This window comes from Vitis vinifera, chromosome 7 (assembly GCF_030704535.1).
Source record: "Vitis vinifera cultivar Pinot Noir 40024 chromosome 7, ASM3070453v1".
Classification (NCBI taxonomy): Eukaryota; Viridiplantae; Streptophyta; class Magnoliopsida; order Vitales; family Vitaceae; genus Vitis; species Vitis vinifera.
Genome location: NC_081811.1, coordinates 26,693,198 through 26,975,356, shown reverse-complemented (window position 1 = coordinate 26,975,356; position 282,159 = coordinate 26,693,198). Strand labels below are relative to the sequence as shown.

Sequence of the window (282,159 nt, the reverse complement as noted above, 5' to 3'; positions counted from 1 at the left end):
GCCTTAATTTCTATGACGGGAAATAAGGCATTTGCCCTTTCCTTAGGAAAACAAGAATGAAATGGAAAGTTTGGTTGTTGGGGTAATGATACAGTGGCGGAGTTGACTTTAGCTTTCTGAGTTTCAAACTTCCATAACAATGTCTCCTTGTTTTCCTTTCTATTCATCAGCAGACCACTCACCCTTACCCTCTTTCTACTTTTATTTATTTATTATTTATACTGCTGTTCACCTTTTGATTTTTGTAGACACAACGGAGAGAATTGGAGAAAGAGAAAGGGATTAGCATTAATAATTGTGAAGGAACTGGGGATCCCGACTCTCTTCCAAATTTCTAATTCAATTTTTTCCATCGTGTGTTTTGGGGGAGTTGGTGACAAACCCATCACACCATCTATTCAAGGTAGCGCACCACACTTTGAAAATTGACTCATACTAATGTTTTTCTTCCTCCGAGCAACTTATAAATTATAATATTCCTTTTATCTAAATACTATTTGTTAGAGAGAATCGAAGAAAAATAAAGGGATTAATGTTATTAATTGTGAAGGAATTGGGGATCCCAACTCTCTTCTAAATTCTATTTCAAAATTTTCCATCGTGTATCTTGGGGAAGTTGGAGACAAACCATCACACCACCATCTATTCATGGTAGTGCACCACACTTTGAATATTGACTCACATTGGTGTTTTTCTTCATCCAAGCAGCTTATTAATTATAATATTTCTTCTATCTAAATGCTCTTTGGTAATTGTATGACATTTAAATACATAAATATTATTTGAATTTTAGTAACTTTTCTTGCCCAAAAATATATAATTCATAATATTGTATTTTTCAATATTGTACCTAAAAATATTACACTTTTTAGTGTATTTGCACATGTTACACTTTATTGATTATATATTTTTAAATATTGTACCTAAAAATATATAATTCTATGCAATAATCAGCCCTTCTTAATCACACAATTCATAATTGATCATCACTTTCTCCTTTTTATAAGATTTTGAAAAAATAATATTAATTTTAAAATATTACCGTTTCAAAACTATTTCTATTTTTTTTATAATTAAAGAAATTTAATAGCAACTTGTTATTTGAAACAATATGTTAATCATTTTCAAAAATCATTTAACAATTCTTATTAAAGCCCACAAATTTTACGAGATTGGATAATAAAAGTACAAAATTATATAAATTTCAACAAATTTTGGTTACATATAAGTGCTTTCGTGTTAACTTATTTAATAAATAAATATTCAAGTCAATTAATTTATTTGCTTAATTAAATCATTTTGATATGATACATTTAATTTAATCTATGTAAATTTATTAACTTTATATATTTTAAAATTTCAATTTTTTAAAATTATATACATTTATGCTTAAAAAATTAAATAACTAATTAAAGTAATATTTTATTATAAAGATTTATAATATTTTATAATTCATAAATCTTATTATAAACTTCTTACCTATTGACAAATGAACTATTCTCACTCCTCACTCCTACCTCCTACGGTCCTACCTTAGAAGCGAAGCCACGGCCGCATAGCTATCATTTAAAGCTGCCATCATTATGATCACCTACATCTTGTGGTCCATCAATTCCCACAATTTTCCAAGCCGGAAACAAAGAAGTCATTAGATCGTGTGGTCCAAGATCCACCTGATATTTAAGTGAGTAGCATCAAAACATACGGTCGATACAGCAGCGAACCACTTAGCTTTAATGGAAAAATAATGGAAGTCACGGGTTTGGTTTCGTTTTTGCTGCAACATGGGGCGTTCGCTGTTGAGGAGATCGCGGACGTAGCATTATAAATTGCAGCGCGATGTAGAGTAGCGCCCAGCCACCCGTGATTGGCGATCATTTTCCACGCATGGGGCTGATACAGTGATGCCTGAAGCTGACGTGTAACAAAGTCAAAGATGAAAAAGCTGGACATACAGCGACGACAACGTGACACGAAAGACACGTGTTTGAATTTAGTGCCCTCTGCATTTGACTATTAATCCGAAAAGTCAGTGAATCTAACAAATTTCAACAATAAAAAAAAAAAAGAGGAAAATAATTACCATCAATATTCTGATCGTGTGCTACAATGACACATCCATCTCCGTGCGGTTGGAATTTTGCCGTGTCATTGTCCGCCGGAGGAGTCACGTTTTGCAAGATTGATCAGAACCTAAACGATACGAATCAAGCCTTATCAGTTATCAGAACGGATCGGAAGGATGAAAATAGTGAAGATGATTGGGTAGAATCCTCGGAGAACGGTACGGGTGTAGGTCGATGGTTAGAACTGCACTAGACTTTGAAAAGGGAGGGAGACAAAAAATAGAATTTGGTGTGTATTTTTCAAAGCATGATGCAAAGAGTCTTCGACGAATTGGCTTTTAATATGACTAATGCGACCATGGGGTACATAAAAAGAATCAAATTAAGAGTCGTGGGAAGGGAAGAGAGGTCGAGGCAGCTCCATTATTCCCTATTTTTATATGATAATTTAATAGGTATATTTGGAAGACCAGTCCAAGACTGGCAGTGGCAGTCACCGAAGGAGAAATTTTGTGGGGGGCCATCCTTCTCAAAGGAGAATGCGTGGTTTTTATATTTAATTTTATTATAAAAATAAATAAAATTACATTATTTACTGTAGTTTTGCAAGCCAAAGTCTATGCCCTACTGTGGGAAACTTCATTTTTGGTCTTTTTCTATTATTCAAAGATATATATATATATATATATATATATATATTTTAAAGTTGTCATTATTGGCATGGTTTGAAAGATCATGACATTGAGAATTAAATAGATAACAATTGGATTTTTGCGTGTGTTCTTTTTATTTTTATATTTTATGGAGCCTTAAAAGAGTTTAAAAGTTTTGTTGTTATTAAGTTTCATTTTCCAACATTTTTCTTGAATATTGAAAACCAAAATTTTTATTTAAAATCTTAAATTTAGAAAATTAATTTTAGATGGATTTATATCTAAAGTTCATTTAAAAGTAATTTTGTAAAAAATCAAGAGTTCGTTTGTCAACTGTTTTTTAAAATAGTTTTTCATTATCCAAAACAAAAAACTTAGAAAATTCGTTTGATAATTAAAAATTACTTTTTATTTTTATTTTTTATTTTAAATAATATAAAATAGAGTGTTTTAAGATAAAAAAAAATTAAGTTGTTTCATATTGTTTTAATTTGTTTTCTAATAATTATTTTTAAAAACAATTATGCAAATATTTAAAATTATTAAAAATAAAATATTATACATAAAAATTATTTTTAAAACATATTAAAAATATCTTATGATTCCAAATAGATTTATATTCTACAAAATATCAAATAACAATTTTTAAAAACCGTTTTTCATAAATGTTTTAAAAATGCCCTAATTTATTTGATTTGTGAAAAGAGCTAACAAAAATTTGATTTTACTATAAAAATATTTAAAAAAAATCATATATAATTAAAAATAAGTAAAAACTTAAAACTTTATATATATATATATATATATAAATTATTTAATCTTTATATATAATAGCTAAATAAGTGAATATGGAATAATTTATTAAATTTATTTATTTTTTCACTTTATTTTTCTATTTCCTTTCTCTAACGTTTTCCCTCAAACCTTTCATGACCCAACAAGACCAAACATGTGAAAAATCATTTAGAATGTTTTTTTTAAATAGTTTGAAGATAAATACAATCGAATATACTTCTAAATAATGGTTTCTGATATTAAAAACAATTTTTTTTTTTAATGAATGTTTAACAAATTTTTTAAAAAGTGATATTTAAATAATATTTGCTATATAATTTGAAGAAAAAAATTAATCAATTTTTTATTATATAATATATTAGAACATTTTTTAGCAAGTGTTTGTAAGGAAAGCGTTATTAATAAAAGCATTATTGATGAAAGCGCTTTCGTCAAAACTGGGACTCTGATTTGAACGAATTCAGGGCCGATAAAATTTTACCTTTGTAATCGAATTAGGCCGAGGCCGAGCCCTCGATGGCCCAACCTTTCGGGTCCAGAGCCCATTTTTCTTAAGTGTGATTCGGGTTAGTGGGCTTCAATTCACTGGGAAGAAATAGGACGGGTTTTGATTGATTGGGCCTATGTCATGATTCAAAATGTAACAAATCATCGATCTGTACAATTCGATATCACAGCCCAATCCATGAATCAGCTTTAAAATTCAAACGTTGATTTTGAAAAAAGTTTTTTAACTTAAAAAATTAGACTTAACCGATATTTGACCGAAAACAAATTTTTAAAAACTTGTTCTAAAAATAAATTATTTAAAAAAAAATTTTAAGTCGAATGTATTTCCATGACAACAAAAGTAAAGTGAAACTGTTCATATGGAAAAACATAATTTAATATATTTTATGGGTGGATTTTATAATGCCCAATTTCGTATGCTACAATCTTACACACATTGTCGAGTTTTGAGACTAAATAGCCATTTTATAGAAAAAAAATAAATAGATTTAACTTATTCAGTTATTTGCCTATTTTACCACCACGTAGGAGTTCTGTCATAAAAAATATTATTTTTCTAAATTTAAGTTGAAGTCGCTTGCAATTGTTAATTGAAATTGTAATTAATAATTGGTATTTCACTTTTGATCTAAAGTCAAAATTAACAATTGAGATTTCATTTTTTAACTTAAATAAAGATGAAGAGTAAAGTAAATTAAAAAAAAAAAATCTTTGGTTGATGTGGATCCAAATAGGCTAGTTTGCATATAAGTTTTAAAAGTAGCCCAGTGAGAGCTAGTTTGGCCCAAAATTCCATATTGTGTGTGTGTTTTTTAATATTTGGACCGCTTTTTTTTTTTTTTTTATAATATTCATGACAATTTGATAATATGGAAATAATTTAAAATTTATAAAAATTGAAGCAATATTTCCAAATTTAATAAAATTTGCTAAATACCATTTATATTTTGAAATAAATAATGAGTTATTTAATTAAAAGAGTTGAAATCACCCCTCCACTTTTTTAACCTTAAAAAAAAAAAACTCATTTTTAACAAAAACACCCTTATATATTTTTTACAAAAAAAACATTTTCTTTCTATAATACACATGTAAATAATCAGTACATTAGCAAAATAAAATAGGAAAAATAATGCGAACAAATGATTTATTAAATTTAAGAATATCGCAGGTACAATATCATAAATAATATTCTTTCCAACAAATAATATTTTCCTTCTAATTCTTTTGCCTTGATTACACTTTGGAAGACGATGATGACGTTTTCTTGATTTTGAAGGTCAATCGAGGGCCACAAATGACTTATTCTTGAATGATCTTGTTGAATGGCAAAGAACAATTGTATTAGTTCTTTTGCCGTTTACCGAACTTGCAGGGAGATTTGATGAAACTCTTTCTTTTGTTGTGAAACCTCTTTTCTCGTACGAAGTGCTTTTTAGAGTTTTTCTGGTTTCTCAATTTCTTCCTCCCTCCCTCTTGTTGATGGAAGACATCTCTATTTATAGGTGAAGATAGAGAATTTGAATTTCAAATTCCTCGAATCTAGTTGCTTATAATTTTCTTCTTATTTTCTTATTATTATTATCCTTTTATAGTTGGAGATGAGAGAGACTTATCCATAAGATGATTTTTCTTTTTAGAATATCAAATTAGTGGTAATTTAATTCACTAATTTTTTTATGTATACAAATGCCCCCAATTCAATATGCATCACGTACATGCATTGTCATGTGGATGGGGTGAGTCTTGAAGTAATAATTTTTTTATTTTTTTTACGCTCTTAACTTTTGCCAAGACTAAAAGAAAGATTTAATATTGTGAGCATATATCCTAACTTTTGCCTAAGTCGTCTTTTCAGGTTTTCAACTTAGCAAACTTTTTTTATTATTATTTTGCTCTTAACTTTTGCCAAAACTAAAAGAAAGATTTAATCTTGCGAGCATATGTCCTAACTTTTGCCTAAGTCGCCTTTTCAGGTTTTCGACTTAGTAGACTTTTTTTTTTGGTGCACCGTACGCAGTTTATGCTCATGCGGGTCAGGAACATCACTTGTCTTGAGTTTGATCGAAGGATGATAAATTCACGTCCTTGGAATAAAAGTTTAATTAAGGGTCAAAGATGACTTATTCTCAACCAAACTTATGAAGATCTTTCTTAAGCATTTTGGAGAACAAAAGAAGTCATTTGTCTTGATTTTCTTTAGTCTTAAAAGTGGATGAATGACACTTTTGTATTATATTTGATATTCTTCCACGAGCTTGTTGAAGAATATGTCAAGCTTGGACTTGATTTTAATCCAAGGGTAGTAACTATGTGTTCTTGGAGCAAAATTTAATTAAGGGTTAATGATGACTTGATCTCAAGTAAACTTATAAACAATTTCCTCGAGTGTTTTGAAAAACCCAACCTTGTCTTCTTTAGGTTTGAAGGTGGATGAATGACACTTTTGTTTGTGTTTGATATTCTTCCACGAGCTTGTTGAATAATGTTTGGAGTTTGATTTTGACTTTTGAAGTTTTATTTTTAGATTTAGCTTATGGGTTGCATCACCCTGTGTCATGCTGAAAGAAAAGAACACTTATTTGCCTTTTATAGAAAGAAAAAAAAACCATTTTATAGAAAAGTTAGAGATTTTAGTTTGGAATCTCCGAATTTGAGACAAAATAACCATTTTATAGAAAGAAAAAAAAATAGATTTAACTTATTTGCCTATTTTACCACCACGTAGGAGTCCTGTTATAAAAAATATTATTTTTTTTAAATTTAAGTTGAAGTCTCTATTACAATTGTCGATTGAAACTTTATTTTTTAATTGAAATCGTAATTAACCGTTGATATTTCACTTTTGAACTGAAGTCACAATTGATAATTGAGATTTTGTTTAACTTAAATAAAGATGAAGAGTATAGTAAATTAAAAAAAAATCTTTGGTTGATGTGGATTAGTTTGCATATAAGTTTTAAAAGCAGACAAACAAAGCTAATTTGACCCAAAATTCTACATTGTGTGTGTGTTTTTTAATATTTGTACCATTTTTTTTAATATTCATGACAATTCGATAATATGGAAATAATTTAAAATTTATAAAAATCGAAGCAATATTTCCAAATTTAATAAATTTTGCTAAATACCATTTATATTTTGAAATAAATAATGAGTTATTTAATTAAAAGAGTTGAAATCACCCCTTCAATTTTTTAACCTTAAAAAAAAATACTTATTTTGGACAAAAACACCCTTATATATTTTTTACAAAAATAACATTTTCTTTTTACAATACACATGTAAATAATCGTGAGTGACATTTATATTAAAAATAGGTTACTTTAAGAAAAAAACGGAGGAGATTAGATTTATGAATGTGAGAACTTTTCATTCCTTTTAATTAATTATTTCATAAAGAATTTTAATTTTAATTCTAAAAATTAAAATTATTTCCTTAAATAATAATCCAATACTTAAAATAAAATTATTTTTTAAATAGGTAACTTCTTATTTGACTTGACTCCTAACAAATTATCACAATATTATATATATATATTTTAGGAAGTATTTTTCAAAAATTTAGGATATATTTAAAAATCCCCTCACACTTTTGGAAATGATGAAAAATCCATGAATTTCAATTATTTCCAATTTTCTTTTTTCCAAATTTTTTTTTCCAAAAATAATTGTTGGCAAAGATTTGATGCACAAAGAAAGTAGAGTTTGGTGGGTGTAGGTGCAGTTGGGCTCACGAATATGAAAATATATGGAAGCTTCCAAATAGAATGCTTTTCTCCAAAGAAACAACCAAACCGATTTTTAATGATGTAATTTGCTAATCAACATTCCAACTAACTCATTCTCTATTTCTCACTCTACCTATCATCAATCTGTTTGGCACCCATAGAATCTATGTCCATTTTGGGATTAGTGCCGTTCCCTCTATTGGATTTAATCTCATCAATTTCTTACACATTTTTTTAATAATTTTAACTTACTTGGTTACATTCGATATCGATCAGTGCTTCCAAGTTTTTCAATATATTATAATTGGGAAGTTGGGTGATATTGACTTTGGAGCCACACTAGGGTTTTGGAAAAAATTAGTACCTACTAAAGTGATGCTATTGAATGGGGGGAGATGCTATTGGATTATGATTGGTTCTATCACTTGGTCACAATAATCGGATGTAATAATTGCAAATCCAATTGAATAAATGACCAAATGAGAGTGCCACTTTAAGTTATATCAAATGGGTTATACCCTTTTTTTTTTTTTTCTAATTCTAGTGGACAGCTTAGTCATGGACAGACCCACCAAATAATTTTAACTTTTGTACATTATAAATTGTTTATGACAATAACATTTCATCGTGCCACTTTTTTTTCTTTCTTTCTAAGACGGCAACTTATTTCGATGTGAGGTCTAATTTTATGGATATGAATGTCATTAATTGAATGGTTTTTTTTTCATTAAAGTTTATTATCAGAATATTTAATTTTTATTAATATTGTATTTATTAGCTATAAAAAATCAATCATTAAATTTGAAAAAATCGGCACATTTAAGGTAAAGCTCGGGTCACAATTGGAAACTTTAGGGTTAATTTCTGATCATAATAATTAGCTATTAATATCGAAAAATCAATGACATATTGATTAGCTATTATCTTAATTCTTTAAATTACCAAAATACCCTCTCTCTATCGCGGTTGAGATATCTCTGTAGACTGTTACATCACAACGCTCTCTCTCTCGCGACGATTGGTTGACCTGCCCCCCCACCCCACCGGTTTCTTGTGTACAGAACGCTCACACACTAAATAAAAATAGGAGCGAATCACAGCTGCCATAGTACGTCAGATCAAGGTCTGTCTTCTGCTGCGGTGGCGTGTGGCGTGTGGCGTGTGGGGAAAGCGTCTGAGCATTCACACCATAAACAAAGCGGGCTGGATTTGAGCCGAGACTGTGGGCCGAGTGTCTCTCCAAAAAATAAATAAATAAATAAATAAATAAATAAAGGTTTGGTTTCTCTGTCTTCAAAAAACACTCTAATTTTTCAGGTTATAAAAGTGGAGAAGACGACAATGGAGAGGCGTTGATTCGTAAAAACGAAGAAATGTTTTGATTAAACAGCACATAAACCACCAGCTAATCTCCATCCACCACCGCACCGCCACCACCAAACCTCCTTTTCTCTACCAATACTTGGAAGGGACTCAAGAAATAGCTTGATATATCGATATACTTGGGGCACCTAACTCTCTCTCTAACGGCGGAGAGAGGAAAATGAAGCTGTCGGCGTTGCAGCAGAGCTATACCAACCGCCGGAGTAATAGCTTTAGGGCAGCTGGGGGGTTAGATTCGTCGGTGGACGGCAGCGGGAAGTCACCGGCGGCGATTTTCTGGTTGGTGCTTCATGGTCTATGCTGCCTCATCAGTTTGGTATTGGGGTTTAGGTTCTCGCGTCTTGTTTTCTTTCTTTTCTTCTCCACGGCCAGTAATGGCGGGACCAGTGGGCTTTATCCGTCGACGCCGTTTCTCGGTACCACCGCTGATATCGCGGGGAGCCTGTCCTTTCAGGCAAATCCTTCTCCGAATTTGGAGTTGCCGCCAAACAGGACGGCCGGTGGGATCTCGAGCAGTCGGGTGGTGGTTGGACGACATGGGATCCGAATCCGGCCGTGGCCGCATCCAAATCCTGATGAGGTGATGAAAGCTCATCGGATAATTGAGAGAGTGCAGAGGGAACAGAAGCTTCAGTTTGGGATCAAGAACCCTAGAACAGTGATTGTTGTTACTCCAACCTATGTAAGGACGTTCCAGACGCTGCATCTGACTGGTTTGATGCACTCGTTGATGAATGTACCCTACGATCTCATCTGGATCGTGATCGAAGCTGGTGGGACCACTAATGAGACCGCTTCTCTTCTTGCCAAGTCAGGGCTTCGGACTATACACATTGGATTCGACAGACGGATGCCGAATTCGTGGGAGGATCGCCATCGTTTGGAGGCTCAGATGCGGCTTCGCGCTTTAAGGTGAGTTCTTGGCTCTCTACCCATTCACTTTTCGGGTTTCCTTTACCATGTTTTTGGTTGCTGAAACTGACAAATGAAGGAGAAAAAGGAAATTCGAAGTTCCATATTTTCCGATGTTTATTCTCCTAGAAGACTGAAAAAAAGCTCAGCTTAACTTGCCGAAATAGGGGTGCAAGAAATGGTATTGTTTGTTTTGCCTTTTTGAGAAAGTAAACACTGGAAAATGTAAAATTTCCTTATTTCCCCCGTTTCTTTACAGTTTCTCAGTAACCAAACAGAACCTGTGGGTTATTGTTAGAAACAATTCTGATTAGTTAGTTGTGTGATGGAGCAGAATTGTGAGAGAAGAGAAATTAGATGGAATTTTGATGTTTGGGGATGACAGCAATATGCATAGTATGGAGCTCTTTGATGAGATACAAAAGGTGAAATGGATTGGTGCTGTTTCGGTTGGGATTTTAGCTCATTCCGGGAATACAGATGAATTATCATCTGTGGCTCATAAGAAGGCAGAAGAAGAGAACCTGCCACCTCCAGTTCAAGGTCCAGCTTGCAATTCATCAGAAAAACTTGTTGGTTGGCACATCTTTAATTCGCTGCCATATGTGGGGAATGGTGCAACTTACATTGATGATAGGGCAACTGTTCTGCCTAGGAAGCTGGAGTGGTCTGGGTTTGTACTGAACTCCAGGTTGTTATGGAAGGCGGCTGAAGACAGGCCCGAGTGGGTTAAAGATCTAGATAAACTAGATGGTGTCCGTGAGGAAATTGAGAGTCCACTATCCTTGCTGAAGGATCCTTCTATGGTGGAGCCTCTTGGGAGCTGTGGGCGCAAAGTTTTGCTATGGTGGCTCCGTGTTGAAGCTCGTACAGATAGCAAATTTCCTGCCAGGTTAGTCTTCTGACACATCATTCCTATTTCTATCTGACTCATGCTTTACTTCCATAATGATACTAACACAATCAGTCAATGTTTGTTTCAGCCTCTTTATTTTGTTAAATATTATGAATGATAGTGGTCTTATGCATTGGGTAACAAATTGTTCAGAATGTGCATTATTCTTCTGTTGATTCATTATAGTAAGTAATTAGTTCTTTTGTTGAAGGTTGAAATGTGCTTGCTTTCCCTTTTCATAGGTGTCGGAATTGTCTTTTTTACTTGACTGTAGATAAAATATGAATTGTAGGAACATATAGGTTCAGACTGGTCCATAAGTAATAACTTCCATAACGAATCTCTATAGTAAGCATATCAACTCCCCAGTGTCTTGTCATGTTATAAGACTTAAGCAGGGTGAAGCTGATCAAGAGAGATACTTGTTTTGCGGCTATACAGCCTCACTCTTGACTGGTTCTGACTTCTGTGTATAGAAAATTAGGCAAACTCATTACCAACTCTAATAGTTCAGCTGCAGAGAAATGTTAGAATCTATTAATTGTTTGGCACTACATTCTTGATGGCAATTATTGATACCTCTTTCCCCTATTTTGCACCTTTATCCCAATGTCTTATGTAGCTCCTGCGATATCTGGAACACTTTCACCATGTATAATTGGCATTTCAGGCTTGTTGATGCATAGCAATAATCACATGTTTGATACAAGGTTTTCTAAAAACAGGACCATACCTGGTGGCTAAACCATCTGTCTACGTATCTTTTCTTTGATCTGGATACGTTCATAAGAGTTTCATTGCAAAAGCATTGTATTTTTCTTGGTTTGCTCAAATCGGGTGGTTGAACCATTTGAACTAGTTACTGGTTCCATGAACTGTCCCAGTCTTGTTCACTTCTGCAAGTGATATATAAAGCCTACTTTTTGTGTCCGTTCAACACATTTTGCAATATTGCATTCCTAATATGCACGAGTTTGCATAAAATCCTATTTGTGGGGTTGCTTTCATTCAGATTGTGTGATTTGGGTTGGCTCATAGGTGTAGATGGTCTCTTCCTGTAAGTGTCTGATGATCATCATCTCAGGTGGCACTCTACCAGCCACTCAGCCCCACCCACACAAAGGAAAAGAAAAGAAAAATCAGTCATATACAGATGAATGTTCTTCATCTTCTTAGTAACCTCCATAATCTCCATTTTGTTTTTCAAAAAAAAAAAAAAACTTGTGTAGTTTCTATTTCTAGGACTTTCCTTCTTTAAATTTACAAAATTATTAGTTGTTTATTTCATGTATATTTCTACTACTTATAGGGTACTTAATTATTTGATGTATATTTCAACTACTCATTAGTGTGGAGGGTTATTCCATTGTGTGTATTTTGGTCTTTGTGGAAAGAAAGGAACTGCAGAGCATTTGAAAGCAAAGAAATGTCTGATCAAATTCTTAAGTCCTCTTTGCAACCTGTTGTTGTGGATTAGGATGTATATCGATGGAGTTTCTCTAACCATGATAGATTTTATTGATTGGTTGGAAACTTTTTGAAGGGTTTTCTTAAGCCCCTTGGCATACTTCATATGCAACTAGTGTACTTTGTTGTGCTTTTTGTTAGGTGCTACTAATATATTTTTGCTTGCCTATCAAAAAAATTATAGACTACTTAATCTGTATATGATCTTGTGATTTTATCAAATTAATTTGTGGTTTCTTGATGAGATTATATATTATTATCTTTGCATCGGAATCCAAATAATGGTTTTTAATTTTATCCTTAATGGTGGTAGTCTGCTCAGTGGAATTGGGTCTTAGTCTGGGCCTTTGCTGCAGTGTGTTCAGGATCGAGTTTTAGGTTCCTTATTCTCTTTCCCACCTGCCATATGAAACTGCCCAACATATCAATAAATCTACAAAAGAAAGTCCTCCATATCCTACCGATCCACATGAAGAGCGCGTAAGAATATTTTTCAGTTGCAACTGCAACCAACTTCAGACTATTGAAGATTTTTCTGGTTGGTTCCTTCCAGAGACACCAAAATAACAAGGCAGGGTACCTGGGCAAAGTGTTCCTCTTCTTCTTAGTAAGAATTCTTTCTTGCCAACTAGCCAGAACTTCCTTACCTGACTTAGGCAATGCCTAACACACACCAATAGTGAAGAAAAAGGGACTGCAAACTCTTATCTGCAGTGGGGAAGCAAATAATTGGCTCTTATCCCCACTTGGCTAGAACCGTATCCCTTCCTGAGTTGATGCAAAGTAAGAACATTATCCCATATAGTTTCCTATACAAACAAAACGAACTTAGAGAGGAGAAATTGACCCTCAAAAGCCTGCCATGTAGAAAAGAATTACTAAGACACAGATCCAAAGGCTTGCAGTATGACTTCACAAAGTTGCAGCTGTCTTTAGATTCCCCATCAGCTTATCCCCCTCTTGCAAGCATAGGCACATTCTGAATACAAAAACAATTCCATCCACTCTAACTGCCAATCATAGAAGCTCCTAATGAATCTTGGATTCCAGTGACCCTGACCACCCTCCATATTTTGGTAATCAGCCACCACAGAGCCCAATTCACTGCAATGGAAGGTATGTCCAGAAAATTGTCCCGAACAGGGGATTCTCCATACCAAATATTAGATCAGAATCTAATTCTGAGCCAATCACCATGTAAAAATGGGTCAAAGGAGAAAAACATTTCACCCTTTTCAAATAACTTTCCTAAGACTTGATCCTATCGCTTTGCTCCTCTCCCACCTTGGAGCACCAACCATCATGTTCTTCGCCAACTTCTGCACAATGGCCATCCTCCACAACCTACCTTCATGCTCATTAAACCTCTATAACCATGCTTCTATAAGAGCCTTGTTAAGGACCAACAAACTCTAGGTAGCCAAGCTGCCTTGCTTTTTTAGTGGAGCAAACAGCTGTCCAGCTAATCAGATGCAATTTCCTTAGACAATTACTGCAGCAACAGTATCTTACTGAGAAACAGGAAATGTCTTGCCACAGGATTCCTATGAAGTAAAAGGCTACAAAATAAGGTTGCCTCTTTGAAGTCACAAATATGCTGTTGACCTTCATTGTATTCATTAAGGTTTACAAGATAAATTATCTTAAAAATAAGGTTGTCTATAGTTTTTACCTTCTTCAATGGTGGTGATATTCAATTCTCACTTGGATGAGTGAGATATTTAGAAAAGATCTTAGTATGTAAGGTATATCTCCTTTTTTTTTTTTTTTGATAAATAAGCACGAAATAGAATAATAAAAGGCAAAAAGCCACAAAGCATACAGGGAGTAGGTATATCTTCTCTTTTTCTTCTGCGTTATTTGTTTCTTGCATTACTCCATATACTTTTTAGGCACTCTTCCTAACCTTTAGTCTTTGCTTGATCATGGCAGCAATATCCTACTTTTTTCTAAAACTTAAAAGCATAACCAATCAATTCTTATCCCTCCTGTAGGCCTTAATTCTTTTTAAGTGCTCTTCCTCAAATCTAGTATTTTCTCAACTGTAACACTGCAATCCTACATTTTCGTTAAAATTATAACCAACTTTGTAACAATCTATTCCTAACCATGTAAATATTGTTTGCTATGGGCCCAATGGTACCTCATGATCTTAAAACACGTTTATAGAGTTGAGAGAAGTCCATATATATTGCCAAGAACTTCTTCTTCTATTTTATGTGAGATATCACAATTACTCCCCACAATGTCCTTAACGTGTTTCACGGGAATGTGGGATTAGATAAAAAAAAAATGCATAGCTATTGTCTGCCTTGGACCCAATAGCTACTCCGGGGTTGGGATTAGGTTTGATACTATTTGTAACAATCCCCTCCTAATTGTGTAGCTATTGTCTGCCTTGGATCCAACGAATACTCAAAGTTTTAAAATGCGTCTATATAGTTGAGAGAAGATATATAATGTCCAGAACTTCTTCTCCTAGTCAATATATCTTTGCCCTTTTAATTACAAACCATTATCATACTTTAGCCCCCTTGCTGGAACACCAAAATCCTACCTTTTGCTTGTTGGCGTAACTTGGAGAAAGCTTTTTCCTCTTGTTTCAACCAAGATAACCATATTGTTTGAATCCCACTTTTAGATATATTAATTATGAAAAGTAGTAGAATCAGAGAAGCTGAATTGAGACCCCAGATTGATCTGATATCATATGTTCCATTTCAATGGAAAAACTGAAACCCAACAAAAGGGGGGGTACTTTGATGAAATGCACGGGAGACTGTGTTTTATATAGGATTTCAAATTAGTGGATTGTGCTTTGGTTGGCATTTGTACTAAGTTTATTCTTTAATTTCGACTGTCCGGTTAAAATAATGCCATTTAAAAACTTCAATAAATGACCTTTTGTGCTATCTTGTGATTACTGTGATGCCCCAATTTCAACTTGGTACTTTGTATTCAAATGCCGGGAAAAGCAAAAATGAATAAATTTAGTTTCCATAGGACATCTGGTACTGCTTAAATTGCTTATTTATTTTTCATTTTTCAGAAATTGTCATGTGGAAAATATGTGGATGTCCGTCCAATTAGCTGAAATGTCAATTAGCAGGGGCCCCACTTGTATGGTCCTTGCTTTGCTGCTTTTGGCTTTATTCTTCTATAATTCTCCATGCTTCAATTACCATCAATTGCAAATAATCATTGAAGGTGATATTTCCCCTTTGCTTTGCCTATTGCTATCCCATCTGACCACTACTATAATATTTTGTTTAGATGGATAATCGACCCTCCTTTGGAGGTCACCGTCCCAGCCAAACGGACACCATGGCCAGATGCTCCTCCTGAGCTCCCATCTAATGTAAAAGAGATTAGTATCCAAGAGCACACTGAGAAGCGGCATGCAAAATCTCGGGCATCCAGATCAAAACACAGTTCTCGAAGTAAGAGAAAGCATGAATCAAGAACAGCAGATCCACAGGTTTCCTCAAAAGTTTCTGAAGAGTGAAACCCTGTTGAGCAAAGAGCATCTGACAATGATACTGCTGCTTGAACTTTGAGACTGCCAGCTTTCAGCATTTATTTGAATGGGGTAGGAGGACAAAGCAGATGTTCACACCAGGCACAAACAAGAAGCCATCAGTTAGAAAGTTGGCCAGTTGAATACCTGCATTTGGGCTTTCATTCCGTTCCGTCTAAGTTTCAGATTTTTTTCTTCTTTATTAATTTTGTTTGGGTGATTGGTATTCTGGTGTTCATGGGAGAAGTGCATCGGTCTGAGTCCCACTGCATCTGCTGCCTGCCAGGAAACTTGTATACAAATACTTCGAGTTTTATACATAATCTTTGAAATAGGAATTATAGGTTTGTGTTCAGCTGTTGGATTTGGTAGAAACAACACTCTGTAATAAAAATTTATCTCATTTCCAAAGTTGTCTTTATGATTTTACTTCTTCCCTAAGGTTATGAGGTTTCAGGAACAACCAACTGAGAAACCATGACAGATGGAATATGTGCAATGTAGTTCAGTGATGTACTTTCAAAAAATACTAGATGTTTCTTTAATAGATGAAGAGTTGAGACAAAACTTGGAAATGAAGATCCAATCCAGCCCCGAAGAGTTGTAAGCTTCCAGGTCTCTACTCCTTTTGTCTCCTCCCAATCAATTGAGTCATTATCCAGAAACGGATTATATAAGCCTCAAGGGGTGTCCAGATTCAGAAGTCCTGTATCTTTGTTGCGGCTCACTGCATCTTTAAGAAACAGATGTGGATTTACCAGACCGCGTTCCCTTGGGCTGCTACATGCCTTGGACTGTTTGTTGGGACCAACCTCCTACGAAACTTCCTTAGTTCAAATCCACAAAGTTAAAAAAAGGGGAAAAAGGAAAAAGGAGAAAAGGAATGAGATTGGACCCCAAAACCCAAATGGATGAGGCGGCAGACCAGTGGGAGAAGACTAATTCCAGAATTTTAGGAAAATATATTCATAACCCATTACTAATATTTGTGCCTTATTACTTTCCATAACCGGTGAAGAGGACAGGCAGAGAGAGGTGAGTTTAAGTCCAATATAGTCCACTGGTAGAAAAAAATGATAATAATAGTATCTTAAAATATTTATCAAACTAATCTTTTGTATCTATGTAAGCATCAACGTAGATTTTGTTTTTAAATGTGTAAAACCATCGTTAGTAATTGTAATTTTAAAATTTTCAAAAATATCATTAAAACCACAGTTTGTGACTGTGGTTTTACAATTTTCTTTAGAACCACCGTTGGTAACTGTGGTTTTACAAGTTTCAGAAATTATTTTTAATCCATCTATGTTTTAATGATATTATGATTTTAATATTATTTTTAAAATGTTTTTTACCGTAATAACCATAAAACTACTTTTATTAAGGAATAATCTAAAATCATAATCATTGACATTAATTTTTATATGAAAATATAAAATTTTAAAATAATATAAATAATTTATTTAGTTATTTTAAAATTATATGAAAAAATAATTTTCTTTAATTCATATGTGATAAAATTCATAAAACAAATAAATATTTTATTTACCATAAATATATAAATTTTTATGGGAATGCAGGCGAAATTATTTTCTCAAAATTTTAAGGAAAATATGAAAAAATAAAGATAATATATATATAATTTTAAAATAGTCGTAAAGAAAAAATTTATTAAGGATAATTTGTAAATAAAAATAATTTTAAACTGACAATGGAAAATTGTAAAAAAAATTTCCCACTCCAAAAAGAACTTTAAGAAAATCTGGTACATTGTTAAGATATTTTGGTACATCCATAATTTACACTAAAATTAAAAATAAAAAGACAAAGTTTTAAAATCTCATATTTTTTTAGTTAATGTATGGTTAATTGAATTCCCCTTAAAGATATTTGTGAAACTTGACAGTTAGTAATTGTGGTTTTAAAAAAATAATTGTAAAACCACATTCTATGATAGTGATTTTTAAGGATATTTTCAAAATTTCTTACAATTTTCCATTGTCGGTTTAAAATTACTTTTTTTTACAAATTATCCTTAATAAATTTTTTCTTTACGACTGTTTTAAAATTATATATATATTATCTTTATTTTTTCATATTTTCCTTAAAATTTTGAGAAAATAATTTTGTCTGCATTCCAATAAAAATTTATATATTTATGATAAATAAAATATTTATTTGTTTTATGAATTTTATCACATATGAATTAAATAAAATTATTTTTTCATATTATTTTTAAATTTTAAAATAATTAAATAAATTATTTATATTATTTTAAAATTTTATATTTTCATATAAAAATTAATATTAATAATTATGATTTTAGGTTACTCCTTAATAACGGTGGTTTTATGGTTATTATGGTAAAAAAATATTTTAAAAATAATATTAAAATCATAATACTATTAAAACATGGATGAACTAAAAATAATTTTGAAACTACAATTACTGACTGTGATTTTAAGGAAAATTATAAAATCACAATTACAAACTGTGATTTTAAGAATATTTATGAAACTTTTAAGATCACAGTCATCAACGATGGTTTTACATACTTAAAAAAAAAATCCATATAGATACTTACGGATACAAAAAGATTAATTTAATAAATATTTTGAGATGGTACTATTCTTGACATTTTTTTCTACCAAAGGATTATTTTGAAGTTAAACTCGAGAGAGGCCTGCAGAGACAAATACTAGATTATCATATTTTATTCAGCTTTGTAATCATGTTTAATTAAGCGCTAGTTTGCTTTTCTTTTAGTTTTTTTAGAACACCAGTCACAGGAATGAAAAGACTTGTAGATGCAAGACTGGTAGGCTGGTAGCTATGGAAAAGACTGACACCTTGCTTAACCCAAGGGGAAACCTTCATTGTCTGACAGCTTGAACTCGGAGGAAAAAACCAAAAAGCTAAAAAGTCTTGTGGAAATCCAACGTGGCAAAATCCCAATCGTCAAAGAAGAAAGTTTTGATCGTAAGAGCTCATCTCCACACCAATCATCATCATTATACATTGTTTTTTCTTACCATGACGAGATAGGACTGAATTTAAAATTAATTGTTTTTATCTTTATAAGCACACATCCCAGCTCTCCCTTCTCTTCATCCTTTACCATCCACAGCCCATTTTGACACCCAAACATGATCTCCTCCACATCTTCTCGTTTACCAGCCATGGCGCTATCCATATCAACCCTTCTCTTCCTCTTCTTTGTCGCCTCATCCGCAGCGGACCTGTCCAGCAGCTGGAGAAGCGAGGAGGAGGTGATGGGCATGTATCAGTGGTGGATGGCCAAGCACGGAAAAGCCTACAACGGACTGGGAGAAAAAGAGAAGAGGTTTGAGATATTCAAAGATAACCTCAAGTTCATAGATGAACACAACGCTCAAAATCGCACCTACAAGGTAGGGTTGAACAGATTCGCTGACCTCACCAACGAAGAGTACCGAGCTATCTACCTGGGCACCAGGAGCGATCCCAAGCGAAGATTTGCCAAGTTGAAAAACGCCAGCCCGCGTTACGCCGTCATGCCCGGCGAGGTTCTGCCGGAATCCGTCGACTGGAGAGAGACTGGCGCCGTGAATCCGGTGAAAGATCAAAGAAGTTGCGGTCAGTATTTTTTCTGAATTGACTCGAATGCCATTCGTTGATTAGATTAGATTTTTTTAAGTCAAGGGTATTTTGGTCATTGCGATACAGGTTGTTTGCTAGTTGGATGGTAGGTTTGAAGTTTTGGTTGGAGACACCGTTGGAACGTGGGCTATTTTATTCACTTTAGAATAATACCAAACTATTTTCTCCAGCTGACACGACTTGTTAAAAAAAGAGAGTATTTTTTTCGATAAATATAAAAGAAATATTTACTTAGATTTCAGTGGGGAGTTAGGTAATTTATCATTTGTATTTGGGTTGGACCCAGATAGGGCCTATGTAAAATTGATAGACCCGGCCCATTGTCCTGAACTGACTCCATCACCTCTGCTGAGCAGGTAGCTGCTGGGCATTCTCAACGGTAGCAGCAGTGGAAGGTATAAACCAGATAGTTACCGGCGAACTCATCTCTCTATCAGAGCAAGAGCTAGTAGACTGCGATACAGAGTACGACATGGGCTGCAATGGCGGTCTCATGGACTATGCTTTCGACTTCATCATCAAAAACGGTGGCTTGGATACTGAAAAAGACTACCCCTACACAGGCTTTGATGGGGAATGCAACTTGTCTGGGGTCAGTCGCATAGATTCAAACCCCAATCATTAATTCAACCAGTTAGAATTTATTTTTATTCTGAAGATTTCCCTTCTTGTTTTCTTGGGTTTGGGTTGTTTGTTGTTGCAGAAGAGTTCTAAGGTTGTTAGCATCGATGGATATGAAGATGTTCCTCCCTTCGATGAAAAGGCATTGCAGAAAGCCGTGGCCCATCAACCTGTGAGTGTTGCAGTTGAAGCGGGCGGCAGGGCTTTGCAGCTATACGTGTCGGTGAGGAACTCTTTCCCCATTATGATTAAACTATTTGATAGGACTATGCTGATGAAAAAATTGGGCATTTTCTGTTGATCTCCTCAGGGCATATTTACTGGTGAATGTGGGACAGCGCTAGACCATGGGATTGTAGCTGTGGGATACGGCACTGAAAATGGTACGGATTACTGGATTGTGAGAAATTCATGGGGCTCCAGCTGGGGTGAGAATGGCTACATCAGGATGGAGCGGAATATGGCTGACGCCTTCTCTGGAAAGTGTGGAATCGCAATGGAGGCCTCGTACCCCATCAAGAATGGAGAAAATCCTTCCAAAACTTACTTGTCTTTTGGAACTGCTGGAGAAAAGATCAGCAGTGCTTGAAATGTCTTCCGGATTTATTTGGGCCAAGAAGGGAAATGGGAAAAAGGAGTAAAGGCTAAAGAATGATGATTGTGTTCAAAATTGCCCTCTTGATTCATCATACTTGCTACACACTCCATGCCCTCTTTTCCATCTTGGTCTAACCGTCTAAGGTGGTCTTATCTATGCTTATCGTATGATAATTATTGTAAATACCATTTGATCTGCCCCAAACTGTGATTGTCATTCACTTTGATTTCCTCTGTAACTCCAGTCTCCATTCGCCCAGTTGCTTTCTTCGAATTTCTGCTTGTTGGCTCAGAGCTTTCATTCAATAAACTTTTCTACTGTTGAAGAACTTTGGATCAACCTTCAGTTAAATTTAAAGTTGTTTTCTATTGTTTTGACTTTTGAGCATTGTTCGTGATACAAGTTAAAAAATAAAAAAATCAAAAAAATCAAAACACTGTGTCCAGTTTAAACCCACAAAACAATGCGTCAAATACTTGGTCCACGCAACATGCAAAAAAGTGAAAAAGGAAGAGAAAAGAGAAGGTGAAAAAGAAAAGGGAATCCCTGAGGCGAAGGGAGAGAAAGGAAAAAAAAAAAAACGAGAAAAAGGGAAAAAGCAACTCTGGCCTTGAATGTTGATCTCATCGATGGTCCTCTCGAGCTTCAACTTGGTGCCGTGAGAGAACTCTCAAGTAACGATTAACAAAAAAAGAATAATGGTAGGGATGACCGAACGATTAACAAAATTTGTACTTTAATTAAGCTGCATTTTAAAAATATGGTTTCACTTGAAAATTAAGGGAAAAAAAAGTCAACATGTCGTCTACGTGGATAAATGGGAAGTAGATTGAACAAAGTTGTAAAGGAAGCCAACAGTTAGATATATTATTTGACCAAACTATGTTATTTTGGCTCAAAATTCAAGTTTTGTGGTTTATAAGCTTCATGCTACAAGGCTAAACTTGAAGATAGAAGAGCTTTGAACTTCTAACCAACTCTTGGAAGAGAAGAAATATCAACCGTGGAAGTTGATGTAGAGATGCTGCAATATTCTATATTCAACTTTGACTTCCGTTAGCAGTGGTAGCAAGCATTACTTCCTCCATGTCCCATGATCAGTCATATCTCTCTCTCATTTGAAAATTATGAACAGTGACAAAAAGGAAATAGGGCCTGCTCATCAACAAATTCCTCGAGACCATTGCCATATCATCCTCCAGTTTGGGGGACTATATCTGTTCCTTGGGACTTTCTCTATTGGCCTTTTGTTCAGTGAGAATTTGATGATGGATGGAACAAAGACATTGTTAGGCAAACCCCATGATTGCTTTCCCATGCCTCACCTTGAAATTTGCCCCACTAGGAAAGAGAATACATTTTTAGTGTACAAGGGTGCTGATATTTTGATAGACCCAGTTGAAGATAAGAGTGTGCAAGAGCGTTACAGTCACACCCACCATCAGACCATCTACATGATTCCTATAATTTGTGCTAAGGACCGACTGAGGATCACCCACCCCTACCTTTAATTATCATCGTGGGGCCTGATCACTCTGAAAATAATTTGAGAACGTGATAGAATGTGGGTGTGTGAAAAGAATTGCTTAGCCACTTTTCTCATTTAACATGGTTGTTAAGAAATTAGAAGGGGAAAAACGTGCGTAATTAAACAGCCAAAGAAAAGGCTGCCTTGTCTTTCCTCCACGGGTTTTTTTTCCTGATGAGTAAATGTGAAATTACTATATTATAAATATGGAGAGAGAGAGAGAGAGATTTCCAGCTTGTACCAGCTGTTGTGATGTCATGCCCCCACACACCAAGTTGCAATGATCAATTATGAATGAATGAAGGGTGGTCTTCTTCTTCCCCACCTTTCACTTCCTCCCACATGCCCCAAAATTCCAATAATCTTTTAAGTAGATTGATTGGGTATTGGCCTAACCCAAGAGAATTAAGAATTTGGGAAGTCTAATTCATTTATTTTATGCAATAATCTTTGCTTCCAAGTTTTCTTCTCATAACTCATCTACTTCACACCATACTAATATCCTCAAGAATCAAAATAGGATACCTCAAAAGTCAGATATGTGCAACCTTTCAAGGTGTATGATTCTTTTAATTAGTCTAATACTTTTCTTTTCATTAATTTAATTTTTAATTTTTTTTATTATTTCTTACTTGCTAAATTATGATTGGTTACATTCAATACATATTAATTATTTCTTTAATACCTAAAATTATGATTTCCATATCATAATATTATTTTTAATTTTTTTTTAAATTAACAGAGGCTCACAAGCACAAGCACTATCTTTAAATATGGTGTAAAAATCAAAATTTTAACGAGTCCAAATTACCATTAAATTTATTATCGGGTGTTTTAAATTTTTGATCAATGGATTCAAATCTAGCAAAGGATGAATCTTACATATCATATGAGTGAGATGCTTTTGACACAAAAAATCTTATGAGTAGTCAATGTTATTACAAAATAAAAATCAAACATTAAAGCATTCTTGAACAAGTTTATGGAAAAATATCAAATTATATTATAAATACTATTGACTTTTCCATCTTCAATAGCGTAGACGAAAACAATTTCATTTTATTTATTGTGACAATTAAGATCAAAGCAATCAAATTAGAGAAAACTCGTACTTTTCTTGCAAAATATGTACTCCATAGGATTATCCCCACCTCACTAAATTTTGAATTATGGAGAACCTACATATACAACAAATAAGGAGGGGCTTTTTTTTCATCAATTTTGTGAGCCCTGTGTCTGATCACATGATTTTTGGATGTCCTCTGATCATTTGAGAGATTTTTCTTGAGAATTTGATCACACAGCAACACATCACAAGGGACATGATAAAAACAGTGCACCCCCAGAAAAAAAAAGGAAGTTGAGAATAGAACCATACAATGTTGTTTTCTTATTCCCTACAAGAGGGTCCCTGGAGGCTGCTCAATTGGATTAGGTCAATTTCAGCGTCAGATAGAGAATATCTTAGCCCTTTTAATATTAATGTTTTGCAACAACTTCTTTAACAGCAGAAACCACCACCTGTTTTCCTCTCTAGATTAAAGTTCTATTTATGCTTTTGGTGTTTGAGAGAGATCATTAACAAATATGGTTGCTGTGTTCAACAAAGAGCTTTTGAGCTGGTACCTCATCACCCTCAAACTCAAAGAAACTGTAGAAGCTGGGATTCCAAACTTACCAGGAACACCCACCTCTGCTAGATCAATTGAATTATCAGAAGCCCCTCAGCATCAGCAACCAAACGATTCACTGCAGATTGTGGTCAATGGCGATGGACAAAATTTTGCAGAGGAAACCAATCCATCAGATTCTGAATGGGTGATCTCCATCAAGGAAAAACTTGAGCAAGCCCATCAAGATGATGCTGCAGATTCATGGGCAAAGCTCTGCATCTACCGACTTCCCCACTACCTTAGAGAAGGCGATGACAAAGCCTACATCCCACAAATTGTCTCCTTGGGGCCTTACCACCATGGCAGAAGACGCCTTAGAAACATGGACCGGCATAAATGGCGATCCCTTCATCATATCCTCAAGCGCACCAATCATGACATAGAGATCTATCTGGATGCCATGAAGGAACTTGAAGAAAAAGCTCGTGCCTGTTATGAAGGGACAATCTGTCTTAGCAGCAATGAATTTGTGGAAATGATGGTGCTTGATGGTTGCTTCATACTGGAGCTCTTCAGAGGCGTTGCCGGGGGATTCAAGCACCTGGGTTATGCTCGAAACGATCCCGTCTTCGCTATCCGTGGCTCAATGCATTCAATTCAGCGAGACATGATAATGCTTGAGAACCAAATTCCACTCTTTGTTCTTGAGAGGCTGCTAGGAATTCAGCTGGGCCAGCCTGAACAGAAAGGGCTTGTAGCCAAGCTAGCACTCCGATTCTTCGACCCATTGATGCCAACAGATGAGCCATTGACAAAAAGTGATAGGAACAGATTGGAGTCATCACTTGGATATACAACCACCTTTGACCCCTTAGGCGACCAAGGTGGCCTTCATTGCCTTGAGGTGTTCCGAAGAAGTCTGCTGCGCACAGGACCGAGACCTGTTCCTAGGATTTGGATGAAGAGATGGTCACATTCCAATCGCGTTGCAGATAAGCGGCGACAACAGTTGATACACTGTGTGACGCAGCTTAGAGAGGCAGGGATCAAATTCAAGAAAAGGAAGACTGATCGCTTCTGGGATATAAAATTCAAGAATGGGATTCTCAGGATTCCTAGGCTGTTGATCCACGATGGTACTAAATCGCTCTTCCTCAACCTCATTGCGTTCGAACAGTGTCATCTGGATTGCAGCAATGACATTACCTCGTATGTGATATTCATGGACAGCTTGATCAACTCTCCGGAGGATGTGGGATACCTCCACTACTGCGGAATAATGGAGCACTGGCTTGGCAGTGAATCGGAGGTTGCAGACCTCTTCAACCGCCTCTGTCAAGAGGTGGTTTTTGACATCAATGACAGCTACCTATCATCCTTGTCGGAGCAGGTAAACAAGTATTACAACCACAGGTGGAATGCTTGGCGTGCTAGTTTGAAGCATAACTATTTCAGCAGCCCCTGGACGATCATCTCGTTTGTGGCTGCTGTTGTCTTATTGGCGCTCACTTTTGCACAAACCTTTTATGCAGTATATAGCTACTACAGGCCTGGTTGAGTGACTTAAGTCCGGCCCCTGATATTTTCTCTCTTTCGTCTTTTCACCTCAATTTCACGAAGAAAGTGGTATATACACGACGACTTCCACATGTCACCCAGGCTTTTTATTTTATTTTATTTTATTTTATTGGTGGTGGGTAATCAAGAGTTGCTGGAGAATGAAACTGATTGTCAGAATGTCTTTTATTTGGATTTTTGCATAAGTTTGTCTCGTGAATGAAAGTGTGAATCCTGGTTTTTAGGGGTTTTTGGCAAAGAGAGAATGGAGGGTGAATGAACTATGGTCCCAAATTTACTCTCTGAACATTACAACCCATTTAGTCTACCAATTCAACTTAACATATAAAACATTATTGAACTGACCACATATGTTATGCGTTATGCTATCGTCTCCTACGCATCCAGCAACTGTAGTGCCCTGAAAGTAAAAAGGTTTCGGCTCTGAACCACATCCTCTTAACGTTTTCAAATGCTCAACGTGTTGTAAGACAAATGACCCAAATCCATTTGACATTGGAAAATGCTCAACGGATTGTAAACAGAGCACCTTTTCGACCAAGTTGCACCAATAGGTTCATTACCTGCCACCGCCGAAGAATCTCAGCAAGTAAGCTAACTTTAAAGTTTAAGCACCGAGATTCTAGATCAAGCATTACTGCAAGTTTCTTTCAGCCACTCCTTAATCCTAAAGGGGCCTACCACCAATCAATCTGTACCATCACCAGTAAAACCTTTTACAGGAGCAGAGCATTCTTATGCAGTTCGGCATACTGTCTAGAAAAGAATTAATCAACCAATTGCTAAATTGATAGCACCTTGCCTTGGGAACAAATTGGGAAAATTTGGAAAAGAACATGACTGTTCTTTAAATATATTTGGAGTTGCGAATCTTTTGGGTATTACACAGTCAATCTTTAAATTGTTCTTTAAAACAATTTCTTGTTCACACTAGATGTATGAAGCAAATAAAAGTTTTCATAATAGACTAATTCCACACCCTAGCATCATCATCATGGTGGGCCTCTTCAGGTAAGACAAGAGCAAGAATTTCATTGGTCAGTGCCAGAAAGGCATAGGAATAGCCCACGACCAAATAGTTAAACAAGCACAACCATCCACATCAAATGGCTGGCTGTTACCATGCCGACAGTGCAGAATGCCTCCAGCGCACAACCCATCTTCCCATTCCAATGGGATGAAATCGCCATGAACCTTTATAACGAGAAGTAAAGGGGTGTTTCCATGAAAAGAAACAATGTGCAGAACATGAAACTACCAAAAATATCTCACAAGGAAACTAAAGATAAGGACGGACACATGCAATCCAGAGAAGAGAAGGCAGGTCATGTATGAGAAGAAAAAGTATGATTCTGAAATAAATTTAATAACCCAATTGCACAGCTTGACTGGCATTCCCTAATGGATGTCACTGGACCAACATTTCATTGACAGAGAATGTAGCATGTCCCTACTATACAAAAAGGCCTTTTTTTTATAAATATTAAATAGGAAAAAAGAAGACATTATCAACTACTTGACCTTTCCCCAAGCTAACTTTCATTGGGACATTTAGGAGCTGGCCCCAAAAAAAAATCTGGGGAAAAGAAGAATCATTCTGCGTGCCAAAATTAGTTCTTGAGGTAATTTTTGCTACCACCACGTCCTTAGAAAGCTCCAGCTGTTAATAGAAAATTGTAGAAGAAAACATTAGGCCAACTGGAAATACATGACTTACAAGAAGTAAAAATAGTTCAAACTACCTCAAGCTTTAATCATGAGGAAGGCTCATGTCTTCAGTTGATGAAGTCCTCTTTCCACCATACCGCTAAGAAATAGAAATGAATTTAGTTCAAAAACTAAGGATATGATCCCAATAACAAAGAGCAAAAGCAGCACAAAATATGATCATCACAAGTTTAAAATTAAGAAGGTTATAGGATACCTGTTTTCCAAAGGAGAAAGGAACATATTTGTATTTGATCATGTGCATTATCTGTCTCCTCATGGTGAGAGTGAACAGTACCATCCAGTAGAAAAGGAGTATTGGCCAAAATACAGGCACATCAAATACACTGAAGAATGTCATTACAAAAGCAATGCAGAAGGCTTTTGTGATAGAGTACCTTCCAGGGATAAACAAAAGGAACTCCAGTTTAACTCAATGGCTATAAAGAGAAGCATAAAGTGCGTTTAAATGGTTTAAAGTTCCAATATATTGTACATAAAAAATGATAGTATTTAAAAATGCGAAAAGCTATTTTATAATCAAATAGGTAGATTTTTATCTAAGAGAATAATCTGGAGCACAGTCCTAAAAAGGAACTTTAACCCAAGCAGTTCCTCAGACAAATAAGAATGATTAATGGAAAAGTCAGCCATTAAAAACCATGAAGAAAGAATAAAACTCCCAGTCATGTATAGAGAAGCCCATTGCTGAAAGCATGAATTACTTATCCTTCACAATACATATATTATGATTTGAAACTTGGGTTAAAAAATTACAGAACGGTCCAATTGAGACGTCTGCTAGGTGAGAACCATTAACAGTCGCATATGCATCCAACATCTAAAAGCTTGGTGTAATAAATTACATAATGTAGAATGTTCGTTGAATGATCAATATTTATCCTTTTTCCATTGCTTGTCAATACCAAGAAAGCAAGATGGTAACAAGCACCTTCAGTCCCATCAATACTCACTGGATAGAGTGAACACCTCATGAGCTGAAAGGTCAAAACTTTATGCACATCAAATGCACTTTTTGCCTTGACCATGAGCAGCTTCATTTCAACCCTAATACCTTCCAAATCAGGTCAAATGGTAGGCCCTAATTAAACACTTTTCACAAAACTATCCAAGCACCCCCAAATTCATATGAGAAGCAATCAACATTTATTGGTTAAGATTTTTTTTTCTTTCCTTTTTTCTTTTGAGAGGTGAATTTCGATGATTGTATTGGCAAAAGTGCCTAACAAAAAGGGTCACAAGAAGATAGAAACCTATGCTAATTTGCTTAAGAGTAGTTGCCGCTCTTACTTTTCACAATAAGCTCTCAATCTACACTTCTATCATTAATCAAACTATTGTAATCTCCTTCTCAATGGGCATCCAGAATTTGAATATCTTGAAACACAAGAAATCAGAAAAAAATAAAATAAATAAAGAATGAACTATTCTTTTGCAATGCACTTTGCCACTTATCATAACATCTCCATCTTGATTATCCTCTATGATGATGAAGATGGAATTCCAGATACACTAACAATCCAATTATCAAGCATGTAGATTTATAATAAACCCACAAAAACCAGTCAACAAACAAAACCAACTAAAAGCCGAGTTGGGAATATATCTCCATGCAAGAGACATGGTCACAAGAGCCACCATACTCTTCTCTAAACGTGCTCCCTAGCGGAAGGGATCACTCTACCCTAGGCAAACCAAAACCACACAGCTGCCCGGCCTTCGTGTTCAATAACAAGTTGGCGACCTCAATTTCAACAGGGGAAAACCAAAATAAGTTTCTCTAAAACACAATCTCGTCCTTTGTGATCGATAACAAGTTAGCAAATTAGGGGAAACCCAACATACGTTCCGCTAAAACGCAACCCTTGGACAAAATAAATCCTCATGAAACAATACCATAATCCAAATCTTATGAATTCACAAACTACAGTGGATTCATTTGTTGAAGATCAATAATCTCCCCAAACCGCCTAAAATTTTTCATCCGATCATTCAACTTCCAGCGCTATATTCCACAATTTTCACTTCAACGTTCAATGTGATAATATGTATAAATCAGGCCAAATTAAGACGAAAAAGGGGAACCCTAGAAATGGTCAAACAATGCGAGTAATATAATAGTTGACGCACCAGAACTTGAACTCCGGGAGGCGGCGCACGAACGGCCGGAATTCGTCAGATCCCCGAGTCGGAAGCGTGGGTCCGTCAACGAGTTCTTGGATCTCCGGGTCGACCTGCGGCGAGAGAAAGCCGATGAGGAGGTTGAGGATGTAGATGCCGAGGCCGTAGGAGACGATGTAGAAACCTTGGACGAAGTAGACGCGGACGATGTAGATGAAGGCGATGGCGAAAAATCCGATCCAACGGTTGAGGATGTGTGGAGTAGACTTGTCGAGGAGGTGCTGGTACTTGCGAGAGATGTCGTGGGTCCACCGAGAGACGGATGTGACCGGAGAAGACGAAGAGAGATCTTCGACACCGACACCACCGGCCGCTGCGGTCTCCATATGGGGCCTTATTTCGTAGTGATCGGCGGTGGTGGAGGTACGGAGGAGGATGGGTTTTCTATTCTGAAAACAGATGGATGGTGTGGCGAAGGCGCCTGTGGATTCGGGTTTCGCTCCGTGCTTATAGTTTTTTCGTTAAGAAGTTACAGATGTCATTTTCCGGTTCATCTGAACCGGGTTAAAACGGGCCCACTAAACCATACCTCCAAAATATTTAGCATTTGCTATTTTTGTTGTTCACTATCACGGCACTAAGGGCACTTTCTTTGTGTGTCCTTTCCAATGAATCCATTCCCTTCGATACTTGTGAAATTGATGTTCAAAAACTAATTGACCCTAAGACGTCAAAAGAAATAAAAATAAAATGTAAATATTTATAATAGTTAAGGGTATTTATGTCATTAAAACATAGGTGAGGGTAAATTCACACGTACGACATATTTTTCTCCATTTTAATCGATTATTTCAAATTAAATTCAGTGGATGATTATATTGTTGACCGGCTATAACGGGTCACGAAACATCCGTCCGCCAAGTATTTGTCACCGGAAATCTCCTGCGGCGACACGACACCGCCTGCATTGCACTCCTCTGAAACCCTAGATTTGTCATCCGCATTGTCGCCATTGGCTACCTCTCCCGATTTCTCCATTTTCGGTAGGCCAATATATGATTCTAGATCCGTCATTCTTGTGTGTTTCAGAACGATGCTCGATTATTTGAACTGCAATTTTTATGAAAATGTGATGCAACTGCTTAGGAGAAGAAGTTAATTCAAGATACATTGTGTGTCTTTAGCTTGTTCTTGGATCGCTGACTCTAATATGATTGATTAATGTTTTTGTTTGTTGTATCATATAAAGTGAGTTTGTTTTTGTGTATCATAATTCTCACCATTTGAATTATCAAGCTATTGCTAGGAATAGGGTATGGTTCAGGAAAAAGAATTTATATCTTAAAAGGTCCATTCTATGGTAATATTGTCCATGAGAAAAAACCCAATGAGACTACCCGTTTGGTATCATGGTGCAGAAAATTTATCCTATGGGAGTAATGAAAATTTTAAAGATACTACTCTACATTTACTAGTTTGATGGTCAAAATTTAAATCGGGACATATAAAGTTTGCTAATTTTTACATGGGCAGCAAGAATGCAGCTACTCAAGTATGACCCTACAGGTGAAGAAATCCTTTATGTATGCCTGTTTCAAGCAACATTTGGAGTTTGGTTTTCATTTTTGCATAACGTAAAAGTTTTTTATTAGCATTTCTTTGAGAATTTGTTTTCATTTTGTTCAGTTTTTGGTTAACTACTTGATTGATCATGTAAATTCTATATTACCATGGTCATTGTTTTCTGAGGCAGAATGGGCATTGTAACTGTACATTCATTGTGTGTTTGTGAAGCAGAATGGACCCAGACTCTGCTAAACCATCATCTCAGCAACCTGCTAATGCAGCTGCTGCTGAGTCTCCAACTCCTGCTGTCGCTACACAAGATAGGTCTACACATGACTCACCGCCATTGTTATCTGCTTCTGGTATATCGTCATGGGCCAAAAATCTGAAAATTCCACAGCCCTTAGCAGCAACACAAGATGATTCGCAAACTGGAGATGGAGGGAAGTCAACCTTTTCACGTTTCACCAGTGGTTTTGGGTTGCGGCTGTCTCCAGCAGCACCTATGCCAGCTGAGAGTGTTGTAAGCACCTCCACAACTACACAACCTGGTGTTCTCGAATCCTTCACAAAAGGGTTAGTTGACTCATCAAAGAGTGCAGTGAAGGCTGTGCAGGTCAAGGCACGCCATATTGTCTCTCAAAACAAACGAAGATACCAGGTAGCTGAAAGGTGTTGCCACTGCTGGGATTTTCTCTTTGTTTTATTATAACACCAGTTTAATAACGAGTTAAATTTTTGTTCTTCATAATAGTCAGTTTAGCAGATAAGCTTGTTAGTTTCACATTTTGTACTTTCTGGTGATTTTACAATTAAATACAATGGGGAAGATACCTTAGACATGCCTCAGCTTAACCTTGTTCTTTCCCTATTATCAAATGCCAAAATTTTATTGTAGAAGTAATACATTGCAATGACAACATCAGAATGTGATTCCATTATTGTTAACATGGTATCACACCCAATTTTCAGGAAGGAGAATTTGATTTGGATATGACTTACATCACTGAGAACATAATTGCAATGGGGTTTCCTGCTGGTGATATGAGCTCTGGGTTTTTAGGATTTATTGAGGTAATCCATTTATATGGAGTGCACTGAAGCATTAATGTCCACTTATATCATTGTTTTTGTATATAAGGCTATCCAAGAAATGTGATGCAGGGATTTTATCGAAATCACATGGAAGAAGTGATCAAGTTTTTTGAAACTCATCACAAGGTAACAGTTTTAGTCTTGAACTACAGGAACTTTGTCATGCTAGGCAATTTAGGGGAATCTGCCCATGATGCGGATCACTACTTATTACCCTCAGTACAATTTTTATTATTATTGTTATTATTATTAGTTCATTTTGGAATTATTTGGCATTGGAAATAACTCAAAATTTTTGGAGTAATAGGGAACATGAATCAAGGTAACATCAACAATAATTGGAAATTTATGATGATCCATAAAGTATCCAGATTTTTTGCAATATTTTAGATAATTTGCAAATTATTGAGTTGTCTGTGTTAAACTTGGGATATGTGTGGTCATTCAAGAACACCTATAAAATTCAGGGCTTTGTCACAAATTTAGAAAAGGTATTTTTTTTTTAAAATTTTTTATTTTGTTGTTATTATTTTGGGGGAGGTGGGATGGGGGGTTTGGTCGGATTAGTGCAAAATGGAATAACAAGTCTAGGAAACAAAGTTGAGATAAGAACAAAAATAGAAATAGGATGCATGCATTAAGATATAACATAGAACACTTTTGGGATTAGAGACAATATTTCAGGGCTAGATAACAGGTATGATACTTGAGAATTTGAATTCAAGAAAACACATTTCAATGCCCATTTCAAGGATTTGCAAATGATTGAAGTGATTCTTGTGGCAATTGTTTTTTTTTTACTTTCTATTTTGGGAAAAAAGACTGAAAAAGGTTGGGAAAGACTTGGTGTTGTTTGCAATTGAAAAAGAGCTTCTTCTTTTTTTATAATTTTTTTTTTTAATTTATCACTGTGGTTAGATTATTTCAAAGTGGATATTGGTACTGTTTAGTGTTGAAGGATATTCTTTTGAGGTCATACTTTAAATCTGGTCTTGAATTTTCTATATAGGATCAGTTAGTTCTTGAGCGTAGTGCTTCCTTTTTGCTTGCAATAGATGGTAATAGCCTATTCTAGAGCCTCGATATGTTGTTCTAGTTTTCCAGTAGAAATATGCTTTTATTTCTTTAGCAGATGCCAATTTTGGAACCTGATTTTACATATTGGTTGGCGTATCCTCTATTTGTGGCCTTTCAATTGCTTATTGGAAACTTCTTCTTCAAATTGACCTTTTTTGCAGGGCAAATATAAGGTATACAATCTTTGTTCAGAGCGGCTCTACGATGCATCACTCTTTGAGGGAAAGGTGCGGTCCTCTATTATATTAACATTTAGCATTCTCATTGTATTCAGTATTAGAGTTAGAATCAAGACAAAAAGCCAAGCCTTAAAATATTTTCTGTGGGGAAAAAGTTTATAGTGTTATATATATAAGCTCCTTTTAATCATGTAAACGCATTTTAAAGTTATGAGAGTCTTTGGGGCTCAAAGCAAATAGTATCTATATGATTGGGAGTGGGTTGTTATAAATGGTATTAGTGTCGATTCTTGACCTTGGTGTGAGAGTTTGTTTAACCTTGCAATTGTATGGGATACAATGAGGACACTATGTCTGCATCGCACATGCGTATGCACCTAAGATTCGGGAGGAGAGGGAAGGGGGTGATTGTGATATTCTACATTGAATAAGGGAAAAAGTTCTTAATGCTATATATGCATGGGCTCCTCTTAACCATTTAGATGTGTTTTAAAGTCATGATAACCCTTTAGGCTCAGAGTGCACGATATCTACATAGTTGGGAGTGGGTTGTTACATTTTGTATTTAATCATGCACCTAAAAAGCTTCAAAAGTTAGCCATGCATATGTTGTAAGATACAAGACGTAACCACTTCTCTTTGTGTTTAATACCGATTTCTAGTAGATGATAGTCAGATAACGACTATGTTGCAACTTGTAAACCAACAATGTTATATGGTTTTTTTGAATTGTGAATGTTGAAGGTTTTTCTCTTAATGTCTGTGATATAGCACAAAGATCAATCAATTCGGATTTGTTATGTGGCTGCCCTATAAGCAGTTGATTGAGAAATTTCTAAAAGTTAAAGATATCCTTAAATGATTGAAAATATAATTATTAAAGGCTTGAAATACAGTGCAGAAAAATTAGAGTGCTCAATTTAGCATTGGCAAAAAGGCGAAGTCTCCTCATCTTTTTGGATGGTGAAGCAATTCCCATGATTCATTTTGACCAAACAAATAGAAAGGAAAACTTTCAAGGTAGTGCTTGTTCCTTGAATCATATTCAAAAACATTTTCCTGTATATACTTATTTTATGCTCACATATTGGAGAAGCGTTCAATGATGAAAAATAAAAGCACAAGGTTTTTTGAGTCGATAAAATGTGGCAATCAACCTGTTCAGAGTTAAATACGTGTCATATTAAGAATGTGTTGTATGTTTGGTAGAGCAACAATCTTTTTCCACCTTGGAGTCATGCTTTTGGAAATTTAAATCACCACAAAAAGAAAAGGTGAAAGTAATTGGCTGCTTAAAATTTTTGTGCATTGTAGTTTCACTGTGAAAGGTGGTGGTGTTACAGCCTCTTCCATGTTTAATTTGCCTGACTATTTTTCAGGTTGCATCCTTCCCCTTTGATGACCATAACTGCCCCCCTATTCAACTCATAACTTCATTTTGTCAAAGTGCATACTCATGGTTGAAGCAAGATATTGAGAATGTGGTGGTTGTTCATTGCAAAGCTGGGATGGCAAGGACAGGACTAATGCTTTCAAGCCTTCTTTTATTCCTAAAGGTGAGAATTGTGAGATATGATCATCAACCCCATAAAGATGTGGTGTTCCCTGAATTCAGTGGACCCTTGTTGCTTATAATTATGTTTCTTCATTGTTGATGAATACAGCATTTTATTTGTCATTTCCCTGCAGTTCTTCCCGACAGCTGAGGAGTCCATCAACTATTACAACCAAAAAAGATGCTTAGATGGGAAGGGTCTAGTTCTCCCAAGTCAGATTGTCAGTCAATTACTTGTGTGGAATTTAATATCTTTTAGAGTTTTGGTATTCTATAAATCTATCTGATAAATAATTTTTGTGTTTTTTTGTAGAGGTATGTCAAATATTTTGAGCGCATCTTAACACACTTCAATGGTCAAAATCCTCCTGGACGCAGGTAAATTTCTGATGCTTTCTCACCCAAAGCACATATTTTGATCTTCAATAAGTTACTCAATTGATATCATACAGGTGCATGCTTAGAGGGTTTCGGCTTCATAGGTGCCCTTCCTGGTTTAGGCCCTCCATTACAGTCTCTGATCATAATGGTATTCTTTGACATTCTTGCTCATTATTTTCATCCTTAAAATGTTTGATGATATTCTGAGCTGTTATTTTTTTTTCCTTTTTTTCTTTATTTCTTTTATCTTGGAATGATCATATGCAGATGACTTTCCTCATTATGGGTGCATTTTGTTTGTTTGTTTGCGAATGCAATTTTAAACAATTTTAGCTGCTAATGCCTCACACTTCAGATCATTTATCCTATTATTGGGAGCCCTGTGTTGTGGTCCATTATACATATTTTTTTCATACTTACCATGGAACTTGATATGTCTATCAAATAAGAAGTTTTTGTTTCAAATGGTGATTCCATGAATGGAGCCAAGGGTGAAATTATCAAATATTCATAACCTGAACTCTCAATTGCTCTTCATGAAAATCAAGAGAGGAAGAAGCTTACACATGTCAATAGCAGCAGTCTGAGTGTATCTCTGAAACATACATAGTATCCATGCTTGTGCAGCACACTTGCCATCACAGGTCTACTTTTCGAAAATAGAAAATTGAATCATCTCGTGATTCTCTCCTATGAAAAGCTGTCTCTGATATCCAGTTTCTGATTCTGCGTTGATTATTCTTTTTATGTTACGTATGGATGTATAATAGGAAGATGTTTTTCCTAATATGCAGGAATTTTATTCTCAACAAGAAAGCATCCAAAAACCAAGGATCTAATGGTAAAAGTCTTTCTGAATCACTAGTTGAATTAGAACGCATTTGACAGTGATTCTAGGAAGTGTTTTTAGTTTTTCTAACACTTGAAAATTTTTATTTTTCAAATATTAAAAATGTTAGAAACACTTCTCAAAATCATTATGAAATGCATTCTTAGGTTCTTTTGTTCTTTAAATTTTGTGTCAATGTTTTATTCGGATTTCTGATTTGAACCCACTCACACATATTGCAGCCAGAAGACTTTTGGATCAGTGCAGCAAAGAAAGGGATTGTGGTCTTTGCTCTACCGAGGGAGCCTGGTCTGGCAGAGTTGGCTGGAGACTTCAAGTTCCATTTTCATGACAGTGAAGGAGATTTTTACTGGTTTGTAAACAGTGAATTTTCCTTAATTATCTTTTGTTGGATAGTTAACTATAATCAGTCACTTGCTTGGTATTAATTTGGTCCATTGAAAGATAGTATCCTCTGTCCATTAATCCGTTTTCTCCACCAGTGAGCCACAGCATAGTGCAATTTCCTTATTCTAGTCATGAATCTGAAGACCATACTTCAAATCCAAATGGATTGCTTGGTATTCAAACAGTCATGCTCTTAGTAGAATTTTATTTTCAGCTATAAATATTGCATACCCCAAAATCTTTTTATTTTTATTTTATATGATTTTATTTTTATGTGTACATATACTATTTTCTTGAAATTGTGAATAAATCTTGTCCTTTTTCATACTCTTCAGTTGGTTAAATACGACAATGACAGAAAACAGAAAAATTTTGAGCACCTATGATCTTGATGGATTCGAAAAGGTAAATGATTTAGATCTTCATGTAGCTGTAGTTGTAAATTGATGGTTTGCATTGATACTTGACACAGGATATCTGTGTTCTCTGGAGGATATAGGGTATCAATAATAGAACTTCACTTCCTGTTTTCCAATTCTCGATCCTCTCTTACTTTCTGGTCTTCTTGCTAGTCTTCACTATTGTCCACACACTGACTAATGAGCCAAACTTTGCAGAGGAAACTGCCTTCACCTGGATTCCAGGTTGAAGTTGTGATGATAGATTATGACGGAACCATTCAGACAAGGTTTAAATCTGATTCAAGCAGGAACGGGTCTGATGGAAACTCAGGCTATGTTCCTGCCCCTAGCGGTGGTGTTGCAGCTACTTCCAACCAAAGTAAAGTTTCTGAAAGCCAAGACAATGATGATGTATTCTCAGACAGTGAGGGAGAGGAGACTGAATCTTCAACCAGAAAGCAAGCTCAAACAACTTCGGGCACTGGACATGGGGCACCTGGTCCCAAATCTGGTTCCACAGTAGAGCAAATTGCGGGTATAAAACATGGAACTGAACATCTGTCGCTGGTAAGTGAGCAGCCCTCACAGATCAATCCTTCCAAGGAACCAAAAAGTGATGGAGCCCTCCAAGAGGTAAGTGATTTCAAGGCAATTGCAGCTGATGCTTCAGTTTTCTCTTTTGGAGATGAAGAGGACTATGAGAGTGAGTAAAATCCAACTTCACCGAGATTGTATGATAAGCGGCTGCTTGTAAGCAACCCGAAACAAATGAAAACAGTATGAGCGGCGAAGTGGTAAGGGAGGCAGGAAACCCATTGAATTCATTGCATTGGATTTTTTTTTTTTCAAAAAAAAAACCAAAAAGAATTCCTTTCATTCTTTCTGTGAAATCTTTAGACTTTGAAGAAAGTATCTATTGAATTTTTTCCTTAATGCTTCAATTTATTTACTTTGTAAAATTTTTAGAATAGAGGTTGGCAATACAGACGGAAGCATTTCTCATTTTAAACTTGGTGAAGACCTGAAATCCTATATGATTGCAGGAAGCTCATGAGTGCTACTGGTTACTGATGAGAGTTTTAACTGGGTGGTGAACGTTGTTGTGGCACGAAAAGAAGGATAATGGACAAAAAATAATAAGAATGTACAAATTTGTCTTTCTACAACCCGCTTAAAATCAACATTGCAAAAGGCTAAAAAGATACAATCTGGTGTGTGCCAATGGGGTTGCTGATAATGTCGATTACATCTAGGAGGCTGTAACAAAGACTGTAACAAAGAGAAGAATGAGAAAAGATACTAAGGTGATATTTGTGTTTTTTCCTTGAATCTAAATAAAATTTAATTTAACTTGATAAAACAAACACTACTTAACGAGCGGAGGACCTAACTGATGAGCAATCCACATTACCCAAACAACAAACTTGAATATCAGAAAAAATACACCCCTTGAGAATTAGAAAAGATGCTCAAAACCAATATGCAGTGGAAGTCCTTAGCACATATGCTGTGGTCCAATTAGGCAGTGAATTGTGAGCTACATGCCCACTGAGCCCATGGTTATACTACTATAATGATTCTCACATTTTGATCACAAATTTTTTTACTAATTTGATTCTTCCCATCTTTATATCCATCTAATCACTAATGGCAACATCAACAGCTTACTTAAAGAAGGTGCTATAAGTTATGTTAGTACAAGAAAGAGAACAAACAAAAAAGGAGAAAAGAAATACCCTTAATAGTGCCAAAACTTGGAATTCTTCCCTTAATCCCAATACAACAAACAAATGCCTCCGGTACCTGCAGATCACCCCACACCAAGCCAAAACAGACCTGCGCCATTTCCTCCCTGATTCAGCAGCATATTCATCAACCCATATTTTATCTATCAGCCAGTTTGCTGTTCTCCCCAGCCATACCTTCTCCAAGTAATTCCAGCCACAGGTCCTCTTCATGAAAAATCAATATGCCATTTGATGTAGAATATTTTACTGCCAAAAACACCCTGTGCATCCACTGCCATGTTTAGAGTCCTTGTTTCCTTGTAAGGGAAGTTATGATCTTATGCAAGGTGGATATTTCATTATCTCTTTGACTCAGAACTGCTTTCAACCTTTCAATCTCTTTCATATGATCTTCACACTGATTTGTGTCTACCATCATCTCCTTGTCCCCTGTTTTTTCCTCCGTCTTTAACTTCTTGGAGTCACCTGAGATCTCCTCAACTTGGGGGGATCTCTTCCTTGATGAGACTTGACCAAGGGAATCATTATGTGCCATTTTCCGAACATATAGACTAGCAGTTGCTCCTGTGCCGAGCTGAAATGAGACGGACTTCTGTGACCGTCCAGATGAATCCTAACATAAGGCAGACCAACAAGATATAATTCATAATCCAAATAACTAGTAAAAGATAGGCTTCCCTCCCCCTCCCTCTCTTACTTCAAAATAAAAACAGGAAAGCCAATGGGTGAAGGGATTAGGAATGTTTCTATAGCATGAAAATCCGTAATCTTGCAGCACATGAGTTTTTAATGAAATTATAAGTGGAACTATTAAGAAAAGACAGAAAATTGTGATATTAAAAAACATAACAAGGTTAAACAAAATAAATAAATAAATAAAAATCATGAGGCTGAAAGTTATTAAATTAAAGTAAATAACTCGTGAAACATGGTTAATTACTTAAAATTTTTTTAAAAGAAATTCAAATGATTGTGTGAAGCATATATCTCAAGGCTCAAGACACAAAAAGAGGCAAAAAGCCCACCTTTCACCATGTCTTAACTCATTAGGCATAGGCCATTCAGACCCTGGCTAAATTTTTAAAGCTTCAAGGCATTCTAAGATTGTCTATAGCCATTAGAAACCCATTTAAAACCTAGGATAGTATTGAACTTAGAAAAAAGAGATATCTGGTATACACCTTTCCTTGGGTCCCTCGAATGTTTTCAAATGCTTCATATGCCTCTTGTGAATTCCTAAAGATGGCAAGGGCAGAATAATATTCTCCTCGAACTTTCTTCCTTGGCTGCCAACAAATTATCAACCATTAGAAACTTCATAGCAGTGCAATTCACACCCAAACATGAAGTTGGAAATATGCCCACATGGCTATTAATGAAGATCCATCAGGCAAATTGTTGGCCTCGTATAACAAAATCTCAATTATATCAAGTAATGACTTTTACTATGATTGAGTTGATTTGTATTTCTCAATCAGTTCATAAACGTACAACAAAGCTGTCAAAAAATTAAAAAATACAACAAAATAAACTGTAAGTCTTAACCATATCACACTGTATTATGATTATTTAACATTCAAAATATATTATGAGAATCCATATATTCTAGATTCTTTCTTCCAAATAAAAATAAACTTTTCTCGTCAAGACCCTAAGTGGCTTCTTTCAGAGTTATAGGGGTTTGAGCCAAGGCGACCCTCTCTCTTCCCACTTACTTTTTTGGCAATGGATGCACTCATTAGTATTGTGAAGAGGGCCAGGGAGGGGGACTTCAAGATGGATGGAAGAGGTGGTGAGGGGATGGAGGTGTCACATCTCTTGTTTGCTGACCATATCCTTATTCTCTGTATTGCCAATCAAGAGCAAATGAAGTACTGAAACTGGACCTTCATGAGGTTTGAGGCCATACCTGATTTAATAATCAACTTGGAGAAAGGTGAGCTGATTCCAATTCGAGGATTACTAATGTGGAGAAATTGATCTCTGCTCTGATCTAAAGGGTGGGGAAACTTCTCCCTACCTACTTGGGTCTACCTTTGAGAGCTCCTCATAAATAAGCAAGGAGTAGGAATGTGGTAAAGAAGATATTTCAGAGAAGGCTGGTTGAATGGAAGAAGCAATACCTCTCTCAAGGAGGGAGACTCACTCTATTAAAAAGTAAGTTATTTAGTTTACCAATTTATTTCATGTCATTAGTTGTCATTTCGAGACAGATGAGCTTAAGCCTGGAGAAGATCTCTCCACCATTGACAAGGCACTCCTCAATAAATGGAGTTAGAGATTTGCTATGAAGAGAGAGAATCCATTCAAAAACAGGCTGTAATTGGGGAAGAGAGTAGAAGTTGGCTGAGGGAAGTGTGGAATGGTTATGGGGTGGGATTACTGAAACAAGTGGAAAGTCTTTAAAAGTAAATCTTACTTCATGGTAGGCAATGGAAGGAGTGTAAAACTAAAAATAGATGTTGCAGCAACCCATCATCAGGAGAGTCCTTCACTGTGTTATTTGCTATAGACATTGCAAAAGACTCATGAGTAGCAGAGGTGTAAGAACATGTTGAGGATGAGAACTGATGAAGTCCTTGCTTTTCACGACAACTCTATGATTGGGAACTTGAAGGAATGGAAGCTTTTTTTTTTTTTTTCAAAGATTGCAAGAGAACACCATTAGAAGGGATAAAGAGGATAGATTAGTTTAGATGGACTCAAAATGTGATAAAGTCTCAGTCAAATCTTTTTCTTCTTCCTTTGGGACAAGGAAGAAGAAAGCTTCTCCCTGTGAACATAGTACAGAACCTTTGGGTCCCAATGACGGTGAGTTTCTTTGCAAGGGAAACAATTTGGGTTAGGATTTTCATGCTACATCAGCTTAAAAGGAGAGGATAGATATTATCAAGCAGATATTATAAGTGTGAAGGTGAAAAACAATCGGTTGATCATATTCTCCTGTTGTTCTAAAGCAAGAATCCAGTGGCAACTAGTTTACTCTTAAATCAGAATAGTTGGTGTGATGAACTCTTCAGTAAAAGATATCTTGAATTAGCATGGTCCTTTGAGCCAAAGGAAGCTTGGAGTGCGCTTATCTATGTTTGTTTAAGACTATACAGAAGAAAATAAATAGGTCATTAGAATAATATTGAACAGAATAACCAATCAATCAAAGTTCCCTTTATGCAATTTTTGAAATGGGTTAGAGTGTACATAAATGATTATTTAATGACCATGGTAGGCATTGTTGATAGACAGAGATTCAAGTAGAAAAGAGTTGTTTTTTTCTCTTCCTTCTTTTTGCTTGTCTGTTGATATCTATTGTACACATTGTGTCCTCTGGTGCTCCCATTTCCAAGACATTGTTAATATATTTCTTGATTGCCCATATGTACATATGAGAAGGAAAATTAAAAGGGTCAAGCATATAACATCAGCTTCAGTCAGAAGTTTAAGGTCAGATATTAACAGTTAACACTTAGCAACATATCTCCTTTTTCAAAAATGATTACATACAATGGAATTCTTAATAATAACAACCCTTTCGTTGTTAATAAGTACATAAATTGATTACTACAGTTTCCAAAGTACAACATACAAAAAGACAGGTTAAGTGAGATTCAAGGATTAAAATATCAAAAGTCGCAGAATATCAAGAGTTGGATTTTACTAAAATATAAAAAATATTGAATAAAAATTTTGGAAAAAAAATCTGATGGAAAGGAAATCGATCAAAACTCATAAAAAAACTTGGAAAAAATTCTAAGAAATGATAATGCAATTAATAATACACATATTGAAATTACTTTTTTTTGGAAAACAATATACACATAATAAATTTGTGATGTTGAACAATAATATGATGCACACTGATAGGAAATTTGAATATTGAAAGTATTAATGTCAAAAAACAAAAACTAGTTTTTTAACAAAACAATATATGTATGACAAAATACGTAGCATTAGTTAAAACTATAGCATGCACTACTAATAAATTTGGGTTTGAAAAGAAAATAAATACTAATGGGAGATAAAAATTTAATTTCATTGAATTGCATTGTTTGAAAACATATTATATTTCAATATTTAAAACACATTACATTTATAAAAAGTTTAAATTTTACCCTAAAACATATCAATATCATAAATAAAAAAAACTTAAAATTACTATAATTAATCTTCTATATATATATATATATATATATATATATATATATATATATATATATTTTGATAAGCAAACACAATTCATTAAAAGAAAAGGCTAAAGAGCCCCAACGTATACAGGGCGTATACAAGGCAACAAAGGCCAAACAAGCAAAAAGCCAAAAAAACAAACCACCCCTTAACTGGAGGCAAGCCACTTCAGGAAATCTAAAAGGGAATGCAGCTCCTCTTCCATATACAATTTAGCCCAATCTTAGATATTACATACAAAAGAATATTTAAACCTCTGAATTGCTAAACCCCCCCCCCCCCCCCCCCTAAAATCTAATCTATTCCTTTCCTTCCAAACCATCCAAAAAATGAATAACGGAATGGAATCCAGAATTTTTTTCTTTTTTTCCCCACAAAAGCACCCCCCCCCCCCCCCCAACTATATAAAACCTCCTTTACAGTATTAGGGAACACCCACTTGACCCCAACTAAACCCAACACTAAGTCCCATAGCACTCTGGCCACTGTACAATGAATAAGAATGTGATCCACACTTTCCGCTTCACAAGCACACAAAAAACACCGATTAGGGAGCTGCCAGCCTCTCTTTTGGAGCCTATCAAGAGTCAAGATCTTTCCCCAAGTCGCTTCCCACGCAAAAAACATGATTTTATTTGGGACTCTTCCCACCCAAATTTTGTTTTTCGGAAAGTTGACATCCATAGGCCTATCCAACCAGCTATACGCATCTTTCACTCTAAACTGCCCACTTCCCCCTCCCTTCCAAGAAACCGAGTCATCCTCCCAAGTTATCCTGAGTCCTCTCAACGCTTGGAGCAACTCACCTACCATCTCCACCTCCCAGTCATTAAAATCCCTTATAAATCTCAAATTCCAACCTCCTTCCCCAACATTCTGGTCCCACAGGTCTTCAACTATCGCATTTCTATTGGCTACCAAGATGTAGAGATACGGGAACCTTTGGGACAGCGCTGCATCCCCGCACCACACGTCAGTCCAGAATCTGATTTTATTACCTTTCCCCACATTGAACACCATTTTGTCCCAGCACCATCCAGCTTCCTTTAAGATCTCCTTCCACACCCCCACCCCACACGCACCCACAACCTTTTTGGTCCTCCAACCGTAATCCTCTTGTCCATACTTAGCCACCAGCACTTGCTTCCAAAGGGCCTCCTTATCCGAAGCGAATCTCCAAGTCCATTTGCCAAGTAACGCTTTATTCATAATGGTAAACTTCCTAATTCCCAGCCCCCCATTCACCTTATCCCCACACACCACTTCCCACTTAACCAGATGAGCTTTCCTCTCCATGTGACCCCCCTCCCCCCACAAAAAGTCTCTTTGCAATTTTTCTAATCTTCTTGCCACAGAAATGGGCATACGGAATAAAGACATCTGATACACTGGCATGCTAACCATAGAGCTTTTGATTAGAGTGATTCTCCCACCCTTTGAAATATATTGGCTCTTCCAAAGGGCAAGCCTCCTTCTCATTTTCTCTTCTACCCCATCCCACCCATAGGCAGCCTTATTAGGCACCACCAAATACACAGTCGGCAACTGCCCCACCCTACACCCTAACTCCACAGCCAGCTCCTCTATCCTTTGCACCTCCCCTACTGGAATAATCTCACTTTTAGCCAAATTAATTCTTAACCCTGACGCGGCTTCAAACCAGAACAAAATCCAACTTAAATTCGTTAAGTACTCCTTCTTCGCCTCACAAAAGACAATAGTGTCGTCGGCAAAAAGCAGATGAGCAATGTGGACAGCCCGCCCTCTATCACGCTGAATTTTGCACCCTGAGATAAAACCCCCCTCCATAGCCCTTCTGATAAGAACACTCAACACTTCCATCCCCATGACAAAAAGGTAAGGGGACAGGGGGTCCCCTTGCCGCAGCCCTTTTGAACTCGAAAAGAAACCAGCTGGCGTTCCATTCACCATAACTGAAAATTTGGCTGTGGAAATACACCACCACATCCACCTCAGCCACTTAGCGCCAAATCCCATTTTTTCCATGACCTTCAAGAGGAATTGCCAATTAATACTATCATAGGCCTTCTCTATATCTAACTTGCAGATAACCCCATTATCCCCCTTCTTATTCCAGTTGTCAATCACTTCATTTGCTATTAGAGAGGCGTCAAGAATCTGCCTACCCGTGACAAACGCATTCTGATCGTGGGAGACTACTTTACCTATTACTTTCTTAAGCCTGTTGGCCAACACCTTTGCCAGCAGCTTATAGAGACCCCCCAAAAGGCTGATGGGTCTGAAATCTCCTAAATCCTCAGCCCCTTCTTTCTTAGGAATCAGCACCAGAAAAGTGTTGTTAATACTCTTAAGGAACATATTCTGGTCATGAAACTCCTTAAACATCTCCAATATTTCCTCCTTGATGAAATCCCAGCAGCATTGCCAAAAGAAAACAAAGAACCCGTCAGGGCCTGGGGCTTTATCCCCATTCATTTCCATCAGGGCCGACTGGACTTCACCCTCAGTGAAGGGAGCCTCCAGCATCTCTACCTCTTGCACACTAATTTGATTAAAAAGAAGGCTTCCAATGTCCGCCTTCCACCCCGAACTTTCGGAAAATTGCTACTGAAATGCATTTGCTACCCCTTCTCTAATTTCACGCTCCTCTGTCAGTCTAAGCCCATTGATTTTAATTCTGTCCTTGTGATTAACTCTCCTATGGGCAGAAGCCATTCGGTGGAAATATCCCGTGTTCCTATCCCCTGCCTTCAACCAAAGTTCCCTTGACACCTGCCTCCATTGAGTTTCTTCCAGATCTACCCACTTGGCATAATCCTCCTTGGCTTCCTTCTTACAAGCTAATTCCTCCATTGTCAAGCTTCTTTCATCCTCCACTCTGTCCCAATACTCCACTTGCTGGATCGCAGCCTCCTTGTTACTTTCCAGATTACCAAACTCCTCCCTATTCCAAACTTTAAGCTTCTGCTTCAGTTCCTTCAATTTCGCCGACAATCTAAAACCGGCGCTGCCACTGACCTCTATTCCCCACCACCAACTCCGGATTAAATCCTTGAACCCCTCGACTTTGAACCACATGTTTTCGAATCTGAAGGGGGTAGGCCCTCTCCTCCAACTACCCCCCTCAAGTAATACTGGAAAGCGGTCCGAGGTCGGCCTGGGAAGCCTACGCTGGCTCACCCTACTAAACTGATCAAGCCAGCAAGGAGAAACCAAAAATCTATCTAGTCAAGCCCTTGACAGACTATTCAGGCCCCCACTCCACATGAAGGCACCCCCTTGCAGTTGAAGGTCCACAAGACCTAGCTCATCTACAACTTCCGCAAACCTCCTCATAGCTGAAGTTATTCTCCCTTGCCTACTTCTCTCACCTTGAGCCAGGGTAATGTTGAAATCACCACCTAGACACCAAGGCCCCTCCCAAATTCCTCTGATCGCCCCTACTTCTTCCCACAACCACTCCCTCTCAAGTCTAGTGAACGGGCCATATACCCCCGTAAAAGCCCAAGTCACCCCATTCTCCACTGTCCTGAATCTGCAGGATAAAGAGAACTGACCCACCTTCCACTCCAGCAAATCCAGTGCTCTCTTATCCCAGCAAATCAAGATACCCCCAACCGAACCACACGCATTCAGGGCCTTCCAATCTAAAAATCTACCCGTCCCTAAACTTCTCACCACCCTGTCAGTCATATCCTGAATTTTTGTCTCCTGGATGCAGAAGAGATCCACCTTCTGCTTCCTAATAACCGATCTAATTACCTTCCTTTTCGTGCTTTCGTTCACCCCCCTCACATTCCAGCTTAACAATTTGAGATTCATTAATCAATCACCGTCTGCACCCCTTTGCCCTGAATAGGGCATTTCTTTTTGCCATCCCCCCCATAATTCACTGAGCATTCCAACCTCTTTAGCTCCCTTTCAAACCTCGATTTTTCCAATAATCCTTTACTATGAATCTTTTCCCTTCTTTTCCTAATTTTGATCAAAAAATTTAATATATCCTTTTCCAAACCATCAGTCGAAAAGCCCAGAAATTGGCTGAACCTTGCTAGGCTACTTTCTTGTCAATCCAAGTCCCCTTCCCCCCTTTCTTCTTGAATCTCATACTGTGAAGACCCCCCCTCCTAATCCCTTGCCGTTGCTAGGGGGCCTTTGAATTCAACCAGATCCCAACATACACTACCACTCGCCCTAGTGCCAGCTGCACCTTGCCCTTGTGATTCCCTGCCATTCTGGCATACCTCCCTTATCACCCCAAAATGATCAAAGAACTCCCCCTCTGGAGTCCGACCAAGAGAAAACAAAGAAGGAAGAGAAGGATTCCCCGAGTCCCATAAACCCCCTAGAGTTGATAAAGCCTCATACCTCATAGCTTCATTCTGTAGAGCACTGTCTACCAACGCCTCGAGGGGGGATTGGCCTTCTGAGCAATCTCAGTTTCCTTCTCCCTCGCTCTTAGAAATTCTAGCTCAATGTTGGCTTCACCAAACAACCTAGATTGAACTAAGGCCTCCATCGGGCCTGTTTTAGGCTGGCTCACCTTCAGGTCTGTTCTCTTCTTGCCTGGAGGCCCACCAAGCTACGCCCCATTCTCCTGCAACCAACTCGAAGACGGCCCGCTACACTTTCTTTGGTCCAGAAATGGCCCAGATCGCGGCCCAGGGTCCTCCTCTAATACTTTCTCCTTGCCTTTTGGGCCTTTCGATCTGCCCATCGGCCCAAGCCCACCACTTCTAACCTCTTTTGTCACTACTGATCCAAATATTGAATGCAGGCTAGGCCCCCCGTCCCTCCTAAGGCCCAAATTGGGCCCATTAAGCCCATCCAAGGTCGACCCATCTTCCGCCCCATCCTTTGAAGCCCGGAGCATCAACTCGAATTGGATCCGGCCCATCGATGAGACCCTACCCATCCCGTCCGACTGCCCTTCCATCACATCGTCTGACCGTAGTAGTGCCTTGAGACCTGCGCTGCCCCACTCGTCGGCCAGCGCGTGCGCCTCCGTCATCCCTTTCCTCACGATCTATTGCTCCCCGACAGTCCTCCGGCTTCTGTCTGATCAAAGGCATTACTTCCCACCAAAGCAGGAAATGATATATGGTCTCTTCAACTCCAATTTCTATCGAGCTTGGCAACTCGCCTCTCTTCGTCTTCACCAGAATCCTCGCCCACCGGAGGTTTTCCATTTTCTCCATCGAAGCATCCATGGCTACAAAGCCCCCGCACTGATCTCCCACCCTTCGCAAAATGCTAGGAACCCAAAGCGACAGCGGCAAACCTTTAATCCTCACCCAAACTTCCTCTTCTATTTCCCCTTCTTCCAAACACCCATAGGTCGGACTCCACAGCTCCAGATCAACGTGAATCCCCCCCACCAGCCTTTCCCCGACATCGAAAATTTTCCTGACTTCTGCCGCCTTTTCAAATTCCAATAGGGCCTGACCCTCATCCATCCAGGCCAACCCTAACTTCCCTTTTAACCCCCAAACACTCGCCATCAGCCACCCCATCCTCGCCAAATCCCCTCCTCCTGCTGCCTTAGGGTTCCATTTTCCAACCAAGCATTGTCCCAACCGATCCACATTTCTGCAGATGTCCTCTCCCTTAATCCCCATCCTGACCCAGATGCTATTCCTATTCCCCCATCTCTTTCCCATTTCAGATGGCACTCTTTCAGGGGTTGGCTCGTCCTTGTTTTTCTCCCTACTATCAATCCTTGTATACAAGTTCCGCACCACTTCCGCCATGACTGGCCATCCCTCTCTTCCCCCTCTGCCTCTCGGGATGCAGATACTATACCTTTTCTCCTCCGCATCTATGACTCCTAACCTGATGAAGCTTCCCGCCTTATTAACTTCATGCACCATGGAATACCTTCTCCCCTTTTCCTTCCATCCCTTCTCCCATTTGTCATTTTTCCCATCCTTAAAACACTGGTCCAACCCTTCTAGAAAAATCCCGACGCTTGCCGGCCCCAATCTAACCCATGAGGATACACCTTTTTTGCTTTCCACAATGAAGAGTAGGGTTTTACCTCTTCTTCAAAGATTTTCGATTCCACCCCGAACTTCTGCCTTTTCCGATTCGATTTCACATTGTTGTCGTCACCCTCCCCCTCGCTCTCACCCTCTCTCTCTCTCATTTTTTACAGAAGGCGATATACATAGAGAATATTGACCTATATATATATATATATATATATATTGAAAGTAAATAAATTTAAATTAATTAAAATAACTTAAATTCTTATTAATCAATCTATATTCATCTAAGATAAATACAAAAAAAAGGATAATTTAAAACACAATGATAATATAAATTTAAAATAAAAATAAAATGATAATTAAAAAATTACCAAAAAACCAGTGCTAAATCATTGATTTATTAGCGAAATTTGATATTGGCAGTGAGATGAAATCACTAACCAATTTTTTGGCAACTTTTCCCCTAATATCAGCGCTACCAATTTTCCTCTCAATTTTTGTGTCATCAGCAACCCAAAACCAAAATTTTGATCACAATTTTGATGAAATTCTGTAAAATTCAAGCTCTAATGAGATTTAGATTTGATAGTAGCTTAGGAGGAAAGTGATCAAGTAAGCAAGTCTCAACCCATTAACAAGTTTGAGTTTAAGAATGAAGTTCATCTCATATGAATGATCAACAAATCTGAACCCAATCCTATATTACTCATCAACAACCCTACTTTTATGAACATGGTTCGTTGTTTCAGGACATTAGAAAAAAGAATCACAGATGGTAATGAAAGGAGTCAGCACTATAAGATAATTTTCATGGGACTCATCATATGATGAGTCCAAATGATCTGGGAGGCATGATACCTGCAACATCCAACATAATCACGAGTCCTGGGTCACACTCTTCTAAAGAAAATGAAATACCAATAAGATATACTGAACCTGGTGTTCCATGGTAAATTCCCCAGGAATAATTCTATTTAACTCTTCAATGGGCACATCAGTTGGTATCCTGTGGAGAAGCAGCTTCGCCATTTCATTTTCAGGCACCTACAATTTCAAAGGTGCACTAACTTGGAAAATATGTTTCATTAGAAATTAGAAGAAACCAAAAAAAATTAAATGTTTTCTGCACTTACATCTTCATGAACAAAGGGAATAGCATCATCCAACCCTTGCTCTAACTTGGCAAGAACAAGTTTCATTGCAGCAGATGCATCATCTAGACAATTGTGCGGAGCATCCTTCTGACGCACTTCATAGCCCAAGATAGACTGTCAAAACAATACAATTTTTTTTATAAGAAAAGTATTGTATTACAGGGAGGTGCTAAAATAGCAACTCAAAATGTACAGAACAGAAAGGGAAGTACTCACCCCCTAACAAGTGAAACAAAAAACCGTCCGCAATGATATACAAAAAAAAACCAACCCCTCCCTTAATAGGAACCCATCCAATCAATAAACTTCAAAAAGGTTGACGGACCATCTTTTATAAACAATTTAGTCTCCGACCAAAGTAAGTTAAGAAAAGAAGTTTTCAGCCTTTGGATGGAAACTGTCAAAACAATACATGGAACAGTTAACATAGTTGCTCGTCTTTTCATTCAAATGGATAAGCATAAGATGTAAGATCTTGCAATCAAAGAATACAGGGTCCAAATGAAATAATAACCAACAACAGAACATATGGTATTGTTCATAAGTGTTATAAAGACATCAGCCCAAACAACCAGGAATAAATAATACATTTGCTAGGAACATTTCGTAAGTGGATTCTTGAAGGTCTTTTTTAAACAAGACTCAAGTAGACAATAAGCACTTAGTGAGAGAAAGGGATCAAACTTGGAGAAGTAAATAAATAGATCTGACAGGTAAAAATAACATAAATATTATAGGAAAAAACACAGAAATAATAACACACTCACGTTTTCAAGAACTAGCTATTATCAAAAAATTTAAGGAACTTGCCTTGCACAGATTGTTCAAAGAAGGTCTTCTGTTAATAGGTTGGTTCTCATATTTGTAGATAAATGCAGTGTCAATCACCCTTGCATGGTCCAACTTCAGTGCTGTAACCAAAAGGACGAAACGTTTAAGATCACTACATTACAACAAAAGTCAAATACAACATACAAAAGTACATGCAGCTTGTAGCTAGTAGGCAAAGGTGTTGAACAAATTCACTTAGAAAAGGGGGAAAATACAAATTTTAGAGTATTGTAATGGGAAAACAAAGTCAAAAGAAACTAATATTTGGCTATGTTGCTTAACCAACCTTTCAGATCATTATGCAAACTGTGACCAACTAAAACAGCTCCATGTGATAATAGCTTCTTCATGGATCTCTACAAAATGCTCCACCAGTTCAACATAAAAAGTAATTCCAGACAACTTAAAAAATCAAATGCTTGTTACCTGTATATCTACCAATGAGGAAGTAGTTTCATCAAAATCTTTTGCACTGACTCCAGTAATCTCAGTTCTATAATCTACAACCGCTTTATGGGGCTTTACAAGTTCATTAAGTTTGACCTGAAAGACAATATTCCAAAGTGATATTCAAGACCTTCTCTTAGAGAAGGTTGGTAATGTAATGGGAGAAAAGATGCTTATATAGCATATAAGGTTTAAAAAGTTCCATTAGTACCTGTAAATTGCGATCCACAACACATACCCTCACTAAACCTTCAGTTCCATCTTCACAGAGAACCATCTCACAATCAACAGCAAGCATTGCATTTGATCTTGTAAACTTGAACTTTTGACGAATTTTTGTAACCATCCACCCCTGCTCACCATTCCCCCAAGTTAACAAAAAGCCAAATCAGTCCAATAGCCACACAAAAAAGTATAAGAACAAATAGAAGCCATGAATGTTTACCAAGAAGGTCAATGGACGCTTAAAAGGAGGGTAGAAATAAGTTTCAATTTCATTGGAATTATGATAAAAGTCCATGAAAGCAAGGTTTCTGGAAATTAAACAAGAAGCAACATTCAATAGTTCTTTTTAATACAAAAGCACCTTCCAACACATATCAGTCTTCGTCTCATTTCTTCAAGATATAATGGAAAAACATTGGACAAGATGACTATACCAAGTTGAAACAGACAAGTTATAGAACAATATTCTCTTCCAAAGAAGAGTGACTGCATTAGTTGTTATTAAAGAAAAGGATAGTGCAGCAGTAAGGAGTAGCGCTATGGTTCAAGTTACAAGTCCTATATCGATATGAGAAAGGTTAAAACAGTAGGACTTATAGTGATGAGAAAAGTTATAATGGCCTAAACTTTTAATAAAAATGGCTCCATAAGAGTGTAAATGACAAAGTAGTATCTACATAGTTGGGACCAGACAAATGGAGATAAGGCTTTATCAAACCAGGTTGAGTTGCATCATCAATTAAAAACAAATAAAACAATAATATTAAGTTCAGTATCGCATGTTGTTATGGCAAGCAAAATTTGAGTCAGCAGCAGCATGCAAGCGATGATTCTCATGGCATTCCCAAAAACATTAACAGAAAACACGAAAAGAAAAAGTGAGCAAAGATTTTAACAGCAAACCTCTTCATGGGATGGGAATGAATAATCTAATGGGTATTGCGGATGTTCAAGAGTTAAGCGGATCAGCCTCTGCACTGCCAAATAACAAGTTAATAAGGATAACAATTAATATCAATAGAAAAATCAGAAAATGTAAATCTCAAGAGTACCAGCAGCAAAAGCTACTAACTAGCCACAAAAAATTAGAAGAATAAAATAAGAGAATGAAGCCCATCAGTGAAAGAGAAAACACTTCTGTTCTGAGAGAGTAGTAAAACAAAGGGATGTTGAATTTGTTTTGTCATGAGAGGGTAATAACTTATTAAAACAAATAAATCATGATAGAGCAATGGATTATTGAACTGGTTTAGTGAACTTAGGTCATAGTAACACTTTAAAAGATAGCAGTGTCTGATGTGACCAGTTTCCTCATCATCAAATTGAATTGAAGGGATGGTGCATGTTGAGTTACATTTTTTCAATGAATTTCAATTCTACCCGAAAATAAAGAAAATGATAAAATCAAAAACTGCCGCCAACATGAAACGAAAAGGACAACATATAGGAGGGGTAGAAGGAGTTGTGATACTTGGCTCGATCCATGGTCGAAACTAAAGGAGCTGTCTAGGCCTAACAAAGCTACATCGAAAAAGGAAAGGTGGCGGGGTGGGCTGGGCTGTTGCTTTTATCTTACACAAGAATCAAAACCAACGCTGCAAATTGCATCACAATTTTGAGATAATAAAAGAAAAGCTAAACAATAAAAAAAAAGATCATTAATAGACAATGGAAGCTAAGCCACACCTGCTCGGGGGACTCCTTTCCATGAGACTTCGTTTTGAATTCCTCAACTACCTTGCGGTTTGCATAACACTGCAATATTTTTGCAAAAAACTGCAAAAACGAAGAAGAAGAACGACACTCAAGAATTAGCAGATGAATACATGAGCATTGTATAAATAAATAACCAGATACAGGCCTTTAGGTCTTCCTCTTTGGAGAATGTCTTCAGAAAAGACACCAATGTATCAACAGGCCTCCTCGATGGATCGCTCAAGCTTGGCCCAAGCTTCCTATCGTAAGTACTCAGAAAATCCTTCCAGCTTCCTTTGGAGCCCTCCAATCCTCGTTTCTGAGCCAATTTCACCATTTCAACGAGAACCTAGCCACATTCAAGTACAATACAAAAACTCGAATCAATTGTCCACGCCGAGAAAAAACTTCAGCAAGCACAGAGAGAGAGAAATCAATCCATTACTCTCAGTATTGAGATGAGTCTGAGCAACACCAAAGGAAACTCAATAAAAATGCGATTACCTCTTTCTCAGCGTTGACGAGTGTGTTATCCATGAGAGGTTTTGGCAGTGACGACTAGGGTTTACGGGGTGAGGCTAGGGTTAGCGCGAAGATGAAACCACCGTGCCTTCGGCTTTTGGATGGAGAATCAAATGTGCTTTATGGGCGGAATCCAATTGGCCCAATTCGGATTGGGCCCATTCAAGATTAGCAAATGGAAGACCTCAGCATTCATTTTTGAAAAGCCCAAGGCATTCTCATCCATAAATATTGAACCACCCCAAAAGAAAAACTCTTCACTTCTCTTCATTTCCTCTCTCCATAATTATTATTTTTATTTAATAGAGCCCATAATCGGCCCAGTAATCATGGGCCTAGTGGGTGCTAGTCCCTCAAGGTCAGGCCCTGGTCTGCCCAAATTCGCAGCCTGCAGAGGAAGTTCACACTTTTTGGTAGGATAATTCTCAAATCCAATTAATAAGTAAGACCCCACTAATATCAATGAATGATGTAATATGATTTAATAAGTTAATTTAATTTATTAAAAAAATTAAGTATGTTTGATAGAATATTTCAATAATGTTGCTAAAGTAAAAAAATAACTCATTTTAAGTAAAAATAAAATTAAAAAAACACTTTATCCTACTTTCTTTTCCATTTGAAAATAATAACAAAAAACAATTTAAACAAATAGAATCTTTCGAGACTATAAATAAAAGGGAAAAATAGGATTTGATTCACTAATGAAAAAATATAGGAAAAATAATCTCAAAAATTTTAAATTAATATTATTTTCATCTATTTAAAAATAATTTAAAACACTTACATTTTTTTAATGAGTCATCCAATTATTCCCAAAAACGTCTCTTTTACTTATTATGTCATCTAAATCAATTGATAACTTGACTCTTTTATGCAAATGTTTATCTTCTTTTTAGATATTTTATTATTATTATTATTATTATTATTATTATTTTATTATTTGAGATTTTTTGTTAGAAACATTATAAAGTAAGAATTTGAAAAAAAAAAAGAATTTATTATAATATTAATAAGTTAAAAATAAATTCATATTCTTGCTAATAAATAAACCAATAATAATTTGTATTTATTATATAATATTAATAATTATTTAATATAATAAAAAATAAAATTTGCTGTAAGAGTTTTTTAGATATAAAATATTTTACAATATGGTTGTATTTTGATATATAGTATAAAAATAAATAATTAATTATTTTATATTGAATAAATTAATTATAATTAAAATAATTATATATTATTAATTTATTATTTAATAAACAACTTTATTATTTTTTGAATTGGTAATTATGATTAAATAAAATTTGTTTGATAACATTTCTTCTTAAAATTATAGGAAAAAAAAAATTAGTCCTATTTAAATAGGAGTTTTTTTTACACAATATTTCCTAAATTTTTAGGAAACTAAAATAATAATTCTACTAAATGTTTGTTTCTTGAGAAATTTTTTTTAAATAAAATAATAATAATAATAATATATGAAAGGAAAACATTTATACGAGAAATATAGTTATCAAGTAATTTGAATGATATGATAAGTAAAAGGGATATTTTTAAAAATAATTAAATGATTAATTAAAAAGTACATGTATTTTAAATTATTATTAAATAGATAATACTAATTTAAAAGGTATTTTTTTCATATATTTTTATATGAGAAAATCAAATCCTATTTTTTACTAAATAAAATCTTAAATAAAAAACGTTTACTGGACTATAGGCTATATATAGTGGATACCAATTGCCTTACAGCTCGGCCTCAAGATAAAAATTACAAATCCTATGAATGGATTGGCATCAAGGGAATGTTTGGTGGATCTTCAACACCGACACCCGGGATGTCTCCAATGCGGATTGAATCTGACAGCTGAGTCCGAGCGCATTTCATTTCAATATCCCCTGCACTACACGTCTCATAAATAGAATCTCCGCCGGGTTCCGCGGTATCAATTAATATCACCACATGACTATGTCCCAAGTCCCAACATCTAATATTGAAATTTGACCTCTTCTTACCTGGAAATTTTCCTCTCTTTTCCTTTGTTTTTCCCCAGTGTTTCTCGCCAGTCAAACAAACACGCGGTGAGTCATCTATCTTCCTAAAGCTTAATCAGCTTCAAAGCTGCCCAGCGTGCTGGGAAGAGTCAAGATGTAGTCAAAAGGACACCCCATGAGAAGTTCGATGAAAGTGTGATGGCCCAACATAAAGTCATGGGCATCGGAAACCAAAATATGATGGATGCAAGGCTCACCCAACACAGGGGCATGGACACATCAGAAACAACAAATGCACGAAAACAGACTAACGGTTCAGTTTGCTGCAGTAACCATCCTTATGTCGTCTGACAATGTGGCCTAAGACAGCATTTTTCTTTCAAACCAGTAAACGGACCCACTGGAGCGTCTGATCAAACCCAAGTGATAGATTGCTATTTGCTTTTCAAACTCATTGCCCATTCAAGTGAAACCCTTGCTCTTTGCTGGTGCCAATGTTTCTATTAGACAGCCAAACCATTTTGACGACCCTGTTTTTCAAAAGGAATTAATTCGTGTTTTGTTCTATCTAGTTTTTTCCCCTCCAATCGTTGATTGATTTGAGCATGGAGGAAGCTCATTCAGTACAGAGATGTTATTTCTTCACCCCCGCCATTTGTACCATAGAACATGACCTACGAAGTTTCTCACTTCAATTTTATTGGCACACATCGGACAAAATTGATTGATTTAGGTTCTTCGTGGTTCCATGCCCTCTTCTTATCAGATAATGAAAATTAATGAACTCCTCAAGAAAGACAAAACATGTCAAAAGCTAACAATTACAAGATCACTGAACACATGACTAACATTAACAGAGCCAGACTTCACAAAATACACTGTCAATTAACATTTCAAACCATCAAGGCAAGAAAGAATGGACTAAAGATGACTTTTCTACGCAACCAGAATAAACAAGAATGGAATCAACGCTTGGAAAATTCTACTTGAATGGAATCATCATTGAGAAAACACCAGAACATGGAATTGCATCATCCATGACAAGTTTATCCAACAAATAGGAATACCGAAGAATGTGGATGCTGCACTCAAAATCATTGAAAGAAGCTAAACCAAGGGTGATTCCTGAAGTACAGAATCAGAGATTCTAGGGTGAATGCTGAAGGAAGAAAAATCCTGCAGAAATTGAGCACTTGATACTTCAATTAAACACATCAAAACACCTCACTGTATCAAGTGATTAACATCCAGAACTAATTCATTTTTTATAAGGTAACGAACCAGACATAATAAACAGAGATGAGGCAAAAGTGGGGGAGGTCTCTACCAATCCCATTACTACAGCAAACCTAGAATTTTGACACTGTATGGACCCACCAACTAACTGGCATAGAACTATGTGCTAACATTACTGCATTCATAACATTTTCTCACTAAAAAACAAGCCCATCCATTCTGCCGACAGTCTTCTCTACAATGTAGCCTGCACAAAGTTTAGTTTGATTGCAATACCGGACTCAAAAAAACTTGTCGATCAGAATTGATTGGCATTGAATCTAGGGCTCTCTGTCCATTTTGAGTTGACAAAGTTCTCCATAAAAGCAACGCTAAAATACAGGCAGCGCACTCTCAAAGAATAAAGCATTACTTCTTGTTAGTTATAAGTTATAACACAACGCATTCAAAGGTTAGGTGTTAAAAGCTTTTTTTCTCTCACAATCAAATAACAAGGGAATCACGTCGATTTCTGTTCGATCATTTGTCAAAACCAGAAGGTAAAAGTAGGTCATGTTTCTTTTTCATGGAACCACGACAGACAAAAACAACTAAGTTGACAAACTCGAGAGTAATCTTGCTTCAAAATCACATATTTTGATGGATCATTTGGCAGAACCAGAAGGTAAAATTAGGTCATGTTTCTTTTTCATGGAACACCTTCAGACAAAAACAACTAAGTTGACAAATTCAAGAGTTATCTTGCTTCAAAATCACATACTATGCCATGAGGGAAACACCAAAAAGCTCATAGAAAAGGCTTTTTGCAAAAATCGAGTCTAGATTCCCTCATACAGAGAACATCTAATGATCCAAATGCAATACATAAGGTCACAAATGGCCTGGAGTTGAGATGTCAAATTCTTGCAAAACTCATGCAACAGGATGGGGTATAACATAACCACATGGCTGTGTACAGGGCTACATGCAAAAATTGATGCAGTAGCCATTATGACCATTCGTAAACCAAACACCATACAAATCTATTTCACATATTCCTTGCTAAACCAGTCCCAAATAGACCACCAAATTGGGAAAAAGGAACAAACTGTTGTAGGAGCAAGACATTAAGAAAAAACCATAAAAATTTTCAGTTTACATTTCTGCAGCAATTCCATTTGGAAGTCAACCAGAAAGAAAGAAAGCCAGAAACAGGTAACAAAACATGAAAAAAAATATAATGTATATCCTATTAAAACCACAATAGAGAATGTAATCGAAACTGGAATTTAGTTCTCAACTCTTAGTATGGATCATTCATTTGCCGTCAGCAGAACTACCTCTACTGTTTGACCACCTTCCGAATGCGCATGCCACTAAGTTCCTGCCTGCAAAATGGCCAAATTTTGACTTGAACAATGCTGATAGACCATTACTGCCCGAAGGACCATCAACAACAGTTACTTGGCTTACCATTGGGGGAGGTTCCTGTCCATCTTCTTGGGCTCCACCATCACTAGTGCTTGCATCCAAAGTTTCAACCGCAACAGCATCCAAATTTACTATCAATGCTTCCCTTCTTGCTCTCAACGAATCTACAGCTTCGCAGGTCACTCCTGGACACTTCTTTACCTTGACCTTAACCAGATTAGGGCAACCCCAAGCGAGAGCTTCCATCCCGTGATCAGAAATAGGGCATCCCTTAATACATAGCTTTCTCAATGCCGTGCATTTTGCTGCAATGCTTGAAATTTCCTTATCGCCAATTGTTTGACTCCCACACAAAGCCAATCTTTCCAATTTTTGGCAATTGGACGCGACTGCAGTTATACTCGATGAAGTAGGATTTACACCAATCAAAACAAGCTCTTGCAGGTTAGTGCATTGTTTAGCTACAGCAATCAACCCCTCGTCACCAATTCGATTCGTTCTCCATCCATCAATATGAAGCTTCCTCAAGAGCTTACAATTTCCAGCCACAGACACGAGCCCCAAATTTGTACACTCCGGGGTCCTGAGAATGTGCAAAATCTCCAAATTCAAACATTTTGAAATCGCTGAAAGGCCCATATCAGTGACTTGCAGCCTCTCTAGATGGATTTCAACAAGGTTACTGTTCCCATCTGTTACCGTTTCAAGAAATCTATCCCAATCGCCAAAGCAGCCAAACAGTTTCAGTGTTCTGAGCTTCTTCGAGGCGACTACAAGCCGTTCGAAGCACTGTCCATTGTAAAGCTCCTTGAGACACAGAGATTTGAGCGAAGAAGCGGCGACGCCAGGGCCTATGGGCTCGGCGACGCCACGGTCATTCATACCGCGAAGCCTCTTGACAGAGAGTTCTTCCAGAGCTGAGCAGTGATCGAGTACTGCGTTGATGCCCTTGGTGCCGAAAGTGCAGGAACCACACGAGAGCTTCTTCAAACCCTTGCAGTTCTTAGCCAATGCGGCCATTCCGACATCGGTGAGTTCACGGCAACCGCGAAGCTTGAGGCGAGTTAGGTTTTTGGACAAGTTCGAGATAAGAATCAAAGCGTCGTCGCTTATGCTGATTGATCTGCGATCGCACTTCAGAGTAAGTTTCGAGACAGAGTCGAACCGGAAGAAGATGCAAGGAATCAGAGGAATAATTTCCGATTGCGCGTTGAGAGATAAACGGTGACGGCTCCGGCCCTCCACCAGAAGCCACCGCTGGCACACCAGAGAGCACCGTTTTCGGTCACCGGTACTTAGAAACTGAAAAATGCAAGCCAATATATCGTCTGGAAGATCCGAAGTATAATCTGGCCCATCAACCTCCGAAGACTCGACACAGTCGTCCGTTTCCGGCATAGAAATGTAGAGCGGCGATCTGGCGGTGGATCGAAGGCTAGAATTAGATTCACGGAGATACATCCCTGGAGCCGAAGACATCGCCGGAGCTAGAAGAGATGTCGGAACTACCGGACCCATCGGGATCGCTGGAGGCGCCGGAGCTGCTCCGGCGGATGAGGATGAGTGGGACTGACCCATCAGTTTTTTATGTACGCGCCACCGTATGAGAGTAAATCGAGGGTGTTTGTCTGATTTCTATTTTCTTTTGCCCTTTCGGTGCCGCCGTTCCGTGATTCCCCTTTCGGGGCAGCGTTTTAATAAGGTGGGTTTGTGGCCACGTCAATTGGGTTCGCTTGGGTGCAAGTCCTCATCGCACTCCACACGCTCGACTCATCATCATCACCCCAAGACTCCTGCCTCGCCTGTCCCACGTGATTTCCGATGCTCACATCGGCCCTTAATGGCATATTGGCATTTACCCCAAACGGCACCGTTTTGTAATGGCCCCATCAGCATTGTCTCGAGATACGATTTCGACCTGTTCCGTTGGTCAGGCTAGAACTTTCCATCTCAAGCCTGTAGTCTTTGTTTGAATATTTGTACAGAGATTCAATTCAATCAAAATTTTAAAACTATTAAATTTATTTAGGGCCTGGTCCACTGAAGCTTAATTAATTGTCAATAAGATCGAATTAAGTGATTTACTTTTAATATTATTATTGTTCCTCGGCAGAGGAATTACATTAGTTTGAATCTTCCTTTTTCTTTCTCTTTTTTTGTTTGGTGAATGGGTAGAAGGAGGTGGGCTTGTGGATGAGAACGCAGCCACCGGGCCATTATCGTGTGTTGTGTGTTGTGTGTTGGTTAGGGTCAAAGATATTAATTTTGAGGATCGACAGTCAATCATTTGTGCTTCAACCATTGGTCAAACACGTTAGGCGACAGTGCTGTTTCCATATTCCAGCGGAAGATTCCACAGTCTAATTTTTTCCAGGCCAGGGATCGACTGCTTCAATGTAATTGAAGGGTTTTAGGGGTCCAACAGCTGACAGTTTGAAAATTATAAGCCCGATGACTTTGCCTCTCAACTCTCAACTCTCGACTTTGAATCTTCTTCTCCGTTGAAACTTCAACGTCGGATTGCTCACGCTGTCCCATAGGCCCTTTATTAGCCCAAACTATTGCATGACTGAATAGACCCAAGGGCCATGGTACGAGCCTAAACATAAGCAGCCCATGTACTATGGGCCTGTCAGCACTAGGTTTTGGCCCATCAAGCCCAGGCCTGGTCTGCCCCCGAGTTGGATTACACTGAGAGTGGCAAATTGGTTCTTCTTAGGATTAAATAAAAGTTACATAAAATTTATGAATTTTTTATATTTATCCAAGATTTTAATAAAAATATTTGTAAAAAATGATAGTTATAAAAATAATTGTTCCATTTATAGTACTTAAAATTTTCTTTTCAAATCTATGACTATTTGTGCTAATGTATTATACGGAACTTGTCTTTTGAAAAAAAAAATATTTTATTGTAAATTCTAAATTTTAAAGTTATTTTTAAAAAATAATAATAATTTTAGGATTTAAAAATTTAAATTTAAAATTCATTTTTAAAAATATATTTCTATTAAAAACATTTGGAATGCAAGAAAATGAAGCACAAAAACCCTAATTTTGGGACTGGGTCCAAGGATTGGACATTGCGAGTCACTTGTCGCACTAGGAATGGGCGCCCATTCACAAGCCATAGCATCATCCAAGGAAAATTCCCATCACATTGAATTGTAAAAATCAATCAACAGGTGGGGCTGCTATTATAGGAAAGCAGTTTCAGAGTGGAGAAGGTGTCCCACCTCCATTCTTCCAATACGATCGTACCTGTGTGGCCTCCAAAACAAAACCCATTCACTATGTGCGTGAGAACTAGTCAAAGGGGCACTCACTCAGTCAAAGGCTCAAAGCCATGGGCGTTATGATTGGAGATGTGCTTTAATGGTCCAAATAAATGCTGTTGCACAAGTGGATGGCAGAGCATCGTCTCCCATGGATCTCTCAATGTGCCCGCTTGAGAATTTGATAAATAGCCGCACAGGAACACCCCCAACCTAGCTAGCCAACGTCGCAATACAATTATGGGTTCAATTAAGAAACTTTAATGCCCATTTTATCTACTTAAGGTCTATTTTCAATTGCATCAACTTGTCATATATTCAACTTGTTGGAGTGGAACAAGTCTTTCAGATGATGAATATAGAAGAGGCTACATGTTCAGATGTTCTAATGCGGATGATTAACTTGAGTCCCACGTTTGGTGGGAGCCCATTCAAGGTATTTTGATCGACAGAGGGCCCTTTATCGGTCTTTGCAATCAAAATTCTCATGCATTGTTTTACTCATGTTGCTTTGGGGATAAGCATTCTATTTCAAACTAATTAAGAGTTGGTTCACAGTCTTTTTAAAAAATACTTATATATAACCTAGAAAGGTATTTTTAGAGCTGCTCTAGTTTGATTTCTATTGATGACAGTGATTGCCACAACACCCTTCTACACCAACTAAGCTAAAGGAAAAAAAAAGGATTAAAGGACTTATCCGTAACAAGCTAATATATATTTTCTTTGATCAACAGATCTCCCACACGTGAAAGACAAAAGAAATGCTATGAATGAATCAAAGTTGGTGACGACTATGATCAGTGTACTATAAATTATGGTTTGAAGTAATTGGAGAGACCCAGTTGCAAAAACTAATTATGTTTCCCATCCACGTAGAAGGAAAAAAATGTAGCCGATCCGATCAAGAACATGTACATTAACTCCGGTAGGTTAAATAATTGACTGCTGGCAATGAGCTAAAATAATCATGAGACAGAGAGAGATAATTGACCTTCAACTGGAATGATGAAATGGGTGTTGAGGAGAGGGAGAGAGGTGAATTGACTTTTAAAGGAAATGATGCAGCTCACAGCTGTTTGTGTTTGTTGTTAGAAATTCACGGCCTAAAAAAAGGGCACATGATTCTACTCAAAAGAGGAACGAGGATGAAAAGGATTGGTTAAGGACAGTGGCGCCCTGGCTAGCAACAGTCAACAGTAGTAAACTTTGTTGGGTTTTTTTAGTTGAAGTTGGATTTTGCTGGACATCACCCTCAACCTTGCACCCACCTCCATCAACGCTTTTTCCTCTCTCTCTCTCACGCCGCCTCGCGGATCGAGCCATGAAAGTGAAGAAATAAAAGAAGAGAAAAGGAGGCCCAAAAATATAATATATATATATATATGTATGTATATTATTCATCTGCAGGTCTCACCGGACAAAGAAGAAATACACAAGGTCTTTATATATATATATTTTTCCGTTGCTGCTGGCAGGCGGCAACTCAGTACTCCCTTTATCGTACACCACGATGAAAGAGTTAAAAATTTGAAAAGATGATCATACAGACATGGTGTCTCTCTCCTTTGTGAAGTAGAAACTGCAGCACATAGAGGGAGAGAGAGAGAGAGAGAGAGCTTTCATGGAGGAATACTTCAGAATGAAGAGTACTTGTGTGTGAATCTTTCAGAGACCTTGAAAATGAGGGAAAGTGTATCACTTTATCCTATAAAAAGAAATGATTATGTTATTAAGCACAAACAAAGGAACAACAGTATATTTTCATATGCGTCTGCTTTTTCATAGTATTATTTTGGAGACTAGTACTGCAGGCAAGGTTCAGTAAACCCTAGCTGAAAAATCAAAGGCATGCATGTGCCTTTTTGTGGCTTTTGCTAATCCCCTCGTTAAGCTTAATTCAATTCAAACTTTAAAATTAAAATTATCTTTGGGATTTTTTAACCATTACTTTTTGAGCTAGTACATGGGCAAAAGTTATTGAGTTGACTCACAAAATTATTAATACTAATTAACTCATTTGTATGTTTGGTAGCTTGGTTTATATTCATTTCATCATGGTGTAACAATACATAGAATGGGGTCATCGCAATTAATTAAGACTAAACCTTTATCGATAAGCGAAAAGACGATTTCTAATGACCATGTTCCCCTTTTAGAAATGGGAGGACAGCCTTTATATTGGGGTGTTGTCACCTTTTTATAAGTGGTAACTAGCTTATATATATTAGTGATAAAACCTCTCTTATTGCCCAATATCTTATGGGACTGATGATATTAACAGTACAAAGGTTGAAGATGATGATAATGCATGCAGAACAAACAACAATAATGACTATGATGTTAAAGCATAATCATGGTGATCAACCCTTATAAATTTTGTTTAACTTCCCTAAACCTTAATTTTAAGGGCATGTTTGGCCTTACATTGGAGTGCTTGTCCATAAATATTTCAGTTGTGAATTTTGTAGTATTAATTTTGGTAGCATATAGTAGAATTTAAGAGGCTGCAGGTGTGGATGGAGTTGTGTTCCTAATTAGTTGAATGGTCACATTGACATTAAAGAAATGAGGCTGATCCACATGGACAAGAGTGTGAAATCTACCCATGTTCATAAAATGTGAATGCATTGAGAGTTGTTCTTTAATTAACTTGGTCCATCAGCCAATCTTAAATAATTTGATTGGTCAATTTAAATTATAGGAGAAAGTGTAAGTCTGAATTCATTTATTGTGTGGCCAAATATAATATTTTAGACAAATAAAAAAAGGTATTTAAATTAGAAAAAAAAAATTATTCTTTTAAAATTCAAAAAACACCATGATATTAGGATTTGGTTTCTTTTCTCTCACACCCATATGCTCCTGCAAGTCACTTTCATTCACTCTCACACCCGTGACATTGGGAAATTTGATAAAAACCTTTTTGATATTTGAAAAAGAAATTCTTTCTAATGTTTGGTATGCCAGTTTGGAGTATTGGGGTTGAGGGATTCACAGCTGTGGGGTGTGTCAGAGATGTTGCCAAATGAATTGGGCCATCATGGGTTGCTGGTTGCTACTTGCTCCACAGCCTTCACTACATTTATTTTGAGCACTCATTCGTACTCCACCTTTAGGCTTTAACCTTCCCATCTCCTCCACCTCTCCTTTATCTACATTTGCTCCCATGTTTTCTTACCTTAGACATCTCTCTACCTCTTCAATCTATAAAAGTGGACTCACATTGCTCACACCCCTTTTTCCTTTTCCCCATTTTTGGGTTTTGAGATTGACCAAAGCTGAAGTGGGTTAAAGATACCACCACCACCACCACCACCTTCAACCCACAAAGTTTTATGGTACCTATTTATACTTTTAACTTTCTCAAATAAAAAATTAACTCTTTATCACCTAATCATCTAAAATTAATTACAAATTTAATACTAACAAATACTTATGTAACCGTATAACCCGTATCACACACGTACATCTACACTATTTAAAAAAATTATTGTATCATTATACTATAAATGTCAATCATTTATCATGGCATGGATACTAAGTAAAAGAAAGAGACGGAGAGGAGAGTGATGAAACCGAAGGAGGCGTACGGGGTATGTTCTAGGGGATGGAGACAGTACCCAGTAGGGCAACAATAATGAGCAGAGAGAGGGCATGTTGCAAATCCTGCAACGCGCTTTCTCTTCTGCTTTCAATGTAAAAACTTTAATTTTTATTTTTCTCCTTTCCCATATGACTTGTCCCTTTTGTACCTCTGCATATTTCCAATACCATATGTCTCGTGAATCACACGTTACTGATTTTCTTTTCCTTTTCTTTCTTTTATTTTTCAGTCGATAGTGACTTGTTTCTCTTTCTTTTTGGTTTTTCCTACGTTTTTTTTTTCGCTTAGGTCTTTAAATTTTGGTCACAGGACTTGTTATATCAAAGTATGTTAACTTTAATCACGAATGGGAAAAAGTATTTATCACGTCAATGAACACAGCCAAAGTGTGTGTTCTGAGAGCCACTTTTGCAGTTTGCTCCGTCTTTGGGCAGCATCTCCGTTGTCTTTTCTTTCCATCCACCCCCATTAAATAATTACTATTAGTATTTAAACATTGCCTTAACAAAATTATTAAATTTAATATACCCCATAACATGGGTTTATTAGAAGTTAATTATGACTTAATAATACTGGATTTTAATAAGTTAATAGAAGTTAAAATGTTGGTTAAGAAGCAATGATTTGGACTAGGCTGGTCAACCAAAAAGTTGGTGCTACACATGCGACCATCATGCCACCAAAACTATGATATCATTCAAATCCATGCATGCCATCATTATGCCTTTTTTTCACCATTTTTTTTTTTTGGTAATTATTTTCACCAATGCAAATGGAGCGCTCCAATATTACTATTTCCATCCATATAATAAAATAAAAAATTATTTTATTATTTTATTTTTTTAACTGATATAAAATAAAATAATTTATTTTTCATAAAATAAGTTATAAATTAAATTCAATTTTTGTAACCCACCCCACGAGGTTTAAGATTTTCCTTTTTGGGACGATGACGAGGATTGATCTAAATGATTAGGATGAGTGGGATGGATGATGGGATCCGCCTTGAAATCATTTTGTTACCAGCACTATGCTTAAGGCAAAAGGCTTGAAAACTTAATAGTCTAAAATTAGCATGACATTTTAAAAATGAAAAAAAAATTAATAAATTATTTTTATATATTTATTTAAATTTATTTTATTTTATTTTTTTATTATATAAAGATAAAATAATTTTAAAATATATAGATTTTTGAGAAATTTTATTTGTATTTAATTTTTTTTTATGATGGAATTAAATATAAAAAAATCATTTTTTTATTACTTTTAAAGAATCAAATATTGTATAAGGAAAAAATATATTAATAAAAATGATTTCCTTTTATCTTAAAAAAATAGAATTTAAATAAATATATAAAAATAATTTATTAATTTTAAATATATTTTTTATCTTCCTTCATTTTTCCTTTATATTTTTTTCTTTATATATTCAAAAAATAATTTAATAATTTTGCAAAACTTTTTAAGAAAAGGGAAAAAAATAAAAATAAAAAATCTTTATTTTTCATATTTGCCATAAAAATGAAACATTTATTAAAAATATAAAAAAATCATTTTAAATAATAATTCTTAAAAATGGTTTGTTAAAAAATCGTTTACAGGTATACGCGAAGTCGAGTTTGCTTGTTATTGGTACACGTGTCCAGGAGATTCAATGAATTCAATATATCGTATCTCTGTATCTCGCGTCTCGCGTCTCGCTAAACAAGACAAACACGGTCTACAAAAGGTCAACGCCACCGCCAATGAAAACGACTTCTCCTCATAGCTCACAAGAGTCACAACAAAATCTTTTTATAGCTTTAAATATCGCCATTTTGTGATTTCCTATTAAATTTATATGTACATTTAGATTTTATCAAAGATTGTATGATAGTAGCTCAAAAGAAGCCATAGCTTATCACTCATCATTTTAAAAAAATTTCCTGTTCCTTGATATTTTCTTTTTTTTCTTTTCTTTTTTTTTAAATTGAAAAATTAATCAAATTAAATCATGGTTACCATTTCAAGTCTTATTTTAATAATTTATTTGGAAAAGAAGATTTTAATTTTTAAAATATTATTTAAATGTCAAATATGATTTTTTTATTTTAATATGTTTTAAATCTCCAAATCTTACTGTTTTTCAATAAAATTATACCACAAAAAGATTGTTTAAACTTTAAACATATTTGATAAAATAATTTAAAATTACAAAGTTATTTTTAACTTTAAGTAATTGGTTAGTTAGTTTATTATTAATTTTGAATTCTTTTTGCCTCATTTACTAATAGTATATTTTAAAATTATAATTCCACATTTAGAATTATAATTTCACATTTTTTATAATAAAATATTTTATGATTATCTTATATATTTACAACAATTTAAATATGAATGTTTAATAAATAAATTCATTGTTTAAGATCAGTGAAAATATAATTATTAGTTAAAATTAACGGTGATAAATATGTCAATTTAATATTTTAAGTTAACTTTATCAAACAATCTTAATACTTAAAAATAAATAAATTTAAAATCAACAACTTGATAATAATTTAAGTAATTAAATAATAAATATTAAATTTTATCAAATATTGACAAAGTTTGAATTTTAGTGAGTATTTGATAAATCAACTTATAACTTGAAGTGACTCAATGACTTAATTTAAGTCATTAAATAAATTAAAAAGTATATTTAGTAAAATAACTTAATGATATAGTTTAAAGTTAAAAACAACTTTACGTAATAAGTAAAAATAATTAACTTATTTATAAATCTATATTATTATTTTACTTTTTTATCTTTTTTTGTCATAGTTACCTTTAAGATATTTTTTGTTACTCCATGACTTCCATTATTATTGGACTTCAATTGCCCTAGTTATAATTATGATGATAATTATGTTAATTTAATGATTTATAATAAATTTTATAAAATAACTTTAATATTTAAAATAAAAATTAAATAATAAGTTTTAAACCAATAATTTAAATATGATTTAATTTAAAATAAACTTAAATTATTAAGTAATAAGTATTAAGTTTTATAAAATCGGGCTTTAATCAGTTACTAGTTTGAATTGTAAGTACCAAGTAAGTAGTTTAGGTTTTGAAACAAAATCATGGATGTAAAGATTAAACCAACTAAAATGAGTCAGGAACACACACATCACCTTTACAAAGAGGAAAAAAGAATCAATCAAATAAAAAATGCAAACCATGAAAGCAACTCTCATAATTATTAAAATCTCCATAACCACAATAAATTTTATAATATATAAGCCATTAGTCTAAGTAGTAAAGGGATGAGAATAGGTGAATTAGTTCATATTCACGAGAAAAATACAATGGGAATTGTATTAAATTCACAAACTTTATGTCATTTTCAAGTCATGATCATGGAGGTTGTTGAGAATTGCCTCTTGATGCACAGTGATCAGACTCTCTTTATTTCTCCTACTTGATACTAGAAGTGGTTTAGTTCCATCGTTGGACTAGGTGAGTGTGCTGTTTCATTCCATTTTCTAGGGCGCCAAACACACCCTTTCCCAAAAAATAAAAAAGAATAAGGGAAAAAGGAAAAATCAGGGAAAAGGTTTTCCATGGAAAAAAAGGACAGGCGTGAAAGCCCTCACAGATAAAACCCCTCATTTGCTTACTCCATTTGGGCCTCTCTCTCTAATCTCATCTTCTTCTATTCCCACACTCTACAAAGGTAGACATTTGCAGAGATGTTTTTGGTATAATGAGCAGAGGGTTTGATTTCTTCTTCGCAGAAGAAGATGGCCCTGCAAGAACAAGAGACTCTGTCGCAGAACGCTCCATTCTTTCTTGATGGTCTCTACTGTGAAGAAGAGCGTTTTGGGGACGATGATGATGGGGAAGTAGAAGAAGCGAGTGAGATTGAGAAATGTGACCGTGAGAAAAAACAATCTCTTTTTCCTTTGACTTTGCTTGAACACGACCTGTTTTGGGAAGATGATGAACTTTGCTCTCTAATCTCAAAAGAAGAACAGGCCCATCATTGTTACAGTGGCATAATCTCAGATGGGTTTTTAACGGTGGCTCGTACAAAGGCTGTTGAGTGGATGCTGAAGGTCAATGCTCACTATGGGTTTTCTGCTCTGACTGCAGTTCTTGCTGTTAACTACTTTGATAGGTTTCTGTCGAGTTCGTGTTTTCAGAGAGATAAGCCCTGGATGAGTCAACTCGCTGCTGTCACTTGTCTCTCTTTGGCTGCAAAGGTGGACGAGACCGATGTTCCTCTTCTCTTGGACCTGCAGGTATGTTGTAATGCAAATTCGAGATCTGTGTGTTTGTTAAAATGTCACATTGTTCTGTTATTTTTGGTGTTTTTGTTCAGTCATAAACGTGCATTCTTGTGTTTTATTAGGTGGAGGAGACAAAATATGTGTTTGAAGCGAAGACGATTCAGAGGATGGAACTTCTGGTGCTCTCTAGTCTTCAGTGGAAGATGAATCCAGTGACCCCAATTTCGTTTTTTGATCACATTATAAGGAGGCTTGGATTGAAGACCCACTTGCATTGGGAGTTTCTGGAGAGGTGTGAGCGCCTTCTCCTCTCTGTCATTGCTGGTGAGCAATCAAACACCCCTCAGTTCCATTGCTAATAGTTAAACTTTTCCAAGGAAAATAAAGGAAAAGGAAACAGAAATGTTTGATGTGTTAACCCATTTAATTATTGGAATCCTCAATGTTGGATTTTAATTCCAGATTCGAGGTTCTTGTGTTATCTTCCTTCCACCTTAGCTACTGCAACCATGCTGCATATAATCACAGAGGTTGAACCTTGTAATCCATTGGAATACCAGAATCAGCTTCTGAGTGTACTCAAAATCAGTAAGGTTTGTAGCCAAAGAAATTGGATATTTTGTTTCTATATTAGCTTTTATCTCTTACTTTGACTGAGATAATCCAAATTCATTGCCTCATCAGTTCAATTTTGGCTATGCCTTTGACAGAACGATGTGGATGACTGCTATAAACTTATCCTGGAATTTTTGGGTAGCCATGGGCATACCCAAAACCAGACCCACAAGCGCAAGCATCTGTCCCTGCCCAGCAGCCCAAGTGGCATCTTTGATGCGCCCTTTAGCTGTGATAGCTCCAGTGATTCATGGGCTATGGCGACATCAATTTCATCATCTTCCCAGCCTCTTTTCAAAAAGAGCAGAGCCCAGGACCAGCAGATGCGACTTCCTTCACTGAATCGAGTGTCTGTTGATGTGCTTAGCAGCCCTCGTTAATGTCCCGCTCTTGTTATCTAATCTACTATTACCCGTGGTATTTATACATTCTCACTTTTGCGCATTATTCGCAGTATGTTCTTAAATGTGCAATCATATTGCCTTTCATGATGCATCATTGTATTTGTAGCCAAACCCATGAGATGAATTGGACAGGAACTGAGTTCCACTTCACTTGCTTCTACAGTTGGAGGTCGCTGTTGAAATTTTGGATGGAGTTTTTTTTCTTATATTTGCATATGTAGTATCTCTCCCTCCAGCACCCTCAAATCTTTCTGATATGAACTTGTTACATTGAATATGAATCCAAAGGTATCCTTTTTTCTGTATATTCATAACATTATTTGCATATCAACATCATTGGCCTAGGTAAGATGAAACCATAGATGGAGATGGGCATGCCAAGTCCATGGTGATTTTTCCAAAAGGGAACAATAATTAATTGATTAATTGTGATTCTGATGGATACTGGTTGTTTTATGTTATACAGAACTTTGGTAATGGGTTTGATCTTATTCAACTTGTCTTCACTTCAATAACTTAATCCAAATGTTTATATTTTTAGGATTTTAGGATCGATCTCTCTTTTTGAAGAATTGCCTTGATTAGCAGATTTCTCAAACTTATAAATACTTGTGTATTTTGCTCCATCTATTGGAGAAAAACTAAAGCAAAAACATGCTTTAGGTGTAATATTTACAAAAAATTATCAAGATCCATTTCATTACATGAGAATTATGAAGTATAATTATTATTAAAAACTCTTTAGTGTGCATATAAATCATAATTATTACTACATCCTGACTGTGTTATGCAGTCCTCCTGTTCCTCTCTCACAAGATGGGTTGCATCTGCTTGCCCAACCTTGTCCCTGGCTTTCACCACCAAACAACCCCAAACTGAAGGGAACTCTTTCCTTGTGAGCACAGGCCAAAATACATTAAAAGCACTCATGTATGATCATTTGAAACTCCAAGGATGTCTATTGTGTTTTTAAGCTGTCTAATAGCTGCCTCAAAATATGGTATCTGCTTCGCCTGTGTTAGATATTTCCAACAAAAAATTGTGTTTTGATTATGGAATACATGGATAGGCTAGCATTATACACTCTTGTGCGTGTATTGCGTGTTGATTGTCATGTGTCTATGTCTGAGGGGGAGGGAGAGTACAGGGTTTTGTAATTAGTGGGGAGCAATGTTGGTGAGAGGATTAATGGTAGGTGTCCCTGAAGAGTACGTGTGGGTGGGGGATAAGGGTAGAAGATAGTGTCCTAATGACTTCATTTTCGTTTTAATGAGAGGAAACATACATCAATAATGTTGTGTTATTAAAACATTTTTCTAACATTATTCATGCATGTTGTCCAAAAAAAAAAAAAGAGTCACTATTCAGACTTGTTATACTAGTTCTGAATTTTGATGGGCTAACCTGAAAATTACCTTCATAAAAGATTGTTATAAGCTAAATTATTTTGTTTACCTCAATTTTGCAAGCATAATTCAGTAAACCAGGTGAGTAAGATCACCTTGATATATTGCTAACCAATACAAAATAATTTCACCCTGCAAGTGATCTCTCTCTCTCTTAGTGTGTATGCACTGTGAAAATTGGAGACCATTTCTGGGTGTCCAATTAGAACTTCTGTCATTTGTCTCATGTCAAATCTGTATTAGAAAGTGATCACTGTAGACAAATTTGTATTACAGGAACAAGCGAGGAGTAAAAGTGGTTTGCTGGATGCATTTGATTCTTTTAACACCCAGAACCCCTGAAAAGATTTAACTAAAAAAGGAAAAAAAAAAGGGGAGGGAAACGAAGAAAAAGTGGTGGGTGGTGGAGATTTTGAATATGGGGTAGAGGGAGATGGGAGCCTTTTGATCTTGTGGGGAATGCCTGTGTTTCTGTTGACCTGCTTCTGCTTTTCTTTAAGGTTGGTACTATTTGCCATAGATCAGCATGCTGTCGTAGTGGTCATAATTCATGTGTGTCTGTATTTGTGTGAGACACTGTTCATCGAGGAGGAGTTAAGCAAGTTAGCCCCACTAAATAAATTTTCAGCCGGACAGCCAATTCATTAGCCCCACCAAATAATTCTTGAATGATATGATGATTACTCTCTCCTCTATAAGTCTCAGATCTTGACTGAATCAGATTGTTTTCAGGAAGCCAGTAATACTCAATGACTCATTGTCCGGTGCCCAATGAATTGCTGCCAAGCATGGACACTCTTGCAGTGAAAAGATAATTATTTTTGACAAGAATGCTTGTAGTCTGAAACAATGTGAAGACTATCACCATTTCACGAAATTCTGAGCATGAAAATCCCCATTTTTCCTTCATGACAAAATGTTGAACCTATAAACATTTTCAGATTTGTATGGATTTCTCAAGGCAGCCATGAAAGCTCTAAACCATCACTCTTACTGAACCATGGCTCTCAGAGCCTGAGGTACATCACTCCATGTGATGTTGGTTTTAACCTATTCAATGTCGTCATCTTGGGACTCTGCTGCATTAAAGAACATAGAATACACAGAAATTATAAGCATTGTTTTTACAGGTAAATCCCCATTGGGACTTGCTTTTGATGTCTTCTCATGAAGTTCTGTAACATCAGCATGAAGAGCATCTTATGATCCAACTTGCTTTTAAATCTACTATATATTTTTCGTAAAGTCTCTCCATGTTAAAAATAGTGTGATATTGTCAAATGAAACAAGGCTGCATTCATGCGTGTAGATTGAAGGGTCATTTTGGTTTTTGTTTTTTCCTAAGAACAGACAAAGACATTTCTGTTCTACATTGCACCTTATTGGTTAGGGCACACCAGCAGTTGTGTAGTGTCTTTTGACATTGCTGGCACCTATAGGCAAGTGTGAATTACAGAAATGAATCCTCTGCCAGGATTTATAGATGGTTCTAGAGTAAGGTTCCAACTGTGTTTAGGAAATTGCTAATGGCACTGTCCAAAACCCTCATTAGAGCTTTCAATAATGGGCATGGAACATTTGTGATCCTCTAGAGGGTAGTGTTAAGACTCTGGAACTTGGATGAAATGTTTATGAATAGGCTAAACCTTGAGTATTTAGAATACTTAAACATTTAGCATAAAATTATACCTATTGACATTCTTGACAATTTCCAAGAACTTTGTGTATAAAAGGGTGTCTATAAGAAGGAGAGAACAGGTTATTTCAACTCAATCAAGAGTTGGGGTAAAGATATTAAGGGTTGTAAAGCTTTCTTTTGCTCGTTAGCTTCTGGGTTACCTGAACATAGTCTAGAATTGGTATACACTGGGTCAAGAGTACCCTTTTAACAAAGATTTGACTGAATATTGAATGCCCTTGACTGGCAATGATGTATGCTCAAAAGAGTCAAAACCCTAATAAAACAACCCAACATTTTCCATGACATTCGGTTACATTCATCGGAAGAGGATCACATGATTATACTCCACGAAATCACTTCCAAGAATTTTCTCATCTACTACTGCACATGGTTGTTGAGACCACACTAGCAATCTCCAAGTCAGCTATTATCGATCTCAGAAATTGAGTGGAAAGGAGTTTTCAAATGCATGACCAATCTGTTCTTCTATTGAGGAGAGTGTTTGGTTTATGGAAACCCACACTTGTTAAGAGGTAAATCAAACAAGTAAGAAAAGGAAAATTTGATTTCACTCTGCTAAACAAATCTCTGGTGCAGGCACAGGCAAACCAATGTTGTTTGGGGACGTCAATGCTCCAACATGATGTCATTTTCTTGGGGATGGTCTTTTCATGCCCCATTAAATAATGGGTAATAGACTAAAAGGGGTGGATGATAATTAGAGACAATGTCTCCCTAGGAGGACTTCTTTGTTCATATTTTGTGAAGAAAACTGAGCACCCAACATGTTACAGATGGATGAATATGATAAAACAAATGAAGAAAATAGTATACATGTGAAAGAACAGAGGAAAGAGGGTAGTTGAAAACAGCTAGAGAAGATTGTTTTTTGGTTTGTTTTTTTTTTTGTTTTTTTTTTTTCATACTATTTTGGAAGAATTGTCAAAGTTCAGTACTCCCTTGTTTTTTATTTGATCTTGGATCTGAAAAGGGGAAAATCCAAACTTGCAGATAGATATTAGTGGGCAAAAATGCAGACCACTGGTGCTAGTCTTGCATATGTACTGCAGTCTAAGTAAAAAAAAGTTGCAAGTCTGAACCAAAAGCAATAAGTGAGCTGTTTTGATACTCTGGGTATACCCACTTCATTACACTCCATACTCAGAGGCCCTGGTACACATTAATGTGTGAGACTGGGTCAGATGTAAAGATATTGATTGATATTTGATAGCATATATGTCCTGAATAGCTGACCAATCTCATCAGGTAAAATACAATGGGAAAATGCCCACCAACAAAATTTAATTTGTGTTCATACAACTTCAATACGTTTTTTTAATTTGGGTTGACTATAATTGAGTAGGGCTGAATTCGTATTGATTTGTATAATTTATTTAATAAATAAGTACTTTTGATCCAAATTGACATATTTAATAATTATACTAATTAATCTAATTATAATTTTAAATTTTAAACTATTTAATTCATTTTTAAATAGATAAGTTGATTGATGTTAACCAAATCACACACCAACACAAAAAAAAAAAAAAATGAACACGAGATTTTTAATGTGATTTGCTGATCAATGTGATCCTTACGTTCACAGAGAGCATTAACATTCAACAATCCACTAATCAAAAGGAACAAGAAGAGTGAAACTCTCGATAAACACCTCTTAATTGCAATTGCCCTTTCTAGAAAAAACAAAACCCTAAAATAAAAGGGTTAAAATATATATAATAGGGACAAACTTGTTAATCATAAAAAAAAATAAAAAAAAAATAAAAAATCTCTAGTGGGGTTGCTTCCTTCAATCCCCATGAGTTGACATGACAACTCAACCTTCAACATCTTGAGTGAAGCGCAATAAAACTGACTCTGACTTCATAATCCAACAACTATTAAATCATGAACATATGTGATTGAAACATTAATTATATAAACTAATACAAAATCCAACTCATTCTAATTATTAAATAGAATTAAAGTATTAAATGAGTTAAATAAATTACATGAAGTGTTACTTGTTTAATCTTTGGATTTATGTTTTAAACTTGATTATTATTCACCTTGAAGTTTGGATTGATCTATATGGTAGAATGTCTAAGCTTTGATGCAACATTAACACGACACGCCAAGAGCATTGCGACCCCTAATTTTAAGGCCTTATTAATGCAATGGAGAAACCCACTCAAATGGAAAGCTACCAAAACTTCAAAGAGTTGCGAGTCTAAAGCATTTCTTCACTAGTTTAAGTGATTTATCAATTATCCAACAAGGTGGTCCGCAGCCAGAAGTCATACGTTATTGCCCAACAATAATCTCACCTACTGCCAAAGCACAGATTGATGGCATTTAGACTTCCTGCCTTCAGCCTGTGACGTTCCGACCAGAAAGTCCATAAATTGGAAGCAATGCTCCCTCCTACCACTGACCATTGACAAGATGAAACCTCACATGGGTGTTGGCATCCAGCACATAGACAAGGTGTCCGACACTGACAATTAAATAACTGAAATACGAAACATGTATTAACACAAAGGAGTACTGTCGTTGTTTACAAAGCATGCAGGTGAAGGCAAATATATGTGTCCTTGCTAAATAGTAAATCCATGTGAAAAGCTCCAAAAACTGCAGGTCTACAAGAGTACTCTTCTCACATGTGATGAGAAGTATCTATGTGAAGTCTATCGTTTATGGTCGCAGTTACATTACCAAATTGCATTTTCCTTTTGATTTCTATTGAAAATGGACCACAAATCCATTGGTATCATGTGTGCAATTCGGATCTCATTGCTTTGTATACGAGTCTCATTCATTTATGTCACATATGAGTCTTGTTATCTTGTACCTTTATCCCATTCCATTGTATTTTAATGATATTCTTTCGCACTTTGACGATTCTGTACCTTAGAATTTTTCATCATTTATAGCCCCAATGTTAAGCATTGCAATCTTCTACAAAAGATGTGGAAAGAAAACTCGAATCTAGCAAAGACAAGAAAGGGAGTGCCTTGATATATTATCTAACGAAGAGCTATCCACATTCTAATACTAATTCAAAAGCCCTCGAGAATTTAAGTTAACATTAGACGTAAATTTACAAGATATTATAGATTTGGACTAGCAAGATGTAATTTGACCATAGGATAAAAAAAAATTTAATAGCTAATACACCATAGAATGGTTAAATGATGCTATAGGAAATCTTGGAAAAATTTTGAAAAATTCTTTAGGTAAATTACAAAACATACCATGTTGTTTTCCCCTTGTTTTAAGTTAATTCATAGTCCTTTTTTTTTTTTTTTTCCCAAATAATATCATATTTGAATTATCCCAAGAAAAATGGATTAAGAAACCCTAAATATGTGTGTGCGTGCGCGTGGGCGTGTGAGAGCTAGAAAGAAAGAGAGACAAAAAAGCACAACATCATAACACTTTTCACTAATCATTTGATTCTCTAGACAATTTTGTCGTGTTTATGAAAGATTATGATCCAAACAATTAGGTTGTATTAGTGAAAGGTTATGAGAGTTAATCCCATGTAACTATAACTTAAAAACCTCATACAAGTTGTAAGAAAGAGAGGGAGACAATACTTGAAAAATGAGGCTACATTTTTCCTCATGCTCCAAGGAGGGGAAGGAAACAACCTATTTATAACATCAATTGAATAAAGTCCTCCATCAAATAACTATCTAATCATGGTGATGCACTCATTTGATAGTCCTCTCATCATAGGGGATCCATATGATAATCCTCTTATAAAAGGGCTATTTATTTGATGAGTTTGGTCACTCTAGTTGACTCGTTGGATAATGATATCTATCATCTCTCATTCACCTATAGAGAATAGGATGATAAATGTGCCACTCTCTCATCTATCTCTTTATTGTTTAAGTTCATTTTAACTAATGAAGTGTACTCTTGTGGAACACATAAAGGAAAATTGAATATTATACCGAATCTCACAAGAACTAATACAATTCATATGAAAATATTTTGATATGCCCCACACCTGCTTAATTACATTGAATTAAGTATCTCTAATCCCTCTTAAAAATGGTTTAGAGTTGTCTCTTAATAGTCTTCTCATACTTAATGCAAAACCTAATATACAACATACGTTATCAATAGTAAATGTAAGACTAGGATGTAACACTAAATAGTCTCCTACACCCTCATTCCATTCAACGTTAATTTCCTACTTCCTAACTTTGTCACATTAAATGTTCCTAGTTATGTCTCCTCCACCTTCAACTCTAGGGTTAGGATACATTTAAAGATTTAATAAATTCATTTTATAATTTCTTTTTTAATAAAAATATGAATGACATTCAAACTTATATATATATTTTTTCTTTTTTATTATAGCTTATTATTATTATTATTATTATGCAACTCTCTCTTTTTCTTTTTTTTTTTCAAAAGAAATTCAACCAATTTTGTTGGTAATTTTTCGTTTATGACTTCATTAAATAATTTTTAAAAAAAATTGTAGGTTTGTTTCTAACTAGATTTCCACATTTCAATTTTTAAAAAATTTGATATTTAATTTAATAATTTACTATATACTTATATTTAACATATTATAAATAATTCTTAAATTAGAAGCTCTATCATTCTCAATTAATTTACATTTAGTCATCCAAAAAAAACCTTGTAATTTATTAATTAAATTATTAAATTGTTGAAAATTTTAAAATTTGTTTACTATAAAATTACTAAAATTATTGAATTTTTCATAGTGAAATTTCTGTTCATTCTTTTGAAAAATTTCTTTGAATTTTTTTTTTACTTCACTTTTGTCCTACAAAATAGTGATACAATTTCGCCAGCAATTCTGGGTTCTCTTGTCCTAGTAAATTTGAGCAGCTCTTGGCAGCATACACTGGCCTAAATTGGATTCCATTTTGATCAAAGGACAAGAAAGGAAACCCACAGTAGCAAATCCAAAAGAAGGGTTTGATGGGGAAGAAATCCCAAAAGCAGCAAGAATTTTCCAATTGCAAATTTGTTAGAATTAAGGGCCCCAAATCCAATTCCCTAAACAAAATGCAGCCTTAGAATTCTTTTCCCAATTCCTATACAAACTACCAAGCCAAGAAGGGAGGGGTGGTTTGAGCCTTCTAGGATGGCCCAAGAGCTACTGGTGAAATCTTGCAATGGAGTCATTCAGATTTTCTAATTTTCAGGAATGGCCTCATAGAAATGCAGTGTTCTCAATAAGGGGCACTAAAGCAGTCCAGACAACAGTGCTTTGTCTTTGGGTCTTGATCACAGGTCTATGGTTGAAGTTTGGCGTCAAGCCCTTTTATTGAGAATTTGAGATGAACCCTTGTGAAGGAAGTGTCCACACTGTACACCCAAATGCACAAAATGGATTTGATGCACTTAGTTTATATGGCCCCTTCCATTTTGTTGCAGCCGAGGGAGAAAACAGAAACATTTAAGGGCAACAAACAAAGAGCTTTAATAACGAAACACGAAAACAAATCAGAGTTCAACTCACATTATTCCAAGGGAGAAAACAGAAACATTAAAGGGCAAACAAACAAAGAGCATTAACAACGAAACACGTAAACAAATCAGAGTACAACTCACATTATTGAAGATCATTACTTTGTTAGTAATGTTATAACTTATTAAAGGGCGACAAACAAAGAGCTTTAACAACGAACGAAAACAAATCAAGAGTACAACTCACATTATTGAAGATCATTACTTTGTTAGTAATGTTATAACTTATAACAGCTGCTTTAGAATCATGATCATCATTCTGTCTGATGATGTAGAATCAGGGGCTATAAGCCCTAAACTTGTATAATGTTAATCACATGGGCACATAAAGTATGGTTACAAGCACTCATAGTAGATATCCATGTCTCTTTTTTTCAGTAGGTAACCTTTTGAGTAAAAGGGATCTGGGAGAAGGAGCCCAGAGTTCTGGTGGCAGTTTGAGTTATGCCTGTAAGCAAAAACAAACATTCTACATAAGGTTATTGAATATTTCCCCAACAGGAACATAGCAATGAGAAGTTATATACATATAAGAAGAAAAAACCTCAGAAGAGCCTTGCTTATCTTGCCTTGCTAGAAATGTTGCTGGATAGCCAATCAAGACCTTCATAGAGTCCTTGCCCGGATGTGGCACAAGTGCTCTGGATGTACCTGCACCACCCAATTCCCAAGTTTTGCTAATCAGAACAAGCAAATGATTATTAAAATTAAACCAAAACTGAAAATTCTCTGTGATGATTCCTTAAAGCATCGCATACCATGTCTGTTGATTAGCTTCAATATCAAGCAGGAAAAGTTGTATTTCTTTGTGGGTAGTTTTGTATGGAGCTTGAGCCCAGCAACTCAAGTTTGTCAAATTGTTACAAGTATATAATGCCCCTCTATTTGAAATGCAGACTAGAGAGTGAATTAATTGAAAGAAAAACGATTTACCAGCGGCGCTGACGCAGCGAATGCAGGCCCATTTTGTCAGTGATTTCAGAAACGCTCATGGCATTTGGGAGATCTTGCTTATTAGCAAACACAAGCAGTGTTGCATCACGTAGTTCATCCTGCAACAAGAAAAGAAGAAAGGCAAGGTGTTTTTTTACTTTGGTTTTTTGGCAGACAATTTTTAGTGTGCCTAATGATTTAGTCCTTTTGACATAAAGAGATAGAGAGCTATATTCAGTTTATGGATAGATATATTCAGTCCATCTATCCCTGTGAAATTGAAGAACACAAAACTGACCTCACTCAGCATCCGATGAAGCTCGTCTTTTGCTTCTAAGATTCTTTCTCTGTCGTTACTATCAACTACAAATATAAGACCCTGAGTGTTCTGAAAGTAGTGTCTCCATAAAGGCCGAATCTACAGCAATGTATCAGAATAAAATTAGCCCTCCATAGCCATAAACTGTAACAACAAGATCGATACCGGCATTCTTGAACATACCACCAATTATTGTATCCAATAAGTGACAAATATTGGTAAACATCAAGCATGCATCTTCAAAGCTTTAATCCAAAAGGATCAAGCAAAGTACCTTGTGTTGTCCTCCTACATCCCACACAGTGAAGCTAACATTTTTGTATTCAACAGTTTCCACATTGAAACCTAGCCAATTAAGAGAGTATTCAAAATGATCACAAAGAATAGAAGCTATTACTGGGAATTATGAATCCCCATCCAAATCAATTATATCAATTTACATGATCCAATTTATTTCAAGGAAGAGAAAGAAAATTAATGAAGACCAAAGCAAATTAATCAAAGGCTTATAAAACCATGCTCATGATCAGAGGCTAGGGCATGGAGAAAGCAGAGGCAAGGGATATTAAATAGAGCAAGTACCAATGGTTGGAATAGTAGTAACAATCTCCCCAAGTTTTAGCTTGTACAAGATGGTTGTTTTCCCTGCTGCATCCAGACCCACCATCAGAATCCTCATTTCTCTCTTTGCAAAGAGCATCTTCAGAAGCCTAGATATCACCAAACCCATATCTTCCTCTGCTCTTACCACAAAATTGAGGGGAAGATCAGGATCAAGACAAAAAAAAACATTGCCAAAAAATATAATAAGTCTCCTCAAAATCTGAAACTTTACTGAAGAAAAGGAGAAGAAAAAACCACAATCTTAAATTTATGAAAAAGGTCTAGTTCACCAACATGCTGTTTTGAAGAGGAAAAAACTTGTTCAATCTTCAGAGGCCTGCAACAAGAGACTATGTGCCTGCTTAGAAGTTTATCAATCAAGCTAGGTGTGGTCCAAAAGGGGGGAATAGAATGGGATTCGGATAAGGTTTGAGGGAGAAAAGAATAGAGGGAACTAGCATTTTTTTTTTCCTTAATATTCTTTCGGTGGCAACCATTTCAATGGCACATGAATTTGAAGCAGTAAGTATACTCTCAAAACCCCTAATTCAAACATAAAGTTATAGAATTTGCAATTACTCTCAAAACAAACAAAGTGAGTATACTTGATTATAAAATGTCACTGGAACATGAACAGATTAAAATGGGCATCACCAACAAAACCATTCAATCAATGGTAGCAATACAAAAGTAGATAGAATTAACAAACTACTCCACAAAAAGGGATGGCGAAATCATATGGTAATAATGAAGGTGTTGTGCAGTTATTTTTGGGAAACAGCATCCTTAGCAGACTGAAGGGTGTTTGCAACAGCAGCAGCAGCATCAACCAGTACTCCGCCGGTGGTGGCGGAACCGGGATGGGGCTGGTGAACCACCTCCGCACGCCTTGTTTCTTGAACTTGTCCAGGGGATGACCTGCACTCAACTGTATCCACCCTTGTCTCCAGATCACCTTGTTCATTGGTAGTTTGAGTCACCTGATGATAAAATTCATGAAATTTGATTGAGAAGGTGAAAGCTACCATGATCCAACAGACCACCTTCAACAACAACAGAAAGAGAAATTGGATGATACGTACCTTCCTGGTCGTTGCATTCATGTTGATTATATCACTCTAATGATCAATTGAATTAAGCTCAAGAATGGACATTAAGGATTTGTATTTGGAAATGTTTAAATGGAGAGTCCTCTCTAATTTTCCGGGCGTTGGTTTACTTGGTAATCCGCCAGAAAAGAAGGAGCCTTGCATGCTGCGGATGGTCAAGTTTCAAAACGAGAAGCGTCCACATGCTACTTTGTTTCCAGGCCTTGGTTTGGCCCGCGAGGTCGAAGGTGGTTTTTGATGGGTCACAACATTGGGCTTAGAATGCACCAGCCATGAACTTGCCAGGTACACCATCTCCGAAACCAGGTTGAAAGAGCTTTAGGGCTTGTTTGTTTGCTGTTTTTTAAAATTGTTCTTGAAAACAATTTTTGGTGTTTTCAAAATAAAAATAAAAAATGTACTTTAGAACTGAATTCTGGAAACAGTTTTTGTTCTAAAAAACAAAAAGAACATATTTGGTTGAGTTAATAAAAAAGTTTTTTAGAACAAGTAAAATAAAAAACATGTTTAAAAGTTGTTTTTTTTTCAATTAATAAAGTGTTTTCTTTGATTAACTTGATATTATAAATATATAAGTAATTTTTATATGCACAATTCATTTAAATTAAAAAAATTATTCCATTTTGAAAATTTTACATTAATTATAATTTTCTTAAATAAAGAGTTTTTCGAACAGTGAAAAAACATGTAGAACAATCTGTTTGCTGAACAATGAAAAAACAATAAAAACATATTTTTATTGTTCTTCAAAAAATGGTTTTTGAGAACATAAGAAACACAAAAAACAAAAACACCCCCCCCCCCCTTTTTCCCAAACATATTTTTAGTGTTTTTTGTTTTTAAGAACAAAAAACAGTTCTTGAAAACATCAACCAAACAAACCCTTATATTATATTCCCTTACAATTAAAATACTTACAAAGCAAAGACCTAAAACCTAAAATTCTTTTCGGTGATGTTAGACTAGTGTTGCCATCACCTTAGTTTATGTAGATGTTGTTGATTGTATATTATTGTATTGCATTTTTAAGCTTTTATTGTCTTACCTAAAAGCCGATTAGTGTCTAATAAGGTTATAAGGGTAGGTTAAATCTTTTACGAACTACCACAATTTAGGTGACCCACCCCTAGGTGTTAATGCACCCCGATAATCTCTCTCCTAACATAACACTCTTATGGCTCAACTTATGACCCCAACTCTGATATTAATTATTAATCTAAGTTTAATCATCTCTTTTGAATCAATTGATATATTATAAAAATAAATTAAACTTTTATGACATTCAACTACCATAATTTGAGTAATTGATTCTCAAATTTAAGAGTGGTCTAATTGAACCAGAAACTTTGGTTGAATCCTTGGACTAGATGCATGGGTTGCATTAAATAACATTTAGTTCTCATTAAATGTCTTGCCTTAAAGAAAAGTAAACAACTACACCATGCCCAATTCCACCGCTTCTCCGTCTAAAGTCTAAACACCATGCTCTTGTTCGTATTCTTCAACTCTCTCCCTCTATAAAAGCCCAAGAGCACTCAATAAAGGAATTTCTCTATTCATATCTTCATCATTTCTAATGTGATCATTGAAGCCCCCGTGGCCAAGTTGACCTGGAGGTATGATGTCTATCTTCTTTTTCTTGCTTCTTGATGCGCATCCGGGAACTCTAGATGGGATTTTGGACAAATCGGACGCTTTTGAAAATTTGAGGAGAGAAAATTTCAAAGATTAAACAAAGTTTAAAAAAATCTGATAAATTTGACAAGAAGTGGAAAAGGATGATGATAGTAACTCAAATAGCAAACTGATGCAAGGATTTATTTTTTTATTGATTGCTTTTAACTAATAGGCAAGTTATTGGAGCAACTAAAAATAGGATTGGGTGGAAAAATGAATAGAAAGCTCAATAAGAATAAGCAGAAAGAAAGAGGAAGAGAGAGTCAAAATAAGAGAATTATGACTTTTTTTCTTATCGAGTTCTGGCTCCTTTAATGCATTTGCATAAGCATGGTTAGTCAAACATGATTGAGTAGGCGATGATTTTGTTGGATTATAGAACTTAAATTAGTATTGAAGCTCACTCATAGGAGCTATTCCTTTGCTGTTAGTTTTTTGTTGTAACAAATTGTATTTGACTTGCCCACGTTTTGTGGGATATTTACTGTAACTGATTGGGATGTTTATGATCTATATAAACCCCATTCAATATGTTTAATCATCAGAAGATAAATTCAGCAATTATTCTTCAGATCTGTCATGGTATCAGAGCAGTAAAGACTCCAACGAGTTTTTTTTTTTCCTTGATCCAAACCTCTCTTTGAAAATATCCTGCACCATGGCCCTAAACACAACCAGCAGAACCAATGTATCACTCATCTCTTCCACGTCTTGCTTTGATGGAATTATCTCCATTAATGCTACTGCCCAACTACCCATCAAATTGAACAACAACAACTTTCCCTCTTGGAAAGCACAATTTGACGCCCTCCTATATGGTTATGATCTCATGGGATTTCTTGATGGGAATAAAACATGCCCATCCAAGGAAATTATTGCTGAAGATGGAACAACTGTTTCAAATCCAGATTTTGTTATTTGGACTAGGCAAGATAAATTGCCCCTTCACGCAATCCTTGCATCTCTTTCAGAAGGAGTTGTGCCTTTGATTGCTGCTGCTACTTCTTCTCGTGATGCTTGGGTAAAGCTTCACAAGCTTTATGCTAACAAGTCCAGATCACGAGTAATGAATCTCAAGGAGAAACTTACCAACATCACTTGCAATACTCGTTCTGTTGCAGAGTATCTTCAAACCATTAAAGGAATTGCTGATGAGCTAGCTCTCATTGACACTCATTTAAGTGATGATGATCTGACTATTTTTGCTCTTAATGGCCTTGGAAGCGGCTTCAAAGAGATTTCTGCTGCAATAAGAGCCCGAGAAACTCCTATTTCATTTGAAGAACTTCATGACAAGCTGGTAGAACATGAAACCTTCTTGAAAAGAGAAGAGTCACGTGGAGGTTCAAATGTCACTGTGAATAGTACTCGCACAAGTTTTGGCAACTTTCAATCCCGATATGGCAATGGACAAAATGGAAATGGACAAAGTAATAATGGGAAAAGGGTTTTTAATAACCGACATTCCCAAGGCAGGAAGTTCAACAACAATGGTAACCATAACAATCATTTTCAATCCAATGTTGTATGCCAATTTTGTCAAAAAAAAGAGCATACTGCTAGACAATGCCATTCAGCTAGGAGGCTTCTGCAACAACAGCCAGAGGTTCATCACACCTCTTTTGGGAACTCGTCGTCTTCAAATTGGATTCTGGACTCTGGCGCCTCCCATCATGTTACTGGCGATTTAACTAATCTTTCCCACCAACAGCCTTATGAAGGTCCAGATGACATTCTCTTGGGTGATGGTTCAGGCCTCGAAATTACTCACACTGGTTCTTCTAAACTCTCTGCTACTTCTAAGTCCTTTTGTTTGTCTAATGTGTTATGTGTTCCTTCAATAAAGCAAAACTTAATTTCTGTTTCTAAGTTTTGTAAAACCAACAATACTTCTATTGAGTTTTTTCCTTCTTCTTTTGTTATCAAGGATCTCAAAACGGGGGCTCGTCTCACTCAAGGGCGGAGCAAGGATGATGTGTATGAGTGGCCTTGGCCTAACAAGGGAAACACATTGGGTACCTCTCCCAAACAAGCCTGTGTTAGTGTCAAGACATCACTTGCCAATTGGCATCATCGTTTAGGACATCCATCATCTCGTATTTTTCAGTTTTTAATTCGCAAACATAATCTTCAAATTTATCCCACTGAGTCATTCCACAATTTCTTTTGTGAGTCATGTTTATGTAATAAGAGCCACAAATTGCCTTTTGGAGTTTCCTCACTTCGAAGTCGTGGTTCTCTTGATTTAGTTTATTCTGATGTATGGGGACCTTCTCCAATTGAATCAATTGATGGTTTTCGGTACTATCTTATTTTCATTGATTATTTTACGAAATATGTCTGGTTGTTTCCTATGGCTTACAAGTCTGATGTTTACACAATTTTTCCCAAATACAAGTCTATGGTCGAAAAATACTTCAACGCATCATTGGTAACTCTTTACACAGATGGTGGCACCGAATATAAAAGCCTTAAATCCTACTTTATATCACAAGGTATTCAACATCAAGTGTCTCCCCCTTACACACCCGAACATGTAGGCTCTGCTGAAAGGAAACATCGTCATGTTGTTGAGACAGGTTTGGCCATGCTTCACAAAGCTTCTCTGCCTTTAAAATATTGGTCTTATGCTTTCCTTGCTGCTGCATACTTAATAAATCGTTTGCCCACTCCAATTCTTAAACATCAATCACCTTTTGAGTCTCTCTTTCAACATATGCCAAACTATGATAAGTTACGAGCTTTTGGGTGCTTATGTTTTCCTTGGATGCGTCCTTATTCTGATCATAAACTAGATAAACGCTCCAAGCCTTGTGTCTTTCTTGGATATTCCAACACTCACAATGCTTATAAGTGCTTAGACTTGTCTTCCAACCGTGTGTACATCTCTCGTCATGTCCAATTCATTGAACACAAATTTCCTTTTGCCTCAAATACTACGCCTACTGATCTTGACCAAGCTATCTCCACTTGGTCTTCGTGTTCCCCAGCTCTTGCTGCTATCCAACCTTCTTTTTTTGTGGTTCCCACTTCCTCCAAATCTTTCCCGCACCAAGCACCTTCTTGCACTAACACAGGGCCTAATCAGGAGCTGATCTCATCACTTTCTCCTACTAGTTCAAGTCCACCTACTACGGCTTCAGCTCCTCTCTCTGCGTGTGATGCTCCTCCAAGGTATGATCTTTCCCTTTCCTCTCTCCCTGTGTCTTTTGACTCCTCTAATATTTCATCTCCATCTTTGTCCTTGTCACCACCTACCCAACCACAAGGGTCCAATCCTCTACCTGAGCCATCTCATCGCATTGTAACCCGTTCTCAAAATAATATCCATTGTCCCAAACAATTTCCTGATTTTAAGACAAGCTTTCATGTCACCAAACATCCGCTTCCTGCATCCCTTGAGCCCACTACCGCCTCTCAAGCTCTTAAAGATCCCAAATGGTGTGCTGCCATGGACGATGAGCTTGCTGCTCTTGCTCGCAACTGTACATGGGTTCTTGTACCTCCTCCTTCCAACCATAACATTGTGGGGTGTAAGTGAGTGTTTCGCATCAAACGCAATCCGGATGGTTCTATTTCCCGATACAAAGCTCGTTTGGTTGCCAAAGGATTTCATCAACGACCTGGGGTTGATTATCATGACACTTTTAGCCCCGTTGTTAAGCCAACCACCATTCGAGTTGTTCTATCCATTGCCTTGAGTAATGGTTGGCCTATTTCCCAGCTTGATGTTAATAATGTTTTTCTTCATGGAACCTTAACTGAGGATGTTTACATGGCTCAACCCCCTGGGTATGTTGATCAGGCTAATCCTACTCATGTTTGCCGCTTGCAAAAGGCTCTTTACGGCTTGAAACAAGCTCCTCGAGCTTGGTACATGGAGTTAAGGACATTTCTCCTCACCTTTGGGTTTATCAATTCTAAGTCTGATACTTCGTTATTCATCTATCAATGCCGATCAGCCACAATTTATTTTCTAGTATATGTGGATGATTTACTTGTAACAGGGAATTGTTCTCAGTCCATTCGGAGGTTCATTGATGCTCTTGCTCATCGTTTTTCCCTAAAAGATCTTGGTCCATTGAGCTACTTCTTGGGTGTTGAGGCCATTTCCACTTCTGATGGCATGTTTTTATCTCAACATCAGTATGTTCGTGACCTGTTGGCAAAGTTTAATTTGGAAGGCATAAAGGATTCTTCCACCCCAATGTCTTCAACTGGTCATCTCACTCTCAATGATGGTTCTCCTCCAGCTAATGCTACTCAATTTCGAAGCTTGATTGGTGGACTTCAATATCTCCAGCTCACTCGTCTCGATATTGCTTTCGCTGTCAACAAACTTGCCCAATTCATGCATGCCCCAACTCAAACTCACTGGACTGCAGCTAAGAGGTTGCTCCGTTACCTCAAACATACAATACATCTCGGTCTCACTTTTCGACGTTAACAACCTCTCCATCTTCAAGCTTATTCCGATGTCACTCCACCTCTTGATCTTCGGGCTTATTCCGATGCCGATTGGGCTGGCGACCCTGATTCTTACAAGTCTACTACTGCTTTTGTTCTTTTTCTTGGTGGCCATCCAATCTCTTGGTGTTCCAAGAAACAAAAGACGGTAGCTCGTTCTTCAACGGAGGCAGAATACCGTGCTGTCGCTTCTACGGCTGCTGAAGTCACTTGGGTTTCTCATCTCCTTTCTGAGCTTGGTATCACTCTTCAACAATCTCCTACCATTTATTGTGATAATTTAAGTGCCACATATTTGTGTGTTAATCCGCTCTTCCACAGTCGAATGAAGCATGTCGCATTGGATTACCATTTTGTTAGGGAAAAAGTTGCTGATGGTTCTCTTAAAGTTTCTCACGTTAACACTCAATCCCAACTGGCTGATGTTCTTACCAAACCTCTTTCCAAAAGTCGGTTCCTTTTTCTTCGATCCAAGATTGGCATTTCAGATGGAACTGCCATCTTGCGGGGGCGTATTGAAGCTCACTCATAGGAGCTATTCCTTTGCTGGAGCTATTCCTTTGCTGTTAGTTTTTTGTTGTAACAAATTGTATTTGACTTGCCCACGTTTTGTGGGATATTTGCTGTAACTGATTGGGATGTTTATGATCTATATAAACCCCATTCAATATGTTTAATCATCAGAAGATAAATTCAGCAATTATTCTTCAAATCTGTCAATTAGTCTTGTTACATTAAGCAGGAAATATCGAGGGTCAAGCTCCTTGTTACATTATGTTAACAATTTTGAAGATACGAAGGTGTGATTAGAGATTATCAGTATTAACATATAGCAGTCAATGCCTGACTCGGAAGGACCTACTTTGATTGGACAAACCATGATGGGTGGCAACCATTTTTGCCTATGCAAACATGGTTAGAATATGAGATTACTTTCTAGTTATACCAAAATTAAGATAGTTCTCTTAAGGCGGAGAGTACAATTGTTCCTCTTCATGGCCCAAAGTAGCCGATAAGCTCGTCCTCAAGACCAATGGCCGAACTAGAACTTGCCAAGTAACTTGATTAGAAAGTTACTTGGCAATAAACGAACTAACCCAACCGTACCCAAATGAAAGGAAAAAAAAACAACTGAATTCACTCCATTATATTAAGTACCAAACTGCAACAGGGCTGTGAATGGTTCCAAAATAATACTGTAGGACTGCAGAATTGCACAACTAGTTTGACCATCTACAGCATCCCAAACAACTTCGGGAAATTTTCCCTGCAGAAAAAATAGAACTTGAATGTAAAACACAGGCTCCTGGGGCAAATAGATCATATTATTTTTGTCTTCTCGGTACAATGCAAGCTGTGCCTGCTCTAAACAAAAAGATTCCATGTTCTTACAATCACCATTACCTGTAAAATTTTTTGATAAAATAGAAAGATCATGTGGGGCAAGCTCTTTAAAGGGAACCACTGTGTAAGGATCAGTAAGTCATGAGGGGTGACCCACTGCAATGGACATCAGAAGCATCAGATATCCTTTGCCTTGGAGACAATGTGGTGATAGCAGCAACATCAACTTCATGATTCATGATGATTTTTCTCTTTTGAGTTTCTGGCTTTGGCTTCTCCTCTGGGAGCTCTGAAATGGGACTCAGTGGTTCGGCTCCCTCCTGGTGAAGGGAAGACACCATGGCTTGAGCTTCTGCCACCACTGAGGCATTATCATCTGTAGCATACAGGATCCTCTTAATTGCTCCAACAACCTGCAAACAGGACAGAAGACACTAGCAGTCAGTGGTTACTCATGTTTAGTTATTAAGCATTATGAAATTAATCTTAAAGCCTCGAAGCGCTCAGAAAACCATACAGTTAAGTGTTCAATCTCTGGACACTGGCACAAAATTTCAATATCCCTCAATTTTGCAAAGTAGAAGTCCCTCTCCTTCTCAAGGCTATCTATTGACAGCTTCAACTCTGTGATCTGCATTAGAAAAAAATAAATAAATAAACCAGTAAGAGACTCAAATTCTATAATAAAATTGTAATTTCTGCATTGGCCCAAAAAGCACCTTTTCATCATAAGCAGGCCCCCCACTAGAACCTGGTCTTGACACCTTAACTGATAGATTGGTGGTGCTTGCGGAAGATGCATCATTCTTACGAGCATTATGGGAAGGCTGTGCTTTGGGAGCAGCTGTTGAAGACTTTGCTGAAGGCTGCGATGGTTTCTTGCTTGCTTCCTTCCCTCCTTTGGAAGCCTCTCTCCTTTCCAGAGGATTGTAGCTAAACATCGACAAAACCAATCATCAAATATTATTATTACTTCTAATTCAAAAGATCCATGTAAACATAACCTAAAATTTACATCTACTAACAGCTATTGAAAGTTTGGCATATCCTTTTGCATGTACGGTCAAAAATCCAAGTGCATTAACTTGTACAGGAGGAAAAATTGTTACCAAAATGTTTATCAGATACTCCAGCATGATTGTTGATTCTTTTAACACTCTAAAAGTACAAAACTGGTAAAAGATGAAAATTATCATTTCAATGAAATCATTCGCACATACTTTGGGCAGAATCCACTGAAGAAAAGCTCAAAAGCCAAGCTCCATTCAGTTTTTGGAAGTAAGGACATGATTAGACCTCTTACTGACTGATAACAGTCGTGGGTTTTTTCCTATTCTCTTACTTCCCTTTTCAAGAACCAAGAAAGAAAATGGGCAAAATCTGACATTTGCAGCAAGATAATCGCCTTTGCGACGAAAAAGAAAGAAAAAATCTGATGTTTGGGACAAGAATGATACAGTCAGAAAATAAGAGGAATACACTGGAATATTTGCATCAACTAATAGTAAAGCACGCACAATGCAACAACAATCGTTGGTCCTGTCCTAGTTATGAAACAGAAGAAAATGCAAGCAACAACATGATAATTGGGAATTTGCCCAAAGGATTATATCCATAGGTTCTATGCTCTACAACTTGTATTAGAGGTTGAAACTCATGAGGCTTTTAGAACATCAAACCTGAGCAAAATTCATAATTCTATAAATAAAAAAAATAATTAAAAAAATTGAAATTGCCCCTGGTAAATGGAAGAATACATTTTTGCAATCAAGAGATTGTAATAATTCAAACAATTCTGAACAACCCAATGAGAAAAAGAAATGAAGGGGCATCTAAAGAATGAATGAAATGGAACATAAAAAGAGAAATCATGGTTGCAATTACCTGTTTAAAAGGCCTCCATTAACCGAGTCACAGTATCTCTTCATCCATTGCATGAACTCCAGATTATCAAGAGGTCTTCCTTTCACAAGCTTGCTTACCTCAATATGCTGAAACCCCTCAACCAAGATAAACAAGTCAATAACCTTTCAAAAAAAAAAACAAAAGAAGCTAAAAATTGAAAGAACCCTAACAGAGAGATCAATAACCTAAAAGGAACATTCAATTTCCAGATCTATAAATATCAGGTGGAACACAACAAAACTATCTGTTTTGACAGGGGAAAAAAAATCCCTCTCATCCTTAGCCTCCGTTTGGTTGCTGAGAAAACAGCGGAACAGAAAAGAAAATTCCCCTGTAACAAATTTTGAAAAGAGAGATATACCTTGGTGATCCTGAGTTTGTTGAAGACGTCTTGAAGAACCTTGTAATTCTGGATCATCTCGTACTCGTTCTTGGCATCAAAATTGACTTTGTGCATGGGAACGATACCTGGATGAACCGAATCCATGAGCTGACAATGAACCGCACCGGAACAAGCCTGCAATTGGAAAAATCCGATTCGATTTATTAGAGACGGTGAGCAAGAATAAAAAGACTCGTGATCAGGGACGAACCTCTTCGACTTTGGAAAGATTGAGTTGGAGAGTGGAGTTGATCCATGAAAGAATCTCCGATCTACCCACGAAATAGGCTGAATCCATCATCCCGATGTTGGTCGCCATTTTTGATTTCTCTCTTTCTTTCTCTCGCTTTCTCTGTCTTGACTCTCAACGTCTCTCTGGTTTCTAGAGAGAGAAGTCAGGGTTTTGAAATGAGAGTTTTGAGCGGGATTTTTTCAATTCAAATTCGTGCCCCCCCGCTCCGGGCCATTACGAAATTGGGCCTCAGATCCACAGTGGGTGTACAGGCCCAATTTCATAAGGGCCCAAATAATCATTTAGGTTTTCTTTAATTTGTTAAATTTGGAAAATAATTTGTATTTCAACTTCAAAATAATAATCTAATTTTGTAAAAATCCAAAAGAATTAGTTTAAAGATATTATTTAGAGTAAATTAATTCACTTGTTAAATTTTAATGTCATTTAAATTAGCAAAACAAATTCCCATGGTTAAGTAGGTGTTTAGTAAACCAACTTGATAATTTAAAGTGACTTAATAATTTAATAGTATGTCTTAAAGTTAACAAAAATTAAGTAATAAATAAAAATAATTAACTTATTCTTAAATCCACATTTTCATTTTATTTTTTTACCTTCATTGATTTTAATTATTCCAGGGTGTCTTTTGTTACTCCATAACCTCTATTGTTACTCAACTTTCTCTGTCCTAATTATAATTTATAAGAGTAAATATGTCAATTTAATTATTTAAAATAAATTTTAAGTTAATTTTATTAAATAATCTTAATAATTAAAATATGAATTAAGTAATAAGTTTTAAGTCAACAATTTAAATATATTTTAACTTAAAATCAACTGAAATCATTAAGTAATAAGTATTAAGTTGTACCAAACACACAATTTGCTATAATATTTTTATCACTTAAATTAAAAATTTATCATGTAAATTTTAAATAAATATAAGAAGAAAATGCAAGATTTTTTTTTAAATAGAGAAATTTTTTAAAACAATTTTTTGTTCTCAAAAACAAAAAAATTAGGAAAGTACGTTGATGATCAAAAACTGTTTTTTATTTTTTATTATTGAGAATAAAAAATAAAAAATATAATATTTTTAAATAACATTTTTTAGTTTTTTTTGCTTAATTCACTTGTTTTATAAGAATTGTTTTAAAAAAAATAATTATATAAATATATAAAAATGATTAAAAGATTAAAAAAATTTGATATAAAAAATAATTTTAAAACATATTTAAAAATATGTTAAAAACATTTTAGATTTTCAAATAAATTTTTATTATATAAAACAGTTTTAAAAATTTGTTCTCAAAAGATTGTTTTTAAAAATAATTACCAAACTTAAAAGTTAAAATTAGGTAACGATTTGGTTTGTTCGAAACTAGTTGCTAGGTCTCCAAAAGCAGGAAAAAAATGTGGGTCCAATGTTAGATGACCGACTTTTATTGTTGAAGCCAATATTCTTTGTTAATGTCAAGCAAATTTTTTTTAAAAATGAAATCTTACTGGCTATGACATTCCCTTGTATCATAAGTCATTAGTTAATTGGTTGAGAAATTATGGAACCAGAGCCAAGATTGTATAATTAGAAACCCAAGTCCCATGTTGCTTCCAAGGAAGCTTCCATATTTACATCAAAGCAGCCAACAACACGTAATCGAAGTCGCATGTATGGGAAGCTGATTTGATTCTGGAATCCTAAGGGCTCTGCACCATATCAATAGAAAAGCATGTCTGTTACAGCTATCATCCCATTTATTTAAGTAGACCGTCTGTACATATATGACTATACGAGGATTTTAACCTCTGAGTGACAGGTCACGTGATAGATGAATTATTTACTCATTTGAGTCAGATGCATGATTTAATCGGACATGGATCGAATCACTTTTGGTTAATTTTTTAATGTGCGTTCCAACTCAAACTTTATTCCATGACGTGATGCCACGTGACTGTTATCTGAATAATTGACAAAATTGATATATGATTGTGGCCATCAATTGGACCGACAAGCGGTACCGAAACGAAAATGATCAAAATTAATAAAATAGAAATGTTCCACACACTCTTGATAGCTAAAATTGGAAAGGGGGATTAGTGTCACACAAGAAAATTTAGTCAAGCCTCAAGCGCAAATCCTCTGGAATCAATCACAAGCAAAAATATGTGACATAGACAACAATATGTTAGTTAATCTTACGTACATCTCTCTACATTGCATAACTCAAATGATATGATTAGTGGGCATAATAAGAAGAAGACGAAGAAGAAGACGGGATTTTCTCCAGAACTTGGACGGCTTCTTTCATGGATGGTCTTTTTTGAGGGGCTGGCGACACGCAACTGAACCCTAACTTGAAACAGGCCAGCAGGGCATCCTCTTTGCCTTCCAGGTCAGCTCGAATTGCCGCGTCAGCCATTCTCAGAACCCGGCCCTTGTCCTCCGACGCTAATCCAAGGCCCAAATCATCTGAGACGATAACCTTCCCAGTGAGCAGCTCCAGCAGTATGACCCCAAATGAGAACACATCCCATTTCGGGTTGGGCTTGAGGCTCCGGAGCGACTCGGGGGCGTGGTAGGGGGACACGCCCAGTGAGCTTGGACTCGGGCTGGGGCTGGGCCCAACTGGCATGTCTTGGAAACTGTCGCGGGAGGCTGTCGATCTCTTGCTCCCGAAATTCCGGGCCGATCCACCAGCTTTGTAGCTAGTTTCGCCGGAGACGAGCCTCTCCAGGCCAAAATCGCCGATTTTGGGCTCCATGTCGATGCCCAGAAGGATGTTGCTAGGCTTGAGATTTCCATGCACATGCTTCTTGTCGTGGAGATAGGTTAAGCCCCTGGCTGCACCTTTGGCAACTTTGAGTCGGACTTCCCATGGCATGTGACAAGGAGATGAGCCTACTTTCCCTGGAAAAATCCCAAAACCAGAAGCCGGAATCAGAATTAAAACGTTCACCCATATGTGCATTAAAAGCTGTTTGGACCACACTAAGATGGTCAATGGCTAGTCACTTTCCATGCAAGCGACCATTAGGAAAAAGACTTCTAGCGTATAGTTTTTTTGTTTTCCCTATTTCGCTATCAGGCGCCGTGGGCAAACGGTAGCGGCACCAGTTTGCAGACAGTTGACTTACAAAGAATTAAAAACAAAGTTTCGGTTACACCTGCTCCACCGCCCGAGTCTACAGTCTTTAGCGCACTTTAGCAAAAAGCTACAGAAATTGACTAACGTACGCTGGGAAAGAGGGAGATGAACTGTACTCACTGTAACGGGCACTGGCGAGACTGCCGTTGGGGACGAAATCGTAGATGACAAGCTTCTCATCGACCCCCCAATAGAAGCCTCTGATGCGAACCAGGTTGGGGTGCACCAGCTTGGCTATGACTTTTACCTGGTTCTCGAAGTCTCTGAACCTCTCCACGCCGCTTTCGCCAATTCTTCGGACTGCGAGAGTGGTGCCATCTTCGAGCACAGCCTTGTACATTATGCTTGAACCCGTGGCGCCCAGTATGTAGGCCGAAGCCTTGAGGAGAGTCTCTAGCTCAAGCTCTTTCTCACCGTCCACGGTCACTAGAGCTCCTCCTCCTCCTCCTCCTCCTCCTCCTCCTCCTTGCTTCTGCTGTTCTTGCTGCCGTTGATTGCTATGACCGGTTTGCATGGTCTGTTCTTCTTCGCCATCGGAGCCTGTGGTTTCGGTGCTGTCTTCTTCGTCTCCTCTTTTTGGCAGGCACGACCATGCTGTGACTCCTCTGGTCTCCGACGAAGACGAAGACGATGACCAAATGTCCTTGGCTGAGTTAGTTTCGTTTTTCTCCGTCTTTATTGCATTTGCCACATTCTTCTTTTTCTTCCATTGGTAGACGTATAAGAAGATCACAGCCAGAATTCCCACTCCCACAATGTCCCCCAGGACGATTCCGACAATTGTCGCTGGTCTGAGCCCGTTTTCATCTTGCTTCCGCGACCCATTTGTCGTTCCGGGCGAGGTCACTGGGGTTGAGTCTATTGTCTTGGGCATTGCTGCAATGGCTGGTGGAGAGGTTGGTTCTGTGGCATTGTAAAGCGTTGAAGGAATAGGACACGGAGCCTTGAGCGGTTTCCCGCATAGACCAGTATTTCCGGAAAAAGATTTCGTTTGCTGATTATAGAGAACATTGGCTTCTGGAATTTCTCCGGTGAGATTGTTGAATGAGAGATCAAGGATTGCACTTTCTGGGATATTCTGGGCAAACTCCAGTGGGATTGACCCAGAAAGCCTATTGTAAGAGATGTTCAAATAGCCAAGACTTTCCCCTCCAAAATCTGGAGGCAATGATCCGTTAATCAGATTGGAAGACAGATCTAAAACTTCAATAGAAGCGACGCCACTAGGTAGACCACCAGAAAAGTAGTTGTTCTTCAACGAAACAGAAGTAAGATTATTCAGAGTACTCAGGTAGTCTGGTATCCTTCCCGCCAAGGCATTGTCCGAGAGGTTAAGCAATTGAAGACTTGCTAACCCTCCGTCAACCTCCGGAAGCTCACCGGAGATCAAATTGTTGGACAAATCCATTACCTGAAGCTCAGACGCGTTGAAGAGTGATAGAGGAAGGGACCCATTGAAAGCATTGTTGGAGAGATCAAGATTCCGAAGGTGTTCGATCATGCCCAGATCATCTGGAATCGAACCCAGAAGCTGAAAGTTTGAGAGAGACAAAGCGATGACACGAGAGCAGGTGTCGAGCATTCCTGGGGAAGAACACCTGACGCCTTTCCATGAACATGGTGTTTCGTCGTAGTGGTTCCAGCTTTCCAGTGCTGAAAGAGGATCACTGAGAACAGAGTACTTGAGAGAGAGCAAGAGAATTCCATCTCTGTTAATCCCAAAAGACTGAACCAAAAGAAGAACAAAAGAAAGAATTCTCCACCATAAATGGAGACCAACGCTTGTTGACTTCATGGCCTCCGAGAGTGATCCCACATCTCCTCTCTCAAAAGCTAGAGAAAGAGAGCAATAACTGAGATTTATGGTACTCAGAAACCATGTGATCGAAGACTGTAAAATATTATCAAAATGCAGAGATCCACAGCTCACCAAACCAATCTTCTCGCATATATGCTCTGTTCAGACCCCGCGGCTATGAATTAAAACTTACTCCACTCTACCCTTAAATTATTAAATGCTTTCACCATCGTTTGCCCATTTGTTTATCTTGGCCTAACGCTTACCCAAAAGAAAATATAATCTTTCTGTGTAATAAAAGAAGACCATAAATGAGAAGCCAAGAGCATCTTTGCTTGAGGACACCCAGGTGGAGTTGGAAATTGCAGTACTTTATCACGTACATACCTTTGACTTTAAAAATATACTTGCTTGAATATTATTGCATTGTTTTTGCTTTAACTCGTGGTAGTTTTTTCATAGGAAAGATCAATGAGTTCTCCCTCTGTTTGAGTTACTGCAGCTAGAAAGTTAAAGTTTGTTTTTTTTTAATTTCTGGGTAATCCAAATTTGACTAATAAAACCTGTAACCAGCACAAGTAAATTCACTAGTCTTCTGGCCTCTGTTCATAGATTTAATAATCTTGGTAATTTTATTCAATCCTTGCATCATTGTGGAGTGATCAATTTGTTGAAAATTTATGCCTCTGTTCATTACAATACGGTATGATCAGACATGATTGAAGGGCTCCTGTTTTGGTTCTGTCCAATGTATAGCAAATAGTTTGTGGTTCTATTTAATTTCATCATGGCCCAGTAGCAAATGACAAGATTAAGTTACATGGTACAGCCCTGGGCTAATTTGATGGTGGGTGCCGTGCAGCCACAGCTGGTTGATGAGTGTCATTAATGGATGATTTACCAAAATGCAGAAGAAAACAATTTCTTTTATTAACTGAGATAAAAGAGTGAAGAAAGCCTATGAGTTGAACCATCTGAAGAACTGATATTCTATAAAGCCCTCTTGGAGCAGAAGCTTGGGATGATTGAATTCAGGTTTTTCTCCATTTTTGGCAATGGGGTTTTGTTTTTCTTTTACCCTAGTAAGAAGAATTTTCATCATTGATAATTCTTCACACCTGATTTGGAATTCTATGTTCATTTATGGGTCAAGTGCAATAATATCTACAGCATTATTAGGCTGGCCTCCCTGTACACATGATTACAGGGATTTCATGAGTGTCTTGAACCATTCCAATAAATACTCTTGCATCAACAACCAGAAGCACAATTGTTCTCCTTGGATCTTCTAGGAAAATTCTGTGCAGACTGTAGATTTCCCATTATTTTTTTTCTCTGTACCAGGCCAAGTTTAGGACTATCACTGCCCCTGAACTGCTCCACTCCATTACTCCAAGAACCAACCTTGTCCACACATGGGTATGCAATACCTCACTCATGATGAATGATTCATCAGATCCTTCAATCTTTTCCTTTTTCTTCCTTTTCCCTTTGTAAAAAAAACTGTTGGCTACTTTATCTACTTGATTATAAAACTATCAATCAGTTAATAAAGTAGGTGAACCCTCCATAAAAAATTAATAATCTAGTCCTTGCTTGCTTTGTTTGGTGAACCTTTTACTTTGTATGCATAAATCCAGATTTAAAGTCCGGGCACTGACCATTCTCAGAGGGAAAAAGTGAAAAAAAAAAAAAAAAATAGAGATTGAGAAACTTGGATGCCCTTTTTCTTCTTGTACACACTCTCTCTTTCACACACACTCTCTTGAAGACTTTTGAGTGCATCAAAGGGTGAAAAGGGGAGCAAAAGCTCCAAAGTATTGAACTTTCAATTTGTTCATGTGGAAAGTTGGTGATGAGGATAAACTAAAGGGAAAAAAGGTGTTGAAATGGTCAACATGGAACAACTAGAGCCAATGGTTAGGATATTGGTGGTATGTTAGCTGAAATTATATCAATGGCATGACATCAACAAGGGGTACACCGCCCATCTTCCTTGAAGTCTGTTGGTACATTGTTGAGTAAAATAATTTCAACCATTATGTTAGGACTTGTGGAACCAGTAGACTCCCTAGCTGGATTAACTTGCAAAGGACGGTTTTTTTTCCCTCTGTCTTCCCTGAGGAACGGATCTTGTTTCTCTACATCTTGGTAGGCACCTAGGTATAGAATCATAGAGTTGAATGCGAGTGGCAGTGAGTACATCACTAGAATCTGAACTGCTGAATGAACAATCTACTGAATTGGTTGACATCCTCCATTAATATGTTAGGCTATAAGGCCAACATTCATTGGCTTCCTTACCATTATGGGTCCTCCCGCTTGACAATGAAATGTGACTATGCAATCTGCATAAATATTGAAGTTCAATTATTTCACAAGGCTGATCACAATCAAACAACTGCAATGATAAAAAAACCAGTGGAATATCAGTTCAAATATATGGTCTACAAATTAATTAGGTTTGCATTAACAGAGCATTATTTAATGCAAATTGCCTGATGCAGAAGTTTGAAGGAAGCATGGCCGTGAGTCCCAAGACTTCAAACTTTCAAAAGTCTTTTTCCTTTTATTAAGGCTAGATTACGACCAATATTTTGGGGGCAGTATCCAACTGGGATGAAATTGATGAATGTTGACAGCCTTGAGTTTTCATTTAAGCTTGTGTCCCCACCTTCTCCAGAGTCCACACAACATCTCAAATGTGTGGTCTGGACTTTGAACCCAATTAATAGGACAAGTTTTTTGCCAAATTTTCTCTCAAATTCATTTTGAAAAGAAGTTAGCAGAAGCTTATCATTATAATTGAAGCCCCAATTTTGTGGTGGCTCTTTCAACATTCAAACTCAGATTACTGTAGGCCAGTAGTCATTGAATTAAATCGGCCTGAATTGGGTCCTGCTCGAGTTGCAAAAAGCTTGGACACACTCTCCCCAACTTTTCCAATCTCATGTCCAAAATTTAGAAGCAACTGAAAGGCTAAAAAATCCAAATCTTGCAACCTTTTTCTACCACGTTCCCAAGATTTGTGTTTGTATGCAGACAAACAAGGGCATCTTCTGTAACAGAAAGAAATGAATAGGCCAGTATGTGTGTGCCTTAGCAAAAGGGGCAAATCCTAACATTGACATACACCCAGATCCTCAAAAAACGCTGCTGTCTGCTAACTATTTAAACTTTTAGAAACAATATCTAAGGTAACGGTGACCTGCAAAAACAGTTCAAAACTACACTGAATGCTGAAACCCAAACAAGAGCTATTTGGAAATCCATGGCCAAAAAGTAGGTCCATGCTTGGAGCTCCACATCAATGCGTGGTGGGGCAGTGGAGTTTGCTTTAGTCTTAGGGGAGCCCCCCAAGTACCCCACTCTTGATGGGTAAACTTTAAGTAGGCCTCCTTTATCAATGATGGCGTGTACAATGCAAAGGCCAGTTGAATTCTGGTCGCTTCAAAAGGCTAAGCTAAGCTGTAACTCCACGTGCTTTGCCTCATTTTTTGCTAATTAATTAAGTACTAGAAGCTAGCTTTGAAGTAGGGAAATGGACTGGTTTCAGCTTCGAAAAATGTAGTCATCCTCGCGAATACCAGGACACCCCCTTAACTTATTTTGCAATTATGAGTTTCAGAAATACAAGAATACAACCCTAATTGATCTTAGTCCTTAGATACAGATAATATATATATATATATATATATACATGTTGAATTGTTGGTAATCCCATTGCAGGCCGGCCCCCAAGTAGTCAACATTGTGGTTGCTTTTCATCTGTAACTTGTCTTGAGCTGTGTCGATATAGTGGGAGGAAACATGAGTATACATTATTAATTAAAGAATCTAATCTTACACCCATTGGAAGCTCGTGGATAAGAGACTGAATTGCTAGCCATAGGGAATAAAGTGAGCTAATCAAGTGAGTGCCACTAATGTGGCCAAAGCAACTCTGTTTGGCAAAAAGTACTGTCATTTTCAGCAATGGGGCCTAAGTCCTCATTCAAATTGCTAATCATAGTACAGAGAAAGTCCATTCTCATCATCTCGCCAAAAAAGACAATAAAGGTAATTTGACAACACAAACCTCATAGATGGGGGGAAATATGGGTCTGCCTATTGCCCATTGCCCATGTCCATCTGGGTTGGTTCTTCATTTCCACACAGGAAAAAACAGACAAGACAAAAACAAACATAAACAACAATTCTTAGTACTTTAGATGCTTTGAGTATTGTATTGCATTGAATGATGTAATGTGACCTTCATCTTCAGAATGGTTTAAGATTATTCAAAACCCTTGTTCTTACTTCATAGTTGTTAAAAGGCTAGCTTAAAGCGCACCTAGGCCCAAAGCACAACCACTCTCTAGCTATGACGCCTCCCTTATCATGGCCTGTGCCTTATTAGAGAGGTATATATATAAGAAATCCCTAACTAAATATGAAAGATGATTTCTTTAAATAGACCAGTCTTGTGTCATACGATGTGCCTAAGCCTTAAAAACCTTTTGCACTTTAGCTACATCTTGCACGTTTTTAAACTATGCTCTTGTTTGTGTAGAGAAATTCAAGCAGAAAAAAGTTACATGTTTCTTTGATAAGTCTTTTCGTAAGAACTTTACAGCTTGAAAGGAAATCAATTAGTTAAATTGTTTGTACTGTGGAACTGGCTGGATTCGCAAAGCCAGGAATTTGATTTGTTTGTGTGCCTAGTTTCTTTGGGTTAAGAGCCACTCCATTCAGTTGCGACATTGATTGATAATGAGATGAGATTGAACTCACAGGAGCTCGTACTCCAGAGTTCGATTATTGGATTGAGATATGTCCTTGAGATGCTTCCAGGTACGGGCAACAAGGGCTAGTTCTGGTTCAGGCCATGCTCAATTCTGGACCAACGGGTGGATGGTCCAAATGGGTGAGACAAAGAATTCAAAATTAAAGGGGAATGAGGCTGGGGTCCCTCTTGAGCCGCTTCCATTTGGCGCGGTTGAATCATAAGGGGAGGTGTATTGGTGCTCTTTTTTTTTTTATTGGTGACTACTCAGAGAGGATCCCCATTCCATGCTTACTTTAGGATTTGGCTTTTCATCAACTTGCCATATTCTTGAAGCATCAATTCAGGCCATTTCTCCAATCAATGTTACTTGCGGTCTTCCACTTACGCATGTCCCTAGCATGTATACAATAATTGCAAAGATTTAACCCTTTGCTCTTACCTCTAATGCGTACTCCCCATCAGCGAGACTGAAAGTTGGTGTGGGCTTTGGACTACGTAGCAACAAATTCGGTGGTGGGCTATGGCCATAGACACAGTTTGAATGCAAGGTTAGCCATTGGGTTGGCACTTTCAGGCTGGATCTTCTAGCAAGCCTGCAAGTGCATTTGTTTATTCCAATTTTCATCGTAATAATTTCCATTGAAGTGAAAGTGAGTCCACTTTATATATCAATCTAAAAAGTACTTGTAAAATTCTCCTAGTTTGTATTTATATGGATGATGTCACACATTTGGATCTTCTAATATCCTGGCCACAGAATTTAAGAAGAGCATGATACAAGAGTTTGAAATGATTGAATCGGGTCCTTTTTGGTCTTCAAATTCGAATTCATTAGATTAATGATGGTATTTATTTTTTCTTAACAAAGATAGGCACTAGATTTGCTTAAGAAAATATAATTTGCTCAATCGTAATATATTTTTCTAATCAATTATTTCAACTTAAGAGTTAAAATTAGATTGAATTGAATCATGTCCACCCATAATTTCATTACTAAATCATACTCAAGCTGTTGATCAATTCAATCCATTCATTGCTCCTCACGTAGAGAGTCAGATTATTTATTTGGGAAAAGATTTCAGTACATTTACGTTCATCTCCTCCTGCCACCAACAAATCTGGATGGACTAAACACGGTGAGATCAACAATAGAAGCGCAACCATCAAGCACAAGCTCAGCCACGGCAGCCCCAGTGGCGGGACCATTCAGAATCCCCCAGCAACTGTGGCCAGTCGCCACAAAACAGCCCTTGACACCAGGAACCTCCCCTATTATGGGTACACCATCATCAGTACAGGGCAAGAAGCAGGCTTGCTCTGCTTTCACTCTCGCTTCTCCTTCCACCAAATGGCTTGACACATTTCCGGCCACCCTCTTTAGGGTCCTTATCGATTCTGGGTCTGCCACTATCGATTCGGGGTCATCCGGCACCTCAGCATCCGCTGACATTCCGCAAATGTATACCTCCCCTGAAAATTCAACCTTTATCAATCAATTATAGCAATTACAAACTTTTTCCACTAGCTTACCACTAAAGCATCAACAACATAATAGAATACCATTTTCCATATAAACGAACAGAGGCAAAGGAGAAATTTAGGGTAATGTTACCTGTAGGACGAGGATACACTTCTGGGTCCATGGGTTCTCCTCCATGGGAGGGATAGTAACTAAGGAAGAGGGCATGAGGGGTTATGGCATCAGGCTCCTTAGGTTCCAAAACAATGCTATGAGCCTTGAGACCAGACACTCTGAACAGGGATGACAGTAGTGGCAACCTTGAAGACCACGGGCCTAGAGTCAAAACCACCGCCTCCGCCCCAACCACTCTGCCTCCTTGTAGCGCCACCGACACAACTCGGCCTCCTTCTACTTCCACACTCTCCACTTTCCCAATCACCACCTCCACACCATGCTTATCCACCGCCGCCGAAAGCAGAGTCCGGGTAAAGAGCTGGGGATGCACTTGGGCCGTGGTTGCCGTAGTTCCGATCGTTCTAGGGTTCCGGCAAGGTCTATCCACCCAAGAAGGAACGGCAGGGTTGCTAGAGGGCGTCGAACCAGCGGAGTGGCGCTGTTCTTCGTTGATGGAGAGGCTGATTGTGTCGAGAGGTCTGTAGCCGTAGGATCTAGGGCCATCGAGTTCCTGAGCGAGTGAACGATGGAGATTGAAGCTAGCCCTGGCGAGTTTCGAGACAGCCCCACCGTCGCACCAGTCGAAAGCGAGGAAGCCGCCGGCTTTGCCAGAGGCGGCACAGGCCACAGAGGATTTCTCGATAAGAGTCACGGCGGCGCCCTTTTTAGCTAGGAAGTAAGCAGTGCAAACCCCAATAACTCCGCCGCCGCAAACCACCACTCGCTTTGGCTGCTGTTCCTCCATGGTCGACGATGCTGATGATGACGATCGAATCAATGTAACGGCGGATATTCTAGAATTTCGCGATATTCCAAACGACGGAGGGTGTGCAACTGACGGTGATAATGATCTCACCGTCATCTCTGTGTCAAATGGGTTGGACACGTGTACGCGATGAGTACACTGTAGCAGCAGCAGTATGATGATGCAGAGATTGAAACACTAACCCAGGAAAAAAAAAAATCCACTGGACTGGGTTGGTTTTGATTGGGCCTACTCGACCTGATTCCAAGGCCCATCCAATTCAGTTCCCGAAGGTTTTCAATAAAAGGCTTGAAGAAAAACTAACTTTTCTAAATCCACTTATTTTTGTATTTTTACAATTTCACTTGCTACCAATTCGTATAAATTTCATTGAATACAGAAAATTGAAAAGAAAATATATCATTTTATATAAAAATTAATTTAAACGGGTGTCCCAGTCCATTAAAACTTCAGCCCAACTTTTCTTCAACCTGGACTGAGCCTTGTAGATCTTCCTGCCCAAATTCTAAGCCCAATATGGTCCAGACTTCCCCATGACTCCAAAAGAGGCTATCAATTCAGGCCGAGAGTTCAGCGATAGAGAAAAGAGAAAAAAGTTGCAACTTGCTGGACTTTATACAAAAGCCATGAGATCATTTGAATCACTCAAATGATTCATCATATCAAGTATCAACCACACATTTGTTTGGTTGATTCAAGTTGTCCAATCAATTTTATTTATTTATTTTCTGAATGAGAATAATTAGCCGCTCTTATCTTGTCTTCCAACTCACACTGACTCCGATAGATGGCATGAATCGAGGACAATGTCCTTAGGGATGAGGCCTCATCCACATCTAGGTTGTAGCCATTCTAGAACCTAAGGAAGAAAGGTAGCCACAATTACTTGAACATGAAAAAAAAAACCCATGTAATTTCAAATCAGAAAAAATGGTGGGAAAAGACGTGTGTGCGGAATGATGAGTGGGTTATGGGTCTCATAAGCCCTATTCCCTATTATTGTCCTTATATGCAAAGCGACAAGAATTCTCCAGCCAAGTAGCCATCCATCATTGAAAGTTGTTAGGTATATTATCACTTTTGTCACTAACTACTTGACAAAAGAAGAAAAAGAATGAAAAAAACAAAAGCAAAATGGCCTTTAGTGCCTACTTGTGTGATAGACCACCTTGATTGCGTCCCGGAGCTGAACTTATTTATTCTTATAAGGTTTCTCATTCACGACTTTCTGATGTTGAGGCATTTGGTTTTGGGCCTTTTTAAATTATTGTTTTTGATTGAGACAAACTTCTCATCATCAACTTGCAGTTTTTCTTTTCTTTTCTTTTCCTGTGCTATGGCAAAATGCACCAACTCCCCCATGGAATAGCCATTGCCATTGCCCTTTTGTCAAAAAGAGGAGAAAAAGTGGGATACCCATTCAATTCCTGAGACAACACCATCTTTTTCAAAATTGATTTGTGTCTTATAATTAGATGCTGATATTTCTGGCTCCTCGAGTGCTCTTTCATTGTGCTTGGTAGGTTGATTGCCCATGGAAACGTCATCAAAGATTTAACCTCTCCTGTTAAAAATCCTTTGATTTTTAGTTGAAATGATCAAAACCCCGATGCCTTTTAGAGAAGCTTTAATAACATTATAAAATTAACGGATTTGTAACTGATTGCTACATTGAATTTCTTCAACTGGGGCGGGATTCAATATTTGACAAAGACCTACCAAGAGATAAGCTGGAATCAATTCACAAAACTCTTTCAATGAGTGTCCAACCGGGGGGGTTCAAGTCACCAGCCCAGGCCCAGCTATCTCCAACCTAAATTAATCAACTGGGGCCCCAACTGAATCATATCACAGAAAAATAAATAAAATAAATAGTCATTATTCCAAAAACCAGAAAAAAAAATTCAAAAAAAAAAAAAAACCCAGCCCACTTGATACTAAACCCACCTGCGTAGAAAAGAACAAGAATGAACGACCCAAAGCAGTGGAGCCCACATTCTTTAGAACAAAGAATGAGAAGAGAATGAACCCTATTTCCTTCTGTTCACACCCATCCCCACGGCCCACTCCACCAAACCTACCGTCCAATAACTAACTCCCAGACTCCCAGTTTCATAATTGACCCAGACACCCTGCTTGGCCCCCAAGAAAACTTCGCTCAGGAAAATTAAATATTAAGTAGAAATAATTCCAAGCGTTGGCTGTATTTGACAAACTAGGGTCGGTCCAAAATTCACAATGGAGTAATTTGGATGAGATTTGGGTTGGTTACACAGAACCTTTTTGGTCCTATTGGATTGGCTAAATTAAAAGGCATGATGAGAGTTTGGATAGGCATGGCGAGAAATTGAAAGGTTAAGAGTACAAAGCATGATATTCTGATTTGGGTTATCATAACTACTTTTGGAGGCCAGTTTTGGGTTGTTTTTAGTAGCTAAAGTGATTAGTGATTGGCCAAAATTAAGGTATAGGACCCCTAAAAGATGGTGACCCCTGACCTAACTACAAGCCACAAGAGAGGGGACATGGGGCTCCACCCACTTTGACATACCCTGTACCATTTGGGTGGCTATGCCCTTTCTCAATTCTAGAAGATGGGTCTCAAATATTCACTGTCATAAAAAAACCTTTAAAAACATTAATTCCAATAAATTTCTTTGTCTATTTTGCTTTGCTTTTATTATCTGGGCGTCCCAACTGCCAAGGGCAAATCATTAATGCATTCTATAAAATTTTTAATCGGTGTTATAAAAAACGAAAATATGAAATAAGAAAAAATAAAATAAGAAAATATAGATTTACGTGAAAAATCTAGATGAAAAAAAATCACAAACAAAAAAGAAAAAAACCTACTATATCAAAAATTGATATAAGAGAAGAGAGTTGCAAGCGATAACTGCATAGACATAAACATCATAACCTTACACCCCCAACGGGATTAGTGGTGGGCTACAACACCACAAATTCTCCAAAAAAAATCATAATTTTAGTTTAACCACATATGTCACACCAAGACTTTTCAAATTAAATCAAATAAAATTAGGGTTATCAAACTCTAACAATTGGATCAAACCCTATTATGGTCTATTGAGATAAACTTTCCATACATAAAAGTTTCAACCCTTGTAACAAAAAATCATACTAATTTTCATTCTATTTTGGTGTGCTTATCCAATAGACAAAGCCACCCGTTGTTCCATTTATATAGGGGCATATAAAATTTCATAAAAATAAACAAAGAAATAAATAACATTTATGAAAGGGGAGAAGCAATGTCGCTTAGATTCCATCAAGGTGTCCTTGCTTCATCTTCACAAAGGAAGAATAGTCCACCTAGCTCTCTCTTGAAAGCAAAAGGAAGAAAAGAGAATGATTTTAATTGCCAAAAGCCATTCCCATACTCTTAATTAATCCCACACTTTATCTTCCAACTACATTTTATTAATCACAAACTATCTCATGATTAGCTTACAATACTACTTGTTTAATGCAACAAAGCATGACCACTCACATCACCACAACCTCTTTGAAGAGGATGACTCCATTTTATTATATGTTAAAGGGATGATTAAAGTTCACCCATTTAAGAAAAAACAAATCATATTCTTCCTTTACAATTATTAGCTATAAACTCATTTATTCAAATATTCGAAAAAATATATATATATATATACTTAAACCCATTTGAAATATTTTTTCTTTTTCACTTCGATTCAAACTCAAATAATCAAACATTAAGAAGTATTAAAACTTTAAAGATAGACAAATTTCGAGTACTTAAGTAACAATCTATTTCCAATCGTATAGATATTATATGGTTCAAGTCCATAAAACTTACAATCACCATCCATATAAATATAACATTATTGTTTTCTGTATCATGTATAAGTTTCTCTTAATGTTATGGACATGTTTTGAATCTATAAATACCTTTTAGGTATAGGGCAAATAATACTTACACGATTGCCCACCAAGATGTTTTCAAAATAAAACACGGGGCCAACTCCTAGAAAAAAGGATTTGGAGATGTATTATTAAATTGTGATGGCCCAAAATTAAATAAAAACAAAGTTCAAAGTAGTGGATTATTATAAGGACATTTAATGGTGCAACTTTGGAAAAGAGGGGGTTAGTGCAGGCAATGATCAAAGGGAAGTGGGCAATGAAAGAGCACATCTGTTTTGCATGAAGTATTGAAATAATTGAGTTACTTTAAATTTGACCATCACTTTCAAAGTAAATGGGTATTGAGATTTGAGATTAAAAACAGAAAAGGTGGCACACACAAACTTGATGGATAATTCAAAGACAGTGTGTGGTTGTGGCCCATCATCATCTCTTTTTTGGATTACTGCTGCTGACTTCACTCTCTCCACAATTTAAAACCATGCCGTTGTTTTAGTCAGCTGCCCAGTCACCATAACTCCCACCCAAATATGACCATTTTCTTTGGCTTACACTATCTGGCCAATTACATTTTTTTTAAATCTAATTTTCACTAATTATTGGTGGATTTTACTTTAATCTCCTTAATAATTTAACACCATATCCAAATTTCAATTTAAATCTTATATATATTCGATTAATAGGAACAAAATAACCCCTATTTTAGAAAAATTATGATCAAAAATCTTTTTTTGGACATCAAACTTTTTTATATCAATTTTACACCAAATTATTTTTTGTATTACAAAAAGAATGGTGGTTTTGTTCATTTAAAGCAATCTCTCCTATTAGAAAAATAATGAAGAACAATTTTATAAATAATATAAATAAAATATCATTTTAATATTTTAATACAAATATTCATATTTATATTTTTCTTTCTTTTATTTGATTCAAAAGAGTAGAAGTGGAGACGGCGATGAGACAATTTTTTGAATGCCACCCTTTCTATCTTGCCCCTAATGGAATAGGTTTAAAATTTTTTAAAAACCCGCGATAGGTTGGGATATTGTTTTATCCTACTTAGCCCCGCATTAATTATATATAAAATTTAATTTCAAAAGTTAAATTAAATTATTTTCATTTAATTTTTATTTTTCTATTTTTAATATACAATAATAATAAAATACATTTAAAATAAGTTATAGAATTTCTCATATTCATTCCATTTAATTTTTTTATTTTAATGAGACAATGATGGAAAATATTTTAAATAAACAGATTAGGATAAGATCGAAAAATAAATAAATATCAGAACTAATCTATACTTCAATTATTATTATATAATTTTATATTAAAAAATTAAAATAAATATAAAATTATAATATAAAAAATAATAAGAAGATATTAATTGGGAATGAAGAATTCATTTCCCTTAATAGGATAAGAATGAAAAATAATTTTACAAGCAAACCCAACCCGGACCCAACCCATCCATTTGAAGTCATGATTTTAATAATTGTGTAAATGATAGATAAAGAAATCATTAAACTTGTGATCCTCAATTTTGCACTTATCAAAGATTTGCAATATTGATTGAAATTGAAGTGTTAGATATGACTGAATACTACATTAAATCAAACCATAAAAAACTGATGTTTAACTTCATAACATCAAAACTGTTTGCAGGTATATAAAACTGATCATTCTTAAATGCAATGCAATGCATGACCAAGATTGTTGATTTGGTCATTTTTTTAAATTATAATAATTAAATGACTTATATACTAATTAAATAATTTAGGGTAATTAATTTTTTATCACCACCACATATAGATTGTTAATATGGTGTCAACAATAATGGACATTAATCAAAGGGGCATGCCAAGTTGGAATGGCACCCAATGCTGCATGAGATTTGGAGTCTGTCTGCACACCCTTTAATTTTCCCATTAAACAAACAAGGGGAGGAGGGAACAAAATTTTCCCGAGAAAATTAAAAAAGAAAGGAAAAGGCAAATGTTGGGAGTTGACATCAACGACTAGAAATTTTTTTTTTATTTTTTATTTTATATAAATTATAGAAAAGCGACAGGAGATAAAGAAAGGAGTGGTTGAGTGGGCAATATCAAATCACCTGTCTTGGTGTCTGGTGGTAGTCAGTTGGAAGATGGAAGTTTTGAATTAAAATTATAAAAAAGAAAAAAGAAAAGAAAAAAAACTAAGTCCTTTATATGTTATCCTGCTTTTAATATAAACTTTTACTATATGCTTTTTTTAGTTTATACAGTTATGAATTTTATTCTAATCAAATGTGGACCACATTCGGCATTCCACCTAACGTTTTAAAAACGTTACATTATTATAAAAAAAAATTGAGGAGAGAATAAAGGCAATCAACACTCCACCAAGTGGAGTATTATTAAAAAATATCTTTTATGTTCGTGTGGATGTGTATTTTTTTAGTTTTGCTATAACGAAATTATGTTGCATGATTGTGACCCATTAACCAGTCGGGGTCATATGATTTTGCAACAATTTTGAATACGCTACTATTCGATCATCTGGTTGATTTTTTCCTACTTTTGAAACCCATGAAATTGATGTCTCAACTACAGGGTACATTGAATTGAATATTTACCATTTTTTCTACAGGCCCTAATAATCAATGATGGCAGATGGCCTGGTGAGGAGAGTGACACTTGGGTACGGTCAATTACGTGGATGTATCTTTTGATGTGTAATTTACTAATTTTTCAATTACTGGTGTTGGTCGTTTCATTTTTTGTGTACATGAAGACCCGATTTGAGTGGGTCGTTGGATGGAGATGTCGTGTACTTGGGTGTCTAGGCGATGAGGCTTGTATGTGATGTGTCTCCTTCCTTTTGTAAGAAGGGATGTGCCTATTTGATTCCCAATTTTAATTTCGTATAATTATTTTTTTCTAAAATAATAAATTAGTTTGTGTTTTGATGAGAAGGCAAATAAGAGGAGAATGATTGGGCTGTGAGGGGGATGGGCCAAAACGGCGTCGTATAGAGGGAGAGATGGGGGCCCAAGATGAGAGAGAGAAAAAAAAAAGGAATTGCACGAGGGCATGCAGTACGAAGGATGCATACGGCTCAAAATAGCGGGAATCATGGGGCGTGGGTGGGTGCATGATGTGTATCCAGTTACCGAATCCCAATGAGATGCTGTCGTTTTGGGAAATCCAATTTTTATTTTTTAATTCAAAATGAAAATAAAAATAAAAAGGTGGGGAGAGTGGATGTGTGTGGAAGGCCGCCTCCTCCTCTTCCTCCTTCTTGAATGCGATATAGCTGGCAGAACCCGTGACGTGGGCCTCTCAATCGTTTACTTCATTGACGGTTCAAAAGGAGACAGCAACAGATTACTATAAAAGCAACCCCCACAACTGGCCCTTTCCCTGGCCCCCTCATGACGTCTTTCTGCCACATCACCGCTACACGACACAGCTTCTACCTCTTTCCTGGGCCCCACTCCAACAAACCCTGCTTGCGTGGCGGAAAACATGGGGAATCGGACACGACCGCGCTGGACTCCTCTGTCTGGGGCTCAACTATCATTTCACCTCATCTACGTGGCACCTCCTCCGTTTCTCCATGTGTTTCTGTGAACTCCCCTCATCTGCGCCTGCGCCTCCTGCCTCTACCCATCCTAATCCTCATATTTTACACGTGCCCAATTAATCATTCAGGAGAGAGAGTGAAAGTGTTTGGGCCGTTCCCGAATCCAGCTCACATCAGCTTCTCTATTTACAATTTCCTTTTATTTAATTTTTAAGGTTTGTTTGGTTCATAACTGAACTTGTCCAAGGTCAGTGTAGCATTAAACTCAAATATTCTCCCTTAAAAAGAAAATTAAATATCCAAATATTAGGTCTAATTTCTCAATTTAATACTTCTGATACAAATTAACTAACTTATGATAAAAACGTGCTTGTATTATTACAACTCAAATATATGGTCATCATGAAGTCCGTCACTTCTCAAAATTGAAGGCATGAGAAATTAGAGTCATCTGCTACTCTTATAAACTAAGTCAAGAAAAATATGATTTTGAAATTAATCAAGTTGAATTCAGTAGGAAGCAAACAGACGTGTGAAACGTGTCCCAATGTCCCTAATTACTAATTAGGGGGAAAGAAAATCACCTAGGAGTTTGAGTGAGGGGGTGAAAATGTAAAAGTACTCCTGACCCTCCAATTAAAGTTAGTGGGTGGAGTAAATAATGGTGGTGGGTCGTACGGTGTCTCAATTTAAGCCCAGGGTACCTTATCAATCATTTACACGCCCCGAAATATCGTACCCGATTTCACACGGATACTCCCACCTCGGCAAACGTGACTTAATTAACTTGATTCACCACGGCCACACTCTTCCTCCACATCTTATCTTTTATTTACCAAATACTCGAAATTACTCTCATGCCCTTATGATGTTTGCCGTTAGCCCAACCACCTAGGGGTCATTATTGTTAATTCAGGATTCTCCTGTTGCGCCAGAGGACGCAGGTCGCACGTGTGTCTCCTCCACCCGAGGCTGGAGCACGTGATGAGCCTCCCTTGCACATGCTTTGAAGATAAGAGCCCCCTTTTTTCTTCCTCTTCAATTAAACTCATTTTTGTAATATGACAGTGGAAAAGTTAAAAAGAAGTAGGGGTGGAGAGAAGTGCGGTGCGACGCGGGGAGGCTTCGACACGTGTTCATCTTGGATGCAGGTACCGGCCACAAAGCTGACGGTGTGATTCGCCCATATCTACGCTTTTCTTTTTGTTGCTTTCTTCTTATCTTTTATCGCCTTCTCTTCTTTCCTGTTTTATTTTATGAACCCATTTTTCATTTTTCACGTGAATCAATGAACTTTTATTTATTCATTTAATTACTTTTGTGTGTTTTTTTCTGAACACCGACTAGTGGCAGAAGTTTTGAGTGTGGAGTGAAGATCGTCGTCCGATCCAAAGACGGTGAGTTTTGGTTTTTGAATCGGGTCCACCAATTCAAAGATTTTCCTTCCTCCCACCAAATTACAAAGTTTAAACTTATACATATTATATATTTTTAATAATAAACTTTTACTACATAATAAAATAAAAAAATATTAATATAATTATATTTTATTATTTTATTGATTAATATGAAAATATTGAAGATAAAATAATAAAATATTTTAAGTTTCTAGATTTTTTTATATTTATTTTTTATTTTAACAATATATATATATATAATCTATAGAGGAAATCAATACAGCATGATGCTAAGAGTATTGTTTTTAACTCAAATCTTCTATTTCGAATTTGAATAAAAATGAATAGAAGGTCGATTTAATTAGTTTTATTTATTTATTTATTTAATGAATTAAACTAATATAATGAGCTTTATACGTGATAAAGACTAAACCAATCAGATTTTCAATGAAAAATCAAATAAAATCTTTTCAGGTTAATTTGGTTTAGTTTTATGTTGATCGGTTTTGACTTAACTTAATAATTTTTTTTTTAGTTTTAAACCCTATTAATTTGAGTTTATATCAAACTTTAAGTTTAGTTTGTTTTTAAATTTAATTGAAGTTAACTTGAATTTTATATTAAAATAAATATTAAATGTATTTAAAATTAATTTGATTATAATATGGAACTTAATACAAAAAAAATTATCAAATATCAAATAATTATATATAAGTTTTAAAATACTGATTTGATTTAATTTTTATAATAATTAAAAAAAATTTAGAAGTTAAACCAACATAATCAATTTTCATAATTCTCAAATTAAATTGATCTTTTTTATTTTTGAAAATTAAATTAATATGATCAGTTTTTGTTAGACTGAACTGATTCTTCGATTTTACTTACACCCTTATATCTAATAATATGATTTAATTTAAAACTTTTAAATTAATTAAAATTTTGAAATTTATTAAAATTTTACATCAAAACAAAACAAAATAAAGCAATACAACATGCTCTAAAATATGGACAAAACATAAAAAAAGTTGATGAAAAATTGAAAGCGATATCTAATGAAATTCCTTGGACCATCTTATATAAAATTTTAATTCTATAGCAAAGACTTTTTAAATTCTCTACTTATACAATTAAAGCTTTTTAAAAGGTGGGCTTGGATGGCTTGTTTGGAAAAGAACAAACAAGATAATATAATTTAAGTTAGAAATTGACGAATTCATCCACATGTCCATTATCTGCACAAGCTGGCAGCCAATTAAGTCATTTCTGCTAAAGCCTAGAAGTTCCAAAATAAACCTTGCTAAGCTTCTCTTCTATGCCCATGAATACTACTAATAACAACATTACAAATATCTTTTTTCTTGTCACAGGATTCTATTATTATTAACGTATTTAATTTAATCTGGAAAAGGAATACCTAATTTATCATTTAAACCTTCTTTCTTACCTACCCACAACAAGAATTTGTGACGTTTGAAAAACTTTGAACTGGGAATTAACGCAAGTTGACGTGTTGACCACAGCCATCAAAATATCCGTATAATACAAATCGTGTCAGCAAGTCTTTTCTTCCAGGCGGTTGCCCACTTAAATGTAATTTTAAATTTTAATTAACGGTGTAAATTTTATCCCAAAAAAAGAAAAGAAAAAGCCAGGTAAAGCAGATTTGGATTGAAGCAAAGGAAGAAGATGTACGTGGCAGTTTCTCTGGGATTGGATGGACGGGTAGCACCGACGGGGGGGTTCGTTAGTCAAAGTTGGAATAAATAAATAAATAAAAATAAAATAAAAGAAATATAAAACATGGCGGGGAAACCTCCCCCACAACCATACCAAACAGCAGGCATTAGGTAGTAGGTACGACGTACGAGTAACTGAAATGGATACGGATCTCTTTCTCATATCTTTCTATTAAATGCAACCCATAATCTTTTTTAATTATACTTTAGTCCCCTAATTTTTTTAATATTCGGTTTTTTAAAAAATTTGTAGATTTTATGAAGCATGGAGGAGTAGAAGGGAGGGGGAAGGTGCGGGCAGGAGGATGGGGAGCGTGCATGTGGACGTGGGAGTGACCGGATTCCGTACAGGTGAAGGAGCGTAGGAGAGGACGGTTGTGGCAGTTTGGTGACCGGCATGTGTCGGTGGAGAGAGAGGCCGTTAGGGGGTGGGAGGAGGGTGGCAGGTTTTACAGGCTGGACTGACAAGAAAAGCAGTAATGATTCGCCCTCCGATTCGGCGACCGCTCTTGTCGTTATTTGCCACCTCACCATTTCCGTGCGGCTGTTATTTATTAATTAATTATATTTTGAAAAAATATCACACGGCAATGCTCTCCAGCCTGGCGCCCCCACCCCCCTCGGTCAAACTGATCTCCCCGATATTTATTTAAACGCCTCCCAACCGTTATCTTCTCGTCTTTATCTCGCAGCAAATTTTGGGATATTTATCTCTCCAAATTTATTATTTAAAGAAAATTTGAAATCGTACTGCTCTAGCTAGGAGCGTGTCGCTAACATAGAAACGCTCCGTATTATGATTATGTCCTAGGAAAAAGGGGAGTGGGGAGGACGCACCGTTGGGGGAGTCGTATAAAAAGGGAAAAGGAGGAAAGGAAAGGAAAGAGGATTTTAAATTTGAAGAAGAAAGAGTGAGAGAGTTAATGTGAAAAAAAAGGACGTGACGCGTGTCCGTTTGACAGCTGTATCCAAGAGAAAAACCGCCTGCCTGGAAGAAGCGGTGCCCATAACGCCTAAGACTGCAGAGTGTGACCGGTCCAGCCAGTCATCCCTATCCTTTCGTTATATACCCAACTCTCCCCCTCCTCCACCTCTGTTCTCATATAAGAAAACCCATCAACAGACTTGATTCTTCCAAACTCCCAAGCTCCAAATCCTGATCCTAACCTCTCTCTCTCCCTCCCTCCCATTTTCGTATGATTTTCTAGTACTCATGGCTGCAACGAGAAAGGATGTGGATCGGATCAAGGGTCCGTGGAGCCCTGAGGAGGATGATGCTTTGCAGAAGCTTGTACAGAAGCATGGTCCCCGCAACTGGTCTTTGATTAGTAAATCCATTCCTGGGAGATCCGGGAAGTCGTGTCGGTTGAGGTGGTGCAACCAACTCTCCCCTCAGGTGGAGCACAGGGCGTTTACGTCGGAAGAGGATGACACTATTATGCGAGCCCATGCTCGGTTCGGCAACAAATGGGCCACCATCGCTCGTCTCCTATCGGGCCGCACCGATAACGCGATAAAGAACCATTGGAACTCCACTTTGAAGAGGAAGTGTTCCGCCATCACCGAAGACGGTAGCTTTGGAGGGGATTATCCACCCCACCCGTTGAAAAGATCGGTCAGCGCCGGAGCTGCTGCTCCGGTGTCGGGCCTTTATCTCAGCCCCAGCAGTCCCTGCGGATCTGACGTCAGCGATTCTAGTCTTCCCGTGGTGAGCTCATCACATGTGTACCGCCCCGTGGCGAGAACCGGCGGGATCATACCTCCCGAAACGACGTCGTCCTCAAACGACCCTCCAACTTCTCTCTCCCTCTCTCTTCCGGGGGTCGATTCGTGCGAGGTTTCCAACCGTGCACCGGAACCCAACCATGCACCGCCTGCAAACCCTATTCAGATGATACCTACGATGGCTCCTTTGCAGCAGATTCCGATGCACCAACACAACCAGCCAGCGACGGTGCCGGCTACAGTCCTCTCCCAGGGGGAGAAACCATTTATCCCCTTCAGTGCAGAGCTGTTAGCTGTGATGCAAGAGATGATAAGAAAGGAAGTGAGAAACTACATGGCAGGGCTTGAACAGAATGGGGTATGCTTGCAAGCAGATGGGATTAGGAACGCGGCAGTGAAGCGCATCGGCATCAGCAAGATCGAGTAGAAGTTTGAACAGAGAGTTTGAGAGAGAGAAAACAATGGAGAAAAAACCCCATCTTTGTTTTTTCTTCAGACCATGGTTTCGGTTTCTATATACAGAGGAAATAATTTTGGTCATTGTACAGAGAGAAGAAGAACAAGAGAGAGGCTATGAATCACCCATCCAAATCAAATCCTAGTTGGGGGAAAGAAAGAGAGATTGCACAAATTCGAGGCTTTGATCCATTATCATCTCTCGGCCTTTGTTTAGCAAGTGTTTTAGGCACAAAGAACATGCAGCAACGAATTCAGAAGCAACCCAAAAAACAAAAACAGAAAAAAAAAAAAAAAAAACCCAAAATGCTTTAAATTTCAATCCAAGTCATATTTGCTTCTAATTTTATCTCGTTGTGGGTTTTTTGTTTTCAAGTTTATCTGGAATGATTAAAAAAAAAGAAAAAAAGAACAGGACACCTCTGTCTGGCTCAAAGGCTCAAAGACAAATTATATGAACAGGGGACATAAGGTCATTTCAGTGATCTTCAACTGTTGTGTTGTTGCCCCTTTTTATCATCACATGCTAAAAAAAATGCAAATATCTGGGTTTTTGAAGGGATATCCCTGTACATTTCTGGGCTAGAATTTTTTGTTGTTCAAAATTAATAAATTTATACAAAATTATACATCATTTTTCTTCCTCAAAAATGGTTGTTTTGGGGTTGGAAATGGACATATATCATGTGATATGTGATGGGTTGTTGGGAAGTTGGGAAGAGGATATGATTGGAGAGGGCAGTTGAAAAAATAACTATGATCATTAAAACTAGTGACGTTTTGACCAATTATTCTCGTAGATTTTTTCCTACTGCCAACTGATTAAATCCAATAAAGTCTAATCCATATGTGTGAGGTTTTCCTCTTCCTCACTCTCACCCCCTTCTGTAGTTCAAAAATCTTCATTGTTCTTTTTTATTGATTAATCTCTCATTTACCTCTTTTTGACTCAAAAGTATAAGAAGGTTTTTAACAAAATTTCAAACCATCAGGAGCTATATATTTGGCTTCAATGAAATGTAGAGTTCTTACAGAGACACAACTGAGGCAGGCTACTTTTGTGTGAGGCAATGACTGATGAGAATGAGAGATGCAGCTGCCAGCTGGTTGTGGGGCTGCAGCTGGACATAGGATACTTGGCTTGTGGTGATCAAATTGCTACTGAAACAACAGAGACATGGTTTTTAATATGTTGCACCACAAGCTCACAAACAGCACATATAAAACACAAAAAGAGCCAACATTGGCACTGTTCTATTTTGGATGTGCCTACTGAAATAGAATTAGATTCAAAATCAGACCTAACTCCCCCCACCAAAAAACAAAAACAAAGACAAACGCAAAGAGACAAAGAGACTAAGGAGCAAAATAATTTCATTAGATTGTTGTGTCAACTTTATGCTGAGTCAAAATTTATGATTCTTCAAAGGTTTACACTAATGAATGAGATTTACAACTTCTATTCGATCTTATCATATATAATCATTCAAGAGTAAAGCTTTAATAGCTCCCGAATAGATTCACTTAAAATGGAACACCCAATTATAGGGGAGCAGCCCTTGTGCTGCTTGAGGTGGTGGTATGTCTTCTTAAAAACATAATTGTGGACTTGAATTTATCAACCACTGGTACGAGATCTTGCTTCCAGGACCACGTGGGCTCATTCAGAGCGCGTACAGAATTGAGGCAGACAAGAAGAGTACCGCCTTCATGCAAAAGAACCTGTGTGTTCGCCAAAGATGAGTTATGCTGAAGCTATAGACACTGATTACAATGATTAACTGCTGAGGAAAAATGGGCAGGAGAAGAGCAAAAAATTCCATTACATCTACAACACTACATTATCCGGTGGAAAACTATGCCAGATTTTCTAATTGCTTACCTACTTGGAGCAAAATTCAATCATAAACTGCATTTAATCCTGAAACTAGAAGGGTGATGGAGAATTTTATCAATTACCCACCAAAAGAAGGCCACTTTTCTCACCTTGTTTGCGTTGCTACCTGCTATCCTCCCATAATTCCATAATAGAGTAAATGGGGATGCGAGAACATGTCTAAGAATTTCCAAAAACAATAGCCAACATCTTGTATCAAGGAATAAAAAGCAAGAGAATGCTGGAAAATTTTTTCATGACCACTAGTGGCAGAGATAAAGAACATCCTAATCCTAGCAGTACAGCTTACTCTTTAAGAAAACCAAAAACAAAAGCAATGCTGAGGCTAAGGTAAAGGAAAATTAATAAGCTTTGGCTTTCCTTTTGAAGCATCCTCAGCTAACTAGCAAATATCTGAGTGTAAGCAAACAAAAAACACCATTTAGAATTTCAAACCACGAAGATGGAGATCGTTGTTCACTTAGACACAATTGCTTCTAAAGCCTCATTTCACCTCATCTTCAGTGAAAAAATTCCTTTACATACCATTGCAAATCCTTTAATGGAACAGAATAATAGCAGGAATGAGTTGAGCTCCATTAATGCAGATGGGAGATTGAACTGATAATCAAATTTCTTTGACCATAAAATAGAATAGGTTTATAAATTTGAGCATTACACATATACCTTATTATATTATATAGCAAATTCTATTAGATATTAAAATTCATTTAGGTGTGACAGTATATTGACATATTGGTTAGAATTCAATTTCAGGTATTTTGCTTTGGCATTATTTCAACCATTGGCATGCCATCACTATGAAAGACAGTAGTTAGAATATATAAGGCCTGAAAAGCAAATTCTAAATTTGACCATACCGTTAACCAAAGTGGTAGAAACCCCAACACAGATGGGAGAGAGGCCAGAAGAATGCATGATAAAGCAAGGGCCACATTTTGTTTGACCTGCAATGACATGAACACATAAAAATGTAACGTGATGAGCAGAAAATGACACCAGATAACAGAGAAACGAAGGAATACCAAGGAGGTTGTCTGACGAGATTTAGATACACAGAATGGAACAGCAGAAATATTGTCCCGTAGCAATAGCACATCAGCAACAGCAATTGCAGTTCCACTAGCGCGTTGAGCAAGCACAATACCCACGGTAGCAGCAGCTAGTGCAGGTGCATCATTAATGCCATCACCTACCATTATCAGACCTCCACCTAAAACCAAAAATCCATGATACATTCAGCTACACATTGTAAGTTTGCGCGAATTATAGAATTAAAAAAATGTAGCAGCTTCACACCATGCCTTAAAATGGGAGATCGCATACACAGTGACAGATAGCAGGGAAAAACAGAATGGAAGAGAAAACATAAAGAAAATGACAACATTTCTGATGTTCCCACTATTAGTATCATCTGAGAGAATACATACAGCATATAAGCATCATTTCCTTTTGATTTCCCAAGCAACAGGCACAAAATAAATTATATATTGCATAAACAAGGATATATTGGCTTCTATTGACAATAGCATGACATATTGTCACAAAAAGAAAAATAAGAAACTTGACAATTTTTAGGTAACTTATTGTGGAGAAAAATCAAAAGAAATGATATAGCAAACCTGGTTTGAAAATGAAACTCATGCATCTTAGTGTCACTGCTCCCTTCCTTTCAGGAACTAGCACAGTGTGCACTTGTTGCTTGCATGACAAAGGCCTATTAATTCTCAGTTCAATGTCTGAACTTATGTTTGTGGGAAAGACTGTATAAATACCACAATTCTTATCCACTGATCAAACCCATGCATTTTTCTGAAGGTCTATCCTCCCCCACCCCGGACCACATCACAAAAAACAAAGAGGCATTTTAAAATCCACACTAGGTATGAGTAGCAGTGCCTTGCTGGTATTTGACCAGCATTTGCTAACATAACCCTTATAGTAATACTGTCAATTGAAGGACATGTTAAACTTCAGAAAATGCAAATTGTCAGTCCGCCATTTCCAGTTTCACCTATTAGGTGGCATAGATCCATAAAGTTACATTACTCGAAACTTTTGGACAATGTAATTGGCAGCATTACTAGATAGTAACCATTTTGTGAACATCAGACCAAGAGAAATCTCAAAAGAATAGAAGTTAGTTTGGAATATTGAAATAATGGGCAAGATTACTACACACTACCATAGTGAGAAAGGTTGAATGATCAAACCTCTTCTACAAGGGTTGAGTAATTATGATAATGAAGTGATCTTGACAAATAAATGAAAATCGCACCTGCCTCCCTTGATATACTCTTCACATGATTGAGCTTATCCTCAGGTTTCAGGCTGCAGTAAACCTCCTTGATACCCACAGCATTTGCAACTCTCCATGCACTTGACTCATGGTCACCAGTTAGCATCATTACACGGAGCTTTGCTTGATCCTGTAATGCCAGTATGACATCTAATACCCCAGGTCGAGGTTCATCCTCAAAATGAAGCAGTGTTACCTACATGGATTCAATGGGAAACTGAATTTAGTGCCCTGACACTCTTCATCACTGGAAAGAGTTCAATAGGAAAAAAAAACTGACATTATAAAATTATCAAGTGTTTTTGGATGCAAAAGCAGACATCCAATATTCAAACTTTTATTCCAAGATCATACCATTTTCATTATCATAAATAATCCTTTTTTCATTCTCTTGATTCTTATTTGATTAAAAACTTATTATTAGTTTTGTTGAAAGAATACTAGAGCCATGGAAACTGCACATAATTACATCTTCAATGATTTAAGAGAATAAATATGATAAAAAGGGTATAAATTATCAGAAAGGATGAACAATCAATCACCTTTTTATTAACAGAGAGAGCAGCATGAACAAAGTCACTCCCATAAGACGATGTGCTCATAGCTTCCTTGATCTTTTTCAACTCATCTTCAGATTTACAAAGTGAAAGGATATACTCTAGGGATCCAATTGATGCTTTCAACAGTTCCCCTCCTCCAATTCCTGACTATAACAGAATTAAAATTACTGTAGATTCATGTTACCTGTCACTGGCTAAAAAAGCTTTATGAAGGAAAGTATAACAAATAGATGATACCCTACAACCTACTCTATACGTCAGGGCATGCACTTCTTAAATAATTTGGCTCATGTAAGTATCTAATGGAATTCATTTGTACTAGAGAAGTTAAACAAGTACTCTGTAGCAGAAAGTGTGACTAATAGCTAAAATCAAGAAATATGTAATGCAAAAGAATTTGCGTGATTAGAAGTGTTGCTTATTATGGACACCTGGGAACAGCATGCTGCCTAATTGAGACATTGCAGAACAAGAAAAGAAAAAGATAAGAATGTCAAAATTACCAATCCCACAGCATGGTGTTAAAAGTAGATGTTTTTCTCTCAATATAGAGAGGCTCACACTTTCCTCAACAATTATGGCACAAACATTATTTACATTCGTGGAAAAAGATATACATCACATATTTTATCCAAAAGATTAAATGGTATGAAAACCTCTAGATTTCACATATTATATAGTTATAATAAATCTTGTTTGATAAATTTAAGATTGGAAGCACCCAAGGTACTAGGTATCAGATTGATCATACACTCAGTGGGCCCAATAGCACCAAGTATTGTGACTAGAAAATTTCAAAGAATTCAAGAAAAATGAAAATAACATAAAAGTAATTAGAGAACAATGACAGAAAAATTTAAATTAGTATGCTTTGAACAGTTTTATGCATAATGTGTGTGGATCCTAAATTTTACTACACTATAGTGAAAATTGTTGATATATCTTATTATGCAAAACAGAACATCTGATTTATCGCTTTAAAAAAAAGGAATTTTATAACCAACTTTTTATTTATTTATTTGTTATCATTTTTTTTGGACAAAAGAGCATTATTATCGCATGATGCAAAAAGTCCAGGAAATTGTTATCTCTAATTCTGTCACTGCACATACTGGAAGTAAATTGATTGATAATGTTACATCAAGGTCACCCCAGTACTTAGGGATTGTATATTTAAATCAGCCCCTGCTGATATTAGTACATGGTAGGTGGTGCATTTTAGCATAGGCAAATACTTGAAGAATGGTAGCAACTAGGATACATGGACCTTGAAAACAGAGGCAAGGTATGTAGAAATATTCCAGAGAGTGGAAGTGAAATATAAAGATTGAAATCTAATGGTCCTGTCCTCGAGGAACATGAGTCAAGTGTTTCATTATTTGAGTGAATCCAATAAGAAGTTGCTAGAGTGCTGGTTCAGAACACAATACCTCAATGCTAGTCAGTGTAGCAGAAAGGCCTCTGCCTGGTAAAGACTCAAAATTTTCAACAGCCACAGGTGGAAGATCTTTGCCCACACAATGGTCCACAACAGCTCTGCCAGGAAAGAAAATAAGTAATAAATACCTTCACCAGAAAAAGAAACAAAAAGAAAAGAAAAACAACATTCTCAACGCAACATAGAAATGACAGAGATTACAGTATGGTTGTTGGTATCCACCATTTGATTGTTGGTCATGACTTGCTTCTACATTCTAGTGCAAGTATATATAAAGCTCATATATAATTTGCGCATACCATCTAGTCACCATAAATCTCTAAATTCAATCTGCATTTTTCCAATTAACATTTCTTTGGACTTTAGGTCACAATCTGTATTTCACCAATGAAAAACCCTTTGGGCCATACTTATGAGAAAAAAACTACTATCTCAATTGCACAGTCAGCACTAGATCTGAACAATGCCAATCATGGAAAATAAGTTAGATGGACTGTTTGCCTGCTTCATAAGCAGGAGCAGCGTCCAAGTTAAGACGCTCCTACCTCTAGAGCAAAACCCTACTCAATCAACATGGAAAATAGAACCCTGAAAGGACATTAAGATGTTCCACCCTAGTTTGTTCTATCCACTGTCCATTTGGAATAGGACCTTCCACAGGTTAAGATGTTTACCAGTTTACAAAGAAAATGCTGCATGACAGGAAGAGCTTCATACTTTCCCACTGGACTTTGAAACATCTAATGACATAATCAAAACTCTTTGAACCTTTTCACATGAATATCAGGGTAGGGAAAAACAACTTATGGGTCCAATGGTGAAATACCTATATAACATAAATAAATGGGAAAATTAGAAAAGGCACAAGAAATGAAAAAAATAGATCTTCTTTCTCCATAAACCTAAACATCAGACAGCAAATGGTGTAAAGCAAAAAGATTAGAATAGGATGAAATCATCAATCATGAAAAGAAATTAAAGAAACATGGTACTGCATGAATTGGGTTGGCAATATTTTTAGTCCAATGGAAAAAAACCAGGTTATAATAGGAATTCCTGCCAGAAATCTTGGTTCAGACATGGCACAGGATGTGCAGTCCAACCCTGTTTTCTATATTTAATTTTTTGCCTAAACAAGTTGAATAACCTGAAAACACTAGTTCCAACAGTTTGGGTCCCAACATGGCACACAGGCCTCATGCCACTCTTTGCCCAACCTGGGATTGACTAGAGCCAATTTTCTTGCCACCCCTAAACAAATATGAACTTTTGCTTTAGAAACAATACCTTCCAATAGGATGAGTAGTACCCCTCTCCATGGCAGCAGCAACAGCAAGGGCTTCTATTTCACAACTAGGGATACAACAAGATACAAATTTTGATCTATAGGCTCTGACCCCATGTCCATAGATTGGTTCAATTGCTTTGAATGTTAGTTTTCCACTTGTCAAAGTCCCAGTTTTATCAAAAGCAATAGTGTGGCAAGAAGCTAGAGCGTCTAAAACATGCCCACCTTTCAGCAATATACCCTGCAAACACAAACAGTTTTCTATGGAAGTGAGAAAGGTGCATCCTGCACAGGGAATGTTAGATTATAGCTCAAATTATAAAATCTTAATAGATCCAAATAAATTATCTTCAAACATCATACATCCTACTAGTGGAATCATTCTTCAATATTTTTGTAGCCGACACATTGATGGCAAGTAATTGCAGACATTGGACAATCTTAATCTAGTTCCAAGTTTATAACTGGTTTTTGAAGACAATAATTTTGGTTTTGTGCACTTTTGGGGACATTTTTTACTCAATTGTAAAGATTTTGGTGCCAAGGGAAAATGCACAAGTTTGTGTCTTAGAGTGTAGCTCCTCTCCAAAAAGAAAAAAAAATAAAAATTAGGACCATATCAAACTGAGCCCTCCCAGCTTCCAGTTCAGGGAGGCAAGGATCAGCTCTAGATAACAGCTTCTATGACCCTTGGTGGGAGGCTCACGTATACTTCATTTGTACTTAGGTTGCATCCTTGTTTTTCATTGCTGTTAGTGAATTCTAGCTTAAACAATAGCAATATAACAGTTATGTAGAATGAGCATCATAAGTATATGTTGGCAAGTAGGAGTTAGAGATAACTCCAGAAAAACTCCAGCTAATTATCAGCTAATTATCCAATTATTTTATTAGAGTAATAATTTGTTTTTTTATTTATTTAAAATAAGACAGACGTGTAACCACCTAGTCTTTATCCTTCTGTTTCATAGGTTCCTAGTTCTTAGGAATATTTATTTTTTTGTAATTATCTTCCTAAATAGATTGCCAACTTATTTACAGCTTGCATTCTCAAAAAAATATAGAACAGAGAGTTGCGTTTTTTCCTCTCTGATTTCATGGTATCAGAGCAGCAGCACCTCTGTGCCTGATTCAACCTTATCACGAAGACTGCCATGGCTGGAGGACACTGTGGAAATGAGTCTTCAATGGTCACTTCAGGTCCCATACAGCAGACGGCTCAACCTGTGTCTGCTTACCTGTTATACAGAGGAGACAATACCTCTCTACAATTTCTTGGACAGAAATTGGATGCAATGGTCCCAGGCTGTGAAATTGGAGATAAGGGAAGAGGAAAATTAGGGCACTTGACAGGAGCCACAAAGAAGCCTCCTGAAGATGATCTGACCTTTCAAAATTAAGACTTAGAAGATTCCATAGTTATTACATGGCTGATTAATTCATTGAAGCTCAAGATTGGTCAAATGTACCTATTTCTACCTAGACATGTGGGATGTAGTAAAGACGGCTTATTCAGACCTCAGAAACTCAGCCCAGGTTTTTGAATTAGGTGCAAATTGGTAGAGACCAAACAAGGTAATCATTGTGTAATTCAATATTACATTGATCTTCAAGCTTTATGGCAAGAATTAGATTTATTTATAGTGGCCGATTGCTGTCTTGAGTGTACTGTCAAACAGAGAAGGTCAATAGAGAAGGATAGGATGTTTGATTTTTTAGGCAGGACTCAACAAGGACCTGGATGAGGTGTGAGGAAGGGTTCTTGGAAAGGAACCAGTGCCACCTCTTGATGAAGTGTTTTCTGAAGTTAAAAGAAAGAGAGTCAGAGTGATGTTAGGAGAAGAGAATGATTCAATCTATACCTTTGTGGAAGGTTCTACTCTGGCTTCAAAAGGAGGTGAGAATGGATACCATAGGGAGCAAGGAACTGGAAGAAGAGTGCGTTGTGATCGTTGCAATAGACTCAGCCAAACCAAAGACAAATGCTGGTTGTTGCACGAAAAACCTGGAATAGTCTCTAAAAGGGAAGAACCTGCAACCGCTCAAATCTCACTTAGCAAGGAACAAATGGACCAGCTGTGTAGACTTCTGAATCAATCATGATAGTCCAAAACCAATGTTGGATCTTGTAGTCTTGCTCAAACAGGTAACTTCTTAGCAGCACTTAGCACAAAAAATTCAAAAGCACCTTGGATCATAGATTTAGGTGCTTCAGACCATATGACAGGTACTTTTCATTTGTTTTCTTCATACACTCCTTGTTCCGAAAATCTGAGGGTCAAGATAGCCGATGGTCCTTGTCAATTGTTGTACGAAAAGGCTCAATTAAAACCTTTGAAAATATTACCGTAACTTTAGTACTTTATGTTCCAAATTTATCATGTAATCTATAATCTATAAGTAAGCTAACCAGAGATCTCGGCTGCATTGCCAAAATTTTCTCCTTTTCTTCTGAATTTTAGGAGTTACACTCAGGGAAGATGATTGGCAGGTTAAAGTACATGAAGGGTTGTATTCCTTTGAGGATGAGGACTCTAGGACTAGACAAGCTCTTGTTTTTGGATTTTAATCTATTTTTGTTTCTGATGATGAAATAATGTTGTGGCATCATAGATTAAGCCACCCCATTTGTCTTTACTTAAAAAACTTGTTTCCATATTTATAAAAAATAAGACCCTTGTTCCTTTCAATGTGAAATTTGTCAAATTGCTAAACATACCCGTGTTCCTTTCCTCCCACCAACCATACAAATCATCAAGGCCTTTTTCTATTATCCATAGCAATATTTGGGGACCATCTAAGGTAACTAATATTTCAGGCACTAAATGGTTCATAACTCTTATAGATGACCACACAAGGTTGTGTTGGGTATACCTCCTAAAATAAAAATATTAAACTTGCAAAATATTTCAAACTTTTCATTCAATGATTACAACCCAATTTCAAGTACAAATCCAAGTACTAAGGACTGACAATAGTCACAACAGTCAAGAAAATTTCCATTCTATTTTTGAAGGTTACCTATAATACAAAATAACATCATTCACTAGAGTTCTTGTGTAAAATGGCCTTACCGAGAGAAAAAACCATCACCTCTTAGAAGTTGCTTGAGCCCTCACGTTCACCATGGGTGTACCCAAATACTTGTGGGGAGAATTTGTTCTCATGACTATCTAATTAACCTACTCCTAAGTCATGTCCTTCAGTATTATATAGTTGTGTCCGTCTTCATTGAGTCTTATCTCATGTTTCGATCACTCAATTTCTTACCCTCGAAAACATTTGGTTGTTCACCCTTCGTCTATGTCCATGAGCCATCAAGTGTGTGTTCTTAGGATACTTTCCAACCCAAAATGGGTACAAGTGTTTTTCTAACACCATAATATTTTTTTTTTTTTTGTCTCTAGAGATGTCACCTCTTTTGAGTCTCAATTGTACTTTTCTACAAACAATCTTCAAGGGGTGAACCTTGAGAGTAAAGAGTGTTTATGGGAAATGAACTCATAGCCTATTAATGTCTCATCTGCCCCTGAACAACCCAAGTCTAGAAATCTGCCTGAATCCAAATCCATAGGCCTACTTAATTTCACTCATCTCGATCCAATTGAGCCTACCATGCCACCAACTCAACGCATTTCGTAAAGAAGGGGAGATCGGAGAGACAAGAGCTCCATGTTTATAGTAGAAGGATTAAACCTCAAAGGGAGCTACCTATCATGGAACCACACTGTCAAGAGCTTGAACCAAGTGTCACAGATTTGCAAAAATGATCCAAATATTTTAGATTCTGCCCAGAAAAATCCAACTCAAGTTGTTTTTGAAAATTTATATTTGCCCATAGCCCTTAGGAAAGGTGTAAGATCCTGCACAATGCACCCCATATCCCACTTTGTCTCATATAAAGGTTTATCTTCTCCTTTTCGAGCCTTTACTACTAACATTTCTTATGTTGAGATTCTGAGGTTTATATAGGAGGCCTTGACCATCCCTAAGTGGAAAAATGCAGTACAGGAGGAGATGAAGGCATTGAAAAAAAATGATACCTAGTAACTTGTTCAATTGCCAAAAGGGAAAACTAAATTAGATTGTAAATGGGTGTTCATCGTCAAATACAAATGAGATGGGACAATTGAGATGTATAAAGCGTGTTTGGTTGCTAAAGGTTTCACTCAGACATACAGGGTAAATTACCAAGAGACATTTGCATCTGTTGCCAAATTAAACACTATACCTCTTGTCATTGGTAGCCAACCTAGAATGGCCTCTTCAACAATTGGATGAGGAAGTTTATATGGACTTGCCATCAGGATTTGAAGACAATGGAAGAAATAATCTTGTCTGCGCGCTGAGATTGTCCGTCTATGACTTGAAACAATCTCCCACAGCATGGTTTGAGAGATTCACCAAAATTGTAAAAGGTTATGGCTTTATGTCAGCCCCTTAGCCACTTGATTCAGACCTGGAGAAATAGGCCTCATGGTTAGGCCTTGCACCCATGAGAGCCTAGGCGGAAAGCAAGGAAAGCCTGGAGGTTTGGTGGTTCAAACCCCAGGAGCTAAGTGTGGGGATCGGGGATGCGTCAGGCAACCTGAGAAGATTTGGGAATGTCTCGTCGAGTGTATCTTGCATTAAAGATGATTGACAATTCAGGAGACTTGGTCGTCAATATTGTCGGAGTTTGCTTTTTGATTGTGGGCGGAAATGAATCCGGCGAATCGCGAGTATCTGACGAGCCAAGCTATCCGGGGAATCTAAATCGTTGGCCACGGATGTTCTCCGGATAAGCGTTATCGAAGGATCCGGACATGTCTGTTCGGGGAAGTTGAATCGTCCTCCTCTCCCATCTGGCAACAAGTACCGGATGTGAGATATCTGGAGAATGTGGAACGTCGGCCAGACAGAATTCCGGATGTGAGATATCCGGGTGGAATGAGTGAGAATTTCCGTCCGGATGGAATGAGCAATGCCCTGTGCACCAAGAGGGAACAGCCATGAGCGCAATGCCATGGCTCGTTGAAGCTGAACCTGACGAGTGGGAACAACAAGCCCAGGCCATGGGCATCTTGACATGGCTTGGGCTCACGCATCAGTGTGGGGGAGGCACACTGATGCAGCCTGGTCAGCTAGTGGTGCATGCTGCTTGGTTCCAAGAGCCTTGATCAGAGACGCGTTGGTGGGCACCCGGTCACAAGAGGCACCTTGAGGGGAAGGAGGCAGCTTGTTAGGGGAGGGCTCTCCGGCAACTTAATGAGGCAGGCTCGAGGAGATGGCAGCTAGTCAGAGCACTAGCCGGGATAGCTAATGATCAAGTCAGTTAGCTGCATGGACTGGTAGTGGGCTGAGGCACTGCTGATGCTGATGCTGATGCTGATGCAAGTGGGTGGTTTCTCAGCAGGCCACCATCTGGGTAGTGGATGGTTGTGCAAGCAGTTCAGGGCGGTTCTGGGCGGTTGCATAACCACCAGGGGAAAAACTGCAAGGTGAGTCTTTTAAAAGGGCTCCTGCAGCCTTGAGATGAGAGAGGGGGAGAAGAGGGAAAGTGTCTCTGAATGCTTGGGATGTAAGCATTGCTCTCTGACTCAGGGAAACAATTTTGTATCTTGTAGTTGAGATTAATACAAGTTGGGAAGGATTTCCTGTAACCTCGTTGTGTCCTTGTTTCCTTTGGTTTGCTATTGTTTGTGTGCGTTTTGAGAAGGCTGGGAAGGAAGGTTGGCTAAGGAAGGGTTCTTAGTACTGCGCACCAGGTGAAAAATTTAAGGTGATTTTCGAGGGTGTGACACTTTACATAGGGGCAAATTGACCATACCTTATTTTTCAAGCACAAGTCAAATGGTAAGATCATCATCCTTAAAGTGTATGTTGATGATATAATTCTCATAGGGAATGATCTTGATGAGATGGAAAGGCTCAAGGGTGTTATGGCTAGAGAATTTGAAATTAAGGATCTTAGACCCCTAAGGTACTTCTTTGGAATGGAAGTGATAAGGAGCAGAAAGGGTATTGTAGTTTCTCAAAGAAAGATGCTCAGCTGCAAACCTTTCGATACACCAATGGATCAAAATAAGAAAATTGGAGCATATAAAAATGGGGCTCCTGTGGACAAAGGTAGATATATCAATGGTTTGTGGGTAGGCTTATTTATATATCACACTCGACTGGATATTGTCTTTGCAATGAGTTTGATGAGTAAGTACATGCATGCCCTTTGTGAAGAACATCTAGAAGCGGTGTCTTGAATCCTGAAATATCTCAAAACAACACCTGGAAAGGTACTTTTCTCTGGAAAATTAGAAAAGAGAATATTAGAAACCTTTATTGACACAGATTTGGTAGGATCAATCGGAGACAATCAACTTCAAGATACTGTACCCTTGTGACATGAAGAAGTAGGAAGCAATCAGTGGTTGCTAGAAGTAGTATTGTGGCTAAGTTTAGAGCAATGGCTCTAGGGATTTGTGAATTGAAGGGGAGTATTACCCTGGCAAAGTGATTACCTCATCAGAACTTTGATGAGCTCACAAGTAGGCTGGCCTACCAGATATATATTCCCTAACTTGAAGGGGAGTATTGGTGAGTAGGAGTTTGAGATAACACCGGATAAACTCTAGCTAATTATCTGATTATTTTATTAGAGTATTTATCTGTTTTTTTTTTTTTTTTTTTTGAAATAAAGCATGTAACCATCTAGTTTTTATCCTTCCGTTTCATAGGTTCCTAGTTCTTAGGAATATATTATTTTTTCATAATTATCTTCCTAAATAGATTGCCTGTTTATTTAGAGCTTGCATTCTCAATAAAACATAGAACAAAGAGTTGCGTTTTTCCTCTCTGATTTCAGTATATTTGCTCTACAAGATAGCATTACAGGCAAATTGGTTATCAGAATAGATTTTCAACACAGCTCAACTTAATTAATATTTTATTTAGATTCACCAAACAAACAAGGCAATGTTCTGGAATAATGGTTACTTACAACTGTAGTTAATTAACCAGTACCTTTCTTGCACAGGCACTAATGGCAATAGCATATGCCAATGGAGCAACAGCTAATGCACAAGGAGATGCTGCCACCATGAGCCCCAACGCTCTGTAAACTGATCCTCTGCAAACTACATGATTAAGTCATTATGAAGCAAATAAAAAATCTGCCAAACATTGAACAGGAGAGAAGATGAAAGCATCCTTCGAAAAGTTTTAAACAATATAATCATCAAGTGTGCTAGCATGGAGACACTACAATACGGAAACTCCCTTCTTCCCTCCTACCCCAACGGAAAGAAAAATAAGTATCTAATAGAGGCTAATCATATTGCATCTCAAGATAAACAACGAGAATGCTTGATGGAAGGCATGCACAAAGGGAGAAACATTTCATCCAAAATACCTGAAGTACTAATGAAAGGCCACTTGAAAAGAAGTGGTCCAATGAAGGCAACAGCAATTGATAGAACTACAACCACCTTGCTGTAATGGTCCCCAAATTCATCCAGCCACCTTTGAAGCTTTGGCTTATTTAGTTGTGCTTCTTCAGTCAATTGTACAATCCTGCTCAATGTAGACTCCTTCCATGTCTTTGTTGCCTGAATCAAAAGTCAAAGTTAACTGCATAAGGAACAAAAGAGAAGCTCCAAAACATGGAAAAAAAATCTTTTAACAATGGGAACTAGATATAGGCAAGGATGTTGTAGGCTTACACTCTTTTGTGTCTATGAACAATGAATAGAGAAAAGAGCCAATAAATAAAAAATATGGATAAGAAATCAAATAAATCAAGACACATAAAGTAATTTCAATATGGGACACCTATCGCTATGAAGAGAAAGATAATGAGCTTAGTTCAAGGAAAATATCTCTAGCATGTCAAAAGCAACAAGCAGTCAAGGTAAAGTTAGAGGTTAGTGACCTCAAGATAATACAACTGTTCTGTACCAAACAAGGTGAATTTAACAAACAACAAAAGGGAATATTCTGATTTCAAAACTAACATGGAAGTTTGGCTTCCAAATGTTGCCATCAGAAAGTCAAACGGTGCACACCAGAGCTGTGGATGAAGTTTCACAAATCTGCGGAAATCATGCAACCTGCAGTGGGTATACATGGACTGGAACCTATGTAGCAAAAATACTTCTAGAGGTGAGCCATGTCCCTATCAGAAGCCATTTTGGGCACAACACTTACCACACTTCTGCCAATAATTTTGAAACAATTATTTTTACAATTATGTTCAATACTTCTCCACCAACAACAACCTGTTACCACCTTTGACAGTCCACCATTACCATGGATGTATCGACTCCATCATGCTACCAACAGAAACAAGGCATATGACCACCACAAATGCAGAACCTTTTGAACACCAAAATAGTATCACCATCTCTGCCAAGAAGCCACCTCTATCACTATAATCACTAGCAATTAGTTATGATAACTGTCACAACTACCCTTGCCAAAAAATGATCATTCCATCACTTGTCCTTCTAATTATGCAATAATTATGGTGCATTAGATTTTCTGTCAAGTCTCTCTATAAGGCTTTGGAACCAGAAAGACAAGGGGATTTTCCTGCAAGAGTAATTTGGAACTCTTGGGTGCCACCGAGGGCGAGTTTTTTTGCTTGGGAAGCTATGTGGAAAAAGGTCTTAACCTTGGATCGGATTCAGAGGAGAGGGTGCCTTTGACTAACAAATGTTACTTGTGTTTTTCAAAAGAAGAGTCTATTGATCACATCCTCTTGCATTGTGAGTTGGCAAGGAGCTTATGGAACTTGTTGTTTTCCCTATTTGGGGTGCCGTGCTTCCATCCTCAATTAGAGAGGCATTATTGGGGTGGCTTGAGTCTTGTGTGGGAAAGAAGAGGAAGAAAGTGTGGCTATCAGCCCCCTTGTGCCTTTTTTGGATGGTTTGGAAGGAAAGAAACAGTAGGGCTTTTGAAATTGAGGGTCATTCAGTTCAAGGGTGTAAATATTTTTTCCTTTGTAACTTGTGGGCGTGGGCTAAGGGGTTTTTAGTCTCTGCCCCCCCTTCTATTGTTGATCTTGTAGATTGGCTGGGCTTTGATTGAGGGGGTGCTGTTTTTTGTTGATCCCCTGTTTCTTTTTGAGGCTTTCTTTAGCTTCCTTTGTATACCTCCAGTGTACTTTGGGGCGCTTCCTTGATATGCCTTTTATTTTTAATATATTGTTTTTTATTCGTCAAAAAGAATTTAAGAGAAGCCTATTTGGGGAAAGAAGAAAAAAGAAAGAAAAAGCAAACCTTGAATCTGTTCTGCACATATATGCCATCTAGGAAATTGTGAACTTCAACAAAATTAGTTGTTACAATATAATGAGATCTGAAGAAAATTTAGAGAAGATTTGAGACATATTGAAGAACATACCTTCACTATCATCATACCACTCAAGTTATGTGCTCCACCTGGAATCCTTTCCCCAACTGTCCTCTCTACTGGTTTCATTTCCCCAGTCAAATGCTCTATAGTAATTGTTGATCTACCTTGGAAAACTTCACAATCAACTGGCACAAACTGATCATAATACCAGCTCCCGTTATGACATTTTCAAATTCTAATGCACCATTAAAAGTAGCAAGAAAATTAAATAAAGTCACCAACACAATGTACCTAGAAATAGCAATATCAGAAGGTTTACAGCTCAGAAAACTTGAGCACATGTTCAAAATAGATACATTCATAATAGAAAGGCTCAGAGACAGAAAATCCTTGTGGAACTTATGAGTTCAAGTTTTTACTGACCCAATTCTACCAGGTTTTCTGGCTTATAGTCATGGGGGCTAGGGTCTAAACATGAAACAACTATGTATCAATAAATACAGAATGAAGATGATGTTTCCTTTCATTAGGATTTTGGTGATGAGTAACCAAACCATGCAACATAGAATTCAAAACACTAAGCAAGCACCAAAAAGAGCTCACATAAAAAGAAAAAGAAAAAAAAAGGTTAAACAAAATCGCAACACAGACCTCACCATCTTTGACCAAGATATATGAACCCACTTCTACATCATGCACAGGGACCTTTTTGTATGCCAAATGAGAGAAATTAGGCGGTTTATTATTATTCACTTCCAAAACAAGAGCAAAATCTGGATAATTTTCCTTCAACTCCTTAACATCCACCACTGAGCGGCTGGTGAAATACTCTTCAGCTGCAGTGCCAATACATATTAGACAAAAATAATGTTAATAATAAAATAAAGAAATGAATATAAATAAATAAAAGAAAAATCTTCTCATTAAAGAAAACAGTTGTTGAAGGAGTTTGTATGAAATATTTACCAATATGAGCCAGATTAAACATTGCAAGAAGTAAACCACCTTCCAATGGGTTTCCCATAAATACTGATGCGAAGGCTGCAAGAGCCATTAGTACATGAATGTTTACCTTTCCACCAGTAATATCAATAAGAGCATCAAGAGATGCTGAGACCTGAAATAAGGAATAAAAGTCTAAGATTCTAAATAATTACTAGAACCACCAAGATATTTTTATCAAATCCAATGATAAAAAGGCTAAGTATGGTGGCCTTAATGTTTAAGAAACAGAAATGGAAGAGAACAGTTCCTATGAGATTTTAACAATATTTAAAATATTTTCTTCTTGTATTTAAAGCAAATATATTCAAGCAGCCACCCATGATAATTTCTAATTAGGCACACAACAGAAAGGGGGACAAAGGATGAGGCATGGTGATAGGTCAGACTATACACAAGGCAAATGGGTTCTCTTGTACCAACTACAACTGAAAGTTCACTCAAGATACAGGACATGCATTCAAAAACCAATTCCAGTAAGAGAATCCACTAAATCATTCAACAACTTTTGAATAGGAGAGATTGAAAATTTCAAAGAGTGACAACTTTTCAATTTCAAATCACATAGAAAAATCCCCAACAACTCTTTCCCCTCCCTTAAAACCTTCATCAGCTCATTTTCAGTTTTAAAATGCTGAATCAGAAATCCAGGGGATCAGGTTTCTCACTAGGAGTTGTCCCAGTAAGTAAATCATAGCTGGACATTAACTCACCAAAATGGACAACAGATGAATATCTGTCTAAATTTATAAAGAAAAAATTTTCAAAATGAATATCTATTGGTCACCTGCATTTCACATATTTTTCACTTCCCAAACACAGGCCCAATCTATTGAAGGCCCTCAAAGCAACAAAACTCTCTTCATGCAGAAACCTTAAACCTAATCAGCCCTGCATCTGGATCACCTTGGCCATGCAGCTTTCCGCCAGTAGGCAGAAAAGGAGAACAACGAGCATAATAAAGCTAGCAACCTCCCACATAATAAATGAACTCAGGGAGGGTAGATTATAACTCATCAAAGAATCCCTAGTCCACTCAAATAAAGTTTTAAGAAAAACTCTTGTATAGTTTGAACAAAACATCAGCAATGCTTTGGTTTCTTTCTTGCCAAACGATCAAAAAAAATAAGCATAAGCAAGCCCTTCTCCACACCTGTTTACACTTCTTGCCTACAAATCTTCTATGCCAAGAAAGGTAGAATCCAACAAAGACTTATAGGGGAAAAGGAAGGTTCCACAAGATCTAAGATAAACCATAATGGATCAAAATGACATTAGCCAATTCCTCATAAAACTTTCAATAGACAACATCCCTACCCCTTTGAAAGCTTGAGGCTTACACAGTTACACATGACCAGCAATCCCATTAGAACCATCATAGATATCTTAACACTCCAACTTTACCCAGTGCGCCTGTTTTGACATGACATGCATGGTTGTGGCTGTGGGATCCTTGTTAGATACTACTACTTTGCTTTGGATATGATTGATTTTTTCAATAATTCATTTTCTTACTTTCAACTTTCTTAGAATATAATTATATTGGAAAAAAAAAAAAGAAAGAAAAGAATTTGCTGGAAAGTGCACCTTTATAAGAATATTAAGGGATAAGAAAGAAAAGATAGGGACGAGAGAAAAAAGGGGGAGTTCTTTAAATTTTTTTTTTTTAATGGATTTCTAAATAATTTTTCTCCTTTATTATGTCATATAAATGTGTCCATCCTAATTATTGAGATTCTTTTAGCCAAGTTCACATATTCTAAAATTGGTGGTAGTGAATGATTAAACACCTAGAAATATACTTGCATTTTGGCACATGGGTCCGTGCTGGAAAATGCACCTCTATAAGAATATTAAGGGATAAGAAAGAAAAGATAGGGACAAAAGAGAATAGAGGGGGAGTTATTTAAAAAAATCTTTTGTTTTTTTAATGGATTTCTAATTAATTTTTCTTTTTCTTTTCCTTTTTTCTCCTTTATTAAGCCATATAAATGTGTCCATCCTAGTTACTAAGATTCTTTTTAGCCAAGTTCACATATTCTAAAATTGGTGGTAGTGAATGATTAAACACCTAGAAATATACTTGCACTTAGCTCATGCACACGAACCCACACAATATAAGCCCTATTGAATATCCCTTGTTTTTTGAGATCCTATCACAATTGAAGGCAAAGATGGTGAACAATTGTCTTACGTTTATTCATTTTGCGGTAATGCAGGCAATTGGAGAATGATAGAATCAGTGGCGGAGTTAGAAATTTTGGTGAGGGAGGGCAAAATAAAAAATTTGTGCATTATAATAAATATAGATAAATTTTCTTATTTTATAAATGGTAACATTGATATCATTTAACAAAATAAGCAATTATTGATATTAGCTATAAAAGAAAAGAAAAATTTATAATATAACAAAAAAAGATTCAAGTAATATTTGCAAATTTTTTTTTTAAAAGATACTAAGAAATTTGACCAAAACATTTTAATTTTTTTTTTAAATATTTTGCTAGAGAGGTTTTAGAAAAAATTATTAATCTTACTAATAATTTTTTTTTTTGGATTTTTTAAAAATAATTAAATATAAATCACTTGATATTTGGTAGTCAACTCTAAATTAATAAATGTTTAAATTAAACTAAAAATAACATAACTTCTAAACATTTATAAAAATCTTTAAATTAAATTAAAAATAACCTACCGATAAAAAGATATTTGATAAAATATCAAATAGTTAAACAAAATTAAATTTTATCAACAATTAAATAACATATATCTGAATAATTATGTACGTATTCATGAATTAATAACTACTTGACTAAACCTAAAAGTCCAAACATTTAAAAAATCTCAAAATTAAACAAAGCATAGCCTACAATAAAAAAAATATATATATTTAATAAAATATCAAATACAAAATTTAAAAAAAAAAAACTTTTTTACACTTATTTTATGTATATTAGGATTTAAATAAATTTAATTTTATTAATGTTAAATAAAATTTAAAATACAAACAAACAAATTGATGTAGGACAACCCTAGGATGGTTGTCTACACTCAAGGGTAGGTGGGCTAGGATTTTATTTTTAGGGTGTAAGAAGAGGAACAAAGAATAAATTTTATAGTAGAAAAAAATATAAAATAAGAAATAGAGAGAGAAAATAACGAAGAAAATATCAAAAACCTTAAAGTCTTACTAAGGCCTTCTAGGAGTCTCACCTAGAAGAAAATCAATGGAGTCTCACTATTTAGGGTTGCAACCTTGCAATGAAAGAAAACATAATATTATTAATATCAATCATCCCTTTGATTTACATTGATTAGCCTATTTATAGGCTTCTCTAAGAAATCAAAAGTCTACTAGGACTCTAATAACCTATTATAATTCTAATTCTAATTATAACATCCAAAGTCTACTAGGACTCTAATAACCTATCATGATTCAAATTCCAATTATATTATAACATAACTAGCTAATCCTAATTAGACTCCAACAAATGTTAATCCTAATTTAATTCCAAGTAATACTAATCCTACTTTAATTCGAACAAATTCTTCTTGCAAGACCTGTTTCTGACCATTGCCCGATTTTGTTAGACTGCGGTGGGATGAGACCAGGTAAAAACCCGTTTAGATTTGAACACATGTGGCTAAGGGTGGAAGGTTTTTTGGATAAGATTAAAGAATGGTGGTAGTCTTACAATTTTAGGGGGAAACCCAGTTTTGTGCTAGCGAAGAAGCTATAGGCTTTGAAATACGACTTAAAGAGGTGGAATAAAGAGACCCTTGGCAATGTATCAACTAGGAAGGATGTTGCCTTGGAGAAGTTAAACTATTAGGATAGTTTAGAAAGGCTTGGTGCCCTATCTGAGGAAGATAGGAGTAGTCAGCGGATAGTCAGAGATGAATTTAGTCATTGTGCCATTCTTGAAGAAATCTCTTGGAGGCAGAAGTCAAGGGCTCTTTGGTTGAAGAAGGGAGATAGCAATACCAAGTTCTTTCATCGTATGGCTAATGCAAGGAAAAGGGGAAATTTTATTAGTAACATGACAATTAGGGGTGTTCGGCTGGATAATGAGGAGGAGCTTAAAGAAGGGATTGGATCCTACTTTAAATCCTTGTTTGAAGAATCTCTACTAAGAAAACCTAATGTGGAGTCAGGTCTTTTTAAAACTCTTGATTCCTTGGATAATGAGATTTTGGAGGGGCATTTTTCGGAGGAGGAGGTTTCCAAAGCTCTCTTAGATTTGGGGGGGAGATAAAGCGTCAGGGCCGGGTGGTTTTACGCTGGCGTTTTGGAAGTTTTGTTGGCCTATAGTTGGGGGGGAAGTGATGCAGGTGTTTGAGGAGCTCCATTCGCAAAACGCTGTTTTTCGAAGCCTTAATGCAACCTTCTTAGTGCTTATCCCAAAGAAAGAGGAGGCTAATGACGTGCAGGATTTTAGGCCTATCAGTCTTGTGGGGAGTCTTTATAAAATTATTGCAAAAGTCCTAGCAAATAGACTGAAAATAGTGATGGGAAAAGTGGTCTTGAACAGTCAGAATGTGTTTGTGGGAGGGAGCAAATGAGGCGATTGACTCAAGGAAACGAAACGTCGGTGCAGGTTTAGTGTGTAAATTGGATATTGAAAAGGCTTAAGATCACGTAAACTGGAGGTTCCTTCTTTCCGTTTTGGAGAAAATGGGTTTTGGACACAAGTGGCGAAACTGGATTTTATTCTACATTACAACTGTTAGAATGACAGTTTTAGTGAATGACACTCCCGCAGATTTCTTCTCAACGTTTAGAGGCCTAAAGTAGGGAGACTCACTCTCACCTTATCTGTTTGTACTAATTATGGAAGCTTTTAGCAGTTTAATATCAAGAGCTGAGAAGAAAGGCTTCATTAGGGGCTTCAAGGTAATGGGGAGACGTGGAGAAGGGGTTTCAGTTTCCCATCTATTGTTTGCAGATGACACTCTTCTTTTTTGCGAGGATAACAGGGACCAGTTGGATTTTTGGAAGTGGGTTGTTATTTGTTTTGAAGTGGTATCAGGCCTAAAAATAAACATGCAGAAAAGTGAAATTATTCCAGTTGGGAGTGTGAAGGATGTGGACAGAGCAGCTGCGGTTTTTGGGTGTAAAGTAAGGAATCTCCCTACTACTTATCTAGGTTTACCTCTTGGAGCCACTCATAATTCGTGTAGAGTTTGGGATGTTGTAGAGGAAAGATTCAAGAGAAAATTGGCTACATGGAAAAAACAATATCTTTCTAAGGGAGGTCGTCTTACCCTCATTAAGAGCACTCTCTCAAATCTCCCCATCTATTTTTTGTCACTTTTTGTAATCCCAAGAAAAGTGAGACTTAGATTAGAGAAAATTCAAAGGGAGTTTTTGTGGGGAGATTTGGAGGAGAAAAGGAAGATCCATTTAATAAGATGGGCGGTTATTTGTAAAGATAAGAGGCATGGAGGGTTGGGGTTAAGGCATTTGAAGGTTTTCAATCATTCTTTGCTTGGAAAATGACTTTGGAGATTTCGTCTAGAGAGGGAGAGTTTTTGGAGGAAAGTCATTATTGGTAAATTTGGAGAGGAGGAATAGGATTGGACCACTAGAGAGGTAAGGAAGTCTTATGGGACGGGCCTTTGGAAAGACATTAGAAAGGGTTGGGAGGAGTTCTTTCTTAGAACTAGTTTTCGTATTGGTAATGGTAGACGCACAAGATTTTGATGGGACATTTGGGTTGGTGATTCTAAGTTGAAGGATCTTTTCCCTTTTCTGTTCAAAATTGCAACCCATAATTCTGTTGTAGTGGTTGATCTTTGGGGGAGAGAAGGAGGTGGTGGTGGGGGTTGGGAGGTGCACTTTAGAAGATCCTTCCAAGATTGGGAATTGGAGGAGGTGACTCGGTTTTTGGATCATATTTCTGCAGTAAAGGTTCAAGAAGGGGAGAATTCTTTAGTTTGCAAAGTTGAGAGGAGGGGAGAGTTTAATGTTAAATCTTATTATAGGTCTTTAAAAGATGAAAATAGCCCCTTATTTCTAGCCAAAGAGGTTTGGGGTTCGTATGCCCCTTTTAGAACTCGTTTTTTTGCTTGGGGAGCAGTTTGGGGTAAAATTTCTACTGTAGATATGTTAATGAGGAGGGGTTGGTCTATGGTTAATAGGTGCAGTCTTTGTAAGGAGAATAAGGAATCGCCGAACCACATCTTAATTCATTGTGGTAAGACAAGGGAGCTTTGGACTTTGTTGCTTTCTTCTTTTAGGGTGGTGTGGGTGTTCCCGGCTTCAATGGAAAATCTGCTTCTAGAATGGAAAATTAAGGGCCTAGGGAAGAAAAGGAGAGCAGTTTGGAGATTGGCGCCTATTTGTCTTTTTTGGTGCATTTGGGGAGAACGAAACCGAAGAACGTTCTAAGAGGAAGAGATGTCAGATATTTGCTTGAGGAACCTCTTTTTTCGGTCTCTTCTTGAGTGGTCTCAATAGTTCCTGGACTTGGACTATCTTTTTTTTCTGAATTTTTTGAGTGATTGGCTTGTTGGTTAGCTTTTTCCTCTCTAGGTTTTCTCTTTCTTTTGTTGCTTTGTTTTTGGCGTTCTTTGTATACTGCTTGTGTACGTAAGGAGCGCCCCTTGTTTTGGCGTGTTTTAATTTTATCTCTTTGTCTATCAAAAAAAAAATCCTACTTTAATTGCAACTAATACTAATTCTTTTTCTTAATATATATCTTGGAGATTCATTCTCATCACAAATATTTTATAAAATCTATTTAATACTTATGCTTATCTAATTTTTTATTCTATCTATTTTTTTTTCACATATAAAAGTAATTTTTTAGAGGTGGCAAACTTGTATTTTTATTTTTTTAACTTTCTAAAATTCCTAAATAAACAATTTTATTTTATTTTTTTAATTTTTAAAATTTGAGGGGGGCATATGCCCCCCTGAGCCTATGGTGGCTCCGCCTTTGGATAGAATCATGTGGAAGCAAAGAATGAGTGTTTTTTCATAACATCATTTTATTTCTCCATATCCCAAATATTCTTTTGCAAATTCTTGCAAATGATATGTGAGACTTCTTAGACAATAGATTTTCCTAAAAGCTTAAACTTATGGGATTTAAGTCCATAATATATATCATGCACTCAAATACGTCCTCTCACGTGTGACCCCATACCCACATGTGGAGAGACGCATAGGCACACAAAGGCCCGCAAATAAACAAACCACAAACAACCTCCATTAGGCTTAGTAAGATGAGAAAATAAACATGTGGCGAGGTTCAAACACATGACCTCCCACCAAATGAGGCTCTAATACTATGTTGAGCTACCAATTTTCCTCAAGCTTTTAGGAAAATTGGTGGTTTAACATGGCTTAAGCTTAAGCTTTTAGAAAAAAATTGGTAGTTCAACAGGGTTCAAGAGTGTCTCTTAGGGTATGCATTTTTTAATAGGAATTTATATAGGAAAAGGTTTTAACAATTGATTAATTAATGAAGAAGTTTACCATTTGGTTAAAATATGTTATTAGTGAATTGTGAGGTAAAGGAAGAACCCACAACCCATATTCCCATCTACTATGGTAAAATTTGAATGTTCTAAAACCTTTTTCATTCTTTGTTGAGGATACAATGGGTGTTCCATTGTTTAGCCTAATTGGAATGACAGATAGAGGAGTTGGTGTGGGAAAAAGTGCACAATACCAAAATTTCCCAAGAAAAGCACTCTTATTGATTACCAAAAGATATCTTCCTCAAAACTTAGTTGGATTGGTCCATGATTCCTCACTAATTTGATGATATTTCCTTTTTGGATTATTGATAGTTTGTGTTAGCTAAGAATTGTAGCTCTTTGTTTTTTGCCTCCTTTCTTATTCTTTTTCCTTTTTTTACCCTTTAGTGTTCTTTTATATAAATTTTGTATACTCTAAGTTGCAACCTCTCTCTATTAAACACTCTTTTATAGATTTGCCTATTAAAAAAAGGTTGTTCAAGAAAAGATCTATCAACCTCCCCTTAAAAGCCCCATTAATTTCCTCACGACATGTGAACTAAAGAATTATTAAAGCACAACTCAAACAAGTAAGACACCTGCCTCTTTGACATGCAATTTAGCCAAAGTTCATTTCTACAAACTCTAAAAGTCCAACAATAGGTCTCCAAACTCCTAAACCTACCCACAAGGCAACATTTCATGCTTGGGTTCTTATTTTTCACACCAAAAACTCCTCCATCCACTCTAAATTCTCCTTCGACTTAGATTGGCCTTAAGCACTTCAGGATGAAACCCTCATCCAACTTAGCTTCATCCCCAACTAAAACATTTGTATATAATTTTCCTCCATTGCTATCAACTTCCACTCCTTCCATGGACAACCTAGAATTAGGAAAAACACAAAAAATCTCCCTACCTCTCTGGGAACATCAAAGAAAGAAGATATCAACTCGCCTCATTTCATCTCAACTCTAGCCTATAGCATCTCCCTATACATTTCAATTCTTTGAGGAGACATTACAATTTTTCAAAGTAAATCATGCAAGCAAAAAGCCAAACAATGCCCCTTTCAACCTAGGTTAACACACCATGAGTACCTCTACCCATTCTACTATCCTATCCTCCAACTTGCCTTTGACAACTTCTATGTTGATTTAAAACAATCATATTTTGATAGGCAGAGAAAAGATAGATTAAGCGGCACCTAACAAAAAGGCACACATACTATACACACAGGTGATAGACAATAACTACAAAGATAAGAGAGAAAAAAACAAAAAACTTCTAGACAAGACAAACACCATAAAAGACCAAAGTATCCATAATTAAAGGCTATCGAAAAAATCTGGCAATGCACAATTTTCTATTAATAGGGCATGAAACCACTTCAAAAGGATGTGATTAGGATCTCCTTAAATTTTTTATTGAGAAGCTCTTCCCTATTGAAAAACCCGCTATTACACTCTCTCCGGGTGCACCTAAACAAATGACCCTTCCCAGATGCCAACATTTTCTCCACTTTGTGACTATGAATATTATCATCAATAATAATTACCTTATGCCAATTGTTGTGCCCAAATCCTTAGCACATGGACACAAAGATCTGATAATGAAATAATAAACCGTCAGAGACAAAGGCCTACCATGGTTCAGCAAAAATATTTTCTATGTCCATGGATAGTATAAGATAAGATCCACTATGACCAAAGAACTATAGAAGGAGATGATACAAGAGAGTGAAACCCAAATCCTAAAACAAACTCCACTTTCCCTCTCTAGGATTCTGAGCCAAAAACAAAATCTCAGTTTCCTGTTTTCTGGTGTCTTCTCCTTCTCAACCTATCCTCCTCGTTCCATTGATCTCTTCAACATCTTATATGTAAATTTCTCAGCTTGTTTAAAGAAAGTGGACATGTTTCAGCCAATTTATAGCATGTTTTCTAATTTCTATATCACATTATAAGCCAACAAGGCCAATTTCTTCTAATTCTTTCATCTAGTAATTCACATGAGCCACACTACTAGTACTACTCACAAATGTACACAAGGAATCAGGATAAAATTCTGTTATGGTGAGCTCACTGTACTGTCACCTATGCTTTGACCTCAGTGCAAAACAAATATGTTAGAATTAAAGATATGACCTAGTGTAGACTATCTTGTAACACCTAAAAAGTAACCATTAACAGCCAAAATTATGAAAATGTCTTTTCATCATTTATTCCATACTCCACATGAATCAATTCTCAAATGAAAATACATTTCCATTTCTCCCTCTAGAATTCTTTGTGATTATTGAAGCCTAAAATTACTTCTCTTAGGACCAACAAAAGTCTTCCAACATGATGCTACAAAGGCAATGTGGAAAGAAATAAGGTTTATGAAGTTATCCTATACTTGTTTGACAAAAGGCAAAGGGTTCCTGTCAAACATCCATGGTTTTATATATTTCATATTCAGTCAAATTATGTAATCACCATACAGAACATGGCAGAAGGTCCAACAAGTCAATTCACATAAACCTATTACACAATCCGTTCCATTGGTTTTTTTATTTTAGTTTTTGATAGGCATTGTACAATCGACTGGATTGTTTCTATTTAAAAACTATTTGATGAACCAGCCAAAGATCCTTGGCAGTAACAAACAGCACAAACGTCAAGAAGAAAAACTTCAGAGAGTTTACCATCAACAGTAACCCTCATTTTGGCGGTTTAGAAAATTAAGGAAATTGAATGAATATTTTAGGTTGTTTTAGTAGTCTTGGGACTATGAGTGAGGAATGTTTTTTTTGTAACCGTTGTCAGAAAACAATGAAGCATCAACCATCTCAAACTTCAATGCATTCGCTTTTCCCACTTTTTTTTTTTCAGCAACCAAACACTCGAAAACAAATTAATTAGAAGACCACTTACCCCAACGAGAGGAAAAGCAACGAAAATGAAGGCATTCTGTAGAGGCTTCACGGCCGGCTTCGGAATCAAATACGGGCAAGCCGCAGCCGCTAGAAACAGACCCGTGGAACAGCAGCACAAATGCAGATTCTCCCTTAAGAAATCCGCCAAGTCTGCCCACCTAATCGCTTTCGCAATTCGAAGAAAAGATTCCTGCGTTCTACTCAGCGTCGATCCACTGCCATGATGATGATGGTGGTGGCCGTGGCCGTGGCCGTGATGGTGGTGGTGGTCATCGTGGTGATGATCATTGTGGGGGTGGTGGTGGTGGTGATGAGAATCCTCCGCCTTGGCGACGAATTGGAGAGCGCGGTGGCGGGGAAGAAGAGGGAAATTGAGAGGAGGAAAGAGGGATTTGGGAAGAGAGAGATTATAAAAGAAGAGGGTCCGATGGTGGAAGGGCTCAAACGAATTGTTGACTCGTCTCCTTGCACAACTCAGTGAAGGGACTCCACGAAAGGGGAGAGTTTCCATTGCGGGATGTTTGGTAGTGGGGAAAATTTTCAGGCCATCAATGCCTCAAAATTCACAGCTTCTGGCCGTGAGCCTCTCCGTAAGAGACAGCATTCTTCTTAAATCAGCAACTTCACTAGACGATGATGTTATGCCATCCACACCATGTGCTCATGATCGCACTTTCTGGAATTTTCACACTTCAGCCAGGGTGTATTTGGTAATTTCAAAAAGGGCAAGTTATCTGAGGTAAATGACGGAAAAACCCACCAGCCGTGACCGGAAGGTCGCAGCTGCGTTGACCAATAATTCGCATTAGGTCTCTTAAAATTCCAAACGTTGAATGCATAACCTAAGTTAGGGTCCGATACAAGATCATAAGATGAATGTCACATATCCTATTATTTCCTATCTCCCATTATTTTATCGTTTGATCCTGTTCATTATTTGTTCCGATATCTTAGAATTTTTGTTTAGTTTGTATTTTTCAATTTTTTTTTCTTGTCGTGGAAAATTCCCACGAAAGACGAAGTTAGGATGTGTGAGGTGAAATAGAACTCCTACTAGATTTTGTCGTCTTCATTTTTCAATAACTTTTGGGATGTTGGTGTGGCATCCACACCATGTGCTCATCATAGTGACTCTTGGAGCTCTGACTCTTCCACCGGGGTGAATTCGATTGTTTGAACTTTGACAGGCGGCTGAAGTAAATAACGAAAACCCTGGTCTCGAAGTGTAGGAGACTGACCTACAATGGTCACAGCCAGGTGATGCTAAGGTTGACCAATAATTTATTGGAAGTGATGTATGGAATGATATATACATATATCAATAATTATTGGGGTGTGACTTGTGATCCTCCCAGCCGCCATCAGCAGTTCAATTTTTTGTTCGGAATGGAAAGAATCTGCCCCAAAGGCACCTCTGCTTTCATTTGAATGCCATTAAAAAATTGCATGCAAGGTTGTAACGATGGACCCTTTCATTTGAATATAAAACCCAAACCTCCCAAGGACTACACCACAGCTTCAGCTTCAGCTTCTGCCTTCTTTTTTATCTGTTCACCCTGTTCGGTGTTTGGTGTCACTTGATTTTGAGGCCTAAGAAGATGGAGGGAAGAAGGGTTGTTGGTTGGGCTGCTAGGGATGCTTCTGGGCTTCTCTCTCCTTATTCATTCACTCTCAGGTTTCACTCTGTCCTTCTGTCTCTCGGCTGCTCTCTTCACTACTGGCTGATCTTTGAATGTATACATGAACAGAAAAACAGGTCCTGAAGACGTGGTGATCAAGGTGCTCTACTGTGGAATGGACCACACGGATCTTCATCAGATGAGGAACGAAGTACACTCCACTAATTACCCTTTGGTCCCAGGGTCTGCACCTATTTCTTCATCCCTCTCACACATTTTGTTATCTTCCTGCATAAAAAGGATTCAAAAAATTCAAAAGAAAAACCATCGTATTGTATATAGAAGCTTATATTAATTTATTCTCATTTGTTTCTTTGCCGGAACTGAAGGCATGAAGTAGTGGGGGAAGTGGTGGAGTTGGGTTCAGAAGTGAAGAAATACAGAGTTGGGGACATGGTAGGAGTTGGATGCATGGTTGGGTCTTGTGGGAGATGCCTCTCTTGTAATTCCAACATAGAGCAATACTGCAATAACAGAATCTTCACCTACAATGGTATCTACAAAGACGGAAGACCAACTCAAGGAGGGTTCTGTTCTGCCATGATTGTTCATCAAAAGTAAGCAATAAACACAAGCCACAAAAACTAGCCTTACCACCTCCTCTCTGTTTTCACAAGTTACCTAATCAACACAAACAAATGCAGGTTTGTTGTGAGGATTCCAGAAAAGCTTTCACCGGAGCAAGCTGCACCACTGCTGTGTGCTGGGGTGACGGCTTACAGTCCCTTAAGACAGTTCATGGGGTCCGGTAAGGTTCTCAATGCAGGAATTTTGGGTTTGGGGGGAGTTGGTCATCTGGGTGTTAAAATAGCGAAGGCAATGGGGCATCATGTGACTGTGATCAGCTCTTCTGATAAGAAAAGGGAGGAGGCTTTGCAGCACTTGGGAGCGGATGCTTTCCTAGTGAGCTCCAATGCGGCCGAGATGGAAGAAGCTGCAAACAATCTCGACTATATTCTTGACACCGTGCCGGCTTTGCACCCTTTGCAGTCTTATCTTTCACTTCTTAAAGTTGATGGGAAGCTATTCTTGGTTGGAGTATCTCCAAAACCACTGCAATTTGATGCAACCGATTTGATTCTAGGTATGCAATTTCAAGATTATGTTGCAGAACTAAAATATGTGAATCTGCATTATAAGCTACTAACTTGCCTACAAACAATTTGTTGCTATGTAGGGAAGAAGAATATTACTGGAAGTTTCATTGGAAGCATGGAAGAGACTCAAGAAATATTAGACTTCTGGGCTGAGAAGAATTTGACTTCAATGATAGAGATAGTGAAGATGGACTACGTGAACAAGGCATTTGAAAGAATGGAAAGAAGCGATGTCAGGTATCGGTTTGTGGTGGATGTAGCTGGTAGCAACCTTGAATGATTAACCTCATCATCGGCCCCGTCTCTCAGAAAATACAATAAATTTTGATGGGATTCTTCCTATGGCATGTGTGTCCTGCAACCAGAGTTATATTAATGTGTACCATGAGTGGAAATAAGGTTCCAGAAAAATAAAATCCTCATAAATCCAATTATAGACTTTGATTGATTTCCTTTTTGGTGCTTCTGACAAGGTTGAGATCCCCTTCATCCAGGTTGATTCTCATTTCTTATGCCTAGATAAAGAATTCCTCACAGCCACTCTTTTAATCCTTGTATCTAAAAAGATATAAAGCGAGTGGCCCGACATAGTCTGAAGAAGCTGCATTCAACAAAATATCAATCAAGCAGTTCCACTGTGGGTTTTATTCTTACAGCTTTCATGCCTTACAACCATAAAAACGAGAGGAAAAACCAAAAAACAAAAGGACCCTTTCGGAACACATTATTTATTCCACACGCGGTAGTGGTATGCCGTACCACAATCTTCTCATAGGATTCACTGGATCACCCAGCTAGTTGGTTCAAGGCCATAAGCTGAAAACACTTTCTGAGCTAAACAATGATAACTCACCAAACATGTTTCAATATTTTTTTTTCTAATAAAATTATTTCAAGTCCCACAATCATCAAAGAAGTGATCATATCTAGGAGAAAATCAAACAAAAAGGTGTGCTAAGACAAGAAAAGATAGAATAAGATACAAATGGATCCAATTTCCAACAACAAATAAATGGGTTTGAGAAATAGTTAAATGAAAGCAAAAATAAAATTCGAGAAAACGCTCGTATGTTTACATTCATCACATAAAAGACATCAAACAAAGGCCAAGACAAGCATCTTAGGAGTGCCTGAATGATAGTACAGCATATACGTCAACAGAAGGCACTATGGGGTGATGAAGGTAGCTAGCTCATACTGCAAATAAATCAAGCTAAGTAAACTGAATTGCAAAAGGCAAGACCTATTATGGAATCTAAATGCCAGGCAATCCGATATCAATATTCGAATTTAAGCTACAATGTCAACATACATGTTTCAGGAGTCTTATCAATGCACAAAACAGAACATACCATTACTTGTCTAAGGTTACAAGTAAAGCATGTTAGCGACTCCAAATAGCTCTATTCATTGCACAGAAGAAGCTCCAACTGAGTGTCACCAAAAAAAAAAAAGGAAAAAGAAAAAGAAAAGAAAAAAGGAAGAGGAAGAAAAAAAAAAAACTGGCATAAGAACAAAAAGTTGTTCTATCTTTCAAGATTGTTAAAGCAGAATCAGACACTGATAAAATTCATGAAACCATCCCAAGATCTTCACCATATGATCATAAAGCAGATAGTGCCACTGGCTCAGTCAGCCTTTTCCCCTACCACTTCCTTCAGAAGATTTAGAGCCCTCGTAGGCAGAAAGGAAGAAAGTACTCTGGTTTTTCTGCAGAAACCTGCATGACATGAATAAATATTTCATGAAGCATCATATTAATAATGGCATCATGACCCCATATGAAAATGAAATAATTCAATTTTAATTTCAATTTATCTAGCACCTGGAAAGACAATTTTCCTCTAGCCATTCCCAAAGAACAACATGTTACTAATAGGATAGATACAAAAATGAAATGGATTGAGGAAACAATAAGCAACTCATTCAAATGATATAAAAACAAACTGGGATATCTTCATTCTCATGATGAGCAAAAGAGGTCCTAAAAAATATTTCTGCATCAACTTAAGCTGAAGCAAGCCAGATCCCCTCATCAACCTGTATTTATTTAAATTCACTTAAAAACCCATATAGCCGCACAAATAAATAAATAAAATCATTTACAGTTATATCAGAAGTTGTTGAAGTGCTTCGCTACTTGATCTTTCTTGTTCAAACAAGGGAAAAGCTACCAGGAATCTCATGCATGACCAACTTGTAAGTGGCAAAATTGATTGATCAGGTTCAGGAGCAGCTTCAAGGCAGAATGGCTACTGATGACCACTTGGAGGATCCCAAATGGAATAGTAAATATTTACTGTCATTGTTGTTCTTATAACTAATTTTTTTCTGTATGTGTTATTCTCTCTTACTGATTTTTTACTTTTATTAACTTTTAATCAAAATTGGGAATAAAAAATTCATTTTAAATAAAGAATTGAGTTTATACTTGAGAAAGTCAATGAATTTCTGCTGCATGCCAATCAAAGTCTCCTCTTCGATGTTCACGCATGCTAACAACTCAGGCAACTTAACTGCAACCAATGAAAAAATTTAAACAGTAAGCTCTTAAAGTTAGAACAGTACAAGAAAAAAGATCAACAGTCTTTCATTTCTCCTTCTAAACAAAAATTAAGCTGTATAAGTTAACATGGGCAGTGATGATGATCAGCTGAACAGCTTGATATCAAGAAAGAACGATATAAAGTAATATGAAAATTTTGTAATGCAATCAATCAAACCAACAAATTAAGAATTTAATAGAAGACAACAAGCATATTCATAGAACTGCTAAAAAACCTGCTTATGTCATTCTTCATTAAATATTTCATGGAATAAGCCTTCTTAAGACACTGTTACCAAATAAACAAAACTCCATGCAATTAAAACGCTTCAGCACTTCTAGAGAAGCATACCAAAGAGGCGCAGCAGATGCTCTGCGCCATATACAGTTGATGGAGAGAGATCAGGGTGGTAAATTGCTTCTTGAAATTGTTGACGCTCTTTTTTATATAAAAGCATCATTGGCAATGCTCTATCAAAGTAAGATCGAAGCCCATTCAATATTTCTGCAACATAATCAGTCATCCTGTATCCGAGAAAAAAACAACCATTAAAAGGATAAGGGTAAAGGCATCTATCTCTTCAAGAAATATATACAACATGGGAATTTCAATATAGTCTAATTTTCACAAAACATGGTTATGTAGGATTAACTCACAATGACAAAATGTTATAAGACCTGCATCTGATGGATGCTTAAGGATATGAATGCATCTATTAGCATCCACGTGTCTAGAAAGAGAGTGACAACTATGCACGAAATTTTAGATAAAGATAGAACATGCACTTAAGTACATTCTTGCATATATTTGTTTTTCCTTTTTCTTTGACTGGTAGATTCTCATGCTGTGTATTTAAAGCAATCTACAGAAACCATTGCCTTTTTGAGGCCCAGTTAAATATTGCATAACGAATATTCCAAGAATGCAAAACATCTTGTTATTGCCACTCAATTGATAAAAATAAATAACAGAAAAACAACCATAGCCACTCTAAGAATGCAAATAAAATTGATAACCAAACTCAGACCAGAGATCTTTTCCCTATTTTTTTCCTTATTTGTTTCTCCATCTACACCTTTTCTGTATCTATATGGATTATCAATATAGTTCCAATAGCTGGAGGTGTTATTGTGGGTCAATCTATTGCAAAACAGGGTGCTCAACCTATATAAACTCTGAAATGGATAACAAAACCTTACATAAAGTTGAGGAGGAATCTGGTAAGACATATTACCAATCCTTTTGGATGCTCCTGATACCCTCAATCATGTCTTGCAGCAAGAGAACTAGGCTTCACTACAAGTACCAAGCAAGCCATACTTTCCCTATTAGTTTTGAACATCTCAAAGATTCAATCTTGTGTTAGCCTAACAATCAAGGAGTCCAATTTGATTGTCTTAAATCAATTTTACTTTAATTGCACCAACTTCATGCTTTATATTGCATCATGCAGACTCAATGAATTTATAAATGACGTCTTCGAATGTTTTTTCTTCAATCGGCTCTGACATCAGTGTATCCTTCTCTATACTTCAGTATAGATGCACTATCAATGTATCTTACACAAAGCAGATGAGGACACAAGGATTTCTTGTGAACCCTTACTTCATGCACTGCAGTGGCAACCTTATCAGCTGTCCACAGAGCATGAGAGAGCGACACCTTCAAATTGCAAGAGACTTCATGGATAAGGTGAAAATTGTTAGTTTCAAAAGAGAGTAAACCATCCTAACACCAGTAAACTGGTATAAGAGTAAACAGGATGTCAAAAACTTCTAATAAAGGATCAGTCATTCATGTTGAGTATGTTCTATATAAAGAACCTAGTTTCCATAATACAGGGATATAGGGTGTAGATCAGTGGGCCAAAAGTAGGATTAGGGTGAGAATAAGATGATATAGTTTTAATTTAAAAAAGAGGGTTCTCCCAACAAATTTTTAAAAAAATATGTAAATTATTAATATCCATAAATTATTAAATCATTAAGAAAATGAGATAAACATTGTTTAAATTCTTCTTTCTTTGGCAAATAGGCACACACACAAGCCTCTCTCTCTCTCTCTCTCTCTCTCTCTCTCTCTCTCTACAAAATTTCAAATGAAAGAAGAACATTGTTTGCTCAAATTTCTTTCCCTTTGGCAAATAGAACAAACACATACATGCACACAAACCTCACACACACACTGTTATACAATTGGAACTAGAGTCTCACAAGGGATTTAGTGATTCCACAAAATTTCAAATGAAGATAAACATTGTTTTTTCAAATTTCTTTTTTTCTTGGCAAATAAAACACACAGAGACCCCCCTCTTTATCTCACATACACACTCAAACACATCTTTCCCTCTCTAGCTCTTTCTCTGTCACACACAGAAACACAATGCATACAAGATGAATACTGTTTGCTCAAATTTCCTTTTTCTTTGGAAAATAGAACAACCAAGTTAAAAATACAAATAAGGATTGTCTTTCCATATCATGTTATGATGGAATTTTAATTCATTTAAACGAATTTTCATTATTTATTTTGGTTTCTAAGGAAAAGAGATTTCTTTATGGTTCAATGGGTGTGTGCATGTGTGTCTCTACCATGGATCTTAAATTATTTTTACATGTGTGCTGAAAGAAAGAGAGAGGGAGAGGGAGAGAAAGAGATAGAGAGAAAACTAGACAAAACACTATTCCAGCGAAAGGTTAATGCTAAAAATCCAAGAAAAAAACTTTATTTGCTCTAAGGAGCAACCAAAAAAAAATATTTCATTGCTGGAGTGACAGTAACCGATAGTTGTTTCAACTAAAATGAATGACAGAGACAATAGCAATTAAAATTCACAAGCACAAAACAGGAGGAATGACAGACAGCATATTAGCTGCCTTATCAACATCTGCAAATGGGACCAAATCAGAAAACTTACGTGCCATCCTTCTTTATCCTGTACTCAAGATACTTTATCAATATTGCATCGACATTTGGAATGCGCGGAAGTTTAACAAGCTACAATAAAAGAACAATATTGGACGATATCAGTTACATTTAGCACTAACAGGTGATTTAAAATGCATGGATGGAAATGAGACAGCAGAACCAATGATAAATTTTTGGAAAAAAATTTATTTGATTACCAACCAATTATTGTGGAGCACCAACATGAAAAAGCTACCAACTAAACACTCAATCCTAACTTTAGTTTGAAAAGCAGTGATTGTTGAATATTAACATCTCTAAGCTTTCACCAAACAAAGAAACGGTATGAAGAGGATACAGGCTACATATCAACATAAAGGACAAGTCCTAACCTATGGGATGTAGCATAATAATAATCAGATAGAATTCTAGAAACTAATTGATGGAGAATAAAGAAGGATTCTTATTTGTATTTGAATTAGATTTCCTATTGATATTTAAATTAGGGTTTCTATTATCATCAAAATTAACTTTTCTATTTAGTTCCAATTTTTGTAACTTTAATTTAGTACTTCAACTAGGATTGAAATTTTATTTCTTTTAGGACTGGTATTTTATTTTTGATCAGTTTTCTTGAAATGATTATAAATGATGATTATAATAATGCAGGGATTGATTATTATTATAATTTGAGAAATATTAAAAAAATTTACATCTTCTATCAACTCCCCCTCCTTCCTTTCTTATTTCTTATATTCTCTCATCTAATTTTTATTTTTTGTTCTCATCTAGTTTTTCTTCTCTTCTTATCTAAATTCTACTTTTACTACAACTTCCATTCTGTTGTCCTATATCACAAACCACTCAAAATCCTACAGCTTAATAAGATTATAAGAAAACTATGAACAAATGAAGAAACAGAAAGAAAATGATACTGATTGCTGAATGTTATGATTGGGTAACACCAATGAACTGAATTAAAATTACAGGAAATATGTCAAATTGATCGAAACTGGAAAGGTAAGAGTTATCCTCAAAAATAAAAAAGTTGAGTTGTTCAAAAAAGCACATATAGTCTCTGGGGCTCTATAAGGGAATATTGATCATGAACAAAAAAGTTTCCAAGATTGATGAATATTGTAGCTAATCCCAAATGGCTGGGTGGAAAAGCATGTTAGCGTTTAAGTTTTACTTTGACATAATTCCATGGAAACAATCAAATAGTAAAGCCAGGCAGTTACTTTACCATGATTTCTACTTCTGCTCCATTCCAACTAAAACTATTTTTAAGCATCATCAAATCCTGTTTGTGTGCCACACACACACAGATTCTAAACTGGAATATAAGTACCTTATCCTGCTGAGTAACAAAATCCCAATCATCAACAAGTTGCTTCTTTAGTGTCGCTGGAATTGGGATCTTGACAAGCTTTTCTGTTGATGCATTGTCCTTCTAACAAATATAAAACCACACTTAGCGCTTAACTATCAAAATCAACCCTGGTTAACAGCCCTAAAAAAAGCAAAGCAAAATATTGAACAGTTTATGAATGAACTATAAGCAAATGTACAATATCTACATGTGTCAGCATAACCCACCACAACCAAAGAATAATTAAATAACAAATATATAAACCAATTTATTAAACAAAGAAAAATTCAATCTTCAGCAGGGAAATTGTGTGGAAAGAAAATACAAAACTGTAAGAAATATATGCATGAAAATCAGGTGACATGCTCAAACATGGATGAATAGTGCCAGCCACTGTTTGATAAAACCACAAGACTGAGAAGAGGCTCCTTTCAAGCCAAAGCACCACTTTGCAGAAAAACAATTAGAATGCCTCTCAACCCATTCATAACTATTACCAAGAACAAATATTACATGAAGGAAAGGAGGCCTCAAAATGCAAAAATTTAATTTCAAGCAGGTTGAAAATTTGACAAAACTTGTACATTGTGGGTGGATGTCTCGTCCTTCTTGATCTTTTTAATTAATAGAAAAGATCTATTGGTTTCTGATAAAAATAAAAAATAAAAAATTGATAAAACTAAGTCAGAGGCAATAAACCTCATCCCATATGCATAAATTTGCACATCAACACATGGAGGAAATGCTTGTTAAGTTCTCTAATTGAAGACACCAAATATTAAATGAAGCATCAAACATCTGATTAAATATTAGGTAGTTGCATACCATACCATATATCCAAATTAAAGATCTTTATCGTATTGCTCATGTTTATAAGTTAAAAGAGTACGTTATCAAGACCAAGCTTAAGAATTATTCTTGTAACAGATCTTCAATAGAATTGCATCTATTCAGCTACCTCACAAATTTGAAGAACAGTGACGTTATCAAGACTAAGCTTAAGACTTCTGCATGTATTGAATGATGCATTAAACTAAATATCATAAAATTTTGCCCAAAGAATTAAAAATTTGAACCAGTGAAGTTGTTAATTTCCAAAATCACCAGAAAGCACTTTTATATGTAATTATGAGTCAAAGCAGACCTCAATGCCAGAGTCACTTTTTCGCCTCTTCCCTCTAGCCACTGCAATAAATTCCAATATTACAATAAAAGTTAATTTCATAATTTATAAAATATATTTTCTAGAATAAACAGATGAAAGACCATTTTATTAATGGATTTTGCAACCACAAAACTCAGATTCACATATATTTAAACAGAGATTGGATGACAAGGAGGTTCGCTAATGAAAATTGATGTCGCCATAAAATGTAGTGTAAGAAGACATGTGATAGAAGAAAGAAAATAGAAAAGGACAACAAGGAGCATGAGCATGCCTAGATAGAAATATTTTATCAAGCAGTCAACACTTAAAACAATTGATTTACAGAGCTTCAGAAGGTCAAAGGGTGAGGTAGGTGACAAGACTTCCTCTTGCATAAGCATAGCTGTGGCACTGTGCTATGTTAGCCACTGCTTGGTCGATCTGGTTGAAATAATTTTTTAGGGCAAAGAAGCATCAACAGCCAAGACATGGGACAGACTTTGCTTCTCTACTTCTCTTTGGGCGTCTTTAATTGAAGGAGTCTGACAACCTTTTAGTACCGCCTTTTTCAGGATAGGACCATTTTCTCAAGGAACCAAAGAAGAGAAGTTATTACTAACCAGTTGATTCCCCCACTAATATCCAGTATACAGCCGCTATGCCTCAACCAAACAGCTTCCCAGACCACCCAACCCCACCCACACAAAAAAATAACCTTCAATGACACACAAGAACCCACGTAGTGGGAAAAAAACCTCCAGAGAACAAGGCAATAGCACCACGAAATAAAGAAGATACTTTGATGGCTTGCAGTCAGGTTTGTCGCACTTCTCCATGCTAACATATTTCAGGTAAATACAAGCCAGAAAAACTCCCTATCTCATCTAATTCCAATCATAAAATTTCTAATGAAATTCAAATTCCAATGACCATGCCCCCTCTTACCCCAATAAGTAAGTTATGCACACTTTCTTGTTACCAACTAACACATAAAGAGATGGAAAGCAAATCCTTGGACTCAAACTCCCTCTCACCACCCATTAAGACAGAACCTAATCCTTTGTCCATCCTGCACAAAAGGAAATAGGACCCTGAAATGTATCCTAACCTTTTCTAATTGTACACTCACCCAAGACCACCCTTATCTCCTAAAACCATTTCTTCATTCATCTTTACAAATATCCTCAACCATTTTCTATGGATGCAACCTACAATAATAATTTGTATAACATTAAGATTCCAATTTGTATTAAGTTTCGTATTGCTAGACGATTTCCCATTGCTTAGGATTTCTATTTCTGTTCTAGTTTTTAGTACTTTTAGACATGTTACAGTTTAGAAAAATTCCTATTTCTCTCTTTTTTTTTTCTTCTTTTTCTTTAAGCAATCAATTTCCCTATTAAGTTTAGGATTAATTAAGAGGTTTATAAATGGTTTATAACCAGTATGTGGAGAATATGATTTACTTTCGAAATACAGATTTTCATTTTAGCAACAACAATTTGCCTTATTGTTCTCTTTCTTCTCAATCATTCTCCTACTTTCTTGTTTGAGTTTTTATTGCGACGGTGATTGATCATCTAACCTTGGAGCATTAGGCTTGAAATCAAAGCTTAGGTTGAAGCTTTTGTCAGCTCAAACTTGCCTCCACAACAACAATTGAGAGGTAGACATCATTAAGTGCTTACTACACATAAACCCTTATCCCAACAATCTCAAGAAAAAGTCAAGCTCTTGCAAAGATAAGTTGCAATGTGGACCTAGCAATTGGCTCAACACACTATCAACAAGCTGATCAATGACACTTCTTGCCGTTAATTTCTGAAAAACAAATGATGTCTCCAATATAGGGCTACTTTCAGAAACCCAGTCATCTTCCGTAAAACCAAACATCCAATGAATAGACAAATTGACTTTGTGAAGCTAATTTTAAAGTCAAGTTTCTTGAATTTTATGAGAGTCTCAAGGCCCAAGATTTTGTCAATTGGCTTAATACTATAGAGCACATACTTTAGCAGCATGAAATACCCAAAAATAAGGTCCTCAAATCTGCAGCCATTCAATAGAAAGGAAGAATGTCGGCATGGTGGGAGCAATTACACATCACAAGAATGTAAAAGAAAGCCTGAAATTGTGGAGAGGGAAAAGATGACAATAAAAAAATAATAAATTTTTTAACCATTAATTATGTCAAAAAAAAAATATTTTTGCCTTTAATTATGTTAAAAAATTATACTAATATTTGCATAATTTTAAGGCAAAGAAGCCAAAGTGTTGAATACTACATTGAAAAATTTTGTCAATTAATAAAGCATAGGATTCTATTACAGAGTGAAAAGCAATTAGTGGTGCAGTATTTTAGTGATTTGATGCCTAGTATACAAGATATTTTGAACTTTTATATATATATATAGGTAAAACAAAAGTGCATGTATATAAAAGGAAACACCAACAAAGCCTAGCCTCCCAAGGTACACAAGAAGTATACAATGGTCGCCTAAAGGCTCAACCAAAAGAATAGAGGGGCTACAAAAAACAACACCAGCCCTTGATAAGACCCCAAACAATCAACAAAGTTGATTAAAGACAAGGAAGCATCGCCAATAACCGTCTTAGTCAAAGCTCAAGGATTACAAAAAAAAAAAAAGGTTTTAGCCTTTGGTTGGAAAACTCCTCGTTTTCAATCACTCTTGAGTTTATTTCCTTCCCACTTGTCCAAAAAACACATAAGGGAACTGTTCTCCACACCTTTTTCACATTTTTTACCCATGAAAGAGTTACGACAACCTAAGAGGGTCTCTCTAACAAAAAAAAGAAAGCACTCATGAGTCACAACACACCTAAAAGGGTAAACGACAATTGCCATAGCACCCTTGTCTTTGTACAATGAGCAATGATGTGGTCAATGGATTCTTCCTTGTTTTGACAAAGGAAACATTTGTTTGCTATAGACTAACCTCTCCTTTGAACCTAAACCAAAGTTAAAACCTTTCCTCACATATCATCCCAAGCAAAGAAACCCCCCTTTGGTAGTACTAAGGAGTTCTAAATAATGCCCATAGTCCACCGAGAAAGGGACTGGACTTCTCGACTCTAAAACAAAATAGAGGGCTTTGATTGAAAAACCTACCGCTCTTTTACTTTGTCTCAATCACCCTATCTTCCTTATCCCTTGTAATCTTAAAAGGAACCACTCCACATTTTCCACCTCTCAATAGTTGAAAGGCCTAGAGAAGCAAGGAGTTTAACCACCCCCTTCAATTGATGGATTCCAAACATTAACCACCCACGCTTTTCTAAAACAATCATGGCAAATAAAGTAACAAAGTTAGCACACAATGGTTCATCTCCATATCATTTGTCTTTCCAAAACCTCATCTTCCACCCATTACTCACTAAAAACGAAATTCTACTGCTTAAAAGATCTCAATCCTTCCTAATGACTTTCCATAACCCAACTTCATACTCATCTCTCACTTCACGAGAACACTATCCCCTTTCTTCCTCTCCATATTTCTCACTTATAACTTGCTTCCAAAAAGCCCCCTTTTCATTAGGAAAACACCAACTTCATACCCATCTCTCACTTAACGAAAGTGTCACCCCCCTTCTTATTCATACTTCCCACTTATAACTTGCTTCCAAAGGGTCCTCCTTTCATCAGCAAAACACTAACTCCATATCCATCTCTCACTTAACAAGAGCGTCATTCCCCTTCTTCTTCTTCATACTTCCCACCTATAACTTGCTTCTAATGAGCCCCCCTTTCATCAACAAAATACTAACTCTATTTGTAAAAAAGAGCCTTGTTGAGCACTAAGAGACGTCTAACACTCAGGCACCGATAGACACCAAATGAACTTCTTTCAAAAGCATCATAGGAAGATCAACATCAATATTAAAAACCTTATAAGAAAGAGAAAAAAATATGATTATTATTTTAAAAAGGACGATGCCATTGAGATGTGACACCATTAGGTCATTTCTTTTGCCTTGAATATGCAAACAATCTCTATGATTTGCATCAATATCATCACACTTAACAGTTATTGTTAAGACAAAGCCCTTAAAAGCATATAACATGATGTGAAAATTTTGGATTTATTATTTATTTAATATGATTCCAGTTTCACTTTTATCTATCATATTCCATGCATTACACTACTAAGCATTTGGCTTAACATCTTTTGCATTGTGCATAACTTGGATGCATTAGGAATTGCACAAAAAATCTAAGTCATAAGTTCCTTACAAATAGATAATTTGTTCATAGTCAGTTCATGGGCTTAGGGAATCCATTTGAAGTTGTAGTGCATCACCTTCTAATTGGAGGGATGACTGGTCTAGGTCATCGAGATGAGTTTCCTATGGTGAGTGTGCTAATGTGTACGGTTACATATTAAATAGGACCAACGGTGAATTATGATGTAAGGTTATTGGGTGGTCATAACTTCATCAAACTGTAATACTATATGGTCTTTCAACCTTAAGAGAATTTTGAGTTTATGCTAATGTTAGTAGTGTCTTTGACCTACAGGTGAGACACTCAAGTGGTCACATATTCCTTATGGATCGAGTCATTGTTGATGGAAGTCGATAGCATAGGTATTTTTAATAAAAACACCATGATATCTCATGGAGTTTGAGATAATCTGTCCCCTTGAGTGATCCTCAGGAAGTACGTTCAAGTAAACTATGGTCATAATAGTTCCTTAAGTGAATTTTGACATATGCTCTTTGCAAGTTAGGAAATGTCAGTTGATCACATAGAAAGGTCTATAATAGATACAAGCACTTATGTCTCATTGTAATTACATGGTACTAGAATTCAGTTAGTTCTCTATAATGGGATGTTGAATCAATTTCAAAATTGGATTTTAAAGGAGCCAATATTGTCTTATAGGTTCCAGTGGTTCTTGCTTGAGCTCATATTCCTTTATGGCTGATTTTTTAGGGTTGGATTGGTTCTTTGTTCACTTATATACATAAAGGCATTCCAATAAATACGCAAAGTTGTACAGGTGTTAGTAAACAATCTCTTTGGACTAAGCTAATTGATTGATTGGAGTCCATTTGGACTAATTAATCAATTAGGGTCTTTCTAAGGCTATATTAAGTGACCTAAGCTCAAGTCACTTAAGACTATGGGAAGCCTATAAATACCCCTTTAAGGTTTAGGGCTCCATTTTCTTCCATTCCTTTTTCTCCCATTCATTCTAGAGAGAGAAAACCATAACCTCCACATTCATGAGATCTCCACATCTTTGTGCCAAGATTTAAGGAAAAGTCATCAAGCAGAAGACTTAGGGTGTACAAGATCTTCTATAATTTCTTTTCTACTCTTCACAAGGCCAGAGAATGAAGTAATCTGGATTCCCTACAAGTGTATCCATAGGATAAACACTATCAGTTGAAACAATAGGAATGGAAATACAAAAAAGAGTTAAAGATTCTTTTTCACTATAGATCTGCCCTTGAAAATGAGTCATTTGAGCACATAACACAAACATCAGGTTTGCGTGTGTGTGTGTGTGCGTGTGTGTGGGGAGGGGGAGAGGGAAGTTGTTTTTTTTTTTAATAAAAGAATAGCCTAACACACATTTTGAAGCTTTATGTGCAAGTTTGTGGCGATTAGAACAAGGAATATGAACAAAATGGAGACACCTAAACACTTGATAAAAGGAAATAAATGATGATCTTGACATCAGAAAACACGAAAGCCTAAAATTGTGAAAGGGTTTTATGAGACTCTCCCAAGAGCTGAAATAGAAGACATAAAAAACAAGAACGAACAATATCTAGGAGATAATGAAATATGGCAAAAAGTTCTAAATATGGTATTAAGTACATAAATGAATGTCCTTCCAAATAACAATAGGAAGATCAACATCGGCATCAAAACTTTAGACAAAGAATACAATGATTTTTAGCTAAAGAAGGATAAGGCTCTTAAGGTGTGACATAATTAGATCCTTCCTTTCACCTTGAATACACTGGTAATTCTCTATCATTCCTATCAATATCATTACTTTTGAAAAGTATAACTCTAGTACGATAAGCATTGCTAGCTAAAACAATACAAATAGAAACATGGAAAGATGAAATTAAAGATTCCTTGCCACTATAGCTCTTCCTTGAGAGGAGTCACTTAAGCAAAGAAAAAAAGAAAAACACTCACAAAAGGTAACACTCAAGGTGGTGAATGCTCGTCTAATAAAAGGATGATAGCAACAAAATCCATTTTTTCGTAGAAGAATAGCCAAAACACACATTTCAAAGCTTTATGCATGAGTTTGTGGTGATTAGAATTAGAAATATGAACATAACATACACACCCAAACACTTCAAGAGATAAGGAGATAAATGGCATCCGGACATGAAGAGACAAAGGAGCCCGAAATTGTAAAGGGGCTTTATGACACTTTTGAGGAAATGAAACAGAAGACAAACAAACAAGACTGAAAGATATGTTGGAAATAATGAAGTACATGGCACAAAGTTATAAAATAGGGTATTGAGTACTTGAATGAATGTCTTCCTAACGAACAATAGGAAGATCAACATCAATATCAAACACTTTAGACGAAGGAGGACCAAAATTATTACCTGAAGAAGGGCAAGGCTCTTGAGATACGACATTACTAGGTCCTTTCTTTTGCCTTGAATACACTTTTAATTCTCTTTCATTTGTGTCAATATCACCACTTTTAACAAGTGTATCTTTAATAGGATAACCATTACCATCTGAAACAATAAGAATGGGAACAGGGAAAGATGGAGTTAAAGACTCCCCTTCACTATAGCTCTCCCCTCGACGAGGAGTCATTTGAGTAGATAAAAAATGGAACATGCTCACAAAAGGTAACATCCATGGAGGTGAATGCTCGTCTACTAAAAGGAAGAAAACAATGATATCTTTTTTGTGTAGAAAAGTAGCCTAAGCATACACATTTTAAACCTTTAAGCTAGACTTTTTAGTGATTAAAACAAGGAATGTTACCATAAAATACACACCCAGACACTTTAAAGTATAAAGGAAATAAATGGTGATTTGGACATAAAGAGACATAAGAGCCCAAAATTGTAAAAGGGCTCCATGAGACACATTGAGGAATTGAAATAGAGGATATAGAAGATAAGAACAAATGATAGCTAGGAGATAATGAAGTATATGACACAAAGTTATAAACAAGGTATTAAGTACATGAATGAATATCTTTCCAAAAAACAATAGGAAGATTAACATCAATATCAAAAACCATAGATGAAAGAGAAGAACTATGATTATTACTTGAAGAAGGATATATCGTATCCTTTCTTTCTCCTTGAGAACACTAGTAATTTTGTATCATTTATATCAATATCATAACTTTTAACAGGTGTTTCTCTAGTAGGATAAGCATTACCATTTGTAACAATAAGAATGGGAAGAGTAAAAGATGGAGTTAAAGATTCCTCTTTAACATAGCTCTCCCCATGAAGAGGAGTCCTTTGAGTAGAGTTAAAAAGAAACATGCTTAGAAGAGGTAACATCTATGGAGGTGAATGCTCATCTACTAAAAGTATGACAATATCCTTTTTGTGTAGAAAAGCAGCGTAAGCGCACACATTTTAAAGCTTTTATGTACGAGTTTGTGGTGATGAGAATGAGAAATATGCACATAAGATACATACCCAAACATCTTAAGGTACAAAGTAGATAAGGGCGATTTGGAGATAACGAGAAACAAGAGCCTAAAATTGTAAAATATGACATGGAATTTGATGTATTGGAAAAACAACATACAAAAGATTATTAACCCAAAAATGAGCAAGAACATTCATCGTTAAAGATTACATAATCTCAAGAAGACGATGATATTTCCTCATGGACATTCCATTTTGTTGAGGAGTTTCTGCACAAGATTTTTCATGAATTATACCATGACTTGAAAAATAAGAACCTAAACCTTGATGAATATTTTCACCATAATGATTGGATTGAACAACTTCAATTTTTGCATAGAATTAAGTAGCGATCATTTTGTGAAATATTTTGAAGACATCATATACATTACTTTCTTGTTTTTGGAAGGTGCCTAGATGACTCGAGGGAGTCATACACAAAAGTCACAAAATAACAATATCTAGGTGGAGCTTAGGAGAATGTCTCCAAACATCAATATGAATAATATCAAAAGTAGTACTTCTATTACCATGACAAAAATATAAGGATTTATTTTTTTTCAAATTTTCAAGGCTCATAATGGAATTGATCAATAGAAGTGCATTTATTAAATTTTGAATCCAAACTAAGCAAACATTGCAGAGATGGGTGACCCAAGTGATGGCGTGACTTTAATAACATTAAATCACTACTAAAGAAGAAGGGGCATCTAGGTATTAAAGTGTTGTCCCCTTTCAATGAAATCTTACTTGGAAAATGGAGTTAAAGATTTGCTTTATAGAAAGCAAATTTTTATGGCCAAGATAAGATCTATGGTAGGCAAGGGAGAAGAATCAAGTTTTGCTAAGATATGTTGTGCAGTGGTGCTCCTTTAAATTCTTAGTAAAATCTTTCCATTGAAGTTGGATGGAGAAGTGTCATTCCTCACAAAAGGTAGGGTAGGGCTCTTGAGCTCTTACTTTCTTTTTTTATTAGATAAGCACAAATATATTAAGGGGCAAAAAGCCACAAAGCATACAAGGAGTATACATAGTAGCCTAAAACAAGAACGCAAAAAACAAGCAACCTCACCAACCCTTAAGTCTCCGCTAGCCACTCCAAAAAGCCTAAGAGCGAAGAGGACTCCTCTCCAATGTACACCCTAGCCCAACTCCACAACTTACATACAAAAGAATTTTTGAGTTTCTGTATAGCTAAAGAACCCCCCTAAAAGCTAATATATTCCTTTCCTTCCATACCATCCAGAAAATACACAACAGGATGGAATTCCAGATCTTTTTCCTTTTTTTCCCCACAAAAGGGTCCCTCCAACTAAATAACACCTCTTTAACTGACTCTGGGAACACCCACTGAACCCCAAAAAGGGCAAGGACGATCTCCCAGAGGACCCTTACCACTATACAGTGTAAAAGAATGTGATTAACATTTTCCTCTTCACAACCACACAAAAAACAGTGATTAAGGAGCTGCCACCCCCGTTTTTTAAGCCTATCCAAAGTGAGAATTTTCCCCCACGTGGCTTCCCAAGCAAAAAAAACAACTTTGGTTGGGACCTTATCTACCCATATGCATTTATTCGGGAAGGCGCAGGCATTGGGGACAACCAACAGATTATAAGCATCCTTAAGCCCAAAAATGCCATGACCCCCTCCTTTCGAGAACACTGAGTCCTCCTCTGAAGATATCTTGACGTCCCTCAGCATATTAAGCAAGTCTCTAATCAAGTCTCTAATCATTAAAATCTCTAGAAAATATGAGATTCCAACCTCCTTGACCAAGGCTTGAGTCCCACACTTCATTGACCGTTGCATTCCTATGGACCGCTAAGGCAAATAACTGGGGGAAATTTTGGGACAACGCCGCATTGCCACACCACTGATCAATCCAGAATTTAATTCTAGTCCCCTTCCCCACCTTAAACTTTATGCTATCCCAGCACCAATTTGCTTCCTTCATAATCTCCTTCCAAACCCCCACTCCAAACGTCCCGTGAGCTTCCTTAGTCCTCCACCCAAAGCCCTTTTGACCATATTTCACCCCAATCACCCTCTTCCAAAGATTGTCCTTTTCAAAGGCAAATCTCCAAATCCATTTACCCAACAAGGCTTTGTTCAAGAGATCAATCTTCCATATGCCTAGACCACCCTTCTCCTTTTGAGTGCACACCACCTCCCAATTAATTAAGTGGACTTTCCTCTGCAAGCTTCCCCCTCCCCAAAGAAAGTCTCTTTGTAATTTTTCAAGCCTTTTTGCAACAATCTTAGGCATTCGAAAGAGGGACAGATGGTAAATAGGCATACTGGCCAATGTGCTCTTAATGAGGGTGATACGCCCGCCCTTAGATATATATTATCTTTTCCACTGAGCTAATCTTCTCCTCATTCTCTCTTCCACCCCATCCCACATAAAAATAGCTTTGTGATGGGCTCCAAGAGGCAGCCCCAAGTAAACAGTGGGCAGAGACCCCACTCTACACTCTAGCTCCACTGCCATTTCCTCAATCTCTTCAACCTCACCAACCGGAATTAAAACGCTCTTAACTAGGTTAATTCTTAGACCAGAAGACGCCTCAAACCAAGCCAAAATCCAGCTTAAAGTGGTTAGTTGCTCTTTCCTAGCTTCGCAAAAAATGATTGTATCGTCAACAAAAAGAAAGTGGGAGACAATCATCTCCACTCCCCCTCTCCCCCGAAGTCTGTAGCCTGATAAGAAGCCCCCACCAACAACCCTTCTTATTAAAGTGCTTAGCACTTCCATACCCAAGACAAAGAGATAAGGATAAAGAGGATCTCCTTGCCGCAACCCCTTGGTGTTCGAGAAGAAGCCTATAGGCACCCCATTGACCAGGACAGAAAATTTGGCAGTTGAGATGCACCACCAAATCCACTCCATCCACCGAGACCCAAAGCCCATTTTAAGCAAAACCTTCATGAGAAAATTCCAATTGATGTTGTCATAGACTTTTTCGATGTCCAATTTGCAAATTAGCCCTCTCTTTTCGTTTATGCCAGAAGTCAATCACCTCATTAGCTATAAGCGAAGCATCCAAAATCTATTTGCCCCTCACTAAGGCATTTTGATCCACATAAACCACCTTTTCTAAAACCTTCTTCACCCTATTCACCAGCACTTTAGCCAAAAGCTTGTACACCTAACAGGCTGATTGGCCGGAAATCCCCCAGGTCTTCAGCACCTCCTTTCTTAGGGATTAGGACCAAGAAGGTGGTATTAAGGCTTTTGGAAAAAGATCTTTGATCATAAAACTCCTTAAACAAATTCACAATCTCCTCCTTCACAAAATCCCAGCAAGCTTGCCAAAAGGCCACTGTGAACCCATTCGAGCCTGGAGCTTTATCACCATTCATTTCCATCAGGGCAGAGTAAATTTCCTCCTCAGTGAAAGGCAACCCCAAAACTTCAACTTCACGGGAGTTAAGGCGATTGAGGTGCATCCCCTCAATATCAACTCTCTAGCCTGGCTCTTCTGAGAGCAAATGCTGAAAAGCATTCACAATCCCCTCTCTCATCTCATGTTCCTCAGTCATCCACACCCCATTAATCTTAATTCTATCCATGGAATTATTTCTTCAATGGGCATTTGTCATCCGGTGAAAAAAGCATATGTTCTTATCCCCTTCCTTTAGCCACAGCTCCCTTGACAGTTGTCTCCAGTGAATTTCTTCCATTAAAACCTACTTTTTAAAGGATTCCTTAGCTTCTTTTTTCAGCTCTGTTTCTCCTTCAGAAAGGCTTCTCTCACTTTCCACCCCATCCCAGTACTCAACTTGTTGAAGAGCTGAGTTTTTATTAACTTCCAGCCTTCCAAACACCTCCCTATTCCAAACTTTGATTTTTTGCTTCAACTCCTTCATTTTAGTGGCTAGTTTGAAACTAACCATCCCTCTCACCTCAAACCCCTGCCACCATTCCCGAAGAAGGTCCTTGAAACCATCAACTTTAAGCCACATATTTTCAAACCTAAACGGGGAAGGGCCCCGCCTTAACCCACCACCCATCAGCAAGATGGGAAAGTGATTTGAGGTGGGTCTGGGCAGCCTGCTTTGGACGACCCCACTAAAATGATCAAGCCAGTTATGGGTCACTAGGAACCTATCCAGTCTAGCCCAAGCCTGATTATTCCTACCCCCACTCCAGGTAAGCACACCCCCTTGCAAAGAAAGATCATGAAGTTCTAACTCGTCAACAATCTGGGCGAACCTTCTCATTACACCAGTTAGCCTTCCCTGACTATTCCTTTCCCTTTGGGAGAGAATGACATTGAAGTCATCCCCTAAACACCATGGATCATCCCAAATGCCTCTGATCGCCCCTAACTCCTCCCACATACAACCCCTATCCTCTCTAGAGAACGGCCCGTACACACTAGTAAAAATTCAAACTAGCCCATCTTCCACATTCCTGAGCCTATAAGAAATTGAGAAATTTCCCACCTCCATCTCAAGCACCTCCAAGGTCCTTTTATCCCAACAAATCAATAACCCTCCCGTAGTGCCATAGGCATCCAAGGCACCCCAGTCTAGAAACCTACCAGTGCCCAAACTTCTCACCAACCCCTCTGACATTGCCTGAATTTTGGTCTCCCGGAGACAGAACAAATCCACCCTCTGACTTCTAATCACGACCTTCATCACCTTTCTTTTGGAACTGTCGTTAGCTCCACGTACATTCCAGCTCAAGAGTCTTAGCTTCATTTAACTTCCATGACCTAACACCCTCTTCCTTGCATTCCACATTTCTGTTTTTCCCCCCCTCGTAGTTAATGGAGCATTCTAATCTTTTCAATTCCCTTTCGAACTTAGATTTCTCCAGAAGAGTTTTGCTATGGACTCTTTCCCTTCTCTTTTGGATTTTAACCAAAAAATCCAAAATGTCTTTCTCCAATCCTTCTATCGGAAACCCCAAGTACTTATTGAACCTAGCCAGATCACTTTCCTCCCAACTAACCTCCTCCCAGCCCTTTACTTCTCGTGGCATAGTTTGAACTAAGCATAATTCCTTTCCACATTCTTCATTGTTGCCATTGTTAACCTCCATCAGTTCCCAACGATTGACAGTCTCATCTTCTATAGGCCAAGGAGCATTGAGCATGCGTAACAGGGTTTCCCCCTGGATTGTCTCCCTATTGTCCCCAGAATAGTCGTAATACTCCCCTAATGGAGTCTGACCGAAAAAAAAAAAAAAAAGAGAAGAAGAGAACCCAGAAGCCAACAATCCACAAGGGTTAAAAGCACTCCCATACCTAGACGCTTCCTCAATTAGGGCAATGTCAGTCTTCGATCTCTCCTCAAATTAGAGTTCCTCCTCAATTTGCTTCTGCAGGCCATCCTTCACCCAGAAATGAGAGATTTCAACGTCTGGACCCCTCAAAAGACTTGGGCCAAACCACACCGAGGGAAAGGCCACACCGATGTGGGCTCTGTTCCCCTCCAAAGATTGGGATGGGCCTTGGCAATCATCCAGCCTAACCGAACTAAGCGCCACGAAGGCCTCCATAGCCTTGACCCACCTAGGGTCCTCCAAAGACGTCGGCCCAAAAGAAGTCGACCCAGCCTCAAATGAAGAGGAGAAGACTGGATCTAGCCCAACAAGCCCAGAGCCCAGATTAGAGCTTCGTGGGTCCTCAGAAAGGCCTGGCTTAAGGGGCCCACCTAGAAGCTGCAAACCTCCATGGGGCCCAACCGACGACCCATTAAGGCCCTGATAATGAACCAAAGGGCGCCCCGACCCACTCGTCTGCCCCCACGTCCCATTGGCAGACTGCAACTGGGTCTCGAGCCTTGCGTCATCGTCCTCTTCCACCTAGCGCTTGCCCACACGTGCAAAGACCTCACCCTCAACCTCTCTTTCTGCTCCGATTTTCTTCCCACTCTTTTCTGTCGACAACGATCTCATTACCGGCATAACCTCCCACCACAGGGTTAACGAATAGCACACCCCTTCGACCTAAATTTCCACCACGTTAGGAATCTCCTCGCTATTAAGCTTCACCAGAATCCTGGCCCACTGCAACTCCTCCAGCTTCTTCATTTGAGAATCGATAGCTAAGAAACCCCTACACTCCTCCCCTACCCTTCTAAGGATGGCCCGATCCCATAAAGAGACGGGTAAGCCCACGATTCTCACCCATGCCTCACTCTTTTTCTCTCCTTCCATCAGACACCCCGTCTCAGGGCTCCATTTCTCCAATCACAGAAAAAATCCCCCAACCAAAATTCTTCCAAGGTTTAGAGCTTTCCCAGCTTCTGCCAACAGCTCAAATTCCAGCAAAACCTTACCCCTTTCCAACTTAGCCAGTCCTAAGTTGCCCTTCAACCCCCAAATTTTTGCCATTTGGGTCCCCTAACTTCTCAAGTCATCCCCCCTCACTGATTTGGGGTCCCAAGATCCAACAAGACAGTGAGCCAACTTATTTAAATTTCGGCTTAGGTCCTTTTTGCTGACTTCCACCCTCGCCACTACTCTGCCTTTGCGCCTTGGCAGCTTAACCACCTCTGCAAAGGTTTTCCCCAAAATGGGCCTCGACGGCATCACCTCGTCCTTCTGACTCTCCTTCCTTTCAGTAGCAACACCCAAGCACCGAAGCGTCTCTGCCATTGAAGCCCGACCCCCTTTTACTCCTCTTCCTTTGGGAATAAAGATGTTGAACCTTTTCTTCTCCAGATCCACAACGCCCAAACGGAGGAAGCATCCCCCCTTGTTTTCATCGCGCACCAGCGAATAGAACCTCCCTTTTTCCTTCCAATTTCTTTCCCATATTCTAGTTCACGTGTCCTTAATGCAAAAAACCAGACATTCTATAAAGATCCCTAGGCTCTCCGGTCCCAGCTTAATCCAAGAAGAAACCCCTCTTTTCCTCTCCACAATAGTGGCTTGCACTTTGCCCTTCTTCTTTTCTACCTCGATCTCAAAAGTCTTCAACTCCACTCCAAAGCTGCTCTTCCTCAAGCTTTTCCGAGACTCCAAGTGGACATTGCTTACTGCACCCTCGCTTGCACACAGATTCACTCGCTCTCCTCCATCGCTCTCGCTCTCCTCCATTGTTGAACCCTGCTGGAACGAGAATACTGAATGGATCCTCCCGAGGAAAGGTATCAATCATACGAGCTCTTACTAAAGTAGGTTTCTTTGTGTGGGAGGTTGTATAGAGAAGGGTCCTAACCTTTGATCATGAAGATGTTGGCTTTTGGCAAGTTATTGTTATATATATATATATATAAATGCAGAAAAATCAACTGGTCATTCCTCATCCTTTATGGGAAGGCTAGGGGTTGTAGCACTTTTTGTTCTATTTATTTGACATCTCTTAGGTTCTCCTTTCTTTGACGAAAGCGTCATTAATAGGCTGGCATGGAGTTTTATGGGTAAGAAGAGAAGGCAGGCTTGGGGAATAACTGTTGCTTGTTCTAGACAATTTGGTAGGAGGTTAATCAAAAATCCTTTAAAGGGGTGTAATGATTAGACCAATCACTTAAAGATTTCCTCATTTGTAACCTATAATAACAGTCTTAGGGATCTCTACAAGATGGTTTCCAAGTCCTTACCATACATCATTGAGTAGTTGTGCTCCAAGGAGTTAGAATGTTGTTGTGGTTATTGTTGCTCTTTTTTCACTTTTTAAGCCCATATGTATACTTCCTATGTATTAAGTGTGCCCTTACCTTTAATATTATTTTTTTATTAGGCAAATGAGTAAATATATTGGAAATGCCTAAAAGGAGGTGCACTAACATACACTTAATTTACACCTAGACTAGGCGAGAAGGAGATAAACAGAAAAACACTCTCCTTACTTGAAGCTTAGTTAATTTACAAAATCTATCATATTTATTAAGTGGTCCTCTATGTACAACCTAACCCAGTTCACAAAAGAATACATAAAGTCGGATTTGATTGTTTTTGTCCAACTGCTCAACATCATTGAAAGCCTTTCTGCTCCTTTCTTTCCAACGAGTCTAAAACAAGCATAACAATACAACCCTACATGCTTTTCTGTTTTTTCACCACAATAGAGCCATGCAAACCCAAAAGATTCCTTTTGACTGAAGAACACATCACCCAAACCACTCCAAAGAGAGAGAGAAACAGCTGCCATAACATATTGACTTTGGAATAGACGAGAAGCAAGTGATGTCTCGTTTCCTCCTTGCCTTTACACAAGTAACAACTATTCAGTCGAGTCCACTCCCTCCAAGTGACCAAAAAACACCATTGTTAGACTCATTCCATTTCAATTTGTCCTCCTCTTCCCTTTTTTATTAGTGCTTTTCATTTATTCTTATTTGAAGATCACAAAAAGAGACAAGTGTGTTGCTAGCTCCAAATTAAATAATTAGTTCCATCAAATTTAAATGCAGTAAACCGAATAAAAAGAGTGTTGGAACTTGCCCCAAACATATTTGAACCCTAAACAACCAGATTTGCAGTCCCAAAATTGCTGCTGGTAAACATATTTGTCTAAAGGATCAACAACACAACTAGTGCAAAATATAACCCTTCCTCCACAAAAACAAGCTAAACACAAGTGATCAGAAAACAGAAAATAGCAACAAGTCAAAACCAACAACCTTCAGCACCATCAAATGGTTCGAAAATCATTCCAAACCACAGTATTATTCACATCCAGCAGAAACAAGCCTCTTCAAGGCCAACAGTTGCAGCAAACCAACAAAAAGAAGGAACCTTTTTTTTTGGATAAGCGAAGGCACAGAAAAAGGATATATTAATAAGAACAAGTCATCCAACAGCCAACCCAAAGCATATAGGAAGTATACAACAAGCACCTATAGGCAAAAAAACAAAAGAAAGAGGGGTACAAAAAACTCGTCCACCCTCATCTAGAGCTCAACCAATCAAAAAAGTTGATTAAAAAATTAGGCCTTTCATCCATACACGACTTAGTCCAAGACAAAAAATTACAAACAAACAAATATTTCATCCTTTGGATAGAAAACTCCTCATTTTCAAAAGAAATTTTATTTCTTTCTTTCCAAACCGTCCTAAAAGAGACACAAGGGGGCTACTCTCCAAACCTTTCTTCGCTTCTTGCCCACAAATGAGTCATGTCACCCAAGAAGGATCTCTATAAATAACGAAGGAAGAACCCACAGCACACCAAAAAAGGTAAACAACAATTCCCACAAAATCCTAGCGTTGGTGCAATGAATTAGAAGGTGATCAATAGACTCTTCAGCAGCACAACAAAGGAAACGTCTATTATGAAGTGACCAACCCCTCTTCTTTAGTTGATCCAAAGTTAAAGATTTACCCCATGAAGCTTCCCAAGCAAAAAAACCAACCTTAATAAGAACACGAGTGCACCAAATAATGTTGCTCGAGAACGGGACTGTACTACTACCCTCCACAGCGCTATAAAAGGATTTAACTAAAAAATTTCCATCCTTAGCCTCTTTTCACAGTATCCTATCCTCCATGTTAGTAACCACCCTCATCCCTTGTAAGAAGAAAAGGAATATATCCAGCATCTCCATCTCCCAATCATTAAACGGCCTAGAAAAACGTGGATTTCAGCCCCCCTCCTCCCCCAAAGCATCCCAAACCTCTGCCACCCACGCCTCTTTTAAGGCCGCCAAAGGAAACAAAGAAGAGAAAGAAAAACTTAGAGCATTGTCTTAAAACCACGTATCCTCTCAAAATCTCACTCTTATACCATCCCCCATGGAGAAAACGAAATTGTTTTTCATTAAAGGTCATTCCTTCCTAATTTCCTTCCAAAACCTCACACCATACCCCTCCCTTACTTCTCGGGTACACCACCCCCTTTCTTCTACCTCATACTTCTTGCTAATCACTTGATTCCAAAGAATCTCCCCCTCTTGCACAAAGCGCCAACTCCATTTACCCAAAAAGGCTCTATAGAGTTTAGAAAGGCATCTAACACCCAAATCGCCTTTCTTTTTATTTGAACAAAAAATCTCCCACTTTACAAAATGAGGCTTCTTCTTCAATCCCCCTACCCCAAAGAAAGTCCCTTTGTATTTTCTCTAGTCTCGATCTTACCACTCGTGGCATACGCAACAAAGACATGAAGTATATCGGCATACTTGACAAAGTGCACTAGAAGGATGACCCTCCTTCCTTTAGAAACAAAGTGCCTCTTCCACACGGCAAGCCTCTTCCAGAACCTCTCCTTCACCCCATCCCAAACCACCACCAATTTATGAGCAGCTCCCAAGGAAAGCCCCAAATAAGAGGAAGGCAGCACCCCCACCTTGCAACCAAGTTTAAGGGCCAAATCCTCCACATTCTCAGCCCTTCCTACCAATAGGATTTCACTCTAATCCAAGTTTATTTTCAAACCTGAAATGGCTTCAAACCACATTAATAACCAACTCAAAAAGACCATTTGCTCTGGGGAAGCCTCACAAAACACAAGAGTATCATCAACGAACAGAAAATGGGTTACTTGAACCTCATCTCCTCCCCTTCCCCTAACCCTGTAGCTTGATAAAAAGCCCTCACTCACAGCTCTATTAATAAGGCAACTTAGGGCCTCCGTCCCAATCACAAAAAGATAGGGCAATAGAGGATCCCCTTGCCTCAATCCCTTAGTGTTGTGAAAGAAGCCCAATGGAATGCCATTAACCAAAACCAAAAACAACACAAAGGATATCCACCATCTTATCCAACCTACCCGCTTCTCCCCAAAGCCCATTTTCTGTATCACAGTCAGCAAAAAATTCCAATTTAGGTGGTCATAAGCCTTCTCTATGTCCAGTTTGCATAACACTCCACCCTTATTCCTTTTTATCATAGAATCAATAGTAACACTCCACTCTTATTCCTTTTTATCATAGAATCAATAGCCTTATTAGCTATCAACGCAGCATCAAGAATTTGCCTTCCTTCAACAAAAGCATTTTGGGTCGGAGACACCACCTTACTTACCACCTTCTTTAGTCTATTAGCTAACACTTTAGCCAACAGTTTGTAAAGGCCTCCCACCAAGCTGATAGGTCGAAAGTGTCAAAGGTCATCTGTACCTCTTTTTTTTGGGGATTAAAACCAAGAACGCAATATTCAAGCTCTTAACAAATCTCCCCCACTCATGGAATTCTCTAAAAAAGCCTATAATCTCTTCCTTCACACAAACTCCTAACTAAACTGTCAGAATGCAATGGAGAAACCGTCCGGACCAGGAGCCTTGTCCCTGTTCAGCTCAAACAGGGCAGAAAAAACCTTCTTTTCATTGAAAGCTTCCTCCAACCTGGCAGCATCCTCATCCCCAATTGCCCCTTCAAGCTAGGGCGCCAATCTCTCGGTTCCATCAATAGATTCTAGAAGGCCCTAGCCACCCCCCTTCCTTAATCTCATGCTCCTCTGAGAACCAAGAGCCATTAATTTTAATCTTAGCCAACCAATTTCTCCTTTTATGGGCATTTGTCATCCTATGGACGTAGCCTGTGTTTCTATCTCCTTCCCTCAACCACACTTTTCTTGACTTTTGTCTCCAAGAGACTTCCTCTAGGAGCACCCATTCTTGAAATCCTCTCTTGCCTCTTTTCTAACCTCCACTTTTTCCAAAGTCAACTCTCTTGATTTCTCCTACTCATCCTAGAATGAAACTTTTTCTAAGGCCAAAGACTTATTAACCCCAATCTTCCTGAAAGCATCCTTGTTCCAAATTTTCAAGTTGGTCTTAAGCACCTTCAGCTTTTCTGCCAGGACAAAACTACAAAAACCACTAAAATTAAAACCTTGCCACCAACTTTTCAACAACACCTTAAACCCCTCCTCCTTTTACCACATTCTTAAAACAAAACGGGGTTAGTCCTCTCCTCACCCCTTCTCTATCTAGCAAAATGGGGAAGTGATCAAACACTGGTCTACGGAGGGTGTACTGAACAACCCCACTAAAATGGCACTCCCAATCTTTAGTGACCAAAAAGCGATCCAGTCTAGACATGGACTGGCTATTCAACCCGCCACTCCAAGTAAACGGACCCCTCTGCAAAGAAAGATCTCTCAAATCTAGATCATCAATCACCTCTGAAAACCTCCACATAGTTGAAGGCACCCTCCCTCTCCTACTACATTCACAAGGGAATCTAATCACATTAAAGTCCCCTCCTATGCACCAGGGAGGAACTTTTAGGCTCCAAAGATATGGAAGAGGGTAAAAATTTCACAGCCATGCAAAGGAACTCAAAGGATTCACCTTGCACTCATTTATCATCAAAAACTAACACTACCAGGATTGGCAACTGGTCCATAGAGCTAGCTACCCATCTATGGTAGAAGAAACCAAATCCAGGGTAAAAACAGCCTTTTAAAAAAATACAAGAAAAATGGGAAGATCCATCAAACAGCCGAGGAATCCTAAGGAATTTTAGATCCAACGACTCCTGACAGAAACCTAAAATTTCAGGATTTTTTATGTCCATATGGTGCTGATATCAGCATGTACTGCTGCTGATATCAGTGTCCTCCAAACCTTGTGCTGAATATCATCAACTTGCTGTGTTAGTCCTGATGATTTAAACCTTGCTCTAATGCCAAGTTGTTTGGCGTAAAAGGAAAAAAGTAACAAAGAGAAAAAGAAAAAGACAAGAAGTGGAAATTTTTAAACTATTCTCTGCAATGCACAACTTTATTATTTACAAGGAAATTGGAAAATGAAAATATACCCTTTCACTTATTTACTACTTAAACTCTCAATAACATAATCCTGCTCACAAAGAGTATCTTAAATCAGATCATGACACGTTTAAGCATAGCAATAGCCAATGCAATTTGAATCAAAGACCTGATAAGTAGGTGAGTTATTTAGGGTCAGTTTGGCATTTCCCATACCTTAAAGGAAAATCATTAGTTGGTGTGTTGACAGAAAAATATAATGAGGAAAAACATTTGAACAATAGTAAATTATGGTTTCAAAAGTACTGTGAGTTTCAGAAGTAGCATTTAAGCGTTCAATTAACTAGATTATTAAATTGTTGTGAACATATGTAATGACAAAAATAGAGATCTTTCTCTTCTATCTTCTTGTCCTTTGAAGAATAATAACATAAACTTCACCTTTACATGGCTATTCTTCCTTTCCTTGACTATGCTGCTCTGTTTTTCTTTTTGCTCAATAGTAGTTTTTTCATTTCCTCCCTTGAGGGTTTTCTTGTAGACTTCATGTGTACTTGAGTCAGGTTGCATCCCTTGCTACAGTTTTAATAAGCCAAACAACTTGGTTTTTCTTAATCCTGCTTTCTAGAGACAATTACACTGCTTTCATTGATGGGACTTTGTAAACCTAACTAAAAAAAAAATTAACTTGAAAGCAAAAAATTCAGAACAACAATAAAAATATGGGGGACAGAAAAAACAAAGGAAAAAATTTTAAGAATGAAAATTTACTTGATTAATGAACACTGATATTGAACAAAAACCAACTATATGATCAACAACAACAACAACAATAATAACAAAGACGATGATGATGACAATAGTCATGGTGATAATATTAGTAATAAATAATTACGAATTAATTAATGGGTAATAAAATTATTCAAAATTTAAAGAAAAAAGAAAGGAGAAAAGGAAACACCGTAGCTCTTGAGATCCTCCTTCTCCACTTTTGCATCTGAAAATTTCAAGAGCAATAAAAATAATATCAAAATAAACAAAAAATAAATACACACATACATATATATATATATATATATATTAGTTTGATGCCAAAACCTATTGAAAAAACGCAATCATAGCACTTTATCCAACCAATCCGCTAAAACCGAAAGCAAGAAATTCCAATTTACCTGATCATAAGCCTTTGCAATGTCAAGTTTGCAAAGGACACCGTGATCATTACTTTTCAACATCGAGTCAACAACCTCATTAGCAATCAATACCACATCCAGAATTTGTTTACTCTCCAAAAATGCATTTTGGGACTTAAGACCACTTTGACCACCACCTTCTTGAGTCTATTGGCTAAAACCTTAGCCAACAACTTACAAAGACTATCTACCAAACTGATGGACCTAAAATCTCTCAAATCTTCGTGACCCCCTTTCTTTGGAATAAAACTAACAAATTTGCATTCAAACTCTTTACGAATCTACCCTGCTCATAGAATTCTCTAAAAAAATCTATCACCTCTTCATTCATAAAATCCCAACTGAAATGCCAAGAAGTCATAGAGAAGTCATCCATAGAAGCCATAAAGGATTTGACTAATCATATGCTCATTCAAAAGTGAGAATCTTGTGGCAACTAGTATTTTCCTCTATTTAGAGTGGCATGGGTGATGCGCTCCTCTATAAGAGGAACTCTCCTGGGTTGACATGGCTTGACATGGCTCTTTTGTAGTGAAGTAGAAGAAAGCTTGGAGAGCCTCTCCTTGGAGTTGTTTTCAATGTTATGGAAGGATGAAAATAGGAGGTCATTCAAAGATACAAAACAGCTGGATCAAGCAATCCAATATTCTTTTACATGTATCTTTTTAGATTAGGCTAGAGTGTACATAGATGATCACTCTATGACCATGATAAGCTTTGTAGATTGGTTTGGTTCCAATTATGAAGAGGGAGGTTGTTTATCATTTTCCTTCTTCCATTTTATTTGTTTCTCCTTGGAGTTGTTTTCAATGTTATGGAAGGATGAAAATAGGAGGTCATTCAAAGATACAAAACAGCTGGATCAAGCAATCCAATATTCTTTTACATGTATCTTTTTAGATTAGGCTAGAGTGTACATAGATGATCACTCTATGACCATGATAAGCTTTGTAGATTGGTTTGGTTCCAATTATGAAGAGGGAGGTTGTTTATCATTTTCCTTCTTCCATTTTATTTGTTTGTTGGTGATGCTTGTAAGCATCGTGCGTACTTTGTTGTGCCCTATTTCAGCCATTTTTAACATAATATCTCATTTTGCCTATCAAACCCCAAGTTCCCATGCCCAAAAGATTAGGAAAAAAAACTAATATCAAGACAAAATTTGAGATGTAAGCCTTAATTAGCAATGGAGAAAAACCATCCCTCCAAAAGATCACATATGCAACATGATAGCAGTTTTTTCTATGAATATTTGTTCTTATTTCCTTCCAAATTCAGCACTATTAATGATATCCTTAAGAATAACAAATAACAAACTGTCTTGGTAATAAATAAAACTTCCCACATGCTTGGAAACTGCCTGTGTCTAAAACCTCTGTACAAACAATCTATAAAGTTAATTCTCATTGCCAATGCTCATAGATTTCAAAAAATAAAAGGCCTCCCATTAGCTAATTCACTAATATGATGGATAACACAGCTAACATACATTAATAAACACAGAGACACAGAAAATTAAAATGGATGTAAGGAATGGTAGAGTTGTTAGTTGAACTGTTAATGCACTGTTAGCAAATTAAGCAAGATCAGATCTAACCAGTAGAGCTTTTTGGCTTCGCCTGTGCTGAACGCCCTGATTTTGGATTCTTTTCTGCACCTTGTTTTTTGTCAAGGGCCTGCTGCTTCAGAACATTTTCTTCAGTATGTTTCATCAGACGGTCCATCCCCACCCATTCATCCCAACTGTGGGCAATATGTCCAAGCCTCAGTAAGTATTTCTAAATCCCCTTTGACAATTAACGAAGTTCAATGACAAACAAAAAATCAGCAGTTTTGAAATAGCCATAATCACAGACAGCTGAAGGCGATGATTACAGCATACCCCATAAACAGGGACAGGTCAATGCTTTACAGGGCCTATGACAAAGATTCTAAATAAGGCCGTTTATTAATTATTATATTAGTATATAACATTAATAGTCTATTTATATAGTATGAAACTTTTGGCGCCCCCTTTTTTGGCGCTTCTTAATACAAGCTTTTGTCTATCAAAAAAAAATATAGTATAGAACTTTAATTTGAAGTTCTTTTTTCTCTCCTTAAATTATGTGAAAGAAAGAAAAAGCTGATGGGAAGAGAATTTTACCAAAGTTTCAAAGTTTAAACCCGTATCTAAAAATGGACCAAAACTCAGTGCATACCACCAGACAATGCAACAGTTCCAATGGGTCTTTAAACCTAATTAGACCTTCTTGCAAATGGTTCTCATTGATATTGAATAATTTTGCCCATTGCTGTTTGATAATATATTAAAATGTGGTCACTTCTATTGGCATTTATTAACACATTCAATAATCTAACATGATGGAAAAACAATCACTTCTCACTGGATAAATAATTACTCAACATTAATATTGGATAACATTTTTTTGATAGGAAAATTTTTGTCCCCAATTGGGACTTGAACTTGGAATCTCCCACAAACCCTCCCCGTCCCTTTACCACTTGAGCCAGGCCTCAAGGGCATTAATATTGGATAACATATTAAAATAAGGCCTTTCTAGATAATACATCAAAAAGTTGGAAAAAAAATTTAGTAAGACCTTTTTCTTGAATTGGGCCTGGAGCAATAGCCCTAGCCACCGTAGGGTGGAGCCCGCATTGCCATAGATATAAACTTTCATACAGTGGTAGAAATGCATAACCATTCTAAGCATAATTCCAATTTTTGGTACAGAAGATCTACTTAGCAGGGATAATTAACTGGTTAAATTTATTGACTATAAACCTTTATTGAGCCTGCCAATAGCAGTACTTGCCATTTTGAATTTCCATTTACTTGTCTGGACTTTGGACTATTAGAACTCAAATTTTTATTGATGATAAAATTAAAAAGATGCTCAAACTTTGTAAGTTCAAAACTACTGATGAAGTCATACCCAAACCATAACTCCAAGGGTTTTTATTTTCAGAACCACCTTCCAACTTTGGATTCCTTTACCACCATGTAATGACTACTTTTGCAAATTTGATGCTGTGAACAATTTATCTATTTTAAATGATGCACTGTAACTGCAGGGAGAAAAGACCAGCACACAAAAGCATTATACAGAAGTGGTAGGACCATTTCGACAAGAGAAAGAAGAAGAAGAGTGCTGCCATGGCTCCAGAAAGAAAAGGAAGAAGAGTTTGGACCATAAGATTTAGAAGCAAAAAAAGAAAAGGAGATGAAAAGAAACAAAGAGAGAACAATGTCATGAAGATTCAAGGAAAAAATACATAAGATAAAGCAGATAGACAAGAAGACATACTCACTTTTTATTCCATCCCTGCAAAACAGAAAAGGAGAAGGATATCATTTAATAAGAAAACAAGAAATATTTGTTCATCTCATAAATCAGCAATGCAAGCATTCAAAATTTGTTGGGAAATACCATGTTAACATTTCTAACTAGAAGTGTTGCTCAAGAAAATATGCTAAAGAGCACTCAGTGACTAATGAACAAGAAAAATGAAAAGAAAAAAATAAACTTACAAGGTAATGAACAAAGTATCTCCACTCCTTCTTTCGAAATTCAGCCTTTTGGACCTTACAAATAAAAGCATGTAAATGGATCAGATATTGACTGTTAGAATTGGAAATAAGTACATTTGGCACAATAGAGTATAAGTATTTAAAAACAGTTAAGGAGGTAAATAATATAAAGGAGCATCATTTGTGAGATTTGGGTTCCCTCTCATTATTGAACATAATAAAAAAATACACACCAGAGTAAGCCAAACCAGAATAAAGTTACTAACCATTAATCAAATGCTGATAATGTCCTCGTGGACAACGTGGAGAACTATAATTTCAAAGTAACCCAACAATTCAAACTATTAGTTGAGCGAAAAAAAAATATCAGTAAGTTGGGCCCATGAAGCCAATTACAAGCAGTGTAACATTTGCAACCTCAGCTATCTTTGGTAATGCCAACTCTTTTTCTTGAAATCTTATTTTCCATCGTAACCTAATTGATTTGGAGATTGATGATCTCAAAAGACTAATGACTTCTCTTTCCCTGTGTACAATTGTCTCCATTTGTTCCAGATGCAAAAGCTTGGGTACCTTCTTCTTTAGGAGTATTCTCAGTAAAACTCTTTTCTTAGCCTTGTCCAATTTATTAGATTCAGTTTCTTTCCATCCAATCAAATTTTTGTGGAAGTCAAGAGTCTCATCTAAAGTCAAGGCCTTTGCTTGGTTAGTAACACATAAGAAGGTAACTACCAATGACCCTTAGTCCTGATCAGTGCATCCTATGTAGGGGGATTAGATAGACAAATGATCATCTCTTCCTCCATTTCCACTTTGGGATTATGCCACAAGCTATTCTCACAGGCCGGGATGGTGTGGGTTCAGCCAAGGAGTATTTGTGATATGATGGTTATTTCTTTTATTTATTTTGGGAACTCCGCTAGAGGCAAGACCCTTGAAAAGATTACTTGTCTCACTTTGATGCGGATTGTGTGCAGAGAAGGGAATGCTAGGATTTTTTGGGATACTTGGAAGAAGCATGAGATGATGTGAGACTTACTTCATTTCTTCACTTCTTTTTGGGCCTCTTGTACTAACGTTTTTAAAGTCATACCCTTAAATGTCATTCAACTTAGTTGGCATTCCATATGCACACCTTAGGCTTGGGCCTAGTCTGTGAGGATCCTACATGAGCTTTTGGAGACGTAATACTTTTAGTCTTTTTTATTCCTTTTGTACAAATCTCCTTATAAAGTGGAGGCTCTTTTTGGGTCTTTTGATCAGGTTTGTATATTATAGGGAGTATTTCTCATCCTTCTCATGATTTCCTTATAATAATTAATACATCTTCTGTTTCTAATAAAAAAAAAAAAAATCTAAAGGGAAACTTTGTATGATTCTTTAGGCTCATGATTGCAGGATTGTAGTTGAAATTAAACCCACTCCTGAGAAAATATTTGTTTATCATCCTATTCTACAAGATTATAGTCATTGACCATTTTCTTAAACTTTGTTTTGCCAATTGACAACATGATGGAGGTACTAAGAAATACTAAATATATCTTTATGGTGGGTTATGGGTAGGAGAGCAGGTCAACCATAGAGATGATGTACACCAATATTTGAAGGAATAGAAGAGTAAATGGACAGAAGGGGGTGGAGGAGGTTGGCAGTGACCTCAAGGGAGTTGTGACTTGTATTCTTTTTGTCTAGCTTCTTAGGCATTGTTTGTATACTTCATGTATACTTTTTCACCGCTTCTAGCCATTTCTAATACAAAGTCTTATTTACCTATCAAAGAAAAAGGGGGGGAGGGCGGGGGTGTGTGTGGTTGTGGCTTGTAGCTCATACAGGCAATCTCAAGGAGTGATTGGAAAACCTCAAAAGAACTCAGGAGCTATTCATGATAGAAAAAATTCCTTCTTCTAGACAAGTTTCCTGGGACCTTTATATAGGAGTTCAAGGGTACAGCTCAGTTCGTGAAAAGAGTTTCAGCCAATGGGGATCCTCCAAAGGTTTGCAAGTCAGAACTTCATCAATCCAAGATGAATTAATGGATTCCCCTCCCTCTCAATCTAGTTGAAAAAGGTCCAATACATGTCTGATCTATATTGTTCCCGCCTCTCAAACGAATTCCAACTATTTGATGATTAGTGACAACCAAGCCCCAGAACCAAGTTGCACCATTTGGGAATTGAAACAATCTCAGACAACACCCCCACCCCCAAGCCTTAATCGTGACTCAATTACGCAACAAAGCATCAAGGATAATTTGGAGTCTATCATATAGTCGGACAGGTTTAGTAGCCTCTCAATGATTTTATAATTAAAATTCAGAAAAAATTGCCAGTTTTGTTAATTATTTAAATTTTTTGTAGAAATACAAGTTTGGATTAGGTAATGCTGGAAGATCCGCCAATTTATTACATGAGTGCAAGTGCACTTGATAAAACGATTATTATGCCAAAGAAGAAAATAGTTTTATATAAATACAAGAGTTTCCGAGTTAAGTTGATACTTTTCTTATACTTGAAGTAGCACTGTATAGTACAAAAAACAGCTCTTTTCTAAAACACAAAACAAGGAATTCTTGTCATTGATTGAATTCCTTCACTTCAAAGATTTGGTTCCGAATAAAATTTAGAACTCTTATCTTTTACCATTTCTTTCCCTTTCTTTTATTTGTTCACTCTAGCAACCACCAAACAAATATAAGATAACCGCAGTGTTCATCTCCCAAAAGAATCTGATCTCAAAATAATGGCAACACTGAAAGTCTATCCGACGAAAACAATAAAATCTTAAGCACCATTTTGTCCTCTCTCATTCTGACCATAACCGACGAAAGTGCAGTATGAATTCAAAATTTCCAAGAATGTACAAACCCTAAGCCATGAAAATTTTATCTTAAAAATTAAAATCACAGATAAATAAAAAATTAACAATTAAAATCGAGAACAAGTAACGAAATAACCCTAATTTAGTTGGTGAGAGAACAGGCCGCAAAAAAAGGGGCAACAGACCGATAAAAAACAATGAAATAAAGAAAGAAGAAATCAAAAAGACGAGAAAAGAGGCAAAAGAAAGATACCTTCGCTTCGTAGATGCGGGGCCCGTGATAAGCGAGGACCTTCTCACCTTCAGAGAAGGTGCCGGAATTGGATGCCGGAAGGTCGCCGGTGGACGTGTCGGCGTCGGTGGTGGAGTCGTCCTTGACTCCGGTGTTGGAGCTTCCCATTTGCCGAAGCTCAGATCTCGTTTCTTGGAAACGTTGTTCCTCCCTGTTTCGCTTGGTTCTTTTTTTCGGCTGTCTCTGGCCGCGCTCTCTGAAAATCCCAACCCAACCCGCTCAACTTTCAAAAGATAGGTGTCAGGAGACTGAAGTGAACTCTCTTTTACACTGCAGGCGATTTGGACCGACAACGTTTAAGATACCATCATATTAAAAAATATATATATTTATTAAAATATAGTATTTTTAAAATTACTTCCAAATATATTTTCAATTTAAAGATCATTTAAAAGTTGTATTCCCAAAAAATAATTTTAATTTAAATATGAAAATTATCTTTTTAAAATATGACTTCAAAATTCAATTGAAGTCTTTTTAAAAAATAACTTTTAATTAGATTTTTTTTAAATTATTTCAAGAGTGTTATATTTTAATAAATTATTTTCTCAAAAATTGTGTGAATATTTTTTAACCTATGTTTGATTTTTGGAAAATTTTTAGAAAAATATAAGGGAAATAAAATAAATAAGAAAAATAAAATAAAAGAAAAAAACAAAAAAAAAGTAAAAAATATAAAATCAATAAATTATTTTTATATTATATTTCAAACTTATTTCACTCATTTTAATTTTCTATATAAATATTAAAGAAAATAATTTTTCTAAATCAAATTTTATATAAATAATACTTCTATATTTGATTTCAGGAAATGACTAAAAAAAGAAAAAATGATTATAAGAAACAATTTCTCATATTTGGTTTTTAATTAAGTTAAATAAAATTAAAGTAGTATATAAAAATAATTTATTAATTTTAAAAATATTTTTATTTTTATTCACTATTTTTTACCTTATATTTTTTTCTTTATTTCCCTCACTTCACACCTACCTAAAACCAAACATGGATTAAATAATTTAAAAATACATAAATTTATAACTAATTTTAATTAATTTTTTTTTTTTCTCAAACCAACTAAATATGAGAAAATAATATTTATTATTATTTTATTTTATTTCCTTTGTCTTTTTTTTTCCTTTTGCAACTAAATATAAGAATACTTTTATTCACCTTTTTTTTCTTTACATTTTTCCTAGAACTTTCCAAAATGTAAAATAAGCTTATAAATGCCTAAATAATCTATTTGACATATTATAAAAATTTTATATGAATTAACACATGAAGACTTTTGCAAATAAATGTTTGAATGTTTCTATTTTTTTTCTTAAGAGATTTTTTTTTTTTTGGTAATCTGGAAACATTGTAGCCCATACCTTCACTTTTTCTTTCTTTGTCCTCCATCAAACAATGCAATTTTTCCTAATTTCCTAGGGTTGAATGATTCCAAGGATTTAGCCTTCTTAGAATTTGTTTATTGTTATCAAAAAAAAAAATTAACTTGATAATTTGTCATTATTTGATTAAAATTCCTTGTTATATTTGGCTTTCGAAAAATTTAAAAGGAAAATAGAATGAAAAAAATGGAAAAGAAAAGTAAAAGGAAAAAAATAGTGAAGAAAAATAAAAAATAAATTTAAATTTAATAAATTAATTTTATAGGTTACTTTAAATTCATTTTAATTATTTTACATAAAAAATTTAATTTAAAAATGCAGAAGTTTTGAGTGTAAACTCATTTCACTTGAAACTTTTTATATAAAGTTTAAATATATAAATTTTAATTTATATTTTATTTTTTTATATTTTTTTAGGATAAAACTAAATAAAAGAAAATCATTTTTCTTAGTATTTGTTTTTCTTTTTTTTTTTTAATATTTTCCGGAATCCAATATAATTGAAAAATCTAGAGAAAACTTGAAGGCAAAAAAAAAAAGAAAAAACAACAAAGGATGATAAAAATAGATTCATCCTATGCTTGGATTTTATAAAAAAAATTGAGATAAACTGTGAGAAGATATAGAAGAAAAATTAATTGAAAGAAAAAACAATAATGAATAATAAATAATAAATTATTAACTTATTTTATTGAATAATCATATGAAATAATGAAAGTTCTATTACATTTCCTTTTGTAACACCAAGGGAAATCAATGAAAAGAACAAAAAATTACGAACTGAAAAAGTAAATACCAATCATAACCCAAGTACTGAACCCCACCCACATGCACAATCTCAGAATAAATAAATGAACCCCAACAAAAGAATCCATGTCAGGGCTGCTAATCAAGTATATATAGCAGTATAGATAGATCTCAGTGGGGCATGCCGTCGACATACTTGTGTCCCTCACCAGGGCTGGGACCCGAGTCCTTGATTCCTCCAAGTGTTCCAGCGTTGGTGAATTTGTGTCCATTACCAGGGCTTGGTCCTGATTGCTTGATGGCTCCAAGAGACAACCCATCAAAGAATCCCCTCATCTCCTCACCATCAGGGCCTCGCGGCTTCTTCAACACATTAAAGGGGCGGCCATGGATGGCAATGGAGTTCAACACCAGAACAAGGAAGAGGAAGCTCACAAATTTGAGTGCTCTAGCCATATCTACCTGATATTGGTATGTATCTGCAGAGAATTAGAGAATGTATTGTTTGATGGATATGCAAAAGGGTGAAGTGGGTGTCCAATTTATATAGAGTTTTGTTTTGACTGCCATTCAAAGGAGCGTGAGGATAATAGCAATGGCCTAATGTGCAGGAACCTACAAGGGAGTTTCTTCACTTCTGGAAAGGTAGGCACGAGCAAAGAAAATAAAGGGAAGGAGCTGGCGAGTCTAAGTTGAAAGGTGTGGAAAACGAAGTAGAAATGGAAAAAACTAGTATCGATTCATGGATTCTACCCGGCTGCTTGAATCATGGGTCGAAAATTCCTTTTGCAATCTAGGCTACAAAGGTCGACCATACACAAGGTTTGAATTCAACCATCAACTATGAAGGCGACTCATGTTGATGGTGTCTTGACCAGCGGGGTGCCTAAACTCAAGGCTCGTTTATTTAGAAAAATAAACGAGAGTTACTCCTTACGCAAGCGACTCTTCTTAGTGACTAATTTTTTAATTTTTTTTCTCTTCAAAACTATGACTCGCTTTAGTATAACATGAATGGCATGGTTGTCTAGAAGTTTAAAAACTGTGAAGGCTAAAATTACATTGTGGATTCTGTCATGCATTATTTATTTATTTATTTTAATTAAAACTATTAATTTATTTAGTTTTTATATTATTATTTTTAAATAAAATTCAAATCACTCTCATATGATTTCTCGTGATTTTAAATGATTTACAAAAAGTTGAATTATTCGAATCATTCCATCACGGGGTGTGTTTTCGATTAAATTAAATTTTTTGATTCAAATGTTGTAATTTTATTTAACATTTCCTATTTTTTAATTAACGAAACTCAATCAACAATTATTAAATCTAGAGACATGTTCTCATCACCAATCAAGGTTTCCACCAAGGTTTTCAAATCAAATAAATTTGAGATATGTAGATCAATTAAATGTTTTATTGGACAATAAGAACACACCCAATGTTTTTCCATATCATGTTTATTTGACTTTGGTGGAGTAACACAACTTTCTTATTAGGAGAATTTAAGAAAAATGCCTACAATTACCATGATCATGGGAACTATGTCTATCATGGCACCGAATCCTTCTTTGCATCCATGTTCATAGTCATGTCTTGAATATGAAATGAAATGACATTTTCTTAAGGAAATGACATAAAACCAATTAGATTAGAGTTATATTTTTCATTAGATACTCGTTGTTTTCATGAATATAATATCAATTCATAATATTTTGTAAATATACATTTTTTGATATCATTGCTACAAGCCTACAAGTACATTCAATGCATAGAAAAATATATATGTTTTTTTAGTAATTTTTTTTTCTTTTGCATAGTTTAAATTGAGAATTAATTTTGAATAATGTAGAATTATAGGGTCTGTTCATTAATTGTTTTATAAGACAATTTAAATTATTCACAAAAGGAAAAAAAACACATTTGACGATAAAAAAAAAAAATAGAAAACTATTTTCTTTTTTTAAAAACAACAAATATAGTGTTTTTAGATAACATTTTTTAAATTGTTTTTAAATTTTTTTACTTGCTTTTTTTTATGATTATTTAAAAAAATAAAGATACAGATATGAAAAATGATTAAAAGTAAAGTACTATATATAAAAGTTTTTTTATAAATAAAAAAAAAAGTTAAAAACATTTTAAGTTCTCAAATAGACATTTATTTTAAAAAATATTTTAAAACAATTCTTAAAAATTATTTTTTCATACTTATTTTTAAAAATGGTTACTCTTGTAACTTTAGGTATATCTAGTCATAATGAACCTCGAGAATAATCATAGACTTTTAATGATCATATTATTTATTAACATTTGTTCAGTGGTGGATATAACTCTTTAAAGTAAGTCATCCATTTTTTAAACCTTTATAAAAATGATGGTGGAGGAAAATTAAGACCTTGGTGAGATCCTACAAAGATGCCTCATTGCAAATTGTTGTTTGAAGATTCATGACATCAATAAGGGTTTGGGTATTAAGCATCCATGATAGATAGTTGTTACCAAAAATGTCAAAAGTAATCAATTTAAGTATATTAGGGATTCAATATCGCATGAAACCGATGCTATATAAATAATTTACTAAAAAACATATAAATTCAAAAAAATTGCTACAACCCCATAAATCATAATTAAATATAAATATGTAGATACTGATAAATAAAAATAGTGAAATAATTTGTATAACTTCTAATTATTTTACAAATATAGAGATTATTTTATTATTTTAACCAATTAATTATTTTGAATATGACAAAATATCAATAAATATTATTCATATAGTTTTAAGTTACGAGAGATAATAGAGATAGTTGTTACATAGTTTTATGAGATGTTTGGTAAAACTTAATATTTATTACTTAGGACTTAAGTTGATTTTAAGTTAAATTATACTTCAATTGTTTACTTAAAATTTATTACTTTAAATATTAAGATTATTTTTCAAGTTTATTATACATAATCAAATTGACATATTTATCATCATAAATTATAATTAGAGTAAAGAATATTAAGTAACAATGAAGATTATGAAACAATAAAAGAGATTGTAAAGGTAATTAGAGCAAATGATGACATACAAGTAAAACGAAGATGTGGACTTAAGAATAAATTAATTATTTTTACTTATTACTTGAAGTTGTTTTTTACTTTAAGTCATACTATTAAGTTGTTTTACCAAATATACTTAATTTACTTAACAATTTAATTTAAGTTTATTAGATTGGTTTACCAAACACCCACTTAGACTATGAAAAAATACAATATTTTTACCTAATTTTGGACAGTTAAAAAATATGAATTTACAAACTTAAAAAGCTTATAAAATACTTCTATAATTACAAAATAATTTTAAATATAAAATAATTGATCATCTCAATGGTATGACGTGAAGGAATGGAAATGAAGAATTAAATACAGACTCTTAAATAAAGAGAGTGGAAGAATTGGTGGTCATCCACCTCCACCAAACCAATCCATTTTAATACATTTATAACAAATCTCTTCATTTTGGACCCCATGATCTCAAACTTGGGCTTAATAATATCCGGCCAGGCCAAGTCCTTAACCCAAAGATTAGCCCAGTCCATCACCATATCCACCACCTGTAAATAATCTAGAGGTGCTGAAGTCTGATCCTGCAGCAGAATCTATTCTCTTTAATTTTTTCATAAAGAATCAGATGCCTTTATATTAAGCAAATTTAAAATTATAAATTTTTTAATAAGAGCAATGGTATATAGATAGAATAATTTTGATTAATTTTAATTTTCTAAGGTATTATTAAAGCTACAGGATAGAAAAGGAAAATAAAAAAACTGTACAAAAGCAATTCTAAGTGTAGTGGATGGCAAATATTGAAGAACAAACACAACAATTTTTACAACGTTTGAAGGATAATAACGATTAACAACCTCATACTTGTAATTTACAAAATCCATACAATACCAGAATATGCTCAAAGGCTGTTCTCCCGAGAAACAAACAGAAAAGATAAAAGAAAAGGGAGGAATTTCGTGGAATATGAGGAGTGGGGGAGATTATAGAGTTGCAAATTTAACTGCCTTTGCTTTTGGAACTCATTTTCTCGTAGAAGCGAATGGAGAGAAGAGACAAGGAAAGATGAACCTCGTCCTTTCCCCAGCGAGTAGGCGCCTTCTTTGACGGGACCACCGGAGGAGAAAATGGGGAGGACTGAGGAGAGTGAGACGACGTTGTGTAAGGGGAGGGGGAGGAGGAGGAGGAAGGGGGGGATTTCAGGAGGGGCCAGAGACAGAGCGCGTGGAGGCGACGGAAGCCTCCGAGAGCGAGGACCACGGAGCGTAGCTGCTGAGTCCCGCACCCGACGTTGGCCCAATGGCGCGTGCAGATCATCTCCCAGAGCCTCTCGTCGTGCGCCGTCCTCTTCCACTGCCTGCTAACGCACGCCGCTGTCGCTAGCGTCCGCGCGTCCACGTGCTTCAGCACCTCGAACAGCAAATCTTCGTCTAGGTTCACAAACGCCGTCTCCGCCATCATCTCCCCATCCTCTTCTCCCCCTTCAACCTGCCTCCTCTGCCTCTTCCCGACTCCTCCCGCCGGAGTTTCCCCGCAGTCCAGTCCTCGCCTCATCTCTCGATCACACTTCACAGCCTCCCCCTCTCCTTATTGCTCTGTCTGCGAATTGCCAATGAAGATGGAGAATGGGTGGAGAAGTTGAGAGGCACGAAATGACCACCATACCCTTCTCGTCTTAACTTGCGGTTTATTCCCCTCACATAACGACAAACGCAAAGTGAAAAGCAAAATTTCACGCATTCTCTTACTTTTTCATAAAATGACAACTTTATATTATTTATTTAATTTATATCTTCCCAATTACACCTGATATTTTCTCCTTGCATTTCTCAAGCATAAGATACTGCAAAGACAAAAAAAATAATAAAAAAAAAAAGAAAAAAAACAAAAGGTGGTGGTGCACTCATAGCATCCCCTGCATAGTCCCCACCCACTTCCAAGGCATATTAGTCCACGTTTTACCCAATTCTGTCAATACTTCCATATAATCCCATACAAATGACAAAATTTCCATGACTTTTCCTCTAATCTTTTTTCCCGGAATTTGGACTTATATAAATGGCTATATGTCAAATTTTCTGGATCATTCTTTCGATAAGTTAAATCATTGAAATAAGATTTTTTTTTGCATTTCTGGTTTTGAATTAAATTAAATTTATAGATTTGAATGATTATATACTTGATTTGTGTTGGTTATATTTGTCTCCTTATTTATTGATATGTCTAAATGATGATAATCTTGTAATTTTATTAATTTAATATCTGTAGTTGTCAAAGTTTGTTTGTTTCTACATATGTAGAGTTAGTGGTTACGTGTTCTTGTAGTTATAAAAAATTATTATTATGTGTGGTACTATTTTAAGTAATTATAATAAAATATTTTCAGATCATTAAATTGACAAAAATAGTAATTTGCTACATTAAAAAAATTAATAATTTAATTTGATTGTTTGCTGATTTCTTATTTATTTTTTTCAAAAGTTCATGTGAGTCAATTATTGCACAACGTGGATCCATCCTTTGATAGGTAAGCTTTATTGTGAGATAAACCAATTGCAAGCTATATATGTTTTGGATTTAGTGCCACATGTGCAAAACAACTTTCCACTGATATGATATCTAGCGCATATTGTTTTTAATTTTCAATGCGTGACAGACTTATGTTTTTTATTTTATTATTATTATTATTTATTTATTTTTGGCATTTCTCTTAGGCTATGTTGGTATGTTATTCCCATATGAATGCTCATCTCCAAGTAAATTCCCACAAGTCATTGGCATGCCTATGAAACATTGATGCCAAGGAGGTCCAATCTATCTTTTGACAAATGTGACATTATATTCTCATAAGAGGATGACTATTTTATTTCTATTGCAAGGAGTGCATTTTCTTTTATTAAAAGGGTATATTTTTCTTTTATAATAATTATCATGGGTTAATATCTTTAGCACCTTACACGTGTTATGTTGTATTTGATACAACACTCTAATACTAAATATGTTTGCTTGAATTGGGAGTAAGACACGGAAAAGTCTTGATTGAGCTGTTAGAATTAAAAATCTGTTCATACATGAATGACGTATATCAAATCTATTTTGATTTAAATGGAGAAAAATATATTATTATATTTGTGTAACATGGGTCATCTCCGAAAACTTTAATATCATTTTTAAATATTTAATATAAAAAAAATTAAATTTCCCATTGAATAAAACAAAATAGAAATTTCAACTCTTTTTCTTTTGCTCAATTTTACAACTACTATCTTCAACCTTTAAAACCGAGGCTTTGGTTTATGGTAAATTTTAAATAGTAGAGTGGAAATTTTCATCCAAATTCATCATCAATCCTAGTCGAGATGTTAGTGGGCATTGTCGAAGAGAATATGCATCCAATTTGTAGGGCATTTGCTGAAACATCAATCTTTAAGAATGTCTACATTCAAGTCTTTATGGGAACAGCAAATACAAAGAACAGGGCAGTCATTGCATGAAAGTGATCTTATAAAAGGTCCACCAACAAAGAGAAAGGTTTGGAATCTCAAAGACAAACATGCAAATCCAATCTTTCTTTTACTACCTTTATAACAAAGTTAAGTGACTTAACATTTGGGAAGAAGACATGACCAAAAAGGATTCTGCTTTTTGTGGCGTCTACCATAAAAATCAATGTATGCCAGAATTATTGACTTTAGCGTCAAGATTTAGCCTCAACATGCTTTTAAGATTTTCGTTTTCTATCATACTCTATAGGAAATATTAAGTATTTTGTGAATGTTTTGGAAAATAGATATTCACAGTTGAATTTGCCTGGAGATCAAATTTGGGTATTTTGGGAGCAATTGTTCATGGGGGTGAACAAAAGGAAAAAAGCTTGAAAAATGTGATCCTCTCAGGAAAATTTTGTCATTTTTAATGTCAATGGGTTAAGTTCAAAGTGGGTCACCCCATTGTTTGGAAACCCAAAAATGGATTCTGATAGCATGGAGCCTGGAGATAGGGACATGGAGGTACTTAGATAATAGGGGCCGATCAAGATGGGATGGCTCATCCCATCTGGGCCCAACCCGCATAATATGGGCCTTTCAGTACTCTTATCAGTGTCCTCTTGTGGGTACTAAAAGGCCCAACACAGGCCATCTGGCTCCAATGGAAAGAGCCGACAAGGAAGGCCGAAGTCATATGGGTCCCAACTAGGTTCCTGGTCCATAACATTTGGCCCGTTGATTTTGGCAGCGTCAAAAAAATACAGTGTCGACCATTGACTTGTCTTTCCTCGAAACGTGATTTCATTCCTCAGACTCTCAGCACCCACTCAAAGAATAACGTGCCTCAACGAGTCCACAGAGTAAAGGCCCCTGTCACACAACACAAGCCACGAGCTTGTTTTGTCTTCTTTCTCTCAAGTCCATTTCGGCTTTTGTTTTTCTTGACCACAGGCCCTTGCAAATGGTCAACTTTCTTCCCTTCTATCCAAACCTCCTAATGAAATAATCATAAAAAATATAATTGTTACACCTCCAACTTCACATCAATTTACATTAATTTCATTTGAGGTTTATTATATGAACTTACATTAATTTCAAGATAATGAAATGTAATGGGAATATCAAAATTTCGAACTTAAACTAAATGTTAAAATAAAAATATAATATTTATTTAATTTCCAGAATTTATTTTTGAAAAATTTATGAGTTTTATTGAGTTGAAAATAGAAATATGATACAAGGATGAAGGCCACAAGGAGTAGAGGCATATTAATGGAGCCGTGTTTCAGTCCATGTGGTGTGTTCCCGTGCAATGGCGCAGCTTGGACTGTAGAGGAGTTGAAATCGTTCCAACATTTACTTGGAAGCTAGGGCAGGGCCATGCCTGCTGTGCTGTTGACCAACCACAGCCACCCACGTAATCTCGTTTCACGAGCCTCCTCCACCCGCGAGCAACACGGCCCCTCACTGGCGATTTTATTGAATGACTTCTCTCGTATGTACGGGTGGTGTGTTGGCCTAAGCCTAGGCTCACGTGCCACGGGCCGATTGAAATTCTTCGGCCTGTCATCAACAGATTCCTCCTCCTAAAATCAAAGATCTCTCCTTGACCCAATCCCTTTCTGTTTGTATGTGTTGTCATATTGGGAACATCATGCTTTCGTGCCTATCACCTCATTTGATTTGATTTTACTCTCTTGTTTTTAAGCATGACGAAAGTACCAAACTTCACATGACTTGTAGATGAATGTTACTAGAGGATTTCCTCTTGTGAATTCCAGTAATATCAAAGAATCGGGCGACTCGGTTGAGTTGTGTTCGTCCCAGCCGAGTCCTTTGTGATACCAATATTCAAGATTGATTCAAGGATAGTCTTCATCGAGGCTTGCAGAGAACAAGAAATGAGAGCAAGAACAAATGATTAATGGGGTAATGGGTTGTTATGTTTTCGCGATGGGTATTTGGGTATTTATATAAATATGAATTAATTTAATTATATTTTAGATAGAAAACTTATAACTTTTTAAATACAATCATATAAGGTGTATAACCCTTTGAATCATGGTAATATCTGATACCCCGAGGCCACCTCATAGCCGATTTCATTTCAAAATGTGTGTTTGAACTTTGGACCGACATTCCCAATGGGGTTGCGTAAACGAGTTACAGACCATTGAAATTTTGAAAAGTGGAATCCAATATGTGAAGCACTGGTTAAAAGACGAGGGAAAAAGGGGAAAGCTTAAATCTGAATTTAACTTGCACGGACCACACCCAAACTTAGAAACACACACCACGTGCAACCAAAAATTTTGCGGCAAACTCCGAAACACGAGGCAATCAACTGGTGGGTGAGGTCAAAGATACAGGAACTTGTCTCGAATGTGAAGGCTACTGAGATTGATTTCCGATCCCAGATCCTTACATTGATCCCAAAAGTCAGTCAAATATCTCCTCTGTAGGTGTCCTACTCCCTCAAAAATTCCTCACCGTTCTTTGCGGCCACCACCCAAGCCGACCCTTTCTATATAAGGCCGCTGCCTTAGGTCAGGGAGATGCTCCACGGTCGACATTCCTTGGTGTGAAGAATATTTGAAGGTATTTTGGAGATGGGGTTCATGAAAAACGCCTCTGCAACATCAAGTATGAGTCCACGCTTCTGTGTGCTGACAATGGTTGTGGTGATGCTGGTGCTTACACGGCCAAGTTTGGTTCATTCTAGAGCGCTTCTGCTGGGGGCCAAGAGCGAGATTGGAAGGTTAACGATTGAATCTGTAGACCGAGCTTCGTTCTCCAAAACCTCTGCTGACTCAAGCCGCAGGACTATTGTGAGGGACAAAGTGTTTCAGTTGGCTTCAGGGCCTAGCGGAAAGGGCACTGGCCATTAGCTACTCGATATTCTCTACCAGTGCCACTTGTTTTTGGTCGTTATTGATTCATACACATGTACAATTCTCATATAGTAGCATCTGTTGACGAGGCTCCATATTAGAAGATCATCCATTTTGTCCATTGATATTGCTTAAACACAATGCAAAGGAATATGTTCTTAGGAATCATAAAAGCTAGCTAGTCAAAGAACTATTTTTCCTAGGACTGACAAACCATGCGGTCACAAATGATAATGATACGTCTTTCAAAGTAGTTCTCCAAATTGTACGTTTTCCTAATGGAGTTAATCATATTATACATAACCTTCAGAAAAATTGAGGATATTGACTCATTCATTTTCTAAAAAAACGACCAGTACAACAGATGAGGTATTTCTGAATTAAGGGTCGCGTTTGCAGTCACAGCTTGAAGGCAGAAGGCAACTGCCATGCAGTTAACATGGGTTGAGTACGTAGAACTTGAAGCCCTTCACAAACCTTAGCCCAATACGTACTGTTGTGCCCAAGGAAGCTATACTCTAAATAACGTTAGTTTAAGATTACAAAAATAAAATAATTCAAGATAAAAACCATATACGACTATTAGATTCCCAAAATATCTCATCTCCTCATTTCTTATATCTACATCCTGAATTAAGAGCCCATCGATAAAGCTTATTTTACAAATCTATTTTTATTTTATAACTTTTTCCGTCACATGATTTATAATATTTAAAAAGATATTCCTAATAACTTTTTATTCTATTTTATAATGAAATATAATATTATAATAATACATTACCTTAAGAATTATTCTTTATAAAAGGAAATCTTTCCTTATTAGTAATTTGGAATACTTTTCAACGTCTTCCCTAGGTGTTGTTGGGCTTGGAAAAAACCATGCCAGATAACTCCATTCCCTACCATGGCCTAGTACTCGGTGGTCTTGGTCCATTACTTTATTCACACAATTCTAACCTAACAAGTCATGGGAATCTCATTGTTTGACCACTTGTTATTTGATTCTAATCGAAATTTGAAAAAGCGTGGCGTGAGTTGCCTGATGAAGAAGACTAAACAAATTAATTAAGTCGATCTTTATACACAGAAATATAAAGACTCTTTTTGTTCACACTCGCATGTAATGGGACCCCAAAGAAAGGTTGTGCAAGTTGAATATCAATATTTGTAAATAAAGGAGTTAGGTGTCTATGAAAATTTCTTTCAACATGATGAGACGCCCGTGACAATTTTATCTGATTCCCACATGATATAAAATATGAAACATCTATATCATATACCTGTCATCTCTATTCTACAATATTGAAACAAGAAGGAAGAACTTCTCATTCCAACCATTGGAGGTGGAACAGGTCAATGAAAATGGACCCCAAAGACCGATTCAATCTCTTTTTTTATATATTGCGTCCGTGACATACCACCCAACCCCAAAAGAAATGCAATCAAGTTTGACAAACACTCTTGAACACTGTCACGAGTGCCTGCATACATATACAAATCTTGGATACTGGTAATAGAATAGAGGATGCTGAAAATGTCTTTTGACATGGATGTGAGATGGAGGCTCATAAATATGAAACATCCTAAAGCCTCTGGGGTCTAGAGAACATGCAGTTGCAGCAAAAAGACATGGTTGGTGTCCATATAAATGCACTTCACCAGTCTACAAAACATTAATGAAGATGTTATCCATCCCATCATCCACAGTTCAACAAATTTCTGATATGAGAAGTTTTAGAGTTTGGTGGAAGTCTACCACAAGGAGATTGCAAAAATGAGCATCAGGGTTTGCTTGGAAACGTAATAGACTTGCTGCAGTTACCAGAGTCTGGTAATTAGAATGAAGTAAGTACCTGAAATTGAGCTTGATTGGGCGGGTCAGTGGAATTCTCTGGCCAACATTGCTTGTGAAAGTTTGGGGCAGTGTGAGGGTGATTGGTGAACAAAAGTATGCCAGGAAAATAGAAGTACAAAGATTATAGAATCCAGACTTAAAATACAGCTCTACAATTCTCAACTCTTCCAATTATAATTTATAACACAGGAAATATAGGTAATTAACGAAGATTCTCCACAACCTTGCTTCACAAGCACTGAAATTATCTGCCATCATCAATCCTCAACTGGGAGAAAACTTCGCTTTCTGTTGTCTCTGAACCATCGTTCCTCCTTGCGGGCACATGAGTGCCGTCAATGGATAAGCTATATGAAGGATAACGCTGAACATTAGGCAATGGAAACGTGGAAGCAGCGTCATTTGTGCTGTCATCTAAAGGCTCCCTCTGCATTGCAGTTTGTTGAAGCTGAAAAGCATACTCCAAGTCCCACACCACATCCCCCATTGTAGGCCTATCAGCGCCATCTTCCTGCAAACATTTCTCTGCCGTTTCACCAAATTTTCTTAGTGAATTGAGATTAACTTTACCCACGAGCAAAGGATCAATAACATGTTCAAGAAATCCTTCCTTCTGCCTAACCATCACCCATTCAGCTAGGTTCACTTGCTCCCTTGGAAGTAAGGGATTGATAGCTGGTCTGGCACATAGCACCTCCAGAAGAACCACACCAAAAGAGTAAACATCAGATTTTTCTGTCAATTTTTGGGTCCTGAAATACTCTGGATCAAGATATCCAATGGTGCCTTTTACAGCTGTGCTAACATGGGTTTGATGGAGAAGACCTGATCTTGAAAGCCCGAAATCAGCAACTTTAGCAACAAAATTTTCATCAAGCAAGATGTTTGTGGACTTAACATCACGGTGAATGATTCCCCCTTCTGAACCTGTGTGGAGGTAGTGAAGTCCCCTTGCCGCACCAATGCAAATTTCCAGCCTTTGCTTCCAAGACAAACACGGAAAATCTGAATCATAAAGATGATTTCTCAATGTCCCATTCTGCATAAATTCATAAACCAGAATCATTTCATTCCTTTCGTCACAATATCCAATCAGGGAAACCAGGTGGCGATGGCGAATTTTGGATAACACCAATATCTCAGTCTGGAATTCAGGCAGGCCTTGGCCATGTCCTGGCTGACTTCTCTTCACTGCCACTTTCATGCCATTCCTGAGAGTTCCTTGGTACACTTTGCCAAATCCACCCTTACCAACCAGCAACTTGCTGCTGAAGTTGTTTGTTGCAGATTGAATTTCAGCCAAAGGTATTTTTAATCCCAGATTTAAATGAGGAACAGGGGAGCCATGGATGGTTGCCTCATATACCCTGCTGTGGGAACTCAATCCCCCATCAACAGTAACTGGCAACCAGTGTGAAGCTTCAGCAGGCTTTTCCTTCCTGCATTTTGATCGCAACAAGAGCACAACTATCACAATGCAGACGAGAGCCAAACCTCCGACAACTAAACCAACTAGGAGAGGAGTAGTTTTCTTCTTAGACTCATTTTCCATAGAAACCCAACCCAATTCCTCCATGATTTCCATAATCTCCAGGCCATTGAGGAAGGAATTGTTAACTGGAGAATCAATCTGAGGCCCTATACTGACATTGAGAAATCCAGAATCATCTGAAACAACTAAAAGATCAAGGAAAAAAGGAGCTCCCAAGGGGATATTGTCTATTTTCCGACTGAAGAAGCTATAAATATAGAGATTGAGCCATGGATTAAATGACCCAGAGTTGCTAATAAAGTCGCAGAAGTGAACCCGAAGAAGGTGCCTAGCATTCTTGGACACATCAAAACCCCAACTGATGTTGAAAAATTGCAACGGATCACTGTCACTTTTATTCATTTCTTTGGCACTCATATAAACAAGAGGTGGGGCAATATAACGAGTACTGTCGTTATAACCACTCAAGATTCGCTGGTAGCTAGTCTCTGTAGAGGCAGATCGATTTCTTGCAGCGCTCTTATTAAAAAGATAAGGGTCATCTGGAACCCATTTTCTCCATAGAGTATCAGAATCGGGTTCGATATCACTGCCCCCAACATTGATCCTGTGAACTTTTTGCAGAACTCGAGAGGATATACCCTTGTAGCTACTATTGTTACTTCCTGCTGGAGTAACTAGTAGAGCAGAATCAGGTATGAAGCTATCAGGAGCAATAAAGACTTCTATAGCATTTACATATGCGAAGGACGACTGTTGAGACGGTTCAAATTTCACCATGAATTTGCTGATATTAATGGTGAGTAAGAATTCCTTTATGAGAGGAAGATTGCTGGTGTCTTGCACAGTGAAATTATGAAGCAACAGGGGTAACCCAGAAACCGAAACATCGAAAAGAGCAGTGAAGAGATCGGTTGGGGAGGAAAAGGGGAAGAAATGGAGGCGTACCAAGTAAATGCCGATTTGGTCGATGTCAAACTCATATGAGGATGGGCTTCTGAAAAGTCTCGCTGTTCGATAGAGTTGAGATGTAGCCGGAGAAGGGCTGCTGTCTTCAACAGCCTCCTGCTTGGGAGATAAGGTGAAGGAGTCAGAACTCTCGTCCCCGACGAAGGTCCTCTTGGTATTGCTGATAGTGGAGCTTGATCCACAGTTGATAAAGTATTTACTTGGAGGAGTGTAATCCGAAGAAAGACATTGAAGGGATAAGAGAAGGAGGAGGAGAAGATGTAACAGCTGAACAAAGATTTCATGTGCGTGAAACTTCTCCATGATCAGACTGAGAAAGTATCCAATTTCTGCTTATTTTTCACTTTAAATCTAATTCTCACCATTCATTATCCAGCCAGAAGAGGAGGACAAGTAATTGACTTTGGCGTTGAAACATCTGGCCTTGCATATTGGGGTTTTAATAACGGGTGGTTGGGAGGCTCTGGTAGATTCATCTCCATTGCAGCGAAGTAAATCTGTTTTTTTTTTTTTTTTTTGGCAGAAACGGACAACAGAAGCATTTTAGGGAGACTCAGTCAGGAGCTGCTGGCCAAGCAAATAAGATCAGATATACAAGGAAGTGTAGAAAGCTTGAGTCTGGAAAGCTTTGAAACTGTCCCAAAACTTTGGCCATTTTTAAGAGCAAAAACGTTAATTTGATGTAGCTTGAATGAATTCGGGTAATAATAAAGAGAGTAATAAACAAGAGAAACAGGACCTTGGAAGGAATTTACGGCATTTCCTCATTGTTAATCTGAAAAAAAAAAAATTGGATTAAGCTGGCATAAACTCATCAAAAAAAGCATAAAAGCCCTTTTAAAATTTGAGATAGTGAAAAATTTTAAAACAGAAAATATGAGAAAATAAAAGCAGTAGTAGTGCTTATGTGGAGTAACAAGTAACAACTACGATAATTCATGAAAGTGTTGTACAAGTTTAGAACTGTCCAAAAGATTCTAATGTCGTGTTCCTTTTGGTAGAGAATAGTCGCTAAAGAACACATTACCGCAATTATTCTTCACTGATGTCATTTTCCGAACTTGTAGTGCAGGAGTAAAAGTTGGGTTGCCAACAGACCCGTGCCCAACCTCCATTGGCCTATTGACTGGAGGGAGCGTAGAGGAAGGGAAATGGAAATTCAAAAGCTTGCAACCATCCTAAGAAGGATTCCTCAGGTACATAATACATTATGAGGATTGAGCACACTGCATCGTTTTTATTAGCTTCCTGCATTTCCGGGGCATGATTCTCACATTCTTCTGAATATATAGAACAGAAGCAGCGATATTCATGTAATTTGAATGAATTAATCAACAAGAGAAGCAGGGGAAGAGTTTCTAATGGGGTAGAGATTTATTAATCGAATTTCTCATAAACTGAAATTTATTTGACACAAGCTAATTTGCCAAATTATCCAGGCTAATATACTAGTCCCTTGAGCCCATTAGAAACAACATATTAAGCAATTGACAAACTAAGTCACTGATCCCACTCCGGCAACAGTGTTTGGAAGCTGAACAAACATGAATTCATAACCTTGCCTCAAAGACACTGAAATTATCTGCCATCGGCAATCCTCAACTGGGAGAAAACTTCGCTTTCTGTTGTCTCTGAACTGCCGACCCTTCTTTTAGGCCCATGGATGTCTGAAATTGAAAAGCTATATGAAGGATAATGCTGAATGGTAGCCAATGGAAATGTGGAAGCAGCATCGTTTGTGCTGTCCTCTAATGGCTCCCTCTGCATTGCAGTTTGTTGAAGTTGAAAAGCATACTCCAAGTCCCACATCACATCACCCATAGTAGGCCTATCCGTGCCATCTTCCTTCAAACATTTTTCTGCTGTTTCACCAAATTTTCTTAGTGAGTTGAGATTGACTTTACCCACGAGCAAAGGATCAATAACCTGTTCAAGTAATCCTTTCTTCTGCCAAACCATCACCCATTCAGCTAGGTTCATTTGCTCCCTTGGAAGTGAGGGATTGATAGCTGGTCTGGCACATAGCACTTCCAGAAGAACCACACCAAAAGAGTAAACATCGGATTTGTCTGTCAACTGTTGGGTCCTGAAGTACTCCGGATCGAGATATCCAAAGGTGCCTTTGACAGCTGTGCTGACATGGGTTTGATGAGGAAGACCTGATCTTGATAATCCAAAATCAGCAACTTTAGAAACAAAGTTGTCATCAAGCAAGATGTTTGTGGACTTACTATCACGGTGAATGATTCCGCCTTCTGAACCTGTGTGGAGGTAGTGAAGTCCCCTTGCTGCACCAATGCAAATTTCCAGCCTTTGCTTCCAAGATAAACACGGCAAATCTGAACCATACAGATGATTTCTTAGAGTCCCTTCCTGCATAAATTCATAAACCAGGATCATTTCATTCATTTCGTCACAATATCGAATCAAGGAAACCAGGTGGCATGGCGAATTTTGGATAACACCAATATCTCAGTCTGGAATTCAGGCAGGCCTTGGCCATGTCCTGGCTGACTTCTCTTCACTGCCACTTTCATGCCATTCCTGAGAGTTCCTGGGTACACTTTGCCAAATCCACCCTTACCAACCAGCAACTTGCGGCTGAAGTTGTTTGTTGCAGACTGAATTTCTGCAAATGGTATTTTTAATCCCAGATTTAAATGAGGAACAGGGGAGCCATGGATGGTTGCCTCATACACCCTGCTGTGGGAACTCAATCCCCCATCAACAGTAACTGGCAACCAGTGTGAAGCTTCAGCAGGCTTTTCCTTCCTGCATTTTAATCGCAACGAGAGCACAATTATCACAATGCAGACGAGAGCCAAACCTCCTACAACTAAACCAATCAGGAGAGGTGTAGTTTTCTTCTTAGACTCATTTTCCATAGAAACCCAACCCAATTCCTCCATGATTTCCATAATCTCCAGGCCATTGAGGAAGGAATTGTTAACTGGAGAATCAATCTGAGGCCCTATACTGACATTGAGAAATCCAGAATCATCTGAAACAACTAAAAGATCAAGGAAAAAAGGCCAAAGGGGATATTGTCTATTTTCAGACTGAAGAAGCTATAAATATAGAGATTGAGCCATGGATTAAATGACCCAGAGTTGCTAATAAAGTCGCAGAAGTGAACCCGAAGAAAGTACCTAGCATTCTTGGACACATCAAAACCCCAACTGATGTTGAAAAATTGCAACGGATCACTGTCACTTTTATTCATTTCTTTGGCACTCATATAAACAAGAGGTGGGGCAATATAACGAGTACTGTCGTTATATCCACTCATTTGCTGGTAGCTAGTCTCCGTAGGGACAGATTGATTTCTTGCAGCGCTCTTATTAAAAAAATAAGTGTTGGGACGTCATTTGTTTGTTTGGCCCTGGTGCCTAGGCTTGAGCCTGCGCGGCGCCCAGAGTGGCCTCCCCAGGATTCGAACTCAAGACCAAGCCTTAAGGTGCTTGAGGAAGCCCTCCTGGTACCATCTGCGTAGAGGAAGGGAAATGGAAATTCAAAAGCTTGCAACCATCCTAAGAAGGATTCCTCAGGTACATAATACATTATGAGGATTGAGCACACTGCATCATTTTTATTAGCTTCCTGCATTTCTGGGGCATGATTCTCACATTCTTCTGAATATAGAGAACAGAAGCATTAATGTTCGTATAATTTGAATGAATTAATCAACAAGAGAAGCAGGGGTAGAGTTTCTAATGGGGTAGATATTTATTAGTCCAATTTCTCCTAAAACTGAAATTTATTTGACACAAGCTAATCTGCCAACTTATCAAGGCTAATATACTAGTCCCTTGAGCTCATTAGAAACAACGACATCTTAAGCAATTCACAAACTAAATCACTGATTCCACTCCGACAACAGTGTGTGAAAGCTGAACAAACATGAACTCATAACCTTGCCTCAAAGACAATGAAATTATCTGCCATCGTCAATCCTCAACTGGGAGAAAACTTCGCTTTCTGTTGTCTCTGAACTGCCGTCCCTCCTTTGGGGCCCATGGATGTCTGAAATTGAAAAGCTATATGAAGGATAACGCTGAATGGTAGGCAATGGAAATGTGGAAGCAGCATCGTTTGTGCTGTCCTCTAATGGCTCCCTCTGCATTGCAGTTTGTTGAAGTTGAAAAGCATACTCCAAGTCCCACATCACATCACCCATAGTAGGCCTATCCGTGCCATCCTCCTTCAAACATTTCTCTACTGTTTCACCAAATTTTCTTAGTGAGTTGAGATTGACTTTACCCACGAGCAAAGGATCAATAACCTGTTCAAGTAATCCTTTCTTCTGCCAAACCATCACCCATTCAGCTAGGTTCATTTGCTCCCTTGGAAGTGAGGGATTGATAGCTGGTCTGGCACATAGCACTTCCAGAAGAACCACACCAAAAGAGTAAACATCGGACTTGTCTGTCAACTGTTGGGTCCTGAAGTACTCTGGATCAAGATATCCAAAGGTGCCTTTTACAGCTGTGCTGACATGGGTTTGATGAGGAAGACCTGATCTTGATAATCCAAAATCAGCAACTTTAGCAACAAAGTTGTCATCAAGCAAGATGTTTGTGGACTTAATATCACGGTGAATGATTCCCCCTTCTGAACTTGTATGGAGGTAGTGAAGTCCCCTTGCTGCACCAATGCAAATTTCCAGCCTTTGCTTCCAAGATAAACACGGCAAATCTGAATCATAAAGATGACTTCTCAGAGTCCCCTTCTGCATAAATTCATAAACCAGGATCATTTCATTCCTTTCGTCACAATATCCAATCAGGGAAACCAGGTGGCGATGGCGAATTTTGGATAACACCAATATCTCAGTCTGGAATTCAGGCAGGCCTTGGCCATGTCCTGGCTGACTTCTCTTCACTGCCACTTTCATGCCATTCCTGAGAGTTCCTTGGTACACTTTGCCAAATCCACCCTTTCCAACCAGCAACTTGCTGCTGAAGTTGTTTGTTGCAGATTGAATTTCAGCCAAAGGCATTTTTAATCCCAGATTTAAATAAGGAACAGGGGAGCCATGGATGGTTGCCTCATACACCCTGCTGTGGGAACTCAATCCCCCATCAACAGTAACTGGCAACCAGTGTGAAGCTTCAGCAGGCTTTTCCTTCCTGCATTTTGATCGCAACAAGAGCACAACTATCACAATGCAGACGAGAGCCAAACCTCCGACAACTAAACCAACTAGGAGAGGAGTAGTTTTCTTCTTAGACTCATTTTCCATAGAAACCCAACCCAATTCCTCCATGATTTCCATAATCTCCAGGCCATTGAGGAAGGAATTGTTAACTGGAGAATCAATCTGAGGCCCTATACTGACATTGAGAAATCCAGAATCATCTGAAACAACTAAAAGATCAAGGAAAAAAGGAGCTCCCAAGGGGATATTGTCTATTTTCCGACTGAAGAAGCTATAAATATAGAGATTGAGCCATGGATTAAATGACCCAGAGTTGCTAATAAAGTCGCAGAAGTGAACCCGAAGAAGGTGCCTAGCATTCTTGGACACATCAAAACCCCAACTGATGTTGAAAAATTGCAACGGATCACTGTCACTTTTATTCATTTCTTTGGCACTCATATAAACAAGAGGTGGGGCAATATAACGAGTACTGTCGTTATAACCACTCAAGATTCGCTGGTAGCTAGTCTCTGTAGAGGCAGATCGATTTCTTGCAGCGCTCTTATTAAAAAGATAAGGGTCATCTGGAACCCATTTTCTCCATAGAGTATCAGAATCGGGTTCGATATCACTGCCCCCAACATTGATCCTGTGAACTTTTTGCAGAACTCGAGAGGATATACCCTTGTAGCTACTATTGTTACTTCCTGCTGGAGTAACTAGTAGAGCAGAATCAGGTATGAAGCTATCAGGAGCAATAAAGACTTCTATAGCATTTACAAATGCAAAGGACGACTGTTGAGACGGTTCAAATTTCACCATGAATTTGCTGATATTAATGGTGAGTAAGAATTCCTTTATGAGAGGAAGATTGCTGGTGTCTTGCACAGTGAAATTATGAAGCAACAGGGGTAACCCAGAAACCGAAACATCGAAAAGAGCAGTGAAGAGATCGGTTGGGGAGGAAAAGGGGAAGAAATGGAGGCGTACCAAGTAAATGCCGATTTGGTCGATGTCAAACTCATATGAGGATGGGCTTCTGAAAAGTCTCGCTGTTCGATAGAGTTGAGATGTAGCCGGAGAAGGGCTGCTGTCTTCAACAGCCTCCTGCTTGGGAGATAAGGTGAAGGAGTCAGAACTCTCGTCCCCGACGAAGGTCCTCGTGGTATTGCTGATAGTGGAGCTTGACCCACAGTTGATGAAGTACTTACTTGGAAGAGTGTAATCCGAAGAAATACATTGAAGGGATAAGAGAAGCAGGAGGAGAAGATGTAACAGCTGAACAAAGATTTCATGTGCGTGAAACTTCTCCATGATCAGGCTGAGGAAGTATCCGATTTCTGCTTATTTTTCAGTTTGAATCTAATTCTCACCATTCATTATCCACCCAGAGGAGGAGGACAAGTCATTGACTTTGGCGTTGAAACATCTGGCCTTGCATTTAATATTGGGGTTTTAATAATGGGTGGTTGGATTCAAAGGGATGCCTTCGGCGCCTTTAACTGCATGGGGCAACAAAGTCACGTGAAACCGACTTCAAGAAACTCCTCGATAGGTACTGTGGGTTTAGGATAAGCTTTGAAACTGTCCCAAAACTTTGGCCTTTTTTAAGAGCAAAAACATTAATTTAATGTAGCTTGAATGAATTCCGCTAATAATAAAGAGAGTAATAAACAAGAGAAGCAGGACCATGGAAGAGATTTACCACATTTTATCATTGTTAATCTGAAAAAAAATGGATTAATGTTGAATGACATGTCCTAGGAGCTGCTGACATGGAGCTGAGTACAATGAAGTGGAAGTAGTCAAAATAAGTTAGTCATGTTGAAGATTTACCTATTCCTTAGGAAGTATTTGTTGGTTTGTTTCTATTCTTTAGGAAGTATTTATAGGTAGCAGGTTTGTTGCTATGTTTTTCTGTTTTAAGCTAGCTGTATAAATAAGTGCTTTGAAGTTTAATAAAATATAACTTCAGATTCCTCAACATTCTATTGCTTCTTGAGAGTTTCTACCCTTTGTTTCTATCAAAACCTACAAATTGGTATCAGAGCCCTGTTTTTGAGTAACTTGTGAGGTGAGTGAGCCTATACACCACCATCTACCCTATCCAAAACAATATCCAGAATGACCTTAGAAGCTTCACTGAATGCATTAGCACCTCCAGTGTTTGATGGAATAAATTATCAAGTGTGGGCTGTCGGTATGGAAGCCTACCTTGATGCTAATGATCTGTGGGAAGCTGTTAGTGAGGAATATGAAGTTCCTCCCCTGTTTGACAATCCAACTATGGCTCAGATAAAACTACGCAATGAGAGGAGGCAAAGGAAATCAAAGGCAAAAGCTAGTCTATTTGTAGCTGTCTCATTTACAATTTTCACCAGAATCATGACACTGAAGATAACAAATGAAATATGGAACTTCCTGAAGAAGGAATATGAAGGAAATGAACGAGTCAAAGGTATGCAAGTGCTGAACCTGATTAGAGAGTTTGAGATGCAAAGGATGAAAGAATCAGAAACAATCAAGGATTACTCAGACAGGCTTCTTAGTATTGTTAACAAAGTAAGACTTCTTGGTACTGACTTTTCTGATTCTAGAATAGTTCAGAAAATTTTTATAACAGTTCCTGAAAAGTTTGAGACTATAATATCATCTCTAGAAAACTCAAAAGATGTGTCAAGTATCATCTTGGCAGAGCTGTTGAATGCATTATAAGCTCAAGAACAAAGGAGGCTTATGAGACAAGAAGGATCTGTGGAGGGTGCATTTCAGGCCATATCTCAGTATAAGAAAGAGATGCAAAGCAACAATAACAGCAACAACAACACTCAAAAGTTTCCACCATGTCCTTACTGTAAAAAATCCAATCATCCACAAAAAAGGTGTTGGTGGAGGCCGGATGTAAAATGTCACAAGTGTGGTCAGCTAGGGCATGTGGAAAGAATTTGCAAATCTCAACGGCAGCAAGGAGAAGTCAAGGCTACTGTGGAAGAACTTCAAGATGAGCATCTGTTTATGGTATCATGCTTTGCCACTAGCAACTCCCCAGAAACTTGGCTTATAGATAGTGGTTGTACAAACCATATGACTTATGATCAAGGGCTCTTTAGGGAACTTGACAAAACTGTTACTTCCAAAGTTAGAGTTGGAAATGGAGCATATCTTGCAGTAAAAAGGCAAAGGAATAGTGGCAATTGAAGGTCACACAGGTTTGAAATTAATCTCTATGTCTTATATGTTCCTGAGATTAATCAAAATCTGTTGAGTGTTGGTCAGCTGCTGGAAAAAGGTTATAAGGTGCTGTTTGAGGACAATCACGGCATGATTGCTGATGCACAAGGCAGAGAGGTATTTATAGTCCAAATGAAAGGAAAAAACTTTGCCTTGGATTTGATGCAAGAAGAGCAGACTGCAATTCACAAAGAAGAAAGCAATACAATGCTTTGGCATAAGCGTTTGGGGCAGTTTCATCATACCGCCCTTCTCTTTATGAAGAAGAACGATCTTGGAGAAGGCTTGCTTGAATTAGAGGTGAAGCCTCCTACTTGTGTAGCCTGTCAGTACGGGAAACAAACAAGACTTCCTTTCCCACAAAACAAGGCCTGGAGAGCTACTCAGAAGTTGCAGTTAGTACACACTGATGTGGGAGGACCTCAGAGAACACCATCACTGAATGGCAGTAAGTTCTATATTGCTTTCATTGATGATCACACAAGAATGTGCTGGATTTATTTCATGAAATTTAAATATGAAGTTGCTGACATCTTCTGGAAGTTTAAAGCTTGGGCTAAAAATCAAAGTAAATGTAAAATGCAAGTGATCAGGTCTGATAATGGAACTGAATACACCTCGAAGAAATTTAACAAATTTTGTGAGGATGCAGGCATTGAGCACCAACTTACAACACCTTATACCCCTCAACAGAATGGAGTCGTTGAGAGGAAAAATAGAACACTTATGGAAATGACAAGGTGTTTGCTGCATGATAAAGGGCTGCCAAAGAAATTCTAGGCTGAGGCTACACATACATCAGTCTTTCTGCTGAATAGACTGCCAACAAAAGCTTTGCAACAAAAGACTCCATTTGAAGCATGGTATGGCTATAAACCAAGGCTACAAAATTTAAAAACATTTGGTTGTCTTTGTTTCTCTTATATTCCACATGTTAAGAGAGACAAATTGGATAAGAAAGCAGAAGCTGGGATCTTTATAGGCTATAGCTCGATATCAAAGGCCTATAGAATCTACCTTCCAGAAAATAACAAAGTGATAGTTAGCAGAGATGTCAAATTCTTTGAATTAGAAAGTTGGAGTTGGGAGAATGATAAGAAGCTTGAGTTTAAAGAGAATCTTGAGTCCCAAAAGGACCTTGAGTTTCAGGAGGAGCATGACAATATTAATGATGAACCTATCAGGGGAACCGGATCACTCTCTGACATCTATTAGAGGTGCAATGTTGCTATAATAGAGCTTGCAGGGTATGAAGAAGCTGCAACTGATAAAAAATGGATGGATGCAATGAAGGAGGAGCTTAAAATGATTGAAAAAAACCAGACTTGGGAGCTAGTGGACAAACTGACACACAAAAGGGCAATTGGAGTGAAGTGGGTTTATAGAACCAAACTCAATTATGATGGTTTTATAAACAAACACAAGACAAGACTAGTTGTCAAAGGATATGCTCAGATGTTTGGGGTGGATTTCTCTGAGACTTTTGCCCCAGTTGCTAGATTGGACACTATAAGAATGTTGCTGGCTCTTGCTGCTCAAAAAGGCTGGAATATACATCAGATGGATGTCAAATCAGCCTTCTTGAATGGATACTTGGAGGAAGAAATTTTTATGGAGCAGCCTGAAGGTTTTATTGTTCAAGGAATGGAGTAGAAAGTATATTTGCTGAAAAAGGCCTTGTATGGTTTCAAAACAGGCACCAAGGGCCTGGTACAGTAGGATTGATTCACATTTGTTAGGCTTAGGCTTTACAAAAAGCCTAAGTGAATTTACTCTATACTTCAGGAAGGTTTGTGATGAAACACTTGTGGTATCCTTATACGTTGATGATCTACTTGTGACAGGAAGCAGTATGGAGCAAATTTACAATTTCAAAAAGGAAATGAAGGATGTTTTTGAGATGACTGATCTTGGGAGGATGACATTCTTTCTTGGCATGGAGGTACAACAAAAGCAGAATGAGATCTTCATATGTCAACATAAATATGCCAAGGAAATCCTGAAAAAGTTCAAGATGGAAGAGTGCAATCCAAGTGCAACTCCAATGAATCAAAATGAGAAGTTTTGCAAAAATGATGGAGCTGCAAAAGCTGATGAAAGGCTTTACAAGACCATTATCGGGTGCTTGATGTACCTAACAGCAACTAGACCAGATATTATGAATGCAGTAAGTTTACTCTCAAGGTACATGCATTGTGCTAGTGAAATTCACTTTCAAGCAACAAAAAGAATTGTTAGATATGTCAAGGGTACAATTGACTATGGTTTGAGGTTTTGTCAAGTTAAAAACTTTACTCTCCATGGTTATTCAGATAGTGATTGGGCAGGTTGTGTTGATGACATGAGAAGTACTTCAGGTTATTGTTTCAGCTTTGGTTCTGCTATTTTTTCATGGTGTTCCAAAAAGCAGGAAGTCATAGCCCAATCCACAGCAGAAGCAGAATATGTAGCTGCTGCTGCTGCTGTGAATCAGGCTCTCTGGATCAGGAAATTGATGGCTGATTTGTTTATGGAGCAAAAGGATAGCACACAAATACTCGTAGACAACCAAGCTGCAATTTCAATTGCAAATAATCCGATGTTCCATGGCAAAACAAAACATTTCAAGTTGAAACTCTATTTCCTAAGAGAGGTACAGAAGGAGGGAGAAATACAGCTGGTCCACTGCAAAACAGAAAGTCAAAATGCTGATATCTTAACCAAACCACTTCCCAAAGCTAGATATGAGTTCTTGAGGCAAAGGCTTGGAGTCTGCAGCTCCAGAAACAAGGAGGAGTGTTGAATGACATGTCCTAGGAGCTGCTGACATGGAGCTGAGTAGAATGAAGTGGAAGTAGTCAAAATAAGTTAGTTATGTGGAAGATTTACCTATTCCTTAGGAAGTATTTGTTGGTTTGTTTCTATTCTTTAGGAAGTATCTATAGGTAGTAGGTTTGTTGCTATTTTTATGTTTTTCTGTTTTAAGTTAGCGGTATAAATAAGTGCTTTGAAGTTTAATAAAATATAACTTCAGATTCCTCAACGTTCTGTTGCTTCTTGAGAGTTTCTACCCTTTGTTTCTATCAAAACCTACAATTAAGCTGGTATAAACTTTTCCAAAGAGTATAAAAGTGCTTTAAAACTTTCAAATTTTGAGATAGAGAAAACTTGCAAAACTGAGAATATGAAGCGTATCCAAATAAAAGCAGTAATTGTGCTAATGTGGAGTAATTTGGGTTTGCTAAAAACAACTATGACAATTCATGAAAGTGCTGTCTGTATAAGTTTAGAACTGTCCAAAAGAGTGTGCTGTCTTGTTCCTTTTGGTAGAGAATAGTCGAACGCTAAAGAACACATTACTGCAATTATTCATCACTGATGTCATTTTCTGGACTTGCAGTGCAGGAGTAAAAGTTGGGTTGCCAACAGAGCCGTGCCCAACCTCCATTGGCCTATTGACTGGAGGGAGCGTAGAGGAAGGGAGATGGAAATCAAATGCTTACAACCATCCTAAGAAGGATTCCTCAAGCACATAATACATTATGAGGATTGAGCACACTGCATCATTTTTATTAGCTTCCTGTATTTACGGGGCATGATTTTCACATTCTTCTGAATATAGAGAACAGAAGCATTGATATTCATGTAATTTAAATGAATTAATCAACAAGAGAAGCAGGGGTAGAGTTTCTAATGGGGTAGAGATTTATTAGTCCAATTTCTTATAAACTGAAATTTGTTTGACACACAAGCCAATCTGCCAACTTATCAAGGCTAATATACTAGTCCTTTGAGCCCATTAGAAACAACACATCTTAAGCAATTGACAAACTTTATCCCTGATTCTACACCTAAAACAGTGTGTGGAAGCTGAACAAATGTGAGCTCATAACCTTGCCTCAAGGACACTGAAGTTATCTGCCATGGGCAATCCTCAACTGGGAGAAAACTTCGCTTTCTGTTGTCTCTGAACTGCTGTCCCTCCTTTCGGGCCCATGGATGTTTGAAATTGATAAGCTATATGAAGGATAACGCTGAATGGTAGGCAATGGAAATGTGGAAGCAGCATCGTTTGTGCTGTCCTCTAATGGCTCCCTCTGCATTGCAGTTTGTTGAAGCTGAAAAGCATACTCCAAGTCCCACACCACATCACCCATAGTAGGCCTATCAGCTCCTTCTTCCTGCAAGCATTTCTCTGCCGTTTCACCAAATTTTCTTAGTGAGTTGAGATTGACTTTACCCACGAGCAAAGGATCAATAACCTGTTCAAGTAATCCTCTCTTCTGCCAAACCATCACCCATTCAGCTAGATTTACTTGCTCCGTTGGAAGTGAGGGATTGATAACTGGTCTGGCACATAGCACTTCCAGAAGAACCACACCAAAAGAGTAAACATCCGATTTGTCTGTCAACTGTTGGGTCCTGAAGTACTCTGGATCAAGATATCCAAAGGTGCCTTTTACAGCTGTGCTGACATGGGTTTGATGAGGAAGACCTGATCTTGATAATCCAAAATCAGCAACTTTAGCAACAAAGTTGTCGTCAAGCAAGATGTTTGTGGACTTAATATCACGGTGAATGATTCCCCCTTCTGAACCTGTGTGGAGGTAGTGAAGTCCCCTTGCTGCACCAATGCAAATTTCCAGCCTTTGCTTCCAAGACAAACAAGGCAAATCTGAATCATAAAGATGACTTCTCAGAGTGCCCTTCTGCATAAATTCATAAACCAGAATCATTTCATTCCTTTCGTCACAATACCCAACCAGGGAAACCAGATGGCGATGGTGAATTTTGGATAACACCAATATCTCAGTCTGGAATTCAGGCAGGCCTTGGCCATGTCCTGGCTGACTTCTCTTCACTGCCACTTTCATGCCATTCCTGAGAGTTCCTTGGTAGACTTTGCCAAATCCACCCTTGCCTACCAGCAGCTTGCTGCTGAAGTTTTTTGTTGCTGACCGAACTTCCGCAAAAGGTATCTTTAATCCCAGATTTAAATATGGAACAGGGGAGCTATGATTGGTTGCCTCATGTAGCCTGCCGTGGGAACTCAGTCCCCTATCAACAGTAATTGGCAACCAATCCGTAGCTTGAGTAGGCTTTCCCTTCCTGCATTTTGATTGCAACAAGAGCACAACTACCACAAGGCAGACAAGAGCCAAACCTCCAACAACTGAACCAACTAGGAGAGGAATATATTTCTTCTTAGATTCATTTTCGATTGAAACCCAACCCAATTCCTGCATGATTTCCATAATCTCCAGGCCATTGAGAAAGGAATTGTTTACTGGAGAATCCCTATGAGGCCCTATACTGATATTAAGAAGTCCGGAATTATCTGAAACAACTACAAAATCAAGGTAAAAAGGGGCTGCCAAGGTGATAATCTTTATGTTCCGACTGAAGATGCTATTGATATAGAGATTGATCCATGGACTTAGTGATAGCGAGGCACTAGTGATGTCGCAGAAGTGAACCCGAAGAAGGTGTGTAGCATTCTTAGTCACATTAAAACCCCAACTGATGTTGAAGGATTGCAACTGGTCTCCCTCATTTGTATTCATTTCTTTGGCAGTCAAATAAACATTCTCCGGGGCAATATATCTATCGCTGTTATTATATTCACTCTGGCCTTCCTGGTACTCAATCGGCTGATCATAAGATTTATTTCTTGCAGTGCTCCTATTGAAAAGAAAAGTGTCATCTGGAACCCAGTTTCTCCATAGAGTATCTGAACCGGGTTCAATTTCACTTCCCCCAACATTGACCCTGTGAATTTTTTGGAGAACCCGAGATAACAGACCCTTGTAACTACTACTTTTACTTCCTTTTCGGGTAACTAGTAGAGCAGAATCAGGGATAAAGCTATCAGGAGCAATGAAGACTTCTATTGCATTTACAAATGCGAAGGACGACTCTTGAGAAGGTTCAAATTTCACAGTGAATTTGCTGATATTAATTGTGAGTAAGAATTCCTTTATCAGAGGAAGGTTGCTGGTGTTTTGCACAGAGAAATTCTGAAGCAACCCGGGTAGCCCAGAAACCGAAACATCGAAAAGAGCAGTCGAGAGATCAGTTGGGGAAGAAAAGGGGAAGAAATGGAGGCGTACCAAATAAGTGCCATTTTGGTCGATGTGAAACACATATGAAGACGACCCTTTGAAAATCCTAGCTGTTTGATAGAGTTGAGATGTAGTCGGAGAAGGGCTGCTGTCTACAACAGGGTCGTCCCGCTTCGGAGATAAGGTGAAAGAGGAGTCAGAACTCACGTCCCCAACGAAGGTCCTGCCAGTATGGTTGGTATTGTTCTGTGACCCACAGTTGATGAAGTACTTACTTGGAGGAGTGTAAGATAAAGAAAGAGATTGAAGGGATAAGAGTTGGAGGGGGAGAAGAAGATGTAGCAGGCGGACAATGACTCCATGGCTCTGAAACTTGTCCATGTCTGAACCTGAGGGATAGCTCTAGTTTTGGATGTTTTCAAGTGGTGGCAAATGCCTCTTCATACATTAGCTCTCAGTGGTCTCAATGCACCATGCTGTTGACTTGGAGTTGGAATACTTGGTGGGTGGTTTGAGTGGACACTCCATCTTCTATGAGCAGCACATGGTGCATTCTTACAGTGGCCATTACAAGCATTTTGGGAGCCAGGAACTAAATTGTCCAAAGAAAACACTAATTTTGTTTCACTAGGATGTAAAAACCTTTGAAAAATGAATCCAAGGTTTTCTGGAGATCAGACCAACAAATGCTCTTTCCAAAAATCCAATAAAAGAGAAAAAAGAAAAAAAAAAAAAAGAAAAAAAAAAGGAAAAAAGAAAAAAAAAAAGGCTTTGTGCCCTCGTGTTAGCTCGTCCAAGCCTTGCCCTTACCTTAAGCGTGTCCCTCCGGTGTGTTTCCAAGTCATTTCCATTCATATAGGATGAAACATCACATATCCTTGGAAGGCCCCATAATTTCCCGAAATTCGTCACTAAGTCTAGAAAAATATTTTCCGCATTTAGAGTGTCTCTTCAAAAGGGAAAATCCAAAACCATCAGAAATTCCCAAACATTTTTTAGTCGAGCCAGCCACACACAAGGCCCCATCTGCCATGTCGCGTGTTGTGCTACATGCCATGCTATGTGTCATGATGCTATGCCATGCCTACGCCATATGTTGTGGTAGGAGATATTATGCTTTTGAAGCTAACTGATGTTCTCTACCCCCACCAAATCTCTCATAGTGGGGAGAAGGCATGCTTGCTTTCATGCCTGCGGGCCACAAGAGGGCAAGGTGCCAATACACGTGCCTATGCTTGGTATTAAGAGTAGTGGACGGTGTTAACGGGTTCCAAAAATGTAATTCAGGTATGAAAAACGTAATCATGGTACTAATGATGTGACAAGGGTATAAAAATATGATAATGGTAAAAAAAAAAAACCAAGGATGGTATAAAAAATATAATTGAAGCTATAATATATCGATCAAGGTATGTCAAATAATTCATGTATGAAAATGTAACTAAGATGAATGAAAAATTTGATTAGGGTATAAAAATATGAAAAAGTATAAAAAAATGTCACTAAAGCTACAAATCATATGACTAATACAATATCAAAGTTTGATTAATTTCAATTTTAATAATAACAAAACAAGATTAAAAATTAATGATTTATAATAAGATGTTTAGATAAGATGATTTCTAAAGAGATAATCACAAAATAAATCAAATAAATCAAATAAAAAAAATTAGAGAAAAAGAGAAGACTTAAAAGAGTAGATCAATGAAGACTTATTTTTTAGAATCTCTTTGTAAAGTTGTTGGTATATTATGATTATGCATTTTATTTTTACTTAAACATCTAAAATCATTTTAATGCCTAAATTAGTTTTATTCTTTTATAAATTGGATGACAAATCTTTTAAATGAAATCCACATTTGTTTAGTGCTATTCATAGTTAAAAAAGTTTTCAAAATGACAAGTAGTTCATATAATTGGATTTCCCTAAGGATTTTGTACTAAAGATGCAAAACTTGTAGAACTCATTTATGCATTTATTAATGATTTTTATAAAAATGAGATTGATTATTTGAAGGATAAAAACTCATGTTTTGACATGTATTTCATCACTAAAAAGGTTTTTTTTTTTAATCTTAAGTTTTCATATTGAAACAAATTGAGTCGGGTAAAAACTCATGTTTTGCCATATATTTCATCATTAAAAATGTTTGTTTAATCTTGAATTTTTATATTGAAATAATTCGAGTCATTAAAGGTTATTTGTATGTTAATTTTACGTATTTTATTCAATATGTTACTATTCACTCAATTGGTTATTGTTCAACTGGTTCAATAGGTTATGTTCACTTAATAAGTTCGCTCAACCAATCAAGAACTAGTCAGATCGATGATTAATTGATCGAGCTTTTGTGACTCAACGATCAATTTATCTACCTTCTACTACCCAATGACTGATAACTAGTTCGATAGATTGGCTAATCGGTTGACCCCAAACTATGCCTAACAACTAATTTGAGCTTCGTACTTCTATTTAAATGTTTCGAACTTATCGTTTTACATATGAGAGAGTTCCAAATCTTTATTAAATTTTATTTGACCCTTAAAGAATAATCTTTTTAATGCACTTTGTTTTCAAATTTGCATATCTATTTAGTGCACTTCAATCCTAGTTTCTTTGCCTTCCATTTGAATAAATATTGTAAAATAGGAATTTTTTCTTTATTTCTATATCTTATGAGAATCCTTTGAAACTATAATTAAAAAAGGGAAGAGTTTGAAAACTTTATCTTGAAAAGTTTTATTATAAAGAATGCTTGAAACCATAATCCAAGACGATGTTTAAAGCCATAAGTCCAAAATGATTGATTGAAACTATAATTTAATTGTAAAAATTTGAAGGCTTGGATTAAAAGTCTTATTAATTGAATCTTCACTTGATTAGAAGTTTAAGGAGAGTGGACGTAAATTGAATTACATCAAACTACAATAAGATTTTAAGTTTGCATTTCTCTTTTCTCTACTCTCTTTATTTATCTATAATTTCTTTTTATATTGATTTTCATTATATTATTGCTTATATTGTCTCTTACATTCTTTAAGTTTAAATCAGTAAAAATGATTATCACCGTGTTCACCTCCCTTCTAAGGTAATTACTCATGTTGGTATAACTAAAATCCTAACAACTAAGATAAGTGTTCACCTCCCTTCTAAGGTAATTACTCATGTTAGTATAACTAAAATCCTAACAACTAAGATAAGAAAATGTTACAAATATGCGGAGGATATAATTAAAGTATAGAAATGTGACTAAGAGGATATATAAAAATATGACTTTATAACAAGGAATATGACTAGAGTTTGAAAAATATAATTAAGGTATAAAAAATGTGATTAGGATATACAAAATAAAGCTCGTATACAAAAAATAAATGATTAAAATATGTAAAATAAAACTAATGTATAAAAAAATATCATCACACTAAAAATAAATGAGATAAAAAATATGAGCAAAATATAAAAAATATTATTAGGACATGAAAAAAATATAACTATGACAGATAGATAACACTAAGTTGTACATAGTGATTTATTCAATTTTATATTTAATATATAATATATATTATATTTATAATTATTTTTAATAAAAATTATAGTATTAATTAATTAATTTAATATGATAAAAAGGTACTAAAAAGGTAGTGGGTTGTTAATAGCCTATTTAAAATACAAAAAAAATATAGCAAAACATGTAAAAATTGATTACGAGCAAGGATGATAATGTAATCTAAGGTTAAAAAATATCATACCAACGTGCCAAAATGTTAGTACTCAACTATTAGGGTGCCCAACAATGGAAAAACAGCTTTTCTCTGCTTCTGTTTCTCCTCAGTACGACACCGTTTCCACATCTGCGATTCTCACTATCAAGAAAAAGGAACTGCAAGATAACAGAAGATGAGGAAGGACAGTTATACATGTATTCATGGCAGCCAAGATATTCCATGGAAATGGTTGAATTAGTTGATTCTGCTTTAATGATATTTCCTTTACTCAAGAGATGAGCCAAAGACTCACTAGTTTGAAGTCACTGAGTTGACCCTATGCTACCAACGGACACGCCATAAACTGACTTGATAGAGGAGGAGAGGAAACAAAGGCTTGTGAGAGTGAAAGTGATCCATGGAAACTGGGGAGAGTTTCTATTATTTCAGACCATCTGAGGACTGAGGATGAAATTAAGAAAGCCAATTAATAACTCTTATTTCAAAGGAGAGAGAGAATATGATTTTTTTTTTTTTTTTTACTTTATGTATACTTTAGTCATATGGGCAAAAGTTGTTGTTGCAAAAGATCAAGTGATAGTGGACAATAATTGTGCATTGCTAGAGCTGAGTCAGCTGACTAGCATTATTGAGAGAAAGCTGAACGTGAGGACTGGGAGAAGTCTTCTCTTTTTTGCTTTTCTTCTTTGGAATTAATATAAAGAAAGACTTTGTTCTTATCTTTGATTTTGGTGTTGAATAGATCCACTTCAAGTAAATACAGCTAACTGCTAAGGGTGTCCCATTCATTGACAATTCTTCCAGCCGAGCATCGCCGTGTATAAAGGGTTAGCCAACTATGCAAAATTTTGAAAATGAAAAAGGACTCGGCCCAGCAAATTCTCTCTCACCGAGCAGGAAAATGAGATAATTTGAAATTGCTTCATATATATCTTGATGTTGTAGTATGTGGCTCATATTCGAACAAAAGACATATGGAGAAAAAAAGGCAAATGCCGGAGCGAAGCGGAGCGATGACATTTGCCTTCGCTCCGGCATTTGCTATTCAAACTTGTATCTATTGTTGTGAGCGAATGATAGGTTGGGGGTGACCCCTGTACGGCTCAGGGGTATTTTATGGAACCCTAATTTGATACATAGTGAAAGTCCTCTTCCCTGTTCCTATAGATGTAGAAAATTTGCAAAACCACGTTAAATTTACGTGTTCTTTCTTTCTTGTTTTCCCTATTTTTTTACCATAAATCATGGTATGGATTCCAACACTTGATAAATCCAATAGTATGAAAACCTTGCATACGTGCTTGGAAGCTTCAATGCTGAAGCCCAGTGATAAAATTTCTCTCTGACATTTCAATAGCTTATTCGGATTTCATGTTTCAATGGAGCATAATTTTAAGTTGTACCAGAGAAAAAATGTTCAAGTTATGAGATTGAGGATATGAAGATGTAAAACTTATATCAAGTAGATAGAGATGTGTGAAAAAGTGGAGGACAACCGGGTTTTAATTCAAGATGTACTAAATAGAAGAGACGAGAAAGTATGAGATGTTTTAGAGCTCCACAGTGATATCTGATTTGTGCTCTCACATTAATATGTTGGCATTGAGCTTCTGTTAGCACAACACCTACCAGTATTCCTTAAATCTCATATGAGCTAATGATTAACAGAAGGAAGAAACTTGTAATTAAGAGCATAGCAAGTTAATGCTAGCTTTTACGAAGGCTATTATTAGGGTTTCTGAATGGATTTGCAAACAGATTAAAAGTGAACATAGCATATCAACAAGGAAACCAAACCAAACAGTACACAGAACCTATAGAAAGTAAAGCCACACAAGTGGTTCTCAAACCAGTTCAAATTATCTGCCACCACCCATCCTCAATTGGGAGAATACTTCACTTGCATTTGGTTCTGACCGATCATCTTCCACAAATGGCAAGCTATTAGAAGGCAGACGCTGAACAGCTGGCAGTGGCAACTCCAGTGAAGCATCTGTTACGCTGTCATAGTACTTTTCTCTCTGCATTATAACCTGTTGGAGCTGAAGTGAATATTCTAAGTCCCACAAAACATCGCGCATAGAAGGCCTATCAGCACCAGTCTCTCTCAAACACTTCTCAACTACTTCACCAAATTTCCGCAATGAGCTTGGATTGATTTTACCCGCAAGAAAAGGATCAACAATTTTTTCCAGCTGTCCTTTGTTTTTCCATGACATCCCCCATTCAGCTAAGTTCATTTCCTCCCTGGGAAGCGAGTTGTCGAGGGCCGGTCTAGCACAAAGCACTTCCAGGAGAACGACTCCAAAGGAATATATATCGGATTTTTCTGTTAACTGCAAGCATCTGAAGTATTCTGGATCAAGGTAACCGAAGCTACCTTTTACATCAGTGGTGCAATGAGACTGATCAGGAAGACCTGACTTCGAGAGACCGAAATCAGCAACTTTGGCAACATAATACTCATCAAGCAAGATGTTTGTCGACTTGACATCGCGGTGAATGATTCCCCCGTCTGAACCAGTATGAAGGTAATCAAGGCCCCGTGCTGAACCTATGCAAATTTCAAGCCTTTGGTTCCAGGAAAGCTCAGAGAGGGAAGTCGATTTCTGGGTGTCCCCGTTTGAACCATATAGATGATCTCTTAGGGTCCCCTTTTCCATGAATTCATAAACCAGTATCATCTCAAACCTTTCGTCACAATAACCAATCAGGGAAACCAGATGGCGGTGGCGAATTCTGGATAAGATTATGATTTCAGTTTGGAATTCTGAGAAGCCCTGCCCATTTCCTGGCTCACTTCGTTTGATAGCCACCTTCGTACCATTCCGAAGAGTTCCTTGGTAAACTTTCCCGAACCCACCCTCACCAATCATCAATTTTGCGTCGAAGTTATTGGTCGCATGGAGAATTTCAGAAAAGGGTATTTTTAGCCCCAGGTTCAGACCAGAAACAGAGGAGACATCAACGGTTTTATCAGTTGTCCTGCTGAAAGATCCCCTTCCATAATAAGGAACAGTCCAATCCACGATTTCAACATGCTTTGCTTTCCTGCATTTCCAACCCCATAAGATCACACCCAACAGAACCAAGACAGAAGCCACTCCTCCAACAACTGAACTAACTACAACAAACGTGAGTGTCTTCTTCGGCTTGTTTGCTACAGGGACTAAACTGGATCCTTTGGTCAACTCCATAATCTCCAGCCCATTCAGAAAGGCAGTTCCGTTCGATGATCCCTGGCTAGGACCAATACTGATATTCATATATCCAGAATCGTCAGAATCAACAACATAATCGACGTAAAAGGGAGCTGCCAACTGGCCCATTATGTCGTATGGATTGATCTTATCACTGAACTGGCTATAGATATAGAAATTGAACGTAAGAAGACCAAGGGACGGACTAATTATATCACAAAAATGGGCCCTGACAAAGTAGGTAGAATTCTTGTTCACATTGAAATTCCATGTCACATTGAAATTATTTAATACCCTGCTTTGATCTATATTCATTTCTTTGGCAGTCTTGTAGACATAATCTGGGGCAGAATAAGGAGTAGCTCCCTGTTCTTGGTACTTAGGCCTATCACTGTAGAACGTACTGTTTTTCGCAGAATCTGGGAAATATAGATAAGCATCATCTGGTATCCAACTTCTCCAGAGTGTATCATTCTCAGGAGTGATAGTGACACCTCCAACGTTGATCCTATGGATTGTATGTAAAGCATGAGATTCCAAACCTTTGTAAGGATCGCCATGTCCTGCAGGAGTAACATAATAAATTCCATCTGAAATGAAATTTTCAGGGGCATGGAAGGCTTCTATGGCATTTACAAAACCAAAAGATGATCCTTGAGGTGTGAAGTCGATTTTGAATTTTCCCACCTCCACTGGAACTGCGAATTCCTTTATCACAGGAGAGTTACTACTGTTTCCCACGCTGAAATCCGACAGCAGTAAAAACCCAGAAGCCGAAACTCTGAAGAGAGCATCGGAAAGATCTGAAAAAGGGTAGAAATGAAAGCGCACCACGTATGTGCCGTTCTCGGTGGTCCGGAACTCATAGGAAGATTGATGTCTGAAAATCCTAGCAGTTCGGTAGAGGGGAGATGCAGCTGTTGATGGGCTGTCATCCTTTACCGTACGGCTTATTCCGACGGAGAAGGAGGAGGCGGAGCCGGGGTTCACATCTCCAACAAAGTTCCGGCCATTGACGATGGTGTTAGAGCTTGAACCACAGCTGATGAAGTACTCATCAGGCAGAGTGTAATCTGATGCGAGGAGCAGATGAGAAGAGAAGTGGATGAGGAGCAGGGGAAAAAGAAAGCTGTAGTGGTGAAGCTTCTCCATGGGAGTCAATTGGAATCGCCACTTTTCTCGGTGGGAGAAAAACTTATCAGCAACTGAGAATAGGGGAAGCCAACCATCAGACACTCGGGGAATCCAATTATTGGAATATTGGAATGTGAGGGCAAGACATTGACTTGGTGTTGACTTGTATGCGTCTTCCAATTTAACTGACAATACACGGTACTTGATATTGCCAAGGACGCGTAATCTCTCGTGAAGCTTTAATGAGTGATTTTTTACTTCCAGGAAAAAAAGAAAAAAAGAAAAAGAAAAAGCAGAATCAGATCATGTGGTGAACGTCGGACACTATCTTTAAGAGAGTAAGGATCCACCGTTCAATAAAAATCTTGATGAATTGAACTGGAACTGTAATCGGCAATATTAATATATACCGTCAAACAAAGAATGCGAGAGTACACCAATTTACTCCTAGAAAGATTCAATGGAAATTTTTGGGGTTGCAGCATAATTTGATCTCACGCCCAATAATTTAAATGGAGAAAACGAGTTTGGACCATGTGACCTCACTTTTTCCACTCGATCCTTTTGTTAATGGCTCGTGCCCATAGTCCAAGTTTGGACATTGGTCCGGCCACAACCCAATTTTGGGCTGTCTAGTTAGGTCCAGTATAAACAGGACAACCCAGCTCATCCATGGATAGGCATGAAGACCTAGGGCCAAGCCAAGTTCTAAGCTTGGGTTGGATCCCGGGTCAGGCCACCTTTATCGTGGTCTAGCTGGGTTTTGGGTGGGCTGGAGTTTTAGGGTTTGCTTGAGACTGTTCTTGAAAACTTTAGTCTTCAAATCTTCGAGTTGGAGATGTAATAAAAAAGCCCCGAGTGGGAGAGCTTTTTAATTATTAAAAATAACATTGAAGGTTAAATGTAATTTTTAATGGTGTCTAAATAGGACCCTTTAATAATGAGATTTATGTTTCTCAACATTATGTAATACGCCGGGGAACTTTTACTCAAAATTTTCGTGGGTGGAATTGGGCTTAGTTACTGGCCGGTTTTGGATTTGGACCCCAAAATTTTAAGGGACACAGCATCCATCATCATCATATTCATGGGTCTTCAGTCTTGACTGCCAGAGAAGAGAGTCGTGTATTTCCGAGAGGAATGTTAACTGATGCTGTAGTAACATTAATTTCAATCTTTTGTTGGCTGATATATCTACCTATGATTTACCCTAAGCAAACAGATTTCAAAGAAACCAAAGCAAATCAATCAGGAAGGTAAAGCCACACAACTAGACCTCGCACCAGTTGAGACTTGAGATCATCTGGCACCAGTAATCCTCAACTGAGAAAACACGTCACTAGCAGTAGGGTCTGAACCATCATCGTTTTCCCTGGCTGCATCATCTTTCTCCATTAGAGGAAAGCTAGAAGAAGGCAAGCACTGAACACCTAGCAGTGGCATCTCTGAAGAAGCATCTGTGGTGCTGTTCATATATCCTTCTTCCAGCGTTGTAGCATGTTGCAGCTCAAGTGCATATTTCAAGTCCCATAAGAGATCAGGCATTGTAGGCCTATCGGCACCGCAGTCTTTCAAACACTTCTCTGCCGTTTCTCCAAACTTCCGCAATGAGTTAGAATTGATCTTACCCACGAGAAAAGGATCAACAATCTTTTCGAGCTGTCCTTTCTTTTGCCAAGACATGGCCCATTCAGCTAAATTGATCTCCTCCATTGGAAGTGAGTTGTTGATGACCGGTCTGGCACAAAGCACTTCGAGGAGGACCACTCCAAAAGAGTACACATCCGACTTATCCGTTAACTGCAACCATCTGAAATATTCTGGATCGAGGTAACCAAAACTGCCTTTTACATCTGTACTGACATGACTCTGATCCGAAGTGCCTGATTTTGAAAGACCGAAATCAGCAACTTTGGCCACATAATTCTCATCAAGCAAGATGTTTGTTGACTTAACATCACGGTGAATGATTCCCCTATCAGAACCAGTGTGAAGGTAATCAAGACCACATGCTGAACCAATGCAGATCTCAAGCCTTTGCTCCCAAGACAGTTGTGGCTGGGAAGATGATGTGGTGCAGCGCTCATTGGAATTGTATAGATGGTGTCTTAGAGTCCCCCTTTCCATGAATTCATAAACTAGTATCATCTCAAGCCTCTCATCACAATACCCAATCAAGGAAACAAGATGCCGGTGCCGAACTTTGGATAAGACTATGATTTCGGTTTGGAATTCAGAGAAGCACTGGCCATGCCCTGGTTGACTTCGTTTGACAGCCACTTTCTTGCCATCCCATAGAGTTCCTTGATAAACTTTTCCGAACCCACCCTCACCAATCATCAATTCCGTGTTGAAGTTACTAGTTGCAAGCAGTATTTCAGAGAGGGGTATTTTCAACCCGAGGTTTAAACTAGAAACAGAGGAGGTGTTGGCAGTTCTATTGGTTGTCCTACTGACGGATCTTCCTCCATGAAGAGGCCCAATCCACGGTTTTAACAGGCTTTGATTTCCTGCGTTTCAAACTCCATAAGATCACACCCATGAGAATGAAGGCAAAAGCCACTCCTCCAACAACTGACCCAACTATTACAAACCTAAATTTCTTCTTTGGCTTGCTGATTGGCACAAGAACTAAACCAGATCCTTCAATCAACTCCATAATCTCAAGTCCATTCAGAAAGGCAGTCCGAGTTTTTGGTTCCTCTCGAGGGCCTATGCTGAAATTCACATATCCTGAATCATGGGAATCAACTATATAGTCATAGTAGAAGGGCGCTGCCCGGCCAGTAATGTTATATGGATTGATCTCCTCACCGTACTTGCTATAGATATAGAAATTAAATACCGAAGCATTAGGGGACCGACTGATTATATCACAAAAATGCACCCTGACAAAGTAGAGAGAATTCTTATTCACAATGAAATTCTAAGTCGCGTTGAAGAAATTTGATGAGATGCTATCATTTGTATTCAGTTCTTTGGCAGTCCTGTAGACATGATCTGGGGCAGAATATGTGGTAGCTCCACCAACTTGGTACTTAAGCTTATCACTGTAAAATTCACTGTTTTTGGCAGCACCTGAGAAATATAGATAAGCATCATCCGGTATCCAACTTCTCCAGAGAGTATCATTGTCAGGAGTGATGGTGAGACCTCCAACGTTGATCCTATGGATTGTGTACAAAACCTGAGATAACACACCTTTGTAAGTACCGCTATGTCCTGCGGGGTTAGCGCCAACAACTCGATCTGGGAAGAAACCGTTAGGGGCAGGAAAGACTTCTATGGCATTTACAAATCCGAAAGATGATTCTTGAGGTGTGAAGTCGATTCTGAAATTTTCCACCTGGACGGGAACTGCGAATTCCTTCATCACATGAGAGTTGCTACTGTTTGCAACGCGGAAATTGGACAGCAATGAAAACCCAGAAGCCGAAACATCGAATAGATCATCGGCAAGGTTTATGGGAGAGGAGAAAGGGTAGAAATGGAAGCGAATGAGGTAGGTGCCGCTCACGGTGGTTTGGAACTCATAAAATGATTCTTGTTTGAAAATTCTATCTGTTTGATAGAGGGGATAAGCAGCTGTTGATAGGTTGTCATCCTTTACCGGACTGCTTCTTCCAACGGAGAATGAGGAGCCGGAGTTCACATCTCCGACGAAGATCCGGCCATTGACAGTGGTGTTAGAGCTTGAACCACAGTTGATGAAGTACTCATGAGGAAGAGTGTAAGCTGATGAGAGGAGCAGGTGAGAAGAGAAGTAGACGAGGAGTGGAAAAAGAAACCTGTGGAGTTGAAGCTTCCCCATGGGAGTCAATTGGAATCTCCACTGGTATCGGTGGGAGCAAACTTATCAGCATCGGAAAAATGAAATTAAATGAGAGGCAAACAGACAAACAGCCAAACTCTTGGAAAGCAAAAGCAAGACTTTGACTTGGTGTGTGGATTGAAAATTAAAACCATACTCAAAAGAGTCAAAACAGCGCAGACAAATTATATATTGGAATTAAAAATTGAATTTATATTAAAATTATGTTTTGAAAAAACACTTTACTTTCCATACGTACAAAATGTAATTAGGTTTTCACATGGAAAGTTATCTCTTTCAAAAGACATTTTAAAATTTTTTATATCACATTCTATATAACAATTCTTTATAATTATAACTTCAATATTATTCGTTTTCTAAAATTGTTTTCCCATGTGAAAATTGATTTTTATTAAATAGTAATATTAAAATATAAATAATTTATACATACATTTTTTTTATATTATGTTATTTTTAATATATATTATCAATATTTTTTTCTTTTTTCTTTTTTACCCACAAATCTAATTTTTTAATCAAAATGTTTTATTTTTATAAAATAAGTAATATAAATGATAAAAAAATTATATTATATGGAAATATAAATCCTATTTTGTAACTTAATATTAACATATTTTAGGCAAAAAAATATATAAAAAAAGATAAATAATATATTAGATCACTTATTTTATTTTGACTTATTACCAGTATCTTACACATGGTATTCCTCTAAAGAGATTCAAATTCTGATAACAAAAGTTTGAAGAACGTTTCAAAAAGGGGATTTTGTGGATTGCATCCGGATTAGATAGGGGTCCAGTTGTACTTTGAGTTTGAGCCCAAATTTGTTGAGGACCGGGCCGGGGTTGGTGCCAAAGATAGTCCGTCGTGCCCATGGAAAGCCAGTTCAAAATAAAAGTGCAACCCCATAGCGCACCAATGTACAATCCAACTAACCGAATACAAGCGTCGCCCCCGGTTTTCATTTTGTGGTAAAGCTCACGCTTCTCTCTGCCCTCTCCTCTTTATATAATAGGTTCATTGCCTCTCACCGCCCATTAAGCCCAAAACAGAGCTACCAACCACGCTATCCGATCAACATCCAACATCGATCATGGTGGGTCAATGGACGGTGACCAAGCCAGGCCGGAGCGACGAGGTTTTGGAGGCAGACCAACAGCAGAGGATCACCGCTCAGATCAGAGCTCACTTCGATTCCATAACCCCGAAGCGACCCGCCAAGCCCGGCAGAAGCGAATCCGACTCCCCGCTAAGTTCTCCTTCCCACGCTGCCAACGGAACCATTCCGGAGCTTCACAAGTTCCGAACCCTTCAATCTCAATCTCAGTCTGAGTCCCATGTCCGTAAACTCCTCAGTCTTACTTACTACTCTATTATCAATCCAGCCTTGTTTCGTTGATTTCTGGTTCTGACTTTTTTCAAACTCTCAGGCCATGATATCAACAGATGGGAGTGGTATGTTGCAAGAGGAATTTGTGGAGACGCACTACTACAAGGAGTTGGGTTCTATTGACAAACAGCATCACACGGTTCAACCCCATTCTTCTCTGTTCCCCTTTCCTCTTTTTCCCTTGCAATTTTTTCATGAAATGATTTGATTTTTATTTGCAATGATTAGACTGGAACTGGGTTTATAAAGGTGGAGAGGAGAGGAGTTGAAGATGGGTACGGATTCCAGTTGCAAAGGAGGGAGAACAGAGAGATGATGCTGAGGGGCTTCAAAAGCAACCCTGCAACAAACGACTGGATTCCAAGCCTCGAAGAAGATGAGGTACTAAATTGAAGTATTGGTAACAAGAATTTTCTGTAATGGTTTAATGCAATTAGGCCCTTGATGGTTGCATATTACTGTCTGTCAGGTGGGCTATGTCTCCTCAAAACCCAGTCGGAGCGAGAGTTGTTAGATGGTGAGAGGAAAAGTTGTATCAGCTGGGTTTCCTTTAATTTAAATAAAAATTTCTTCTAGATTAGGATTGCTTTGGTTTGCTTGCAAGTCTGAAAGGGTTTATGAATAAAAAAACTCTCCATTATTGACTGACTACCCACTCGTTCTTATCCATTTCCACTGTTCCACCTACAAAATATTCCATATAAGTTGTTCAAAGAAACAATAATGCAAGATGAGCTGGTTATAGGTGTTGATTTATTTTCCGTTTCTTCACATTCCCTAAAGAAGTAGATAGCCAACAAGCAGTTGTTACAGCGTCTAAATAAAGGGTTGTCTTTTTTGAGATCTTTCTCTCTAACAAAACAGAATCTAGGCATTTCATCCCTTTGTCTCTTGTGGCTTGAATCTTCGGCATTCTTTTTTGAAGACGTATCTAACCTAAAAGCAAATACCTAATCTTTAAACATGAATTTCCACTTCCAAAACTAAATTCAGAGCTTATTTCTGATCAATTGAAACTACTGCAGATTAAATATGCTGACACAGAGTGGAGTATAAATTGTCTGCTTATTGCTAAAGAACATGGAGGCGAAAACCTCAGTTCTAATTTTCTTTCCTTCTAAGTGAACCAAAATAAAAAAATGGTTGAGGCCTTCCTCTATCTGAATAAGAATCGACTTGGCCCAGAGCGCTTTTAAAAACTATTTTCACCATAAAAATTGTTTTTGAGGAAAAATCAATAGTTCGTAAAGTTGAGAAGTACTTTTCAAAAGTTGAAAAATTAGTTAGAAAATACTTTCAAAGTGTTTCAGGTAGAAATATATATTATCAAATGCATTTTTATTTTTATTAGAGTGCATTTGATAATATTTCTATTTGAAATGTTTTTCATTGAAGTGTTGTCTCTAAACGTTTTTAAGACAAATGTTTCTTGAAAGAGTTTTTAATGCTAAAAATGTTTTCTGAACGTACTGTGACTTTAAGATCAAATGGGACAAACCAAGGATGCCACATTGTTATCTAATGCAGGATGGCCACCATGGGTCTTTATGCAGACAGGGCAAAGCAGAAAATGAAATGACATGTATACATTTTCCTTATATATTCATTTGTTGGCCGTTGAAGAGGAAATGGCAGTGACACAAAAGGGGTTTTGACTCCATAGAGGAGAAAGAGGATTAGTTTTTCCGGGAAGAATGTTGGAAGTTGTTTTGGTGACAGTTCAATGTTTTGTTGGCTGATATATCTACAATGTACAGAAGAAAACTGACGGTTTATAAATAGATCCTTTTACAGATGCTACTATGCTTCTTCAGGTGAGCATTTTTATAGTGTGTATTTCGGGTATATCACGTTTTATTTCTATCTCGAGTTCAGAGTTTAGTTATCTATGCAGAATTCAACTATTCAATACTTTTTGCAGCAAATGGATTAGAAGAAACAGAAACGACTTAATCAGGAAAGTAAATTCAACAGCAGAGAGAAGCTAAAGAAAGTAAAGCCACACAACTAGACCTCATACCAGTTGAGATCATCTGGCGTCACCAATTCTCAGTTGGGAGAACACTTGACTAGCAGTTGGCGCTGAACCATCACCACTTTCCGTGGGGATATCATGTTCCTTAATCAGAAAGCTGGGAGAAGGTGAGTACTGAACAATAGGCAGTGGGAACTCCAATGAAGCATCTATTATGCTGTCCCCATATCCTTCTCTCTGCCTTGTAACTCGTTGGAGCTGAAGAGCATATTTCAAGTCCCATAGGACATTGCACATATTAGGCCTATCAGCACCCGAGTCTTTCAAACACTTCTCTGCCATTTCTCCGAATTTCCGCAATGAGTTAGGATTAACTTTACCCAGGAGAAAAGGATCAACAATATTTTCGAGCTGTCCTTTCTTTTGCCATGACATGGCCCATTCAGCTAAATTCATTTCCCCACTGGGAGCTGATCTTTTAATAGCCGGCCTAGCACAAAGCACTTCCAGAAGAACCACTCCAAAAGAGTATACATCTGATTTATCCGTTAAATGCAAGCATCTGAAATATTCTGGATCAAGGTAACCAAAACTGCCTTTTACATTTGTACTGATATGGGATTTATCCGAAGTGCCTGATTTTGAAAGACCAAAATCAGAAACCTTGGCCACATAATTCTCATCAAGCAAAATGTTTGTTGATTTAACATCCCGGTGAATGATTCCCCCATCAGAACCAGTGTGAAGGTAATCAATACCGCATGCTGAACCAATGCAAATCTCAAGCCTTTGCTCCCAAGACAGTTGTGATCGGGGAGTCGATATGGTGCAGTCCTCATTCCAATTGTATAGATGGTCTCTGAGAGTCCCGTTTTCCATGAATTCATAAACCAGTATCATCTCATGCCTCTCATCACAGTATCCAATCAAGGAAACCAGATGGCGGTGGCGAATTTTGGATAAGACCTTGATTTCAGCTTGAAATTCAGCAAAGCCCTGGCGTTGCCCTGGTTGACTTCGTTTGACAGCCACTTTCTTACCATCTCGAAGAGTTCCTCTATAAACTTTCCCGAACCCACCCTCCCCGGCGATCACTTTTGGGTTGAAGTTATTAGTGGCATGCAGTATTTCAGAAAAGGGTAGTTTTAAGCCGAGGTTTAAACTAGAAACAGAGGAGTTGTTGGCAGTTCTATCATTTGTCTTCCAAAAAGATCTCCCTCCATAGAGAAGCACAGACCAACCCCGGGTCTCAGCAGGGCTTGCTTTCCTGCATTTCATGAACACTCCGATCAACATAAGGACAAAAGCCACTCCAACAACAGAACCAGCTATTGCAAACATGAAGTTCTTCTTTGGCTTGCTTGGCGCAGGCTTAAGGGTCTTATTCGGATTGCTGGGCGGAGACTCAAGAGTCTTATTCGGATTGCTAGGCACAGGGTATGCACCAGATCGCTCGATCTTCTCCATGATCTCAAGTCCATTCAGAAAAGCAGTTTGGTTCAGTGATTTGCTACGAGGGCCTACACTGATATTCACATATCCAGAATCATCAGAATCAACCACATAATCACGGTGAAAGGGAGTTGCTGGATGAGTAATGTTATATGGATAGATCTTATCAATGAACTGATTATAGATGGATAAATTGAACACAATACCATCAACATCTTGGCTAATTATGTCACAGAAATGCACCCTCACGAAGTAGGTAGAATTCTTATTCACATCGAAACCCCAGGTCATATTGAAAAAATTTGATGACCTGCTATGATTTATGTTCAATTCTTTGGCAGTCTTGTAGACATTATCTGGGGCCAACTTTGCAGCAGCTGCCGTGGAATTAAGCTCACCGTAGAACTCAATGTTATTTGCAGAATTTGGGAGAAATAGATAGTCATCATCTGGTGTCCAACTTCTCCACAGTAGATCATTACTTGGTGTGATTGTGAAGCCTCCAACGTTAATCCTATGGATTATATGAAAAGCCCGAGATAACAAACCATTGTAAGTGCCTTTAAGCCCTACGGGAGTAACGTGATTAACTCCATCTGAAATGAAACGTTCCGGAGCAATAAAGGCTTCTATGGCGTTTACAAAAGCAAAAAATGATTTTTGAGGTGTGAAGTAGATCATGAATTCTCCCACCTCTATGGGGATTGCGAATTCCTTAATTACAGGAGGGTTACTAGTGTTCTGGACACTGAAATTGGACAGCAATGAAAACCCATTAGCGGAAACATTGAAGAGAGCGTCGGCAAGATTTGTTGGAGTCGAGAAAGGGTAGAAGTGAAAGCGTACCACGTAGGTGCCATTTTGGGTGATTTGGAACCTGTACGAAGATTGTTTTCTGAAAATTCTAGCTGTTCTATAGAGAAAAGGTGTCCCTGGTGCTGGGTTGTCATCAACGACCCGACTGCTTTCTCCTACCAAAAAGTCGGATGAGCCGGAGTCCACATCTCCCACGAAGTGCTGATTGCTGATTGCAGTATCAGAGATTGAACCACAGTTGATGAGATACATGTCTGTAAGAGCGTAATCTGATGAGTGGATGAGGAGGAGGAGAGTCAAAATAACTTTGTGGTGGTGAAGCTTATCCATGGACATCAGTAACCACTGCCGACTCTTCCCAGCAGAAGCAAAGTTTATCAGCATCCAAGGATGAAAATAAATTGAGAGGCAATCATGTAGATTTCCTGTTTTTGAAAAGTCAAATGAATACAAACATAAAAGCAAGACTTTGACTTGCAGTTGGCTTGTATACATATGAAAATACAGGTACTTGATATTATTAATCCCCCCTCGTTATCCACATCTCATCAAACTCCCTGCTCCTCGCCCATGCAAATCACGGCTAAATTTGGTTCAAATACTTGGCATCTGGTTGCTCATCTCCTTAATGAACATCTGAAGAATCTCAATGCCTCTGCTGCCCCCTCCCCAAAACAAACCAATATAGCAGAAGGCAGTACTCTGTTTTCCGGGCACACCATACCAAGAATATGTTAGAATTACTTCATTATATGAAGAATTTTGAAAGTTCCATGAATGATCAAGGCAACCTTCCCTGCTTCATCAATACCAAGAGAACAGAAACAATAAAACAATGTATACATATGTGCATTTATGGTAACAAAAAATATTTGTACAATAGCCACCAAAGTTGCTCAGATACCGTTCAAAGCCTCGGATAGAACAGTAATGTCCCTTTAATATAAATTCCAGAGGTTCCACCTTGGGCATTGTGAGCCCTTGTCCCTCGACCATGGCAATTTCGTGCTCGTCTATTCTCTTCAAAACTCTGAATCATTGATTCCAGAGCCAAACCCATCACTTGTTTGGCTAGGCCAGCCCCAGGGCATGCCCTTCTTTCCACTCCAAAAGGCACAAGCTTGTATGTCTCACTCCCCGCAGTTTTATACTTCTTGGACTGAAAAGATATAGCCCATGCATTGATTAGTAATATTGTGCCACATGGTGCAGCAAATCTCCTAATTTTGCAATCATCTGATGACGAATGCGGTGCTAGAAGTGAGGCTGATGGGAACAATGAATCAGGACCATAAATTTAGTATTAGATAGAAGCCAAAGAAGTGAGGCCACACAAGTAGATATCAGACGAGTTAATAAGATTATCTGTCACCACCAACCCTCAATTGGGAGGATACTTCACTTAGCAGTTGGTTCTGAACCATTATCACCTTCTATGGAGGCTTCCTCTTCCTCAATTAGAAGAAAGCTAGGACTGGGAGAAGCCAAGTACAGAACACCAAACAGTGGCAAGTACTCGAAAGAAGCATCTGTTATGCTGTCCGCATATCCTTCTCTCGGCATTGTAGCACGCTGCAGATCAAGTACATATATATTTCAAGTCCCACATATTTCAAAAGCAACAAAAGCACTCGATCAGGAAGGTGAAGGCACACAACCAGACCTCGCACCAGTTGACATTATCTGGCACCAATAATCCTCAATTGGGAAAACACGTCACTAGGAGTTGGGTCTGAACCATCATCATTTTCCCTGGCTACATCATCTTTCTCCATTAGAGGAAAGCTAGAAGAAGGCAAGGACTGAACACCAAGCAGTGGCATCTCCGAAAAAGCATCTGTTGTGCTGTCCGCATATCCTTCTTCCAGCGTTGTAGCTTGTTGCAGAACAAGTGCATATTTCAAGTCCCATAAGACATCGCGCATGGTAGGCCTTTCGGTACCAGAGTCTTTCAAACACTTCTCTGCCGTTTCACCAAACTTACGCAATGAGTTAGGATTGATTTTACCCACGAGAAAAGGATCCACAATTTTTTCAAGCTCTCCTTTCTTTTGCCATGACATCGCCCATTCAGCCAAATTCGTTTCCTCACTGGGAACTGAGCTTTTAATAGCTGGCCTAGCGCAAAGCACTTCCAGGAGAACTACTCCGAAGGAGTATACATCCGATTTATCTGTTAACTGCATGCATCTGAAATATTCAGGATCAAGGTAACCAGGACTGCCTTTCACATCCGTACTGACATGAGTTTGATCTGTACCGCTGGATTTTGAAAGACCGAAATCAGCAACTTTAGCCACATAATTCTCATCAAGCAAGATATTTGTAGACTTAACATCACGGTGAATGATCCCGGAATCACTGTGAAGATAATCAAGACCCCATGCCGAACCAATGCAAATCTCAAGCCTTTGCTCCCAAGACAGTTGTGAACGGGGAGTTGATATGGTGCAATCCTTATTCCAATTGTATAGACGGTCTCTTAGAGTCCCGTTTTCCATGAATTCATAAACCAGTATCATCTCATGCATCTCATCACAATATCCAATCAAGGAAACAAGGTGGCGGTGGCGAATTTTGTTTAAGACTATGATTTCAGTTTGAAATTCGTACAAGCCCTGGCCTCGCCCTGGTTGACTTCGTTTGACAGCCACTTTCTTCCCATCCCGAAGTGTTCCTCTATAAACTTTCCCGAACCCACCCTTACCAATCATTGATTTTTTGTCAAAGCGATGAGTTGCATGCAGGATTTCAGAAAAGGGTATTTTTAACCCCAGGTTTAAGCTGGAAACAGAGGAGGTTTCGACAGCTCTTCCAGTTCCAGTTATCCAACTGAAGTATCTCCCTCCATAAAGAAGCATAGACCACTCTCCACTTTCAACAGAGTTTGCTTTCCTGCATTTCAAGATCACCCCCAGCAGGATAAGGAGAAAAGCCACTCCAACAACACAACCTGCCATGACAAAGACAACTGTTTTCTTTGGCTTGCTTGGCGCAGGCAATGAACCAGATTCCTTGGTTATAAGCTCCATAATCTCGAGCCCATTCAGAAAGGCAGTCTTGTTTGGTGACTCAGATCGAGGGCCTATACTGATATTCATAAGACTTGAATCATCGGAATCAACCACATAATCCTTGTAAAATGGAGTTCCGATATTGGAGGTGGGGCCATATGAATATATAAGTTCAATGAACCGACTATAAATGGAGAAATTGAACACAATACCGTCTTCATCTTGGCTAATTATGTCACAGAAATGCACCCTCACGAAGTAGGTAGAATTCTTATTCACCCTAAAACCCCAGGTTACATTGAAGAAACTTGAATTAAGTTCTTTGGCAGTCTTGTAGACATCAACCGGGGCGGAATAGTTAGTAGCTTCCGAAGGATTGTACTTGGGCGTATTATTGAAGGCCTCACTATTTTTGGCAGAACCTGGGAGAAGTAGATAATCATCGTCGGGTGTCCAACTTCTCCACAGTGTATCATTATTTGGTGGGATTTTCAGGCCTCCAACGTTTATCCTAAGGATTATTTGTAAAGCCTGAGATTCCAGACCTCTGTAATTACCGTCACTTCCCGCAGGAGTAATGTGACTCGATTCATTTGAAACGAACTTTTCAGGGGCAAGAAACGCTTCTACCGCGTTTACAAAAGCCAAAGATGATTTTTGAGGGGTGAAGTAGATTGTGAAGTTTCCCACCTCTATGGGAATTGCAAATTCCTTAATTACAGGAGAGTTACTTCTGTTCTGGACTCTGAAATTGGACAGCAATGAATACCCAGTGACCCGAACATTGAAGAGAGCAGCAGTAAGATTTGTTGGCGTCAAGAAAGGGTAGAAATGAAAACGTACCAGGTAGGTGCCATTTTCAGTGATTCGGAACTCATACGAAGATTCTTTTCTGAAAATTCTAGCTGTTCGGTAGAGAGGAGATGTACCGGTTTCTGGGTTGCCATCCTTCAAATCATCGCTTGGTCTCACGGAGAAATAGGATGAGCTGGAGTTCACATCTCCGACAAAGTTCCGGCGGTCGACTGTGGCGTTAGAGCTGGAACCACAGTTGATGAAGTACTTATTTGGAAGAGTGTAGCCTGAAGCGAGGAGCAGATTAGATGAGGAGTAGATGAGGAGGAGGAGAGTGAAAAGAACGTCTTGGCGGTGAAGCTTCTCCATGGAAACCATTGAGAATTGCAGCTGTTCACAGCGGGATAGCAAAGTTTATCAGCATCTGAGGATGAAAGTAAAGTGAGGGCAATCATGCAGATTAAAAATAATATGAAAAGAAAGACTTGTTGACTTGGGGTTGAAAACTATACACCTTTGCTGCTCCTTCACCAAAACAAGCCCATATAGCTATTGAAAATCCTTTGTTGTTGGGCCATGCAAACTTTGGAGGACCCTGTGCCAGGAGCATGCTATAATTACTCCATATATGCTGTTAATTTTCATTAAGGCAAGCTTCAGTGCTTCGGCAACATTAAGAGAAACAGAAACACGAATGCAATGTGGCTATGTGCACTTACAATTCAAAATCTCCGTACAGTATAAATATCACGCATTGAAAAACACACAAATAGATAGAACAAAAGGGCCTGAACAACCAAATAAACTAGGAAAATCATGTAACCATATATCAACTAAAAAAAATATAAGATTTTGGAAATTTGCTTTTTACTTTTCAATTTTAGTATAAAATGAGAAAAAATATTGTTTATTTGTGCACTTCAATAGTATTTTCAAATTCATTTCACAGTTACCCTTAAAAGTAAAAGACAAAGTACACATTAATTTAATACTACCTGTTGAAAAATATATGTGTCATTTATTTTTATTATTTTTTTCACATCAATATATCTCACTTACCACTTATTTTTTAAAACTTTTTTTCATTTCCTCTCCTTCTTCCACCATAATCTATTGTCACCTATTATAATTTTTCTTACTATTTTTTTTTTCCTTTATATTCTTTTTAATATGCTGATATATTTTCTCATAAAACTTCTTTAATTTTAATTTTTTATTACTCTCTAATTTCTCCATATTTATTGATTTTAATTATTTTTTTTACTTATTAAACTTAAAATGATAATATATAATATATAGTTAATATAACAAATTAAATAAAAACAAAAATATGTAATGGACAAATATGAAAATGTTATTCCAAAAATAATATGATTGATGATTTTAAATATTAATTATTGTGAAACCAAGGTTTGATTAATCTTGATTTTGATGATAACAAAATAAGGTTTAGAACTAATGATTATATTTTAAGTGTGATTAGGCAAGACGATTTCCAAAGTGACAATTACAAAGACAAATCAAACTAATGAGAAATCATGAAGAAGAAGACCACCTCAAAGAGAAGTGTTTTTCAAGACCTAAGCTTCATAAGATCTCTTTGTAAGGTTGTTGGTGCACTAGGATTTTCATATATTACATTATTTACTTATGCATCAAAATCATTCAAGAGTTATCTTGTTTTAAATATTTTAAGAATTGGATGATTTCATGTTTTTCAACTAAAACCTTGTGTTAAATGTCTTTCAAACTTGTTTTAAAAGGTTTTAAGTTGAAAAGTTGGTTGTTGAGCCAAAAAATGGCTCAACCAGTTCAACCAGTTGTGCTCGTCTAGTCAAAGACCGATTAAGGGATGCCAAAAAGTTTATCTCTCTCCCAGTGACCTTCTCTTCCTGGTTGAGGTGATTCTCTTCCCGGTTGAGGTGATTCTCTTCCCGGTCGAGGTCCGGTTGAGGCCCAACGGTCACCTGCCAAGCATTAAATGCTAACGGCTAGTCAACCGGTCGACCCCTAACTCGACCGGTCGAACTCCCAAACAGCTAGTTTGACTTTTCTCTTCTATAAAAATGCTTCAATCTTCATTGTTTTGAAAGCTTAACCTTCTCAAACCTTTCTTGAATATATTTGAGCCTTGAAAGAGTGTTTTTGAGTGTACCATTGTTTCAAAACTTGCATATATTTAGTGCACCATTCAATCCTAGTTTTCTTATATCATTTGAGCTTAAAGTTTTTATACTAAGATTTTGTGAGATCATTTATTTGTAAATCTTTGAGAGGAAGTTTCTCAAGTGTGGGGTATCACTTGAGGGATTGTTCAAGAGTGAGATATCTCTTGGGAAGTGTAAAGGATGTTTGGAGCCAAAAGTCTAATAGGGTGAATTGGAACCATAATCCAATTGTATTGCTTGAATGTTTGGTTTGAAAGTCTTGAATTAGTGGAACCTCAAGCTTGGGATTGAAGTTAGAGGAGAGTGGATGTAGGTCGGGTTGCGCCGAACCACTATAAAATCTTATGTTTGCATTCTCTCTTCCATACTCTTTTAATTTATAAGCAATTGTATTTATATTGCTTATTATATACTTGCATATAATTGTCTCTTACATTCATATAGTTTAAATTTGCAAAAAGAGATCATCACCTTATTCACCCCCCCTTCTAGGGTGATTACCATAGGTTGGACTAGCCTAATTTTTCTAACAATTATAATAATACATTTGATAAATTAAGGTTTAAATTTAAAAATTATATTTTATTATTTAGAGGTTTATGATATAAATTTTTTTATATTATTATTAAATAAAAGATTTATTTATTTTGTAAATTCTATCACATTTAAAGTAAAAATATCTTTGTAATACTATTTTATTATTTACATTATTTTTCTTTTAATTTTCATTTTAAATAATTATGTAAAAATTATTTTCTTACAAGTAAATTTTGGTTGGAACACTTTTATAAATAAACTTATAAAAATCATTCTTTTTTAACAAAAGGAAATAAAAACCATTTTTTTTGTAAATAAAATCAAAGTGAAACATTTATTTGTAAATAAAGTCATATTCAATCATTTCTTTTAATAAAAATACATAAAAGTCATTTTTTAAATAAAATTAAATGTAAATAAAAATTAATTAAATCATTTGTTGTAAATAAGTTGAAACAGTAATTATTTTTATAAATAAATGAGTTAAAATCATTTATTTGAATTTTATTTTATTTTTTTAATGTAAATTAACTCTTTTAAATTTTTTTGAAAATATGTTGTAATTATTTAAATAATCAATTTTTTAATCAGTTTAATAAAATAGTTTTTTTTTTATAATTCTCTTATAATTTATTTTGTATATTTTTGTAATATATTTTTATCATGTGGTTAATTAATGGTCAGAATCGACTTCATTTATGTAGTATATATAGAATTTTATAAGACATAGGAAATTGAAATATTTTTTCTGCTCCTTTGTAAAGGCTCTACCATCATAAACAAGGCGGAGACTAAGACTAGAAACCCAAGTCATCTAAAAGACTTGTCAATGTTTTATCACCAACTCTCACACCAAAGCAATGACACAACTCTCTTTTTTCCTTCATCTTTTTCTTTTGAATAAAGAAAGGTCCAAGTTGAACATTTTTGTGCTGATTATTATCAGCAAAAGAAGAATAATAGATGTGGAAGGTAAGCCCACTTTTAACTTTTTCTTTTGAATAAAGAAGTATTTTGATTTGATGATCCATTGCGTGTAAAGTGGCAATGCATTGATCTACAACTTAGCAACGTGCCTGCTTTGTATTGGAGAACTTGGAAGCGAAAATCCTATCTCCTGCATGTCCTTCCAATGGAGACATATATATTTTATTTGACATTTCTTTAATGGTTGACAACCTCAATTTTTCTGGAAAAAGTAATTTATCAAAAAAAAGAAAAAAGGAGAAAAAAAAGAAATGGTAGGAATAGATCGAGCTCAAGAATAATTGTCAAGTAATATTTTTTGCATGCATGAGCGATTTTTATTTTTTATTTTTTTATATGTGACAAAATTTTATTGATAGCATTGGTTTTAAACAAATTCAAAAGGATCCCAGTATTTATTATCTAATTTTAGATTTTTTCATAATTTTTTTTATTTAAATACTTTCCAACAAAGAGTAAAAGAGACATACAAGTACGAAAATAAGAACAATTTTTCACTAACACAATTTTCATTTTCTATTGAATATCTATATCAAAATAAATAGAAAAAAAATATGTTCAAGATATCCAAAAGAAGATCACACCTATTTTAACTCATTGTTCTTCCATTCAACTTATATGTTCAAGTAATAAATGTAAACTAAAAGTGAAAATAAATCAAGGAGTAGAATAAGAGAAAAAGAGACGATGATGCCAGAATTTATGTGAAAAGCTTTCGAAGAGATAAAAAATTATGAACTTATAATAGATAAAAAATTTTACTATGAAAAACAAATCATGTATACAAGGATTTATCTAATTCAAGTCTTTTAATCCTTCACGGATTACTTGACTAACACCTTTTTACTTCAATTGCATACCTTCATCTTCTAGAACATGCTTGTCATCCAAATCAAGCTTAATCTCGATCTCTTCTTAAAGTTTAATTAAAAAGAAAATGATTTTTCACCCAAACTCAAATAGATCAGAAATTGAGAGATGAATGATGAATGAATCAATCCATTTTTTCTCAAGAAAATCCATTGAAAATAGCTTGGAAAATAGGAAGAAAATGAGATTTTCTCGACAACCAAACACTCTCAGTTTGGTAAGACAATGGAGCACAAGGGAAGAATGACTGCTAGTGTCTCCCATTTTAAGAAGCAATTTTTGCTTTTTAAGTTGAAAGAACTGAAATAACATCACTACTACAAGAATAGTTTATGGTGTCACTATTTACGGTGTCACTTTTAAAATAATGACACCATAGGGTTTATAATTAATAAAGGTGACACATCATATAAAAAATCTTCAATTGAGGTAGTTAGATGATATTAATTTTATATTTATAGTGTCATTTTTTGGGAAGTGACATCATATAAAATAAATTTTTTTAAGTATTATAACTTAATGAGCCCACTTTTAGAATTAATAATGATGGATACTATATAAAAATCCCATTGTTTCCATATCTCACCCACAATCCAAAATATCTCAATATATAAATCCTATATATAAAATCATGATCTTCTTCGACCTTTTCTCTCACCCATTCATAGTCAACACGCTCAAAACTGACATTCTTCACTTTGTGGACTCTCAGGTAACCCAAAATCTCTTGGATCTATCATTTTTTTTTTCTTTTATTAATGTCATTATATTAATTGTTTCAACATCTTTGTATTATGGTTTTTGTGAATTGTGTTTTCTTGAGTTGTAGGGAAGAAAAATTTAGGTTTAATCTTCCAGCATGGAAGAAAAAACTATAGATTAATTGATTTTTTTAATCTAAACCAAACACATGATCAAGTCCTTAAAAAAAAGTGAAAAACAGGAAAAAATGAATGATTTTTAATATGTATTTGTGTGAGAATGACAGGTACAAAATTTTTTTAAGATATACTATCACATAATCTTCATCCTTTCTAAAAAACAAGAGAGGAAAAAAAAAAGAATGATTTTTCTGTTTGAATCTAAGTGGGAATGAGATATAGAATTTCGTTGAGAGTATCCAACCCCAAAAGGACCAATCCGGGAAGGCATGTGTGGTATTGACGGGAGATGATAAGATGAAAATCATAACCATAACCATGTTCTCTCTGTGTCTTTCTATCCTCTTTAATTAATTCATGAGCATAGATATTTTATTTAGTTTATTTATAGTTTATTTAGTTTCTAAAATCCAATTAGTTAGATATTTTATTTGATTTTGTTTTTATATTTAAGTATTTGAGTTTTGGAAAGTTTTTATATTTTGTTAATAGAAATAGAAATTTTTATATTTTTTATTATTAGGAATTTCTATTTTGTTAAATTGTAAGTATCTATCTCAATAAGAGATTATTAATATTCAAATGAAAGTGATGAAAGAGAGTAAATATTTTAATGCTCAATTATATTTTAATGTTATTTTTTTTTTACATAAGGGTTTATTTATGTTTTCAATTTTGAAGTTCCCTTTCCAAGTCCAGCAACAAAAGTAGTGTCCAACCTTAAAATGGGCATGTGTGGTATTGACGGGAGATGATAAGATGGAAATCATAACCATGACCATGTTCTCTTTATGTCTTTCTATCATCTTCAATTAATTCATGGGCATAGATATTTTATTTAGTTTTTATATTTAGTTTATTTAGTTTCTAAAATCCAATTAGCTAAATATTTTATTTGATTTTATTTTTATATTTAAGAAGTTGAGTTTTGGAAAGTTTTTATATTTTGTTAATAGAAATCGAAATTTTATATTTTTTATTATTAGGAATTTCTATTTTGTTAAATTGTAAGTATCTATCTCAATAAGAGATTATTAATATTCAAATGAAAGTGATGAAAGAGAGTAAATATTTTAATGCTCAATTATATTTTAATGTTATTTTTTTTTACATAAGGGTTTATTTATGTTTTCAATTTTGAAGTTCCCTTTCCAAGTCTAGCAACAAAAGTAGTGTCCAACCTTAAAATGGGCATGTGTGGTATTGACAGGAAATGATAAGATGGAAATCATAACCATAGCCATGTTCTCTCTATGTCTTTCTATCCTCTTCAATTAATTCATGGGCATATATATTTTATTTAGTTTATTTATAGTTTATTTAGTTTCTAAAATCCAATTAGCTAGATATTTTATTTGATTTTGTTTTTATATTTAAGTAGTTGAGTTTTGGAAAGTTTTTATATTTTGTTAATAGAAATAGATATGAGGACAAAAAGGGTTTATATTTAGGTAGTGCTTGAGCCAAGGAAAATGATAGTCCACTATCTTGACCCTATGCATCATCACAAACCATGTAAGGACTTAAAGGATATCGTAAACATGTAAGTTCTTCCTATTATTTTTCATAGTATTATTTTTAAATAAAAAAAAAATACATTCACCTCAAACACATTTTTATTATTATTTATATATATTAAAACATATAACATTTACCTATTTTAAAAATGTACCCATTGAATAAAATTTTCTTTAATTTAAATAAAATTTTCTTCTAGATAAGGATTGCTTTGGTTTGCTTGCAAGTCTGAAAGGGTTTATGAATAAAAAAACTCTCCATTATTGACTGACTACCCCTTGTTCTTATCCATTTCCACTGTTCCACCTACAAAATATTCTATATAAGTTGTTCAAAGAAATAATAATGCAAGATGAGCTGGTTATAGGTGTTGATTTATTTTCCGTTTCTTCACATTCCCTAAAGAAGTAGATAGCCAACAAGCAGTTGTTACAGCGTCTAAATAAAGGGTTGTCTTTTTTGATATCTTTCTCTCTAACAAAACAGAATCTAGGCGTTTCATCCTTTTGTCTCTTGTGGCTTGAATCTTCGGCATTCTTTTTTGAAGACGTATCTAACCTAAAAGCAAATACCTAATCTTTAAACATGAATTTCCACTTCCAAAACTAAATTCAGAGCTTATTTCTGATCAATTGAAACTACTGCAGATTAAATATGCTGACACAGAGTGGAGTATAAATTGTCTGCTTATTGCTAAAGAACATGGAGGCGAAAACCTCAGTTATAATTTTCTTTCCTTCTAAGTGAACCAAAATAAAAAAATGGTTGACGCCTTCCTCTAACTGAATAAGAATCGACTTGGCTCAGAGTGCTTTTAAAAACTATTTTCACCATAAAAATTGTTTTTGAGGAAAAATCAATAGTTCGTAAATTTGAGAAGTACTTTTCAAAAGTTGAAAAATTAGTTAGAAAATACTTTCAAAGTGTTTCGGGTAGAAATATTATCAAATGCATTTTTATTTTGATTAGAGTGCATTTGATAATGTTTTTCATTGAAGTGTTGTCTCTAAACGTTTTTAAGACAAATGTTTCTTGAAAGAGTTTTCAATGCTAAAAATGTTTTCTGAACGTACTGTGACTTTAAGATCAAATGGGACAAACCAAGGATGCCACATTGTTATCTAATGCAAGAAGGCCACCATGGGTCTTCATGCAGACAGGGCAAAGCAGAAAATGAAATGACATGTGTAGGGACCCCTCCCTCTGGGAAACACGTGGCACGCATCTCACAATGACACGTGGCACGTGTTATCAGCCGGACCATCATCATCCGGATTCCCCTAAGGATACGCATGATACAGTTTTCCTACCCGGACCGTCTCAAGGAAAGGCAAATGACGTTTCAACTTCTCCTATCCAAAGGAAGAGCAAACGTCGCTGGCAGAGCACAGATATCCAGACAACCTTCATAATGCATCCGCTCCACAATACATCCGGGTAATCAGCATGTGCCATCCGGATATAATCGTCCGGGTCATCAATTAAAGTAAAGCGAGTCTTACACGCTATCACAGCAAACAACCATGGCCCACATCCTGCCACCTTCAGAGTGAGAAGACAAGATGAAATGACAGCAAGTCACTTCTCACGATCTCTGACAGCCGCATCACCTACCATGGTTTCTGACAGCCGCTCGTAGGGTGATGATGCTCCTACTAACGCCTATTATCATCATAACAACATAAAATATCTCCTCACCATTAATGAGAAGAACAGTACCCCCGAAGCTGTATATATAAGCCTTCATACGAAGAAGAGGGGGATCCCCTGGTAACCTCCTGATACCTAGTAAAAGGCCAACTGATTTATATATCTCTCTCTAACCATGGCTAACAAGATCATCGGAGGGTGCGTCCGGACACCCTGTCCGGATGCCTTCTTGCAGGTATAACGGCTGGATCAAGAACCTTTATGGGTTGAAATCACGCGTCCATCCATCTGGCAACTACGTGGATCATCAAAGACGCGAGGTAACAACAACATGTATACATTTTCCTTATATATTCATTTGTTGGCCGTTGAAGAGGAAATGGCAATGACACAAAAGGGGTTTTGACTCCATAGAGGAGAAAGAGGATTAGTCTTTCCAGGAAGAATGTTGGAAGTTGTTTTGGTGACAGTTCAATGTTTTGTTGGCTGATATATCTACAATGTACAGAAGAAAACTGACGGTTCATGAATAGATCCTTTTACAGATGCTACTATGCTTCTTCAGGTGAGCATTTTTATAGTGTGTATTCCGGGTATATCACGTTTTATTTCTATCTCGAGTTCAGAGTTTAGTTATCTATGCAGAATTCAACTATTCAATACTTTTTGCAGCAAATGGATTAGAAGAAACAGAAACGACTTAATCAGGAAAGTAAATTCAACAGCAGAGAGAAGCTAAAGAAAGTAAAGCCACACAACTAGACCTCATACCAGTTGAGATCATCTGGCGTCACCAATTCTCAGTTGGGAGAACACTTGACTAGCAGTTGGTGCTGAACCATCACCACTTTCCGTGGGGATATCATATTCCTTAATCAGAAAGCTGGGAGAAGGTGAGTACTGAACAATAGGCAGTGGGAACTCCAATGAAGCATCTATTATGCTGTCCCCATATCCTTCTCTCTGCCTTGTAACTCGTTGGAGCTGAAGAGCATATTTCAAGTCCCATATTACATTGCGCATATTAGGCCTATCAGCACCCGAGTCTTTCAAACACTTCTCTGCCGTTTCTCCGAATTTCCGCAATGAGTTGGGATTAACTTTACCCAGGAGAAAAGGATCAACAATATTTTCGAGCTGTCCTTTCTTTTGCCATGACATGGCCCATTCAGCTAAATTCATTTCCCCACTGGGAGCTGATCTTTTAATAGCCGGCCTAGCACAAAGCACTTCCAGAAGAACCACTCCAAAAGAGTATACATCTGATTTATCCGTTAAATGCAAGCATCTGAAATATTCTGGATCAAGGTAACCAAAACTGCCTTTTACATTTGTACTGATATGAGATTTATCCGAAGTGCCTGATTTTGAAAGACCAAAATCAGAAACCTTGGCCACATAATTCTCATCAAGCAAAATGTTTGTTGATTTAACATCCCGGTGAATGATTCCCCCATCAGAACCAGTGTGAAGGTAATCAATACCGCATGCTGAACCAATGCAAATCTCAAGCCTTTGCTCCCAAGACAGTTGTGATCGGGGAGTTGATATGGTGCACTCCTCATTCCAATTGTATAGATGGTCTCTCAGAGTCCCGTTTTCCATGAATTCATAAACCAGTATCATCTCATGCCTCTCATCACAGTATCCAATCAAGGAAACCAGATGGCGGTGGCGAATTTTGGATAAGACATTGATTTCAGCTTGAAATTCAGCAAAGCCCTGGCGTTGCCCTGGTTGACTTCGTTTGACAGCCACTTTCTTACCATCTCGAAGAGTTCCTCTATAAACTTTCCCGAACCCACCCTCCCCGACGATCACTTTTGGGTTGAAGTTATTAGTGGCATGCAGTATTTCAGAAAAGGGTAGTTTTAAGCCGAGGTTTAAACTAGAAACAGAGGAGTTGTTGGCAGTTCTATCATTTGTCTTCCAAAAAGATCTCCCTCCATAAAGAAGCACAGACCAACCCCCGGTCTCAACAGGGTTTGCTTTCCTGCATTTCATGAACACTCCGATCAGCATAAGGACAAAAGCCACTCCAACAACAGAACCAGCTATTGCAAACATGAAGTTCTTCTTTGGTTTGCCTGGCGCAGGCTTAAGGGTCTTATTCGGATTGCTGGGCGCAGACTCAAGAGTCTTATTCGGATTGCTGGGTGGAGACTCAAGAGTCTTATTCGGATTGCTGGGTGGAGACTCAAGAGTCTTATTCGGATTGCTAGTAACAGGGTATGCGCCAGATCGCTCGATCTTCTCCATGATCTCAAGTCCATTCAGAAAAGCAGCTTGGTTCAGTGATTTGCTACGAGGGCCTACACTGATATTCACATATCCAGAATCATCAGAATCAACCACATAATCACGGTGAAAGGGAGTTGCTGGATGGTGAGTAATGTCATATGGATAGATCTTATCAATGAACTGATTATAGATGGATAAATTGAACACAATACCATCAACATCTTGGCTAATTATGTCACAGAAATGCACCCTCACGAAGTAGGTAGAATTCTTATTCACATCGAAACCCCAGGTCATATTGAAAAAATTTGATGACCTGCTATGATTTATGTTCAATTCTTTGGCAGTCTTGTAGACATTATCTGGGGCCAACTTTGCAGCAGCTGCCGTGGAATTAAGCTCACCGTAGAACTCGATGTCATTTGCAGAATTTGGGAGAAATAGATAGTCATCATCTGGTGTCCAACTTCTCCACAGTAGATCATTACTTGGTGTGATTGTGAAGCCTCCAACGTTAATCCTATGGATTATATGAAAAGCCCGAGATAACAAACCATTGTAAGTGCCTTTAAGCCCTACGGGAGTAACGTGACTAACTCCATCTGAAATGAAACGTTCCGGAGCAATAAAGGCTTCTATGGCGTTCACAAAAGCAAAAAATGATTTTTGAGGTGTGAAGTAGATCATGAATTCTCCCACCTCTATGGGGATTGCGAATTCCTTAATTTCAGTGTTCTGGACACTGAAACTGGACAGCAATGAAAACCCATTAGCGGAAACATTGAAGAGAGCGTCGGCAAGATTTGTTGGAGTCGAGAAAGGGTAGAAGTGAAAGCGTACCACGTAGGTGCCATTTTGGGTGATTTGGAACCTGTACGAAGATTGTTTTCTGAAAATTCTAGCTGTTCGATAGAGAAAAGGTGTCCCTGGTGCTGGGTTGTCATCAACGGACCCGACTGCTTTCTCCTACCGAAAAGTCGGATGAGCCGGAGTCCACATCTCCCACGAAGTACTGATTGCTGATTGCAGTATCAGAGATTGAACCACAGTTGATGAGATACATGTCTGTAAGAGCGTAATCTGATGAGTGGATGAGGAGGAGGAGAGTGAAAATAACTTTGTGGTGGTGAAGCTTATCCATGGACATCATTAACCACTGCCGACTCTTCCCAGCAGAAGCAAAGTTTATCAGCATCCAAGGATGAAAATAAATTGAGAGGCAATCATGTAGAATTCCTGTTTTGAAAAGTCAAATGAATACAAACATAAAAGCAAGACTTTGACTTGCAGTCGGCTTGTATACATATGAAAATACAGGTACTTGATATTATTAATCCCCCCTCGTTATCCACATCTCATCAAACTCCCTGCTCCTCGCCCATGCAAATCACTTCTAAATTTGGTTCAAATACTTGGCATCTGGTTGCTCATCTGCTTCATGAACATCTGAAGAATCTCAATGCCTCTGCTGCCCCCTCACCAAAACAAACCAATATAGCAGAAGGCAGTACTCTGTTTTCCGGGCACACCATACCAAGAATATGTTAGAATTACTCCATTATATGAAGAATTTTGAAAGTTCCATGAATGATCAAGGCAACCTTCCCTGCTTCATCAATACCAAGAGAACAGAAACAATAAAACAATGTATACATATGTGCATTTATGGTAACAAAAAATATTTGTACAATAGCCACCAAAGTTGCTCAGATACCGTTCAAAGCCTGGGATAGAACAGTAATGTCCCTTACTTCAACATAACATCCAGAGGCTCCACCTTGGGCATTGTGAGCCCTTGTCCCTCGACCATGGCAATTTCGTGCTCGTCTATTCTCTTACATGTGATTGAATTTACAAAATAAATAAATCTTTTGTTTAGTATTAATATAAAAAAATCTTATATCATAAACTTCTAAATAATAAAATAGAATTTTTAAATTTAATTAAACGTTAAATTATCAAATGTATTATTATAATTAATATTTAAAATCATCAAATATATTATTTGTGGAATAATATTTTCATTTTTGTCCATTATATATATATATATTATTTAATTTTTTATATTAACTATTTATTATATATTATTATTTTAAGTTTAATATGTCAAAAAATAATTAAAATCAATAAATAAGGAGAAATTAGAGAGTTAAAAAAAATTAAAATTAAAGAAGTTTTATGAGAAAATACATGAGCATATTAAAAATAATATAAAGAAAAAATAGAAAAATAATAATACGTGACAACAAATTATGATGGAAGAAGAGGAAAAAAAGTGGAAACGTGGCAAGTAGTAAGTGAAATATATTGATGTGAAAGAAATAATCAAAATAAATGACATATGTGCTTGTCAATATTAAATTAGTGTGTACTTTGTCTTTTACTTTTGAGGGTAATTATGGAACAAATTTAAAAACATTATTGGAGTGCATGAATTAACAATATTTTTTCCCATTTTACATTAAAATTAAAAAGCCAAAAAGCAAAGTTCTAAGATCTCGTATTTTTGTTAGCTGATGTATGATTACATGATTTCCCCGATAAACTAACCTATGTGCTCATTACCCAACATGGCCAAACCCCAAGCTTCTTCTTCCACTACTACCCAACCCACAATACAATCTAGCTCTTTTTCAAGGGAGGCGAGAAAGAGTGTTTGACAACTATTTTTGAAACTAAAGTTTTTTGTTTTTAAAAATAGTAATAGAGAGAATATTTTTTGGTTGTTTTAATTAATTTTTTGATGGTTGTTTAAAAAATAATTATATAAATATGAAGAATAATTAAAAATAAAATTTTACAATAAAAATTATTTTTAGAATATATTTAAGAACTCAGAAAATTAATTAAAAATATTTTAGGTTCACATTTTTTTTATATATAAAACATCTAAAAAAGTTTTTAAAACCTACCTTTTTCTTAAAAAAAAAAAAAAAACCTATTTTAAAAAACATTTCCCTTCCAAACCCTAATACTCTTTATATACTTTTGTTGTAATTCTAAAGACTTTATATATATTTATGGGAATCATCTTTTCTAAAAATAATTTTAACATAATTTCAACATGATATTAAGTGATTAATTTTAAAATAGATTTATAACTAACAGTTTTATGATTTTTTTTCTTTTGTTTTTTAAAAACATGGATAGTTATGTAAAAGTAATTTTTCTAAATAAAAATTGTAAAAATCCTTTTTAAATAAAATTGAATTGGAATATTTTTGTAAATAAATCTGTAAAAATTATTTTCTTACAAGTAAATTTTGGTTGGAACACTTTTATAAATAAACTTGTTAAAATCATTCTTTTTTAACAAAAGCAAATAAAAACCATTTTTTTTGTAAATAAAATCAAAGTGAAACATTTATTTGTAAAAAAAGTCATATTCAATCATTTCTTTTAATAAAAATACATAAAAGTCATTTTTTTTTATAAAATGTAAATAAAAATTAATTAAATCATTTGTTGTAAATAAGTTGAAACATTAATTATTTTTATAAATAAATAAGTTAAAATCATTTATTTGAATTTTATTTTATTTTTTTTTAATGTAAATTAACTCTTTTAAAATTTTTTGAAAATATGTTGTAATTTTTTAAATAATCAATTTTTTAATCAGTTTAATAAAGTAGTTTTTATAATTTTCTTATAATTTATTTTGTATATTCTTGTAATATGTTTTTATCACGTGGTTAATTGATGGTCAAAATCGACTTCATTTATGTAGTATAGAATTTTATAAGACATAGGAAATTGAAATATTTTTTCTGCTCCTTTGTAAAGGCTCCACCATCATAAACAAGGCGGAGACCAAGACTAGAAACCCAAGTCATCTAAAAGACTTGTCAATGTTTTATCACCAACTCTCACACCAAAGCAATGACACAACTCTCTTTTTTCCTTCATCTTTTTCTTTTGAATAAAGAAAGGTCCAAGTTGAAAATCTTTTTTCCTTCATCCTTTTCTTTTGAATAAAGAAAGGTCCAAGTTGAAAATTTTTGTGCTGATTATTATCAACAAAAGAAGAATAATAGATGTGGAAGGTAAGCCCACTTTTAACTTTTTCTTTTGAATAAAGAAGTACTTTGATTTGATGATCCATTGCGTGTAAAGTGGCAATGCATTGATCTGCAACTTAGCAACGTGCCTGCTTTGTATTGGAGAACTTGGAAGCGGAAATCCTATCTCCTGCATGTCCTTCCAATGGAGACCTATATATTTTATTTGACATTTCTTTAATGGTTGACAACCTCAATTTTTGTGGAAAAAGTAATTTATCAAAAAAAAGAAAAAAAGGAAAAAAAAAAGAAATGGTAGGAAAAGATCGAGCTCAAGAATAATTGTCAAGTAATATTTTTTGCATGCATGAACGATTTTTATTTTTTATTTTTTTATATGTGACAAAATGTTATTGATAGCATTGGTTTTAAACAAATTCAAAAGGATCCCCAGTACTTATTATCTAATTTTAGATTTTTTCATAATTTTTTATTATTTAAATACTTTTATTTTTTATTTTTTTATATGTGACAAAATGTTATTGATAGCATTGGTTTTAAACAAATTCAAAAGGATCCCCAGTACTTATTATCTAATTTTAGATTTTTTCATAATTTTTTTTATTTAAATACTTTCCAACAAAGAGTAAAAGAGACGTACAAGTACGAAAATAAGAACAATTTTTCACTAACACAATTTTCATTTTCTATTGAATATCTATATCAAAATAAATAGAAAAAAAATATGTTCAAGATATCCAAAAGAAGATCACACCTATTTTAACTCATTGTTCTTCCATTCAACTTATATGTTCAAGTAATAAATGTAAACTAAAAGTGAAAATAAATCAAGGAGTAGAATAAGAGAAAAAAAGACGTTGACACCAGAATTTATGTGAAAAGCTTTCGAAGAGATAAAAAACTATGAACTTATAATAGATAAAAAATTTTACTATGAAAAACAAACCATGTATACAAGGATTTATCTAATTCAAGTCTTTTAATCCTTCACGGATTACTTGACTAACACTTTTTTACTTCAATTGCATACCTTCATCTTCTAGAACATGCTTGTCATCCAAATCAAGCTTAATCTCGATCTCTTCTTAAAGTTTAATTAAAAAGAAAATGATTTTTCACCCAAACTCAAATAGATCAGAAATTGAGAGATGAATGATGAATGAATCAATCCATTTTTTCTCGAGAAAATCCATTGAAAATAGCTTGAAAAATAGAAAGAAAATGAGATTTTCTCGACAACCAAACACTCTCAGTTTGGTAAGACAATGGAGCACAAGGGAAGAATGATTGCTAGTGTCTCCCATTTTAAGAAGCAATTTTTGCTTTTTAAGTTGAAAGAATTGAAATAACATCAAGAAAGTGCAACATGAACCGATCTGACCTAGAATTGGATTGATCTTGGAACAAGACATTTAAACACTTAGGAAAAAAAAAATGCTTTCTAAGCCTTTCTAACTCCTTAAAAAAATATTTCAACAAAAATAACAATTTGAAATACATGGTTAATTTAATTTCATCAACTTCAACCTCAATTGTATACTTTGGTCTCTTAGCAAATTCAACAATTCATCTTCATTAGACAAGTAGTCCGAGTAAGGATTCGAAAAATTGAGTTAGGACACATTAAGGAATTTTTTCCAAAATTATCAATCTAGCTAAAGACTCACAATGTGCATAGAACTAATATCATCAATGGTAATTTTTGGAGAGTAGAACCAAGAATTCTGAAATCAATTTGAGTAGGAATTAACAATCAGGTGATCTACTCCGCTATCAAAGGGGGTGGACCATTAATGTAGAGAAACCACAATGTGTTTTGGGTGCCAAAAAATTTTAATACCAGACAAGAGTAAATAGAGAGATGAAGTGAAAAGATTATCTATACCTTATATTATTTATATACTCGTTTTATGGCTGGTGAAATAGGTTTTAGCTGCAAGAGAAGAAAGGGGCCGGATAAGCCTTTCCAAGAAGAATTTCGGACGTTGTTTTGGTAACGGTTCAATGTTTGCTTGGCTGTTTGATATAACCCTAATCATCAATGCGCTAAAGAAAATTGATAGTTCATGCATAGAGAGATCCTTTTACAGATGCTGCACTGATTCGGCAGATGGACATTATACAACTGTTCCTCATTCTTTTTGCTGCAGCAAACACATTAAAGTTAACAATAGAAAATCGATCAACAAGGTAAAGTTCACAGTAGACAGAAGCTGAAGAAAGTAATTAAAGCCACACTAAAGCCACACAACTAAACCTCATACCATCATACCAGTTGAGATGAGATTATCTGGCACCACTGATCCCCAGTTGGGAGAACACTTCACTAGCAGTTGCTTCTGAACCATCATCACCTTCTATGGGGACTTCATCTTCCTCAATTAGAAGAAAGCTAGGAGAAGGCACGTACGGAACACCAGACAGTGGCAAGTAGTCGAAAGAATCATCGGTGATACTGTCGGCATATCCTTCTCTCGGAATCCTAGCTTGTTGCAGATCAAGTGCATATCGCAAGTCCCATACCACCTCACGCATGGTAGGCCTATCAGCACCAGAGTCTCTCAAACACTTCTCTGCCGTTTCTCCGAACTTACGCAATGAGTTAGGATTGATTTTACCCACGAGAAAAGGATCCACAATCTTTTCAAGCTCCCCTTTCTTTTGCCATGAAATCGCCCATTCAGCTAAATTCATTTCTTCTCTGGTAACTGAGTTTTTAATGGCTGGCCTAGAGCAGAGCGCTTCCAGGAGAACTACTCCAAAGGAGTATACATCCGATTTATCTGTTAACTGCATGCATCTGAAATATTCGGGATCAAGGTAACCAAAGCTGCCTTTGACGTCAGTACTGAAGTGGGTTTGATCTGCATCGCCTGATTTTGAAAGACCGAAATCCGCAACTTTAGCCACATAATTCTCATCAAGCAAGATATTCGTTGACTTAACATCGCGGTGAATGATTCCGGCGCCACGGTGAAGGTAATCAAGACCCATAGCTGAAGCAATGCAAATCTCAAGCCTTTGCTCCCAAGACAGTTCTGATCGGGGAGATGACGTCGAGCAGTCCTCATTGGAATCATATAGGAGGTCTTGTAAAGTACCATTTTCCATGAATTCGTAAACCAGTATCATCTCACGCCTCTCATCACAATATCCAATCAAAGGCACGAGGTGGCGGTGGCGAATTTTGGTTAAGACAATGATTTCAGTTTGAAATTCGTAGAAGCCCTGGCCTTGCCCTGGTTGACTTCGTTTGACAGCCACTTTCTTCCCATCCCGAAGAGTTCCTCTATAAACTTTCCCGAACCCACCCTTACCGATCATCAATTTTTTGTCAAAACGATGAGTTGCATGTAGGATTTCAGAAAAGGGTATTTTTAACCCCAGGTTTAAACTGGAAACAGAGGAGGTTTCGGCAGTTCTTCTAGTTATCCAACTGAAGTATCTCCCTCCATAAAGAGGCACAGACCACTCTTCACTTTCAACAGAGTTTGCTTTCCTGCATTTAAAGATCATCCCCAGCAGGATAAGGAGACAAGCCAGTACTCCAACAACGGTACCTACTATGACGAATATAAAGTTTTTCTTCGGCGCACGCAATGAAACAGATTCCCTGGTTATAAGCTTCATAATCTCAAGCCCATTCAGAAAGGCTGTCCGTGATTCAACTATTTTTGTATGGCCTATACTGATATTCATATAACCTGAATCATCGGAATCAACCACATAATCCTTGTAAAATGGAGTTCCGATCTGGGTGGTGGGGTCATATGAATATATAAGTTCAATGAACCGACTATAAATAGAGAAATTGAACACAGTACCATCATCATTTTGGCTAATTATGTCACAGAAATGCACCCTTAGGAAGTAGGTAGAACTCTCATTCACCCTGAAAACCCAGGTTGCATTGCTATAATTTCTATTAAGTTCTTTGGCAGTCTTGTAGACATCATCCGGGGCGGAATAGTTAGTAGCTATCGAAAGATCGTATATGGGCGTATTATTGTAGACCTTACTATTTGTGGCAGAACCTGGGAGAAGTAGATGATCATCGTCGGTTGTCCAATTTCTCCACAGTGTATCATTATTTGGTGGGATTGTCTGGCCTCCAACGTTTATCCTATGAATTATATGTAAAGCCCGAGATTCCAAACCACTGTAGCTATCGTCACTTCCGGCAGGAGTAATGTAACGCGATTTATTTGAAACGAACTTTTCAGGGGCAAGAAACGCTTCTACAGCGTTTACAAATGCAAAAGATGATTTTTGAGGAGTGAAGTAGATGATGAAGTTTCCCACATCAATGGGAATTGCAAATTCCTTAATCACGGGAGACTTACTTCTGTTCTGGACTCTGAAATTGGACAGCAATGAATACCCATTGGCCCGAACATTGAAGAGAGCAGCAGTAAGATTTGTTGGCGTCAAGAAAGGGTAGAAATGAAAGCGTACCACGTAGGTACCATTTTCGGTGATTTGGAACTCATACGAAGATTCTTTTCTGAAAAATCTAGCTGTTTGGTAGAGAGGAGATGTACCGTTTTCTGGGCTGCCATCCTTCAACACATGGCTTCGTCTTACGGAGAAATAGGATGAGCCGGAGTTCACATCTCCAACAAAGTTCCGGCGGTCGACTGTGGCGTTATAGCTTGAACCACAGTTGATGAAGTACTTATTTGGAAGAGTGTAGCCTGAAGCAAGGAGCAGATTAGATGAGGAGTAGAGGAGGAGGAGGAGACTGAAAAGAGCGTCTTGGTGGTGAAGCTTCTCCATGGAAAGCATTGAGAATTGCAGCTGTTAACAGCAGGATAACAAAGTTTATCAGCATCTGAGGATGAAAGTAAAGTGAGGGCAATCATTCAGATTAAAAATAATATGAAAAGAAAGACTTTTTGACTAGGGGTTGAACCGCATAAATCTGTCTAGGATGCATTTTGGAAACTTTAAAAAAAAAAAATGTCATCCGAAGAATTTCAATGCCTTTGCTGCTCCTTCACCCCAACAAGCCAAGCTAATGAAAATCCACTGTTTTTGGGTCATGACAATTTTGGAGGACCCAGGAGTATGTTAGAAATACTCCATATATGCTGTTAATTTTCATCAGTCAAGCTTCAGTACTTCAGCAACATAAAGAGAAACAGAGATATTAATGCACTTCTAATACAAATCTCTGTACAAATAGTTTCGGAGTAGAACATTATTCTTAGTTTCTTGTTTTACACATGGTCTCCAGAATATCCATCATGCATGTCTTCAAATTGATAAATGGTAGTTTTTTTCATTCATATTTTCATTCGTTCATGTACAGAGTATATATAGAGGGTAATCACCATTCTAAGAATGGGAAAGAATGATACAAGGAAAGAATGATATAAGGAAATAACAACTAATATCATAATATCTCAACTTTTCCAATATCTCAATATTCCTAGTATCTCAATATTCCTAATATTTCAATATTCATAATATTTCAACTTTTCTAATATCTAAACTTTCCTAATATCTCAACACTAAATGATATAAGGAAAGAATGATATAAGGAAAACATTCATAATATCTCAACACTTCCCCTCAAGTTGGTGCATAGATGTCACACATGCCTAACTTGTCTAAAAATTTTGAGAACACTTGACTTGAGACAACTTTGGTAAGGATATCGGCCAATTGATCTTCTGATCGAATCTTAGGCAATTCCACAATCTTATCATCCAACTTTTCCTTAATGAAGAATCTATCCACCTCGACATGCTTTGTACGATCATGTTGTACTGGATTATGAGCAATGTCACATGCGGCTTTATTGTCACAAAACAATCGGATTGGTTGCCTAGATAGGTAACCTAAATCCTGTAAGAGGAGTCTTAGCCATTATGCCTCACAAAGTCCTAGAGCCATACCTCTAAATTCCGCTTCTGCACTTGAACGAGCGACGACATTCTGCTTCTTACTTTTCCATGTCACAAGATTACCACCTACAAAGGTAAAATAACCAGATGTAGATCGCCTATCATCCACTGCACCGGCCCAATCAGCATCAGTATATACTTCTATACTCTGATGATCAACATTTTTAGCGAACAAAATTCCCTTCCTAGGAGCATTCTTCAAATACCTCAAAATACGCATGACTGCATTCATATGTTGCTCTCCAGGATTATGCATGTATTGACTTACTATACTCAATGCATAAGCAAGATCTGGTCTTGTATGAGCTAAGTACATTAATCTCCTCACAAGTCTCTGGTATCTTCCCTTATTGGTTGATACTTGATTAGGCTCAACACACAATTTCAGACCTTTTATTGGTGTATTAACAGGTTGACATCCCAACATTCCAGTTTCCTGTAAAAGATCTAAGGCATACTTTCTTTGAGACAGAAAAATTCCTTCACTTGATCGAGAAACTTCAATCCCAAGAAAATATTTCAGAGGACCTAGATCTTTCATTTCGAATTCTCCAGATAGATAATTTTGTAGAGCTTTTCTTTCTTCAGGATCATTTCCTGTAACTACCATGTCATCCACATATACGATGAGTGCCGTAATCTTACTATGTTGCTTTTTTAGGAACAAAGTGTGATCTGAATTACTTTGACGATAGCTAAAAGCTCTCATTGACTTTGTGAACCTTCCAAACCATGCTCTCGGGGATTGCTTCAACCCATACAATGACTTCTTCAATTTGCACACCTTCTGACATTGCTTTTCTGACACCATGCATCCTGGTGGAAGATCCATATATACTTCTTCAGATAACTCGCCATGCAGAAAGACATTTTTCACATCGAATTGTTGTAATGGCCAATCTAGGTTTGCAGCTAAAGACAATAATACTCGAATTGTGTTGATCTTAACTATAGGTGCAAATGTCTCTGTGTAGTCAATTCCATAAGTTTGAGTGTACCCTTTTGCTACCAATCTTGCTTTAAATCGTTCAATACTACCATCTGCCTTGTACTTCACAGTATAGATCCAACGACATCTAACTGGCTTCTTTCCTGGTGGACATTCTACGAGTTCCCATGTTTCATTCTTCTGCAATGATTTCATCTCTTCATTCATGGCTGCTTTCCACCTTGGATCAGCTAAAGCTTCCTGCACACTGTTAGGAATAGCTACAGTAGATAATTGATTTACAAATGACTTATTTGATTCAGACAAACGATGGGTAGACACATAGTTGCTCATGGGATATTTGACTTTAGTAGACAATTCAGGTTCATATGTGGGTTTAGGAATACCTCTATTATGACGATGTGGTAACCGTTTCATGAATGGATCAGGTTCCAAATTAAGAACACCCTGAACAGACGACGATTGGTTTGGTATTTCAGTGAAGACATCTTCGGACCCAAATTGTTGACCACTCATATCCAACTCACCCACTTCCTGGTTCACTAGTTCAGATTGTCTAGATTCATCTTCCTCAGAGATATGATAGTCATAATCGAGAGTCTGAATTTCCTTATGGTACTCTCCCTGAAGTTCAGACTCAGATGAAAAATACATTGAATCTTCATGAAACATCACATCCATTGTAATATACATTTGTCGAGTTGGAGGATGGTAACATCGATATCCTTTTTTGTGCAATGCATATCCAACAAACACACATTGCAATGCATGGGAAGTTAACTTGGTGCGTTGGTGCTTGTATAGATGCACAAATGCCACGCAACAAAAAACACGAGGAGGTAGATTTGGGACGGTTGGGGCAACTACGACATTAGTAAGAGCTTGGAGAGGTGTTTGAAAGTTAATTGAGCCAGAAGGTACCCGATTGATCAAGTATGCGGCAGATGTGATTGCTTCTCCCCAATAAGATATCGGTGTTTTTGCTGCTATCAAGGAAGCACGAACAACCTTTAACAAGTGTTGATTTTTTCGTTAAGCGACTCCATTTTGCTGGGGTGTATTGGAACAAGTAGTCTGATGAATGATGCCATGTCCTTCCAAATACTTTTGAAGATTAGAACTTTGATATTCTCCACCATTATTACTACGTAGAACCCGAACCTTTGCATTGTACTGAGTTTCAATCATTTTATGAAAATTTTGAAACAACAAGTTCACTTCATCTTTGGTCTTCATCAAGCATAACCATGTCATTCTGGTACAATCATCAATAAAAGTAACAAACCAACGTGAGCCACTCAAAGTTGGGACTTTGGATGGGCCCCAAACATCAGAATGTATAACCATAAAAGGAAACAGACTTTTATTCAAAATTAACGGAAACGAAGCACGATGGCTTTTAGCCAATTCACAAATATCACAACGGAAACCAGAAATGTCACTCTTTGCAAACAAATTAGGAAACAATTTTTTTAAATAACCAAAGGAAGCATGTCCCAGACGTCGATGCCACAACCAAATTTCAGACTTTTTCTTCTCCCCCTCAAATCCATCTGCCATCAAGGCTTGTTGCAACTTATTTGAATCCTTTGATTGCAAGTCCAAGTAATAGAGTTTTCCCCGTTTAATACCACAACCAATCGTCTGTCTTGTTTGGATGTCCTTAATCACACAAAATTCAGGCCAAAAAATGACAATACAAGATAAGACTATAGTGATTTGAGAAACTGACAAAATATTGTAATCTAAAGATGGAACAACTAAAACAGAATCCAAATTCAAAGTATCAGTAAGAGTTAAGGATCCTTCCCCAATGACTGGGGTTGTGTTACCATTGGTTGTGGAAACAATTTTTTGTGAGGAAGGTCTAAGGGGTGAAACCTATCTAGAATCAAAAGTCATATGATCTGTAGCACCAGAATCAATTATCCATGCACTATTAATAACAGGTGTAAAAGTATTTAAAAACTTACCACCATGATCAGTAGCGGCTACCAATGCAGAGGCTTTCTCAACAACATTAGCCTTTGTTTTTATTTCGGCAACAGTTGCAGTCGAGGTTTTCTTGGAATCCTTCTTCCGTTGATCACGATTATTATAATTAATAACAAAGTGTTGATAGCCTAAACATGATCTAAAGGTCCATGGTTCAAACCCTCGGTTCCTTATTGTTTTCCTGGTCATACCAAGAGTCGTTGCTTTGAAATTGTGGGATATCTAGACTGGTGGGACCAGTCTTATTGAAGTGAGTGCATTTGAAGGTTGACTTATCAATATTAGGGCTTGTCTTAGGATGGTTGATCGCTGTTGGACTACCATAGCGGCAAAATATCCAGGATTTCAGTTCCATGGCTCTGATTCCATCTTCAAATTGATAAATGGTAGTTTTTTTCATTCATACTTTCATTTGTTCATGTACATAGTATATATAGAGGGTAATCACCATTCTAAGAATGAGAAAGAATGATACAAGGAAAGAATGATATAAGGAAATAACAACTAATATCATAATATCTCAATTTTCCTAATATCTCAATATTCCTAGTATCTTAATATTCCTAATATCTCAATATTCATAATATCTCAACTTTCCTAATATCTAAACTTTCCTAATATCTCAACACTAAATGATATAAGGAAAGAATGATATAAGGAAAGTATTCATAATATCTCAACAGCATGGTGAGCGCTTAAAGGGCAATATGTGCATGCTCCAACAAACCTTTCAACAAAAGCAAATAAAAATCATCATTTTCACGTAAATAAAATTAAATCGAAACATTTGTTTGTAATTAAAATTTCTTTTTATAAAAATATATAAAATTCATTTTTTAATAAAATTGAATATAAATAAATATTAATAAAATTATTTGTAGTAAATAAGTTAAAATACTGTTTTTGTAAATAAATAAATTGAAATCATGATTTGAATTTTATTTTATATTTTAATGTCAATTAACTTGTTTGAAATTTTTTGAAAATGGATTGTAATTTTTTAAATAATGATTTTTTTTATCAATTTAGTAAATCAACTTACATAATTCTCTTATAATTTATTTTGTATATTTTTATAATCTATTTTTACTACCATGTCTTGTTCTAAATATTTACATCATTTTATATATATATATATATATATATATATATATATATATATATATATATATATATATATATATATATATATTTAAAATTAATTAATTAATTATCATAATTCTCTTATGATATAAAATTTTATAAAATTTAGACGAGTGTTATCCTTTTGATACTTTCTCAATAAATAACTTAAATATCAGATTTGAACTTCATCTTTTGCAAATATATTTTTTTCAAACAAAAGTAAGTTTTGACTCAAGTTTTTAAAAATTATTTTTTCCTTAATATAAATGACTCCCGCTTAGGAACTCATGTGAAAAATGAGTTCATAATAATGTATTTTTATTTTAAAAATATTAAATAAATAATATTTTTATTCCATTTTTATTTTTTTCCTAACTAATATCACCATGACATTAGCATATCTCGTTTTTTTTATTTATAATATCTTGAATTATCATTTCCATCCAAAATTAGCTTGAATTCTTTTGAAGCTGGCATTTCATTGTAACCATTATTCACTACATCAAGATCTAAACAAGACGTGCTTTTGAATTAATATACCAATTATCAAAATTTTTATGTGAATTTTGGGAGTTGAGGATAAATTGAATTATTATTTGTGGTTATAATTTCATGAACAAAATTACAATTTTCTTATAATTTTATACATTCCTTAATATTTTAGCTTTCGATCTTCTAACTCCGATAGATACCATTTGTTATAACACAAACGATTGGAAATTAATAATATTTTTACTAAAATAGTAATTTATTTCATTCTCAAATTAAACATAATAATAAATTTATTTATAATAAACTAATCATACTTGTACTATAATTCTAATTCACATTAAATCAAAATTCTTATTTAACATAAGAAACTTAAATAAATAATAACTCTTAATATTTTTTAAATTTCTAAAAAATTTTAAAATTGACTTCAGATTATAATTTCAAACCAAAACTCGAAACGGAAGTCATATAAAGACTATTAATTTTTGGAAAATTCTAGGGTACCTCTTCGGTTACCTACCGAAAAGTTTTTCTAAGCCATTGGATGTTCAATATTACATCTTGACCATCCATTTTAAATTTGAAATAAAAATTCCACTTAACCAGTTAAGGGAAGAACCGGTGGCCTTCTTTCTTCCTCCCTTCTCAACAATTTTTGGTTTAAATAAAATAAATATGAGATAAAAATAGAATTGAAAAAAATAAAAATAAAAATGATATAAAATTTGAAAACATATTTATTAACAAAAAAAATCATCATATATCATAATTACATTATTTTATTTTTAACAAATTATTAAACATTTAAATTCAACATAAAAATGAATATGGTAATATTTTAATATAAAATGAATATTTTCATTAAAATTCAATATTTTGATAATCATATGTAAAACTTAGGTAATTAGATTGTCCTAATTTTTTTTCCGTACTCTCCAAAATTTACATTTTTTGAATTTAAGGTTTTTAAAGTTAAATTAAAATAAAATAAATTACTAATACTCTTTTCAGTTACTAATGATAGTATTTTCGAAAATAAATTTGTAATTTCAAAAATTTTAAAACTAAAAATGAATATGAAAAATGTGATGAAAGTACCAAATATGTATTTATCACATTTTTTGTACCGTTTTCATATTTTTTGTACCCTAAATTATTTATATTTTTAAATTTTCATATTTACTTTTTAACTTGAAATAACAATAACATAGTTTAATAATATTATTTTGAGTTATTATTGATAGAATTGTTACAAAAAAAAAAAAATTTAAAAATTTAAAATTGGAAATAATGTAAATTATCCTTAAAAAAATTTAGAAAATTAAAACACTAAAAAATTAGAGAGGATACGAAAAATGTGAGAAAAGGTACGAAGATTATGAAAAATCCTCACATTCTTCATACCCTACATCATATTCTCCATATCTTGAAATTTTAAATTTTTTCGATTTTTTCCACTTAAAAATAAAAATAATATTGTTTATTGATACTACTTAAGCATATAAATGATGAAAACTATTTTCAAGAAAATTAAAACACTATGTAATTGTAAAATATTATATTTTCAAAGTTCGTGCACTCTCTTACAAAGTTCGTACACTTTCTTAGAAAGTTCATACCATCACTTAGAAAGTTCATACAATCTCTTACAAAGTTCGTATACTCTCTTACAAAGTTCGTATCATCTCTTAGTAAAAAGTTCGTACCCTATCTTAGAAAGTTCGTACACTCTCTTAGTAGAAAGTTCATATCCTATATTAAAAAGTTTGTACCATATCTTAGAAAGTTCGTACAATCTCTTAAAAAGTTCGTACACTCTCTTAAAAAGTTTGTACCCTCTTTTACAATGTCTGTACCATCTCTTAGAAAGTTTGTACCATCTCTTACAAAATATTGATGACAATTTCATAACAAATGACTAAATGCTCTCAATTTGATTAATAATAACTCAAAAAAAAAAAAATCTAGATGTTATAAATCATTACATATTTAAATGTCATTTAACATGACATTTCTACCTACAATAGTTATATGTAAATAGAAAAAAAAAAAATCAAATGTTACCTTTTAACACTTGTAATCACTTGACATTCTTCAAGACATCTAAAATTTCATTTTCAAATTTAATTTATGAACAAAAAAAAAAAAAAATTATATAAAAATATTAATAACAATTTGATAACAAAATTTTACAATAAACTCATAAAAAATTCTAAAATCGTTATTTAACATCATATTTCTTCCTACAATAATTATATTTGGATAAAAAAATATCAAATATTACCTTTGACACTTGTAATTACTCGAAATCCTTCATCTTCTTCATATGATACAAATTTTAAATTTTCTCTCTCAAAAAGTTTTAAACTTAATCTTGAAATTTGATTAATCAAAATACATCTTACATATTTTGTAATTTGGTAGTTGAAATTATTTAATTTTCATATTAAATTACTATCCTTTTTTTTTTTTATATATATGAATAATGAGAGTATAAGAGTAGTTTATAGGATTTTCCTTTTTTAGATAGAGTTAAATAATGCATTAAATAATAAATTATATTTGATATTTAATAATAAATTATAAAAAAGTTGTAATATTTAGATACATATAAAATACATGTGATTATTTGTCACCAACAAGTCATCTTTATTAGTTTGATAAGTTTTTATAAATTTTTTAATGATATGTATTTTACACGTCATTCTTTTATTAATATTAAATATGGATAGGTACCCAAAAGGAGGGGTGGTACCATATAACAACCTTTAAGTTTTTATTACCAATTCTTACATCAAATCAATCAAATACCAACTCTTACGTCAAATCAATCACATATTACTTTTCCTTGAAAAGTAGAGCAATAATGTGGGATATAAAACTTACTTTTTCCTTGGTCTTTAGTGCTGATTACTATCCACAAAAGAAATATCTTTATTTGATGATCCATTACGTGTAAAGTGGCAATGCATTGATCTACAACTAGGCAGGTCTAAAGGGGAAAAAAAAGTAAAATGACTTATGCCTTACATTCATTTTATGATCGGCGAAATGGGTTTTGGCTGCAAGAGAAGATAGGCGCCCGATAAGCCTTTCCAAGGAGAATTTTGGGCGCTGTTTTGGTATCCGTTCAATGTTTGGTTGGGTGTTTGATATAGCCTAATTAATCATTAAAGCACTAAAGAAAATTAATAGTTCATGAATAGAGAGATCGTTTTACAGATGCTAGAATGATTCTGCAGATGGGCATTATACAACTGTTCCTCAGTCTTTTTGCTGAAGCAAACACATTAAAGTTAACAAAAGAAAATCGATCAACAAGGTAAAGTTCACAGTAGATAGAAGCTGAAGAAAGTAAAGCCACACAACTAAACCTCAAACCATCATACCAGTTGAGATGTGATTATCTGGCACCACTGATCCCCAGTTGGGAGAACACTTCACTAGCAGTTGCTTCTGAACCATCATCACCTTCTATGGGGACTTCATCTTCCTCAATTAGAAGAAAGCTAGGAGAAGGCACGTACGGAACACCAGACAGTGGCAAGTAGTCGAAAGAGTCATCGGTGATACTGTCGGCATATCCTTCTCTCGGAATCCTAGCTTGTTGCAGATCAAGTGCATATCGCAAGTCCCATACCACCTCACGCATGGTAGGCCTATCAGCACCAGAGTCCCTCAAACACTTCTCTGCCGTTTCTCCGAACTTACGCAATGAATTAGGATTGATTTTACCCACGAGAAAAGGATCCACAATTTTTTCAAGCTCCCCTTTCTTTTGCCATGAAATCGCCCATTCAGCTAAATTCATTTCCTCCCTGGGAACTGACCTTTTAATAGCTGGCCTAGAGCAGAGCACTTCCAGGAGAACTACTCCAAAGGAGTATACATCCGATTTATCTGTTAACTGCATGCATCTGAAATATTCGGGATCAAGGTAACCAAAGCTGCCTTTGACGTCAGTACTGAAGTGGGTTTGATCTGCATCGCCTGATTTTGAAAGACCGAAATCCGCAACTTTAGCCACATAATTCTCATCAAGCAAGATATTCGTTGACTTCACATCGCGGTGAATGATTCCGGCGCCACGGTGAAGGTAATCAAGACCCATAGCTGAAGCAATGCAAATATCAAGCCTTTGCTCCCAAGACAGTTCTGATCGGGGAGATGACGTCGAGCAGTCCTCATTGGAATCGTATAGGAGGTCTTGTAAAGTCCCATTTTCCATGAATTCGTAAACCAGTATCATCTCACGCCTCTCATCACAATATCCAATCAAGGACACGAGGTGGCGGTGGCGAATTTTGGTTAAGACAATGATTTCAGTTTGGAATTCGTACAAGCCCTGGCCTTGCCCTGGTTGACTTCGTTTGACAGCCACTTTCTTCCCATCCCGAAGAGTTCCTCTATAAACTTTCCCGAACCCACCCTCACCGAGCATCAATTTTTTGTCAAAGCGATGAGTTGCATGACGGATTTCAGAAAGGGGTATTTTTAACCCCAGGTTTAAACTGGAAACAACGGAGTTATCGGAAGTTCTATCAGTTATCCAACTGAAGTATCTTCCTCCAAACTCTCCACTTTCATCAGAGTTTGCTTTCCTGCATTTCAAGATTACCCCCAGCAGGATAAGGAGACAAGCCAGTACGCCAACAACAGGACCTACTATAACGAATAAAAGGTTTTTCTTCGGCTTGCTTGGCGCAGGCAATGGGCCAGATTCCCTGGTTATAAGCTCCATAATCTCGAGCCCATTCAGATAGGCAGTCTTGTTTGGTGACTCAGATCGAGGGCCTATACTGATATTCATAAGACTTGAATCATCGGAATCAACCACATAATCCTTGTAAAATGGAGTTCCGATCTGGGTGGTGGGGCCATATGAATATATAAGTTCAATGAACCGACTATAAATGGAGAAATTGAACACAATACCATCTGCATCTTGGCTAATTATGTCACAGAAATGCACCCTCACGAAGTAGGTAGAATTCTTATTCACCCTGAAACCCCAGGTTACATTGAATGATGAGCTGCTATAACTTCTATTAAGTTCTTTGGCAGTCTTGTAGACATCAACCGGGGCGGAATAGTTAGTAGCTTCCGAAGGATCGTAGTTGAGCGTATTATTGGAGGCCTCACTATTTTTGGCAGAACCTGGGAGAAGTAGATAATCATCGTCGGGTGTCCAACTTCTCCACAGTGTATCATTATTTGGTGGGATTGTCGGGCCTCCAACGTTTATCCTATGGATTATATGTAAAGCCCGAGATTCAAAACCACTGTAGTTACCTTCACTTCCGGCAGGAGTAATGTAACGCGATCCATTTGAAACGAACTTTTCAGGGGCAAGAAACGCTTCTACCGCGTTTACAAATGCAAAAGATGATTTTTGAGGAGTGAAGAGGATGGTGAAGTTTCCCACATCAATGGGAATTGCAAATTCCTTAATTACAGGAGAGTTGCTTCTGTTCTGGACTCTGAAATTGGACAGCAATGAATACCCAGTGACCGAAACATTGAAGAGAGCATCAGTAAGATTTGTTGGCGTCAAGAAAGGGTAGAAATGAAAGCGTACCACGTAGGTGCCATTTTCAGTGATTCGAAACTCATACCAAGATTCATTTCTGAAAATTCTAGCTGTTTGGTAGAGAGGAGATGTACCGTTTTCTGGGTTGCCATCCTTCAAATCATCGCTTGGTCTTACGGAGAAATAGGATGAGCCGGGATTCACATCTCCAACAAAGTTCCGGCGGTTGACTGTGGCGTTAGAGCTTGACCCACAGTTGATGAAGTATTGAGTTGGAAGAGTGTATCCTGAAGCAAGGAGCAGATTAGATGAGGAGTGGACGAGGAGGAGAGTGAAAAGAAGGTGTTGGTGGCCAAGCTTCTCCATGGAAACCAATTGAGAATCTTAGCTGTTCTCAGCAAGAGCAAAGTTTATCAGAACACGAGGATGAAAGTAAAGTGAAGGCAATCATGCAGATGAAAATTAATCAAATTATTAAGAAGATTAAAGAAAGACTTTTGACTTGGTGTTGAATTTTATACGTATACATACATATGGTTTCTGTTGGAATGAGAATACAGCCATTTGATATTGCCAGGGCAGTATTTTGGCATCTAGAAAGAATCATCCTGTGAAGCTTTTTAGGTATAGTTTCTGCTTTCTGATAAGCCAGTGAAAAAGGTTGCCCTTTAAAAAAGTGTGAGCTGGAATATGGAAAAAGAATAGACGAATAATTGGGGGTGATGCAGGGGTTTCAAGCCTGAATTCATGCCCAGATACTGAATGGGATTTAAATCTTTTTAAGCTCAATAACTTCATTTCATCTTCATAATTAAACCAAATGGCTCAGTTAATTCTTATCAATCAGAAATCCACAATAGGTGAAAGACGTGCAAAAGCAAATGATTGAATTTTGACACTTCTTTTTCCTGGAAAGACGATGACTTGAGTTAAGATCCAACACCTAAAACTGCTATATAAGTAAAACTTTTCTAGCAACAGTCGATTTCAGCAGATGAGTACGATTCCCCACTGCTGACTGGAAGTAAGGAACAGCCTGCATTGCAGTATCTGAAGAATCTCAATAGCTCTGCTGCTCCTTCACCACAAGAAGGCCCATATAGCAAATGACAGTACTCTGTTTTGTGGGTTTGCAAACTTTGGAGAATCCCACACCTGGAATATATTAAAATTACTCCAATATATGAAGTACATGGTATCGATTTTGAACGTTCCATTACAGATCAAGGCAGGCATCGCTGCCACAGCAACATCAAGAGAACCAGAAACACTTACACAATATACCTATGTCCACTAACTGTAACGCCAATTATGTTTACAATAGGCATCAAAAGTTGCTCAGACACTGTTCAGAATTTTGGATGAAACATTGTTCATGACTTGTCTTGTTTTACACATGGCCTCTAGAGGCTCCACCTTGGGCATGGTGAGCCCTTGTCCCTCGGCCATGTCAATTTCCTTCTCGTCTACTCTCTTCCAATCGAAACACTGAATCAGTGAGCCTAGAGTCAAACCCATCACGCGATTGGCTAGGCCAATCCCGGGGCATGCCCTCCTTCCCACTCCAAAAGGCAGCAGCTTGTATGTCTCACTTTCCCCTGTTTCAAACCTCTCAGGCTTAAAACTTGTTGGGTCATTCCACAGCTTAGGGTCTCTGTGAAGGGCCCATGCATTAACTAATAACATAGTGCCTCCTGGTACATCAAATCCTCTGAGTTTGCAATCTTCTGTTGAGAAATGTGGTACTAGAAGTGGGGTTGACGGGAACAGGCGTAGGGACTCAGAAATGATACTTTGAAGGTACTGCAATTTGGGAAGATCGGTTTCGTCAATCAAGCAATCATGCCCAATGTGAGTGTCCAACTCATCTCTCGCTTTCTTCAACACCTCTGGATGGTTGAGCAGAAGAGACATTGCCCATTCTATTGTCACTGCTGTTGTGTCAGCTCCCCCTACTTGCATTGCCTGCATAAATTCAACATTGATTAGATCCTGTCAATAGCTTGAACCTCTCAAGAAGATGGTACTCATGAGAATCAGGGGCTTAAAATGTTTTGAAATTACATTGGTTCTTACCCAATTTGAAATTAGCAACAATTAGGTTGAGTCACTCATTCTCTATCGTATCTTATCATATGCCCTAAAACATATATTTGGGAGTTCAACAGGGAAGAACAACTTGTGCCCAGACTAGAGAATGGGAGAAATTTCACTTACCACTATAAGCCCCTTGATAATTTCATCAGTGTAATATTCTGGCTCTGATTCTTGTAAGGAAAGCAGATGATCAATCATAGTATTTCTATTCTCCAAATCGCTCCTCTTATTACTCCGACACTCATCGAGCAGACCTTGCAAGAACACATCCATCTTTTTCCCAAGCCTCAGAGCCCTCTTATTATAACCCTGATAATCAATCCACTGTAAGATTGGGAGGAAGTCTCCAGGGTTTGATGTCCCAGAAAATTCAAGTATCTCTTTGCTGATCTCCCTGAACTCCCTTGCCTCCTCAACATCCTTCATGTTGTCACCATAAAACCGCTTCCCCGCCACCATTCTCATTGTAATATTAAGCAGTAGCTCTGAAAACATGGACTTCAACTCTACCTTAGCAAAATTTTCAACTGAATTTCTAGATAGCCTGAGCAGTAATTGCTTGATTTCATCTCTTCTAATGCCCAAAAACAAGTTGAGGCGATTCGAAGCGAAAATTTCAACAGCGCTAAGGCGGCGGAGGTTGCGCCAGTGGTCACCATATGGTGCCAGTGATACAACAGTATAGTCATACCCAATATACTTGCCCATCACAAACTTGGGGCGGTTCGCAAAGATGACATCGTTCTTGGTGAAGCATTCTTCTACAGCTGACGGCGAGGACACCACAATCACGGGCCTTGATCCAAATCTGAGAGAGACGATGGGACCATGTCGCTCTGAAAGACGATGTAAAGTCCGATGGAGCGGCCCTTTGAGGAGATGGAGATGACCGAAAATAGGAAAACCAGGGGGGCTTGGTGGAAGATTTAGGCGTTTTCCTTTATTTCTCTGTAACAAAAATTTGACAGCAAGCGCAAAGAACAGAAAAGACAGGGATGAGTATAGCCATCTAGCTTCCATGCTTTGATTGGATTGGAATGGGCTTCTTGATCTGTTTATGAGATCAGAATACCTTGCAGACCATGTTGTATACTGGTGTTGCAGCTCACCTTGCTAATTTCAATGTCCTTTTCTCCTCAAAGATGGCTTGGACTAGATCCAATCCCTCAAATCAGGGTGTTCACGACAAAACTTGTATTATTTTAAATTTGAAGGTTGCTGATGGAAGAAGTGTCTGGATGCAGAATGCCTTGCTGATTGGAAGGACTTTAATGCGTGGTGACTTGGAACTTGTCTTCCTTTGTGTGGGGACCTTTGGGACACGTTTTTATTTTTGAAAATTCACATGAGGTAATGGTTTCAATTGCCAACCATTTAATTAATTATACACATATTTTTATTTTCTATTATTCCATATTTAACTTAATTTTAATATGAGATAAATGATAAAAGATTAAAGGGATATTTGGGGAAAGCATTCATCAAAAAATGATTTTTTAAATTATTTTTAAGTGATCAATGGTCACTAATTCTTCTTCTTCTTTTTTTTTTTCTCTTGTTTTAACTCTCAAGAGCTACAACCAATTATATATAGTATAAGAGATTTGTCTTCAGGATGAACTTTACTCTAACATTGAATAGCAATAAAGAAGGGACACATACTTGTTATGACTATGAGCACAATAATAATAAACTACATCCTGTATGTCGATTGCATCTATCCACACAAATACAAATCTTAATGCTAACAGGCAATATTTAATTAACCATTGTCTCTTCATCCTGAAGGACATTTTTAAGGATTTCATATGCACTACACATGGCTTCCAATGGCTCCATTTTGGGCATGGTAAGTCCTTTTCCTTCCATCATATCAACTTTTTTCTCACTGATCCTCTCCCATTCATAGCATTGAATCAGTGACCCTAAAGTCAAGCCAACCACCTTATTGGCCAAACCAGACCCAGGACAAGCCCTCCTTCCGGTTCCAAATGGTAATAGCTTATACGTTTCACCTCTTTCTCCACCTTCAAACCTCTCCGGCTTGAAGCTAGTGGGATCATCCCACAATTTAGGGTCTCTGTGAAGGGTCCATGAATTGACCAATAACATCGCGTCTCTAGGTATATCGAATCCCCCTAATTGGCAATTTGCAGATGACATGTGAGGCAGCCAAAGTGGAGCAGGTGGGCAGAGTCTAAAGGTTTCAGAAATGATATTTTGAAGGTAGTGTAGTTTGGGAAGATCAGCCTCTTCTAGCAACCGTTCTTGTCCAACACAAGTGTCTAGTTCTACTTTAGCCTTTTTCAGCACATCGGGATGGTTAAGCAAAAGGGACATCGCCCATTCCATTGTTACTGCCGCAGTGTCAGTTCCGGCAAAAACCAAGTTCTGCATACAAGAATTCAGAGATTAATAAAAAATCTAAAATTAATAGAGTTTTAAAAAGTAAATAAAGAAGTGTTTCACTGACCATTGTAACCCCTTTAATGATTTGATCCGTGTAGTACTCTGGCTCCGATTTTTGCAGGGAAAGCAAATGATCGATCATAGTATTATTACCCATTAAACCCTTCTTACTATTACTTCTATGCTCATCAATCAAACCTTGCAAGATGACATCTAACTCTCTACTGTTCTTGGCCATCTTCTTCTCATACCCTCCGTAGTCCATCCATCTTAATATGGGCAAAAAATCTCCTGGATTTGATGCCGCACTCAATAGAAAACTCTTTCTTATGATCTCCCGGAAATGCTTAGCCTCCTCAAAATCCGACCCTTCGCCGTAGTACCGTTTTCCTGCAACCATCCTCGTTATGATATTAAACGTTAGCTCTGAAAACAAGGATTTCAACTCTACCTTTGCAAAATTATCCCTTGAGTCCCGACCCAGTCTGCGGAGTAGATGCTTGATTTCATCCTTACGGATGCCTAGAAACATGTTAAGTCGATTCGAGGAGAAGATTTCTAGCGCGCAGAGGCGGCGGAGGTTGCGCCAGTGTTCGCCGTATGGTGATGAAACTATGCTGGTGTACTTGTACCCCAGGTACTCGCTGACCATTAAGCGGGGGCGGTTCGCGAAGATCACATCGTTCTTGGTGAAGCATTCTTCAACAGCGGAAGAAGAGGAAATTACAACAACGAGTTGGGATCCGAAGCGGAGGGAGAAGATAGGACCGTAGGTTTCAGAAAGATGGTGTAGAGCTCGATGGAAAGGCCCTTTCAGGAGGTGGAGATGGCCTAGAATAGGAACGGCAGGTGGACTTGGTGGGAGGTTTCCATGGCCTCTTTTGCTTTGAAGCAAGAGCTTGAAAGCAAACAAGAGAAAGACAACAGATAGAGATGTGTACAGCCAGGCGTCTTCCATGGTTTTGTGGATATGAAAATCCAAGGTAGATGTGGTAAATATAAGGGCCACCATCAAACCTTGGTAGGTTCGCAGCCCCAACCTTTACCCCGACCTGAATTTTAGGACAAAATTAAAGGATCATTTTTAATATTTAATATTTGAGTTGAGTTTAGGTTAAACTTGTTAATGAAAATTGAAACTCAATTAAGATTAGATTAGAGAAAAGGTTTTGACAATTTCAGTTTGATAGAAACAATTTGATAGTTTTAAAATATTCATAATTCATATTATTTTATATAATAATATTTATTTGTTATTTTCTCCCTTTTTTTTTTTTAATGTATTTTCATATTAAATTATAATTTTTCTTTAAAGATATATAAATTCATTTTTTTTTATTACTATCTTCAAATTTTGTCTCATTTACTATTTAAGTTTTTGTATAAATATGCAATGTTTAAAAAATATTATACATACAATTTTGAATCATACAACTTAAATCTAATGTAACTAACTTAGTTGAATATGAGCTTAAAAACATAATATTAGTTAGAATTAAGTTGAGTACTTTGGATTCGAAATCATGTCGGGATGGGATTGAGTTAATTACTTCTTTAACTCACAAGATCTTATTGTCCAAGCCAGATCTTAACCACTTGCAACATTTTGCACTATATTATATTTTTATTTTGATACATTTCTTTAACAAAACCAATTAAAGTATAATTTTGAAATGATAGAATGATGAAATTAATTATAATTATGTTAAGTTAAATATAAGTTAATAGATCATGTCAAGTTAAATACAAGTCTAATAAATTTGGTTTAGAAGGTATAGATTTGATTTTCTCACAATTTTTAATTTGATTTTGATTATTATTAATTAATCTAAGCTATATATATAGAGTATGTATATTATAACCCGTCATGACTATGAGTAAACATCCGTGTATTGTTTTGATCCACATCTTATAATTCATGTTGGTCAAAACTTTATCACTAGATGTGGTGGTTAATTATCATATGAAAGTGAAGGTATATATATATTTTTGTTTTTGGAAATAAGAAGATAGACATGAATGTTCATATATTTAATTTTTTTTTTGGGATTAAAAAGATATGCATTACCAACCAAAAAAATTAAAAATAGAACAAAATAGTACGTTCCTATCATTTCACACCATAATCAAATATGATCATATATTGATCGATAACAAATTCTTAAACAATTCTTGTGTCACCATCATAGACCAAATACAATGATCCAAATTCGATCAAATCTTAAATATATATCATAATTTGGATGAAAGATTCAATTGTTGGAATCATTATACATATATGAATTTTTTTATTTTAGAAGTCAATTTTACACATCAGAAATTGAGATGGATTCCATTTTGAAGGATTAGAGTCTTTTGGCCTTGCAAGGAAACTTAATAAATTAAGAAAAATAAATTTAATTATACCATGAAATTCAAAGTCATGATCATCTTCCAATGACCAAGAATTTAATATTATGTTAAAATAAACAATTTGATCCTCAAAACCTAACTTATCAAGTAGCTAAGGGTTAATATCAAGCTATCTAATTTAAGTTACACCCCTGACAATATAGTAAATTACAGTTCAACTAATTTCAATGTCAATTTTTCCTTTAAAAAGCCAAAAAGGAAAAGTGGCTTCATTTGAATAATCTAAGCTAATTAACCACTTTTGCCACTCCCAAAAAAGATGGAAATAGAATAATGCAAAATGGATACTAATCATCAATGACACCATTGACAATGTTGATAGAATAGGCCAAGTACCCAACTAACCACTACAAATTTTTATTATTTATATAAGATATTCATGTATCTTATTACATCATCAACACAAATACATGAATTATGATGCCCTCAAACGTTAATATCTTGTATAGTTTCAAACAACCATCTTGATGATATCACGAGCTTTGCACATGGCCTCCAATGGTACAGCCTTAGGCATGGTGAGTCCTAGCCCTTCCGCCATATCAACTTCTTTCTTACTAACCCTTTTCCACTCATAACATTGAATTAATAACCCTAAAGTCAAACCCATCACCTTGTTGGCTAGACCACTCCCAGGACATGCCCTCATTCCAAGCCCAAATGGAAATAATTTGTAATTATTATTTTCTTCGCTATTAAATCTCTCTGGCTTAAAACTTGTAGGGTTATCCCATGCCTTAGGGTCCCTGTGAATAGCCCATGCATTAATCAACAACATGGTGCCTTTTGGTATATCAAATCCTCCCACTTGACAATGACTTGATGTCATATGGGGTAGCAAGAGTGGAGCTGCAGGGTACAATCTATGGGTCTTAGAGATGACATTTTGAAGGTACCCCAATTTGGAGAGATCTGATTCTTCCATCAATCTTCCTTGTCCAACGTGAATGTCTATCTCTTCTCTAGCTTTGTTTAACGCATCTGGATGATTGAGTAGGAGAGCCATCGCCCATTCTATTGTTACCGCTGTACTCTCACTTCCACCTAGGATTAGAACCTACATGTGAAAACATGTAGATTTTAGAAAAATTAAGACTTGTTTATTAACCTTTATGTAAAAAAAGAAAAGCATGTTAGACAATAAGAAAATAAAAATAATTTTTTATTATGAAAAATATTAATGTTTCAAAAAATAATTAGACAAATATGAAGAATGCTTAAAAATAAAATATCATATATAAAAATTATTTTACAATGTATCTAAAAATATAAAAAATAAATTAAGAATATTTTAGGTTATTGGATAAACTATTGTTCTATAAAACATTAGAAAATAAATTTTTAAAAATTACTTTAAAAAGTATTTTCCATATAGACTCTAGATCTAGGGATGTCAATAATGTTGAGTCAACTCATCCTAATCTTTCATTTTGATTCGAAACTTGAAATGATCCTCAAATAAATAATAAATTTAATGGTTAATTCTTATCCCCATCTCCCTTAACCCATTCACAATTTTTAGGGTTTTTAATTCTATTATTATAAATTTTTGAATTTTACTAGAAGTAAAACTTACCAATATTTTTATTTTATTTACTTTTGAAAAAGGGAAAATGAGGGAAACAAAGATAGAACAAAATATATTTAAACAAGCATATGACAGTTGTGTGGAAAATGTTAAATACTGAGCCACAAGATTCACTTACCAGTATAAGTCCTTTGATAATTTCATCAGTGTAGTACTCTGGTTCTGATTTTTGCAATGAAAGCAGATGGTCGATGGTGGTGCTTTTATCCTCTAAACCCCTGTTCTTGCTATTTCTACGCTCATCAATTAAACATTGCAGCATCGCCTCTGTCTGTCTACCGAGCTTCATCAGCTTCTTCTTGTAACCCCCATAGTCAACCCACTCCAATATGGGCAAGTAGTCCATCGGGTTTGAAGTCCCACCCAACTCAAAAATCTCCCCTATGATCTCCTGAAACTGCTTAACCTCCTCCATACCCACTTCTTCGCCATGGTATCGCTTCCCTGCAATCGTCCTCGTTATAGTATTAAACGTCAGCTTTGAAAACAATGATTTCAACTCTACCTTTGCAAACTTATCCCTGGAATCCTGAGACAGTCGGCGCAACAGAAGCTTGACTTCATCACTGCGGATGCCTAGAAACATGTTAAGGCGATTGGAGGAGAGGATTTGGATTGAGCAGAGGCGGCGGAGGTTGCGCCAGTCTTCGCCATATGGTAAGGCGTCCACAGTGGTGTGGTTGTAGCCCAGGTGCTTACCGCTCAAGAAGTGAGGACGGTTAGCGAGGACGATGTCGTTCTTGGTGAAGCATTCTTCGACGGCGCAGGGAGAGGAGACGACAACAACTGGGCGAGACCCGAGGCGGAGGGAGAATATGGGACCATACTTTTCAGAAAGAGTCCGTAGAGCTCGATGGAAAGGTAATTTCACCAGGTGGAGATGACCTAGTACAGGAAAAGCAGGCGGGCTTGGTGGGAGGTTTCCATGGTTTCTTCTTCTGTGAAGCAAGACTTTGAAAGCAAACAATAGAAAGACGACAGTAAGAGATGTGTATAGCCAGATATCTTCCATGGTTTTGGTGAAGAAAATCTTTGAGGACGACTGGGTAAATATAGATTAGAGCCTGTCCGTTCATTTGCCAAGCAAAATTTTTTAGAGCCGACAACCATGGGTCCTCCAATGAGGCTTTGACCGCCTTGCTGATTAGCAGGCCATGGCAATTTTTAAATGCATGCTCCTGTGTTTATGCTGCCAGTATTCATGCGTAATGATTGAGGCTTCTATGATTTTCTATTTTTATGAAAATTAAAAGAAATTATTAAAAGTTTTCTATTTCATGAGACTTCACTTACAAAGAGGTCATCAATTATTTTATGTCCCAAAAAGAACTTTTTCTTTTACATTTTTCCGGGAAAAAGGGGGTTTACTGTTTTTTTATTGAAGGGCTATTGCTTGGATGATTAGAATATGGCAAACGTGGAAGTGCCTCACCAGCTTCTCTAAAAAACTTCTCCAACAAGGTAAAGCATACAAATATTTCATGGGGTCTACTTACTAATTTATAATTAAAACAAAGTTTGGCTTTTAACAAATCATTGACCCCGTCAAAATGATAAACGCACACCCACAAAGAATGTAAACAATGAAAAAAAAAAAAAAATTTTATATCTACATTGATCGAAATGTACATTTTGTTAAGGTGGAGGTAGGTGGTGAATAAACTTGGATGTTTCATAGAGTATTTCTCCAAGAAAAGTTTCACATCCTTGTATCGGTTACGTGGTTGCCAGGTTATCAATTCATCATCCTTGTATTTGTCGGGTTGCCAGGTTATCTACTCATCATCCTTGTATTTGTCGAAAGGAAGATTGAGTGCATCTAATGAAAATATTTACCTCCACTTTTTTGGTACACGATGAACTAGGTACAAACCATGTAACTAAAAACTAGGATTACAATCAACTCTTATAGACGATGAACTTGAAATCTTGACTGTTTTGAGTCATCATGGATGGCCACCTCCATTCGAATACGTAGGTGACGTTTACTCCACTGCTTCCCTTGAAATGATTTTACATGGATTTGTCACATAGGATCATACACATGGTAGTCCAAGTGGAGTTTCTAAATTCAAAGCCGTCAATGTGTTCTCAGAACACGTATGCAATTACTAGGCAACATTTATTGTAAGATCCAATAACCGTTTTTCCACACCTTTCCATCACTCCTTAGTCTTCTCTCGTCGTTGAGTTTAAATTATTTTATAAGGACTTTTTATTAAATAATTATATAAATATTAAGAATTGTTAAAAATAAAATACTATATATAAAAGTTATTTTTAAAATATATCAAACATAGAAAATAAAGTAAATTTTTTTCATATTGTCAAACAAATAATTATTTTAGAAAACATTAAAAAATTATTTTCAAAAATTATTTTTTAGTTTTTTTCTAAAATAGTAATCAAATAGGAGTTTATGTTTGAAAACCGTTTTTAAATACAATACTCCTCCTCTAAACAAAATAATAGAAAAACACATTTGACAATTATAAAATCAAAAGTGATTCTTTGTTTTAAAAAATAAAAAATATAATGTTTTTGAATAACATCTTTCCCTCGTTTTAAGTTGTTTATACTTATTTTTCAAATCATATTTTAAGAAACAATTATATTGAGAATGACTAAAAATAGAACATAACTACTAAAAGTTATTTTAAAAATATAGAAAATAGATTAAAAATATTTTAAATTTTCAAATACACTTTTATTATCAAATAACAGTTTTAAAAAATAAATTTCAATAATTATTTTTGATTCCCAGACATAGTCTTCTATTTCATGAAACTTCACTTATAAAGAGATCATTTTTTTATGCATCCGGAGGATTTTTTTTTACATTTTTTCCCGAAAAAAAGGATGTTGACTGACTTATTGCTCGGATTGTTAGAATATTACAAAGGTGTAAGTGTCTCAGCAGCTTCTCTAAAAAACTTCTCCAACAAGCTGGTAAAGTTTAAAAACATTTCATGGATATGTCAACAATGACAATATATTTTTAAATTTGATATCTACATTAATCCAAATGTGCATTTTGTTAAGGTGGAGGTGGGTGGTGAATAAACATGGATGTTTCATAGAGTATCTCCATGAAAAGTATTGTCTTCGAACCCTCGAGTAAAAAGGAATTGTTGGGTTGGTGGGAAAGGCAACAGGTCTCGGAAATTATAATTGCAATCATCTCATCAATCAACAGATCAAGGCAGGCATCGCTGCCACAGCAACATCAAGAGGACCAGAAAAAACTTACACAATATACCTATGTCCACTAACTGTAACACCAATTATCTTTGCACAATAGGCATCAAAAGTTGCTCAGACACGGTAGTTTTTTTAAAAACAATGATGAAGAAAAGCATAAGTAAAACAAACTAGAGCAACAGCAATTCATTAATCATCAGAAATTATAATAAAAATTTAATCAACAACTACCCGCTATAAACGTGGACAAAGGATTAAGCCATGAACAAAACATGTAAAGCAGAAAAGCAACCAACACCTAAAATCTAGCAACAACTTTGAAACATACAAAACAACAAAAAAAAAAATTATGACACCACATCATCAGTCCTAACCACGTCTTCAACACTCCTCATTGCTTAAAGAACCACACACACCAAGTTTTGTCCTTAGAAATTCAAATTTGCTAACTTGCAGTTTTGTCCTTAGAAATTCAAATTTGCTAACTTGCAGTGGCTTTGTGAAAACATTCGTGACCTAATCTTTTGTTTTGCAATAGAGAAGAATCACATCTCCATCTTTTTGCACTTCTCTTAAGAAGAATAACTTAGGTGGTGTTTGTTTTTTTTTACTTAATTCTAAATAGAACCTTAATGCTTAATAGTGTTAAATATTAGCTTGTTTGTTTTTGTAGTATTTTATTTCTATTAAGTATTAAAAAGTACAAAAAAAAAAACTAATATGTTATTTTTTCTATTTAGAAAAAGCTATATTTTTTGACTTTTTATATTTAGTAAAAAGTTTATAATAAGTCATGAAAAAGTAAAAAAACAAACAACCTAAATTCTGAAAACAAATTGCTTTCAGCAAAAAGCCAAAAAGACAAACACCACCTTAATATTAAAATGCTTAGTTTTTTCCCATGAAACACAGGATTATGAGAGATAGCAATGGCATCTTGGTTGTCAATAAGTATCTTTGGGTTTTCCTTTTGCTCCATGTTAAGATCATTTAAGATCTTCCTTAACCAAATAGCTTGATTTACCGCAATTGTGACAACAATAAACTCTGCTTCAGCTATAGATTAGGCTATAATTTCTTGTTTTTTGGAGCACCAAGAGAAAAATCCAGAACTAAAAGTGAAACAATAGTTTGAAGTACTTCTCATATCATCAATGGAGCCTCCCCAATCACTATCTAAAAAACCAACCAGCTCGAACTCTTTGCTTCTTGTAAATTTGATGCCAAAATCACAGGTGCCTTTAACATATCTAATCACCCTTTTTGCTGCCTTGAGATGCATTTCACTTGCACAATGTATAAATCTAGACAAAATGCTTACAACATTCAAGATGTCAGGCCTTGTTGTTGTGAGATACATCAAACAACCAATCATGCTTATGAAATATGCCTAATCAATTCTGTCAGTTCCATCATCTTTACTGAGCTTCTCATTTTGATTTATAGGAGTTCTTATCTCCTTGAATTCATCTAATTTGAACTTCTTGAGTATCTCTTTGGCGTATTTCTTCTGAAAAATAAAAACTTCATGTTCACTGTAGACCCTCAATTTTGTCCCTTTAGCACATGTCTTTAAAATTCGTTTTCAGTGCTTCAAAATAGTTCCTTGGTGGCCCATTACTACTCGTACAACTTACCTTTTTCTGAGTCACCTCGGAGACTTTGGTTAAGGGATTATCTGACCCTTTATTGTGATCCTTGGCAGTCTTGATTTAGACTTAGGCTTTTCTTTCCTTTTTAGGATAGTTCTTAAGCATGTTTAGGTCACTTAGACAATATCCCGATCACTTTAGGACACTTAGCTCATTAGGCACCCATGTAGGCCCGTTTAAACACTTCATCGGGCTTAATTTTTATATACATATATATATATAACTTTTATTAGTATTATTATTATTATTGCATGCATTCGATAATTATATTTACTTTGTTTATTCATTTTCATTTTTTACCTTTTATTTGTTCATCATTATCATTGTCATTATTATTATTATTACTATTTTTATTTTTTTATTTATTTTATTTATTCACTCATGTAATAGGAAATTGCTCGAATTGTTTAGACTCCAAAATGTGCAAATAACCCTTGATTGGATGGTGGAATTATATAACCTGGTTTCTCTTTCTTGGCTTTTAAAATCGTATTTCGTTTTATTATCAATCTCATAATTTTTATCAGTTTCTTCTCTTTTCTTTTACCCTTTTTAAATTTTATTTTATGATGTTTTGCATGAGGAGCACCGGAATTTCTCAAGAAGGATCCTAGGCACCAAGGTCTCAGAGACTGCTAGGAAGAAATCTCTATGCATAGTCGCACATGGGAGGGACGACACAAAGAATGCCACTCAAGAAGAATGACACATGTGAAGTGCCACTGAAGAATGATCCACACACACGACTGTAACGCTCCAAGGGTTGCATGATTGTTTGAAAGGCATTGACACGTGGAGAGGCATGTGGGCTCTATTGGGAAGACAACACGCAGCCTGGTGATATGGGTCTGGGGCAGCACGCGGGCTCCATTAAGCAAAAGAACAAACAACCGCCACCCTTAGACATCTTTACACGCTGCCGTTCCAAGGATGCCAACACGCTGCAAGGTGGAACACGCTCTCACAGAACGACTTCAAGATTCCGTTACAAAAAGCAGGGCCAGCTGGAACCTTTTGGGGCTGCACTTTCCTCTGCGTCAAAAGCTGGGACCCATATCAAGCATAGAGGTAACCGGTTCTACTTGAGTTCGTCAGGGTCTTCATTTCGATCACGAAATTCCCCGAGCCCGGAAGACCTTCCCAGATCCGTTGTGGCTGAGATTCTCGGCGACGTAGCGAGTTTTGTTTCTGGTGAAGTGAGTCATAGCGAGAACTGCAACAATGGTGGCTGGTGATAAGCAAACAAGGCAGTGTTTATGGAGTTCACTCCCCGCCAACCGTATCGCCACGAGGACGTCATCACCAGCACCATCACCAGTCGTTCCGACGGGAGGTCCCACTCAAAGCCAAATAAGTGTGATCTTTAGCATAAAATCCAGCATGTTGAATCCGCCTTCAAACTGTTTTCTCTTCGAGGATAACTCCGCCGACATGATCTCTGCTACTGCAGTTTTTTATTCCGACTCGGCCTCGCTTAGAGGCTCGAAAATAATGCTCTCCAAAACCGCCTTGCCCAGACTGAATCAAATGCTGGCAGCCATCACCAGAATGAATGAAGATTCATGCCGAAAAATCCCAACCCGGTGTAGAGGACAGTCGACACGAGACCTGAACCAAATATCGACATGATCGACATGAAAGGATCAACATTGAAGCATAGATGGAATCCGTTTGGTTTGAGAGACCTATGCCAGAGACCGAAAAGCCCACAGCCACGCATTCGCCATTGGAAAGAAGAGAAATCCTGTGCGTGGTGGTGCAAGATAAGGTTCCTGTGATCTTCAGCCTGATCAATACAAAACGGCCATGCGATCACTAGGATTTGGACACTTACCAAAACAACATGTGGCTGCATCCTTGGGAATCTTCAATGTGAACCACATGTATGCACCTTCCTATATCACGTGCATCTTCGGAAAGGAAAGGAAATATGAGAGTGAGGCTGCCATATAAGAAAGGAGGCCATCCACGTGCGTTGGAGAAAAAAGAAGGAAATAGAATATTCCATATAAAGGAAAGAGAGTATTTCATAAAGGAGAGTGCTGTCATATAAATTAAAGAGGGATTCACACGGAGAAAGATTTTTTTTCTGGAGCAAAGAGAGGATTTTTGGGGCTTGAAAAGGAGAAAGGTGAGAAGGTTTTCTTTTTTGAGAGCAAAGGGATTCACACGGAGAAAGATTATTTTTTCTGGAGCAAAGAGAGGATTTTTGGGGCTTGAAAAGGAGAAAGGTGAGAAGGTTTTCTTTTTTGAGAGCAAAGGGATTCACACGGAGAAAGATTATTTTGCTAGGGCAGAGAGATCTAGGCACGGGGAGG

The 282,159-nt window shown here is 36.7% G+C and overlaps 32 protein-coding genes, 1 long non-coding RNA gene and 2 pseudogenes across 46 annotated transcripts in view; 9 read left to right on the top strand and 26 right to left on the bottom strand.

The window, feature by feature from the left end:
- The window catches only part of LOC132254103 (uncharacterized), an 889-nt gene extending 487 nt beyond the window's left edge, over positions 1-402 (top strand). Inside the window, exon 2 of the long non-coding RNA XR_009466246.1 lies at positions 249-402. This is a non-coding gene — a long non-coding RNA (uncharacterized LOC132254103). The remainder of the gene's footprint in view (positions 1-248) is intronic.
- Positions 403-8,978: 8,576 nt separating this feature from the next.
- On the top strand, positions 8,979-16,340 carry LOC100266466 (probable beta-1,4-xylosyltransferase IRX14H). The gene is made up of 3 exons (XM_002283213.4): positions 8,979-10,050; positions 10,385-10,942; positions 15,686-16,340. The coding sequence occupies exons 1-3, from the start codon at positions 9,299-9,301 to the stop codon at positions 15,915-15,917; spliced, it is 1,542 nt and encodes a 513-aa protein (XP_002283249.1). The 5' UTR covers positions 8,979-9,298; the 3' UTR covers positions 15,918-16,340.
- A 2,389-nt stretch (positions 16,341-18,729) lies between these two features.
- LOC100261257 (cysteine proteinase mucunain) lies at positions 18,730-21,115 on the top strand. The gene is made up of 4 exons (XM_002283227.4): positions 18,730-19,544; positions 19,925-20,160; positions 20,272-20,412; positions 20,500-21,115. The coding sequence occupies exons 1-4, from the start codon at positions 19,076-19,078 to the stop codon at positions 20,776-20,778; spliced, it is 1,125 nt and encodes a 374-aa protein (XP_002283263.1). The 5' UTR covers positions 18,730-19,075; the 3' UTR covers positions 20,779-21,115.
- Positions 21,116-23,429: 2,314 nt separating this feature from the next.
- On the top strand, positions 23,430-25,744 carry LOC100242175 (UPF0481 protein At3g47200). Its single transcript, XM_002278357.4, has one exon. It carries the CDS (start codon positions 23,903-23,905, stop codon positions 25,484-25,486), a length of 1,584 nt encoding a protein of 527 aa, XP_002278393.1. The 5' UTR covers positions 23,430-23,902; the 3' UTR covers positions 25,487-25,744.
- A 1,092-nt stretch (positions 25,745-26,836) lies between these two features.
- On the bottom strand, positions 26,837-30,042 carry LOC100255884 (protein RER1A). The gene is made up of 4 exons (XM_002283297.5): positions 29,365-30,042; positions 27,431-27,611; positions 27,249-27,313; positions 26,837-27,166 (listed from the first exon to the last, which is right to left on the bottom strand). Exons 1-3 carry the CDS (start codon positions 29,739-29,741, stop codon positions 27,257-27,259), a joined length of 615 nt encoding a protein of 204 aa, XP_002283333.1. The 5' UTR covers positions 29,742-30,042; the 3' UTR covers positions 26,837-27,166; positions 27,249-27,256.
- Positions 30,043-30,207: 165 nt separating this feature from the next.
- LOC100259289 (phosphatidylinositol 3,4,5-trisphosphate 3-phosphatase and protein-tyrosine-phosphatase PTEN2A) lies at positions 30,208-37,791 on the top strand. Of its 2 annotated transcripts, none has more exons than XM_002278400.5 (13): positions 30,208-30,398; positions 31,153-31,582; positions 31,894-31,995; positions 32,086-32,142; positions 33,255-33,320; positions 34,652-34,828; positions 34,962-35,048; positions 35,141-35,205; positions 35,280-35,356; positions 36,003-36,049; positions 36,280-36,410; positions 36,781-36,850; positions 37,063-37,791. In XM_002278400.5, exons 2-13 carry the CDS (start codon positions 31,154-31,156, stop codon positions 37,555-37,557), a joined length of 1,803 nt encoding a protein of 600 aa, XP_002278436.1. In that variant the 5' UTR covers positions 30,208-30,398; position 31,153; the 3' UTR covers positions 37,558-37,791. The 2 variants fall into 2 exon arrangements, with proteins under 2 accessions (XP_002278436.1, XP_010652784.1); XM_010654482.3 differs by having other exon boundaries at positions 31,150-31,582.
- A 640-nt stretch (positions 37,792-38,431) lies between these two features.
- LOC100254172 (small RNA degrading nuclease 1) lies at positions 38,432-53,749 on the bottom strand. Its single transcript, XM_010654471.3, has 12 exons — positions 53,602-53,749; positions 53,264-53,446; positions 53,089-53,178; positions 52,306-52,374; positions 51,389-51,529; positions 51,157-51,273; positions 51,017-51,086; positions 50,710-50,810; positions 49,879-50,013; positions 49,682-49,789; positions 39,776-39,880; positions 38,432-39,207 (listed from the first exon to the last, which is right to left on the bottom strand). The coding sequence occupies exons 1-12, from the start codon at positions 53,632-53,634 to the stop codon at positions 38,875-38,877; spliced, it is 1,485 nt and encodes a 494-aa protein (XP_010652773.1). The 5' UTR covers positions 53,635-53,749; the 3' UTR covers positions 38,432-38,874.
- A 4,210-nt stretch (positions 53,750-57,959) lies between these two features.
- On the bottom strand, positions 57,960-60,208 carry LOC100250708 (F-box protein At1g47056). 2 transcript variants are annotated; one of them, XM_002283557.5, is made up of 2 exons: positions 58,306-60,208; positions 57,960-58,220 (listed from the first exon to the last, which is right to left on the bottom strand). In XM_002283557.5, exons 1-2 carry the CDS (start codon positions 59,839-59,841, stop codon positions 58,209-58,211), a joined length of 1,548 nt encoding a protein of 515 aa, XP_002283593.1. In that variant the 5' UTR covers positions 59,842-60,208; the 3' UTR covers positions 57,960-58,208. The 2 variants fall into 2 exon arrangements, with proteins under 2 accessions (XP_002283593.1, XP_010652772.1); XM_010654470.3 differs by having other exon boundaries at positions 57,960-60,208.
- Positions 60,209-68,607: 8,399 nt separating this feature from the next.
- On the top strand, positions 68,608-70,722 carry LOC100267897 (cyclin-D3-3). The gene is made up of 4 exons (XM_002283344.5): positions 68,608-69,410; positions 69,521-69,722; positions 69,861-69,991; positions 70,109-70,722. Exons 1-4 carry the CDS (start codon positions 68,910-68,912, stop codon positions 70,391-70,393), a joined length of 1,119 nt encoding a protein of 372 aa, XP_002283380.1. The 5' UTR covers positions 68,608-68,909; the 3' UTR covers positions 70,394-70,722.
- An 8,464-nt stretch (positions 70,723-79,186) lies between these two features.
- LOC100249066 (ADP-ribosylation factor 1) lies at positions 79,187-81,271 on the bottom strand. 3 transcript variants are annotated; one of them, XM_010654468.3, is made up of 7 exons: positions 81,174-81,271; positions 80,859-81,014; positions 80,551-80,621; positions 80,256-80,375; positions 79,958-80,076; positions 79,569-79,675; positions 79,187-79,472 (listed from the first exon to the last, which is right to left on the bottom strand). In XM_010654468.3, exons 2-6 carry the CDS (start codon positions 81,004-81,006, stop codon positions 79,585-79,587), a joined length of 549 nt encoding a protein of 182 aa, XP_010652770.1. In that variant the 5' UTR covers positions 81,007-81,014; positions 81,174-81,271; the 3' UTR covers positions 79,187-79,472; positions 79,569-79,584. The 3 variants fall into 3 exon arrangements, with proteins under 3 accessions (XP_010652770.1, XP_010652771.1, XP_059594662.1); XM_010654469.3 differs by having other exon boundaries at positions 79,594-79,675; XM_059738679.1 differs by lacking the exon at positions 81,174-81,271 and adding an exon at positions 81,112-81,134.
- Positions 81,272-81,460: 189 nt separating this feature from the next.
- Positions 81,461-82,199, bottom strand: LOC100243912 (uncharacterized). Its single transcript, XM_002278461.4, has 2 exons — positions 81,962-82,199; positions 81,461-81,859 (listed from the first exon to the last, which is right to left on the bottom strand). Exons 1-2 carry the CDS (start codon positions 81,980-81,982, stop codon positions 81,644-81,646), a joined length of 237 nt encoding a protein of 78 aa, XP_002278497.1. The 5' UTR covers positions 81,983-82,199; the 3' UTR covers positions 81,461-81,643.
- Positions 82,200-89,439: 7,240 nt separating this feature from the next.
- On the bottom strand, positions 89,440-92,172 carry LOC100262748 (microtubule-associated protein RP/EB family member 1C). The gene is made up of 6 exons (XM_002283571.4): positions 91,975-92,172; positions 91,743-91,898; positions 91,361-91,467; positions 90,196-90,409; positions 89,994-90,107; positions 89,440-89,889 (listed from the first exon to the last, which is right to left on the bottom strand). The coding sequence occupies exons 1-6, from the start codon at positions 92,080-92,082 to the stop codon at positions 89,608-89,610; spliced, it is 981 nt and encodes a 326-aa protein (XP_002283607.1). The 5' UTR covers positions 92,083-92,172; the 3' UTR covers positions 89,440-89,607.
- Positions 92,173-94,111: 1,939 nt separating this feature from the next.
- On the bottom strand, positions 94,112-97,272 carry LOC100261029 (probable LRR receptor-like serine/threonine-protein kinase At4g37250). Its single transcript, XM_002278493.4, has 2 exons — positions 95,265-97,272; positions 94,112-94,906 (listed from the first exon to the last, which is right to left on the bottom strand). The coding sequence occupies exons 1-2, from the start codon at positions 96,937-96,939 to the stop codon at positions 94,236-94,238; spliced, it is 2,346 nt and encodes a 781-aa protein (XP_002278529.1). The 5' UTR covers positions 96,940-97,272; the 3' UTR covers positions 94,112-94,235.
- A 5,450-nt stretch (positions 97,273-102,722) lies between these two features.
- Positions 102,723-104,851, bottom strand: LOC100257627 (putative oxidoreductase C1F5.03c). Its single transcript, XM_002283544.4, has 2 exons — positions 103,323-104,851; positions 102,723-103,180 (listed from the first exon to the last, which is right to left on the bottom strand). The coding sequence occupies exons 1-2, from the start codon at positions 104,206-104,208 to the stop codon at positions 102,804-102,806; spliced, it is 1,263 nt and encodes a 420-aa protein (XP_002283580.1). The 5' UTR covers positions 104,209-104,851; the 3' UTR covers positions 102,723-102,803.
- Positions 104,852-115,819: 10,968 nt separating this feature from the next.
- On the top strand, positions 115,820-117,390 carry SREBP (sucrose responsive element binding protein). Its single transcript, NM_001281192.2, has one exon. The coding sequence runs from the start codon at positions 115,938-115,940 to the stop codon at positions 116,874-116,876; it is 939 nt and encodes a 312-aa protein (NP_001268121.2). The 5' UTR covers positions 115,820-115,937; the 3' UTR covers positions 116,877-117,390.
- Positions 117,391-118,262: 872 nt separating this feature from the next.
- LOC100255947 (probable cadmium/zinc-transporting ATPase HMA1, chloroplastic) lies at positions 118,263-145,765 on the bottom strand. Of its 2 annotated transcripts, XM_002278513.5 has the most exons (13): positions 145,105-145,764; positions 134,684-134,834; positions 134,369-134,553; positions 133,766-133,912; positions 131,775-131,970; positions 131,387-131,499; positions 124,387-124,628; positions 123,092-123,197; positions 121,644-121,808; positions 121,081-121,297; positions 119,828-120,015; positions 119,663-119,749; positions 118,263-118,627 (listed from the first exon to the last, which is right to left on the bottom strand). In XM_002278513.5, the coding sequence occupies exons 1-13, from the start codon at positions 145,615-145,617 to the stop codon at positions 118,448-118,450; spliced, it is 2,490 nt and encodes an 829-aa protein (XP_002278549.1). In that variant the 5' UTR covers positions 145,618-145,764; the 3' UTR covers positions 118,263-118,447. The 2 variants fall into 2 exon arrangements, with proteins under 2 accessions (XP_002278549.1, XP_019076602.1); XM_019221057.2 differs by lacking the exon at positions 133,766-133,912 and having other exon boundaries at positions 145,105-145,765.
- Positions 145,766-145,776: 11 nt separating this feature from the next.
- Positions 145,777-148,334, top strand: LOC100247381 (cinnamyl alcohol dehydrogenase 1). Its single transcript, XM_002283320.4, has 5 exons — positions 145,777-146,781; positions 146,855-146,968; positions 147,115-147,342; positions 147,430-147,869; positions 147,963-148,334. The coding sequence occupies exons 1-5, from the start codon at positions 146,705-146,707 to the stop codon at positions 148,160-148,162; spliced, it is 1,059 nt and encodes a 352-aa protein (XP_002283356.1). The 5' UTR covers positions 145,777-146,704; the 3' UTR covers positions 148,163-148,334.
- Positions 148,335-149,142: 808 nt separating this feature from the next.
- LOC100242251 (protein MRG1) lies at positions 149,143-184,255 on the bottom strand. Of its 9 annotated transcripts, XM_010654463.3 has the most exons (13): positions 183,934-184,255; positions 180,864-180,917; positions 180,644-180,657; positions 178,926-179,071; positions 177,097-177,132; positions 162,461-162,598; positions 155,852-155,892; positions 154,687-154,788; positions 153,346-153,425; positions 150,780-150,952; positions 150,314-150,398; positions 149,479-149,602; positions 149,143-149,312 (listed from the first exon to the last, which is right to left on the bottom strand). In XM_010654463.3, exons 1-12 carry the CDS (start codon positions 184,078-184,080, stop codon positions 149,515-149,517), a joined length of 1,104 nt encoding a protein of 367 aa, XP_010652765.1. In that variant the 5' UTR covers positions 184,081-184,255; the 3' UTR covers positions 149,143-149,312; positions 149,479-149,514. The 9 variants fall into 9 exon arrangements, with proteins under 9 accessions (XP_010652765.1, XP_010652766.1, XP_010652764.1 ...); XM_010654464.3 differs by having other exon boundaries at positions 149,143-149,602; positions 154,687-154,785; XM_010654462.3 differs by having other exon boundaries at positions 149,143-149,602; positions 183,934-184,254.
- A 1,770-nt stretch (positions 184,256-186,025) lies between these two features.
- On the bottom strand, positions 186,026-186,788 carry LOC104879917 (PAMP-induced secreted peptide 2). Its single transcript, XM_010654461.3, has one exon. The coding sequence runs from the start codon at positions 186,567-186,569 to the stop codon at positions 186,285-186,287; it is 285 nt and encodes a 94-aa protein (XP_010652763.1). The 5' UTR covers positions 186,570-186,788; the 3' UTR covers positions 186,026-186,284.
- A 3,157-nt stretch (positions 186,789-189,945) lies between these two features.
- Positions 189,946-190,925, bottom strand: LOC100245654 (F-box protein GID2). Its single transcript, XM_003632462.4, has one exon. It carries the CDS (start codon positions 190,722-190,724, stop codon positions 190,170-190,172), a length of 555 nt encoding a protein of 184 aa, XP_003632510.1. The 5' UTR covers positions 190,725-190,925; the 3' UTR covers positions 189,946-190,169.
- A 6,575-nt stretch (positions 190,926-197,500) lies between these two features.
- LOC100252567 (probable receptor-like protein kinase At2g23200) lies at positions 197,501-200,738 on the bottom strand. The gene has a single exon (XM_010654460.3). The coding sequence runs from the start codon at positions 200,166-200,168 to the stop codon at positions 197,649-197,651; it is 2,520 nt and encodes an 839-aa protein (XP_010652762.2). The 5' UTR covers positions 200,169-200,738; the 3' UTR covers positions 197,501-197,648.
- A 480-nt stretch (positions 200,739-201,218) lies between these two features.
- LOC100854166 (probable receptor-like protein kinase At2g23200) lies at positions 201,219-203,467 on the bottom strand. Its single transcript, XM_059738676.1, is given in 3 exon segments — positions 201,219-202,309; positions 202,312-202,899; positions 202,902-203,467. Coding segments are annotated over 3 exon segments (1,707 nt in total). The 5' UTR covers positions 203,155-203,467; the 3' UTR covers positions 201,219-201,443.
- A 100-nt stretch (positions 203,468-203,567) lies between these two features.
- LOC109121455 (probable receptor-like protein kinase At2g23200) lies at positions 203,568-206,507 on the bottom strand. The gene has a single exon (XM_019218715.2). The coding sequence runs from the start codon at positions 206,317-206,319 to the stop codon at positions 203,800-203,802; it is 2,520 nt and encodes an 839-aa protein (XP_019074260.2). The 5' UTR covers positions 206,320-206,507; the 3' UTR covers positions 203,568-203,799.
- Positions 206,508-211,897: 5,390 nt separating this feature from the next.
- On the bottom strand, positions 211,898-215,859 carry LOC100242323 (probable receptor-like protein kinase At5g24010). The gene has a single exon (XM_002278659.4). It carries the CDS (start codon positions 214,656-214,658, stop codon positions 212,130-212,132), a length of 2,529 nt encoding a protein of 842 aa, XP_002278695.1. The 5' UTR covers positions 214,659-215,859; the 3' UTR covers positions 211,898-212,129.
- A 3,823-nt stretch (positions 215,860-219,682) lies between these two features.
- LOC100264612 (probable receptor-like protein kinase At5g24010) lies at positions 219,683-222,709 on the bottom strand. Its single transcript, XM_002278677.4, has one exon. It carries the CDS (start codon positions 222,353-222,355, stop codon positions 219,863-219,865), a length of 2,493 nt encoding a protein of 830 aa, XP_002278713.1. The 5' UTR covers positions 222,356-222,709; the 3' UTR covers positions 219,683-219,862.
- Positions 222,710-223,443: 734 nt separating this feature from the next.
- Positions 223,444-226,315, bottom strand: LOC100259434 (probable receptor-like protein kinase At5g24010; annotated as a pseudogene).
- A 634-nt stretch (positions 226,316-226,949) lies between these two features.
- Positions 226,950-228,210, top strand: LOC100264533 (uncharacterized). Its single transcript, XM_002283326.5, has 4 exons — positions 226,950-227,508; positions 227,600-227,698; positions 227,788-227,940; positions 228,029-228,210. The coding sequence occupies exons 1-4, from the start codon at positions 227,263-227,265 to the stop codon at positions 228,071-228,073; spliced, it is 543 nt and encodes a 180-aa protein (XP_002283362.1). The 5' UTR covers positions 226,950-227,262; the 3' UTR covers positions 228,074-228,210.
- A 1,236-nt stretch (positions 228,211-229,446) lies between these two features.
- LOC100254315 (probable receptor-like protein kinase At5g24010) lies at positions 229,447-232,425 on the bottom strand. Its single transcript, XM_010654457.3, has one exon. It carries the CDS (start codon positions 232,295-232,297, stop codon positions 229,589-229,591), a length of 2,709 nt encoding a protein of 902 aa, XP_010652759.1. The 5' UTR covers positions 232,298-232,425; the 3' UTR covers positions 229,447-229,588.
- Positions 232,426-232,623: 198 nt separating this feature from the next.
- Positions 232,624-236,061, bottom strand: LOC109122928 (probable receptor-like protein kinase At5g24010). The gene has a single exon (XM_019221175.2). The coding sequence runs from the start codon at positions 235,987-235,989 to the stop codon at positions 233,482-233,484; it is 2,508 nt and encodes an 835-aa protein (XP_019076720.1). The 5' UTR covers positions 235,990-236,061; the 3' UTR covers positions 232,624-233,481.
- An 8,841-nt stretch (positions 236,062-244,902) lies between these two features.
- LOC109122927 (probable receptor-like protein kinase At5g24010) lies at positions 244,903-248,294 on the bottom strand (annotated as a pseudogene).
- A 4,235-nt stretch (positions 248,295-252,529) lies between these two features.
- LOC104879916 (probable receptor-like protein kinase At5g24010) lies at positions 252,530-255,485 on the bottom strand. Its single transcript, XM_059738674.1, has 2 exons — positions 252,755-255,485; positions 252,530-252,626 (listed from the first exon to the last, which is right to left on the bottom strand). The coding sequence occupies exon 1, from the start codon at positions 255,265-255,267 to the stop codon at positions 252,769-252,771; it is 2,499 nt and encodes an 832-aa protein (XP_059594657.1). The 5' UTR covers positions 255,268-255,485; the 3' UTR covers positions 252,530-252,626; positions 252,755-252,768.
- Positions 255,486-264,131: 8,646 nt separating this feature from the next.
- Positions 264,132-266,955, bottom strand: LOC100261177 (probable receptor-like protein kinase At5g24010). Its single transcript, XM_002278778.5, has one exon. It carries the CDS (start codon positions 266,846-266,848, stop codon positions 264,356-264,358), a length of 2,493 nt encoding a protein of 830 aa, XP_002278814.2. The 5' UTR covers positions 266,849-266,955; the 3' UTR covers positions 264,132-264,355.
- Positions 266,956-267,620: 665 nt separating this feature from the next.
- Positions 267,621-269,874, bottom strand: LOC100259358 (cytochrome P450 81Q32). Its single transcript, XM_002283466.5, has 2 exons — positions 268,700-269,874; positions 267,621-268,447 (listed from the first exon to the last, which is right to left on the bottom strand). The coding sequence occupies exons 1-2, from the start codon at positions 269,597-269,599 to the stop codon at positions 267,821-267,823; spliced, it is 1,527 nt and encodes a 508-aa protein (XP_002283502.1). The 5' UTR covers positions 269,600-269,874; the 3' UTR covers positions 267,621-267,820.
- Positions 269,875-270,103: 229 nt separating this feature from the next.
- On the bottom strand, positions 270,104-271,954 carry LOC100250944 (cytochrome P450 81Q32). The gene is made up of 2 exons (XM_002278805.5): positions 271,053-271,954; positions 270,104-270,970 (listed from the first exon to the last, which is right to left on the bottom strand). The coding sequence occupies exons 1-2, from the start codon at positions 271,944-271,946 to the stop codon at positions 270,338-270,340; spliced, it is 1,527 nt and encodes a 508-aa protein (XP_002278841.3). The 5' UTR covers positions 271,947-271,954; the 3' UTR covers positions 270,104-270,337.
- A 1,832-nt stretch (positions 271,955-273,786) lies between these two features.
- LOC100247722 (cytochrome P450 81Q32) lies at positions 273,787-276,000 on the bottom strand. The gene is made up of 2 exons (XM_002265819.5): positions 275,107-276,000; positions 273,787-274,457 (listed from the first exon to the last, which is right to left on the bottom strand). The coding sequence occupies exons 1-2, from the start codon at positions 275,998-276,000 to the stop codon at positions 273,852-273,854; spliced, it is 1,500 nt and encodes a 499-aa protein (XP_002265855.1). The 3' UTR covers positions 273,787-273,851.
- Positions 276,001-282,159: the final 6,159 nt, after the last annotated feature.

What these genes read in the sequence shown, in the direction of transcription:
- LOC100249066 (XM_010654468.3), bottom strand. Translation starts at nt 81,006, where the DNA reads ATGGGTTTGGTGATATCTAGGCTTCTGAAGATGCTCTTTGCAAAGAGA. An exon ending in TACTACTATTCCAACCATTG is followed by an intron (nt 80,622 to 80,858) that starts GTACTTGCTCTA and finishes TTAATTGGCTAG; the next exon opens with GTTTCAATGTGGAAACTGTT. An exon ending in ATGTAGGAGGACAACACAAG is followed by an intron (nt 80,376 to 80,550) that starts GTACTTTGCTTG and finishes ACATTGCTGTAG; the next exon opens with ATTCGGCCTTTATGGAGACA.
- SREBP (NM_001281192.2), top strand. Translation starts at nt 115,938, where the DNA reads ATGGCTGCAACGAGAAAGGATGTGGATCGGATCAAGGGTCCGTGGAGC.
- LOC100247722 (XM_002265819.5), bottom strand. Translation starts at nt 276,000, where the DNA reads ATGGAAGATATCTGGCTATACACATCTCTTACTGTCGTCTTTCTATTG. An exon ending in TTATCAAAGGACTTATACTG is followed by an intron (nt 274,458 to 275,106) that starts GTAAGTGAATCT and finishes TTTCACATGTAG; the next exon opens with GTTCTAATCCTAGGTGGAAG.
- LOC109122928 (XM_019221175.2), bottom strand. Translation starts at nt 235,989, where the DNA reads ATGGTTTCCATGGAGAAGCTTCACCGCCAAGACGTTCTTTTCACTCTC.
- LOC100254315 (XM_010654457.3), bottom strand. Translation starts at nt 232,297, where the DNA reads ATGTATACAAGCCAACTGCAAGTCAAAGTCTTGCTTTTATGTTTGTAT.
- LOC100264612 (XM_002278677.4), bottom strand. Translation starts at nt 222,355, where the DNA reads ATGGAGAAGCTTCACCACTACAGCTTTCTTTTTCCCCTGCTCCTCATC.
- LOC100261257 (XM_002283227.4), top strand. Translation starts at nt 19,076, where the DNA reads ATGATCTCCTCCACATCTTCTCGTTTACCAGCCATGGCGCTATCCATA. An exon ending in GAAAGATCAAAGAAGTTGCG is followed by an intron (nt 19,545 to 19,924) that starts GTCAGTATTTTT and finishes TCTGCTGAGCAG; the next exon opens with GTAGCTGCTGGGCATTCTCA. An exon ending in GGGAATGCAACTTGTCTGGG is followed by an intron (nt 20,161 to 20,271) that starts GTCAGTCGCATA and finishes TTGTTGTTGCAG; the next exon opens with AAGAGTTCTAAGGTTGTTAG.
- LOC100247381 (XM_002283320.4), top strand. Translation starts at nt 146,705, where the DNA reads ATGGAGGGAAGAAGGGTTGTTGGTTGGGCTGCTAGGGATGCTTCTGGG. An exon ending in GCCATGATTGTTCATCAAAA is followed by an intron (nt 147,343 to 147,429) that starts GTAAGCAATAAA and finishes AAACAAATGCAG; the next exon opens with GTTTGTTGTGAGGATTCCAG. An exon ending in TGCAACCGATTTGATTCTAG is followed by an intron (nt 147,870 to 147,962) that starts GTATGCAATTTC and finishes GTTGCTATGTAG; the next exon opens with GGAAGAAGAATATTACTGGA.
- LOC104879916 (XM_059738674.1), bottom strand. Translation starts at nt 255,267, where the DNA reads ATGCTTTCCATGGAGAAGCTTCACCACCAAGACGCTCTTTTCAGTCTC.
- LOC100261029 (XM_002278493.4), bottom strand. Translation starts at nt 96,939, where the DNA reads ATGAAGTCAACAAGCGTTGGTCTCCATTTATGGTGGAGAATTCTTTCT. An exon ending in TCTCGCCAGTGCCCGTTACA is followed by an intron (nt 94,907 to 95,264) that starts GTGAGTACAGTT and finishes GGATTTTTCCAG; the next exon opens with GGAAAGTAGGCTCATCTCCT.
- LOC100250708 (XM_010654470.3), bottom strand. Translation starts at nt 59,841, where the DNA reads ATGGGTCAGTCCCACTCATCCTCATCCGCCGGAGCAGCTCCGGCGCCT.
- LOC100242175 (XM_002278357.4), top strand. Translation starts at nt 23,903, where the DNA reads ATGGTTGCTGTGTTCAACAAAGAGCTTTTGAGCTGGTACCTCATCACC.
- LOC100264533 (XM_002283326.5), top strand. Translation starts at nt 227,263, where the DNA reads ATGGTGGGTCAATGGACGGTGACCAAGCCAGGCCGGAGCGACGAGGTT. An exon ending in AATCTCAGTCTGAGTCCCAT is followed by an intron (nt 227,509 to 227,599) that starts GTCCGTAAACTC and finishes TCAAACTCTCAG; the next exon opens with GCCATGATATCAACAGATGG. An exon ending in TTGACAAACAGCATCACACG is followed by an intron (nt 227,699 to 227,787) that starts GTTCAACCCCAT and finishes TGCAATGATTAG; the next exon opens with ACTGGAACTGGGTTTATAAA.
- LOC100267897 (XM_002283344.5), top strand. Translation starts at nt 68,910, where the DNA reads ATGGCCCTGCAAGAACAAGAGACTCTGTCGCAGAACGCTCCATTCTTT. An exon ending in TCTCCTCTCTGTCATTGCTG is followed by an intron (nt 69,723 to 69,860) that starts GTGAGCAATCAA and finishes TTTTAATTCCAG; the next exon opens with ATTCGAGGTTCTTGTGTTAT. An exon ending in GTGTACTCAAAATCAGTAAG is followed by an intron (nt 69,992 to 70,108) that starts GTTTGTAGCCAA and finishes TGCCTTTGACAG; the next exon opens with AACGATGTGGATGACTGCTA.
- LOC100255884 (XM_002283297.5), bottom strand. Translation starts at nt 29,741, where the DNA reads ATGGAGACCGCAGCGGCCGGTGGTGTCGGTGTCGAAGATCTCTCTTCG. An exon ending in CTCCCGGAGTTCAAGTTCTG is followed by an intron (nt 27,612 to 29,364) that starts GTGCGTCAACTA and finishes TATCCCTGGAAG; the next exon opens with GTACTCTATCACAAAAGCCT. An exon ending in CTTTCTCCTTTGGAAAACAG is followed by an intron (nt 27,314 to 27,430) that starts GTATCCTATAAC and finishes TCTATTTCTTAG; the next exon opens with CGGTATGGTGGAAAGAGGAC.
- LOC100259358 (XM_002283466.5), bottom strand. Translation starts at nt 269,599, where the DNA reads ATGGAAGCTAGATGGCTATACTCATCCCTGTCTTTTCTGTTCTTTGCG. An exon ending in TTATCAAGGGGCTTATAGTG is followed by an intron (nt 268,448 to 268,699) that starts GTAAGTGAAATT and finishes GAATTTATGCAG; the next exon opens with GCAATGCAAGTAGGGGGAGC.
- LOC100252567 (XM_010654460.3), bottom strand. Translation starts at nt 200,168, where the DNA reads ATGGAGAAGTTTCACGCACATGAAATCTTTGTTCAGCTGTTACATCTT.
- LOC100261177 (XM_002278778.5), bottom strand. Translation starts at nt 266,848, where the DNA reads ATGGAGAAGCTTGGCCACCAACACCTTCTTTTCACTCTCCTCCTCGTC.
- LOC100242323 (XM_002278659.4), bottom strand. Translation starts at nt 214,658, where the DNA reads ATGGACAAGTTTCAGAGCCATGGAGTCATTGTCCGCCTGCTACATCTT.
- LOC100255947 (XM_002278513.5), bottom strand. Translation starts at nt 145,617, where the DNA reads ATGGAAACTCTCCCCTTTCGTGGAGTCCCTTCACTGAGTTGTGCAAGG. An exon ending in CTACACTGACTAGCATTGAG is followed by an intron (nt 121,809 to 123,091) that starts GTATTGTGTTCT and finishes ATTCTGTTATAG; the next exon opens with TCAGGAATTGGAGGAGGGGA. An exon ending in CTCGTCAGACAACCTCCTTG is followed by an intron (nt 119,750 to 119,827) that starts GTATTCCTTCGT and finishes ATGTCATTGCAG; the next exon opens with GTCAAACAAAATGTGGCCCT.
- LOC100242251 (XM_010654463.3), bottom strand. Translation starts at nt 184,080, where the DNA reads ATGGGAAGCTCCAACACCGGAGTCAAGGACGACTCCACCACCGACGCC. An exon ending in CCCGCATCTACGAAGCGAAG is followed by an intron (nt 180,918 to 183,933) that starts GTATCTTTCTTT and finishes TTTATTTGTAAG; the next exon opens with GTCCAAAAGGCTGAATTTCG. An exon ending in AGAGCCTTGCCCTTCTTCAG is followed by an intron (nt 155,893 to 162,460) that starts GTAATAATTTTG and finishes AATTTATTGCAG; the next exon opens with TGGCTAGAGGGAAGAGGCGA.
- LOC100254172 (XM_010654471.3), bottom strand. Translation starts at nt 53,634, where the DNA reads ATGGATAACACACTCGTCAACGCTGAGAAAGAG. An exon ending in GAAAGGAGTCCCCCGAGCAG is followed by an intron (nt 52,375 to 53,088) that starts GTGTGGCTTAGC and finishes TTGGCAGTGCAG; the next exon opens with AGGCTGATCCGCTTAACTCT. An exon ending in TTTGCATAATGATCTGAAAG is followed by an intron (nt 50,811 to 51,016) that starts GTTGGTTAAGCA and finishes TTTTGGTTACAG; the next exon opens with CACTGAAGTTGGACCATGCA.
- LOC100266466 (XM_002283213.4), top strand. Translation starts at nt 9,299, where the DNA reads ATGAAGCTGTCGGCGTTGCAGCAGAGCTATACCAACCGCCGGAGTAAT. An exon ending in ATGCGGCTTCGCGCTTTAAG is followed by an intron (nt 10,051 to 10,384) that starts GTGAGTTCTTGG and finishes GTGATGGAGCAG; the next exon opens with AATTGTGAGAGAAGAGAAAT. An exon ending in GATAGCAAATTTCCTGCCAG is followed by an intron (nt 10,943 to 15,685) that starts GTTAGTCTTCTG and finishes TATTTTGTTTAG; the next exon opens with ATGGATAATCGACCCTCCTT.
- LOC100245654 (XM_003632462.4), bottom strand. Translation starts at nt 190,724, where the DNA reads ATGAGGCGAGGACTGGACTGCGGGGAAACTCCGGCGGGAGGAGTCGGG.
- LOC100262748 (XM_002283571.4), bottom strand. Translation starts at nt 92,082, where the DNA reads ATGGCGACCAACATCGGGATGATGGATTCAGCCTATTTCGTGGGTAGA. An exon ending in AATGGAGGCCTTTTAAACAG is followed by an intron (nt 90,410 to 91,360) that starts GTAATTGCAACC and finishes GTCGATGTTTAG; the next exon opens with CTACAATCCTCTGGAAAGGA. An exon ending in GGCCTGCTTATGATGAAAAG is followed by an intron (nt 90,108 to 90,195) that starts GTGCTTTTTGGG and finishes TTTCTAATGCAG; the next exon opens with ATCACAGAGTTGAAGCTGTC.
- LOC109121455 (XM_019218715.2), bottom strand. Translation starts at nt 206,319, where the DNA reads ATGGAGAAGTTTCACGCACATGAAATCTTTGTTCAGCTGTTACATCTT.
- LOC100250944 (XM_002278805.5), bottom strand. Translation starts at nt 271,946, where the DNA reads ATGGAAGACGCCTGGCTGTACACATCTCTATCTGTTGTCTTTCTCTTG. An exon ending in TCATTAAAGGGGTTACAATG is followed by an intron (nt 270,971 to 271,052) that starts GTCAGTGAAACA and finishes TCTTGTATGCAG; the next exon opens with AACTTGGTTTTTGCCGGAAC.
- LOC100257627 (XM_002283544.4), bottom strand. Translation starts at nt 104,208, where the DNA reads ATGACGGTGAGATCATTATCACCGTCAGTTGCACACCCTCCGTCGTTT. An exon ending in AGTGTATCCTCGTCCTACAG is followed by an intron (nt 103,181 to 103,322) that starts GTAACATTACCC and finishes TTGAATTTTCAG; the next exon opens with GGGAGGTATACATTTGCGGA.
- LOC100259289 (XM_002278400.5), top strand. Translation starts at nt 31,154, where the DNA reads ATGGACCCAGACTCTGCTAAACCATCATCTCAGCAACCTGCTAATGCA. An exon ending in CAAAAACCAAGGATCTAATG is followed by an intron (nt 36,050 to 36,279) that starts GTAAAAGTCTTT and finishes CACATATTGCAG; the next exon opens with CCAGAAGACTTTTGGATCAG. An exon ending in ATCTTGATGGATTCGAAAAG is followed by an intron (nt 36,851 to 37,062) that starts GTAAATGATTTA and finishes CAAACTTTGCAG; the next exon opens with AGGAAACTGCCTTCACCTGG.
- LOC104879917 (XM_010654461.3), bottom strand. Translation starts at nt 186,569, where the DNA reads ATGGCTAGAGCACTCAAATTTGTGAGCTTCCTCTTCCTTGTTCTGGTG.
- LOC100243912 (XM_002278461.4), bottom strand. Translation starts at nt 81,982, where the DNA reads ATGAATGCAACGACCAGGAAG. An exon ending in TGAATGCAACGACCAGGAAG is followed by an intron (nt 81,860 to 81,961) that starts GTACGTATCATC and finishes TTTTATCATCAG; the next exon opens with GTGACTCAAACTACCAATGA.